This window comes from Cetorhinus maximus, chromosome 13, assembly GCF_964194155.1.
Source record: "Cetorhinus maximus chromosome 13, sCetMax3.hap1.1, whole genome shotgun sequence".
Taxonomy (NCBI): domain Eukaryota; kingdom Metazoa; phylum Chordata; class Chondrichthyes; order Lamniformes; family Cetorhinidae; genus Cetorhinus; species Cetorhinus maximus.
This window is the reverse complement of record NC_135891.1, coordinates 110153613-110441970: the sequence shown is the minus strand read 5'-3', so window position 1 is coordinate 110441970 and position 288358 is coordinate 110153613. Positions and strand designations below refer to the sequence as shown.

Sequence of the window (288358 nt, the reverse complement as noted above, 5' to 3'; positions counted from 1 at the left end):
AGATTACGGGGGAAGAGAAGAGGCAAGAAGTCCACGTGAGCACTTGTGGGAGCAAAACCTACAGGCTGATTCAAAGTTTGAAGGCACCCAGTGTCCCAGATTCGAAGGATTTTGCTGAATTGGTGGACCTCGTGAACGGTCATTTTCAACCAAAGCCCCTCAGTCACGATGCAGAGGTTCAGGTTTAATTCACGAAATAGAGCTCCAGCTGAGACAATTGCATGCTACATGGAAAATCTGAAGCAGCTAACAGAGCATTGTGAGTTCGGTATGACTCTGAACGACATGCTCAGAGGTTGTTTAGTGTGTGGTGTGAAAGAGGACTCTATTCAGAAAAGATTATTGTCTGAAGTGAATCTGGATTTCAAGAAGACGCTAGAGATAGCGCTGGCCATGGGAAGCGCAGTGAGAGATTCAAAAGCAATACAGGGTGTGCAAAATGGCATTGTCCTCCACAGGAGGCAGGAAACCTCAACCAATAGGGGCATGAAAAAGTGAGACTGCCAGGAAGTGGGAAATAGCCCCCGCTAGCCGAAGAATAAAGAAAAATAACTTAGCAGCGAAATCGAAGAATAATTTTAATAGAGGTGGAAACAATCAGTCTTTTAGCGATTAGCAGTTTAAAAAAATCGAATGCTACTATTGTCACAGAAATGGACATATGATGAGGCAGTGCAAGGAAAGATTGAAGCAGGCTTGTAAACAAAAGAAGAAGCCCAATGAAATCTACAATGTAGAAAAGCCTGAAACAACAAATTCAGACATTTACTTCTTGTTTGAGGTGAAAGTTGGAAAGACAGAACCAATATTTGTCACAGTGAAAGTAAATGGCAAACCTGTTAGAATGGAAGTGGACATGGGAGCTTCCAATACAGTAACTGGGGAACATACCTTTAGATATCTGAATAATGGTGAACATCAATTAAGTTTAGAAGAAACAGCTGCCAAGTTAAAAAAATATACAGGTAAAGACATTCAAGTAAAAGGCATAAGCAGAGTAACTGTCCATTATGAAAGCCAATCAGCAAAGCTACCCTTGATGGTGGCAGCAGGTGAAGGGCCGAGCCTCCTGGGGTGAAATTGGTTAAAGGAGATTAAGTTTGAATGGTCTGAAATTTTCCAATTGAGAGTAAGTGGGCCACCAAAGCTACTTAGAAAGTACACCACTGTCTTTAAGGATGAGCTGGGGAAAATGCAGAGCCTGCAGGCCAAGATTCATGTGGATCTGGAAGCAACCCCTCACTTCATGAAGGTGGGATTGGTGCCATATGCCCTGTGAGAAAAAGCCGATATTGAACTGAACAGACTAGAGAAACTGGGCATTATACAACCTGTTCAGTTCTCAGAATGGGCAGCACCCATAGTCCCCATCCCTAAACCCAACCATAGCCTCCGAATTTGTGGAGTCTACAAACTGACGGTTAATAAAGTAGCTAAGCTAGACAGGCACCCCATTCCAAAAATCAAAGGCCTGTATGCCAAGCTGGCAGAAGGGACATCATACGCAAAGCTTGACATGAGTCATGCTTATCAACAACTACAGTTGGATAATGCCTCCCAGGAATTTGTCATAATTAATACCCAGAAAGGGTTGTACCAATATACACGATTGCCTTTCGGTATCTCCACCGCTTGTGCCATCTTTCAGAGAATAATGGAAAGTTTACTGCAGGGACTGCCCAGGTTGTAGTCTATTTAGATGATGTATTGGTGACAGGATTCACTGAAAAAGAGCATTTGGCAAACTTAGAAGTCTTAAACCATTTCTTGCAAGCTGGATTGTTTTTAAAAAAAGAAAAGTGCATGTTCCAAGTGAGGGAGGTAATCTATTTGAGTCACCGGGTAGATTCACAGGGCCTCCACCCGGTTGAGAAGAAAATGAAAGCCATAAGAGAGGCATCTGCACCAAAGAACGCCTCAGAGCTCAAATCATTCCTAGGAATGATCAACTATTATTGGTGGTTCTTACCCAATTTGTTTACAGCTCTGGCCCCCTACATTCTCTACTCTAAAAGAACCAATGTTGGTCTTGGGAGGCACCCTAGAAAAAAGCATTCACAAAGGTGAAACAATTATTGCACTCGTCCAATCTATTAGTGCATTATGACCAGACGAAAGAATTGGTGCTGACATGTGATGCATCTCCCTAAGGAGCGGGAGCAGTGCTCCCTCATGGATGGATGACGGCATGGAACGGCCAATAGGAACACTCACCACAGCTGAAAAGGGATACTTGCAGGTAGGAAAAGAAGGCTTGTCCATCATCTTTGGTGTCAAGAAATTTCATCAGTACGTACATTGCTGCCATTTTACAATTGTTTCAGACCACAAACCATTGCTAAGGTTGTTTAATGAGGACAAGGCTATACCACCCATAGCCTCAGCAAGATTACAACTTTGGGCCTTAATTCTGGCAGCAGATGGATACACTTTCGAACATAGGCCTGACAATCAAATCACAAACGCCGATGCCCTTAGTCACTTGCCTTTACAAGAAAATGATGAGCAGGTCCCAGTTCCACAGGAACTTGCTTTACTGTTAAATTTCTTAGATTCCTCGCTGGTATGTGCTCGACAATTCAGAGACTGGACAAGTTGGGACCCAGCCCTATCTCAGGTACAAGAACAAGTGCTACATGGTTGGTTACAGGAGCCCATATCTGACAAAATGAAACTGTACTTCAACAGAAGACATAAAATAACCAGCCAGGATGGCATCTTATTGTGGAGAGCATGAGTGATAGTTCCTCCAAAGGGAAGGGAGCCACTTTTAATTGAACTACACAGTGCCCATCCAGGGATTTCCTGAATGAAGACTATAGGATGCAGCTATCTATGTTGGCCTGGGATGGAAAAATAGAGTGTTTGGTAAAGCACTGTGTGCAATGTCAGCAACTGCAAAAGTTCCGTTACACCCATGGGAGGGGCCAGGTAGGCCCTGAGTGTGGTTACACATTGACTACGTTGGACATTTTCTGGGAACAATGTTTCTGCTCATTGTCGATGCCCATTCAAAATGGTTGGACGTATATGAGGTGATGTCACCAACATCGGCTACTACAATTGTGAAACTACGTCAGAGTTTTGCCATTCATGGATTACCAGAAGTAGTCATTTCTGGTGATGGCACAGCATTTACGAGTGCTGAGTTTCAATGGTTTATCAGCCTCAATGGTATCACTCATGTGAAAACTGTACCGTCCCACCCTTCCTCAAACAGACTGGCTGAAAGGGCAGTTCAAATGTTCAAGGCAGGCATGAAAAAGCTAATTGGAAATTCCATAGCAACCAAGCTAACACGCTTTCTTTATCATTACAGGACCACCCGTCATATAACAACAGGTGTCACACCTGCAGAGTTATTGTTGAAACACCATCTCAGGACGAGATTAAGCTTAATGATGCCGAATTTAGAGGGGAAGGTGGAAAGGAGTCAAGGAAGCCAGAAAACTAGACACGACTGGCATAGTCGCGAGAGGAAATTTACCGTGGGAGAGCTGGTATACGTGAAGAACTTCGAGGAAGGACCAAAATGGTTACCGAGTGAAATTAAGCGTGGCGATTGGACCTCTATCTTGCCAGGTGGAGGTGGAAGACTGGATCATTTGTAAACATGTGGACCATTTAAGGAAGAGAGAGACAAATCACCAAGATTTATTTCCACCAGTGATCGTGACCGGGTCTGCGTTTCCTGTTGAGGATACTCAACCCAGGACTGACATGTCTGATGTTCCTGTAAGAGTTGAGGATACAGAACTGCAAGTGCCCACCGAAGCACCTGATATTCAGGCAACTCCAGAAATGGAGGTTCCTGACAAAGAATCTGAAGTTGTGGAGATGCGACATTCCACATGTACCAGGAAACCACCTGAAAGACTGAACTTGTAAATTCGTTATCCAGTGTAAATATTATGTTGTCTTGAAAAATATGTACTTGTAAATATAATATGTATAGCCGAGTTAAAGGGGGAGGAATGTAGCAATTATGGTTTCATTTGGTCTGTAACGTACCTTTTAAGAATAATACTTGTTAGGCAAGATCACATGATCTATAGTAACCAATAGGAGAGTAGCACGGGATACCTCAGCAGTCAGTGCAGGGATAGAATTGGAGTTGAAAGCACACGCATAGTTGCTGCTGAGTATATTGTAAATAAACTTTAAGTTTCCACCCATGAAGTGTCTGCAGATCAACTCTATCATTAATAGTACAATTTGGCCATCCTATAACAGGTACAAACGGGCCAGTTTCACAATGTGCTTTGGATGATAGTGTACAATGAGTGTTGTAGCATCAGCCGCCTATTATACACGCCTCCTGAATTTCCTTTCCATTGATTCAATGGGATGTGCTGTATAATGCTTGCTAATTTGACACTATCCATTTTATTCCTGTGCTCAAAGTCAAAATGTCTCTCTTTATGTGTAAACACCATAAAATATTGGCATTTTAACAAAGGTGTGAACAAGTGTTATATGAAACTATTGCAAATATTGAAGGGATTTGCATGAGATAGTTTTGCTGTCACTGCAGATCATCACACCCTTATTTGATATCTTCAGTAAATTGTTTCCTGTTCCTTTACGGCAGTGAAATGTGACTGGAGATATGTCAGCCATGGCTCAGTTGGTAACACTCTTGTTTCTGACTCATTGTCCCCCGCAGGACTTGAGCGCAAAAATCAAGGCTGATGCTGCAATGCAGTACTGACGGAGTGCTGCACTGTTGGAGGTGACATCTTTGGATGAGGCATTAAACTGAAGCCTCACCTCTCAGCTGGATGTAGAAGATCCCATGGCACTATTTTGAAGAGGAGCAGAGGAGCTATCACCAGTATCCTGGCCAATAATTATCCCTGAATCAACATCACCAAAACAAATTACCTGGTCATAATCACATTGCTAATTGTTGCTGTGTGAAAATTGGCTGCTTCATTTCCTACATTACAACAGTGAATATACTGCAAAAGTATTTCATTGGCTGTAAAGTGCTTTGGGACATTGGGTGGTTGTGAAAGGTGCTATATAAATGCAAGTCTTTCTTTTCTTTTTTGGAGTTGCAATGCAGCACTGTGCCCCCTCTTTCTCTTTCTCCCCTGCAAGGGGAAAGAGGGCAACACTGTTAAGAGGTCGGGTAGGGGGCGATTCCATAGCACAAGGAGAGCCACCCCGCAAGTGGTCGGCCAATAATGAAGGAATCAAGCAGGAGGCAAGACTTGAAAGAAAGAATCTGCATTTAGAGGGTGCCTCTCACATCCTTAAAGGATCTCAAAGCCCGCCCTGCTGATTATTTTTCTTGAAGTGCAGTCACTATTGTGTAAACAAATACAGCAGTTAAGACACATATATCAAGGTTCCACAAACGCCAAAGAGATAAATAAATCACAAGCTTGGATTTGGTGGTGTTGATCGAGGGATAAGTGTTGGGCAAAATGCTGTGATCTTTTATGTCTACATAAGAGCGCTGATGGAGTCTCAGTTTAACAGCTCAACCCAAAAATGGCATCTCTGCCAATGTAGCACTCCTCCAATGCTGCACTGAAGTATTGTCCTAGTTTATGGGTTTAAGTTGTTGGATCAAAATCCTGGAACTCCCTCCCTAACAGCACTGTGGGTGTACCTACACCACATGGACTGCAGCAGTTCAAGAAGGCAGCTCACCACCACCTTCTCAAGGGCAATTATGGATGAGCAATAAATGCTGGCCTAGCCAGCGATGCCCACATCCCATGATTGGATAAAAACAGTCCTGGACTGGGGCCAGAAGAGATAATCTGCAGATCACAGAGGTGAGAGCACCACCACAGATCTAAGCTGGCACCCAAGTGAGGCAGAGCTTAAAATGTGGGGAATGCCTTGAACTTGAAGACGACACTACTGTTCAAGTCTAATACTTGGAACTAAATAACTGGTGTAAACACACAAACATACTAATTAGGAGCAGGAGTAGACCACTCGGCCCTTTGAGCCTGCTCCACCATTCAATAAGATCATGGCTGATCTGATTGTAACCTCAAATACACCTTAAATACATCCGAAATAGGAGCAGAAGTAGGCCATTCGGCCCCTCGAGCCTGATTCGCCATTCAGTAAGATCTGCTCCTGCCTACCCCTGATAGCCTTTCACCCCCCTTGCTGATCAAGAATCTACCTACCACTGCTTTTCGAAGACTCTGCTTCCACCACCTTTTGAGGAAGAGAGTTCCAAAGACTCACAACCCTCTGAGAGAAAAAATTTCTCCTCATCTCTGTTAAATGAGCGAATCCTTATTTTTAAACAGTGACCCATAGTTCTAGATTCTCCCACAAGAGGAAACATCCTTTCCATATCCACTCTGTCAAGACCCCTTAGAATCTTATACATTCCAAATGTATAGCCTTGAGTGAAAAATCTAATTGCAGGCGAGTTAGCCAGTCTCCTGGTTTTATTTCATTTTTGGCATTCCAGCCAAATTAAAGAGCCATTTGAAAACTCCTCACTATGGCTTGAATCAGAAGCCCATCGTGTTAGGAGTCACAGATACTGGGGTACAATACCTCGCCCGAGTGACCATCCTTTAAACGTGTACTCAGACGAACAAATTAACATAGGAGCATCTCAGTCAATCCCTGATCCTGTTTCCAATGATAGTGATTAGGAAAGGAAAGTTTGATGATTTCCTCTCCATAGCTCATGACACTGGGGTTAATGATGGACTTCTAGTTGTTGGGTTGGTTATGTTCAGTACAGGCCTGGAATTAAACCTGGTTGTCCTTGGTTGCCTGGCTCAGGAACACACTGGATTAGGAACTTTGGCTGAAGTTTCTTCCCAATGATCCCAAGCAAGACTTGCATTTTTATAGCGCCTTTCACAACAGCGGATGTCTGAAAGCGCTTTATAGCCAATTAAATATTTTTAGAAGTGTAGGCACTGTTGCAATGTAGGAATGTGGCAGCCAATTTGCAATGTGCTAATGACGAGTTAATTTGTTTGTTGTCATGTTGATTGAGGGAAAAATATTGCTCAGGACATCAGGGACTTCTGTGAAATGGGATCTTTTACATCCACCCAAAAAGGCAGATGGGGCTTTGGTTTAAAGTCCCATCTGAAAAATGGCACCTCCAACAGTGCAGCACCCCCTCAGTACTACATGGGAGGGTCAGATTTGATTTTTTTACTCGAGCCTTAGAGTGGGACTTGAACCCAGAGGTGTGGACAGGTGTGTGCAAGGGAGAGATGGGTGAATGAAGTTGCATCAAACGCCAGGTCTAAGAGGTGACTATAAGTATTGACATCTTGTGCGTGTTGCCAGGGATGTGACTGATGCACAAGAATGTACCCACATACAGGCAAGCAGGCTATTGATGAAGGTCAGAAAAGTTTGTTATTAATGCACAGCTCAACACAGGAGAAAAGACCTGTGTGTTCAGGAAACGCCAACATTTTATGAGACTGGTCCCTGAGAGTATTGCATAGAATTATGTCCGGTTGTACTGCGGGAGGTGCAGCAGAGGAGGGAGGCCCTTGATTGGAGGTGCAAAGCTGCTTAGGCAGAAGTTGCCAAAAGAGTGTGCAAGAAACTCGTGATACCAGCAATGAAATTAATCTATTCTGGAGTTCACACTATGCTTATAAAGGTTAGTTAGAACACATGTTTCTGTTGCAGGAATGCTTCCTACAATCAATGAGCTGGCTTATGCTGAGCTCTGCAGCCAGATCAATGAATAACTTGCAAACAACACAGTCAGTTCCACATCAACGCAGGGCCTGATTTGAGCATATTCCACAACCACACAGAGACTTCCAGCCACCACACCATTTCCCATTCACTCATGCTGTATAGCAGTCTCCATCCAAACATAATATTGAATCACAATGTCTGATGCAGACATTAAATGCAGCCCGAATATCCCACTGAGATGACTCAACAAGTTAAATACACGGCTACCACATCTTGGCCAAATTTCATCAAAGGGAACTACCAGCAGGTTTCAAAGTTAGTCTGTGCCAGTGGTGTTTTACAAACTGTTTATAACATATAGTTAATAGAAAAATGAAATAGGCCGTGGTATAAAAATATCCAAATTGGAGAGCTATCAAAGGTGGGGAGGTGTTAGGTGTGAGATTAATAATTAAAGTGAGACCAAACACAAACCCATTGAAACACACGGAACTGTGTTTATTTTCTTCTAGTGAGATACATTGAAACAGGTCGCATTTTCGGACCAGCCAGTGACAACTTGACAGGGTTGGCAAGTTAGACCATTGTACGTGTGGTCAACAGAAGTTATGAGCCAAGAGTAACAGTAGCTGATTAAATGAGTTCTGCCCTTGTCAGAATTGGAGACTATGTAAAGTGTATGCCTGGTATAAAATTGGCCAATTCACTGACCTCACAGCCCTATCAGGGAGCCTTGTTCAACGGAAGCAAGGGTAGGCAAGAGTAACACAGCACCAGGGGGCATATTCTCTCATCTGTACCTTCTTCAACTGAAGACTCTGTACTGGAAACTGAGATCGACGAATTTACCTCAATAAACAATACTCCTGCTGAAACTATTTGCTCTTGTCAAAGTTGAGAGATGTTTCCATGGCTACATGTATATGGCTGCAGTATGGTGCTGAGCCATTCGAGACCAGGCTGGGCCAAGCTCCAATTCCCTGTGACAGCTGATCCCAGCAGAGGCAACAATATGATTTTTACATTCGGAGAGGGTTTCCTGTTTCTGGTTAGTGTCCATTGGCTACTGATGTGATTGATGGGTCAGGCTGGCTGTGAATATTCTCGAACATGGAGAAACATGGAAAATTTATGGAACTGAAGGAAGCCATTCAGCCCATCGCATTTGTGCTGGGTGAGAAAGAGCTATCCAGCTTAATACCACAATCCAGCTCTTGGTCGAAAGCCCTGTGGGTCGAAACACTTCAAGTGCATAACCAAGCACTTATTAAATGCAGCAAGGGTTTCTGCCTCCACCACCCTTTCAGGCATTGAGTTGCAGACCCCCCCCACCACTCTCCAGGTGAAAAAAATTCCCAACTCCCCTCTTAACCTTTCGCAATTAATTTCAGTCTGTGCCCCCTGCTTATTGACCTCTCTGCTAAGGGGAATGGGTCCTACCTGTCCACTCCATCTAGTTATCTAATAATGTTGTGCACCTCAGCAGCCTCTGTTCCATAGAAAACAACCCCGCCTACCCAATCTGTCCTCTGGAGAATGGCCTGTTGCGTGAGGTACCAGTGGTACAAGTGGGATCGCACTGGAGAAAGAGTCTGCCCCTCGAGCTGGGGAACAGAAAAAGACTGAAAGAAAATGTGGGGAATTTGCAGCTTTAAATGAATTGTTTAAGAGTTCCGCATTGCTGGATCTGAAATAAGAGAGCACGATGTTTCCAAAAAATTATTTCCAACTTCTCAAAGTGTTATTATTCAGACTGCGGGGCACAGGGTGATGCTATCGTGTAAAAGTGCTGTACATTCACTCTAACGCCAGGTTTCCATAAATAAGGGCTGCAATTCAGCTGATGCACCCCGGGTGGAAGGGAGGCCCTGGGCGTGTGTGTCTGTGTGTGTGTGCGCTAAAGCAGCAAGGTGGCTGTCACAGTGACAAACTGGGTACAAGTTGAGCAGATCTTACGGCTGTCCTTATGCAGCGATTCTGCGAAGGAAAGCGGGGAACGATAAACGTTCACATTTGTGTTTGCGTAAGGGAGGATTTCTGAGATTGTGTGAATCAGTTTATCGCGGAGTATCCGTGAGACTCGTGGATGCATTGGCCGGTCGGCCTTTCACCTTTTTAAGAATAGTGCTAACCTCCTATTACACTACCCAGTTGCTTTTTACATGAATCTGGTGCCGGTCTCAGTTACTCCTTCTGGTGGCCATGTCAACTCTCAAATGAAAGAAATTAGATGTATTGTTTTTTTAAATGCAATTAGAATCACGTGATTACATTCTGGCCGACCTCCTGTTTGGACGGTGTCATTTTTGTAGGATATAAGGTCAGGGATGCGATGTTTCATTAGCTCAGTGCCCACCTGTCTCCCTTCCCCTCTCCCACCGGGCACACACTGCATTCAGGGACCTATCACATGTCTGTTTTAAATCTTTTTTATAACATACAATCTGTTTCCTAAATGAACCTTGAGGGTGACGGTAGGGGGGTGGGGTGGTGGAGGATAAATTCATTGTTTAGCGTTTTCTGGGATTGTTCTTTAAACGAATGTTGCCATCACTAAAAGATGGACTCACTAACCTCATTGAAAGCTGCCTCAAACCTAAGGGAAGCTGAATCACCCACAGCCCAGAACATTCAATATCATTCACGAGAATGGAACTGATACGCTCACCGTCCCTTCATGGACTTGAGCTCATCCAAACTCCCTGCTGCCTGTATCCTAACTCACATCAATGGCGGGATTTTCCGGTCCGGCTAGCAGTGGGCATGGCCGCTCTCCAAATTTTCCCGTCCCATCCGCGACGATGGTGGGACCGGAAAATCCCGGCCAAAGTCTCGTATCACCCCAGTGCTCAAGACCTACGTTGGCTCCTGGTCCCCGAATGGCTTGATTTTAAAATGTGCAAGATCCTGTTCAAATCCCTCCGAGGCCTAATCCCTCCCTGTCTCTAACCACCTCCAGGACTACAGCCCTCTCGAGATCTCCGCACCCCTCCAATTTTGGTCTCTTGTGCATCTGACTTCCTTTACCCCACCACTCTTTGTGCCTTCAGCCGTCTAGACCCTCAGCTCTAGAGTACCCTCCCTCCACCCCTCTGCCTCTCCAGCACTCCTTCCTCCTTAAAACCTACCGAGCTTTTAGCCACCAGTCCTAAAAGCTCTTTCCTTTGCTTCAGTGTCAATTTGTATCTGACTATACTCCTGTATAGCACCTTGAGATGTTTTATTACCACAAAGGTGCTATATAAATGCAAGTTATAGAAGAACATTAGAAAGGCTGGAGAGAAAGGAGGCCATTCAGCCCATTATGCCTGTGCCATCCTGAGATTATGTCTGATTGTTCAATTATGAAATTTGCCTGCTCAACTCCACTGCCGCTTGTTGATCTCCGGCTTTAAGGATTAAAAAGGCTGTATTGACATTACAGCTGTACTGTTGCTGCAATTTTATTGTGGCATCCGGGGACCTTGACCACTAGTGGCACGGATAGGTAAATCACAGGCCAGTGCTTCCCTGATTTCTTGATACGTGTGGAATTTATGAGGCTCAGAAAATAGTGTGAATGAATCTGGAATTGGATCTGCCCTGGAGGTTGGAATCTCTCTTCACCGCGGAGCTGGGATGAGCCTTAAACATCTGATTTACGCAACACAATTTTAGCTTTGGTGTGAAGCAGAGTCTACTTTAAACCAAGGCTAAGCTTGTGGTATAATTGTGCTTCCTTTGAAAAATTAAATCAAACTGTGCTTTAATATTTCTACATCCCTCTTCTCAGCAGCTATTAATCCAGCTCCTTTTTAAAGGTGCCATTTGACCATGAATCAATGCCCTTCTCTGAGTGTCAGTTCCCTGCCACAAATATCTCATGGGAAATGAATGTTTTTTGATCTATAACCTTGTTTGACACTTGTTAAGCTTTTGTACTTGTGTTGTTTAGCCCTGTCGCCAAGAACTCTTATTGTGTAAAACATAAAAATATAACTAAAATAAACATAGCTGATATCTATCAATCTATAACAAATGAGTTATAAAATTAGCAACAAGTTGTATCTTTTGAATTGCTCAGTGGATAGCACACTTGCCTCTGAATTGCAAGTCCCACTCTTGAGACTTGAACACAAAAAATCAGGGCTGCCACTTTTAGTGCAATACTGAAGGGGGTACAAATCTGCCACAGGCGCTGTCTTTCTGAAACGTTAAACCACCACCCCGCCTGCTCTCTCAAGTGGACGTAAAATAGTCCATGGCACTATTTCAAAGAAGAATATTCCTGGTGTTCCGCTCATATTTATGCCCCAATCAACATCCGAAATACAGATTATCTGGTCATTTTCATCTTGCTGTTTATAGGAGCTTGCTGTGCGCAAACTGGCTGCCGATTTTCCCACATTACAACAGTTTCCCACATTACAACAACACTTCAGAAGTACTTCATTAGCTGCAAAGCATTTTGGGATGTCCGTTAGCGGTGAAAGGTGCTATATAAATGCAAGTCTTTCTATTTTCCTCTTGACATTAACTTTGGCTCCTATTATATGGAATTTTCCACTGCAATGCCTTGTTCCTAATGATCATATTTATATTGACAAAGCTCTGTATCACTTTAAAATACTCCATGCTGAATTACTTGGTCATACAGGCAAGCAAATTCAACACTAGCAACATCCCACTAATAGTATCGAACTAAACTAGCAGTTTGTCTGTTTGTTTTGCTTGTATTGGTTAAGGGAGAACTGTTGGCCAAGGACACCAAGAGAAATCCCTGCTCCAATCTAAGATCCACCATCACAGGCAGAAGGAGACTTGGTTTAAATGTCTCACCTGAAGGATGGTGCCTCCAGTAGTGCAGCACTCCCTCAGCACCACACGGGAATGTTCGCTTAGGACACTGGGATGGGACTCAAATCCAGAACCTTCTGACTCAGGGACAGGAGTGCTACTGGATGAGCCAAGCTGACACACTTCAGGATATCAGTACAAGCCCTCACTGTAAACGCTGTCAAATATCCAACACGTCTTCATGCAAAGCAGTTTTGTGTTATGTGAGCAAACATTAAAATTCCTAATACATGGTACATCGCTCTGCACAGCTTTTTGTGCATGGAAATTTAATATTTGCTGAAAGATGTGTTCAATTGTTTTGCACTTTACAACGAAGCTATCACTTTAAAGTACACAGGCCTGTTTAACAAGTGGATTGAACAACTCTGATTAAATAGCTTTAACTAGTGTGTTGAGAATTGAGACCTACTTACTGGCTGGAAAGCGACTGCCACAAGCCTTCAGTAGGACTCTATCAGCTTCTTGAAAGTGAAGTTAACAGTGACACACAGTACTTGCTGGAAGCAAGAAAATGTGATTAGGGTCTTGGGCATGACGGAGGCTACAGTTACAACCCAACCCCCTCACAGGCTCAGCTCCAATCGCATCGAGACCGAGCTCACCAATCACCGGTGGGCATTTTTTTCTTGCATTTTCTCTCGCACAAAGACATTAAGCAGTCAACTGACAGGAACCAATCCCTTTGCACCGACCTCAAGCCCCTTTAGAAAGCTAAAAGTGAAGACAGTACATGATTGTTCATCCTGATTACAAATTTCGGAGGATGCACAATCAGCCTATGGTCCCTTAAGCATACCCCTGTGCTTCTGCATTCTGCTACACACGTATCACACAGAAGCACTTAACCCTTTGGAGGATTGATCCCAGCAAACAAATGCTTGAACAAGTTTGCAGTTTGTTTTATTTTCATTTAGATGATATGGTGAAATAAACAGTCGCAAGTCATCAAAGTATCTTGTGAGGCTTATTACTGTATTTTACACACACACGCATCAGCCATGGCTCAATGGCAGCAATTCTATCTCTAGTCAGAAGATTTTGTGTTCAAGCCCAACCCCAGGGACTTGAGCGTGTAATATAGCCTGACATTCCAGGGAAGGAAGCGTTAAGCCAAAGCCTCTCAGGGGAGGTGATAGTTGCTGCCTTTGACATCAAGGCAGCATTTAACTGAGTGCGGCACTCAGGAACCCGAGTCAAACAAAAATCAACGGGGATCAGGGGAAAAACTCTCCACTGGCTGGAAACATACTGAGCCTAAAGGTTATGGTTTTTGGAGGCCAATCTTCTCAGCACCAGGACAGCACTGCAGGCGTTCCTCAGTGTCCTAGGATGAACCGTCTTCTGCTATGTCATCAACGACCTTCCCTCCATCATAAGGCCAAAATGGGGGAGCTCGCAGGTGATTGCTGAATTTTCAGTTCCATTTGCAATTCCTCAGTTAACGAATCAGTTCTGGACCCCACAGCAAATCCTGGACAACAGCCAAGCTTGGACTGATAAGTGACAAGTAATAGACAACATAATTGAAAAAGTAATGGAAAGTGCAGGGGAATGGGATTTAATGGATAACCCACTTCTTGGCTATCTCATTTCTGGTTGTGGATTGGACATTGAACATTCATCATCCCTGTTCCATACATCCTTCTTCAACCAAACAGCATGAAGATAACATGGAGAATTTGCCAGATGCTCATCAACTCTCAGCCAATGATATCAAGGAGGAAGCAGATTTCAATGTGACTCTATCATTTTCACTCTCCAATTGTAATCAGGGAGTCTCAGAGATTGGAACTCCCTGCAAACATTTCCCATAGAATTTTTCCGTCTCAAAGTCCTGATTAGGATCAGGATTTGGGGAATTGGCCTAGTGCCATGGGGGGGGTGTCCTTCTGGGGGAAGAAGTTATGTTGTCCGTAAACTTCAGCCCATCTGAAGCTCCGCTGCTGATATCCTATCCCACAACAGATAGTGATCGCGCCGACCTCACTGACATTCACTGGTCCCCTGCCTCCTGACATCTCAAATTCAAATTCCCCATGCTATATTTAAATCCCTCCATTGCTTTGTCTTTTTCTACCCCTGTAACCTCACCCAGCACAAGTATCCTACTAAATTCTCTATTCCTCTGACCTGACTTCTGCGTTGGCCCACTATTGGCAGCCTTGTCTTCAGCTAATTAGGCTTTGCGCTCTGGAATTCCCTTTTTAAAAACACCTTCTCCTCAAAACCCACCTTTGACCAAACTTGCGGTCACCACTCATTTCTTCTGTCTCCATGTCCATTCATTCATATCCCTCTGTGAAGAGTCTTGAACCATTTTTGTACTTCAAGAGCACTATATAAATGCAAATTTATGTTATGGTGTTTTTTGAGGGAGAAAGAATATTCATTAACAGATTCATTTTACAGATACAAAAATAGATTACACAATATTCATGTGTCTTCCAAATGCTATCTTTCAAATATTCTTCCTTTATCCTTCCTCCTTCAATGCAGATATTTACAATGTGAGTACTTTAATCCCCATTTTAACCTGGCAGGAAAAGGGTCCGAAGCCTATTTTACACCTGACCCTATTTTATAATCCATTGTTTTTAATGGTGAGTAAAATTGAGCAGGATGTAGGATGAGTTTCTGAGCTCCAACAACAGCCAAGCTCCAGTCTGGCGCTTGGGCGAAATATAATCCCCCACCCCCCAGAGGTGGGCTTGGAGGTGGAGGCGCATTTAATTGGGTGAGAGGGTGTCCGGTGGGGAACCCGCTGCCTTCCTGCATCTGCCCCCGTGAAGTCCGGGGTGGGAGGGCTCATGGACGATCTCCCGCCCCACTGCCAATTGAGGTGCTTAAGTGGGCAATTAATGCCCGCTTAAGGGCATCATTTTGCCACCGCTGGCGTTTAACCAGCAGAGGCTGTGGGACGTGCCATGTGGGGTGCATGACAAGCAAACTCTGTCAGGTGGCCTGTGGGTTCACCGGGGGGGCAGGGGGCAGGGGGTTTCCCTTGTTCAAAGGCACTCAGTGCCTGATCCAGGGACCCGGCGTCAGGAACGGGGGTGCCGCTGAGAGCCAACCCCGTCTTTGCCTCCAAAATCCCCCCCTCATTCCCGACTCCCACTCCAAGATCCCATCCTGCCATGTCTCATCTGTGACCTCTGCCCCTTGGCAATCCTAGGCGACTCTCTGGGTGCATTGCTGGTAGCTGCCACTGCTCCCACTGGCGCTGCCTCAATGGAGAGCTGCTGGCTTCTGATTGGCCAGGAGCTCCCAGGGGGACAAGATTTCCACCCCTGGGTTCCTTGATTCATTGGGCCATCCCCAAAGGAGGCAAAGTAGGACTCTCACTAGCTCTTTAGTGGTCTGGCAAGACCCCCATCGCCTGCATTAAATACCGCCCTAGGTTAAAATTTAGGCTTTAGCTTTTTTCCGGGTGTGCAGCGTTCATTTATGGCATTTCAATCAGTAAAGTTTCACAGAATATTAGTGGCCATATTATTGACCAATCAGGCTACCTGCTAGCATAATAGAAGCTTCAGTGGAATCAAAATTGAGGCTTGGGCCTAAGATTTGAATGTAGAATGGAACATGGAGTATGAATTGGATATGGAGTGGGACTTGGAGCTGGACTGGAGTTGGATAGGAAGAGAACCTGGAGCTGGTTTGGGCTTGGGAGAACCATCAATTGGCAGTTGATGGGGCAGAAAACACGGACTGGATCTAATCCTGTTTAAGGGCAGCAAGGAGGAACTAGGTCAGAATCTGGTATGTGGAATGGTTTATTGGGTGAAATATCAGAAAGCAGAATGGCTTATTGCATGAGGCATCAGTGCGTTGTATATATTATATATCTCGGATCTATGCAGAGGTGACACAGTGCTTTAAAATGTCTACTCCATGTTTCAGCTCTGGCTTCCAGCTCTTTCTACAGCTTTGTTTACTGTTCCCTGCATCCACATGTAGGCTTAACCAATCAAGCTCAGTGAGTAGCAACAATAAACAGACTCACATAATCAAACACAGAACAATTGAGCACGACGGAGAGGGCAGTTGGAGAGAGGGGAGGACAAAGCACAAAAAGGTCATCCAAAACTCTCCTGCCTGTGCTCTGACTTGCACCAGGTCTCCTTCCTCCATCACCCCTGTGCTTGCTGATCCACATGGGTTCACAGTTGAAAAACAACTGGATTTTAAAATTCTTATCCTCGTTCTTAAACATCTCCATATTTTCATCCCTCTCTCTGTAATCTCTTCCAGTCCTATAACCCTCAGAGATATCTACACTTCTCTATTTCTGTCTCATTGAGCATCCCCGATTTTAATCACTCTACCATTGGTGACATGTTTTCAATTGCTTAGGCCCCAAACTCTGGAATTCCCTCTTTAAACCCCTCCAACTCTCTCTCTTCCCCTTTAGTACACTCCTTAAGCCTATCCATTTGACCAAGCTTTTGGTCATCTGCCCTAATATCAGTTACTTATTGTAAATGTTGCAATAGGAGATCAATGTAGAGCTTCACTTTACAATATACGCGACTAGAAACACAAAGAATTGGGCTTTTCTGTTATGTAAAACAATATGTATGTAAAGGTTGAAAAATAATCCAAAGTGTTTAATAAAGCACTTAAAGGCTGTAGTATAGTATTACCACATAGCATCCTTTCGAAAATGCTTTCATTCCTAGTTTAATAAGCTCAGAAACCTGACATAGCCTACTCCTTCATGGCTAGTAAATGACAGGGATTGAATTGTCTGTTTGTATTAACAAAGGAAAAAGGACATTAACATGGAGGTGAGTAAAAGTTAGATGACTGATAAATGATGATACAGTTTCTTACCTCTAGCCTCCAACCTTTCTTTGTTCAGCCTATTTCCATTACCTCCTCCAACCCTTTGAGAACTCCCTTACACCCCCCCCCCACCACTTCCTTTGCCCTGTCATTGTTGACCATGCTTTCAGTTGCCTAGTTATGCTGTGGACCTGTACAGACCAGAAAAGACCCAGTTTTGATCCCCACAGTGCGGAGTTAGCTGACCTAGGTTGAAACAGCAGTATAGCTGCCTTGACTGGCCTTTGAACATAAGACAAGTAGGCCATTCGGCCCTTGGAGCTTCCTGTGCCATTCAATAAGATCATGCTGATCTTCCACCTCAAATGCACCTGACCACACTATCCCCATGATTGTGTTAATAAAGCGATGAATAGGCATGGGGAGATATGAATGGTAACCTAACCTAAAGAATAGGGGGAATGTGGTGTACTGAATAGGCTTTTCATTCTCTCCCCACCCAATCATTTTCCCTTTGGTCCCATATTGAAGGTATTGACTTGCTGCTTGGGTACAGCCCCACAGACATTAGCAACCCTCCAATGGCCACTTTTCATTGGAGAGGAAATCTGATGAGTGGGCCAGGGTTAAAATGCCTGCAGGACTCCTTAGCTCGGCTGAAGGACAAGGAGGACTGAACCAAAAGTGTTTTTGTGTAAAACAACCTGTGTGCATTCTCAATGGGCCCCCTTTCAACTGCACATAGGAAGGAGAACAAAGGCACCCGTTGAATGTGAAGATATCCGATCTGTAAAATCAATTAAAATCAGGCAGAGGAACCTCCTGTAATTAACCTCATCTGGGACCACTTGATTTCACGCACAACTGGATACTTCAGAAGGCAATGGCAGCTCTGTTTCAATCTCTGGATTACTACTGTCAGAGTCGTAGCTCACAAACAGGTTGAAGACGATGTCCCTTTTGCCCGGTCGTTACTTTTAAGCAAACATCACTAGAAGTGAGTTTACTGTTCTGAATTTGCAATGACATTCAGCAAATCCAAAAACTGAAGTCCGTCTGTAACAGCAAATTAATATTAATTAATAAAAGCCTTGGGTTTTTTCCCTCGATGAACACAAAGACTATGGGTGGATTTTTATGCCGGCGGGATTTTACGGTCCCGCCGAAGTCAATGGGCTTTCGAACGCTCGCTGCGTCTTAAGGCCCCACCCCCGCTGAAACGGGGCCATCAAATTCCGCCCTCTGTTAATCCATTTACGTTGCATTTTATTTTTGCACCTTCCAAACCCGTGATCTCTCCCATCTAGAAGGACAAGGGCAGCAGACGGATGGGAACACCACCACCTGGAAGTTCCCCTCCAAGTCACTCACCATCCTGATTTGGAAATATATCGCCGTTCCTTCACTGTCACTGGGTCAAAATCCTGGAACTCCCTTCCTAACAGCACTGTGGGTGTACCTACACCACAGGGACTGCAGCAGTTCAAGAAGGCAACTCACCACCACCTTCTCAAGGGCAATTAGGGATGGGCAATAAATGCTAAATGGAAAGATGAAAAAAAATTAGATAATCAGAATTGATAATTGAGATGATTAAAGGTATTGATAGGATGGATGGAGAGAAGCTACTCCCACTGGTGGTTGGAGCGAAGCCAAAGCAAAGGGGACATAACCTTAAAATTAGAGCTAGGCTGTTTAGGGGAAATGCCAGGAAACCCTACACACCAGGGAGCAGAGGAAATCTGGAATTCCTAATCCCAAGAAGCCGTGGAGTTAATTGAAAATTTCAATGCTGAGATTGATAGATTACTGTTTGAGAAAGGCATTAACAGGCGTGGAAACAATTTCGGAAAATGGAGTCGGGATACAGGTCAGCCATGATCTAACTGAATGGCAGAACAGGCTTGAGGGGTCTAATAGTCTCCTCCTGTTGCTAGGAGCTGTTGGAAGTTCAGAGTAGGTCAGCCAGTAATCTGAGAAACAACTGGGTAATGTTGCAATACGGATAAAGGGTTCATACCAGAAATATGAACTTGTCTTTTCATTTTCTAGATGTTGACAGAGCCAATTTCCCGGTTCAATTTCAAATTTCCAACAATTGCAAGGTTTTTTGTTTTGCATTTACACAGAACCTTTTACTATTTCTCAAAAAGCCTTGCGTAAAATTAGTTATTTTGAAATGTAGTGACTTCTGTTTATGTACACAGCAAGATCCCACAGACAGCCACAGGAAGAAGGACCAACCACCAGCACCCCCCCACTGCCCCGATTTCTTTGGTGGTGTTGGTGCAGGGAGGAATGTTGGCACCTCTGAACGACATGGCTCATCCTCAGTACCTTCACAAAGTGTCAGTCTAGGTTTACAAGTTCAAGACTTGGTTTTGGTCTTGTTAAACCTGGGGAGGCAGTGGCATAGCAGTGTTGTCACTGGACTCGTATTCTAGAGGCCCAGAGTAATGCTCTGGGGACCTGGGTTTGAACCCCAGCTGGTGAGGTTTGAATTCAATAAAAATCTGGAATTAAAAGCCATTGCTGGTTGTTGTAACAACCCCTCTGGTTCACTAATGTCCTTCGGGGAAGGAAACCTGGCCTACACGTGACTCCAAGCTCACAGCAATGTGGTTGACTCTTAAATGCCCTTTGAACAGGGGCAATTAGGGATGGGCAATAAATGCTGGCCTAGCCAGCGGTACCCACGTCCTATGAATGAATTTTTAAAAAGTACTCCTCGTCTGGTCAACATTTTCATTTGGTCATTGTCACGTTGCTGTTTGTGGAAATTTGCAGTGAAACAATTGGCTGTTGTGCTTCTCACATCACAACAGTGATTTCCACATTTCATAGCGGGTGCAAAGTGCCTTGGAATGTTCTGAGAATTAAATGGCGATTTATGTCATGCAAGTTCCTTCTTTCTTTCGATTCATCGGGGGCTAATGCTGCTTATCCTGGGTTCCGATGACACTTCTGCTGATGTTACGATAGACAAACAGGTGAATCCCCACCCCATGGAAAATCAGGCAGCCCTCCCTCCACCCCCTGTAGGATCTACCAGCTGAACCAAGATATCACTTCAATGAGAAAAGACCAGAGGCTTTGATATCTGGTTTTCATTTACTTACCCTGTTTAAACCCAGATACTCTAAATTATACAGAGAATATAAGAAAGCATGGCTCATTCTACCAGAACCAGACATTTGCGTTCTTTGCCTACATGCCTTCATTGCCCGATCACTGTTAGCTCACACTGCACCCTCTAGGTGACAGCAGGTCCCACCTGTCTGTACATCCTATCCCTGATGTCCTTTGTTTATGCAGCTGCCCAAACACTCTGTCCCTTCCCAACCACTTAACTGCTTTGCTTCACAAGCCTCTCGAGAGCCTCTTGCACACAGAGAACCTCTTTCACGCTGCCTTCAGCCCCCTCTGCCTTAATCTTTCCTGATCTGTAGCTCAGCATCACCCATTGCGACTTGCAAAGTCCTCCGAGATATTCTAATGTGTGAGGTGTGAAGTTTAAAAGCAAGTTGTTCCTGATCTTGTTAATTATTATTCCTGTGGGAGAGCTGACAGTTCCTAAAGTGTGAAAAGCAGCAAAATGTGCGGATTCTCCCACTTTACTCACCAGCCTTCGCCTCTGTAACTTGTCAATATGTCAGGATCCTAAACGTGTCTTTCAGAGTTATGCCACTTCAATATTGTTTGTACACAGCACCTATATGTCATGATGGCAACAAGGCCAATGGAAACCCATGTACTGAGATGTCTCAAGATAGGATAGACTTGGAAATAGACATTGATTGCAAACTCTTGCTTGTCAGTGTAGGCTGTGGTTAAGTAGGCAGCAATCTCCTGAGTCAGAAGGTTGTGTTCAAGTCCCATTCCAGAGCCTTGACCACAAAATTCTATGCTGGCATTTCAGTGTTGTGCTGAGGGAGTGCTGCACTGTTGGTGGTTCTGCCTTTCGAATGAGAAGTGAAGCCTATGCTCTGTCTGCTCCCTCAGATGAGTGTGAAATATCTCATGTCACTATTTTGAAGAAGAACAGGGCTGTGCCCCCTGGTGTCCTCAACAACAACAACAGCAACAACAACTTACATTTATATACTGCCTTTCACATAATAAAACGTCCCAAGGTGCTTCATAGGAGCGTTGTAAAACAGAATATGACACCAAATTACATGTTATGTCAGATGATCAAAAGCTTGGTCAAAGAGATAGGTTATAAGGAGCGTCTTAAAAGAGGAAAGTGAGGTGGAGAGGCGGAGTGTGTAGAGAGGGGTTTCCAGAGCTTAGAGCCTAGGCGACAGGCGGCATGGCTGCCAATGTGGAGCGATTAAAATCAGTGATGCACAAGAGGCCAGAATTTAGGAATGCAGATATCTCAGGGGGTTTTATATCTGGAGGAGACTACTGTGATAGGGAAAGACATGGTCATGGAACAACTTGTAAACAAGGTTGAGAATTTTACAATCAAGACATCACTAAAGCAGATTATCTGGTCATTATCACATTCCCTTATGTGGGAGCTTGCTGTGTGCAAATTGGCTGCTGCATTTCCTATATTACAACAATAACTAAACTTCAAAAGTATTTCATTGGCTGTAGAGCGCTTTGAGACATCCTGTGGTCATGATAGGTGCTATGTAAATGCAAGTTCTTTCTTCCTGTGAAGTTGCACCTCATGATTCGCACTGCCTATGCTCTTGAACTGTCATAGGAACATAACCTGATTATTAAATAAGAACGTCATGATGTGCACAAATTAAAATGTGAAACAATAATAGATGCTTAGGCTGCTGCAGCAAGTCAGGTGGTTAAGTTACTGTTTTGCTGCCACCTAGTGGGTATGGGTGGCTTTTACATTGTGATTTCTCTTTTACAGAGGATAACATTGGGTATATGGCACAGAAACAGGACATTCGGCCCAACCAGTCCATGCTGGCGTTTGTGTTCCTCTCGAACGATGCTCCCACCTTTCCTCATCTAAATCTATCACTGTGACCATCTATTCCCTTCTCCCTCACATACTTATCTGGCTTTCCCTTAATTTATAAAGCATCCCGTCATGTTGAAAAAGCTCAGGGGGGGATTTCCTGGCCCAACCCTACAGTGGGGTCTTCCAGTCCCACTGAAGTCGATGGGCTTTTGGCTGTCTCGCTGCGTGCGCTGCAGTGGGACCCACCGGGCAAGGGCTGGGAAATCCTGGCCCCGATATGATTCACGCAATGAATTCAATGTCAATAAAGATGAATGTGGAGTTAGTCTGGTTTATTTCGGTGGTGTTATTTGAGAGAGGTTGGGAGGACTCTTCGGATAGTGCAGTAGGAGCGTTAATATCCACACAAGCCGCCGGGCCAGGCAGAAAATGCCTCAAGCTTGCTCCTAAATCTGCCAGTTTCCTGTCACCCTCTAGAATCTGCCTCATTCAGACACCAGCCAACACGTCCGCAAAAACACTCCTTGTTCTGACTGATCATTTCTCTCAGATTTATTTTGGTTCCTGCACAGAAATCAGCTGAAGTAAATTATGTTTGAAAAAAAAAATCACAGGTTACAAAATCGCAGGAACAGTCCAGCATTTGGTGGAATTTAAAGGAGAATTTTTTTTTCTTCACTTCCTATACAGAATCTGAATTAAAACTTCCCTAATTCTAGCTCATGGGAATTCTTTGTCACTAAGATGTCAGCTCAGCTCCCTCTGTCACGTTTACCCCTTCCACCAGCCCACTGGGTCAAACTTCCCTTAAAGTTCCCCACCGTCATACCCCTGAGCTTGTATCTTTCTCATGTTTCTCTCCTTTCTCCCCTAAAGCCCTCTTTGAGCTCCCTTGTTCATGAGATCCACCTCCTACTCCCTTGGCTCCACCCCACTAAACCTCCGATCACCCAACTCCCCTTCCTGGTCCCGATATGTTAGCTGACATTGTTAATGATTCTCTCCCTTAAGGTGCTTCCTCTCTCTCCATTAAATTTGCTGTCACCACCCCATTCCTCAAAAAAACACCCTGTCACCTCACCATCCATGCAAGCTACTGCCCCATCTCTGACATCTCTTTCCTCCCTCCCCAGAGTCCTTGAATGTGTTGTTGCTGTAGAGTAAAGGGTTAACATGAGGAACACCAGATACTAATGCAACTACAATGCAATGTCACATGACTAAGAGACTAAGATCTGGTGCGAATCAGAAATACAACCTTGCGTAGCGCACTGAGATGTACATAGACCTGTAAATCAACAAGAATGGTTTTTATGGATAACAGTCCATGGTAGCATTCTTAGGGTAACAGGCCAACCTTAAAGAAACCCCAGCTAGACCTCCAACCATGCCAACCCCTCTTAGACAGTAGAAAATCCATCACATTTCTTCTCTTTGTCTCTGAAGAAGAGTAATACGGACTCGAAATGTTAACTCTGTTTCTCTTACCGCAGAACACCAAGCTTATTAGAGAGTTCCCAGAGCCTAAAAACATCACGGAATTACAAAGATTCCTTGGGACGGTCAACCAAGTAGGCAAATTCCTATCAAACTTGATGGAAATCATTGAACCATTGTGACAGCTGTTGAGACAAGGCCAACAGTGGTTCTAGAACGTGGGCCAGCAAAATGCTTTTGATAAGATCAGAAATCTCCTAATTTCACCAGAAATTCCAGCGCGTTATGATGCAGAGTTGCCAACAATTATTGCAGCAGGTGCATCATCTACAGGTTTGGGGCGCAGTGTGGTTCAAGTTCAAAAGGATGGACAAAGAAGACCAGTTTATCATGCCTCCAGATCTCTTATGGACACTGAGAAGAGGTGTGCAACCATTGAGAGAGAAGCATGAGCTGCCGCATGGGCCCAGGAGAAATTCTTTAATTATATAATGGGATTAAGGATTAAAATTGGTACCAACCACAAACCTTTGGTTACTCTTCTTCACCTGAAGGAAAGTGCAAAAAATACTGCCGAGAGTTGAATGATTTAGACAGAGGCTTATGAGATACAATTCATTCACTGAGTTAGTTCAAGGAAAGTACCAGACAACAGCAGATGCATTGTCAAGATTCCCAGTGAGGGGTGTTAAATTGGAAAACTTAAATGTTGTTGAGGAAATGGAAGCATATACTTCACTCATTACCAAACACTTAACAGCCACTGAGAAAAGATGATAAGAAATTAAGCAAGCAAACTGCAGGATGATGAGTTTTTAAAAAATATTCATTCATAGGGTGTGGGTGTCATTGGCAAGACCGGCATTTATTGCCCATCCCTAATTGCCTTTGTTCAGAGGTCACTTAAGAGTCAACCACATTGCTATGGGTCTGGAGTCACATGTAGGCCAGACCAGGTAAGGACGGCAGATTTCCTTCCCTAAAGGGCATTAGTGAACCAGATGGGTTTTTATGACAATTGGGCAATGGTTTTATGGTCATCATTAGACTTTTAATTCCAGACTTTTACTGAATTCAAATTTCACCATTTAAACCCTGGGTCCCCAGAGAATTATGCTGAGGTTTCTGGATCACTAGTCCAGCAACAATATCACTACGCCATTTACCTTCCCCCAGTGCATGAAAATGAAAGAATATTTCCAGAATGGATGGCTGGAGTATACTCCAGATAATCCTGTGCTTTGCCAATATTTCAGTCAAAGGAAACATCTTAACACCATCGATGGTTTCTTAGTTTTAACTACAGACTAGTCATCCCTAAAACACTTTGACTCAACATTCCTCAGAAAATCCATCAAGGTCACTTGGGAATAGCGAAATGCAGAGCAAGAGCCAGACAGCCAGCTTGGTGGCCAGACATCAATCACTCCGTTGAAGAGTTAGTTACGAATTGCCTTGCATGTGCAGTGCATCGCCAACAGAAGAGCGAACCACTTACACCATCTACCAATCCTACGAGGCCATGGGAGTGCCTGGGAATGGATTTATTTGAGTTTAAAGGAAAAGTTTTCATTATTCTCCAGATAGTTTGAAGTAGACTGCTTAGTACCATGGTGGAGGCAGGCATTACATCACTAAGGTGAATCTTCACGACACATGGCATCCTGGACGTTGTGGTGTCAAACAATGGTCCTCAGTTTGCTAACAAGCTGTTCTACAACTTTGTGCAGGAATATGGTTCTGTGCATGTGACTATTTTGCCTAGATACCTGCAATGGAACGTAGATGCAGAAAGAGGAGTTTGAACAATCAAGGAATTGATGAAAAAGAACAAAGATGTTAACTTAGCCCTTCTTAATTACAGCGCTTCAGCAATTAAAAACAGGTTCTCACCATCAGAACTATTCTTGGGAAGATGGCTGCGAACACAACTTCCAGCTCTACAGCAAAAACTACAACCTAACATTACCCCAGATGATTGTGAGAAAGTCAGGAAGTGTAAGGGACAACAGAGGGACAGTCAAGCTCGTCATTTCAGCTTAAGGCACAGGGCATGAGAATTGAAAGTGATGCAGCCCAGGGAGAGAGTGTGGATATGAGATCAACAGAATTAAGGCATTGGAATAGGAAGAGCTCCACAGCCAAGATCTTATAGAATTGAAACGGACCAGGGAAATGTCAGAAGGAACCGATGAGCCTTGATATCATTGCAAAGGAAACCAATGGAACCTTGGACACATTATTTAGATCCGGATGGAGACAAGGAACCAGAAACAAGTAGAAACTCTACAGCCACCTGTGTGGAAGACACTCAAATCGAACAACAAGAGAGTGCAGTTTGTCCTCAACCTCGAAATGAAATCAAGGTCAGATCAGGATGATTGGTTAAGGCACCACAAAGGCTAGCCCTGTGAAGCCTGAGACTTTGGGGGGAGATGTAGGAGGATGTATATAGTTGGGATAAAGACTTCGAGGGAGATGTAGAGTAAAGGGCTAACATTAGGAGCATCAGATACTGATGAAACAATGATGCAATGTCACATGACTAAGAGACTGATACCTGGTGGGAAGCAGAAGTATAACCTCGCGTAGAGTCCAGAGATGTACACAGATCTGTAAATAAACAGGAATGGTTTTTACAGATTACAGTCTATGGTAGAATTCTTAGGTGAACAGGCAAACCCTAAAGAAACCCTATCAGAACCATGAACACAAGATGAAACTGTCACCTCCCTAATCAAAGCCCAGCTTCCCTTGAATTCCATGTCTGAATCCCTCCAAATCCTACCCCTCCCACATTAGCAAAATGACTCTCGTCAATGTCACAAATGACGTCCTGTGTGACTGTGACAAGGTAAACCAGGCCTCAGGTTCCTTCTTGAATCATGCCACCCTTCTCCAATGCCTTTCCACTGTCGACCAGTTGGGTGGGATTGCTCTCACTTGGATCCATTCTTATCTATCTAATCATAGCCAGAGAGTCACTTGCAATGGCTTCTCTTCCTGCTCCTGCACTGTTACACCTGTTGTTGCCCAATGATCGATCCTTGGCCCCCTCCTGTTTCTCATCTACATTCTGCCCCTCGATGCCAACGTCAGAAAGCAAAGCATTAATTTTCACGTGGACTCTGATGCCACCCAACTTGACTTCACCACCAACTCTCTCAGCCCCTCCACTGTTGCTAAATTATCAGACTGCTTATCCGACCTCCAGTACTGGATGAACAGAAATCTCCTCCAATGAAATATCGGGAAGACTGATGCCATTTTCTTCGGTCCCTGCTCCAAACTCCAACTCCACCCCCCTCACTGGAAATGGTCTGAGACTAAACCGATGTGTTTACAATCTTGGTGTCATATTTGACCCTGAGGGGAGTTTCTCGCTATATATCCATGCCATCACTAAGGCTGCCTATTTCCACCTCTTTAACTGGTTTCACACTTGTCTCAGCTCATCTGCTGCTGAAACACTCAGTCATGCCTTTTTTACCTCTAGACTCAACTGCTCCAATGGACTCCTGGCTAATCTCCCACATTCTACCCTCTAGAAACTTGAGGTCATCCAAAACTCTGCTGTCTGTCTTAACTCACACCAAGTCTGGTCCCCTATCGCCCCCTGGTGCTCGCTGACTTACATTGGCTCCTGGTCAAGCAACACCTTGATTTGAAAATTTTCATCATTTTTTTCAAATTCCCTTCATGGTCCCATCCCCTCCCTATCTCTGTAATCTCCTCCAACTCCACAACCCCCTCTGAAATATCGGAACTCATCTAATTCTGGCCTCTTGAGCATTTCCGATTTTAATCACATAACATTGATGGACGTGCCTTCAGTTGCCAGGGCCCTAAGCTCTGGAATACTCTTTCCACGCCTCGCAGCCTCTTTACCTCACTTTCAAGACCCTCCTTAAAATCTACCTCTCTGACCAAGCTTTTGGTAACCTGACCTAATATCCCCGTAAGTGGCTTGGGGTCATATTTTGTTTAATAAATTCTCCTGTGGAACACATTGGGACATTTTGTATGTTAAGGCGATATATAAATATAAGTTGTTGCTTTTGTGGTAGCTTTCTTCTAATTGGTTTACACTAAAGGTGCTGGTTCAGGAAATCGAGATACCGGGCAGTCAACAGCAACCCAGAGGCCTAAGGTCCTGACCGTAGCATATCCCAGAAGTCTTATTTTTGGGTGCAGTCAGTTTCCTGAGACCACATGTTGACAAGACAGCTTCAGTGGGGGAAAATACACTGAGGTGGAGCATGCCTTTGGGGGAAGGAAGCGAGAAGGGAGGTAGCTGTTATATTTTTTGGTATCCTGGGAAGAGCTGGCACTCCATGAAAGGTTGTCACTCTGGGGAGAATTGTTACTCCGTGAAGAACTGTCACACTGTGAAGAGTTGCCATGCTGTAAGAGTTGTCACTGTGAAGAGTTTTCATCAGTGAAGAGTTGTCACTCTGTGAAGAGTTGTCACTCTGGTTAGAGTTATCATTCTGTGAAGACTTGCCACTCTGTGAAGAGTTGTCACTGTGAAGAGTAGCCACTCTGTGAAGAGTTGCCACTGTGAAGGGTTGTTACCCTGGGAAGGGTTGTCACCCTGGTAAGAGTTGTCATTCTGGGAAGAGCTGCCACTCTATGAAGCGCTGTCACTCTATAAAGTGTTGTCCCTCTGTAAAGAGCTGTCACCCTGGAAAGATTGTCATTCTGGGAAGAATTGTCACTCTGTGAAGAGTTGCCACTCTGGGAAGAGTTGACCCTTTGGGAAGAGTTGTCACTAGTAAAGAATTGCCACTCTGTGAAGAGCTGCCACTCTCTTAAGGGAGTCACTCTGTGCAGAGCTGCCACTCTGGGAAGAGTTGACCCTCTGGGAAGAGTTGTCACTAGTAAAGAATTGCCACTCTGTGCAGAGCTGCCACTCTAGGAAGAGGTGTCACTGTGAAGAGTTGCCACTCAGTGAAGAGTTGTCACTCTGTGAAGAGTGGCCATCAATGAAGAGTCATCACTCTATGAAGAACTGTCACTCTATGAAGGGCTGTCACTCTGTGAAGAGCTTTCACTCTGAGAAGCGTTGTCACTCTGGGAAGAGCTTTCACTCTGGGAAGAGTTGTCACTCTGGTTAGAGCTATCATTCTGTGAAGACTTGCCACTCTGTGAAGAGTTGTCACTCTGTGAAGGGTTGTTACTCTATGAAGAGTGGCCATCAGTGAAGAATTCTCACTCTGTGAAGAGTCGTCACTCTATGAAGGATTGTCACTCTGGGTAGAGCTGTCACTCTGGGAAGAGTTGCCAATCTGGGAAGAATTGTCACTCTGGGAAGAGTTGTCACTAGGTGAAGATTTGCCACTTGGCAAAGAGTTGTTACTCTATAAAGGGTTATCACTCTTTGAAGAGTTGCCACTCTGAGAAGAGCTGTCACTCTGTGGAGGGTTGTCATTCTGTGAAGAGCTGTCACTCTGTGGAGGGTTGTCATTCTGTGAAGAGTTGTCCCTCTGAGAAGAGTTGTCACTATGTGAAGAATTGCCACTCTGGGAAGAATTGTCACTCTTGTTAGAGCTGTCACTCTGTGAAGAGTTGCCACTCTGGGAAGAGTTGTCACTATGTGAAGATTTGCCACTCTGTGAAGAGTTGCCACCCTGAGAAGAGTTGTCACTATGTGAAGATTTGCCACTCTGTGAAGAGTCGCCACCCTGGGAAGAGTTGTCACTCTGTGAAGAATTGCCACTCTGTGAAGAGTTGCCGCTCTCTCAAGGGCGTCACTCTGTGCAGAGCTACCACTCTGGGAAGAGTTGCCTCTCAGTGAAGGGTTGTCACTCTATGAAGAGTGGCCATCAGTGAAGAGTTGCCACTCTGTGAAGAGTTGCCGCTCTGGGAAGAGTTGTCACTCTGGTAACAATTTTCACTAGTGAAGAATTGTCACCCTGTAAAGAGCTGCCACTCTTTCAAGGGCGTCACTCTGTGCAGAGCTGCCACTCTGGGAAGAGTTGCCTCTCAGTGAAGGGTTGTCACTCTATGAAGAGTGGCCATCAGTGAAGAGTTGCCACTCTGTGAAGAGTCGTCATTTTACGATGGGTTGTCACTCCATGAAGAGTGGCCATCAGTGAAGAGTTGTCACTCTATGAAGAGTGACCATCAGTGAAGAGTTGCCACACTGTGAAGAGTCATCACTCTGTGAAGAGTCGTCACTCTATGATGTGTTGTCACTCTATGAAGAGTGGCCATCAGTGAAGAGTTGCCACTCTGTGAAGAGTTGCCGCTCTGGGAAGAGTTGTCACTCTGGTAACAATTTTCACTAGTGAAGAATTGTCACTCTGTAAAGAGCTGCCACTCTCTCAAGGGCGTCACTCTGTGCAGAGCTGCCACTCTGGGAAGAGTTGCCTCTCAGTGAAGGGTTGTCACTCTATGAAGAGTGGCCATCAGTGAAGAGTTGCCACTCTGTGAAGAGTCGTCATTTTATGATGGGTTGTCACTCCATGAAGAGTGGCCATCAGTGAAGAGTTGTCACTCTATGAAGAGTGACCATCAGTGAAGAGTGACCATCAGTGAAGAGTTGCCACACTGTGAAGAGTCATCACTCTGTGAAGAGTCGTCACTCTATGAAGGGTTGTCACTCTGGGTAGAGCTGTCACTCTGGGAAGAGTTGTCACTATGTGAAGATTTGCCACTCTGGGAAGAGTTGTCACTATGTGAAGAGTTGCCACTCGGCGAAGAGTTGTTACTCTATGAAGAGCTGCCACTCTGGGAAGAGTTGTCATTCTGGGAAGAGGAGAGGAGCAGAGGAGATTGAGGGGGCACATGATTGAGGTGTATCGAATTATAAGGGGCATAGATAGAGTAGACAGGAAGTAACTTTTCCCCTTGGTGGAGGGATCCATAATCAGTGGGCATGGATTTAAGGTAAGGGGCAGGAGGTTTAGAGGGTATGTGAGGAAGAATTTTTTCACCCAGAGGGTGGTGGGAATCTGGAACTCACTGCCTGAAAGGGTGGTAGAGGCAGAAACCCTCATAACATTTAAGAAGCATTTGGATGTGCACTTGCGATGCCATGGCATACAAGGCTGTGGGCCTAGTGCTGGAAAATGGGATTAGAGTAGTTAGGTCCTTGTTTGACAAGCACAGACTCGATGGGCCGAAGGACCATTTGCTGTGCTGTAGACCTCTATGACTCTATGACTCTATAAGAGTTGCCACTCCGTGAAGAGTTGCCACTCAGTGAAGAGCTGTCACTCTGTGAAGAGTTGTCACTCTGGGAAGAGTTGTCACTCTGAAGACATGCCACTCAGTGAAGAGCTGTCACTCTGTGAAGAGTTGTCACTCTGGGAAGAGTTGTCACTCCGTGAAGAGTTGCCACTCTGGGAAGAATTGTCACTTTGGTAAGAGCTGTCACTCTGGGGAGGAGCAGTCAATCAGGTGGAGTTCTCTCCTAGGTATGAGCCAGCACAAGCTTTTGGTGTTCAGTCACCACTTCAAGCCCCTGAGTTGTATTAAGGCAAGATTAACAAGGGAGTGGGGCAAGGTATTAAAGGATGTTAGGTAGTTGGTTTAGAAAATTAGGCTGCAGATCTAGTGTGTGAAATGTAGCAGAATTTTCCAGAATTGCAATAAAATCTTTTTATCTTGCAGTCTATAATGAGATCCATCTATAGCACCAACACTCAATTAGATTTTGAGCATAAATTAGGAGGTAGCTTGTTTATAAAGACCATTTCAGCTGCTGGATATGGTTTTGAAATGATCCAGGGTGGAATTCGGGAGATGTAAACGAGGTATTCAATCTCCCCTTCAGAAACAAGAGCTTCTTTATCCACGGTGTCTTAGGATGGAGTCTCACCTGACTAATATTATTGACGTTTCCAATGAATTTTCATTAGCACCAAAGCAGGTACCAGAATGCTGCCTCCTGCCCTTACTCCACTTCTGTCTCTGTCTTTCTCACTGTGAGATTTTTAATGGCAGTCCAGCTCTAGGGGGAAGTCATTGTAAAAAGGTTGCATTACGCTGTGACTCACCCAGCTGTTGATGTGTCAGGGCAGCTCCAGGGTGCAAGGCAAACACAGGAGGGCACCCTCCCCGGGAGCACGTGGTGCAACATAATTATAAACCTAACTGAATAAAAACAGAAAATGCTGGAGACGCTTGGCAGCATCACTGGGAGAGGAGGGTAGGGTTAACATTTCAGACCTACATGCCTTGGCAAGGGCACAGTATTTTGTGTTATGCAGATTTAAGGAAAGCTTCCCCTGCCCCATCGCCTCCGTAAGTTAAATTATTCTTGTAATGCTGATTTCTGCCATTAGATGGAGGTATTGCCTTTATAAAAGATTTTGGTTTTAAGAATGAATTTTGGCATCCCTATTATTGATCATATGAACTCTTGAAAGTGAGTTGATGCACTGTGCTAATTGCATGTAGGACAGAATTCATTTACTAAGTTCTATTTGCAAAAGGAAAACTTGACCTAAATGCATTAGTCTCGAGTATCGGCAGTCAAATAAATCCGAGTATTTGTATAGCACCTTTCACAAGCGCGAGATGTCCCAAGGCGCTTAACAGCCAATGAAATACATTTGCGATACCTCGTCACTGTTGTAATGTAGGAGACACAGCAGCCAGTTCTGGCACAGCAAGATCCCACAAACATCAATGTGTTTATGAGCAGATAACCTGTTCTACTGATTTTTAAAATTCATTAATTCATGGGATGTGGGCGTCGCTGGCTGGGCCCAGATTTATTGCCCATCCCTAATTGCCCTTGAGAAGGTGGTGGTGAGCTGCCTTCTTGAACTGCTGCAGTCCCTGTGGTGTAGGTACACCCAAAGTGCTGTTAGGGAGGTAGTTCCAAGATTTTGACCCAGCGACATATTTCCAAGTCGGGATGGTGAGTGGCTCGAAGGGGAATCTCTAGGTGATGGTATTCCCATGTGTCTGCCACCCTTGTCCTTCCCGATGGTGGTAATCGTGGGTCTGGAATGTGGAACGATGTTGGCTGATGGATAAATATTGGCTGGGACACTGGAGGAGGTGGAGAGGCTGAAAGGAATCTCCCTTGCCCTTATTCAAAATATAGAATTACATTGTATTTACAGCACAGAAAGAGGCCATTCAGCCCAACAGGTCCTTGCTGGAGGTTATGCCCAACAGGACTTCCCTCCTCCCACACGTTCTAACCCAAACAGTGTATCCTTCCATTCCTTTCTTTCTCACGTATTTATTTAGCCCCCTCCACCTCAAATGCATTTTTTTTCCCTTTCATAGGTTTCAAAAATTCCTTCATGGGGCGTGGGAGTTGCTGGGCAACAAATGCTAGCGTTGCTAGTGACACCCATATCCCAATAAAGAAAAACTTCCCAGCGGATTTCTCAGTGACTATCTTATTATTTAAGGGGTTGGATTTTTTTTTATTTCCGATAGGTAGCTAAGCATAAATACTCCCTTAGAAATAGAGAAATACAAGCACAGAATTGGAGTTGTGATTTCAGGTACCCTTGGGGAGCCTTAAAAGACTTTGACGTTGTGAAGTACCTAGTCAACAGCAGAATGCTTCGTAAAATGCAAATTTTATGATGGCCTTTTGTTTCTCGTCACCACCCCACTTCTACCTGTGGGTCGGTGATTTGCTGTGGAATCATAGAGTCGTACAGAGGTTTGAGTGCATAATCTAGGCTGACACTCCAGAGCAGTACTGAGGGAGTGCTGCACTGTCAGAGGTGCTGCCTTTGGGGTGAGATGTTAAGCTGAGGCCAGTCTTCCCTCTCAGGTAGACATACAAATCTCATGGCACTATTTCCTCACCAATAGATTTCTATCTATGCCTTTGATTCCAATCAGCCAGCAATATCTTGTGTAGCACCTAATACCTTCTGGAATTTTACAACACCTATAGCTCATCTTCTATCACCACGTCAGTATGTCTCTCAAAAGAACTCTATGATGACTTGGAACTCGCTGCTTACAAGGTGGTGGGAGCAGCAATATGGGTCCGATGTTGTGGGTGGGTGATTAATGTTGGCCTCACCCATATCCCATGAAAGAAGAAAGAAAAAAAACTGACAGGGAAAGCAATCTGATAAGGTAAATACACAGCATTTGACAAAGATGTGGACCAGTGTCCACAGGATGGGCTGAGAAATGGCACACCTTAATGTGGATATAAACATAAAGCAATTCATCAATGGGGCAAAGACCGTGGTTACACAATGAGGGGTTCTGTTTTCACAGCCCAATGTGGAGGCAGAAACTCTTTAGACAAGCGCAGACTAAGAATATCAGTTTCCACAGGCCTAACCCATAGCCCAGCAATCCCATAGCCTTAAAGAGTCATTACAGCACACAAGGAGGCCATTCAGCCCATCGAGTCCAGCCAGCTCTATTCCCCCACTCTAGCACCCTAGCCCTGTGGGTTCATTTCCTTTACACTTGCACAGGGTTCAGGCATCTCTGACAAGGTCAGCATTTGTTGCCCATCTCTAATTGCCCTTTCACTGAAAGGCCAATTATCAGAGGGGCAGTTAACCACATTGTTGTGGGTCTGGAGTCACATGTAGGCCAGGCCAGGTGGGTTTTTATGACAATCAACTATAGTTTCATGGGCACCATTACCAACACTAGTTTTCAATTCCATATTTTTATTAATTTGAATTCTACAAGCTGTTGTGGTGGGATTTGAACCCACGCCCCCAGAGCATTAGCCTGGCCGCCAAGATTACTACTCCAGTGACATCACCACTACACCACCAGCTCCCCAAGTGTCAGTCCAATTTCCCTTTGAAATCATGGATTGTTTCTGCTTCCACCACCTTGTAAGCAGCGAGTTCCAAGTCATTATAGAGTTCTTTTGAGAGACACACTGGTGTGGTGATAGAAGACGAGCTATAGGTGTTGTAAAATTCCAGAAAGTATTCGGTGCTACACAAGATATTGCTAGCTAACTGGGATCAAAGGCATAGATAGAAACCTATTTGTGAGGAAATAGTGGCATGAGATTTGTACGTCCACCCGAGAGGGAAGGCTGGCCTCAGCTTAACATCTCACCCCAAAGGCAGCACCTCTGACAGTGCAGCACTCCCTCAGTACTGCTCTGGAGTGTCAGCCTAGATTATGCACTCAAATCTCTGTACGACTCAATGATTCCACAGCAAATCACAGACCCACAGGTTGAAGAGAAACAAAAGGTCATCATAAAATTTGCATTTCAGAAGCTCGAAAGTGTTGGTAATTATTGTGCAGCGTAGTGAGAAAAGAGGGTGAAACAGAACCTGTGTACGCTGGCTTGTGTTACAGGTAAACAAAGGACATCTTTAATTCAACTGAAGATGCCCACTGGCTTGAGTCCAAAGGCGCTTCCTTGAAGATCAAAATACAGCTGAGTGACACAGAGATTTCACCGTAAGCTTATTATTTTTTGTTTCTGGGTATAATATTTTAGAGTAACATAGTTTAAAAAGTCGTGTTCGTTAGCAGACAGTACCGTTGAAAGGTTTAGTGAACTGTTAATGCTTGGGTTGTTACCTTCATGTCTATTCATGTTTATTACTATTAAAACTCAGGGTGCTTTACGCTTGCAGCTGTTGGCAGCAGCAAGGACAAAACATCTTTACACAGCATGTAGAACCTGGGGCCCTTGTTTATGCCTCTGTACACACTGTTTCTGGTTGAGTTAAATCCAGATGTGGACACCACTCCTGACTTAATTGCATTAAAGTTGGAGCAGATTTTTTTTTTTACACACAAATGAGTGGGGTTCACAAACGGAAATGTCACTGAGTTTGGCAGGTCTATCCCATCCCACGGTTCGTATGATCTTCAAGTGAAACTCTCCCTTCCCCAGAAATGAGGAAGCTGGCCGTTGAATTGACAGAGGTGTTTAAGATTTGTAAATGGTTTGAGAGGGTAGACAGAGAGAAAATCTTTCCACTTGTCGGGTGGAGTATAGGGGGCCACGTAGATAGGGCGGGATATTCCGGTCCTGCCAACAGCACACATTGTCACGGGGGGGAACGGAAGATGGGAAACTCCTGGCCGGAATGTTTCAAAAGCATCCGTCATTCTGTGTAAGGTGATGGACATGCAGGAAGTCCATTGGCAATAGGAATATAATGTAGTCACTAATAGGAAATTCAGGAGAAACCTCTTCACCCAGAGAGTGGTTTGAATGGGGATCTTGCTACCACAGAGGGTGGTTGTAGGACGACATAGGATATCTGGCCTAGAAGCAGGCCAATGGCTCAACCAGGCCATGCCGGTGTTTCTGCTCCAGGCGAGCATCCACCCATCTTTCTTCATTTAAATCTCTCATTGGGGAGATGGTGGTGTAGTGGTAATGTCACTGGATGAGTAATCCAGAGACCCAGGCTAATGCTCTGGGGACATGTGTTCAAATCCATGGCAGCTGGTGGAGTTTAAATTCAGTTAATAAATCTGGAATATAAAGCTAATTTCAGTAATGGTGACCATGACAACTATCATTGATTGTTGTAAAAACCCATCTGGTTCACTAATGTCCTTTAGGGAAGGAAATCTGCTGTCCTTACCTGGTCTGGCCTACATGTGACTCCAGACCCACAGCAACATGGTTGACTCTTAACTGCCCCCTGAAATGGCCTAAGAAACCACTCAGTTCAAGGGCAATTAGGGATGGGTGACAAACGCTGACCTTGCCACATCCCATAAAATAATATTTAAAAATTGTAACCCCCTATTCCCTTCCCCTCAGGTGCTTGTCTGGATTTCCCTCAAATGCACCTGTACTATTTACTTCAACCTCTCCCTGTGGTAGCAAGTTTCACATCCTCACCACACTTTGGGTAAAGAAGTTTCTTCTGAATTCCCTGTTGGATTTCTTGGTGACTGTCTTATACTGATGACCTCTTGTTATGCTCTTCTCCACAAGAGGAAACATTCTCTCCGTATCTACTCTACTCTATCAAATCCTTTCACAATTTGAAAGTCCTCTATTATCACCCCTCAGCTTTCTATTTTCAAGAGAGAAACGAGGCCCAGCCTATCTATCTATTCTTTATATGTATAGTTGTAATGAATAGTATATGGCTTCAAAGGGAAGTTGGATAAACACACGAGGGAGAAAGGAATAGATGGTTATGCTGATAAGGTTGGATGAGGAAGGATGGGAGGAGGCTCATGTGGAGCAGAAACACGGGCTGAATGTGTTGCCAGGCTGCAAATTTTATGAAATTCTGTTTTAGGAGTCGCTCACTTTCCTAGTTTTACTCTACAGGGCTGTTCCACAGTCACCACGATCAACCCATCTACCCCATTCAAAATACACAATGATGTCTCCCCTATTGGGATAAATGGATAAAATTGACATGTGCTGTGAATCAGGCACCAGTTCCCCAGACACACTCCCCTTGCCTAAAGCTCTATACTTATGGCTTCTTTTCAAAGTCCATAGAGGCACATTTAAGGTGCAATGAATGTAATTCCTGCTGTTATAAAAAGTGCTAGCTTCATAACATGGTGTCGTAAAACAATATTAGACTAACCAACACCCTCAAAACCAGCACCCAACACCCTCAACACCAGCACCAACACCCGCAAAACCAGCACCCAACACGGTCAACACCAGCACACAACACATGCAAAACCAGCACCCAACACATGCAAAACCAGCACCCAACACACGCAAAACCAGTACCCAACACATGCAAAACCAGTACCCAACACACAAAAAACCAGCACCCAACCTATGCAAAACCAGCACCCAACACCCTCAACACCAGCACCCAACACCCGCAAAACCAGCACCAAACCTATGCAAAACCAGCACCCAACACACGTAAAACCAGCACCCAACACATGCAAAACCAGTACCCAACACACGCAAAACCAACACCCAACACATGCAAAACCAGTACCCAACACACGCAAAACCAGCACCCAACACACGCAAAACCAGTACCCAACACACGCAAAACCAACACGCAACACACGCAAAACCAGTACCCAACACACGCAAAACCAGCACCCAACACACGCAAAACCAGCACCAACACCCGCAAAACCAACACCCAACACACGCAAAACCAGCACCCAACACACGCAAAACCAGCACCCAACACACGCAAAACCAGCACCCAACACACGCAAAACCAGTACCCAACCTACGCAAAACCAGCACCCAACACCCTCAACACCAGCACCCAACACCAGCAAAACCAGCATCCAATCTATGCAAAACCAACACCCAACACACGCAAAACCAGTACCCAACACACGCAAAACCAACACCCAACACCCTCAACACCAGCACCCAACACCCGCAAAACCAGCACCCAATCTATGCAAAACCAGCACCCAACACACGCAAAACCAGCACTCAACACACGCACAACCAGCACCCAACACACGCACAACCAGCACCCAAAACACGCAAAACCAGCACCCAACACACAGAAAACCAACAAGCAACACACGCAAAACCAGCACCCAACACCCTCAACACCAGCAACCAACACACGTAAAACCAGCACCCAACACGCGCAAAACCAGCACCCAACACACGCAAAACCAACACCCAACACCCTCAACACCAGTACCCAACACCCTCAACACCAGCACCCAACACCCGCAAAACCAGCACCCAACCTATGAAAAGCCAGCACCCAACACACGCAAAACCAACACCCAACACGCAAAACCAACACCCAACACACGCAAAACCAACACCCAACACACGCAAAACCAACACCCAACACACGCAAAACCAGCACCCAACACACGCAAAACCAGCACCCAACACACGCAAAACCAACACCCAACACACGCAAAACCAGCACCCAACACACGCAAAACCAACACCCAACACAACCAAAACCAGCACCAACACACGCAAAACCAGCACCCAACACACGCAAAACCAACACCCAACACACGCAAAACCAAGACCCAACACACGCAAAACCAACACCCAACACAACCAAAACCAGCACCCAACACACGCAAAACCAGCACCCAACACACGCAAAACCAGTACCCAACACATGCAAAACCAGTACCCAACACACGCAAAACCAGTACCCAACACACGCAAAACCAACACCCAACACACGCAAAACCAACACCCAACACATGCAAAACCAGCACCCAACACACGCAAAACCAGCACCCAACACACGCAAAACCAACACCCAACACATGCAAAACCAGCACCCAACACACGCAAAACCAACACCCAACACAACCAAAACCAGCACCAACACACGCAAAACCAGCACCCAACACACGCAAAACCAACACCCAACACACGCAAAACCAACACCCAACACCCGCAAAACCAGCACCCAACACACGCAAAACCAGCACCAACACACGCAAAACCAGCTCCCAACACAGGCAAAACCAACACCCAACACACGCAAAACCAACACCCAACACATGCAAAACCAGCCCCCAACACATGCAAAACCAGCACCCAACACATGCAAAACCAACACCCAACACCGCAAAACCAGCACCCAACACACGCAAAACCAACACCAAACACCCGCAAAACCAGCACCAACACCCGCAAAACCAGCACCCAACACACGCAAAACCAGCACCCAACACACGCAAAACCAGCACTCAACACACGCAAAACCAGCACCAACACCCGCAAAACCAACACCCAACACATGCAAAACCAGCACCCAACACACGCAAAACCAACACCCAACACACGCAAAACCAGCACCCAACACCCTCAAAACCAACACCCAACACACGCAAAACCAGCACCCAACACACCCAAAACCAACACACGCAAAACCAGCACCCAACACATGCAAAACCAACACCCAACACACGCAAAACCAGCACCCAACACATGCAAAACCAACACCCAACACACCCAAAACCAACACCCAACACACGCAAAACCAGCACCTAACACACGCAAAACCAACACCCAACACATGCAAAACCAATACCCAACACACCCAAAACCAACACCCAACACACGCAAAACCAGCACCCAACACACGCAAAACCATCACCCAACACACACAAAACCAGCACCCAACACAGACACACTCTTCAGGAATAAAAGATTAACCCCAGGGGCAGGATTTTTACGTCAGTGGGCGAGCGTGATCAGCTGGTCCGGGACTGGCCGGGGAATGGACCCCTGATTGCGATTTCATTGGCCAATTAACGGCGAGCATGTAATCCGGGCTGAAATGCTCATTGCTGCCGGGGTGAGGGCAGGAGGAGGGCGAGTGCTGAAGTCAGAGCGGTTGCTGCAGAGCACGGCAATGAAAGCTCCCTGAAGGCAGAGAGATGCCTCAGGGAGCTACAAACTTGACAACCAATAAATGAAGTTTTTAAATTCAGGAAAAAAAACATCCACGCCTCATAACCAGTCACCTGAACATATACGCGATAAAAGTGCCGTCCATAAATTTTTATTTTTTGAATTTAATAATGGGAACCTCATCCTGCCCTTGGATGAGGTTTCATGAGAAATGCAAAGTCCGCCTGGCCGATTAGCCCGTCCACCAGCCATAAGGTCGGACAGACTATGAAAAATCAGAGACAATTGCTACTTTAATTGCATTAACTGGCCTCTTACTTGTCAACGGCTGCGCTCCTGACTTTTGCGCGCACCCACCGACCGGAAGATCATGCGATTTTGCGTCCCATCGGTTCGGGCGCGTGCCCACGCCCACGCCCACACTCTGACCTAAAATTCCTGCTCCAGGGATGGAAGCAAAATACTGCCGAGGCTGGAAATCTGAAATGTAAACCAAAACTGTTGTAAATGCTCAGGTGTGGAGCGAGAAACAGGGTTAACGCTTCAGGTCGTGACCTGAGTGACACTGCTTTGAGTAAACCCGGGAGATAAATGATAGGGCATTAAAAAAAAAATAGTGTATTGTTTTAGTCATTTTGGTTATTAGTTATGAAAATATCTGTCAAAGTTTTTTGACAATCAGAGATTATCCAATCAGATCGTGAAAATAGGAAGGGTGTGTCCTGATGGTGGACCCTTTGGGCAATCAAATAATGGGAGCACGAGGTCGAGGTGGTCATTGGGAGGAGGTCACATGATGAAACCTCCAGGAATGTGTCCAACCAGTGCTGGCAACACTCGCTGAAGTATTTATGAATTTCTTGAAACAGTGGCCTGAAGGGCGCCGCTCGCCGATGTGTAAAACGACGCACGGTGACTTCGGGTGTGCGTTCCGACATCACCGCGCGTCATTCAGGTCTTCAGTTCGGCGGGCGCGCACCGGAGTTGGCTGCGCGCCCGCCGAACTGTCAAAGGCCTATTAAGGCCGTTAATAATCTAATTAAGCTGGTTGTCTGGGCTGCCCGTCCAACCTTAAGGTTGGCGGGGGGGCAGGCGAAGAGCCCAGGCAGCCTTCGCATTCATCATGAAACTGGATGAGGTTTCATGAAAGTTTATAAATTGAACAACATTTTTTATTAAATTTCATTGACATGTCCCAGCTCATGTGACGCTGTCATATGAGGGGACATGTCGGAATAATTTTTGTTTCTCTTTATTTTAATTCTTCATGACCAAACTAATGTCCCCGAGGCAGCTCTGTGCCTCAGGGAGATTTCTGCGCTCTCTCAAGCGCATGCGCACAAAAGAGCGCAGGCCCCGATCCAGCCTCCTCCCCCTGCCCGCACAGGGAGCGCTCAGCGCTTCCAGGCGTGCGTCACGCTGGACTGGCCTTAATTGGCCCGCCCACGTAAAATGGCGGCGCGCAGCTGATCACAGGTGGTGATCGACTGCGCGCCCACCTGCGCCTACTCCCGGTCAGTCCCCCTGACGGGGACAACATTCTCCCCAGTGATTTTAACGGGTCAGTTCACTAATGCATACAGATGTATATGTTTCGGCACACGATTAGGTTCCCATCTTTTCAGCGTCGTGCGTGCGGAGTATCCACTACAAAATACATTTCCGTCCATTTTATCTCAACGTGATGCACAATCAATTGATTGACATTTTTACTTAGGGAAATATGGCAGCCATTTTGTGCACAAGATTGCGCAACAGCAATGGGATGGAGGAAAGGAGCTAATCGATAGCTCTTTCGGAGAGCTTGCACAGGATGATAGGCTGAACGGCCTCCTCCTTTGTTCTAAGATTCTGTGATTTTAGGACTTTGCGCACTCTGTGAGATGAGACTACCTGCCACCTCGAACATTGCTTTGTCTCTCTTTTCACTTCATTCTTTGCTGTGGAGTGAGAGACCATTTTCGTAGCGGGTGCGACACAAGCAAACAGAACAAAATAACGATGGCTTGCAGTGATTTCCTGATGTCTGAACATCCTCGTTAACACTCCACTGAAGAAACGATTCCAATTAACACGGCATTTTTCTTACACTCCAAAACATTTGCCAGCCAGATGCGGATGTTGGTTGTGACACTACACACTGCAACAGATTTATCTGGATTAATAAAATAACTCGGATTGCATTTCCTCACAAAACATCAACGTGATTTTATTTTTCTCTTCAAAATTCTCCCTTCATTGGTGACAACTCAGCCGGTGGCCACTCATGCCTGAGCCAGAAAGGTTTGGGTTCAAGTCCCACCCCAAGAGACTTGAGCACAATATCTAGGCTGACACTTCCGTGCAGTACTGAGGGAGTGCTGCACTGTGGAGGTGCTATCTTTCAGTTGAGTTGTTAATTTGAGGCCTCTCGAGCGCACATAAATGATCCCCTGGTACTGTTGCGAAGAAGAGCAAGGGAGTTCTCCTCTCCCAGCCAATATTTATCCCTCAAACAACGTCTCAGATGATCTAACCTCAACAGCTTTTCAGGATAGAGGGTTCCCTTCCCAGTATCACCCCTAGTTTTCCCGACATCACCCCTGAATGGCTTAACTCTAACTTTAAGGTTGTGCCTCTACATTCTCCCACCAAAGGAAATAGTTTCTCTCCATTTACCTGATCAACTCAACTCTTTTAGTTAAGTCAATTAGATCACCCCTTAATATTCTACATTAAAGGGGTGACAAACCTAGCCTATGTAACCTGCCTTTGTCATTTAACCTTTCTAGCCCTTCTTAGTTCTCCAGTCACTTCCTTGGGTTGAGGTCAGCTAACTCAGTACAGACTAGGGGCAGAATCTTCGGCTTGGTGAGTGGGGGTGGAGCCTGCTCACCGAGGGGTAAAATGACGTGTGGTGACGTCAGGCGTGTGTCCCGAAGTCACTGCGCGTCATTCAGGTTTTCAGTTCGGCTGTGCGTCCACCGAACTATCAAAGGCCCAATAAGGCCAGTTAACTATCAATTAAAACAATAAACTGAGCTGCCCATCCAACCTTAAGGTTTGGGGTGGGCAGGCGAAGAGCCCAGGCGGCCTTTGCATTTTTCATGGAACCTCATCCACGGGCGGGATGGGGTTTGATGGAGGGTTTTAAAAGTTTGAAAAATTTTTAAAATAAAATTCATGGACATGTCCCAGCTCATGTGACAGTTTCACATGAGGGGTCATGTCCTAAAAAAAATTTTTTTCCTTCGTTAAAATTTTGCAGACTTAAACTAATCGCCCTGAGGCAGCTCTGTGCCTCAGGGAGATTTCTGTGTTCTTTCACGCGCATGTAACCCCCCACGCCCCCGCCCGCACAGGGAGCAGCTCAGCGCTTCTGGGTGCGCGTCACCGCTGGGCAGGCCTTAATTGGCCCGCCCACGTAAAATGGTGGCGCCCAGCTGATCACGGGTGGGCGGTGATCGGCTGCTCGCACGCTCGTGCCCCACAACCCCTCTCCTCCACCGACGGGGAGAAAACTCTCCCCCAGGGATGGAACAGGAGACTTCTTTGCTTGATATGGCTCATTACCAGATGGTGCATTTAGCCACTTTAGTGGGTGGGGAGTTGTTGGATCCAGTGCCCTTGGTTTGTTGGCTCTCAAAGACCCGGGTTGCATCATGTTTCGAGGTGACCAAGTTGGTACAGAAGCAGAACATCAGGAGATCATGGGCCTGAATTTTTCAGTCGCTGGGCGGACTCAGCCCTGACCGCTGCCGCGATTGACTCTGCGCCGCCATTTTACACAGGCGGGCCAATTAAGGCCCGCCCAGTGTAAGGCGCCAGCTGTAGCATTCAGCGTTACCTGTACGGGCGGGGAGAGGAGGGAGAGTCAGGGCCAGCGCTCTTTCACGCATGCTGCCTCAGGGAGATTGAAGTGCTTTTGAAATAAGTAAGTAAATGGTTTGAAAATTTACTTAAACATGTCCCCTCATGCGATTGTGGATGAGGTAAAAAACGTGAAGGCCGCTTGGCCTTTTCGCCTGCTCGCCAACCTTTAGGTTGGACGGGCAGCGTAAACAATGACATTAATTAATTTGTTAATGGCCTTAATAGGCCTATCAGTTATCAGCGGGCGCGCAGCCAACTCTGGCATGTGCCGGCCAAACGAAACATTGCGAGACAGTGCGATGACATCAGGACGCACGCCTGACATCATCACGCATCACTTTAAGCGCCAGCATGTTGGGCCCGCCCCCACACATCGACTGAAAAGTTCAGGCCATGCTGTTTATTTACAAACTGAACTCAGCAGCTACATTTGTGCGCTCACAACTCAAAACTCTGTCTTCACTCTTCAGTGTCTAAGTCAGGACTTTCTCAGAGGTAGCCCACACTACTCAGCTATTGGGTATTAAGATCATATGATCTTGCGTTACAACACTTGTCTTAAAGGTGAATTACATATCAGATTACTACAGGAGTTTGTCAAACATCCTCGCACCTCGATAAAGCACTGAATGGTGCAAAAACAGAAAATGCTGGAAAAACTCAGCAGGTCTGGCTGCATTTATGGAGAGAAAAACAAAGTTAGTGTTTTGAGTCCATATGACACTGAATGTTGCTGTGATCCCAGCTGATGTTACTACTGGACAAGCCAAGTCCCAGAGTGGAACGCGGCTTGATAGATCCTAACTTTTATTCTTTGTTTAGAAACATGGAGAATGGCTACTGAACAGAGTCACAAGAGTCAGCTGATGAACTTATAACAAAAGAATAAAACATTTATTAAACAAGAAAAAATGAACTATATTATAATACTCCTTCACCCACAACTATACCTTTACAGATGTATACAAATTTGTAAGGATAACAAGTTGCAAAAGCTATCTTATACTCTAATGTTCACAGTAAGTACACAGTCCATGTAAACCAATAGGTGACATGTAGTCAAACACACCACTTTCTGAAATCAAGTGACAGATGCCACCCCAGGCAGATGCTATGGATAACTCATCAACTCCCCCCAGATGCTTGTCACATGGTGAGTCAACCAGTCTCACTGAAGTCCGTCATTCACACAAGGGTTTCCAATCTTCACTCTCAAAGAATTCACTTTGGAATCTTCTCTCAAACCAACGCTTTCTCTCAGATACCTTCTGCAAGGGTCCACCTCCAGGGTTTTGAACTCTTCTTCCGATGTTCCTCTCCCCGGATCACCATGTGCATTCAAGCTTTTTTCCCCACACACTCTCTCTCTCTCTCTCTCTGACTCAGCTATGCCAACAGAACACCACTGCTTCATATGCCCATAGTAAAGGGTTACATACCTTCAGCTGGCTTCTCCCAACACTATATTGTTTTAAATCTGCATCCTGCAGCTTTCTCCATTTAAGCTTGGAGCCTTCGTCTCTGCTCCTTACTTTCACTTCCACAGGGCAGAACTTCTTTCAGATTCTTGTTCTTCCTTTGACTAGAAAGTCTTCTCAGGACCCTTCCTTTCTGTCTCATTCCTTGGCTTTGAGACTTCAGTTCTTTTGGGAAATCTACTCTCCCCGCAGTTCCCTCTCCCAGTAGACTGCTGACAACTTGATATCACCTTTGAGATCCAGGACTCACTTGAAATTCACTGTTACTTTAACTTCAGAGCACCTCATCTAAGATTCTTCGAATTATTTCCCTCAGCAATCGGCTAGAATGTCAGCTGGAGAGAAACTTAAACTGCTCCCTTCAACTTACAGCATAATGACCAACTGAACTCAAACTGTTTTTTGTATGTGTGTGTGTGTAGCTCCCTCTCTGAACCCCTGTTGCTAGGCAACAGCACAGTTTTTTTTCTACTCTTGTTTGCTTTAACTCTTCTTCAAAAGTCATAAAAATCTCATTAGAAATGAAGGTATACAAACAGAGCTTTAGACCTGCTGTCTCCAGTCAAAAATGAAACTAGATCCCAGGTATCACCTTTTAATCCACAAATAGAAAAAAATATAAGTTGAACTTATACTTAAAGATATACTTTATTCCTAACACACACAAACACAAATATAACTTACTTAAACTATCTTAACCTAACAATGTTATAACTCACTGCTTATGCACTGAGTAAACAAGGGATCTAGAGCCTTAACATAGGTTTATTCACAACCCCAAGAACACAGGTACAAACTTCCTTTTTCTCCCTGCCCCCCCATAAGTAGAAACGAGTTGTTATGTACACTTAAAAATAATGCCCCTACCTTTCCCCAGTTCGTAACATCTGCTCTCACTTACAACGAGAACATGTACTTCATTGTGACAGGGTTGCAACATTAACACTGAGCTGCCCAAAAAATTGCTTGAAAGGATATTCTGCAAAAACCATTAGTGTCAGCGTGATATTTCAAATGTATTTCAAAGTCACTTTGCATGCCTCAATATTTAGGAAGAAAAACTTTGATCTCTACTTGATATTCAGTTTTTTTTATGCAATAAGACTCTTTCTCTGCACTAAGCTGCTGCTGTCACTGCTCTCCCAAAGACCAGAAAAAGGCATCCAAAGTTTAAGTCATCACCTGCACTGGGATCTGGATGGATTCTGCTGGCTCTGAATTTCTAACCTTTAGCAGCTATTTAAAGATGTCTTTAGTCTTTCTTTTGGGTCTGGATTTGAATCAGATGCGATCCAGTTCTGAGGTTGACAGGGAGGTGGAATTTAAAGCATGATGTGGATGTATTTTTGATAAACCATTGCAATGATATAATGGATGCTTCACTAATGCTCTAGCAATAACAAAAACACCCTCTCCAGCAGAAGCATCCCAAAAAATACCTGTAGTGTCAGCAACAAATGAGCAATGGCTTATTCAATAGATTTGCCTGGAACTATTGTATGAGATATTGTATTCAACCAGCCCGTGCTTGCAAAACCTCTAACGTTAAATGTGATTCTGCGATTGACAGCACCTACTGAACAATCCCGAGTCTTCTAAGAATTACGCTAACACAAATAATTTAAGATTATCAGTTGGGCTCCCAATGTAGCTCACTTACACTTGCTGTATATATTCACATGTCGGGACCTGTCCTCTGCAGGCAAAAGGAATATGCCAAGGCGTTGCGTCTTTTTTGAGTTAAATAGAAGTTGGGAGGCAATGGTTTCCTATTCTGGCGCATTCTCCATGGCAACACCTCAACCAATCAGAGTTGACTTGCCAACCAATCAGCGTGCTTTTCTCAAGCAATACAAGTTGTTGCTCCCTTTGAAATTTGGCATTCCTGCATCTGTCCTGATGAGTGCAAGGTGAAAAGCTTCGACACCATGTCTCTTTTCTCAGCAATACCCAAGTTCTGTATGACCAAGGGCCTGTTGTATAAATAGTACAGGATAGCCGGAGAATATTCAGAGAAGATTTGCATTTAGATAACAGCTTCTTAAAGAAAAAATATGATAGGGTAAATAAGGAGAAACTGTTTGCAATGGCAGTGAAGTCAGTAACCAGAGGACACAAACATAAGGTAATTGGCAGAAGAACCAGAGGGCGAGATGAGTTTGTTTTTACGCAGTGGTTTGTTCTGATCTGGGAGCATTGTCTGGAAGCAGCGAAAATAGTCTATTTCAAAAGGGAATTGAATAAATGCCTGAAAAGAAAAAAAAATATTGCAGGGCTATGGTGAATGAGCGGGAGAGTGGGATTAATTGGATATCTCCCTTAAAGAGATGACACAGATATTGTGAACCAAATGGCCTCCTTCTGTGCTGAATCATTCTACGGGCAGAATTTTACATTAGGCGTTGGACATGCTGGGACATAAAATGACGCGCGATGATGTCGAGCGTGCGTCCCGATGTCATCGTGAACTCGCGTGATATTTCATTCGGCAGGTGTGCGCCGGAGTCAGCTACGCGCCCACCAGTAATTGAAAGGCCTATTAAGTCCATTAACTAGGGAATTAAGTTGAATTAAGTCAAAGCGACCTTTACGTTTTTTAAGAAAGCTCATCTATGAGCGGCATGAGGTTTCCTAAAGCTAATACCGATGAAATAAAAACTTTATTTTGAAAATAAAAAAATGTCCCACCACATAGTCACATGAGGGGACATGTTTCATTAAATTTTTACTGTCCTTATATATATTTTTTAAAAAGCGCTTCAATCTCCCAGAGGCAGCTCTGTGCTCTCAGGGAGATTGAAGCGCTCTTTCGCATTAATGGGTGGAAGAGCGCTGGACCCAACTCTCCCTCCTCCCCCCCCCACTGCCCACACAGGTAGCATTCAGCGCTACCGCTCATGATCCACACAGGGCGGACCTTAATTGGCCCACTGGTGTGAAATTGCGGTGCCGAGCTGATCGCGGGCGGTGGTTGGCTCTGCGACTGCCCCTGCCCGCAACCGCTGAGCCTATCCGACGACTGGAAAACCCTGGCCAATGGTTCATACATCCTGAGGAAAGGACAAGGCTTGGCTGGAATGCTTCCTTTCCAAAGACCAATGGCCTCACCTGTGAAGGTTCCCACAAGTTGAATTTTTTAAAATTCATTTACGGGATGTGGGTGTCGCTGGCTGGGCCAGCATTTATTTCCCATCCCCAGTTGCCCTTGAGAAGGTGGTGGTGAGCTGCCTACTTGAACCGCTGTAGTCCATGTGGTGTAGATACACCCACAGTGCTGTTAGGGAGCGAGTTCCAGGATTTTGACCCAGCGACAGTGAAGGAACGGCGATATATTTCCAAGTCAGGATGGTGAGTGACTTGGAGGGGAACTTCCAGGTGATGGTGTTCCCATCTATCTGCTGCCCTTGTCCTTCTAGGTGGTAGTGGTCACGGGTTTGGAAGGTGCTGTCTAAGGGTCCTTGGTGAATTCCTGCAGTGCATCTTGTAGATGGTACACACTGCTGCTACTGTGAGTCGGTGGTGGAGGGAGTAAATGTTTGTGGATGTGGTGCCAATCAAGTTGACTGCTTTGTCCTGGATGGTGTCCAGCTTCTTCAGTGTTGTAGGAGCTGCATTTATCCAGGCAAGTGGGGAGTATTCCATCACATTCCTGACTTGTGCCTTGTAGATGGTGGACAGGCTTTGGGGAATCAGGAGGTGAGTTACTTGTCACAGGATTCCTAGCCTCTAGCTTGCTCTTGTAGCCACAGTATTTATATGGCTAGTCCAGTTCAGTTTCTGGTCAATGTTAACCCCCAGGATGTTGATAGTGGTGGATTCAGTGTTGGTAATGCCATTGAACATCAAGGGGTGATGGTTGGATTCTCTCTTGTTGGAGATGGTCATTGCCTGACACTTGTGCGGTGCGAATGTTACTTGCCACTTGTCAGCCCAAGCATGGATATTGTCCAGGTCTTGCTGCATTTGGACATGGACTGTTTCAGTACCTGAGGAGTCGCGAATGGTACAGAACATTGTGCAATCATCAATGAACATCCCTACTTCTGACCTTATGATAGAAGGAATGTCATTGATGAAGCAGCTGAAGATGGTTGGGCCTAGGACACTACCCTGAGGAACTCCTGCAGTGATTTCCTGGAGCTGAGATGACTGACCTCCAACAACCATGACCATCTTCCTTTGTGCTAGGTATGACCCCAACCAGTGGAGAGTTTTCCCCCTGATTCCCATTGACTCCAGTTTTGCTAGAGCTCCTTGATGCCACACTCGGTAAAATGCTGCCTTGATGTCAAGGGCAGTCACTCTCACCTCACCTCGGGAGTTCAGTTCTTTTGTCCATGTTTGAACCAAGGCTGTAATCAGGTCAGGAGCTGAGTGGCCCTGGCGGAACCCAAACTGGGCATCAGTGAGCAGGTTATTGCTAAGCAAGTGCCGCTTGGTAGCACTGTTGATCACTCCTTCCATAACTTTACTGATGACGGAGAGTAGACTGATGGGGAGGTAATTGGCTGGGTTGGATTTGTCCTGCTTTTTGTGTACCGGACATACCTGGGCAATTTTCCACATAACCGGATAGATGCCAGTGTTGTAGCTGTACTGGAACAGCTTGGCTAGGGGCATGGCAAGTTCTGGAGCACAAGTCTTCAGTGCTATTGCTGGAATATTGTCAGGGCCCATAGCCTTTGCAGCATCCAATGCCTTCAGCCGTTTCTTGAAATCACGTGGAGTAAATCGAATTGGCTGAAGACAGGCATCTGTGATGCTAGGGACCTTCGGAGGAGGCCAAAATGGATCATCTACTCGGCATTTCTGGCTGAAGATTGTTGCGAATGCTTCAGCCTTATCTTTTGCACTGATGTGCTGGGCTCCTCCATCATTGAGAATGGGGATATTTGTGGAGCCACCTTCTCCAGTGAGTTGTTTAATTGTCCACCACCATTCACGACTGGACGTGGCAGGACTGCAGAGCTTAGATCTGATCTGTTAGTTATGGGATCGCATAGCTCTGTCTATCACTTGCTGCTTATGCTGTTTGGCATGCAAGAAGTCCTGTGTTGTAGCTTCTCCAGGTTGACACTTAACTTTTAGGTCTGCCTGGTGCTGCTCCTGACATGCCTTCCTGCACTCAAGGTTCATCCCCTGGCTTGATGGTAATGGTAGAGTGGGGGATATGCCGGGCCATGAGATTATAGATTGTGTTTGAGTACAATTCTGCTGCTGCTGATGGCCCACAAACGCCTCATAGATGCCCAGTCTTGAGTTGCCAGATCTGTTCAAAATCTATCCCATCTAGCACGATGGCGGTGCCACACAACATAATGGAGGGCATCCTCTATGTGAAGGCGGGACTTCGTCTCCACAATAACTGTGCGGTGGTCACTCCTACCGATACTGTCATGGACAGATGCATCTGCAGCAGGCAGGTTGGTGAGGATGAGGTCAAGTATGTTTTTCCCTCTTGTTGGTCCCCTCACCACCTGCCGCAGACCCAGTCTAGCAGCTATGTCATTTAGGACTCATCCAGCTCGGTCAGTAGTGGTGCTACCAAGCCACTCTTGGTGATGGACATTGAAGTCCCCCACCCAGAGTACATCCTGCGCCCTTGCCACCCTCAGTGCTTCCTCCAAGTGATGTTCAACATGGAGGAGCGCTGATTCACCAGCTGAGGGAGGGCGGTATGTGGTCTGTTTTTAAAAAAATTATTCTTTCATGAGATGTGGGCATTGCCGCCCATCCTTAAATGCCCTTGAGAAGGTGGTGGTGAGCCACTTCTTGAACTGCTGCAGTCCATGTGGTGTAGATGCACCCATAGTGTTGTTAGGGAGGGAGTCCTAGGATTTTGACCCAGTGACAGTGAAGGAGCTCGAGATAGTTCCAAGTCAGGATGGTGTGCGGCTTGGAGGGGAACCTGCAGGTGGCGATGTTTCCATACACCTGGTGATCTTGTTCTTCTGGATGGTAGAAGTCGCAGGTTTGGAAGGTGCAGTCGAGGAAGAGTTGCTGAGTTCCTGCAGTGCATCTTGTAGATGGTGTGCACTGCTGCTGCATCGGTGGTGGAGGGAGCGGATGTTGAAGGTGGTGGATGGGGTACCAATCCAGTGGGCTGCTTTGTCCTGGATGATGCCAAACTTCTTGAGCGTTGTTGGAGCCGCAGCCATGCATAAGGATAGAGTATTATCCAGCACATTCCTGACTTGTGCCTTGTAAATGGTGGACAAGCTTTGAGTGAGGTGATGAATTACTTGCTGCAGAATTTCCTGGGAGAAACCGTATCAGCGGGCGGGTGGAATTAGGGGCCTGTGAAATGATTGTCCAGCACGACAGTAATTAAAAATACAGCCATTAATGTTTGAGAATTGGGCAAGCTGACATCTGGAAATCAATGAGCTTCCTCCCTTCCATTTGAAGCTCAATCAAAGCATTACCCATACCTTCCTCGACTGGAATCAGTTGCTGTGTCCTCACTGTCGTAGCTTCCTCCGTTTGCTGGCATTTCTTTGGAAAGCATCACCACTCTGTGGGATGTGAATCCCAAGACATCTTCTCAAGATAAACTGTGATTTATTTTCACAACACTTCCCCATTCATAATTTTCCCATTGTTCTTTGTTCTTTCGGAGTTAACCTGAGAAATGCCTCACATACCGACATCCAATTTTGTGTATCTCCTTTCAGGATGCCCAATCTGGTCGGTGCCAGCCCAGTCTTTGTGCAGTAAATTGCCTAGTCGCCAGCTGACATGAGCCTGAATACAAGGGGCTTGTTTTTGTTTAACCCTTTAAAAAACTCAATGCTCTTTGTCTTTTAAACGCAGAGCATCCCTTACAAAATAAAAAGCCTTTTATTTACAAAATGGAGGCGATTGGCAATGCAGTGTCTTGATCGAATCAGGCACCACAATTTGTTAGCTTAGTTCTAATAACAGGCTATATTTTAAAGGTTTGCCACACATCTTCTACAACACAAACTTGTCCTAGCAACAACAAATATGGCTGCACCGGAGTGAAGTTACACCACCAGGACGTCGTGAGCGGAGGGAGAGTGGGTTCATAGAAGTCTGACTTGCTGATGATAATCGGAACCATGAAACCCAAAGATGAAAGCTCATGTCAGGTAGGACTCCTGACCCACCCTGCATGAATGAAGAACAGCTTATTGTGGAACTGTATAGAACCATAGAACACTACAGCACAGAAAAACAGGTAATTCGGCCCTTCTAGTCTGTACCGAAATATTATTCCGCTAGTCCCATTGACCTGCACCCAGTCCATAACCCTCCAGACCTCTCCCATTCATGTATCTATCCAATTTATTCTTAAAACATTTACCACGTCAGATGGCAGCTTGTTCCACACTCTCACCACTCTCTGAGTGAAGAAGTATAGCTACGTAGTGCCACACTCGTACGGGTGCCTGTGATTGTGTAAGACTCATCTTTCTTGTATTGTCAATTTCAAGTGAAATTTACCCTTTTATTTGAAGTTTGCCTGTTAATTCATGTGTAATTTGCATTGGTTCTCATTTGTGTTAAAATAAAAGCTACGACAAGTGGAATCTGTTTGGTAATTTCTTCATTTGGGAGTCATTCGGTAAATTTGGTTTAGTTTGATTTGCGGTTTCCCTGGGAGATTGTAACATTATCTTATTTCTCTTCTGCTGTCCGCTAAGATATTGCTTCCTCGTTGCCAATATGGCATAAAGATCTTCTTAGGAAGAGACTCCCTGCATTGTAAGTAGTGAGCAATGAGTCCACAGTTTTTCAGTGTACGATGAATGCAACTATGATACCTTGCCATTAGCACTGAATTAGAAAGATTTGCCAGTCTTTTGTTAGAATCGTTGAACTGAGGCTCCCTCTGACTGTACAAAGGCAGTTCCTCACCCATCATCAGCAAAAATAGATCCTGGTCATTTATCTCATTCCATGTTGTGGCATCTTGATATGTGCAAATTAGCTGCCACATTTGCATAGGCATCAACAGTAGCTCTAAGAAGCAATTCATTGGCTCTTTGGGACATCCTGATGTAGTGAAGGGCGCTATATAAATGCAAGTTCTTCCTTTATTTCCTTACCCTCTGGCCCATGCTTTGATTTTTTTTTGATACGAGAAAGGTGACTTAAGAAAGGTGGGGCTTTTTAACTAAAATTTCAGCAATGCTGAAACTTTTAATGTTTTCCTTTGTTGCTAACTCCTCAAAGTGAGAACCGTTCTTCCTAGGAAATGGAACACTACACGCTCCTTGCATTAAATGTTTGTACCAAGCAGGCTTCCATCAGATCAAGCACACAGTGTGTTGCAGATGTGGAGTGCTCTCTATTGTGATCCAACAATGGATGGGGAATTTCTCCTATTGTTATGTAGCAATATTGTAAGTGCTCCGAAGAAGGTTGGTATTCCGAGCAAAATTTTAAAACCTTTATCAGAACTAGGAACAGGAATGGCCCCCTTCAAGCCTGCTCTGCCATTCAATTAGACCATGGCCGTTCTGTACCTCAGCTCCATTTATCCACCTTAGCACTATAACCCTTACCTAACTAAATCTAACAGTTCCAGCCTTGAAAGCTCCAATTGTCTCAGCATCCACACCTCTGGGGGAGAGAATTCCAGATTCCACTACCCTTTTGAGAAAAAGTCCTTCCTTCTTTCCCTCCTCAATGCCTACACTCTAATTGTAAAATTTAGACCCCTCTTTTTTTGACTCTCCCACTAGGGAAATAGGGCGGAACTGTCCCTGGTTTTGCAAAAAGTGCGGTAGTGGGAGGGGAAAAAAATAATCGATTTACCCGCCGGCCGCAATGGCGGGTTTTCGCACCGTTTCATCCTCTCCCCGTCTCATTGATTATTCACTCACGGGGGTCACGCCGTTTTGATGGGGGGCGGCCTCCAATTTTCCCGTCACACCGTCACCTCGTCGCTTCCTCACGCTGGGCGCCATATTTAAACTGCAGCCGTGTGCACACTTATCAGTGCTTCCAGCCCAGGCTGCTGCACTGAAGACATGCCCCTGATAGGCAAGAAGACTGTAGGCCCCCCCCACCCCCCACCGAATCAGTGATGCGTCCCTGGAACACCTTTTGGACGCAGTGGAGGCCTGCCGGGATGCCCTCTAGCCCCACTCTGGCTGCGGGAGGGGCAGCAACATCACCAATCCGGCTTGGGAGGTGGTGGCAGTGGTGGTCAATGCCAGCACTGCCCACAAGTGGTCAGCCATCCCGTGCAGGAAGAGGATGAATGATCAAATCGTGCTGCCGGGTTAAGACAACCATCTCATCACTCCAAACTCACACACTCACATGTCCATCACACATTCACTGGCATCTCACTCACTGCCAGCTCAAGGGACATCACCACTCACTCTCTCACACACACCCTCACATCTCCATCTGGCCTCATCTCCTCTGGAGATCACATCCTCATCCCATCCATGGCTCCACTCAACACATGCACACACGCACGCCTGGCATCCTTCTCATTTGGCCGGGCATGCTCCTTGTGCACACTCTCTCCATCTGTCTTTATGCAGGACAAGATTGTGCACAATAAAAGGATCCCAGGCTGGGGATGGAGTGCCAGACAACAAGGCCCTCACTCCCTTCAAAGACTGCACCATAGAGCTGGCTGGAGAGAACGTGGACCGTTCCTGCGTCGATGGTGAGGTTGATGCCAAGCATCCAAATGAGGATCCTGCACCAGATCATCCCTCTGGCAACTCAACTGTGAGTCCACTGTTCTGTGTACTACGGCAGCCATGCGCTAATAATCTCCACTTTCCCTCATAGGCACATCTGCCATGTAGCCCTCAGGCAACCTTGGCCCTGACTCCACTGCCAACAGCACCTCAGATGAGGACCCTGAGTACAGCACCCTTGAAGACCCATCACGCGCTCACCCACTCCATCCACCAGCGCAGTGACACACACTTCGGTGGGACCTATATGTGCAGGAGGCTCGGGTTCACTATCTGGTGAGCACAGCACACAATCTATTCCACAGCAGGATGAGACAGGGACACCCGAGATTGCCGACACTTGGAGGACTGCTGGAAGCAAGGGGTCTGCTGAGTCTGAGTCAGATGATGAGTCTCTGGACTCAGTCCTCAGTCAGTTGCTGGAGCTGCAAAGACAATCACGGGAACAGCAGGAAGGGATGACAGCTGCACTCCTCAGATTGCAAGGCCGCAAGGTGGAGTCCGTCCGTCTTCAATCCGAGGTGATCGCTGAGGTCAACATTGGCAGGATGGTGGCTGCCATGGAGGCCTTGGTCCAGGACATTGGTCCTGCAGTGCTGCGTGGGCTGAACTCCATAGTTGACCTCCAACAGCGTTAGCGCGAGAGGGGTAAGGAGAGGTTGATCTCACTCCAGCTATCCCTTCCCCTTAAGTGGGTCATCGGCAACCCATAGGGTGGAGGACCAGCAGCTCAACACTCTGGGACCACCCACCCAGGTGACTCTGGGAATGTCTGGCCGATCCAACATCATCATGTGCAAGGATGACGAGTGCTGTCTGTAGACCCTGGGCCCAGTTAGGCTCCGGCCTGCAATGGGTCTCTGTGGTTCTTCAGCGGCATGCACGGGAGCCCCAGCCGCCCCTTCTTCTTGAGGGCACTGCTCCTCCCTCTGCCCACGCAGGTGCCTCAGCCGCTCTCATCTCCTTCGTCTCTGCTCCCTGTAAACCATGAGGCTCACAGCTAGATCACCAGGCTCCATGCTCCTGATGTACTCCTCCTGCAGGATGAAAGAGAGAGATGTGTGGGTTAGCATTGGTCTCCCGGGGATCTCTCAAGCTTACATGTGCGGCTCTGGCTCCATCTCAAGTCCCCTTAATACATGCCGGAGAGTGCTGGCCACCACTTGGATGGCCAGAGGTTAGTGCGCTGCATGGCTGCCCAATACCCCACCCACCTCCGCCCCACTCCACCTGACCGATTGGTGGCAGCTTTGCCCATTGTAGAGCATGCTGCGCTCTCAGCTCAGGTGCAGCCATTCTCCTAACCCGCACTGCAAACCTGCACTGTTAGCTTGAACCATCGGGGAGACTGGTCCAAACCTGAATGAAGATATTGAAGGGGCTGTGAGTGCCCCCACCAGTGACTGCTCCATGGCCAGCATTCGCAAGGAGATTGTACAACTTGCCCGGTCGTCCAATTGTTCTGCAGCCCCCTAAAACACTCATTAGCTTGCAGTGTGTGCCTGAGGGGTGAAAAGTTTAGGAGCACTTGGTGGCACTTTCATGCCTTTGCTTGAGTGGGCAGATAAGCTAGAGTCCTGAATCTATGTGGCTGCGCCTGAGCTGTCTCAGCTGCAGAGGAATGGTCACTTTATACAAGGTTTCCCTAATGCGTGCCCGCTTCCCTCGCCCAACCCCCCATGTTGCACTACCATCAGGCCATGCTGCCTTGACCACCCACCTGCCCCCCCACCCCCACCCCCCCACCCAACCAACTCACCCCAGCCGGAGTGCAGCCCTTGCCCCGACATTGCACTGGCAGCCAGCCGGGAAAAAGCAACTTGTCTATGCCCTCGCCTGAATGCATGGCGCCTCTTCCTTGAAGTCAAATGGGCATCACTCGCAAGCACAGTGCAACGTTAGTGTGCACTGGCCTCCGGGTTCCCCTTGAAGTTCAGCTCGCCAGGTGCATGCCTTTTAAATGCTGTTGTGGGGGGATGATTCCGATGGGCAGGCATGGGATGATATGCAAATGCATTGAAATTACGTTCCCAACATTGGGACATCAAAAAAGGCCATTGACGGCCGGAGTGGACGATGGCTAACTGCATTGACGGGTGGAGTAGATGATGGCTAACTGCATTGATGGGTGGAGTAGACGATGGCTAACTGCATTGACGGGCGGAGTGGACGATGGCTAATTGCATTGACGAGCGGAGTGGACGATTTCATCAATGCAGTTAGCTATCATCCACTCCGCCCGTCAATGCAATTAGCCATCGTCCACTCCGCCCGTCAATGCAGTTAGCTATCGTCTACTCCACCCATCAATAGCTAACTGCATTGACGGGCGGAGTAGATGATAGCTAATTGCATTGACGGGCAGGGTAGACAATAGCTAACTGCATTGACGGGCAGGGTAGATGACAGCTAACTGCATTGACGGGCAGGGTAGACGACAGCTAACTGCATTGACGGGCAGGGTAGACGACAGCTAACTGCATTGACGGGCAGGGTAGACGACAGCTAACTGCATTGACGGGCAGGGTAGACGATAGCTAACTGCATTGATGGGCAGGGTAGACGATAGCTAACTGCATTGACGGGCGGAGTAGACAATGGCTAACTGCATTGACAGGCGGAGTAGACGATAGCTAACTGCAATTGACGGGCGGAGTGGACGATAGCTAACTGCATTGACGGGCAGAGTGGACGATGGCTAACTGCATTGACGGGCGGATTGGACGATGGCTAACTGCAATTGACGGACGGAGTAGACGATGGCTAACTGCATTGACGGGCGGAGTGGACGATGGCTAACTGCATTGATGGGCGGAGTGGACGATGGCTAACTGCATTGACGGGTGGAGTGGACGATGGCTAACTGCATTGACGGGTGGAGTGGACGATGGCTAACTGCATTGACGGGCGGAGTAGACGATAGCTAACTGCAATGACGGGCGGAGTAGACGAGCTAACTGCATTGACGGGCGGAGTGGACGATGGCTAACTGCATTGACGGGCGGAGTGGACGATAGTTAACTGCATTGACGGGCGGAGTGGACGATGGCTAACTGCATTGACGGGCAGAGTAGACGATAGCTAACTGGTTTCACGACGAGGTGAAACTGATTTTTGGCCTTTCCGCCATATTGTTCCTCCCCACCTGCCATGATGCCCGCTGCCATCAGGGGTGGAAAACTCTGCCCATAGTTTTTCTGTATCTATCCTAGCGAATAATTTTATGATCCTAAACACCTTGATCACCTTGCCTCTCAATCTTTTATACTCAAGGGAAGACAAGCCAAGTTTATGTGGCCTCTCCGCCTAACTTAATTGGTCTAATTCTGTGGGTCAATGCTGCAACCGCTCCAAAGCTTTTCCAGAGGTGCGGATGTACCCAAATCTGTACTCTGGATGGGGCCTGACCCGACTTTGGTACAACCGAAGAGTAACTTCTTCCCCTTTTGTAATGACCTGGACAGGTTTCAAGAAGAAACAGATAAACTTTATTACAGAGAGCTTTTCAGATGGTACTTGCTTGAACCAGGTCCATGGCCAGAAAACCCCACCTCCTGGATTACCCGTGCTTAAGGTTCCTTGATCGGTGCCTCTAAGAACAATCATGTGGCCCCGATTTACAGTAGGAGAGGCTATACCTTCAGTTACTACATTTCCTTCTTCTTTAGTTTTTTTTTTACAGTTTCTATTCACAGAGGACATTTGAATATCCAACAACATATGGGTATATACAATGCAGGCCATTAAAGATTAAGTCTCTGAGATGCTTTCCTTATTTGGTTAGAGCGACATAGCTCTACCACTTGAGGTTCTTCCACAGGATCGACATGATCATGAACTGCAGCACCAGATACACCATTAGAAAGTGGCAGTTCAGGGTTTGACAACTCTTCAGAGACATTGGGCATGTCTATTCTAGGTCGATCTGTCACCTCAGGGATTGATGGTTCAATGTTAATCACAGGCGGAATAGCTGGTTTTTGGAATATCTCTCTATTCCAAAGATGGTCCATATGTTTTTGGACAATTCTATCTTCAACTTCCATCTGGAAGGACAAGAGACCAGTCTCTGAGACAATTGTTCCAGGAACCCAACAAGGTCCACTTCCAAAATTCCGCATGAAAACTGTGTCCCTTACAGTGAATCTACAAGCTTTGCTATGAATGTCGTGATTCAATTTTGAATTACTCTGATTCTTGTCTACCTTCCCCTCTAAGTATGGAAACACCTTGTACATAGGGAGCATTTCATCAATAATTCAGATGGTGTTGAACCCGCAGTCAAATAAAGTGTCACACGATAACTGAGAAGAAAGTGGGAAAGTCAAGTTTCTAGAGAACCTTCTGATAACCTCTTCATTCTAGATTAGAATGTTTGTACAGCTCTCTCAGCTAAACCATTTGATGAGGGATGACATGGTGCTGTTTTAATATGTCTGATTCCATTTAAACTCATGAATCTCTGAAACTCTGTACTGGTAAAGACTGTGCTGTTATCAGAAACAATGACTTCCGCTAGGCCATGTATCCTAAAACTATGACGCAGCTTTTCGATAGCTGCGCTCGATGCCAGTGATCTGACTTCATACACATCCATCCACTTAGAATGAGCATCTACGATCAATAAAAACATGGTACCTAAAAATGGTCCTACATAATCAATATGTAGTCTAACCCAGGGTCGACCAGATCACTCCCACAGATGCAGTGGAGCTGAAACAGGCAACTTCTGTTGTTGCTGATAATGGAGACAGCGCTTGACCATGCTTTCAATGTCACTGTCTATGCCTGGCCACCAGACATAGCTTCACGCATTTTCATCTTCAATATGTCTGGATGTTCACAGTGAAGCTCTGTCAAGAGCGGTTCTCTTCCTTGCGAAGGGACGACAACTCTTGATCCCCACAACAAGATTCCATCCTGACAACTTAACTCTGATTTTCGGGCATGGAATGATCTCATCTCCTCAGACATTGGTGAATTTGACCACCCTTGCAATACAAGGCCTCGGACTTCTGACAAAATTGGATCTCTGTTCATCCAATTTCTAATTCGCTTTGTGTACACAGGCGAAGCAGCCAAGAAATTCAGCACAAGCATAACTTCTTGTAGCACTGGAACATGTACAATGCGATTTGGTAATGGGAGATGACTGAGTACATCCGCATTTGCAATATGCAAGCCAGGACAGTGCATAAAGTTATGCTCATACGCAGATAATATCAAAGCCCAACATTGAATTCTTGCTGATGTTATTGGTGGAATGGCCTTACCCTCACTGAATAAACCCATTAATGGTTTATGGTCCCACACAATGATGCAATGTTGTCCGTGCAGATACTGGTGGAATTTCTTCACTCCGAATACCACTGATTAACCTTTTCTAGCTGGGAATAACCCTTGGCTGTGGAGAGACATAGTCAAATGGCCTTTCTGATCCATCTTCCTGTCTTTTCTTTTTCTGTTTGCCGCAGAGTTTTGTCTTGTCCTTCATTCTGATTTCACAGTTGGCCAAATTTCTCTCTGGTGAAATCTTAACTTGGTTCAATTCGGTAGTTAAGCTACCTATGGTGTCATTATCCACTCGCATCTTGGAAAGTTCTACGACTTTTCCTTCTAATGCTTCTTTTGTTTAATTCAGCTGGTTCTTCAGCTCTTTAGTCTCTTTCTTGTATCTCTTGGCTTCCTCCTGGAACATTGAACATTGTTGAGTCTTTTCTGCCAACAGTTTCCTCGGTTTGTTCAGAGTGGCACTAAATTCCTTTTGTTTCTCTTCATGAGTTTTTAGAGGAACCAACTCTGACCTGAAGGAACCTTGCAGCATGTGAATGTCCTTCAATTTCCCTAATTCTCCACAAAAAACACTGTCGTGTTTCCTTAGCAGTTCAGCAACTCCTCCTGTTCTTAAGTGAAATATTTCAGACCAGTTGAGCTTTATTTTTTGTAACCAGTCTTGGTCCAGAAGACTAGGTCCTTCACCTGTCACTATTATCACTGGAAGCTAGGCTGTCTGTTACTGTGGCAATGCTCTTTACCTGATTGGACTCTCCAGCGTATGTCTTCAACTGAGCGGTTGCCTGCTCCAGATTCAGTGGCTGGGTACCTTCATTTAGGTGTTTAAATGTGTGCTCTCCCACACATGGTTGAAGCTCCCGTATCCACTTCCATTACTAGTGGCTTCCCATTAATTTGGATTGTGACAGTAATAGGTTCGTTTTTTACAGTTGTGACGTACAGGGAATAGACGTCAGTATTGGCAGCTTCAGGTTCTGTTGTATTATTCAATCATATTGGTTTGCTGCTTTATGGGCTGTTTCGATTTCGCCCTGCATTGCTTTATTATGTGACCTTTCTTATGGCAGTAATGGCATTCTACCTCCTTGAGTCTGCAGGTGTCCAGAACGTGGTCACCCCCATATCTATAGCAGATTAACCTCGGAGTTACTGCTGAAGTGTTCCTATTAGGCCTTTCTGTGTTTCGAACAGCGGGCATTGCCTCTCGCTTCGCTGCTGTATCTCTGGTTTTCACGCCACGCCCAGCGGTAGGTTCCCGTCCCACATGAAGAACAGCGCCATGTGGTACATGTCGTTAAGCCTGAGAGTCTCTCGCAGCACTTTCCATGCCTGGTGCTATTTCCAGGGCGCGCTTCAAATCGATGTTGACTTCTGTGAGTAAACGGCGCTGAATGGCGTCATCGTGAACACCACAAACTAATCAGCCCTCGCAGCATAATCATTGAGTGTATCCCCGAAGTCGCAGTGTTCTGTCAACTGCTTCAACTTCACTGTATGGACTCTCCTGGGGCCCTAACTCAGGAATTAAACCTAACCCTCTGCTTTATTACGGTTGGCTTCGGCTGGTAATGCATTTTCACGAGGTCCACTAATTCATTAAAGGACTTGGAATTGGGTGTGTTCGGGGCCATCAGGCTGCGAATGAGATTGTATTTCTTGTTACCACATACGCTCAAAAGGATGGCTTTCTGGTGGTAACTTCATTCGCTACGAAATAAAAACCAAGGCGCTCTACATACTGGCTCCAGTTTTCCATAGTCACATCGTAAGAATCAATTCTACTGAAGAGTGGCATGACTGGTGAGTAGTCTTTTCTTTATTCTTAAGGTATGATGTACTCACGGTAACAAAGAGAGGTGCAGCTTTAGAGCTATTTTATCCTTGATGCCAAACGTAATGACTTGATGTACCGGACAGGTTTCAACAAGAAACAGGTAAACTTTATTACAGAGAGCTTTTCGGATGCTACATGCTTGAAACAGGTCCCCAACCAGAAAGCTCTGCCCCTGGATTACCCACAGAAACATCATTGGTCGGAGCCTCCAAGAACAATCACGTGAGCCCTGATAGACAGTAGGAGGGGCTATTCCTTCAGTTATTACATCTTTGTAGTCCAGCCCCCTGGAGATAAAGGCCAAAATTCCATTAGCCTTTTCATTATGATTCACTTATGATTTTGTTAGAAATACTAACCTGAGGAAAGCATCATAAAAATGTTCACAATATCTCCATAGCAACCAGAGTAATTTGTGCAAAGCCAAACCTCTGTAGAAATTCCCACTTGACAAGTTTTGTTCCCTTAGGTCATTGCATTCTCATACTGGTCTTACATCAAATTAATTCTAAAAATGTTATCTCTGCTTGAGGCTTAAAATGACCTGAATCTTAGATTATTGATTGATCGCATGTTAGAATTTTCCGGTGAGTTTTTACTGCTTGGACCAGGAGCCCGGTAGCCAGGGTTCGGCTGCCTCCCTGACAGCTTTAGATCACAGGTTTTCAGGTTGGAGAACCTATTTTAACAGGGGGCCCACATGAAGGTTGCTGTTTCCCTCCTAGGGAAGCCTCCACAGAGAAACAGCCCCCTCAAAGAACGCCTCAGACAGCTGGCCCTTTGTCACAGGCCCTCGAGAAAGATTGTCCAAAATCCGGTAGTCCCACTCCACACCCGGCGAAGTGACAACAGACCCACCTCTCGATGGCGCACCTCCTGGCTGACTGCCAACGTCACCGACCGCAACCTCGCAGCTGACCCAAGTGGCGAAGTCCTCAACCTTCCACGGAAAACCTGGACAACCCTCAACCGCTTGAGGACGGGTCAGGGAAGGTGTGGCCACTCGTTCTGCAAGTGGAACGTGAGGAACAGATCAAATTATAACTGTGGTCATCCAAGTCAAATATCGTCCATATACTGACCTTCTGCCCTGCGAGATCCATTCCTGGGGGCATCCCGGCCATTCACACTGCATCAGCTTAAGCCATTGAATGGATTGTTAGTCTCGACTATAAATGCTTCCTCAGCCACGTGAATAAATGAGAAAAACAGTCTGTTGGAATGCCTCTTGGTTATAACTGACACACGTAGAGAGAGTCAAGGGCATTATTCTAAAGCATAAATGAGTTATCCTAAGGCCCACCATCTCTATCAGTGCTTGCCTTTGTTACACCTTAGGATTTAAATTCATTTTAAAATTATGGTGGAAAGGTTCCCCGATGCGACAGTGTGAAACTGAACCACACAGGCCAAAGGCCCCAAATTCAAAGTGATATTAGCTGATCGCAAATGGGGCTTTGCTGGGAGCATCAAAAGTTAGCCAGCGTGATATCGGCCGGAGTTTTTCGGCACCCCCTGTGGCGGGGCCAGCGAAATGTCCATTCACGTCGGTGGGACCGGGATATCCCGTCGGTGTGAGGGGCTGGAAAACTGCGGCCATAGAGTGAAAAACACACTGGGAGTTCTTACTTGAAGCTATGCTGCAAGCCTAGTTAGAAATCCTACATTTGGAAGTTTAGTTAAGGACAGAATTCGGCTTGCTTGTGGCTCACAAAAGAGGAAGTGTCAACGGGCGAGGTACTGAGAGCCGCTAATACCTAGCGTGAATCAGCACCGTCAGAAGAGGAAGGATAAATTAAGTGATCAGGAGGGATTGGGGGTGATGGGATGTGTGTTGATGATCAGGAGGGTTTGGGGATGATGGGGTGTGTTAGTGATCGGGGGAGATTTGGGGTGATGGGGTGTGTTGGTGATCAGGAGGGATCAGGGGTAATGGGGTGTCTTTGGTGATCAGGAGGGATTGGGGGTAATGGGGTGTGTTGGTGATCAGGAGGGATTGGGAATGATGGGGTGTATGTTAGTGACCGGGAGGGATCAGGGGTGATGAGGTGTGTTGGTGATCAGGAGGGATCAGGGATGATGGGGTATGTATTTGTGATCAGGAGGGATCTGGAGTGATAGGATATGTGCTGGTGATCAGGAGGGATCAGGGGTGATGGCGTGTGAATTAGTGATCAGGAGGGATCAGGGGTGATGGCGTGTGAATTAGTGATCAGGAGGGATCGGGTTGATGGGGCGTGTGTTAGTGATGGGGAGGATCAGGAGGATCGGGAGGATTGGATGGATGGGGTGTGTATTAGTGATTGGGAGGGATCGGAGCAAATGGGAAGGGCTGTGGTGGTAAGGGGCAATTGGAAAGGGGGTAGGCAGGGGTCTGAAGTGGGAGGGAATGAGCGAGCAAGTGACTGGGAGGTGTGGAGTGCAAATGGTTGCTGTTAGCTGCCTGTGGTTTTAATGTACAGCTGCACAGGGCAGGAGACCTCCCCCTGGGTTCACACTTAGATAAGTATTTTAAACATGGCTGGCCCATTGCTGCCTTAGTGCCAGCTGTTTTCAGGGCAAACCAATTTGGTATAAGGGGCCTCAAATAAGCATTACGCCCCTTATTTGCATACGCCTGTAAAATGGGTGGTAAAAATTTCAAGGCCTTGGTGTCACCAATTCACTCTATCTCAATTTTCTTCATGTTCCATTTGACTCTTTTTTAACCTTGATGGTGCACTGTAGTTTCAGAATATTTGGGAGTTTTCAGTTAGAGAGAGTTAAACAAATTCTTTCATTTATATTTTGCCTCTTATTACAACCTTGAAACACCTCCCAGCTCCTCACAGTGACTTGCTTTTGACCTACTGTAACCTGTGTTTAATGAGAAAAATTGACAACTATTGTCACCCAGCAATGCCCCACATATCACGTTGAGTTGGTTGACCAGAAATTAGATTTTAGAGTATTAAATATTATGGTTTTATAGAATATATCTTTAGAATGATAGATGGAAAATGGTTTTGTTTCACAGAAATGAGAACTGTCTTGCAGTCTATGCAAGGAGTTAAATTTTGCACTAAAGTATGATTATGTTAACAGCAGAAAATCCACTGCTGATTTTCAAATAGGTCACCTCATCCAATTATGATGAGATATTTTGCTGCGATATTTTGGGTAGGGTCTTTGAGAGAGTGCTACTGACAGAGTCATAGGACAGGAAATGAGAACACTTGATCTTGCACTGATCAAATAGTGGCAAAAGTGCAATGGTCAAAGGGAACATGACAACAGTTTCCATCATGGTTGCCAAGGTCTTGTCTCCATTTCCTTGTCCTTCCCACACCCTTCGCAGATGATCATTTCCATATTCAACAGACTTAACTGTATCTTTTAAAGGAGAATTCAGCCCAAAGTACAGTCTGTGTGGAACTGAAAGATGGCTCCCGATTAAACAGAACATTTTGTAACCTTCCTAATTGACTTCTTCTGCACCTGTATTGATGTGATTATGAGAATTGTGTGGTACAAGTCATTCCTATATTGATCATACCTGTGGTCTGTTGTCCTCGGAACTCAGTTGTGGTAGGAGACTCTCCCAGGAGAACAACGGAAACTCTTAGGGGATGTCCTCAAAGCATCCCTGAAGAGGTCAAATATCCCCGCTGACTCAGGGGAGCTTGTGACCAAGCAAAATGAGAAGGTTCATTCAGGAAAGCACTTAAAACATCAAGAGATTTCATCGGAAACACACAGAAGTGAAGTCGAGGCGTCGGAGAGAGTGCGCAAGCCTCCCAACGACTCATCTACTGGACCTTCCAAGCACTACCTGCTCTGCATGTGGCGGAGTCTACAGATCCCGCGTTGGATTTATCAGCCATCTCAGAACCCAGCTACTAATATCCTGAATATGTAAATATTCTATTTACATTCCTACTAATATCCTGTCAGTTATCTTCTATTTACATTCCATTTGCTTTCCAATTTGAAGTGGTTTGCTCCCCTGTTTTCCATCCTTTTCCGGAACCTGACCTTTGCATCATCCAGCATTTTTCACGTCTTCCTAGTTCCTCAAAGAATAATGGGCTGTAACACCCTCAGAGTGGTTATCAGCTTTGGATTGCCACTCTGTGCCCACTTATCTACGCCAAATTTCTTCCATGCCTGTCTCGCCCTACTGCCTCGTCCAACTCTGGCCGGGCAAGATCCAGACAGCACAGCTGTCCCTGAAGTCCAGGGTTGAAGTCCAGCTCCATTGAATTAAAGGAGGACATGCCCCTTTTTAACAGTGTGAGCTGCCGTAAAGCAGGTAAGTTTGAAGTTCCAATTGAAATTGGCAGGCCAGGGGAAGGTAAGTGCGTAAGCTAAGTGAAAAGGATTTGGGGGGTAGGGGTGTTCGAAGCTCGGGTGGGGATGAGGGCAGTGGGTTGGACATCGGGGGTGGTGTGGGGGGAAGTCAGACATGTGGAGGGGGTGCAGTGGGCTGGACATTGGGGGGGGTTACTTGGGGGTGGGACATTGGGAGGGGGTAGAGCAGGCTGGTCATTCGGGGGAGTGGGAGGCTGGGGGCGTCAGACATCGGGAGGGGGTGGAGTGGGCCGAACATTTAGGGAGGTGGGGGGATGGGCTAGCAACTTTTGAAATTTCCCCTGCCTGACCTTCAAAGTCACCTCCACTGGGCTGGTAGAATTCCACCCAAACTGTTACCGCCTGAAATATTAGTGCAACAGCGGAAAGCACAAAACTATAGAAATGAAATAGCTGCTTATTTCTAATCTGCCTGAAACAACAATAAAAACCCAATGCAATGAACATTTAACAAGGTGGCACACGATGGTGCTTCACCTGGCTACATAATATATCACGTTGAGGTGGGTTGGTGCTAGAGACACAGGGACATCAACAGTGATGTCAAAGCAAAGAATTCTGCAGCGAACTGACAGTAATATATGCTACAGTGACAGTGGCAGAAATGCCACTGCAGTTGCCATTCTTGACAACAGTGCAGCTTTATTCCCTGTTCCTTCGTGGGCTTTAATTGCCTCCCGCTCTTAGTCACTCAGTACCAACGTACGCAGGTTGTGGCCCCCCCAATTGCAATCGGGGGAAGTATCTGCCTAGTTGTTAGGGTTGCCAACAGCAATTAAATGCATTCCTGGAGGGTTTTATCACATGACTTGCCCCACACGCCAGCAGTTAGTTGGCCAACACACCCATCCTTGTGATGTCCTGTCTTCCTGTGTGGATTAGAAAGCAAAAAGACCTTCCCAATTGGAAGATGCTTAACTACCAGCCAAACAGCCTTTCTCTTCATACGGACATGCGGCCATACGGACTCAAAACATTAACTCTGTATTTCTCGCCACAGATGCTGTTAGACCCGCTGAGTTTTTCCGGCATTTTCTGTTTTTTGTTTCAGGTTTCCAGCATCCGCGGTATTTTGCTTTTATCTTAGCCATTTTTGTTCCCATTTTCAATATTTTTTTAGATCTGCTAAAGAGAAATGTTCAAAGAAAATGTCAAAAAACCAATCTTGTCTTAATGTCCCGATGGTTTTTTCTCCAGGATTGTACCCAGCAATTGATCTTCAATTCCTGGAGACTCCAGGCCAATCCTGGAGGGTTGGCAACTCTACTGGTTGTGTCCCATGTGCAATTGCTCGAACTGGTAGATAATAGCCACGACAAATCTTTGTTCCTACACTTATCTCCAACATAAAAAAAAACACGTTGCACTCCTTGTTAAAAATTTCACTGCTTTCTGGTGCTTTGGGACTTTGGGCAGATTGCAGCCTGTGCTCCATCCTACTTACAATGTGGAGCAGCAATTTGTTATTCCTGGCATGTGGTGCTCCGGTTGTTTTGTGTGAGAGAGTTCTTGGGGACGGGTTATAAGATCATTTCACTTTTTAAAAAAGTTGGAATGAATGACTCCATTGGGTAGCATCTGTTCTTTGTAGTCGACAAGTGCTCATATAACATCTGCAGGCCTGGTTTTTTTGCTTTTCATGCATATCCATTGCTCAATTTTACTAGGTTGCTTGTAAGTGACTTTCTGCCAGTGTTAATCGTCAATAAAGTGGGAGAGTGGAATGATATAACGTTTCTTAGAATGCTGTGTTCAGCCTAGGATTACATAGGATTTACAGAAAATAGACAAAATCAAACCTTTCAGCCCAATTGATCTATGTTGGTGTTTATGGTCCACATAAGCCTGGTCCCAACTGACTTCACCTATTGCTATCAGCATATTCCTCTATTCTTTACCCCCTCATGTACCGATCTTTTTTTAAATTTGTTCATGGCATGTGGGTGTATCTGGCTTGACTAGCATTTATTGCCCTTCCCTAATTGCCTTTAGTCAGAGGGCATTTAAGAGTCAAACACATTGCTGTGGGTCTGGAGTCACATGTAGGCCAGACCAGGTAAGGACAGCAGATTTCCTCCCCTAAAGGACATTAGTGAACCAGATGGGTTTTTATGACAATCAGCAATGGTTTCATGGTCATCGTTAGACTTTTAATTCTAGGTATTTATTGAATTCAAGTTCCACCATCTGCTGTGGTGGGATTCGAACCCAGGTCCCCAGAGCATTACCCTGGGTCTCTGGATTACCAGTCCAGTGACAATACCACTACGCCCCCGTCCCACCCCCCCTTATCTAACTTTCTCTTAATGAGGCTGTGGAAAAGTGGGTTCCCAAACTGTGGGTCGTGACCCCCAATGGGGTCACCGGACGAGCAATCTGGGTCACAAGCTCTCCCCTTCCCCCTCCTCCTTCTGAGGTAGCAATGGCGACTGTGGAGCAGAGATTCTTGCAGGACAGTGCTGGGTTTTGACTCCGTGGCCTCATGACATACACAGAGAGAGGGAATGTCTGAAGGGATTGAGCTCTGATGCCTGATCAATGCCTCCCAGCAGAGCCGACAAAATGGTTGGTGAAAAAGCTATTGACCATCCCCCCGCTCCACCATGCCCCCTTCTCTCCTTCCCCCCCTCCACTGCTCTCACAACTGTACCCACTCTCACTCTGGGGTCACGCTAACTTTCAAGCGTCTAAATAGGGTCACAGTGGGAAAACGTTTGTGAAGCACTGCTTTAAAATATTATCCTAGTCATTTGGTAGTACAGAACTGACAGTTAACTGCCAAGCATTGTTTGAAATTTAAACCAGGCAGCTTGACTCTGATTGGTTAAGGCATTGCCTTGAGGAATGAACCAATGAATGGCTATCACTTATCTTGTTTAGCTGAAACAGGCACAACGTGTGTATATGTTCTTTCTATCTGGAAACTACATATATTAATACACAGGGTCCTGTACTTTGCAATGCCTTGACCAATCAGAGTCAAGTTGCTGGTTTAAATTTAAAACAAAGGTTGGCAGTTAACTGTCGTCACCATTAACTAGTGCACTCTCCATGGCAACGCCTCCACCAAACAGAGTGCACTTGCCAACCAATCAGCACTCCCTTCTCATATGGTATAAAGTTGTTTGCTTCCCCTGACATTGGTTTTCTTGCGACTGCCCTGATGAGTGCAAGATGAAAAGCTTCGACAAAATGTCTTTTTTCTGCAATGCTATAAATGGTAAGTTTCAGTCACTATAACAACAACAACTAGCATTTATATAGCATCCTTAACATCATAAAGTGTCCCCGGGGGCTTCACAGGAGCATTATAAAGCAAAATATGACACTGAGCCAGATAAGGAGATATTCGGTTAGGTGACCAAAAGAACTTTCTCAAAGAGGTACATTTTAAGGGGTGTCTAGAAGGCGGAAACTAAGGTACAGATGTGGAGAGGGATATAGAGAGTATTCCAGAGCTCATGGATAGACAGCTGAAAGTACTGCTACCAGCGAGGAAACAATTCAAATCGAGGATGCACAAAAAGCCAGAATTAGAGGAACACAGAGGGTTGTGTGGTTGGAAGAAGTTAGAAAAAAGGATGAGACTATGGAAGGAATATGTACACAAGGATGAGAATTTAAAAATCGAAGCATTGCTTGACTGGGAGACAATAGAAGTCAGCGAGCACAGGGGTATTAGGTGAATGGGACTTGGCGCATGTTGAGACAAGGACAGCAGAGTTTTGGACGACTTCAAGTTTACAGAAGGTAGAACATGGGATACCTGCCAGTAGTGCATTGGAATAGTCAAATCTAGGGGTAACAAATGCATGAATGACAAGGGTGTTAACCCACTTGTTTTATTCTGCCAAAGAAGTTGACATGAATGTGCTAATTGTTTGTACAGTAGAATCTCACAGGTTGCCTTATTCCCTTTTGTCCTTAAGTTTGCATGAGGGGTCGATTTCTTATTGAGAAACCGAATGGTACAGCCCAGCATGGGAATAAAAAATTTCAGAGATAAGACTTGGTAAAACAAAAAGAAAGACCTGCATTACAGCCATTTCGAAATGACGTCACTATTGTAATGTGAGAAATATGACTGCTAATTTGTGCACAGCAAGCTCCCACAAATAGCAACGTGATAATAACCAGATAACCTGCTTTTAGTGATGCTGTTTGAGGGATAATTATTGAGGGATAATGAGGAACACTGGGGACAACACCCCTGCTCTTCTTTGAAGTATTGCCGTGGGATCTTTTATGTCCACCTGGGAGGGCAGATGAAGCCTCAGTTTTAACATTCTACCTGAAAGTTGGAACCTCTAAATGTGCAGCATTCCGTCAATACTGGCACTGGAGTGTCAGCTTAGATATTTGTCCTCAAGATTCTGGAGTGTACCATGAACCCATAACTTGCCGCGCCCCTAGCCAAGCTGTTCCAGTACAGCTACAACACTGGCATCTATCCGGTTATGTGGAAAATTACCCAGGTATGTCCTGTACACAAAAAGCAGGACAAATCCAACCCGGCCAATTACCTCCCCATCAGTCTACTCTCCGTCATCAGTAAAGTTATGGAAGGAGTGATCAACAGTGCTACCAAGCGGCACTTGCTTAGCAATAACCTGCTCACTGATGCCCAGTTTGGGTTCTGCCAGGGCCACTCAGCTCCTGACCTGATTACAGCCTTGGTTCAAACATGGACAAAAGAACTGAGCTCCCGAGGTGAGGTGAGAGTGACTGCCCTTGACATCAAGGCAGCATTTGACCAAATGTGGCATCAAGGAGCCCTAGCAAAACTGGAGTCAATGGGAATTACAGGGAAAACACTCTGCTGGTTGGAGTCATACCTAGCACAAAAGAAGATGGTTGTGGCTGTTGGAGGTCAGTCACCTCAGCTCCAGGACATCACTGCAGGAGTTCCTCAAGGCAGTGTCCTAGGCCCAACCATCTTCATCAATGACCTTCCTTCCATCATAAGGTCAGAAGTGGGGATGTTCGCTGATGATTGCACAGTGTTTAGCACCATTCGTGACTCCTCAGATACTGAAGCAATCCATGTCCAAATGCAGCAAGACTTGGACAATATCCAGGCTTGGGCTGACAAGTGGCAAGTAACATTCGTGCCACACAAGTGTCAGGCAATGACCATCTCCAACAAGAGAGAATCCAAGCATCACCCCTTGATGTTCAATAGCATTTTCATCACTAAATCCCCCACCATCAACATCCTGGGGGTTACTATTGACCAGAAACTGAACTGGACTAGCCATATAAATACCGTGGCTACAAGAGCAGGTCAGAGGCTAGGAATCGTGTGATGAGTATCTCGCCTCCTGACTCCCCAAAGCCTCTCCACCATCTACAAGGCACAAGTCAGGAATGTGATGGAATATTCCCCACTTGCCTGGATGAATGCAGCTCCTACAACACTGAAGAAGCTAGACACCGTCCAGGACAAAGCAGCCCGCTTGATTGGCACCACATCCACAAACATCCACTCACTCCACCACCAACCCACAGTAGCAGCAGTGTGTACCATCAACAAGATGCACTGCAGGAATTCACCAAGGCTCCTTAGACAGCACCTTCTAAACCCATGACCACTACCACCTAAAAGGACAAGAGCAGCAGATAAATGGGAACACCACCACCTAGAAGTTCCCCTCCAAATCACTCACCATCCTGGCTTGGAAATATGCTGCCGTTCCTTCACTGTCGCTGGGTCAAAATCCTGGAGCTCCATTCCTAACAGCACTGTGGGTGTACCTACACCACAGGGACTACAGCGGTTCAAGAAGGCAGCTCACCACCACCTTTCACCTTCTCAAGGGCAACTAGGGATGGGCAATAAATGCTGGCCAAGCCAGCAAAGCCCACATCCCGTGAATGAATAAAAAAAAACCTCCTGACTGAGAGGTGAGCATGCTACCCAATGTACCATGACTGATGCACTCATGATCAATCAAGGAATAGGTGATGCCAAGATTGATTCCTAATAGTCAAGGCCGGAGCAGTAAAGGGAATTAGAGATGTGAGGAGTTCCACAGCTTTGCGATCTTGTGAAATATTGTGATTGAAGAGGAGTTGTTGTGATGATTCATCATTCTATCTCATGAGGATGCAGGGAAGAAGAGGAGGCGGCAAGGGTAATTTTCACCCTTACCACTTGAGCAATGAAGTGTCATATTCTGTCAATGATACTTCAAAAAAATTTACCCAAGGAATGTTTTGGGAATTAATTTAAAATTTGACTTAAGAGATCTATCTTCCAAATAAACACTTTGCATTGGTTTAGGCACATATTTCCACTTTTTCCCTTCACAGATGTTCTTTCTCCCTTTGAAAAGTCCCAAGCCTTTTGCACTCCCTCTCCCACTGTGCTAACAGTCGAATAATTAACCAGCTGCTTTTATATTGGAGTTGGGCCCCGGGGAGAACTGGCTGCCTGGGACACTGTCCTGCATTCAGTTGTAGATTGTGTTTCTTCCTGTAAGGCACCCGCACTGCAAGGTTCATTATTCCATGCATGCATGCATTGGCACAGAGTGTTTTTTTGCTGTTTCATGCACATGGAGCAGTAGCATTCCTTTCTAGCACTTGGCTCACTGGGTAGTACTCTGGCCTCTGAGTTAAAAGGTTGTGGGTTTAAGTCCCACTCCAAGAATGAGTGCAAAAATCAAAGCTCACACTCCAGTGGAGTACTGTGGGAGTGCTGCATTGTTGGAGTGCCAGCCTTTGGATGAGATGTCAAATTTGTTGTTGTAATATGCCTTTAAGAGATTGCAGCATGACATCACTAGAAGGTAGTGTGTCATGTGATCTGGTTTTAGCTTCACTTTTGCTTACAGACAACTCTGTTTAAAAGCAAAAATGAAACTAAAGTTGGATTGCATAGAGCCATGGAAAAGTTACAGCACAAAAAGAGGCCATTCAGCCCATTTTGTCTGCACCAGCTGAAAAAAGAACTAGCCACCCATTTGACTCCCACTTTCCAGCTGCAGGTTGCAGCGCTACAGGTACAGGTCCAGGTACCTTTTAAATGAGTTGACGGTTTCTGCCTCAACCACATACTTCCTTCCAGCGATGTCATGTTGCAATCCCTTAAAGGCCTATTACAACAAAATCGAGGTTCTGTCTGCTCTCTTGGGTGTACGTATAAGATCTCGTGGCACTATTTCAGGGTTGCTAACCCTCCACGATTGGCCTGGAGTCTCTAGGGATTGAAGATTCAGGACACTGCTGTGCGCAATCCTGGAGAAAAATTACCGGGACGTTAAAAAAGATTTTTTTTCTTGTCATTTTCTTTGAACATTTCACTTGACCAGATATAAAAATATTGAAAATGGAGATAAGAAGGCTCTTTGGCTGACAGCCAAGCATCATCTAATTGGGCAATGAGTCTTTTTCCTTTCCAATTGGCGTAGGACGGCAGCACATCACAAGCTTGGATGTGCTGGCCGACTAACAGCTGGAGTGTGGGGCCAAGTGATGGGATGAAACCTCCAGTAATGTATTTAATCACAGTTGGCAACCCTACATTATTTATAAAGAAGAGCAGGGGAGTTATGCCTGGTGTCCTGGCCAATTTTTATCCCTCAATCAGCACCACAAAAACGGATTATCTGCTTGTTATCACATTGCTCCCTGTGCTAGCTTGCTGTATCCAAATTAGCCTTTCCCCCCTCTCCACAACAGTGACCACACTTCAAACACACTTAACTGGCTGTAAAACGCTTTGGGGCATTCTATGTTCATGAAATGTGCTATATAAATGCAACTAATTTTTTGTGACATTAAACCACACCAGCGCTGCTGCAAGAGCACATTAACTTTGGGGAGGCGAGATGCAGCCAGCTAAAAACTAGGGTTCCTGATCTTCGTATCTTAGAAAATCCAAAAAGTTTGTCTTTATTGGATGCATAAAAACCCTTATTCTGGAAGGTGGCTGCTAAAGGCTAATATATAAAAGCAGGCAATCAGAAAATTAGTCACATAGCTGTCAATTCTGCAACATATTGAATTGCAAGCTTCTAACAGACTTGTCAAGTTACATCCTTAAGTGACAATCTTTGCTTCTGTCAGTGATGGACAGTTTCTTAATGAGCAACTCAATGCACAATTAGCAACCATTGCTCAGCCAACCTGACTTCTGAAGGATAACAAGATAGGTTCACCCTTTTTAAACATTTGCTTTATTAAACTAAAGCACTATAAGATTTTATAGCAAAGTTTCAGCGTTAATGTTAGAACTTATTGAAATGTAACAGTATGGTACAAATTTCCTTGTCAATTACGTTTAACCCAATAGGATTCTGTGTTGGATTATGAGTTCCAACTCCACTCCAGGATTTCAGCACATGACCTAGGTTGAACTAGTCCTGAGGGAGTGCTGCACTCTCAGATCTTTTTGATAAGAAGTTAAACCGAGGCTCCATCTGCATGTTCAGATGGATGTAAAAAAAAACCTCTGGCGCTTATTGACTGCTAATATAGAGTTGTCCCAATGTGCCGAGCATCACTGACTACTCAACCAACCCCTTGTAGGACAGATCAATTGGTCACTTGCTGTTTGTGGAACCTTACTGTGCATAAATCGGCTGATTATCGGGTGATATTTATGCCTACAAAACAACAGTTGCTGTAGTAAACATATGATCCTTTGGCTGTGAGGCTCTTTGGGATGTCTTGAGGATGCAAAAAATGCTTTATAAATGTAAACTCTTTATATCAGCTGGTATCATCTCCCAAAGGCATTTTTTATGCCTCAAAGGATGGGACCTCATGATCATTTTTTATTCATTCTTGGGATGTGGGCATCGCTGGCTAGTCCAGCATTTATTGCCCACCCCTAATTGCCCTTGAGAAGGTGGTAGTGAGCTGCTTTCTTGAACTGCTGCAGTCCATGTGGTGTAGGTACACCCACAGTGCTGTCAGGGAGGGAGTTCCAGGATTTTGACCCAGGGACAGTGAAGGAATGGCAATATATTTCTAAGTCAGGATGGTGAGTGGCTCGGAGGGGAACTTCCAGGTGGTGGTGTTCCCATCTGTCTGCTGCCCTTGTCCTTCTAATGGTGGTGGATGTGGATTTGGAAGGTGCTGTCTAAGGACCCTTGGTGAGTTAACACAGTGTTGTAATCATGATCTGCCTAAGGATGGGTCCTCTGCTCTTTCCCCACGTCTCGCGATCTTCTGCTTTCTTCTTCAGTAGCTTGTAGGAGCCTCCCATTTTCAACTTCAACGAGCACTATGATTAGGGATAAGAATATGTGAGGTGGCTTCCTGTTGCCTTCCTCATGTGTGCCCAAAGGATTGCCCACATATAAGCAGCAATTGTTCCTGAAGGTTCTAGCTCTTCTGTTATCACCATTGAAATCTCACTGGTTCCACCAATGGCCATGGTTCATAACCCTGAGCTTGGTACCCATACCTGGGCCTGGGGTGACTCGTAGTTGGGACGGCCGGCCCTGAAGTCTGAAATGACCCTACTACCCTAGACAGGCTAGTGCTGTGAGGAATATCAGTTCTTAGTGATGTGACTGGAAGCTCATTTCAAGCTGCACAGCAATACCGTTTACATGTTAAATTAACATATTACTCCTATAATTATGTGAGGCACAAGATGAAAAGACATAAGCCTGATCTGAGTCCTATTTGTGAGCCGACCTGATTTTACTCACGATCTTTGTGTTAGCAGCCAGCACCCCCACGTAGGCATTAAATTATATCCCACAGCTCATGTTTCCGAGTGATCCACGAAGAGGAAGAAAAAACTGAAAGTCACCTTGTACAGATTATATGTGTTAAAAGACTCCATGTACATGTTCTTGCCATAGGATGTACTCCGTGGCAAGTGTCCTCCTTGCTTCGAGGAACTGCCAGAGAGAGAGAGTTTATTGAGTAAACATCGCTCAGTGAGTGGTGGCGGAATGTGGACATTGCTGGCAAAGCCAGTATTTATTGCCCATCCCAAACTGCCCTTGAGAAGTGGCGATGAGTCACCTTCCTGCACCGCCACAATTCATGTGGTGAAGGTACTGACATACTGCTGTTAGATAGGGAGTTCCAGGTGTTTGGTCCAGCGACAATGAAGGAACGACAATATGGTTCCTGTAGTCAGGATGGTGTGTGACAATTGGAAGGGAATTTGGTATTGAGCGTCCAGTGGGCATCCGGCGGGCCCATTTTGTCTGCCTGAATCAGTCAGGCATTTAAATGGGCGCGTCAGTACGCCTGACCAAAACAGGCAGGAGGCTGTTTAGCAATGTAAATCAGGGTCCTACACTTATCGTAAGACACCCATCACCTTTCGGAGAGAAATGGACGAAATGTGGGTGATGTTTGTCAGTTGCATTTTCCAGGAATTGCGAGGCCAATCCGGCAATTCTTAAGATTTGGGGACCTTCCTAAAAAACGGCGGGCTTCATGGGTTTTTCAAAAAGAATTTTGCGGGGTCTGGAGGAGTCTGGGTTCTCGTGCCCCTGAATCCACAGTCCCGACATGCCTTGGCAACCCGAAAGCTGCTTACTGCAGCTGGCCTAGTTTCTGGTGCGGCAAAACCAGTGAACATTGTGTGGATCCTGTCTGGTGTCTGAAGTTTGCCAACAAAACATGGTCTGAACCAGAAGGTGGTACAGGCCTCCTGCTTGCCACGTTGGGTTGGTACCATGGGCGCATCGCCAAAACTGTGTCCACTCAATGACTGAACTGAAAGTCTTCCCCAGTGAGTAAAGAAGGAAAGACTTGCATTTATACAGCAACTTCACAACCACAAAGTATGTTACAACCAATGAAGTACTTTAGAAGTGTAGTCACTGTTGTAATGCAGGAAAAGTGGCAGTCAATTTGTACACATGTCCCCACGAACGAGAATGTGATAATGGCCAGCTAATCGGTTTAAGTGATGTTGATTGACACGGGCCAGAACACTGGGGATAGCTTCTTTGATCTTCTTCAAAATCGTGTCATGGATCTCTTACATCCACCTGAGAGCGCATAAGGGGCCTCAGTTTAACATCTCATCTGAGAGATGGCACCTCCAATGGTGCAGCACTCCTTCGGCACTGCGCTGGAGTGTCAGCCTTGGTTTTTGTGCTCAAAACATGGAGTGGGACTTGAACCCAGCACCTTAGCATAATGGAAGGGGCAAAGGGGCGTCAGAAAGGCAGATTGTACATAGCAGCAAGAGAGATCAAGATATTTAAAATCAAACTATATAGAAACAATTTAAGTTGTGCTAAAGACAATGCAATTCCTTTAAGAGTTGATGCGTTTGTCTCATGAGGAAAGATGGAGCAGATTGGGTTTATATTCATTGGAATTTAGAAGAATGAGAGCTGGTCTTATCAGGATTCTGAGGACTTGAGGGGGTAGATGCAGAGAGGATGTTTCCTCTCATGGGAGAATCTATGGGCACAGTTTAAAAATAAAGGGCCTCCCATTTAAGACAGAGATGAAGAGGGATTTCTTCTCTCAGAGGGTCGTTAGTCTTTGGAATTGTCTTCCCCAGCGAGCAGTGGAGGCTGGGTCATTGAATATATTCAAGGCTGAGTTAGACAGAATTTTCACCGACAAGGGAGTCAAGGTTTAGGAGGGCCAGGCAGGAAAGTGGTGTTGAGGCCACAGCCAGATCAGCTATGATCTTATTGAATGATGGAGCTGGCTCACTGGGCTGAATGGCTCACTCCTGCTCTGATTTCTAATAGGAAGATGGCAGCATAGTGGTAATGTCACTGATCCAGAGGCCCAGGCTAATGCCCAGGCACATGGGTTCAAATTCCACTATGGCAGCTGGTGAAATTTAAAAACTCAGTTAATAAAACTTGGAATGTAAAACTAGCCTCAGTAATGGTGACCATGAAGCTATCATCAATTGATGTTAAAAACCCACCCGGTTCACTCATGTCCTTTAGGGAAGGAAATCTACCATCCTTATCTAGTCTGGCCTACATGTGTGACTCTAGACCCACAGCAAGGTGGCTGATTCTTAACTGCCCCCTGAAATGGCCCTGCAAGCCCCTCATTTCAAGGGCAATTAGGGGTGGGCAACAAACACTGGCCTTACTGGCAACACCCACATCCCACAAAGGAATCTTTAAAAAATTATGGCCGGGATTTTCCGGCTCCACTGTGGTGGGACTTGCCGTGAGGATGCGGCGGGCCAGCCAAACGTCCATTGACTTTCGGCAGGACCGGAGGATCCTGGCGGCGGGTGGGGTCGGAAAATCCTACCCAGGAGATTAGTAAATGGTAGAGACATTCAGCAGATTCCTCACACCAGTCTTCCCAAGTTCCAGATTTAACTCATAAATCCATAATCTTCCCAGGGGTGAGAGTAACACACGCTGCTGGGCCAGATGGGATATATGCAAAAATAGGAATGGCTATTTAAAATGCAATGAGCAATGAATCTGGGAATTACAGCTAGTGAGCCTAACATCTGTGCAGGGTAAGTGCTCAAGAACACCTTACAGGATGCGATCAGTGCTTATCTGAGGGTCCTTGAGGGAGTAAAGACTTGTCAGCAAAGATTTGGGAGCTGTAAATCATGACTGACAAATATACTGGAGTGGAGCAAGCCTGGCGCTTGCTCCGCTCAGGACAGGCCACTTTGGCACAGGGGTCTTTCAACATTTGCAAGGGGGCAAGTGCTTGTTCTGGGCTGCCAGCTGCAATACCTGAAAAATGGGCCCATTGGGATGGACATCTGCTCAAGCTGTTCCGCTGCTGAATTCTTCCATGCTGCACCTGTTTTACACCCAAAAAGCATCAGCGAGGCAAACCCAATTTCTATCCTATATTTTTGAACTTGTAATAGGCCCACTGTCTACCACAGCCATACTGATCCTGCGATGAACTGTTTCAGCTGCTGCCAGATAAAATCAGAGTCCTCACACCCAAAATTATTTCAATTGTTACAGTTATATGCAGCGCAGGGAATGAGTATGATTGGTAATACCCAAAGCTCAAGTGTTAAAACATTGACCTCCTTTTACACTGGATGACAGTGATGGTTGAATAGAACTACCTCAGTGTCCCAGATTCTGGTCCACGTGGATCTCAAACAGTTTCAGTTGCTGCAGCTCTCTTTAGCCCCAAGCACATACCTCTGTAGAACGATGCGGACAGCATTCCACTTTTAAGAAGTCTAGACAATTTCTTTCAGAATTTAGTGGTCAGTTCAAAATCGCCTGCCCTTGATTTGTTTAAAATTCGATTCAATGAATTATAGAATACGTCTACAGCGATTGTAAACATGCATAGTTCAAGAATGAGAGCATACAACTTAATGTGCTGGACTTTCTTTTAGCCTCTTGGGGCTTTTGGAATTAATAGATTAACATTACAATTATATCTTGGGGCTCTTCTGACATAAATGATTTAACAAATATGATAAATTAGAATGAGAATTTTATTGCAGTGCATAAACTCTATCCACCTGCAGTTCAATTTGGTTATCCGGCTGTCTTACAGGCAGGTCCTTCACACAAACATAAACACATGTAGTTCCTCTTGTTTCATGATCTGAGGAATTGGAAATGGGGTCCCCTATGCAATCATAGAATCATAGGAATTTACAGTATGGAAGGTGGCCATTCGACCCATTGTGTTCTCACCGACCAAGAAGGAGCCATCCAGCCTAATCTCACTTTCTGGCTCTTGGTTTGTAGCCTTGTACATTGTCGCACGTCAAAAGTGGATTCAAGTACTTTTTAGATGTTATGAGGATTTTCTACCTCTACCACCCTTTCAGGCAGTGAGTTTCAGATCCTCACCACCCTCTCACCCTCACCCCTCAAATTCCCTCTAAACCTCCTACCTCTTACCCTAAATCTGTGCTCCCTCGTTATGGATTCCTCAACCAAGGGGAGTAGGGCCTTATCCAATCTATCAATACACCTCATAATTTTATACACTTGAATTAGCTCTTCCCACAGCTTCCTCTCTCCCAAAGAAAACAATCCCAGCCTATCCAATGTTTCCTCAGAACTAAAATTCTCCTGTCTAGGCGACACTCTCGTAAATCTCCTCTGTGCACTCTCTAGTGCAATATCATTCCTATAGTGCGGTGGCCATTACTGCTGTACTCCAGCTGCAGCCTAACCAGTGCTTTATACAGTTCCAGCATAACCTCCATGCCCCTATAATCTATGTCTCAGTTAATAAAGGCAAGTGTTCCAAATGCCTTATTGACCACCTAATCTGCCTTTCTAGTCACCTTCAGGGATCTGTGGGCATGCACACCATGTCTGTTCCTCTACACTTCAGTATCCTACCATTTATTGTGTATTCTCTTGCCTTGTTAGCTTTCCCCAAATGCATTACCTCACACTTTCCTGGATTCAGCTCCATTTGTCACTGTTCCATCCACCTGACTAGTCCATTGGTATCTTCTTGCAGTTTAAAGCTTTCTTCTTCATTATCAACCACATGGTCAATTCTTGTATCATCTGCAAACTTCTTAATCATATCACTGACATTCAAATCTAAAGCTATATAGCACATAAAGAAAGGGACCTAGTATTGACCTGCGGAACCTCACGGGAAACAATCTTCCAGTCACGAAAATAGCCATTGACCATTAATCATTAATCTTTGCTTACTTCCTCTGAGCCAATTTTGATTTGATTTGTCACTTTGCCTTGGATCTCATGGTTTTTTACATTTGTGAAAAATGAACAGCCCCACTTCTGACCTTAAGATGGAAGGAAAGTCATTGTGGAAGCAGTTAAAGATAGTTCAGCTCAGGCTGTTGCTCTGAAGAACCCATGCAGTGATATCTGCATAGTAGATATCACTACCATGAACTCAATTGACCACAAACATCATACTTTGTGTTGGGTTTGACTCCAGCCACCTTTCCCCTTGGTCTGTATTGAATTTTGTTTAACAAGGGCTGCTTGGTGCCACACTTGGTTGAATACTGCCTTGATGTTAAGGGTGTTCGCTCTCATCTCATCTTTGGGTCAAAATCCTGGAACTCCCTCCCTAACAGCACTGTGGGTGTACCCACACCACATGGACTGCAGTGGTCCAAGAGGACGGCTCACCACCGCCTTCTCAAGGGCAATTAGGGATGGGCAATAAATGCTGCCCTGCCCATATCATTGAACAAATAAAATAATAATAATTTAGCTCTTTGTCCATGCTTGGACCAAAGCTTGGATTTGGCTGTGGAATGATCTGAACTCTTACAGGGCTAGTGGCAGCACACTTATTTCTCCATTTGGCAAATGCACTCTGGAAAAAAGAGAAGGAATTAAATGAACTGAAATTCTCATGGGTCTGTAACAGGTAAGTGGTCAACTCTGCCAGTTTATCACCCAAGTAATGAAGATGAAAACGGTCCCCACTGTGCGGGTAAATTAATGGTACAAACCCACATCCTGTTTCTGGGTGATACTGAAGCGCTGGATCTCCTCATCAGTGAAGAGCTTTCTTACTGAAGTATCTCCACACATTTAAATGTTGCCACTGTGACATCGGAGTCATACAGAGCACGAAGATCCCTGGCCTGTGCTGAGTTAGCTTAGCGATTTCAGAAGGAAATTGAAAAAAAAAAGCGAGAATGAATGAGCTCTTTACCTGGGCTGTATAGAAACATATGGAGAAATGACGGTTAGAATTAGATCAGTCAAGTGATCCGATTGCTAACTCTGCAACAACTTGTAATCAGTAGCTTTTGAAGAACACAGAGACGGCGCCACTGAAATACAATTGCATCTAGATTTGAGACGCTTGATTTGGTGGTACATTCACTACACATTTCATCATTCTACATATTTGTCTCCTTGCCCTACATAGCATTAAGCATCTGAAATGCACAACAAAAAATACCTTTCTCAGTTAGATGATAATAAAGAGAAAGAAAGCTGCAAGCTACATTTAATTGCTTTGAGGTCATGATTAGAACTGCAAGGGTACTTTATTAATCAACTATCTCTGGCTTACAATCATTCTTTAACAAATAGCTATTAAATGTATTTTAAAACATTGATTTATTTTCTTGATTTCTTTTTTAAAAATGAAGAACTTACCTGCTTCCTTTCCTTTGACGTTTGGGTTTTTATCCTTTCCCTGCTCAGACTCCTGACATCTCTTCTCTGCAGGTAGATACACCTGGCACACTTACACTGGTGCACCTAAAAATAGGGTCCTGAAGGCAATGCCATTAATTGGCAAAATGTCCTGCCTAGTGCTAAGACTGAAGATCGAAATGATGGAAAATAACTGAGATGCGGCTTAATTTTTTTTGTCTTTTTTTAGTGCCGTTTTCTTTAGTGAACTCTTAATTGGTAATTGGCAGTGATTGCATTTTGCTAAGCTGTGCTTTTTTCCCAGGCAAAGCATGAGAAAATTAGCAACCTCCACCACAACAGCCATTAAGGATTATCGGTCCCACTGTCCTTTAGAAGTTTGGACATTTTACCTTGCTTTGTTTCAGCTTATATCGTAAAGGATCAGCTAACTCAAGCTCCAGTCACACCGTAACTTGGGGGTAAATTTGCTAACGTTGATGCATAATTCCGTATTTCATTTGCATATCTCCATGGAATTGCAAGGGAACACAATGAGGCTAATTTGAATATGTATAAGACGGTGTTAACCTTTTGAGTGCTCAATGTAACTTGAAGCTTTCAAAACTGCTTGCTGTGATCTGTTTTTTTAAAGACATTTTCAGAACATTGTCATTATTAAATGTTAGAACGTAGACTGGAAATTGAGTACACCATGAAAAGTACCTCAATGAATGAAGAGTTACTTTTCTATCTACTCAAAGAGTCGAGTCATGCCTATGCTGAAATGTATTATTAAACCTGCATTGATGGTAAAGTAAAAGGAAATAAACAGAAAGTCATAGCAACAGGAATGAATTTATTAGGCTTCTTGCACGTAAGTGTGATGGTAGTATTATGGGAATATTAATGGACTAGCAATTCAGAGGCCTGGATGAATTTCCTGGAGATATGGGTTCAAATCCCATCACAGTAGCTGGTGGAGTTTACAACTGAATTAATTAAACAAATCCAAAATAAAATGCTGGTCTCAGTAATAGTGACCTTGAAACCACTGGGTTATTGTTTAAAAACAAAAACCTTCAGGGAAGGAAAACTGCTGTCCTTTGCCAGGCCTACATGTGGTTCCAGACCCACAGCAAAGTGGTTGACTCTCAACTGCCCTCTGAAATGGCCTAGCAAGACACCACCTCTCAAGAGCAATGAGGGATGGGCAACAAATGCTGGCCTTGCCAGTGATGCTCACATCCCATGATAGAATAAAAAACAGTTCAATCTTTCATATGCAGAGAAATGAATATCTGAGAAAGACTACATGTTGGCACCCTTACTGAGAGGTTCAGATGTGTTTTTCCTTGTGCCCAGGGTCACTGCATTACATTGGGGTTCCTACATCTGACTACAGTGAACCAGCAGGGGACCGATGTCAACTGAAATTCAGTGAGTAGGGCTGTCACTTCTGAGCACAAAACAGCAAGAAAAAAGAATGTCTTGCATTGATATAGTGCCTTTCACAACCTCAGGATGTCCCAAAGTACTTTACAGCCAATCTATAGCACTGCGATGACACTGTTGTAAAGTCAGAAATACAGCACTGAGCAAGCTCCCATAAATAGCAAATTGATAATGACCAGATAACCTAGTTTAGTGATGTTAGTTGAGGGATAAAAATTGCCAGGATGGCAGGGAGAACTCCTCTGGCTTTTCTTGGAATAGTGCCATTGGGTCTTTATATCTCCATGATTGGGCCTATGTTTAATGTATCATCCAAAAGACAGCACTGCTGACAGTGTAGCGCTTCTTCAGTATTGCACTGGAATATCAGCCTAGATTTTGTGCTTAAGTCTCTGGCCTGAGGTTTAAACTCACAGCCTTCTGACCCAGTGGCAAGTGTGCTACCAACTGAGCCATAGCTGACACATTCAGACGGGTATTTAATGGGGGCGATGGCAGTCTCACCCACTGGCTGAAGTGCTGACGAGAGCCCCACATCGTCTCTTTCACGGGATGTGGGCTTTGCTGGCTGGCGGGGCCAGTATTTATTGCCCATTCCTAGTTGCCCTTGAGAAGGTGGTGGTGAGCTGCCTTCTTGAACTGCTGCAGTCCCTGAGGTGTAGGTACACCCACAGCGCTGTTAGGGAGGGAGTTCCAGGATTTTGAACCAGTGACAGTGAAGGAACAGCGATATATTTCCAAGTCAGGATGGTGAGTGACTTGGAGGGGAACTTCCAGGTGGTGGTGTTCCCATCCATCTGCTGCCCTCGTCCTTCTAGGTGGCAGTGGTCACGGGTTTGGAAGGTGCTGTCGAAGGAGCCTTGGTGAATTCCTGCAGTGCATTTTGCAGATGGTACACACTACTGCTACTGCTACTGTGCATCGGTGGTGGAGGGAGTGAATGTTTGTAGACATGGTGCCAATCAAGTGGGCTGCTTTGTCCTGGACAGTGTGAAGCTTCTTAAGTATTGTTGGAGCTGCACTCATCCAGGCAAAGGGAGAGTATTCCATCACACTCCTGACATGTGCCTCGTAGATGGTGGACAGGCTTTGGGGAGTCAGGAGGTGAGTTACTCATTGCACGATTCCTAGCCTCTGACCTGCTCTTGTAGCCACAGTATTTATATGACTAATCCAGTTGAGATTCTGGTCAATGGTAGCCCCCTGGATATTGATAGTGGGGTATTCAGTGATGGTAATGCCATTGAGCACCAAGGGGCAATGGTTGGATCCTCTCTTGTTGGAGATGGTCATTGCTGACACTTATGTGCCCTGCTGAATGAAATGCCAATCAGGCACTTAAAGGGGCAGCAGCAGGCCTTTCCTGGGTCAAAGAAACTGGAGGTGGAAGTTACATCTGCTGAGAGCTGCCAGCCCGTCAGAGGCCGGCGGCTCTTCATTGCTCAGCAGCTCCAGTGGGGCAGCAGTGGCAGCTGCTGGTACCACATCCACCCAAGGCCCAGGATCGAGAATGGACCCAAGTGCAAGTGCGTGAGGTGGGAGGGGGGCGTCACGGGATCACAAGGTGGGGGTTGCGGGAGAGGGGTGTCTGCAGCAAGGGCAGGGTTGGCTCAGCAGGCCCTTCCCTTCCAGGTGCCAGGTCCCCCGATAAGACAGCCGGTGCCTTCGCACAAGGGTTCCCCACTGGAAGCTCACAAGCAATAATTTTATAATTACCAAAAAATAAGTGTTCCAAGAAACTTTTGCTGACATTACAGTGCCTGTTACTTGAAATTAGTCCGGTTCAGATTATTTCCAACCCGGTGTGACAAATCCCTTTAAAAAGATGGGCAGAGACACAAAATGTCTGAGAAAATTTCTTCATCAAACTGAGCAGGTCAAGTTCCTCAAACTGACTACAAATCTTTCATTGCGTTGGAGCATCGTCTTATTAAAATGCCTTGAAGAGCATTTGGTAGAGGCAAATTCTCCCTTCCATGTAAAACCAAATAAAAAATGATTTTTGGCAGCATTGCCTAAACTACCCATAATAATTAAAGTTGAAGAAACACAGATACCTGGAAATTCAAGTTTAACATCCACTTTTAATTTTCTGGCTACAAACTTGGTTTAGCTTCGGTAATTCAATCCATTGTCTCTATATTCAGGTTCCTTGCTCGTTGAGTGTTTCTTGGACATGGAGAAGGTTTCTTTGGAGCGGGTTTGGCTTGCAAAAGTTTCCTGTGATTTTGTTCATTCGTGTACTTTTGAGGAATATTGGGAAAGGGTGAAACTTTCCACTAACTGAACTTGAAAGGAAAATTGTAAATGTGACTACAAGAAATGTGTACAAGATCATGAGGGGCATGGACAGGGTGAATAGGGAGCAGCTGTTCCCCTTAGTTGAAGGGTCAGTCACAAGGAGACATAAGTTCAAGGTGAGGGGCAGGAGGTTTAGGGGGGATGTGAGGAAAAACGTTTTTACCCAGAGGGCGGTGACAGCCTGGAATGCTCTGCCTGGGAGGGTGGTGGAGGCGGGTTGCCTCACACCCTTTAAAAAGTACCTGGATAAGTACTTGGCACGTCATAACATTCAAGGCTATGGGCCAAGTGCTGGTAAATGGGATTAGGTAAGTAGGTCATGTGTTTCTCAAGTGTCGGTGCAGACTTGATGGGCCGAAGGGCCTCTTCTGCACTGTGTGATTCTGTGATTCTGCTTAATGACAAAGAGTGGAAATTGCCCTTTGTTCCGAGCAACAAGGAAATATCCATTCCCTTTTTAGTACTTTGAGGGCAACAGCATCAATACTGTTCTTATTTCTGAGGCTGTAAATGAATACATGAAGATTGCCCCGGTCAGTATTTCCAACAATAGTTTTTCAGAATACGCTTACAATTGCACTAGGAGCTGAATTTTACATTGATCGAGCGGGCGTGTGCCCTACCCGGTTGGGCGCGAAATCGCGTGAGATGACGTTGGGCGAGCATCCCAATGTCATCAATCACTCACATGATATTACGCTTGGCGGGCGCACGCAAAAGTCGGAAGCGGGCCGCAGACAATTAAGAGGGTAATTAAGCCCATTAACTGCACATTAATAACTACTATCTTTCATCGCCTGTCCAAGCTTACAGTTGGTGGAAAGGCAAATCGGCCAGGGTGGCCTTTACAATTTTCATGAAACCTCATCCAAGGGAGGGATGAAGTTTCCGTTATGAAGTAAAATAAAAATAAAAATCTGTGGGCAGCATTTTTTATCGCCTATATTTTCAGGTGCCTGATTGTGATGCTCCGACATTTTTTTTTCTGCTTGTTAAATCTTTATTGGAACATTTTCGGGTATGCAGCTATGGAGGCAGCTCTCTGACTTCAGGGAGCTTTCTCTCAGCGCTTGCCCTCACCCGGGATGATGTCATTGCCCACCCTCCTCCTGCCCCTACCCTGGCAGCGCTGAGATTTTCAGCCTACGCTTCACACTGGCTGGCCGCTAATTGGCCAACCAGCCAGCGTGAAATCGTGGTGGGGGGTGGGGCGGTGGGGAGGGGGCGATCGCGGTACGTTTCCCGGCTGATCCTGGGCCAGCCGATCATGCCTGCTCGCCGAGCTAAAAATTCAGGCCTAGAAACACCGAACAAAAGTATATCTGCAATATAAACAGAAAATTCTGGAATCACCCAGCAAGTCAACGACCAGATATGGAGAGAGAACCAAGGTTAATGTTTCAGGTGAATAACCTTGGCCGGGATATTTTGGCCCTGTCGTGGCGAAACCCACCGTGGGAGACTTGGCAGCCCAGCCAAAAGTCCATTGGCTTTCGGCGGGACCGGACAATCCCGGCGGCAGGCAGTGTCGGAAAATCCCGCCCCTTAAATTTGAGATTTACCTGTTGGAAGGAAGAGCAGAATTTCTGGGTGGAGATTCCTGGAAGGGAATTGACACCAAGAACAAAATAATCTTCCCTCCATTTGCTTCTGAAGTTGTGCGTGCCGCAACCAGAGGAACTCACTGACAATCATGCGAAGTCCTTTCTCACGAACAATGCATTTTCTACTTTTCCTATATCTATGCAGTCGAATGCACTGACTATACTTTCCTACCTGGGAATTCAGCCTAGGGGACACAATTCCTCAGTTTGATAGTTGTGGTAAAATCATAAATGCACCTTCCTAATTCACCACCAGAGAAAATCTTCCTCCTCAGTTCGCAGGCAGGTGGGAGTGCATTCAGACAAGCTCTTTTATAATGGCAACCAGCTTTGACTGGAACACTTGAAGAATCCTCTCTTTACTAGTACTTCATTTACACTACCACCTGCAAAGTCAAAGTGTCTCTTTACCTGCCCCCACCCACTCCCTCCATAACGCCCCCATCCTGGTTGTCTTTTAGTCATACTTCCCAGTTTATCTAGCAGTGATCACCTGCTTTACAGATTTTCCATGTTTTGTCTCACTATCTGTTTCTCTGTGTCACTGAACATTCAGTGTCACGCTCCGAAGAAGAGTCACGTGGACTCAAAAGGTTAACTCTGCTTCTCTCTCTGCAGATGCTGCCAGACCAGCTGAGTTTTTCCAGCATTTTCTGTTTTTAAAATCAGTGTCCACCTTTGCTTTCTGCCCTACACTATTGTTCAGCGTTGGAACTATTGGCAGGGAAAATCAAAGAAAACCCAAAGATGTTTTACCAGTACATTAAGAGCAAGAGAATAACTAAGGAAAGGATAGGGCCGATCAGAAATGTACAGGGTAATTTTGATCTGATGCTGAAGATGTGGGCAGGGTTCTCAATGAGTACTTTGTCTCTGTCATCACTAAGGAGAGAGATGAAGCAGATATTCTAGTTAAAGAGGAAGAGAGGAAGGAGTATGAAATATTAGATGCAATAAGCATAGTGAGAAAGGATGTATTGGAGGGACTGACATCCTTGATGGTGGATAAGTTACCAGGGCCGAATGGATTATATCCCAGGCTGTTAAAGGAAGCCAGGGAGGAAATAATGGATGCTCTGAGGATCATTTTCCAATCCTCATTAGATAGAGGTTAGGTACCAGAGGATTGGAGGTCTGCAAACATCGTACCGTTATTTAAAAAGGGTGTGAAGGTAGACCAAATAATTATAGGCCAGTCAGTCTGACTTTGATGGTGGGCAAATTATTAGAATCAAGTCTGAGAAACAGCATAAACTGTCAGTTAGCAAGGAATGGATTAATCAGGGATAGTCAGCATGGTTTTGTTAAGGAAAGGTTGTGTCTTGCTAATTCAATCGAATTTTTTGAGGAAGTAACAAGGAAGATTGATGAGGGTAATTGCAGTTGTCTACATGGATTTCAGTAAGGCATTTGACAAGGTCCCACATGGCGGACTGGTCAGGAAAGTGAGATCTCATGGGATACAGGAGAAAGTGGTAGGTTGGATCCAAAATTGGCTCAGTGACAGGAAACAAAGGGTAATGGTTAATGGATGTTTTTGAGAATGGCATTTGGTTTCCAGTGGCATTCCACAGGCTCAGTGTTGTGTCCCTTGCTGTTCGTTGTATATATTAATGATTTGGACTTAAATGTAGGTGGCATGATTGGGCAATTTGCAGATTACACAAAAATTGGCCGAATAGTTGATAGTGAAAAGGATAACTGTTGTCTCCAGAATGATATCAATGGTTTGGTTGAGTGGGTGGAAAAGTGGCAAATGGAATTCAATCCGGAGAAGAGTGAGGTAATGCATTTGCTGGGGGGCAAACAAACCTTGGGAATACACAATAAATGGGAGGATATTGGGAGGGGTAGAGGAAGTGAGAGACCTTGGAGTGCATGTCCACAGGCTCCTGAAGGTGGCAGGACAAGTGGATAAGGTGGTAAAGAAAGCATGTGGAATGCTTTCCTTTATTGGACGAGGTATAGAATACAAAAGCAGGGATGTAAGGATGGAACTGTATAAAACACTAGTTGGGCCACAGCTGGAATTTTGTGTACAGTTCAGGTTGCCAAATTACAGGAAGGACATAATTGCTCTGTAGAGAATACAGATGAGATTTACAAGAATGTTGCCAGGACTTGAAAATTGCAGCTATGAGGAAAGATTGGATGGGTTGGGGTTGTTTTCCATGGAACTGAGGAGGCTGAGGTGACCTGACTGAGGTGTAAAAGATTATGAGGGGCCTAGATAGACAGGGATGACCTGTTTCCCCTAGTGGAGAGGTCAATTACTACAGATCTACAGGGCTACAGATTTAAGGTGATTAGTAGAAGGATTAGAGGGGACACGAGGAAAACCTTGTTCACCCAGAGGGCGGTGGGTGTTTGGAATTCACTGCCTGGTTTGCTGTTGGTGGCAGAAACCCTCAACTCATTGAAAAGAAACCTGGATCTGCACATAAAGTGCTGTAACCTGCAAGGCTACGGACCAGGTGCTGGAAGGTGGGATTAAAATAGACAGCTAGTTTTTCTTTCTTTTTCAGCTGGCACAGGCACGATGGGCTGAATGGCCTCTTTCTGTGCTGTAACTTTTCTAGGTTCTATGCTTCATTGTCATTGTCCCTCTTGCACTAACCACAGTAACAGGGGGTGTGTTTTCTGTTTTTGTTACGAACGTGGGTGACATCTGACCCTGCTCATCTGTTGTTAGCATAAAGTGATAATGGAGAAACTAAATATCTTGCAAACTTGAAGAAATGCTAAAGAAGTATCTCCTCCAGCCACTATAAATTGCCTCTTTAATAGTTAGCTTAAATCACAACTTTCGGACTCCTCTTGTTCCATTCCATTGTTAAGTTTTCATTACAGACACTTATAGGCCTTTGATTTGTTTGAGCTCTCCAGTACAATAGCTTGTTTTCGTAACCTAACAATGTTTACCTTTGATCCAAAATTGTCGAGCCAGAAATTCAGAGGTGAAATGATTCAAGATAATTAACGTGTGTCAATTTTAATGACTGTGTACAATAAAATATTAAAAATGTCTTTGATACTTAGATACATCATGTATCATGCAAAGTGATTAGTGTCAGTATACTAGCGAGATACTTAATATACATAATTAAATAGCTGATATAAAAGAATTGGCATCAGTACAATACATCACCCAAAATTCAGAACATGCCAGGTAAAATACAGACTGCCGGTCCTTTAAAAATATGGGATCCATGCCACGTAAAACAGTCCAAACCTGGGACCATCATTCAGTAAAAGGAAATCCCAAATGTATTGGGAGAAACTCTTCTGGAACAATTAAGTGCATTACTCTTAGAGGTGCAGCAGAAATATTGTCATTGTTCTCCAGTCACAATAGTGTAATATTGGGTTGGCTTGTTCAAATATATAGCTTCTGCCATTATCAACAATATTGGACATACTGGTACCTTGCATATTGAATAGTTCATCATAGAGAACATTCCTTCCAACAAAACCAGACACTGTTGGTCAAGACCGACCACATATAAACTTTGGAAAGCTCGCAATAGCTCTTTCCAATATGAAGCAGTAAAAGCTTCATTACAATGGAACATGGACAAAGCAACCATATTAACTCATTTCCAATAATTCAGTGCCACTCATTTTTGCCTTGATCTACAGAGTCATCATCAAACAACATCTTCCAATGACTACTCTTGGGAGGCTTAGAAAGAAGTACTTAATATAGGCTGTGAGAAGTCGCTTAATAGGAATTTTGCACGTAACTGATGGAGTGAGATAGTTTTCCTATGCAATGTCTTGAGTGCTTCCCAAATACTAACCAATACGGGACAGGGCTGTAAAATGCTAGCATTATGATAGACTTCCCTTTATGAGTACTGATGGCAATATTTATCCATGTCTCGCAGCATCAAGTCTTCCTTTGGCTGCCAGAGCCTGACAAAACTGTTGTGCTCCAGTAGGATTCGGTTCAGCGTCTGCTCAAAGTTCACATGTCGCCTTGCCATCATAATATACTCTCGCTTCTCCAGAAGATACGGACAGTCACACGTGTTTGGCACCCAGATGTATTCCCTGTGGACGATGGGGTATTTGTTCTTGTACGTTTGCCTGACTTGTACATCGTAACGAGTCTCCGACCCCACAATTGTCTTTCTGAGGATTCTCCCACGAAAAACTGGTGAGAAAGTAAAGAAGAAACATTAATACACTGAAGTAGTAGTAGGTTCCTGGCCATTTACTTTCTCCCAAATTCCCTTCCTCAAGTCTCCAAGGACTGAACCTTCCTTTCTCAGGAGAACAGGCCTCTATTTCACTCAGTTGGTAGCATTCTTACTTTTCAAGCCATGAGTTCAAGCATGGGTTCAAGGAGATGCTAAGGACCCCATGTCATTATTCCAAGAAGATCAGGGAGTTCTTCTGTTGTCCTGGGTAACATTCCTCCTGCAACCAACACTACCAAACTCATTACCTAATCATTCATTTATTCATGTTTGCTATGCTCAAACTGCTTTTATGTAGACCAAAGTGTTGGCCTACATAGAAGCAGCGATTGTACTTCGAAATATGATTCATTGGGCTTCAAGCACTTTGAGAGGGCGGAGGATGTGAATTGGTGCTTTGTAAATGCAGGTTCTTCCTTTCTTGTGTTACACTCTTCCATTTTGAGAAATCAGAGGAACATTAGAAGATTAGTGCTGATGTATCAGTACCCCCTCCATCCCTGTTTGAAAAGTCTGACCATTGACTAATGTTGGTAACATGGGTTAATTTAGGTGGACAGAATTAATTCACCAAAATGTCAAAAGTTCCTGCACATTGCATAATTGTGGCAAGTGCCTTTTTGGTGCCTTATCTAGTATGAAGGTGCTTGAATTTCCTTTTGTAGCTGGGTCAACTCCATGAGCCCCATTGTGCATTTCTATTATCACCTCTCCTCTTGGAGCAGCAGGATGCCAGGATTGAGAAGAGATCAGCGGTTGTAGAAAATGCAAACAGCACATTACTTATTTCCATAGTTTAGACTTAAATTTCTTTACAATGGATGGCACTAGAGTGAAACCATGCATAATAAAAGATCAGCGAGTTTTAGCTGAGTACTTAACCATGCATGCCATCATGATTGCTAACCCCAAGTCCAACACGCACATTTACAGACTTCACTGAATACTGACCAAGTGGAAACCCTGTTTGGTTTTCTTTCACTAACTAGCTCAAAGGCACAGAAACTAATCACAGAAACCCGACTGACACCATAGCTGAGACTAGCGCAAACCAAGGCTGATCCTCGGACTTTCTTTGTGTGGCTTTTGTGTGCATTGCACTTACCCACCAAGGAGATTTTATTTTGCTTTTCTTTTAGTCCCTCTGAGACAGAGAGAGCGTACTTTCCATTGGGGAGCCCCTCTGAAAGGGAGCACAGATAAGACTAAAGTCCTCCATCCCCACCCCCTTTCTGTTTCTTCCCCCTCCCTTTTGTTTTTTCCAATAATTTATATAGATTTTTCTTTTCCCATCTATTTCCATTATTTTTAAATCTATACCTGTAATGCACAGTCAGTCTTTCCACCCCACCCCCACTAGAGCTGTACCTTGAGTGTCCTGCCCTCCGTTCTTAATTAGCACATTTTCTTAGATAATATCACCACCTTTAACGCCTCTTTGTTCCTTTGTCTGTAACATCTTTTGATTATCTGCTCCTATTACTGCTTGCTTGTCCCTACAACCACTGCCCCCCACAACTTCTCTCCCCCCCCCCCCCCCCCACCCCCCCACCCCGACCTTAAACCAGCTTATATTTCACCCTTCTCCTGCTATTGCTCAGTTCTGTTGAAGGGTCATGAGGACTCGAAACGTCAACTCTTTTCCTCTCCACCGATGCTGCCAGACCTGCTGAGTTTTTCCAGGTAATTCTGTTTTTGTTTTGGATTTCCAGCATCCGCAGTAGTTTTTTGTTTTTAAGACTAAAGTACAGTCATGCTAATTCTGCAACCTGTGCTCCCTTTGAACCTGGCTTCATGCTGAGATCAGTGAATACACTCTACAGAGCTGATCTCTGATACAAAAACAAACACGAGACAATTTGTAGCACAGGGATGTCACTGCAAATTAGTGCCATTGCTCATAATGGAACCAAGAAATAAAGCCATGGAAAGAATTTTCCCCCCGTTGGGGGGGGAAGTGCAGGAGTGGGCAAGTGCAAGCGCGCCTCCGACCTGTGCCCCCATTTTACATGGGTGGACCAATTAAGGCCCGCCCAGTGTGATGTCCGCCAGGAAGCGCTATGCACTCCCTGTGCAGGCGGAGGGGGGGATTCCCTAAGTGCTTCATCCTAGTAAGGCTAAGCGCTGCCTCAGGGAGATCGGCGCCAAATTTAAAAAAGGTCAATGGACAAAAGTAAAATTCCTCTGACATGTCCCCTCATGTGACACTGTCACATGAGTTGGGACATGTCCATCACTTTTATTCAAACTTTTATTAAATTTTTAATAACCCTCATGAAAGCTCATCCCGCCGGTGGATGAGGTTTCACGCTTTTTCTGAAGCCCGCCAGGGCTCCCGGCCTGCCCGCCAGCCCTAAGGTTGGACGGGCAGGACCATTAATGAGGTTAATGACTTTGTCAATGGCCTCAATAGGCCGTTGACAGGTCGGCGGGTGCACAGCTGATTCGGCTGTGCCCCCGCCGACCTGAAAATTGAAATGATGCGGGGTGACCTTGGGAGTTCCACCCGGCGTCATCCCGCGTCATTTTACGTGTCGGCGAGTGGGCCCCACCCCCTGCTGGCCGACCTCAATATCCTGGCTCATATATCTTGCAATTAGTTCCTATTTTAAAGTAATGGTTTTAAGTTTGGTTGATGTCTTACCAAAGTCTTTCTGGCAGTACTGTTTAATCCTTTGAGATTTTCCTTTTGACTTCTTACACTTTCTACAGGAACCTAGATCAGAGATAGATGGCGATCACTTAAATGCATCAGACTAGTTTATCTTAGAGCTCTTCAACATGTCAGTTAATGCATACCATCTATTAGAAGAAGATTTTGCTCAGGCAGCAGGTAATTAAAGTTTTCTCTGCTGAAGGGAGAAGGGTAGCTTTATTAGACTGTCAGCAAAGGGGTATTGTTCAGAAGGGATGTTCAGCTTTCCTTGACAGCAGATGGGAAAAAAAGGGAGATTGAGATCCAGTTGAAGAAAAGACTATCTCTTCCGTGGACTGAATCTTCGCAGTGGGATGGGTTGATTGGGAAAGGAGTTGCTGGAGGTGAAGAACAAAGGGATATGTTTGTCCATCCCTCTATCCTGTGCACCAGACATCTCTCTACCTTGTTTGTGACCCAACGGATCTGCGGAGTGCAGACTTCCCCTCCCCTCCTTCCTCTCCCCACTTTTTAGAATGCCAGCCGTGGCTCAGTTTGTAGCGCTCTCACCTCTTAATCAGAGGTCGTGGGTTTAAGTCCCACTTGAGCGCAACAATCTAGGTTGACACTCCAGTGCAGTACTGAGGGAGTGCTGTGCTACCATTTGCTCTCTCGGACGTGGATGTAAAATTTGAAAGAGCAGGAATGCTCTTGCTGGCATCCTGGCCAAAATTTATTCCTCACTCAATATCACAAAAACATCATTTTAATGATTTCAGGTTATTATCACATTGCTGTTTGGGGGGTGGGGGGGAGTGGGGGGGGTTGCTGTTTTCAAATTGGCTGCTGTGTTTTCTACATTACAACCGTGACAGTACCTCATTAGCTGTAAAATACTTTGAGATGTCTGCTGGTTTTGAAAGTTGCTACCTAAATGCAAATCTTTCTTCCCCTGGGGTTTGCACCTAGGTATTGTGAAGACCTTCATGTTTGGCAAAGTAGCAAGCTGCGTCCCAGGTGTGCATTGGGCTGGGAGTGAGACAGAGACAGAAGACACAGCAGGGAGATGACAGGAGGTTTAACATTCATTACTTCTTTCTAGATGTTAACAGTTCAGCAGCTGACAGGAAGCTCACTCACTGGGATACCGATCTGCCAATGTCAAAGACGATAGACTAAGGAATGTGTTATGACTGTTGCAAGTAGTTTTGTGTAGACATGTTTCTGCTGGTGAGATTTTATCAGGTTATCTGTACCATTAACACATGTATTGCACGAATTTCCATGACACACAGCTCCGTGCAGGGAATAACACTGCGTCGGTAGGGAAAGCTAGTGATGTTGTTACATTGTTTTCCTCTATATAAACACAAACATGGATCTTGTGATCAATGACATTTGTGGTCTTTTCACCCTTAACATTCAAGAAACTCAAGATGAAGCTTTGAAGAAAGAAAACAACATGGTTGCTTTAGCATTGGTTGGGAGAGTGTGCGGCTGCCATTTGTAATGAAACTGTAAATAAAACTGTAAATTGTTTGATTTGGCTACAAAAAGCAAACAAGAGGCTCTGTGTGTGGTTAATCCTTCCAACATTTAAACAATTCTGTAAGCATGCACCAGTAAAGGCACTTCAAGTCTAATTAATGAATACAGTTGACGTTTCGAGTCCTCATGACCCTTCAACAGAACTAAGTAAAAGGGTCATGAGGACTCGAAACGTCAACTGTGCTCTTCTCCACCGATGCTGCCAGACCTTCTGAGTTTTTCCAGGTATTTCTGTTTTTGTTTTTGTTTTGGATTTCCAGCATCCGCAGTTCTGTGCTTTTATCTAATTAATGAATGTTGGAATACTTCTTTGGCCATTGAAAATTCACTTTGTAGGGCTCACTGAAATATTTTAGTAGGTTGAAGTCACAGTGTACCACATTAGAAACAAACACCTTAATGTGTTCATGAGTAGGCCATTTGGCCGTTCACTGCCATTGGCTAAGACAGCTATTACCTTTTCAATCCCAATTCATACCCTTTCTTAGTTAAGGTATTTTTTGGATTTGGTGGCTCCCATGAGACATTGGCTGTGAAATGCTTTGGACATCCCAATTTGATAAGGTAAGATATGCCTTTCTGCATTATATATAAAATATACTAAAATGCTGCAGAGGAAAGGACCACCTCATGGTCATGATGGCCTCCACATCATGATTCCCAACACCCATCCCCCAAGCCATCCACTGGCAACCATGTTGTTTCCTGGGAGGGGTAAATCAAACAGTTAATAAAGAAACACAAAGCCTGTTTCTTGCAGAGCCTTTGATGTTTTCACTCACTGGACTGATGGCTGGTGGACTGGATGGGATCCCTTGGTAATATATTTTGAAAATGATTATCTTGATGGGGATGCACCGGTGGTCGCTGAGCAGGGTGAATCCAGTCTGCAGGGAGAGAGGGAGGGGGAGAAAAATAAGTCTGTGTTTCGGTCAGTAATGCAAGAACTTTAATAACTTGCCTCTATCCAATGCATCTGAAAGGAATACCTGTGGTGAGGACAATTCCTCCATCCCTCCTACCAGTCGGGGTCTCTCCAACTGTATCGCTACCTGGGACTCTCCCCCTTGAGCAGAGAAGGTGAAGTACAGAATTATGTATTACTTAATGAATCAGGGATTGTTGGGGTACCTATCGGGCACGGGAAAACCTTCTGCTTGCTCTTTGAATCCTGGCACAAACCATCCCACTTGCACCTTTATTGATTTCCAGAGTATTTGCTCATACATGACTTTCACCAAATTGGCTGTGGCTGGTCCCTGATATTATGCGTATTTTATTAAAAATGCTACACTCTGCACCCCCATTCCAACTTTCCCTCAACCCCACTTCACTTGAAGGTTAGTATATGACATTGACTTAACAGCACAGAGACAGGCCATTTGGCTCAATATTCCATGCCTGTGTCTATGCTCCACATGAGCTACGTTCCATCCTGCAGCTAAACCCCATCAGCAAACTCTTCTATTCCTTTCTCCCTCATGTACTTGTCTAGCTTCCCATTAATGGCATCGGTGGTATTCGCCTCAACCACCCCAATATGGTAGTAAGTTCCACAGCCTGAGGACTCTGGACCAAGAAGTTTCTGCTGAATTCCTTATTAGATTTATTAATGATTATCTGATATTTATGAACCTCAAAACAGCCTTCTGCAATGACTGAGTTATAAGGAGTTGCAAAAATTACAAGAGAAGTGGCGGTGTAATTCACTCAGAGTCTGAGTTGCTGTGGCAACATACATTTTACAGTCTGGAGCTATGGATCATGATGGTAGAGGCTCCAACATTCTTTCCTTCATATGGCTTACTAGGAATCTCTCCTGCTCTTACCACCTCTTATTCAACCTGTTCGGCAGTTCTATGAATGCACCTTCCTGGGCCATCAAGTCCTGGAGTGGGACTTGAACCTGGAACTTCTGGCTTAGAGGTAGGGACACTACCAACTGCACCACAAGACCTCCATATTTCAAGAGTACTATGCAATAAGAAGAGTTCCCGTGGCATTACAGGTTAAATTCACTGATCGTGGCCGGGATTTACGGTCCCGCTGCAGCCGAGGATGCGGTGGGGCAGCCAAACCTCCATTCGCTTTCGGTGGGACAGGAAAATCCCGGCCCATGGCCAGAAACTGCCCCCCCCGCCGTCGGGGAGGTTGTGGGAGGGCGGGTGTGAATCCGATCGGGGACGCGCCGCCATTTTACGTGGGCGGGCCAATTAAGACCCGTCCAGCGTGAAGCTCGCCCGGAAGCGCTGAGCGCTCCCTGTGGGCGGTGGGGGGGGGGCGGGGGGGGGTGATTCCCTAAGAGGTTCCCTGTGCTCTTCCGTGCATGCGCGTGAAAGAGTGCAGAGATCTCCCCGAGGCAAGGAGGTGCCTCAGGGAGATTTGTTTCCGTGTTAAACTTTTAAATAAAACGTGTCCCCTCGTGTGACACTATCACATGAGCTGGGGCATGCCAAAGAATAAACGTGTAAATTTTTGTTAGATTTTAAAACACTTTGTGAAACCTCATCCCGCCCGTGGATGAGGTTTCATGAAAAACGCAAAGGCCGCCTGGGCTCTTCGCCTGCCCCCCGCCAACCTTAAGGTTGGATGGGCAGCTCACGGAATTGAATTAATTAGGCTTTAAATGGCCTTAATAGGCCTTTGACAGGTTGGCGGGTGTGCAGCCGACTTTGCAGCACGCCCGCCAAACTGAAAATCTAAATGGCGCGCAGTGATGTTGGGACGCCCGCCCGATGTCACCCCGTGTCATTTTACGCATTGCCGAGTGGGCCCCGCCCCCGCTCGCCGACGGGAAAATTCTTCCCCGTGCGTTCGCTTTGAGAAACAGTGCCTGAAGGGGTCTCAGATTGAAGAGGGGGCTGCAGCACTGCGGGGCTAATTCTCTGACTTGCACTGTCTGAGAGTGGTAACTGGGAACATGGGAGCACTGAATTTGCCATAACGTGCAAAATGCTTAAAGATGACCATGGATGAATAGGTGATTCCTGTGCTCATTCAGGTCTCTTGTTTTTTTTTGACCCAATTATTTGTGGTTTCTTCTGTTCAATGAGATCACTCATATTCGACTCTATGGGCAGAGATTTTATCTTGGTGGGTGTGCGCGCGCCCAACTCAACCGAGTGTGAAATGACACGGGATGATGTCGGCCGAGCGCGCTGATGTCAACGCGCGATTGTTTGCAGAAATTGTTGGGGGGGGGCGCGGGTAGCAGGGGTGCGGCAGGTGAGTTAGAGGCAAACTATCAGTGTTCACTGTCATTATCCCACCCCCAAAACTGACTGCAGCTTCTGGATGTCATGCATGTATAGGTCAACTCGGAAGGTCTGAAGCAGTGGCCTGTCACTCAGGGCTCTGTCACTGTCTCTGCTATGAACCCTCACCCCCTTGGGCCGGAGATCATTGAAATCAGTGAGAACATCCCCTATTTTGCTCCCACGTCGTTGTTAGAAACCCCGTTAATTGCCTACTTAGGGGTCTCAATTAGCAGTGGGGTGGGAGGGCCATCCACTCGCCACAGCCTTAATCGGCTTGCAGGTGGTAAGGTGGTGAGGTCCCCACCCACCAACGTGTCGCCCGATTAAATGCTCTTCCTGCCTCCAATCCTGCCCCAGGGGAGGGCATAAAGTACAGCCAGGTGGAAAGTCACCTTGGGCCGTTTTGCTGTGCCTCCTAATGGTAACCTCAAGAACAGCAGTGGCAGGGATCAGGCAGTAGGCTGGCCATTCAGGTTTGAGGCATGGAAAAAAATGTGCGGCGTGATGCAACATGAATAGGAGGGAAGACCTGCTTTGGAAAATGGTTACTCCTGAAATTGAAAATTCACAATCTAGTGATTCTGGGGGTTTAAACAAATGGCTGCTTCATACCTGGGTAGACGGCTGGCTTTCTGGTAGTGCTGGTGGTGGTGGTGGAGGCTGTTGTGGTCTTTGTCCAGGGCAGGTAACTGAGAGGATGGTCAGCCTCTATAACAGCAATCTCAGGTTGCCTCAGTGGACTATGGCCCCCCTGGTAATGGCTATAGTGTTCATTGGGAAGCCAGAACTCATATTCGATACCCGAGTTTTCTTCTTGTAGAAGAACCTGTAATATAAGTTGAGCTTTTCATGTTCCAGTACTAGACCTCATTGTGACAACTGTATTCTATATTATTAATGGATGGCACTGCAATGATTACCCGAGCTACTTTTTGAGGTGAATTGCTTGAAATTATCATTTAAGAGTTATTTTATTCTGTGTTAATTTCCTTCACCTGCTATTTGAGTAAAGGCTCATAAATAGATTAAAGCCCCAATTAAATTATTGGCCAAAATATTTTATGTAAATTAGAAAGAAAGACTTTCACTTACATAGCACCTTTAAGGACATTCCAAAGTGCTTTACAGACAATGAAATACCTTGAAAGTGCAATCTCTGTTGTAATGTAGGAAACTCAACAGCTGATTTGCATACAGCAAGGTGCCACAAACAGTGATACGATAAATCATCAGTAATTAGTTTCAATAACTCAATGATGTTGGTTGAAGAGTGAATATTGACCAGGATGCCAAGGAGAACTCCCCTGCTTTTCTCCGCAATGGTGCCATGAGATCATTTACATACACCGGACTTTGATTAAAGCCTCATCCAAAAGACAGCACCGCTGACAGTACAGCCCTCACTCAGTACTGCATTGGAATGCCATCCTATATTTTGCCTTCAAGTATCCAGAGTGTTACATGAACCCATAATTTTCCGACTCAAAGGTGAGAGTGCTACCAAAATGAACCAAGGCTGATGTGGAAATAGTAATGTTGCAAGACATGATTTCACCAGATAATTTGTTTGTTATTTTCCATCTGGTTAAGCCCACCTCATCAATACTCTTCTCCTTTGGGTAAGAAAATGTGATAATCTGAACACCTGACTCTCCATCAACCTGCTGTTTAGATGTCAACCTAGTCCAATAATTTCAAAGCCATTATCCAATGAAAGGAGAGTTGTGCAATCCTTTTCCTCATGGTATACTCAATGAGGTTTTTCCCTTGAGGGATTCATTTGGGAAGAGCTCCTGTGTGAGTTATTTCAAATTAAATCATAAACCCTTTTATAAAAACGCATGTTTACAGTTTTGTTACATGTCATGCGTGAGGAAATTGCTCCCCTTCTTCATCTTATCTTTTGACTGGAATTTGTTTTACTTAATTGATGTGTTAACGGTGTGTGTTTTAAATCTTGTTGGGATTGTTCTCCTTGGAGCAGAGAAGGTTGAGGGGGGATTTAATAGAGGTGTTCACAATTACGAAAGGTTTTGGTAGGGTTGGAATGGAGAAACTGTTTCACTGGCAAGAGAGTTGCATGTTTAAAATAAATCAGCAAAAGATTCACAGAATCATGGAAAGTTTACAGCACAGAAAGAGGCCATTTGGCCCATCGTGCCTGTGTCAACCAAAAAGCGAGCCACCCAGCCTAGTCCCACATTCCAGCATTTGGTCTGTAGCCCTGCAAATTACAACAGTTTGGGTGCACACCCAGGCACTTTTAAATGAATTTGGTTTCTGCCTTTACTACCCTTTCAGGCAGTGAGTTCCAGACCCCTACAACTCTCTGGATGAAAATGTTTTCCTCATCCCCCCTCTAATCTTTCTACCAGTCACTTTAAATTTATGTCCCCTAGTCACTGAACTCTCTGCTAAAGTAAATAGTCCCTTCCCATCCACTCTACCCAGGCCCCTCACAATTTTGTACATCTCAATCAAATCTCCCTTCAGTCTCCTCTGTTCCAAGGGCAACAATCCCAGCCTATCCGGCTTTCCTAATAGCTGCATTTTTACAGTCCCAGCAACACCCTCGTAAATCTCTTCTTTACTCTGTCTGATGCAATAACATCCTTTCTGTAATGACGTGGCCAGAACTGCACACAGTACTCAAGTTGCAGCCTAACTAATGTTTTATACACTTCTAGAATAGCCCCCTTGCTCTTATATTCTATGCCTCCGCTAATAAGTGAAAGGATTCCAAAGGCTTCAAAGGGAAGATGCGAGTTGCTATGATCTGAATGCATTTCCCAAAAAGATGGTAGAGCCAGACTCAATAGTAACTTTCAAAAAGGAATTAGATCTAGATCTAGATGAAGGAACTGAGGGCATCCTGGCTAAGTTTGCAGATGATACAAAGATAGGTGGAGGGACAGGTAGTATTGAGGAGGCAGGGAGGCTGCAGAAGGATTTGGACAGGTTAGGAGAATGGGCAAAGAAGTGGCAGATGGAATACAATGTGGGGAAGTGTGAGGTCATGCACTTTGGTAGGAAGAATAGAGGCATGGACTATTTTCTAAATGGGGAGAGAATTCAGAAATCTGGGGTGCAAAGGGACTTGGGAGTCCTAGTCCAGGATTCTCTTAAGGTTAACTTGCAGGTTGAGTCGGTAGATAGGAAGGCAAATGCAATGTTGGCATTTATTTCGAGAGGACTAGAATATAAAAGCAGGGATGTGCTGCTGAGGCTTTATAAGGCTCTGGTCAGACCACATTTAGAATATTGTGAGCAATTTTGGGTCCCGTATCTCAGGAAGGATGTGCTGGCCCTGGAGAGGGTCCAGAGGAGGTTCACGAGAATGATCCCAGAATGAAAGGCTTAACATATGAGGAACGTTTAAGGACTCTGGGTCTATACTCGATGGAGTTTAGAAGGATGAGGGGGGATCTGATTGAAACTTACAGAATACTGAAAGGCCTGGATAGAGTGGACGTGGGGAAGATGTTTCCATTAGTAGGAGAGACTAAGACCCGAGGTCACAGCCTCATTGTAAAGGGAAGACCTTTTAGAACAGAGATGAGAAGAAACTTCTTTAGCCAGAGAGTGGTGAATCTATGGAATTCATTGCCACAGAAGGCTGTGGAGGCCACGTCATTGAGTGTATTTAAGACCGAGATAGATAAGTTCTTGATTGGTAAGAGGATCAAAGGTTACGGGGAGAAGGCGGGAGAATGGGGTTGAGAAACTTATCAGCCATAATTGAATGGCGGAGCAGACTCGATGGGCCGATTGGCCTAATTTCTGTTCCTATGTCTTATGGTCTTATGTATGCAAGCTCCCCTCCAAGCCATACACCATCCTGATCTGGAACTATATCTTTCACTGTTATTGGGTCAAAATCCTGGAACTCCCTCTCTAACATCACTGGTGGGTGTACCTGCACCAGGTCAACCGCAGAGGCTCACCACCACCTTCTCAAGGGATGGACTATAAGTGCCGGCCTTGCCAACGGTGCCCACATCTCATGACAGAACAAAAAAAAATGTCTTGAAAAGGAACAATTTGCAGGGTTATGGGGAAAGGACAAGGGCATGGAATTAATTGGATACCTCTTTCAAAAAGCCAGCACCAGCACAATGGACCAAATGGCCTCCTCCTGTGCTGCCTCATTCTATGATTCAAAAAGAAAAGGTGCCTGAATGCTGACAAACCTGACCAAAAAAAAGATGTAATTTGTTCAGTATTTAGAATAAGATCATGTATACATCCTTTACACAGGTGTCTATGATTTTGTTATAAATAATTAAAAGAAAGATCCTATACTCCGAGAATCTATTCATGAAATTAATGACTAACTATGGTTTAATGGATGACATTTGATTAAGAAGCTTTCTGTCTTTCACCTGTTGAACCAGAATTGGTTTCTTTCCAAATCCTTGAGTTGAGAAAACATCGTCTTCAAGAAAACATGGTGGGTTAACAATTATTTCCTACTGCAAGTTGCCAAAGACAGCGGAGATAATTTTAGAAGTTTTAGTGATTTGAGGAAAGTTCCCCAGCGGAGTTAGAATTATTTGGCAGTCATGCAGGACGCCTCTTCAGGGGCTTTCAGGTGAGGAAGAGCCTGCCACACCTTTCTGTGCAATCGCACTGTTACTTTCACCAATGCGAAAATACCGCCAGTAGGAGCTGTGCAAATAGCGACAGATATATAACAAATCACTCTACCGTGAGAAATAATCACCACATTTTTTACATGAAGATTTGTACCATCACATGGAGGTCCTCTGCTGTCGGTCCTATGGCCTCAATTGTCTCATGGTTGCTAGCAGAACGCTTGTAGAGCACTTTGGTACCAGCGACATCATATTCTCCAGGCCAGTCTATAACCCAATTCCCATTAATCACATAGTGATTTTTGCCATTTATTAAGGCTGCAGGCAGAAAATAGAATCATTGCAATGAAAAATGCAGTCACTCATAATCAATGTAATCAAAAATACAATTATCCATAATCGTAGCACTGCATACCGACCACTAATATACTACACTATGGGATTGGGCAGTGAAATGGGTTAGACATGACTGGGATATGGAATTAAATGAAGTGCAGACTGATGGGATGAAAATCTTCTCTGCTTAATGAACCATGGTACAAAGCCATCCATAATGCAGCAGGAAATTGGCAACCTCTTCTCAGAAAGGTCACAGGTTGTCCGGTGCAGGAAATGGAGAAATGCCAACCAAGGTGGGAGGTTGTCTGAGGTCCGAGATGAGGCATATGTTTGGTGCAAAGTTTTTCTCTACAGCTAGACAGATTGGAGCTGACCTTCAAGTGGCAGCAGGGCGGAAAATTGGAAATTTTATCCAAAAACATTTGTATTCGATTCTAAAAATCTTGATACCTTGAATGATACTTTAGTTGGGAGATGGAGTTACAGTTTCTAATATACATATTTAAGGGTTTGAAGATACTTGAAACTCAGTTACCATATTCCCTCTCAAGGGATTTGTTTCCCCTGATTCTATAACTGATGGATGGATGGTGTAAACTGTGGTCATTTCTATTGGGGTCACCAATGCCATCTCATAGACTGGGCGGTGCACGTAACATAGAAGGGGCTTTCCCATGGTTCAGATCTCCTATACCACAAATATTTTCCTCCATTTCAGATTATTCCACTTATATTGAGCGAAATGTCACAGCGTGATGACATTGGGACGTTCACTCAACATCACCTTGCGCGATTTTACGCCTGATCAAGTTGGGCGTGCGCCCCATGCGTGGGACGTAAAATCTTGCCCTAAAACTCCAAACTCTGGTGACAAGCGCTCGCCAAATGCTTTCGCCATTTGGCATTACTTGGTTGTTTTGCTCACTCAGTCGGCCAATTTAGAACTTGTACCAGATAATAACTCAGGAAGCCATTGGTGTGGAACATGGGAGTGAGGAATTAATGTGTTGGCTGAAGAACCAATCGATTAAGACCCATATGCGACACCTGACAATTTAATGAGGTAACCTTGAGGAAATATAATCTCATGTTTTGGGATTGCCAGTATTTTCCCAGTCCACACTGGAGATCCAGGATTTCATCCCAGTGTGAATGGCAAACAATATTCCACACTTGCAGTATCAAAGGGATCAGGGAATGCTCATTAGCTCATTACAGCGTAGGGAATGTTTTGTTGTCTGGTGGCCGCTGTTCAATCACTTGTGAGCTTAATCCTTAATTCACCACTTGCATTTGGTGGACACTTTGCTTTCACTGTCCATGGAACAGGTTGTAGCCTGCTCAGGCTCAGCGCTGTTACCACCTAAAATGGCAAACGGGGTCTTATTTATGTCTTGGCACCCCTATTTCATTATTAAAAAGAGCCTATTGCCTGAAGCAGGCAGGCGTTTTGGACCCCTGCCAGTAGGCCCAGTTCATAATGGAGCCAATGTTAATGGGACGATAAGACTATCAACTCCATTTTGAAACTGTTACCGTCCATTATCCATGCAGAAGTGTTGGAATGCCTGATTACCATCGGAAGGACTAATGGAACTCCAACAATGAGGTCATGCACTGTCACCACGACCGTAAAGTTTTGAAGACCATGGTACCCTATAGCACTTAGAAAATGACCGCCCATTACCGCCAAAGGCAAAAATTGACCTCTCTCTTAAATTGGCAGCATATTTGTGCACCCACAGTTTCATGGGCCAATGATATAATCATAAGGATGATATAACTCCCATCATCAGCATTCCTATAACATAAAACTTCACTATTTTTCAAGTAAGAGCCACTTTAGCAAAAAAACTGCAGTGCGAGAGCCACATCGACCACTAAATTATCATTCCTTACTACTCCAGTTAATCACTTAGGTCGACAAAATACACAACACCAACGATTGAATACTCTGCTAGCTCTATGGTGGTTGCTATGATAATACAACGGTTACTATACAACGCACATATTTAGATATACTTATCGGCGCACATTGTACCATGTGGTCAATGTGACATGTAAAGAAGGCTGACGTTTGATAGGCCCAGTGCACATTTTTTAATGTTAAAAATAAAATAAATAGGAATATGATGCTGGGTTGGGCCCCAGCTCGCAGCGACTCTCTGAGGATAAAGCGGCTACTGAAAATGGATGGATGGAATCAGGGAGTCGCACTTAGTGTCGACGGGAGCCGGCGCAGGATCGAAGGCTTTGCAATGAAGAACATTGCCTTAGAGGGTTGCGGGATGATATAATAGTTCAAAGAGAAGGCTGCCTTACTGAGAGATGGTTGGAGGGTGAGACAGTTCTGAAGGTCGAACAACGTGGGCCTTATGCACTACACCACAGGCAGCGTCACCCCACCCCCGACCCACCAACATCTCCCCTCACCGCCACCGACCCCAGCACCCCCCACTCGTATCATCCGTCGTTGCTTTGTGATTTTTGTGGTGTTTTTAAATTAATAATACACTGGAAGCTTTTCCAGCTTAGTTTCAGAAACAGAGATCAGAGCTAATGAGATTGCCCAGGAGGCACAAGGACCAGAGACCAGAGACCAATAATAAAAACAAACAACTTTTATCGCTTTCTACTAATGCTCAGCAGGATTGTTTACTTCAGGGCAGCAGAGTATGAGACAGATTGGGGAACCAGCACTGACTTCTGTGATAAATCAGCCAGAGGGGCCAGGGAATCATTTGAAAATCTCATTCGACTAATATCTACAGCTAATTGCACAACCCAGAATATGTCCAGTAAGAAGCATCCTGGGAAACGCCAGCCATGAGCTGTGATTTTACATCCATGGACATAAAATCAGAGACTCCATTTCCTCACTGTGACTTACTCCCACCCAGGAACTCCAGGTTGTAAATTCACCAAAGCATGTTTTGCCATCCGCACAACTGAGCTTCGAATACTTTCGGATTACCAGCCTTAAAGTGGTTCTGAATATTTGGTAGTGGTGTGTATGGTTCACTCAGAGACTCAAGGTTGCTGTGGCAACAAGCACTTTTACATGCATGTTGTCGTCTGGAGTTATGGTTAGTGGTGGTGGCAGAGGCTTCAACTTTGCTTCCATCACATGACTGACCAGGAATCTCTCCCACTCTTACCGCCTGCCTATTGTTACAAGCACATACATAATCCTCAGCCATCAAGTCCTAGGGATTTGAACCTGGAGCTTCCGGTTTAGAAGTAGGGATGCTACCCACTGCACCAGAAGAGCTCTCCAAGTTGAATGCTTACCTCCAATAAAATCGAAACTTATTTCACAGGCCTCCTACTTGAGCTGCGATCTCAAAACTGTAGAACTCCTTACCTTCCTCAACCTTTCCTTCCTTGAACAATCCTCATGCTTTTTGAAAAAAAACCCATAAATTTGTTGTTTGCATTTCTGAATTATCTCATCTGTTCTCTTCTTCTCAGCCTTGGGAGTAAGTCCGATACCATGGGCCTTGGTCTTTCACCTGTCTCATCGTTAAAGGGAAACTTCCTCTGTTCAACACTAAAATAACTTAGGAACTAGTAAATGCAATCATGGATATCAAAAAAAACTTGCATTTATATAGCACCATTAATGTGGTAAAACATCCCAAGGCACTTCACTGGAGGTCATCGAACAAATTTTGGCACTGAACCACATTAGGACCAAAATCTTGGTCAAATAGTTTTAAGGACCAGCTTAAAGGAGGAGAGAGAGTTAGAGGCAGAGAGATTTAGGGGGTAAATTCTAGAATTTAGGGTCCAGGCAGCTGTAAACTCCAGTATTATTAAGGCTTCTCTTGAATCTAAACAACAGAGCCCACCAATTCCAAATTTTGTTTTTTTTTTCAGAAGCATCTGCTGAACCTCTGTGGAACTGCAGAGCTGGACTCTGGGCTTCACAATACGTGATCACTTATTTCACTGACAGCTCTGCGATAGACTCACAACAGGCCCCTTGTTCTGGCAGTAAGAAATTTGACTTATTAATCATACATATTTCAAAACCACTAATTACTACTTCCTAAAAAAACATGATCAGTAGTTGGTGGTCTGATAGCTCATGTGGCTGAGTGTTACACTCCTAACCGTAAAGGTCATAAACTCAAGGATTGCTTGAATGCCCAATCTTATTTATGCTAATATTTTCAGTTTGTAGTATAGGGAAGTCAAGTATTTTGTTCCTCCATGGTGGACACTAGAACACTCCTCCTGCACCACAGTTGTCCCCAACTGCTAATATTTATCATGTAACAACTCTCATGCATAATGATTCTATTTTTAGTTGAGCCATTGATGCAAACTTTGAGATGTCATAATAGAAAATACAAAAGGAAAAGCTGGCATTTATGTAGTGCTTTTCGCCACCACTGGATGTCTCAAAGCACTTTACAGCCAATGAAGTACTTTTTTGAAGTGTAGTCACTGTTGTAAGGCGGCAGCCAATTTACACACAGCAAGCTCCCACAAGCAGCGATGAGGTAATGACCTGACAGTCAGTTTTTCGGCTTAATTGGGGGATAAATCTTGGCTAAGACACTGGGGAAAACTCCCCTGCTCTTCTGCAAATCAGTGGGACCTTTTACATCCACCTGATTAGGCAGATTGGGCCACAGTTTAACGCCTCATCCAAAAGACGGCACCTCCAACAATGTAGCACACCCTCAGGCCTGCACTGGAGTGTCAGCCTTGATTTTTGTGCTTGAGCCTGGAGTCAGCCCAGAACTTATAAGAGTGCTTCACACCAAGCCACAGCTGGTATCATTTTAATCAATCTTAATGGCTGGTCAAGTACAGCTGTGGCTCAGTTCATAGCACCCTCACCTTTAAGTCAGAAGGTTGTGGGTTCATGTCCCACTCCAGGACTTTGAACAAAAAAAAAAAGTCAAGATCTGTGAATGTACTCGAAAGAGTTACACCTGAACCTGATATCGCACCTTCATCGGAGCGAAACGACCCAAAACGCTTTGTAAAGGGGCTGCACGAGTTGACAAAAGGTATGGTTGAAGGGGCGAATTCTGATGAGGCTTTTGAAGGTAGGGGCAGACGTCGCAAAGGGAAGGACTTTAGGAATTCCAAATGTAGGGACATGATAGTGGGAGGCCCTACCACCGTGCTCAGGGCTCAGAAGGGCTGCCAGTTAGAGCTGCAGGTTGCAGAGGCAGAATGAAGTAAAACCTTGAAGAAGTTTGTAAGTGAGGATGAGGGTTTTGGAATCAATGTGTTGGGGATGGGGGTGAGGTTGGTTGGTGAGATAAGTGAGTGAAAGTTAGTGTGGGACATGAGGCAAGCAGTGGATGTGTTGGATGTGTTGAAGTTTCCTGAAGGGACTAGTCCTGAATTTAATCCTGTGTAACTGAGTGGGTTTTGAGTCAGTTAAAATCTTGCCCATTGATTTTGTATCACTCATCACTGTAACCCCACAAAACATTTAAATAATAAAAAAAGGTTGGGGACATCATAGAATACGATCAAATATACATATATGTGTATAATATATATATAAAATATATATAATATATATATTTTTATATGTCTTTCGGATATCCTAAAGAACTTCACAGCTAATAATTTATTTTTAAAGTGTAGTCACTGATGTTCTGCAGCCAATAAGCAGACAGCAAGATCCCAGAAACAGGAACTCTATTGTTGCTGTTGTTGACTGAGGGATACATATTGGCCTGGGCCTACACCGGGGACAGAATTTTACACTGCCCTACCATGGGTGCCTTTCCCATCACCTACCCACTGGCCCCCAACCTTGCCAGTTTAAAAGGTGGTGCCCGAGGCCTTGGATAGTTTGCCCACCCCCACACCAATTGAGGCCCTTAAGGTGCCAATTAATGGCCACTTCCAACCGTGCCGCAGTTTCTTAGCTAGCGGGAGGAGGAGTGGGTAGACCAGCAGGTAATTCTACTTAGCCCTTGGGTGGGAAAGGGGGTGCCTTCTTTATGGACCTCCTTTTCCAATCGGAGGCCACCTGCCAGGTCTGTGCTCCTCCTGGGAGCCCCCTCCCCAAACTGGCCTCCGTTCTCCGGCCCCAACCGTTTTGCTCCCTATCCTAGCCAAGAACCTCCCACCTCCCCCCCTTCACCCTCCCCCCCCAGCCCCCTGTCACCCAAATCCCCAATATCCGCCTCCTGGCTCTTTTTGCTTGGACTGGATGCAGTCCCAGCAGTGGCCACCACTCCTGGTGGCGCTGCTGGGACTAGAGAGCTGCTGGCCATCTGATTGGCCTGCAGCCCACAGAGGCAGGAATTTCTCCCCAGCTGGTTGGGGGGGTGGGGATGTTGGTGGTGTGTAAGTCTCACCCTGAGCTGCCTAACTCTCCTCTCAGTGCTAAATGGCTGCAGCGCAGCCTGGTGGAGGCAGGATTTAGGGTGACTTTTCCACCAGTCTGGCAGTAAACTGCACTACCCTGCCCTGAAATCCTGCCCTGGGTCCCAGTCCCCTAACACCGTCATTAAAGTTCTCATTCTCATCTTTCAAACCTTTTATGGACTCGCTTGCTCCCTCCCTACACTTCAGGCCTACAGTTGCCCTCACGAAATCTCAGAATCCTTCCCTAATCCCCTCCGCCTCCAGCTTTTCCTTTAAGACTATCTTTAAAACTCACCTCCTTGACCTTGCTCATCCCTCTTAACATCTCCTTGTTGGGTTTGGCATCCAATCATTTCTGATTACAATTCTTGGGCTGTTAGGTTATTTGACTATGGGGGCATCATAGCTGAGCTTTGACATCTGCACGGGCACTTACCTGTCAGTGTTAGGTAGACGCTGTTAAAAGTGGGAATCCTAGCTGATTCTTCACTGCCTAGCCCAAGGCTACTGGAGATAAGTGCAACACCAGGAATACAGTTCTGGCTGAAATCAGCTAACTCAGTACAAGGGAAATGGCAGCTAACTTGGCATGTACTGCTGCAGTAACCTTTGTGCTCTTGTAACTGAGAGGTTGACTTACCCAGGTAGTTCCTGCTGTTGTCTGTAACTTTGATGTTAGTGGCTCCTGCTGGGATTATAGTTACATTATTGTAACCAAAGTAACCTAGGATTAATTAGAGAAAAAATAAATCATTAGTCTCTGGTACCAATTACTAGGTGTATCACTGTTCTGAAGTTGGGAAATTGCAGAAAGTGATGGTTTATTACGCAAGTATTAAAAACGCGTTTTACAGAACGGCGCAAAACATTTAAATCATAAAAAAAAGAAAATTTCTGTTGGGGACATCATAGAATACGATCAAAGAGCCATAGAATAGGACTATAAAATTATAGAATACTATATAGAAGCTTATAACAAAGAGAGAGGCTATACAGCCCATCCTGTCTGTGCTGGGTCTTAGCAAGAGCAATCCAAAACTAATCCCACTGCCCTGATCTCTCCCCGTAACCCCTACGTTTTCTCTGCTTCTAATATTTGTCCAATTTTGCTTTCTAAGATCTCTGCCTCAACCATTCCCTGTAGCAAAGTATTCTATGCTCCAACAACCCTCTGTGCAGAGAAATGTGTCCAATTTGCGATCCCTACTCTATTGTGGCAACTTTAAATTGGTGGCCTCACAGAAATTCCCCCGCCATTGGAAATCGTCTTAATCTATTCACGGTATCAATACCTTTCGTAATTTAACATATCATTATTAAATCTCCTCACAGACTTCCTCGCCCCCCACCCCCCCAGAGGAACTAATCCCAGCATCTCAGGTGGCTCCTTATATCCTCTTGAATTCTACTCTGAACCTTCTCAACGGCCTTCATAACTTTTCTATCAAGGGGCACCCAAAGCAGTGACTGTGCAATAACTTTTATTTTAAAGTTTAAAAGTTTTTGCTGACATAACAGAGAAGTACTTGATAAGAGGCAGTTGAAGATACAAATGAAAACATCACAGGCAATCACCTCAAGGCTGAAGTTCAAAAACACTGGCAGACAAATTCTTAAAATTGTGCGGCTCAGAGGTAAAATTTGAAAGAGTAATACGACTATAAAAAAAGAGACCACTTTTCAGTTATTTAAAGATGAACAAGAGTTAAGATTTCTGATTTCCAAACACCACGTGATCTGGAAAAGTGTACCGAGAGATGAGTGGCCACTCATCAGTTCTGATATTCAATGAAAATCTGGCCCCAGGGAAAGAGAAAAACATAGTAATACTGGAAACACACAGCAGGTCAGTCAGCAGCTGTAAAGAGAAAAAGGCCCTGAATGCAAATACCATCCTTTATACTCTCTGCAGATGTTGACCGAACTGCTGTGCATTTCCAGCAGTTTTTTTTTAACTTCAGGTTTTCACTCCGGCAGAGAGGGTCCACGCTGTTGCTCCCGTGTCCCACAAGCGATTGCGTGTTGCCCGTAGCCTTGCGGCACCAACAGCAATCCCCGACTCATGCTGTAGTCAAGACACAAGGGCATTCACCCATCGAGAATGTCAGGGCAATCACCAGAAGAGGGGAACGCCGATCGGTATACTCTCCGGACCAGGATGCACGAGTCGTTCCGTCCTCCGCAAACACCACAGACATCCGTTCTGGCCTTTGAGCCGAGGATCGTGTCACAGCCTACACTCTGCACAGCGAAAGAAAGCGGAAACAAAAAACATGTTACTTCCAGTGAGTCAGTAAGGTTACAGTCAGCCGACGGTGCAGGAATCTTATGTGGAAGGTGAGACAGATGGGAGGGGTATGTACATGCCTTGGTTACTCTGAAGGGCCTGTTTCATGTTCTGTGCACAAGGTTCCACTTGTAGGAAACTGGTTTCCCCCTCACCCATCTCAGTGTAAAGGCTCCTGTTTATGTCTCGCACTGTGCTCAGTGTTGTGTGAAGCGTACAGAAAACACACGCGTAAGAGCTAATTCTGCGACTGCAGCAGGGAGCTATGCTTGGAGGGTGCACAGGGGAGAGAAATGAACCCCAACATGTTGTAGCCCTAACTCTGACCTGTGCTCGCTTGGAGTCTGTTCCCCTATCGTTGGAAGCATTGGGATTGCTGGATCAACCCTACAGGAAGATCTCCAGATTCAGCCTAGTTTAGAATTGCCCCTGACTGGCTAAACTAGAAATATCATGCCTTGCATGGAACACAAGTCACCCAGACCCATCCCTCACCACAGAATTAGTTGTTCTCAGCCTGGGTGGCAGTGGGCAAGGCCCTACACTGGCCTCAGTGCAAAAAACCCAGCCCTGCTTCCTGGATTCCTGACTGATGTCCAGTCAGTCCTGGTGAAGACAGGATATGTTTTGGCTAGTGCTGCCTTGACAGTTGAATAGCCTGTAGACACACTGCCTAGGCTTGCATAGTGCCACCTGAGCACAATACAGGAGGGGTGTTGAGGGCTGTAGAACAGTTCCTCAGTCAATGTATCTCCTAAATTTTTTCCAGCCTGTGTATTTTGAATGCATGGTATCTTTAAATTATTTTGTGCAGCAGCGCACATGTGCTATCTTAAAGGGGAAATGTTATCTTAAAGCAGCCTGTGCATTAGCGCATGGCAGTGCACAAACAGGGAACACTGAACTCAAGAGAATTCAGGAACTTAAGAAGAAGAATTGGGGATGGAAAAGTACCTGGAACATTGATTAGCAGTTCCTTAAAAAAAAGTTTGGAATTAAGTGTTTTTGATGGTGTGTCTTAATGGATTTCGGCAAGCAGGAGAATGTTTAGACGGGCTATTTCCATTGAGAGGTTTTGACGTTATTTTGTTGGGGAGTTTCCAGGTAAGTGAGAATCAAGCTCTGAAAACACTGACATGAAGATAGCTGCAGTGGGGGTGGTTGCACTGCAGGAGATACAGAAAAGCACATCCTAACATTGGCCACAATGGCAGCTTTAAACAGTGATTGTTATGAGCTTAGAGAATGGCAGTTTACCCTAGGCGCACCATCCCTGTATTCTCAAGGAGTCCACATCACTGACACTCCACTGACAATAATGTAACCTGTTGTCCTCAGTCTGATCAGCAGCTGTTTATTCAATGCCTTCGCTAAATCAGTTTTCTGTTTATATCATTTTCTGGGAAACTGCTCACCAGACATTGCCCATTAATACACATATCAGTTGAGTCAGGGCTACACCTTGTCCCATCCAGAACACGACCAAACATGTAGTAGAAATTCTTCCCTTTGGCTAGGCAGTTAAGGTCACATTGATTGGGAGCTGTTGAACAGAAGATTAAGAGAGTAAGGTTCAAGGTTCAAGCTCACATAAATCTCCATAACAACAGCAAATGCACTAAAGCAAACCCCAATATAACAGATAGATCAATGATAGGCATAAAACAAAAATTGTTCTTAGATTTTGTGAGTGTTGGTACGGAGAGGGTTAAAACCTTTTGATCAAAGCTTTCTGCAGAGCACCCTTCAGTCTCGTCTGTCCCTGCTACTGGATTAAGAACATAAGAAAACCTGGATAGAGTAGGAGAATGAGACATTAGAGGAGTTTAAAATACATTTGGCTGTGGGAGTTGGAATGTCAGAGATATGAGCTTTGCTCATCTTTTGCTGTTCCTTAAATACTGTTCTCATGGGGTCAGTATTCCACTGGTCATTGCATGTTGCAACATTGTAAATGTGTCTGTAAAGATTTCCTGTGCTCTGTATTTCTGGCAAAATCGTAAATGTGTTCTTTTATAATGAGTTTACAATCTTGCTAGAGATAATGACCAGAGAAAAAGTTCACTGGTACATTTACAACCTCGCTGGGGAGGGAATTGTTACCCCAAATGATACAGCTGTAACTTAGATAAGTTTTAATGCACATGACCACTAGGGCACTTAATCTGCTAGTTTCTCCACTTCTCTGAAAACTACCAAAGTAATCTCAATGCGATAATTTAAGACAGGTTTTGGTGGATGACTATTTGTAGGAATGGGACTTTTTAACCACCGTGTGTACAGGATTTACATCATTATTACTTGTACACTAGATTAGGCGTACAAGAATTGTATCATTGTTAGTTGCACACATGATTAGGTGTACAGGTGTCCGGAACATAGGAACAGGAGTAGACCATTCAGTCCTTCAAGCCTGTTCTGCCATTCAATGATATCGTGGCTGATCTACATCCTAACTTTATCCATGCACTTTAGTTCTGTGTCACTCTAAACCCTTAGCTAGCACAAAAAATCTATCAATCTCAGATTTGAAAATTGAGCTAACGTCTACTGTTTCATTTGTGGGAGAGAATTCCACACTTTGCCCATCCTTTGTGTGAAGAAGTGTTTCTTAACGTTATTCCTGTCTCTGATTTTAAGGTTATGTTCCCTTGTTCAATTCAACCTAGAGGAAATGATTCTCTTTATCTACCCTATCAATCCCTTTCAAGATCCTAAAAACCTTGATCAATCACCCCTTAGCCTTTGACATTCCTGGAAGTACAAGCCTAATTTATGTAATCTCTCCTCATAATTTAGCCCTTGGATCTCTGATACTTAAAAAAAAAAGTCATTCATGGGATGTGAGCATCACTAGCATCATTGCCCATCCTTAATTGCCTTTGTTCAGGGGGCATTTATAAGAGTCAACCACATTGCTGTGGGTCTGGAGTCACATGTAGGCCAGGTAAAGATGGCAGATTTCCTTTGTTAAAGGACTTAGTGAACCAGATAGGTTTTTAATGATAATCAGCAATGGTTTTGTGGTTACTATCAGAGTTTTAAATCTTGATTTTTACTGAATTCAAATTTCACCATCTGTTATGGTGGGATTTGAACCTGGGTTTCCCAGGTCATTAGCCTGGGTCTCTGGAATATTAATCCAGTGGTGATACCACTATGCCACCACCTCCCTGGTGAGTGTGCATTGCGCTCCTTCCAAGGCCACTGTACACTTTCTAAACAGATTATCACTGTTATCATTATCATTGTTATTTGAATACTAGATTAGGTGTACAGGCATTGAGCCATTATTATATGTACACTAGATTAAGCGACCTCTGAGAGTATCATTGTTCTGATAGCAAGTTATCGAAACCCATCTGAGAGGTTCCCTAATTCTCTGTCCTCTTAAACAAGACGTTAGTGTCAATTGAATTAGTGCCCAAGTCCATGTCACTTGGATTCCAATGATTTCACTGTGCTGTAACTGTGGACAATGTTCTGCACTTACCCCCATAGAATGGCAGCCACTGGTGATTCATCAAATTGCCCTGGATTGGTTTGTTGTTATAGAGAGAACATTGCATCTTTCGGAAATCAATGGATCCTAGAGGGCAGTCCTATGAAAATTGTGTCAAATTACTGTTTAAATCGCTAACAAGAACATGGTCGCAAACCCACACAATAAAAATAACTTGCATTTTATAAAGCCTTTTATATATTGTAGAAAAATGTCCCGGAGCTACTCGCAAAGGCCTAATCAAGAGCCAGAATTGACATTGAACCAAAGAAGGATACATTAAGAATGGTGGCCACAAGCTGGGTTGAGGAGGTGGATTTTAAGAGGGTTCCTAATGGAAGAAGGAGGCAGAGAAGTCGGGGGAGGAGGTGATTAGGGGAAGAAATTCCAGGGTGTGGGGCCTGGATCGCTGAAGGCAAAGCCACCAATGCTGGGACAAAGAGAGGTGCATTAGCAGTTATAGTCAGAGGAACTAAGAGCTTGGTGCTGGGGAGGAGAGTGCTCATGGTTCAGAAAGCAGAATACCGCAGATGCTGGAAATCTGAAATAATGACTGACAAAGCTGGAAAAACTCAGTGGGTTCTGACAGGATCGGCGGAGAGAGAAACAGAGTTAATGTTTCAGGTCTGTGACCTTTCATCAGAACTGGGCAAAGTTAGAAATGTAATAGGTTTCGAGCAAGGGTGGGTGGGGCAAGGACAAAAGGAAGGTCTGTGATAGGGTGAAAGTCAGTCCAGTCTTTCGGACTCAACATTGAGTTCAACAATTTCAGACCATGATGTATGCTTCACTTCATTCCCTTTCCTTGTTTCGTTTATTTTTAGTCAGCAACACACCTGCTCTAGGCACCTCTTTGTTCTTTTTCTTGCTCCGTCACCATTCACTTTGGCCCTGTAAAATAACTCTTGGGGTCATTTAATCTTTCCTGCCTTTCACTGTATCACAATCCTTCCTTCTGTCCTTGTCCCACCACCCACCCCCCTTCCTCAAAACCTATTACATCTTTAGCTTTTCCCAGTTCTGATGAAAGGTCACAGACATGAAGCGTTAACTCGGTTTCTCTCTCCGCAGGTGCTGCCACAACCTGCTGAGTTTTTCCAGCATTTTCTGTTTTCACTTTAGCATTGACGGCTGCTAGAGGAGATTACTGAGATAGGGAGAGGTGAATCCAGGGAGGGGTTTAATCATGGAGATGAGAATTTTAAACTTAAAATGCTAGCGGACTGGGAAAGAATGTAGGGCACGGTGAATGAATAGGATTTGGTGGGGGTTGGGGGGGGGAATAGGATAAAGACAGCAGAGTCTTGGACAAGCTAAAGGTCACAGAGAATCAAGGCTAGAATAGCATTGGAACTGTTGAGTAAGGAGGTGACAAAGACATGGGTGAGGGCTTCAGCAGCAGATAGGCTGGGATAGGTTTGGAGGTAGGAGATGCCATGGGAGGTTGAAGTAGACAGTTGTTCTTATGGAGAGTAAGGATTAAAATCCTATCTTGGAGTCATAATGGATGCTGGATAAGTGAATTGGGATGGAGTCCTTTCGAAAGATCTGAAGAGCGTTCAGTGCTGCCAATTATCCATCAGAAATATACTCACCAGAAGGTTACATGCTCTGTACTGCCGCTGGTCCCCTGGACAACCCTCTGTATTAGAGAACCTGACAAGTGAAAACAAACAAACTGAAGAGCTATTTGATTCCTTGAAGGAGCAGAGTCAGATTTCTGTACCAAAGTCAAACTTCAAACTATTGGGTTGTCACAATGACAAATTCACTCATGAGCTTCTTCTCAATCTGGGGCAAGGATGTAGAATGAGATTGTGACAACAATGACAACTTGCAATTATATAGCATCTTTAAGAATGTCCCAAAGCACTTCGCAGGAGCATCATCAAACTTGACACTGAGGCTCTTAAGGAAATGGGTTCCACCAGGGCAACTCAGCTCCTGACCTCATTATAGCCTTGGTCCAATCATGGACAAAAAAGCTGAACTCCAGAGGTGAGGTGAGAGTGACTATCCTTGACACCAAGGCAGCATTTGACCAAGTGTGGCATGAAGGAGCCCTAGCAAAACTGGAGTCAACGAGAATCAGGGGGAAAACACTCCACTGGTTGGAGGCATACCTAGCACAAAGGAAGATGACTGTGGTTGTTGGAGGTCAATCACCTCAGTCCCAGGGCATCGCTGCAGGAGTTCCTCAGGGTAGTGTCCTAGGCCCAACCATCTTTAGCTGCTTCATTTGCGACTCCTCAGATACTGAAGCAGTCTGAGCCCATATGCAACAAGACCTGGACAACATCCAGCATTCATTATGACTCCAAGATAGGATTTTAATCCTTCCTCTCCATCAGAACAACTGTCTACTTCAACCTCCATGGCATCTCCTACCTCCAAACCTATCCCAGCCTATCTGCTGCTGAAGCCCTCACTCATGTCTTTGTCACCTCCTTACTCAACAATTCCAATGCTGTTCTAGCCTCGATTCTCTGTGACCTTTAGCTTGTCTAAGACTTTGCTGTCTTTATCCTATCCCCCCAACAAATCCCATTCATTCACCATGCCCTACATTCTTTCCACTAGCATTTTAAGTTTAAAATTCTCATCTCCATGATTTTTCAGACTTGGGCTGATAAGTGGCAATTAACATTTGTGCCACACAACTGCCAGGCAATGATCTCCAACAAACCAACCATCTCCTTTGATATTTAATAGCATTACCATTGCTGAATCCCCCACTATCAACATCCTATCAATACTGACCAGAAACTGAACTGGACCAGCCATATAAATACTGTGGCTACAAGAGGAGGTAAGAGGCTAGGAATCCTGCGGCGAGTAACTCACCTCCTGACTCCCAAAAGCCTGTCCACAACCTACAAGGCACAAGTCAGGGGTGTGATGGAATGCCTCCACTTGCTTGGGTGAGTGCAGCTCCAACAACACTCAAGAAGCTTGACATCATCCAGGACAAAGCAGCCCACTTGATTTGCCCCATCCACCGCTATGAACATCCACTCCCTCCACCATCGACTCACAGTGGCAACATAAGATGCACTGCAGCAACTCACCAAGGCTCCTTTGACAGTGCCTTCCAAACCAGTGGGCTCTACCACCTAGAAGGACAAGGGCAGCAGATGCATGGGAACAGCACCAGCTGCAAGTTCCCCTCCAAGCCACTCACCATCCTGACTCGGAAATGTATCGCTGTTCTTTCATTGCTGCTGGGTCAAAATCCTGGAACTCCCTCTCTAACAGCACTGTGAGTGTACCTATGGACTGCAGTGGTTCAAGAAACGGCTTGTCACCGCCTTCTCAAGGGCTATTAGGGATGGGCAATAAAAATATCGACATAGACAGCGACACCCACATCCCTTGAAAGAATGAAAAAAGGAAATATTAGGACAGGTGACCAAAAGCTTGATCAAGGAAGTAGGTTTTCGGGAGTATATTAAAGGAGGACAGAGAAGCTGTAGGCTTAGGGAGGGAATCCTAGAGCTTAGGGCCTGGGCAGCTGAAGGCACAGTCACCATCAGTGGAGTGATAAAAATCTGGAATCCACAAGGAACCAGAATTGGAGGAATGTGGAGATTTAGGAGGGTTGTAGGACTGGAAGAGAATACAGAGAAAGGGAGGTGATGAATGACAACTCCTGCACTAAGTTGTTCACTGCATCTTGAATTCCAAACAACTTTTAAATAAAACTTTTCTCCTCTCTGCTCTTGAAGGCAATGACTTGTGCTGGGGTTGACGCTGCACTATTGATGCCAAACTTCCTTGCAACCATACCCCCAGGCCATTCTTAATATATGATCCTGGACGGCGAGTATCTGAGCTTTTCAACCTTGTGAGGTCAGCACAGTCCAGGATTCCATGGGTGCTGTCCTCCTGGATACATTCCCCATTCCAAGTGACTATTCTACACATGTAACTCTAATTCCTGACTGGGAGTTATTCACTCATGACAGGCTGTCATGATCCCTTGCCTGGCTCCATATCCTGATTGTCTAGTAAAACTGGAGATGAAGAATAGTGCAGACCAAAAGTAGAGAGCTATGCATTGATATATCACCCTTCACAACCTCAGGACATCCCAATGTGCTTTACAGCTAATGAGGTACTTCTGAAGTGCAATCAATGTTGTAATGTGGGAAGCACAGCAACCAGTTTGTGTGTAGCAAGCTCCCACAAACAGCAATACGATAATAGCTGGATCATCTGTTTTAGGGATGTTGGCTGAGGGATAAATGTTGGCCTGGGGAAAACTCTCCTCTCTTTTCTTGAACAGTGCCAGGGGGTTCACTTACGTTCACCTGAGGGAGCAGACGGCAACCTCAGTTTAATGTCTTATCCAATGTGTGAGACAAATCATCAGATCAGAAAATGAATGCTGGCCAGTCCATTTCCCTAGTGAGCCACCTTGGAGAGAGCTCACTTTCATTCTCATTTCAAAATCCCAAATTAAAATTCCATACGAAAACTTTGCTCCAAACCAGATAGAGGATATGATGCGGTATAAAATGATACCAGGTCGTGAACTCAAGACCTCAGGGAGTCATTCACTTCTGTTCTTGAAACACAATCTACTGAAAAGCTCTGGTGACATTCCCCCCTTTAAGAGCTTTTTTTGCTAATTCTATGAACACTTCAATTGAGAATTATCCCTCTGGTTATACCTTACTCTCCATCACATTCACAAAAAAGTTACAGATTTTTGCAGATGTTATTTGAAAGAAATTATGTGCACAGTTTGAATTCTCAAAATAGTTTTCCAAAGGGATATTAATCAGTTCATTAATCACTGAAATCACCATTACTTCCTTTGGGAAACAACAAAGTAGGTAATTTAAATTTATTCTTCAGCTTATACTTCCATGCTATGAAACAATTCAAGACCAAGTTAACCCTAAAGTCACCGGACTCTGTTCTGGCTTAATTCTACTGAAATAGTGGAGATTGGAAAAGCCTGGACTTGTATCTCTGGCTGATGCATTAAGCAGTTTACGAACATTATTTTCCAGTTACCTTGTCCCTCTCCTGATAGCACGTTGGGATTCGGTTATACCAACACTGATCATCATTTGGCACCTCACACAAGCCGCCATTCTTCATCGGATAATGATCAGGAACTGGAGCCCTGGCTGATTTTCCACCCCTCTCCAATCTAAGGCACTGAAGTCGATTATAGGACCTTAACCAACTTCTTAAACATCCACTCCCTCCACCACTGGCACACCCCTGACAGCAGTGTGCACCATCTATAAGATGCACTGCAGCAACTCACCAAAATTTCTAGGGCAACAGCTCCCAAACCTGTGAGCTGCACCAGCTAGAAGGACAGGGGCAGCAGGCACATGGGAGCACCATCACCCCCTAGTTCCCCTGACCCACCCTGACTTGGACATATTCCTCTGTTCTTCCTTCATCGTTGGGTCAAAAGCCTGGAACTCCCTTTGTAACACCACAGTATCTTCACCACATGGACTGCAGCGGTTCAAGAAGGTGGCTCACCACCACCTTCTCAAGGGCAACTAGGGATGGGCAATGAATGCCAGCCTTACCAGTGATGCCCACATTATGAGAATTAATGTTTAAAAATACATTTAGAAAATGGAATGCTTCTATCTTAATAGCTCATCTTTAGTGACCAACTGAAATTTTCAATGGCTCCAAATTGCTGCAAACCCAGATTACTTTGTGTGGTTAACCCTTTTCTTCATATATCAGTGTGATAAATACAGTAAAATAATCAAAGGGCTATTTTACAAGCCTGTGATGGGTAATAGGAGGGGATAAACATAGGATTAGTACTAGAAGCATAAAGGAAGCATCGATTTTTTTCATACAAAGGGTTGTCTGAATATGAAGCTATTGAAGTTGAACTAATCATGACATTTAACACAACTTATATTTATAGAGTAGCTTTAACATCATAACATGTCCCACAGCACTTTACCAGAATATTATAAAACAAAATATGACACTGAGCCACATAAGGAGATATTTGGTCAGATGTATCTAGGTGTTCCCACACCATGTAGACTGCAGCGGTTCAAAAAGATGGCTCACCACCACCTTCTCAAGGGCAATTAGGGATGAGCCACACATGCCAGCCTTGCCAGCGATGCTGACATCCAATTAAAGAATAAAAAAAACTTACCAAAGCTTGGCCAAAGAGGTATAGGTTTAATGAGTGTCTTAAACAAGAAAAGCGAGGTGGAGTGGTGGAGATGTGTTGCAAGTATATTCCAGAGCTTGGGGCCTAGGCAGCTGAAGGTGTGGCCACCGATGGTGGAGTGATTAACATTGGGAATGCTCAAGACATCAGAATTATAAGTGCATAGATATCTCAGAGGGTGTGGGGCTGGAGGAGATTACAAAGATAGGGAGAGGTGAGGCCATGGAGGGATTTGAGAAAGACAGTAAATAGCAAAAGGTACAAGAGAAAGGACAATGAATTGGGATCAGAGAAGATCTTTCCGGTGGGGAAGGTAGCATCAGCACAGATAGGAATAGCTTCCTTATGGACAATCTGCTCCTGTTAATTCGGAGACAACTTTCTTGAGTGTTTAAGGTTGAGAGGTGATCTAATTTAAAATGATGGAATGATTCAACAAGGCAGATACAAAGAAACTATCTCCTAAGGTGGAGGTATGAAGAATAAGGGGGTACAATCTCAAAATCAAAGGTAGGCCTTTCAGAAGTGAAATCAGGGAGCACTTTGTCACACAAAATATAGTGGAAATGTGGAATCCTCTCCCCCATAGGTTGTGGGTGCAGATTATACCATGCTTTTGTGACATTTTTGCTTGAATTCTCACCTCATAAAAGGACAGACTGCTTAAAAAAAGTCACTATTTCTCTCTTACACAGCAAGCAACTTAAAATGCCAATTTGAAAATCTGTTCTTTTTTACTTTTGTAAACATTTTTAGGTTCCAATCACAGGAGCTGAAACATCTGGAAAATGATTTGCCTTGGCAAAGATTTACCACTCCCATTGACCCAAGATGACACATAGGAGTAAGTAGCTGCCAAACAACTTAACGGCTGGCTTCTTTTAGTAGTGCTATTACACCTTCCCTCACTGCTATATATGCAGGCTCTGAAAATTTGGGTGGCAGGAAGTTGGATATAGCGTTGTAGAAGGGTTCGCAGGCTCCACAAATTCTGACAGGGACTGCGACATGAATGCTCCTTCTATGACCCAAACTTACCAGTTAATTGGCCAAGTGTATAGGACATGACGCAATACACTAACTGAAAAATTGGGCTGTATTTTACGTGCCCTCATCGGGCATGTTTTCGGTGGGGGCTGGGGAGCACATAAAATAGGACAGGTGCCCACCGCACCACCTTCCTGCCCGCCCATGAGTTCACCCCTATAACATGAAATTGACAACTCACCATCCATATTTAAATAAATAATTGTTATGATACAGCAGTTGGTAAAGGCTGAGCTGTTTGAATCCCAGAGGGAAACTTGAACAACTGTCATAACCTATATTTTTAATTGGTATGTTTGAGGTGCAGATCTTAATTCAGGAATAAGACCACCAAGCCTCAAGAGGTGTTTTATATAAAACTAAATTAATCATTTATTAATTTAACAACAAATTAAACACATACACATGTCTACAAATTACTACCATAATAACTTTTAAACAAATCCCCAAATTAATCACTCCCAGGTATATCTTCACCAAGCCAACAATAACCTATAGACTTTAAACAGACACCAGGCAAAGCACATTTGACCTTGCGAATTCAAAATGAGCTTCCTTGCAATTTGGTTCCATTGCAGACACAGTTGTAGGCTTACAGGCTGGTTAGATCTTAAATGCCTCTTACTTACAGACACTAACTCCTTTCTGTTTATACCTAGCTTTTCCTTTGAATGTAAATTTTCCATTGTATTCCTCGGGTTTTGAATTTTACCTCTCCTAACAATAATATCCTTTCATTCCACCAGTGTTATTAGTAAACTGAAAAAAAACCCCACATTGCTAGGCGTCTTCTAGCTAGGTGCAAGATTTTACTCCCACTCTTGAATGGTTTATTCAACAAATGCAAATTCACTCTTTACCTTCTATCCTCCTCACTGTTTACCCAATTAACATCTCAAACTATTATACACCAAAGCACCAAGACTAACTGGCTTTGATCCAATTAAGACACACACAGTCAAACACATAGACACAGGCCCTGCTACAATTCAATTAAAAGAATAATTTCCAACAACATTATAGACATAAATGTCTTTTCTTGACAAGCCAATTGACCCTGATAATACACTGCCCATGCCATAATATGGTTGGCGGGCAATTGGGCAGGAGTGGACAGTGCTTCGGGAGGGGGGAAGTGCTCCTAAGGTAGTATGCCCCCTTTCTTCCAACCTGCCTGCTCTCTAAAACCAACTATCCCGACTCCTCCTGCATCCCCCCCCCCCCCCAAACCTGCCCAAATCCTCCCCACCCAATACCCTGGACTTACCTTGCCTAGGGATCCATTAGGCCTTCATCTTGGAACTGGTCGCAGCCCCGCAACGCCCACTAATGCGCTCTTGGTGCTGTTGGGATTGATGGCCAATCCGATTGGCCGGCAGCTCCCAAGGGCAGGCCTTCCTCCCCAGGGAGGGGTGGAAGTCCCACTGGCAGGCCATTTAGTCTGCTGCACTACTTTGTGGCTGCGGGGTGGACTGGTGCGGAGCGAGTCAGCTCCACTTCGACTTTGCTCCCAGGGGCTGCGTGGATTGGGCGAGCCTTCTGCATTCCCTTAACATGCAGCCCTTTATTACTATTGGGCAAGCATGTCCACTCCTCACTCAGTTTCAAATTATCGCAGTGCACAGTTTCTCCCACCAGAGGACACTGCGTTGTAAATACTCCAGGAGGTTTCTAGTGTTGGGAATGGGCCACTGTTGCAGTGCAACATGGAATGTGTTAAATAATGTCACTGGATTAGCAATCCAGAGGTCCAGGCTAATGGTCTGGAGACATGGGATCAAATCCCACCACAAATATTATAAATCCAGTTAATAAAATGTGGAATTGAAAGCTAGTCTCAGTATTGCTGACCATGAAACTATCATCAATTGTTGTAAAAACCAATCTGGTTCACTCACTAATGTCCTTTAGGGGAAGGAAATTTTCTGTCCTTACCTAGTCTGGCCTGCATGTGATTCCAAATCCACAGCAATGTGGTTGACTTTTGTCTGGCCTCTGAAATGGCCTAGCAAGCCACTCAGTTCAAGGGCAATTAGGGACGGGCAACAAATGCTGGCCTTGCCAGTGACTCCCACATCCCATGAAAGAATGAATAAAAAAAAAATGTGCACAGTACAGACAAAAGTTCTGGGCACGTACCTCAAACAGTGCCTGCTCCGGAATGATGCTCCTCCACCACACGTGCTAGAGCAAGCACTCCAGCTACCCCATGGTGACCACTCATTGGACCAAATTTGACGTCGCTGACGCACTCTGTTCACCCACTGAGGTCGTCTTGGCTTCTGATTCGCAGCCTACTTGAGAAAACAGCCATAAATAAAACTATTGAGTCAATCAATACACCCAAGCTGAAGCTTTGAAGTCCATTACATCAGTAGTAATTGATCTACCATAGTTAGTGTGCCCTTTAAAAGTTATATTTTTGTGCTTGTCGAGGTGGTAGTGGGTATTAGCCGAGCCTTCACCCTTCTGCATCCTGTGTCTGCGTTCAGGTCAGGTCGAGCAGGAGTAAGATGAATGGTAAATGACTGAACCTGACAGCATGGAAGGAGGCCATTCAGCCCATCATGCTTGTGCTGGTTCTTTCAAAGAGCTATTCAATTGCTCCTACTCTTCTGTTCTACCGTAAGATACCATAAGACATAGGAGCAGAAATTAGGCCAATCGGCCCATCGAGTCTGCTCCGCCATTCAATCATGGCTGATAAGTTTCTCAACCCCATTCTTCCGCCTTCTCCCCGTAACCTTTGATCCTCTTACCAATCAAGAACCTATCTATCTCCGTCTTAACTACACTCAATGACGTGGCCTCCACAGCCTTCTGTGGCAATGAATTCCATAGATTCACCACTCTCTGGCTAAAGAGGTTTCTCCTCATCTCTGTTCTAAAAGGTCTTCCCTTTACTCTAAGGCTGTGCCCTCGGGTCCTAGTCTCTCCTACTAATGGAAACATCTTCCCCACGTCCACTCTATCCAGGCCTTTCAGTATTCTGTAAGTTTCAATCAGATCCCCCCTCATTCTTCTAAACTCCATCGAGTATAGACCCAGAGTCCTCAAACGTTCCTCATATGTTAAGTCTTTCATTCTAGGGATCATTCTCATGAACCTCCTCTGGACCCTCTCCAGGGCCAGCACATCCTTCCTGAGATACGGGGCCCAAAATTGCTCACAATATTCTAAATGTGGTCTGACCAGAGCCTTATAAAGCCTCAGCAGCACATCCCTGCTTTTATATTCTAGTCCTCTCGAAATAAATGCCAACACTGCATTTGCCTTCCTAACTACCGACTCAACCTGCAAGTTAACCTTAAGAGAATCCTGGACTAGGACTCCCAAATCCCTTTGCACTCCAGATTTCTGAATTCTCTCCCCATTTAGAAAAAAGTCCATGCCTCTATTCTTCCTACCAAAGTGCATGACCTTACACTTCCCCACGTTGTATTCCATCTGCCACTTCTTTGCCCATTCTCCTAACCTGTCCAAATCCTTCTGCAGCCTCCCCGCCTCCTCAATACTACCTGTCCCTCCACCTATCTTTGTATCATCTGCAAATTTAGCCAGGATGCCCTCATTTCCTTCATCTAGATCATTAATGTATAAAGTGAAAAGTTGTGGTCCCAACACTGACCCCTGCGGAACTCCACTAGTCACCGGCCGCCATCCTGAGAAGGGCCCCCTTATCCCCACTCTCTGCCTCCTGCCAGACAGCCAATCTTCTATCCATGCTAGTACCTTGCCTCCACCACCATGGGCTCTTATCTTACTGAGCAGCCTCCTGTGCGGCACCTTGTCAAAGGCCTTCTGGAAGTCCAAGTAGATAACATCCATTGGCTCTCCTTTGTCTAACCTACTCGTTACCTCCTCAAAGAATTCTAACAGATTTGTCAGGCATGACCTCCCCTTGATGAAACCGTGCTGACTTTGCCCGATTTTACCATGCACTTCCAAGTATTCTGAAATCTCATCCTTAATAGTGGACTCTAAAATCTTACCAACGACAGAGGTCAGGCTAATCGGCCTGTAATTTCCTGTCTTTTGCCTCACTCCCTTCTTAAACAGGGGGGTTACATTAGCGATTTTCCAGTCCTCTGGGACCCTCCCTGACTCCAGTGATTCCTGAAAGATCACCACTAACGCCTCCACTATCTCTTCAGCTATCTCCTTCAGAACTCTGGGGTGTAATCCATCTGGCCCAGGTGATTTATCCACCTTCAGACCTTTCAGTTTTCCTAGCACCTTCTCCTTGGTAATGGCCACCATACTCACCTCTGCCCCCCCGACTCTCTTGAACTTTGGGGATGTTACTCGTGTCTTCCATTAGTGTTCTTTCACTATATCTCTGCAAATGTTTCTTTTTCAAATACATATTCCATTTCCCTTCTGAAATTTACTATTGAATCTGCTTTCACTGCCCTTTCAGGTAGTGTATTCCAAACCATAACAATTCACTATGTTTAAAAAAAACCTCTTCATTTCCCCTGTTATTTTACCAATTACCCTTAAATCTGGGTATTCTGGTTTCTGAATTTCATGCTAGTGGAAAGATTACCTCCTTATTCACTCTTAGCAGAATGCCCCATTATATTGAACACCTTTACTAAAACTACTTCTAATCTTTTCTGCTCTAAGGAAAACAAACCCAGCTTTTCTTGTCTCTCCACATAACTGAAGCCCTTTATCTTTGTTCCTTTCAATCAGAACAACTGCCTTATTTACCATTTCTGAGGCCAGTGCTGTCCCAAGCCATATTTCCACGTAGCAGCTATCTTCACGACCAGAGCCGTCATCTTCACACTGTTTCTGTGGGTATAGCACTGGGACGTTGTGCTCTAGCATTCAGCCATAAATCACCTAGACCATCTAATGCAAGCAATAAACATCAGAGGTGCTGGGAAGCTAAGGTTCACAGCCAATGTGACATGGTCCTCTGCCCACCATGAAGATAGAAGCTCATCCCGATAGTTACTTTAAGTTAGGAGTGTCTTGTTTGATAAATAAAATTAAAAAGCAAAGACAGCGATGAACATTTTAAAGAGGGTTTATTGAAGAATACAACCGATATGGGATTTATCTCCGAATGTTCCACTGATACTCGTATAATGGGGTGTTTTTCTTTTGTGCTAATACACTCATGCTAATCCCACACAGCACTTTTATGAAAGGCGTTGGAAGGTGTACAAATGAAAGCAAAACCATTATTGGTAAAATGTGATCAGAAAATTTTCAATGCCAGTTCTCCTAAATGCTCAAAACTCCAGAAACAACGTAGATAGTACCTCTGGCACAGTAAGATATCTAAAGACACTTCACAGGAACATTCCCAGACACAATTTGACATCAAGCCACATTACACAGGTGCTTGGTCACACAGGTTAGTTTTAAGGAGCATCATAAAGGAGGAGAGAGAGAGAGGGAGAGAGGTTGAGAGACAGAGGGGCAGAGAGGTTTATAGAGGGAATTCCAGTGCTTGGGGCCTAGGCGGCCGAAGGCATGGTCACCAAAGGTGGAATGAGGGAAATGAGGAATGCACAAGGGCTGGAGGCAAGCAGAGTTCTCAGAAGGTGAGAATTTTTAAAATGTGAGGCATTAATGGATTGGGAGACAATGTAGCTCAGCAAGCTGAAGATTGATGGAGACCAAAACTGGGTGTGAGACAGGATACAGGTGGATGAGCTCAATTTTATGAAAGATAGAAGACAGGAGCTCAGCAAGGAGTGCACTGGAGTAGTGGAGCCTGGATATGACAAAGGTCTGGGTGAAGGCCCCAGACACAGATGGACTAAGGCAGGGGCAACATTGCAAAGGTGGAAATAGGTGGTCTTGGTGATGGAGAGAACATGGGGTCAGAAGCTCAGTTCAGGATCAAGTAGTTATCCACCTGACAGGCCAAACTAACTCCTGGTGCATCTAAACTCCCAGAGCTTGAATAGTGTTGGAGTTGAGGCTTATTCCTCAATGGGAAACAGGTTTGATTTAGACTGAGAGTGCCTACTTTGTTCTTCTTCTTCCAAGCCTTTAGGCTCTGGTATCCTGAGATCCCTCACCTCCCTGCAGTATGAAGACTCTATTGGCTGTCCCAGGTATGTGAAATCAGCATCTTAAATAATTGATGCCTGAGTTTATCATGAAATGAGGCTTGTGAATACCCTGGTATTCCCCTACAATATGTTTTAGCTTGAAGTCATATGTAATGGACGATTAACATTACACACTGCGATGCAGTGGGTTGATAGCAAGCTTTTAACATCAGACACAAATAAAATATGATACTCAGGCGCCTACCACATCCACAGGAAAGGGGGTGAAATAGAAGTATATCAGATTCATGCTAGTTTTCAATCATCCTCCTAACTACATTCCTCGTATCGCACACAATCTCTCCCTTTTCATTCCGAACTGTTAATTAATCCTTTCAGTGCCACAGACAAGTTTATTCACCCAAGCATTGCCACTATGCTCCTTAATGGGCCCTACTCTTTCCCTAGTTATCCTCTTCCTCTTAATGTGCTTGTAAAATAACTTTGGATTTTCCTTTATTTTACCTGCCAATGTTTTCTCATGCCCCCTTTTTGCTCTCCTAATTTCCTTTCTAAGTTCCCCCCTACATATTCTATACTCCTCTAGGGCTTCTGCTATTTTGAGCCCTCAAATCTAGGCTCCTTTTCTCCATGGCAGTCCACTTCCTTAAACTTCCCTCCCTGCTACCCTCCATCATCACATTCAACATTAAATGTGAAGAATGTGTGAACTTCTTTGTCTCCTTGGGTGATTTACTTATGTTAAAGGTGATATATGTTGGGATGGTGTTGTTACAGAATGTATCTGTTAAAGAAGTCTTTGTGTTCATCTGTATGTTAACAGCAAGTCTTTATTAACTACATATAACTAAATACATATATACAGTAAAAGGTACAGGCAAGGAGCTATCTCCATGCCTAGGTCTAAACACGTCTCTGCTGAACACCACACTGACCCTAGGTCTGGTACATGTGCCCTCTTACATGCAGATGACACAAAGCTAGGTGGGAGGGTGAGCTGTGAGGAGGATGCAGAGATGCTTCAGTGTGATTTGGATAAGCTGAGTGAGTGGGAAAATGCAAGGCAGATGCAGTATAATGTGGATAAATGTGAGGTTATCCATTTTGGTAGCAAAAACAGGAAGGCAGATTATTATCTGAATGGCTATAGATTGAGAGGGGGAATGTGCAACGAGACCTGGGTGTCCTTGTACACCAGTTGCTGAAGGTAAGCATGCAGGTGCAGCAGGTGGTAAAGAAGGCAAATGGTATGTTGGTCTTCAAAGCCAGAGGATTCGAGTACAGGAACAGGGATGTCTTGCTGCAATTGTACAGGGCCTTGGTGAGACCACATCTGGAATATTGTGTGCAGTTTTGGTCTCCTTATCTGAGGAAGGATGTACTTGCTATAGAGGGAGTGCAGCGAAGGTTTATCCGACTGATTCCTGGGATGGCGGGACTGACATATGAGGAGAGATTGAGTCGATTAGGATTATATTCGCTGGAGTTCAGAAGAATGAGGGTGTTTCTCATAGAAACCTATAAAATTCTAACAGGACTAGACAGGGTAGATGCAGGAAGGATGTTCCCGGTGGTGGGGGAGTCCAGAACCAGGGTTCACAGTCTGAGGATATGGGGTAGACCATTTAGGACTGAGATGAAGAGAAATTTCTTAACCCAGAGAGGGGTGAGCCTGTGGAATTCGTTACCACAGAAAGTAGCTGAGACCAAAACATTGTATGTTTTCAAGAAGGAGTTAGATATAGCTCTTGGGGCGAAAGGGATCAAAGGGTAAGGAGAGAAAGTGGGAGCAGGCTATTGAGTTGGATGATCAGCCATGATCATAATGAATGGCGGAGCAGGCTCGAAGGGCCGAATGGCCTACTCCTGCTCCTAGTTTCTACATTTCTATGTTTCTATGTTTCTTACATAACTGTGTGGGTGGTCCTGTACTCAGTCCCACAATAACCCTGCATGTGCCAGGCCCTTATACTACAATATATAAATACAAATGTTGTTGATGTTAAGGATACAATCACCCTTTTAATTATTAAATAGGCTACCTGGTAACCTTGTCAACAAAGTACAAATGCGTGTTATACCCCTACCCACTAAAATTAATGGATCATCAAGAGAAGAATCAACAGGCAGGGGGTTGGTTGGGTGGGAAAATATCTGTAGATATTTAGTATTAGAATGAAAGCCCTGGTTCGACACAAGGAGCTTGGATCCCTTACACCCTCTCTCCGCTACAAGAGGAACAGATACCTCTAACCATAACTCCTTGGAACCCAGATGAAACTGATGCAGATTGAGGGCTTTCAAAGCTCTGAACACTGGGATAGCTGTGCTTCCATTGGGATCTCTTGGCTGGTCAGCACAATCCAGCTATTAACTTTACAAGACCAGAAAAAAACCTGCAGTTGCAAGTTGTTTGGTCATTTAGTTGCACATGCACCCATGACCAATTAAATAATGACAGGATGCCTCAATACACTTTTCAACTTAATGGGACAATCCCATCCAATTAAGGCCTAACATTAGCATTTCCTCCTCAAGTCTGTATCGATCTAATTCAAAATTTAAGATCCTGATTCAGAATGTATCCAGTTGGGAACGAGACGTGTGTGGAGAACAGCTGGAGGGGAATAAAGACTTCTTCCCAATTAAGCAGACTACCTTCCCTCCTGTGGGTGATCATGACTTCTTGAGGATCACAATTTCTAACTTGTATGGACTGCACTGGCAATTCAAGAGGTATGGCTGTCCCAGCTTCCATTGTGACATGAATACTCTTCACATAATTAGCTGCAAATTCCAAGGCTTGGCATGCTACAAATGGAGAGAAACAAATATGGAAAGAGAGGGAGAGTGAGGAAGGCAGGAAAATGGAGGTAAGGAGGAGCCAAACAGAATACATCTACTCATCTCCTGCAGCCCATGTGCCAGATGCAGTTTGCTACTTTTAGGCGTATTTATGTTTTTTGGCATGAGGGACCTTAGATATCAGGCCTGTGGCTGTAAAGCTCACACCTAGGATTTTCCCAGGTCGACAGCTTTGAGTTTAAACAGAACTAGCCTGGAGACTAATAAACAGATGTGCCAAATTTGGGGAGCAATTGCCAACAGGTCACATGTTTTTTTCAAGTTACAGCATGGTATGGTTCAGTTTTAATCTGAAACACACAGACTTGAAGAACCGGTTCACTGAAGAGAAGAAACTGTGGATTATTTTCCTGATTGTCCTTGTAACATACGACTGAATTTTACACAAAGCATAAAATGCTTTTGGATGAAGATTTTAAAGTTTGAAGGGAAATGGTATCACTGGCAAGTAACTTGATGAAGAATATTGTTGGCTATTTCAATCTGAAGATTTTAACATTTGAAGAAACAGTGCATCACTAGCATGTAACTTGACGAAGAATATTGTTGGCTATTTTAATCTTTTATTGCCATTTCTAGATATAAACCCTTTGAAAAATATTTTCTAATCTTTCAGCTACCCCACACTGTTATCTGAGAGAGCAGGCAGTTAGATACTCTCAGCCCTTGATCTCTCAACTACTTATATATTATTAATATATTATTATATATATACAATTAATTATGTTATTAAAAATCTTCTATGACACACACTTGCTGTCCTCTAACAACTTCTTGTTGTTGTGACTTTTGGTCATACTTTTCCATCAATATTTCTATGTAAACATTTTCATTACATTTTGCTATGTCAACTGTGACAATGTACTTGTGGGATTTGGTCACTAGGTGGTTCTTTAGAGCAGGATTCTGAAGTCTGTCTCCCAATGCTGCCACCATCTCCTATACATATTAAGTACCTTCGTGTTCATCAACTGATTGCAGGTGGTAATGTGGTTAGTTGGGTAGACCCTTTATTGAAATAAAGAACTGAGGGCTGAAATATTGGAGGCTATTTTTCATCTCCACCATTGGACGGTACAAAGGGAAGGGATTGTGGTCTCACACACTACCATCCGATTGTCATTTGCACTGAACTGAAAATCAAGTGGGTTCTATAATGGGCAGGCAATCTCCTCTGCCAGTCTACCACCCAAACAGCGAAGGTGGAAATTACCTTCACTGCCTCTTTTCCCATTACGGATCTGCTGCGTGTTTCCAGTATTATTTTCTGTTTTCATTTCAGGTTTTCACCCTACAGAAATAACCTGGTGTCAAACTGTATGAGTAATGGAATTCTTTTGTCCTTCTTCAAGGGGATTTTTAAAAGTCTTTTTCACCCCTTGTCAAGTGTTGACCCTGGCTGAAATAATGAACAGGAGCACATTTTTGGGCGCTCCTGATGCCATTCAGGAGGTGCATGAGGAGGGCTTAGGGTGAATCTTCCTCTCTTTGGGGAAATCTTATACTACTGCCAGCAGCAAAAGACTGAGACATACGAACATCATTGAAATCAGGGATAAGAAAGGCCATTTGGCCCAACAGGACTCATCTATCTAGCACCCCAGCTCCCTGTTTGTGACATTTAATTGTAACTTTGAACAACTCTGATATTTTTGCCTCTATTTCTACACTGGTTAATGTAGTGTATTGAAAATTGCAGTGTGCATTTTGTCCATTTAAGACTACCATACATACATATACCACTAGAGAGTCTAGAAGGGAATAAAGGAATCCATTGGGGTTGGATTTTACACCACCACACACCACCCCAACCCCGCCAGCATATTTGAAGACGAGGGGCTTGTAAAATTAAGCGGGTGGCCTTTCCACAGCCTTCCTGCCCACCCCAATCTATCTCCCATATTACGATGGGCAAGGGAGGTATCAGGCAGTTTGCCTGTCCTTAGCCCTATTGAAATATTAAAAGCTTTCTCTGAGCAGGCTACTGTCGGGCAAGAAGGGGGAATCCCCTGTTAGCACCTCCCCAAAAATCACCACCCCTCCCCCCCCCACCACGCCACACACATCCCCACTGGCCTCTCTAACCCATTCCCATTCCCAAACCACTCACTCCCTTGCTAGGGTCTTCCAGTCAGGCTGTCCAAAATACCGGATAGACTTCTGAGTCCTGTCTCCTTGACTCTTTTTCCTTAGGTACCAGCTGTCATCCCAGCAGTGGCCACCACTCACACCTGGCGTTGTTGATACTACAAAGCAGCCAGCCAAACAGATTTGCTGGCAGCTCTCCATGGTGGGATTTCCTCCCAGATGGGGGCAATAGTCCCACTCTGAATCAATGAAGGCTGCTCCCAGTGATTAACTGTTAAGCATATAATATAACAGGCGCAGTTAATAAAGCATTCAGAATCCTAGGCTTCATTAACAGGGGCATAGAGTGCAAGAGCAAGGAGGTTATGTTGAACTTGTATAAGGCATTAGTTTGGCCTCAGCTGGAGCACTGCACCCAGCTCTGGAGGCTGCACTTTAGGAAATTTGTGAAGGCATTGGAGAGAGTGCAGAAAGTTTCACAAGAATGGTTCCAGGGATGAGGAGCTTCAGTTGTGAAGATGGATTGGGGAAGTTAAGTCTTTTTTCCTTAGAGAAATGAAGGCTGAGGAGATTTGATAGAGGTATTCAAAATCATTAAGAGATTTTCTACAGCGTATGGGAGAACTGGGATCATGCTTTTCCAGTACATTCAGGCATGAGGAGTAGGAACGCTATTCCTTCTTTTAGAAAAAAGGGCCAAAGATGTTCCTGAAGCTATGAGCCAAATATCAACCCTGTCACTATCAAATCTACAGGGGATCTGCCAAAGAAAATTAAAATAATTTCATTTAGCCTGAAGCTGATTCCTGTTTTCTCTGGAAGGCTTTGCTGGTGTTTTATACGGATTTGACGAATCCACCAGAATCCCTAGAGAGTTAATTATTTACAATTTGCGTTGCAGTTTGTGGCCTGTCGATAACTTCAGAGGTAGAGCTAGTTTGCTGGGACAACAGAGCTGATCGTATTGCCAAATCTACAGGAGGGCAAAAGCAAGTGGCACTTTAAAGAACAGAGACAGCCATATTACTGGAAATGCATTAGTCTGAACTGAGGTAGTCTCACTGATGAAGCCAACTTTTTTAGTATTGATGTGGCATCTACTACAGAATAAACCAAATTGGGGGGTGGGGTGTGGGTTGGGAAACTGGGGACATTTTCAGGATGCAAACATGGTTTTGTCTGATTAATACAATCTTATCTTATACATTCCTTTTATTTCTGCTCAGGATGTGGGCAGCCTTGGTACGACGGTATTTATTGCCCATCCCTTGTTGAGAAGGTGGTGCAGTGGCTTTTTTCCTCTTAAAGCAATTGTTTCTACAATGGAGTGGCTCACTAAATCACGAAGGGACAGTTTGGGTCAGACCAAGTAGCTCACTCACATAACTGAAGGTAATTTGTATTCTCTTACTGGCTCAAAGTTTTTCTCTGCTGTTTTGCTTTTTCCAGAAGATTACCTAGCTACAGGGGAGGGGTAGGAAGTGTCTAGTCACAATGTTCCAGCCATCATGAGTGGGGTGGGGTGGTGGAGGGTGGTAGGCTTGACAAAGAAAGAGGGAGCTTGTCTTTAGAACGCTGTTCACAATGTCTCAAAGCACTTTGCACAAAATATTTTTCAAGAATGGTTACAGATATTGTGTAGGAAAATGCAGCAGCCAATTTGCGAATGGGAAGATCCCACAAAACAGCAATTAGCTAATAACCAGACGATCTGTTTTTTAGTGATGTTGATTGAGGGATAAATATTAGCCGGGATGCCAGGGCAAACTCCTGCTGCTCCACGAAATATAGGTCAGGATATTTAGGTCGGCGAGCGGGTGGGCGGGGCCCGCTTGCCGACATGTAAAATGACACGGGATGACGTCGGGCGGAACTCCTGATGTCACCCCGCGTCATTTCGATTTTCAGGTCAGTGGGGGCGCAGCCGAATCAGCTGTGCACCCGCCGACCTGTCAACGGCCTATTGAGGCCGTTTAATAACTAATTCAAGTAATTAACGGACCTGCCCGTCCAACCTTAAGGTTGGCGGGCAGGCCGGGAGCCCTAGAGGGCTTCAGAAAAAGCATGAAACCTCATCCACGGACGGGGATTAAATTTAATTAAAGTTTGATTAAAAGTGATGGATATGTCCCAACTCATGTGACAATGTCACATGAGGGGGCATGTCAGGGGAATTTTATTTTTATACATTTACCGTTTTTAAATTTGGCGCCGATCTCCCTGGGGCAGCGCTTAGCCTCAGGGAGATGAGTGCACTCTTTCGCGCGAAAGAGCGCACTCTTTGGCTTAGGGAATTCCCCCCCCCCCCCCCGCCCGCCTGCCTGCACAGGGAGCGCATAGCGCTTCCTGGCAGATGTCACGCTGGGCGGGCCTTAATTGGCCAGCCTACGTAAAATGGCAGCGCGCCCCCCGATTGGGGGCACGGGTCGGAGGCGCGCCTGCACACACCCGTTCCTGGACCTCCCCCCGCCAATGTGGGGGGGGGGAAATTCTTCCCATAGTAAACTTGGTGTTATCCAGCACTCGGCCAAATGGAATTCTCTACAAACCAGAATTTTTGATGTTCCGCTAATACGAATCAGTGCTTTACCAACCGAAAGCAATCAAAGTTATCCTTGGTTTAATGTCACATCTGAAAGACAACAGCTCCAGCCATGCAGTAGCTTCCTCAGTACAGCCTTGGAGTGCTTGCCTAGATTTTTATGCCCGAGTCTCTGGGGGAGATCTTGAACCCACAACCTATGACTCATGAGATGTTAGATTTATTAAATTCAATTTTAAAATTGGCCACGGTGAGATTTGAACTCCCAACCACAGGGAAATTCATTGAGTATAAAAAATCATTGCTATCCCATGACATTTAAATGGACCAAGGTCATATTCAATATCAGCTTCTCCTTATATTTCTCTGTGACCTTCTCCTTTAAAATATATAGCATCTTTTAATAAAATTTACGTCTGCTCTTGGTTCCCTTCTTCCTGTCTATATTTTACTCACAGCAGGACAATAGGGATATTCTCAGCAGGTCTGGTAGCATCTGTGGAGAGAGAGACAGAGTTGACGTTTCAGGTTGATGAACCTTTGCCTGATGTAAGGTCACAGATCTGAAATGATAGTGTGGTTTCCCTCTCCACAGATGCTGCCTGACCAGCATTTTCTGTTTTATTTCAGACTTCCAGCATCCGTGGCATTTTGCTTTAGTAACGGGGAGGTCCCTCCTCTCCCAGGTATCTATCTAAGCCAATCTTCAGGAGGAGTGTTGGAACAACCTAGGGTATCTACTGTTCCGCTCTCCCCTGTGTCTAAGCATATAAGGGGAAGTTTAAATTTGCAAGGCAGCGGTGGGTGTCGATGCTTGCGAGGAGGGTTAAAGAAGCAAAATATGTTGGGAACTTGACCGGAACCTGACAACTTCTGTATGTAACTGGTATGCGTTCCTATAAGCACGTGGGGCAGGTGTTTCCAAGGTTTATGCTTGCAAAAAGCCAACTGACTTCTTTTTTACTCATTCATGGGACACGGATGTCACTGGCTAGGCCAGCATTTATTGCCCATCCCTGACTGCCCTTAGTCAGAGGACATTTAAGAGTTAATCACATTAGCGTAGGTCTGGAGTCACATGTAGGCTAGACTGGGTAAGGACAACAGATTCCCTTCCCTAAAGGACATTAATGAACCCAGATAGGTTTTTTTTACAACAATCAGCAATGGTTTCATGGTCATCATTAGACTTTTAATTCCAGGTTTTATTTAAATTCCACCATCTGCTGTGGCAGGATTCAAACCCAGGTCCTCAGAGCATTACGCTGGGTCTCAGGAATTACTAGTCCAACAACAATACCACTACGCCATCGCCTCCCCAGTTTTAGCCCTGGATTCTGGCTTTAATCTTGATTTCCCTGGCTGTCTGAAACTTGCCAGGCTCAGTAAAGTGAGAGCACCTGGGGGCTGAGTGGCTGACAGGCCAGAAAGATTTAAAATACAGAGCTTGACCTGCTGAGTTTTTTCCAGGTATTTCTGTTTCTGAGCTTGACACCTGCTCCTTTGCCTAAGTGAAAGGCTTTATGCTCACAAGACTTGTTCCGAGAGTGCGCTTTCACTGCTTTGGAGGTGGTGATCCAAGACTTTGAAGGCCATTTTGCAGCTGTCTGCATTCTCAGCCTCATGGGGGCAGCTTCTGCAGCTCAGGTCCGATAAGGAACAAGAGGAGCAGCACTAGCAACATCAGCAGGAGCAGGAACAACATCAAAATGAGCAGCAGCTATCTTCTTCTCTACACAGGACAGGTGGGACGCACCACTGTAGTGACTGAAGGTATAGCTTTCTCTACTGTCTATTAGGGATCCCGTGATTGTTCTTGACAGATGAGCCCTAAGTGTGGGAAATCGAGGGGGTGCGGAACTTTCTAGTCGTGGACCTGGTTCAAACATGTAGCTTCTAAAAGAGCTCTGCCATAAAGTTATCCGTTTCAAGTAGAAACCTGTCCAGAACGTCAAGTCATTGCAATCGCCCACCCCCCAACACGAGGTCTACAGGCAGAAGATCAACTTTCCGGACAAGACTGAGCACCAGAGCCTCAAGAGGCTCAGACTTTCACAGCAAGTTACTGCCGACATCTGCAGTCTCCAGGAACAAGACCTGCTTCCAAGTGGACCGGGTGGACATGCATTGCCAAATGGTGGTCAAGGTCACCAGAGCCCTGGATTTCTTCACCTCTGGCTCCTCCTAGGGGTCTGCTGGTGACGGCTGCAGGATTTCACATTCTGCCACGCAGTCATTTAGAGCAATACTTGCTTCAAAACGTGCGTTTGATGATTTTTTTTTTAAAAATGAGGGAGCTAGCAATACTGGGGTTAATTCCGTGAACCTGCTCTTACAAGTGTTGTAGCCTCATCTTCAACCCACACTCCCCGCAAGTGCAACCTCTTCACTGGGACCGTGGGACTGTGGAATTAGCCCTCACAAGAACTGTGCGTGCTTTGTGCAATGTACTCGAGTACAGATGGAGTGCGGTTATGATGGGAAGTTTCTTTCATGCGTTGTGTTCAACTTCATTCCATTAAAGAGCAGCAAATTCATAATGAAACTAAATAAATTGAAGCTTTTACCCTCCAATTTCTCCTCTCTCCTTCACTCGTTACTTTATGAGTGTCAGCCAGAACTAAGCTGATGGCATTCTTGCCTCTGCGACAGGAAGTTGGGTTCAAGTCCCACTCAAAGGGCGGCATTCAACGGAAGCTATGGGGGTCTCGCTCAGTGGCTGGGGTGCCAATGAAAGCCCTGTGTTGCTTCTTTTCAGGAAGGCCCACCAAATTAAGTGCCAATCAGGCGCTTAGCTGGGCAGCGGAGGGCCTTCCTTGCGATCAAGGACCCTGGCAGCAGAAGTCTTGACTGCCGAGAGCTGCCAGTCACTCAGAGACCAGTGGCTCTTCATTGCTCTGTAGCACTATCAGGAAGGTGGTGGCTGCTGCTGGTAATGCACCCAGTCAACGCCCAGAATCACCGAGGGACCCAGGCCACTGGTGAATGGTGACAGGAGGGGAATTACAGGGCTGGGGTAGGGATGGGGCTGGGAGGGGAGAGGCAGGGAGGGTTGGCAGCAAGGGCAGAGGTGTGGCTCTTAGCGAGCTGCCCCCTTCCCAACGCTGAGCCCCTCAGTTTGGCCTTTGAATGACAGAGTTCCCCGGGAGCTTGCAAACAGCCCCGATAGGGTTTGTTTCTCGGGCTCCCTGTCCGGCATTAACTGCCCACTTAAAGGCCTCAATTGGCATTGGGATGGGAAGGTCGTCCATGATCCTTCCTGCCATCGTCTTAGTCAGGGCAGAGGCGGGAAGGAGGAGAGGCCCCCATCCGATACCCGCCTGCCCCCTTGCCACCAAACTCATCAGGGGTGACAACATCAAATTCTGACCCAAGACTTGAGCACTAAAATCAGTGCTGGACTGAAGGAGAGCTGCACTGTTGGAAGTGCTGCCTTTTGGATAAGACATTAAATCGAGGCCCCTTCTGCTCTCTCAGGTGGCCGTAAAAGATCCCATGGCAGTATTTCGAAGAAGAGCAGGGGCATTCCTTCCGGTGCCTTGGCCAATATTAATCCTTCAATCAACATCAGAAAAACAGGTCATTACTGCCTTGCTGTTTATGGGAGCTTGCTGTGCGCAAACTGGCTGCCACATTTCCTAAATTACAACAATGAATACATTTCAAAAGTATCTCATTACTGGTAAATCACTTTGGGACATCCTAAGGTCATGAAGGTGCAGGTGCCGATCTTTCTATTATTGATACCCCTTCATGAATGCAGTTATACGGGCACCGGGCACACTTGGATACCAGGTCCATGATACCATTGTTCATCTCAGCTTTTGGTGTAGTATTTAAATGTGGGGGCACCGCAGCCAAGCCCAATCTTTTCCATACACAAGCAGGAGTGTGAACATGGGCCAACTGTGCCTTTGCTAATCCATAGGATCTCCAGCCTAGCTGTTCTGCCAACCCTGCTGACTCCGAGCTGTGATTAGTTGCAAAGCAGGAACTGGGACTGGGTGTGGTATGGTTATGGTATGAGACTAGCAAACCTAGAGGCCATAAGTTTAATTCCCATCATGGCAAGTTATGAAATTGATTTTAATACACCTGGTCATTCTGGTGCTCGAACATGGGTCATGAAGTCCAACTGTCCTTCAGGAAAGGGAATCTGACATTCCTACCCAGTCTGGCCTATATGGGTTTCCAGTCCCACCCCAAGTGGTTGATGCTTCATGGCTTGTGAACTAAAAGTAATCACGGAATGAAACCAGGAATGGCCAATATATGTGGCTTCACCAGCATTGTCCATATCCTGTGGGCAAAGAAATGAAAGTGAAGGGTCAGAACACAAGAAAAGGAGCAGGAGTCGGCCATTCGGTGCCTTGAGTCTGCTCTGGAACATGGCTGACCTTTTACCTCGGCTATACCTTCCCGCACTACCCCCATATCCCTTCATTTAGTATTTAAAAATCTATTGATCTCTGATTTGAATATTCTCAATGCTTTCTTTCAAAGGGAAAGGAAATAGGGAAGAGCTGTTCATGTCGCTTTCATTAAGATAATTGGGTGGAATTTTCTGAGCCGCTGGCGGCGGGTGTGATAGGTGGCGAGCGCTGAAAATATGGCGCGACCTGTTTCACGATGGCGTGAAGGCAGGTCGGGATCGTCTGCTCAGCCCGTCAATGGCAGCCGCATTTCCCACCATTGGTCGGCGGGGAGTTAATTGTAATACATTAGCATATAATTAAAAGGCCATCCCGCCAGGCTGTTGGAACCCTGCCGTATTGTCTGTCCATGTCGGTGGGAAAGCACATCAACGTGTTTCACACCAGCATGCAGGCGAGATACACTTGGGGGCCTTCATCTTGGGGGAACTGAGGTGAGTGAACAGCAGCGTTCTCCACAGCTCGCTCGCTGTTTACAGGCCTCAGGGGCACCGGAGGGACGGGGGCAGCTGACATCTGGCCCCGGAGGTGACTACTGAGGGGTGGGGAGGGTGGTGTGGTGTCCAGGGGCAAGTATTGGCCAGCCCCAGAGGTGACTGCTGAGGGGGGCGGCTGTCCGGGGGCAAGTGCTGGCCAGCCTCGGAGGCGACCGTTGTCGGTGGTGTGGGGGAAGAAGGGGGTTCAAGTGCTGCCTTGGCGCTGCATCCCACACACAGGCAATCAAGGTGGGGCTCAGGGTAAGCGAGGGAAGTGGCCACGCTTTAGGGACACCTACATAAACTGACCATCCCTCTGCAACTGAAGCAGATCTGGCACAGCCACAGAGATATGATTGGGGTCGGGCTCCTAGACTGTCTGCCGATGCAAGCATCGCGGAGGCACCAAAGGGCCACCAAGTGCTCCATATCTTACCCCTCCCCGCACCATCTGCACCCCACAGACTTTGAGTCCACCACCACTTTGTTGGACCGCAGAAGTTGTATAATCTCCTCGCCAATGCTGGCCATGTAGCAGTCACTGTTGGAGGCGCTCACAGCCCATTGCAATCTCAGCATCGCCGGTTTGGACCAGTGTCCTCCATGTCGCAGATTGACAGGGCAGCCATGCAGCACACTCATCTCTGGCCATCCGAGGGGTGACCATCACTCTCCAGGAAGCATTAAGGGGCGGTCACACAGGGCCAGGAAAGGCGCTGAGTACAGCCATAATAACCACGTCTCTCTCTTTCATGCTGCAGGAGGACAATGTCAGGGTCATGATCCTGGTGACGTGATTGTACGCCTGATGGCCTACAGAGACCATAGAATACTGAGGAGAGAGCGACTGAGGCACCTGGCTGTGCAAAGGCAGGAGCAGCAACCTCATGAAGAAGAGGCATCAGGGGCTCCCGCACACGCTGCCCAGGAGCGACAGCGAGCCGTGGCTGGTCGGAGCCGAGCAACACCCAGGGTCTATAGATGTCGCCTGCCATTCCTGCAGATGACTGAGAACCAGTGTCACTGACGACTGCACATGGACCTGGTGGCTCACATCTGCCACTTACTACAGGACTTGGCGCCAAGGAGACATGGAGGGCATTGACTGCCAGTGGCTGTGAAAGTGACTGAGGCGCTCAATTTCTAAGCCAGTGGCTCCTTTCAGGGCTCCACAGGTTGACCTCTGTGGGATTTCACAATCCGCCACCCACAAATGCATCCATGAGGTCACAGATGCCATCTTCTCCATGACACACAACTTGGTGCATTTCGCCTGGGACCAGGACAGCCAGATGGAAGGGCCATTGGATTAGCCCTGACCTCAGGATTCCCACAGATGCAGGTGTGATTGACTGCACCCATGTGGCGCTCAGGTCTCTGTTGCTGCACACAGTGGACTACATCAATTGCAAGAGCTTCCACTCATCGAATGTGCAGCTGGTGTGCGACTACCAGAAACGTATTCTGCAGGTATGCACACGGTTTCCTGTGAGTGTGCACGATGTCTACATCCTGAGTTGTTCGCAGATCCCTGCAGTCTTCTAGGGTCCACAGTGGCTGCAGGGTTGGCTCCTTGGGGACAAGGGCTACCCGCAGAGGACGTGGCTGATGACATCCGTGCGGCGGCCTCAGACTGCAGCAGAGCGACCAATCAATGAGGCTTATGCAGCTTCTCACAACTTGGTGGAGCAGACCATCAGGATGCTGAAGACACGGTTCTGGTGCCTGGTGGAGCCATTAAATACAGTCCGCAGAGGGTGTCTCACATCGTCTTCGTCTGCTGCGCCCTTTACAACCAGGTGCTCCAGCAGGGAGAGGAGCTGGCTGAGGAGGAGACGGAGGAGCTGGAGGTCTCCTCAGATGAGGATGACGCCGATGGGGATGAGGGTGGGGGGGTCCTTGGTGATGACGATGACGGGGATGAGGCTCTCGCACTGGCTAGAGGAGGCAGGCGCGCTCGGGAGGCCCTCATAGCTGCCAGATTTGTGGAGGATAATGACGACAAACAGTGAGGTGACCCCCATAGATCCTCACATCACAGTTGTGAACGTTTTACTCCAGTCTGGCTTACGGCAGCATGAATACCCTCTGTGAGAATGCTCCTGTCATGGGGATGCAGTGGGAGCCCTAATAGTCGCTCGATCGCAGGAGGGTGATGACACCATGCAGAGGACACTCCATAGATCTTCACATGGCCTCTGAGAATGTCTGACTCCTGTCTGGCCGAGGGCAGCTCGCTTGTGCTCTGTGATCAGGGCCATCTCAGAGACCAGCCATGAAACTTTAGATGCATCTGATGCTGTGTCCACCTTCAGTACCTCAGCCCTTCAGGAGCTGGTGCACAGCATCACTGGTCAGAGAACTCTGTGATACCTGCCCACTATATTCTGGCAGCAATGACCAGCACCATCGAGGTGCAGGCATCAGTAATGTTTCCAGGGAGTGAGGCTGGACCATCACTTTGGTCTGAAGGCTGCACAGAGAACAGGGGAAAAACCCTGGACTGAGACACCTGCCTTTATCTTGTGCAGAAAGGTTTCACATCTGAGTGACACGAACACTGCTCATCAGGACAAGGAGCCACAGGCAGGGGGGCATTCTTAGGAATTTAGTGACTATAGTGAACGGTATGTACAAGTGATTAACACCCGTACCCAGGCTGTGCAACTACCTTTACTTAACTTTCCTAATCCTGCCGCTATGTTTTGACGCTCCCCGGACATCCACAGCAGAGGTGGAGGCAGCCTGCTGATTGCGACGCCCTGTTTGTGATGACTTTGGTGGGTGTCCTCTGGAGGGTTGAGACTTGGTGGGCCCGGCCTGCTTTCAGGGTCCTGCTGTGTGGCAGTGGCACCCTCCTTGGCATATGAAGCTGGAGCTGCGGAGGTCACAGGAAGGGGGGAGTTGGATAGGCTGGTGACTCCCAGGGTCACCTTAGTGGATGGCCCCAGAGGGTGCACCTGCTGATCCTCCTCCCTATGGGTGCCCGAGGGCCCTTGGCTGAACTCCCCTGCACCCCTTTCACATACACACTGTTGGAGACCAACTACGGCATCAGCGATAGAGTTAAGCCCGCGCAGCAGTGACGTCCTGGACCAAGGTCTCCATGGCGGCCGCCACTCTGCCAGTGTTGACCTCGGTGCGTTGGCAATGCCGGCGCTACCACCTCAGCCTGAAGACGGACGGACTCCTCCACTGTGCCTTGCAATCTGAGGAGTGCAGCGGACATCCCTTCCTGATGTTCCCGAGCTTGCCTTTGCAGCTCCAGCAACTGTGACATGACCGAGTCCAGAGGCTCCTCATCTGACTCGGACTCAGCGATGTCCTGGCCTCCAGCAGTCCTCCGAGTGCCGGGGACCTGGGAAGTCCCTGCCTCCGCCTGCTGTGGATCAGGAAATGCGATGTGCTCACCAGATTGTGATCCCGAGGCTACTCTAAAGCTAGGTCCTACCAAGGTGTCTCTGCGCTGGTGGAGGGTGTGGGTGAGCGCTGTGACGGGTCTTCAGGGAACGTGCCTTCAGATTCCGCTTCAGAAGTTTCTTCGAGGCTTGATTGGAGGCCCTGGGTCATGGACCTTGTCGGCTGTTTGGCAGATGTATCTGCGAAAGCAAGGAGAGATAGTTAGTGCATGGCAGTGGCCTGTGAAAGAGGACACATCACTCACAGTATGATTGTCTGATGGATGTTGCACTGCTGTATCCTCACTTGGTAGAGCAGCGCTGACCTCACTGTCAGCACAGGACCGGTCCCGGTCATCACCGGCCAGCTGGATGGCTCTGTTTTTGAATCCTGTCCGAACTTTGATTTCCGGCATCCCTCCACCTGTCTGTGACCTTTCCCTCCTGTTGTGAGCCAGTTTGTCCTGCATGGATAGAATAGTGAAAATGTATTAGGATGCCTTCCGGGCCAGATGATAAGTATGCCTGGCCTGTGTGGGTGGACGGGATGAGGATAGTGACTGTGAGTGTGAGAGAGTGAATGGTGATGTGCCTTGCACTGGCAGTGAGTGAGGACCCTGTGGATGTGTGCTGGGTTTGTGAGTGTGTGAGTTGGGAGTGATGAAAAGAGTGACTCACCCTGGTGGAACAGAGGAGATCATTTCATTCATCCTTTTGCGGCACTGGGCGTCTGTCCTCCTCTGCAGGGCGTTTGTGCTGACCACCCCTGCCACTGCCTCCCAAGCAGGGTTGGTGACTTTGCTACCCATCCTGCGGCCAGAGCCGGGGTGCAGCACATCCTGGCGAGCCTCCACGGCATCCAGCAGTCGCTCGAGGGACCCGTCGTTGAAGTGGGGAGGGGGCTGCAGCCTTTTTTCCTTTGCTGGCCAAGTATCCCAGGCAGCGGTGGTGAGCAGGTGGCGATGAGCGCTTTGCTGACGGCTGCCTTTTAAAGATGGCGGCCCGTGTGATGCAACAGTGGGGAGGTGGCAGGCAGACGAATGAGAGCCCGGCCGCCATGGAAATGGCCTGTTTCGCGGCAGCGAATAAATAATGAGGCGGGCTCGGGATGATAACCACCATTTTCGTCGGCGGGTAGGACTCCATTTTACCCTCCCACCACGCACAACGCAACTCTGGGAAAATTCCACCCACTGTCTGATGTGGGTGACTTCACAATGTTCTGTTAAAGATTTTAGATTAATGCAATATGTGTTGGCAAAAGAAGAGTTTCCAAACAGATTCTCCATGAAATCAATGCTTCTTTAACACTAGTTGACATCGTTCTTTGTCACATCACATCTCTCCGAATGATCTTCTGCCCATTTCTAATCAGGAAATTATATATGTTGGAGAAATATGAAACTTCAGTCCATTGGACCAACTGCAGAAATCACTCAGCACAAATGTAACTGGAGTTTTCCAATGGTTATGTGTAAAAATGCAGGGGAGGGTAAACTCTGATCTGAAATGTTTAATGTAGAAACATTCGCTTTGCTTTTATCTAATACTCAGGAGTATTATTTTACCAAGCCATATTCATGCAGCTGTTTGAAACATTGATGTTCAACAGAATCAGAAAGTTGCTTCATTAACCATTTGATGATTGCAATTGGAGCTCTATATACTGCCATTTTTAAAAAGACATCCATACTCGGAGAATAACCATACATCAGGGAACGACTGCATAGATGGTGAAGGATAGAGAGAGACTACATGGAGAATGATGGATGGGAGAAAGTGATCATGCAGTGAGTGATCAATAGGGATAATGACCACACAGAGAGTAATAGACAGGACAGGGTGACCACACAGAGTGCAGCGAATGGAATAGAGTAACCACACAGACAGTGATGGACAGCAGAGAGTGATCACACTGAGCAGTGAGTGACCTTACGGCAGATTAGCAGTTAATTAAGTTGTTTTTCCCTATAGTGTTTTAGATGCTGGAAGAATTTTATGATGGTGAGAAACTGTAAGAAACAGCCAATAAGAAACTCCCTTAATGTGAGGGAGGGCCGTCCAGCAAGGAGCATTTTCATTATGCATGTAAATTCTCCAAGCGTATCTCGCTTCCAGGATAAAACTTACAGAAATAGTTCCACACTGTTGATAATAATTGCCATGGGAACGGGATTTATCTCTGGTTCGAAGGAATGCATTCTCAGTGGCCTGAGATCTTGGACTGCGTTTGGCCTATGAATACTGTAACAATTTACAAATAGCTTTTGCAAGGTATTTATTGTTGCAAAGCAAAAGTCTGCAGCTAAGGAGAGAGAAAGAGCACGTCCAGCAATGACTGATATATATGTGTGTGTGTGTGTGGGTGTGTGCGTGTGATTCATAATTGACACTGGGCCAGTGAGCAGGTAAATGGTGAAGTCATATATGCAAACAGAAGCCCCCAGCTAACAAGCAACTCATGGACGTCTATGTTCAACAATTCTCTATACTATATTTAAGTTTCATTTTCTCCATTGTTTGCATGCATGGAAGAAGGGCGGCAGTGGGCCAAGGGTTAGTGGAGCAGGGAGATGAGGAGGCCGTTTGTAACAGTGGACAATGGGTTCATGACATCCCAGGTACAATGGGACAATGGGCAAGCTGACAGGTAGAAATGACAGTGAATTAATCTACCTGCTCTGATACAGGAACATGTAGTTTATATTGATATCTCCTTCACAGGCTGCAGGAGGCTGGAGTACTTTGTACCGGTGCTATTCAATCCAATCCCTTCGTCAATGAAAACATTATTAACAGTGCTGTTTCTTGTTCTTTGTGTAAAGACCATGTTTAGTAAGATTACCTTTTGCTGGGAATTCGGTTCACATATCAGGCTGTTCACAGCCACTGAACAACACGTGAGAAATTTATGTTTTATACTTGAAATGAAGTGTGGGTTTTAAAGTGGGCGGCACTTAACATTTAATCCACTTCAAATCTCGTAGAAAATACAAAATACCTGGAAAAACTCAGCAGGTCTGGCAGCATCGGCGGAGAAGGGTACAGTTGACGTTTCGAGTCCTCATGACCCTTCAACAGAACAGAACAGAGGACTCGAAACGTCAACTGTACTCTTCTCCGCCGATGCTGCCAGACTTGCTGAGTTTTTCCAGGTATTTTGTATTTTTTATTTTTTGTTTTGAATTTCCAGCATCCGCAGTTTTTTGTTTTTATCAAATCTCGTAGCAATGGTCCTGTTTAAAATGCACAGGCCTGCAATAGTGAACAGTAGCAGGAACCCAGAGTTAAGAGGAACACGCTATCATTGCCCATTCCTACAGTCGTGCACTGCTGAATAAATTGCTAATCACTTCGTAGCCAAGAGGATAATTTTCTCTTGTCAGCAAAGTGGACTAGAACTTTGCCACCAGCAGCTATAGAGACCTGTCAGGGCAGTAGGAATATGGAGGCCATTTCCTTTTTTTTTGTGATGGAGCCAGCATAAAAAATAATAATTTTAAAAATTGGCAGTCATTATACTCACACGAATTCTGACAACATCCTACTTGTACAGGACAGTTTTTCTACTTTGCACTTCTGCTCAAAGGACCCGCACTACATATCAGAAATTTGGGTACAATGATATTCACTAGACACCTCGCTGGCAGCACGAAGGAAAGTCTTGCATTCATATGGCCCCTTTTATGACCACTATTGCCCCCAAAATGTCTTACAGCCCATGAAATCCTTTTGAAGCATAGTCCTGTAGGAAAATATGACAGCCCATTTGTGCTCCGCAAGTTCCCCTGACAACAATGTGATAATGATCAGATAACTCGCGATGTTGATTGAGGGATAACTATTGGCCAGGACACCAGGGATAAATCCCCTGCTCTTCTTCAAAACAGTGCCGCGGGATCTTTTATACCTCCCTGAGAGGGCAGATGGTGCCTGGGTTTAACAGGTCATCCCTCTGATGGTTTAGCATTCCCTTAGTGCTGCACTGGAGTCTCAGCCTCGATTTTGCATTCCAGTCCCGGAGTGGGACTTGAATCCCGAATCTTCTGACAAGAGGCAAAAGTGAGCCGCCACTGACACTTGGGCAGAATTTTCGGGTTGGCGAGCGGGGGTGGGGCCCGCTCGCCAGTGCGTAAAATGACGTCGGACGTGCATCCCAACGTCACCACCCGTCATTTCGATTTTCAGTCCGGCAGGCGCGCAGCCAAGTCGGTTACGTGTTCGCTGAACTGTCAAAGGCCCAATGAGGCCTGTTGAAAACTAATTAAAATAGTTAAATGAGCTGCCCGTCCAACCTTAAGGTGGGCGGGAAGGCAAAGAGCCCAGGCGGCCTTCGCATTTTTCATCGAACCTCATTCACGGGGCGGGATGAGGTGTCATGAAGTTTTTATAAATGAGATGGTTTTTCATTAATGTTCCTTGACATTTACCAGCTCATGTGACACTGTCATATGAGGGGACATGTCTTAAAATATTTTCTTTCCTTTATTTAGCTTTTAAAATCTTTAACTAATCTCCCTGGGGCACCTCTGTGCCTCAGGGAGATTTCTGCACTCGCCCGAAAGAGCACAGGCCCCGACTCAGGGGATCACCACCCCCCCCTCGTCCGCTTCAGCGCTTCCATGTGTGCCACATAAAATGGCGGCGCGGACCTGATCGGAGGCGCCAATCAGGTTCACGTCCGCTCCCACCCGCCCCCTCACAACCCCCTCCCGATGGGTCGGGGGGGAACATTCTGCCCTTGGGAAAAGTCAGAAAATGTAAAAATAAATAATTATTTGTAGTCCTTAATACTGGAGACCTTTTCTGTAGATCTTAGCTAGTGCTGCATTGAACTGATTTCTAGGAAGTGTATTCTAATTCAGTGGAGGTCTCGTGGCACAATGATAGTGTCTCTACCCCTGAGCCAGAGGTTCAAGTCTGGCCACAAAAGGTGCAATTATCAGGCTGATTGTTAGCCTGTAAATCCTTCCAATATTTCTGATGGTGAGTGAGAGAGTTTCCTAGTCCTTTTTTTGCAACAATATACTTTCATCAAATATCTGAAAGAACATTACAAAACGTTTCAAAATGGCCATCACAAGAAGTGCAATCTTATTCAAGTTTTCCAATAGATCATGTCACACCCTGAGGTGCTTCAATACAATCAAGGAACATTACAGACATTTCAAAATGGTCACTACAGAGAAGTTCCTAGTCAGCCATACTGCAGAAGGCAACAGAAAGCCACTGCAGTACTTTGCCAAACATCAGTGTGGACAAATCCTTGGCTGCCAATGGCCTCTTAGGGGATCATACCTTAAGGAGGAGGTATCATAAATCATGACATTTGTGCCAAATTTATTTTAGTGCGTGTAAAATGTATCAACAGTACCTTTCAAACTAGGCTTTAAAGCAGGTGACTGTTCTTTCTTTACTTCAAAGTGGGTTGCTTGACTTTGTTCTTGGGGAACCTTGCTTAGTTAATTAGGTTAACAAGGCAAGTGTGAAAGCCAAGAAACTGTTTTCTGCAGGTGCGACCAGGAAGTAGCTCTGTAAATTGGTCCCAGGCATGCAATTTAGAATAAGGGATTGTACATGTGAAATTCATGGTTTCTTAATGCCAGAATGAAATGTGTTTTATGTGATTGCTAATCGATTAAAACTGGTGAACCAGCATGTGTGAAAGTGCAATGATTAAATTACCAGGTGTTATTCTGATGTATTTTTGTTTGCTAATATCGTTGAAGAAAGGACATGAAATGGATAAGCACAGGGCGTATCTACAGATTCCTTAGACCTTACTGCATTACAAAGGCTGCTCAGGCAAAAAGCTCATGACTCATGTATTTTCGTACGTGAGCGATATCACATTCCTATTGCACCTTTCTCAAACTCATGAAGCTTTACAGCCAATTAAGTACGTTTGAAGTATAGGATGGAACTTGATGTCCCCCACGGAGGTGAGTTCTGAGGCGGTGGAGGGGGCAGTCGATTGGGCAGGAGGTTGCGGGTTAGGGAGCCCGCCCCCACTCCACCACCCCCCCAAATAAGCCTGAGGCAGGAAGGCTTCCTCGTGGCCTTCCTGCCCAGACACCAATTGAGGCCCTTGAGGCCCTTAAGTGGGAGGGTTGGGCATTTGTTTGGGGGGGGGGGACTGCAGAGCCAAGCCCTTTTCCTTTCCGCTAACATCCACCCTCCCCACGACCCCCATTCTGCCCTCACTTACCTTTTTTCAGGGATCTAACAATGATCCCTAGTTAAGGCACAAGTGTATTACATACAAACTAGGAGCAGGAGTAGGCCACCTGGCCCTTCAAGACTGCTCCGCCATTCAATAAGATCACAGCTGATCTGACTGTAATATCCCGCCCACCCCTGATAACCTTCCACCCCTTTGTTAATCAAGAATCTATCTACCTCTGCCTTAAAAATATCCAAAAACTCTGCTTCCCGCCTTTTGAGGAAAAGAGTTCCAAAGACTCACGACCCTCTGAGAGAAAACATTTCTCCTCATCTCTGTCTTAAATGGCTGACCCCTTATTTTCAAACTGTGACTCTTAGTGCTGGTTAGATTCTTCCACAAGGGGAAACAACCTCTCAACATCCACCCTGTCAAGACCCCTCAGGATCTTAAAGGTTTACCGGCAGCAGCCGTTGCTCCCAGTGGCGCTTCCAGTAAAGGAGAGCTGCTGACCTCTAACTGGCAGCTCTCGGGGGCTGGATTTCCACCCTAGTGGGGGAATGCAGCAATTAAATATCCCCTGTGGAACCAGGAGGCCAGTCTGCAGGGTTATAGCTGCCAATTAGGGACTTCGTTCCCTCAGGACTCCCAGAGATGAGGTCGGCAGGGATGTCGCCAGTTCTGGTGGTGGACAACAGGCCTCTCATCCTCCCTATGTTATTTTGGAAACGCGGCAGCCAATCTGTGCACAGTTAGCTCCCACAAACAACATTGTGATAGTGACCAGGTTTTTTTTAAAATTGATGTTAGCTGAGGGATTAATGTTGGCCAGGACAGAGGAGAACTACATACATCATGCAAGTAGGATGGGTAGATAAGACTGCTAATGGTCTCTATTCTTAGTCCTTTATTACAATTCCAAAGGGAGGGCTCTCTATTTTGCCAAGTGTGGTTAGAAAAGAGGGCATTGTGTCTGATCTTTGGAGTGAGTGCAGGTGGAAAAACTCCATTGCTGTGGCAGGGCTCTGGCACATCTAAGAGCTTACATCCAGCTCTTGGATACCACACAAGGCATGTGCAGGGTTGCTATCATACTAATAAAGGAGACTTGCATTTCTATAGTGCCTTACATATCCTCAGGATGTCCCAAAGTGTTTTAACAAGCAATGAAATGCTACTGAATTGTTGTCAACTCTGTAATCGAGAAAACACGGCTGTCAATTTGTGCTCCGGAAGGTCCCACAAGCAGCAACATGATAATGATCAAACAATCTGCTTTAGCGTCTTTTTGCTGGTCAAGAAATAAATATTGGCCAGGACACTGGGGAGAATTCTCCAGCTCTCTTTCGAAATAGTGGCATGGAATCTTTTGTGTCCACCTGACAGGGCATGATGAGGGCTTGGTTTAATGTCTCATCCTAAAGGCAACACTTCTGACAATACAGCAACTCGGTGAAAGACACTCTTTGCTCTGCCCAAAACCACAGCAAAGAGTTTTTTATGACCGAGCATTGCAGACTGGCACATTCCAAGGTCCAATCACTGCCTAAAGGCCTTTCAGCCATTATACACAGAGGGGCTGAAAACTTGGGTAAAACCCCTCGGGCTGCAGGCTTGACATGCAATGAATCTTGTAAATATTGACTGTAATTGCAAATGTCATGAGTAACACAAGGTATTGGAGGAGAATGATTTGGTTTGCACCTTATGTAATGTCATACAGCACGAAACTAGAGCTAATTAGCACTAAATTGGCAATCTTACTCAGAGAGCCTACAATAGCCACTGGGAAGTAGAAAATGCAATAAGGACTCCCTTCCGAGACTGCAGCTAAGGCACGTTGTTGGGGAGACTATAGTAACAATCCAAGCTTTGACCTGGGACTGCTCGGTGCTGATAATGAGAAAGTGTTCCATTCCTCAGGATTAATATTCCTTGATGTGCAAAGTTCACCAAAAAAAGTAGGATTACGCACAAACTACCTCTTCCCAAGATGCCTTGATTAGAAGCTTTAAAGCATTAAACAGTGAAATAAAAAGAGAACCAAGGAGCAACAGCAAGTATACTGATAATCTCTTACTCTATTTCTTGGGAAATGTGGCAGTTCAGACGAATATTCTTATCATTCCGCAAGTTAAATTTAAACTAAAACATGTGTCAAACACATCACTACTGGAGATTGTTAAAATGCTGAACACTCATTCCAGAGTTTAAACAATTAATAGTTGGCTGGTAACCAAGGCTACAGTTATAATCTCCCAGCAATTTCTTAGAAATTCTGCATATTTTGCATTAGCTCCTGCTAAAATGTTGCCTGTGTGTAGAATGAAAGGTTTGCTTCATTAATATTGAAGGATTTATTGGATATTGGACCATCCTAGTCCGAGATGAGAGACTAATTGTTGAATGAAGATAGACCTGGAAAATGTTGTAAAACTGTTAATGACACTCCAGAGACATGGCGTTGCTTTTGGAATAGGGTTGTTATAGTAGATTTTTGCAGGGGAGAGAAAAATGTTTCTATGTGGTCTAACTTATTATAACTCATTGGCAAACCTCCTCATCATTTGTTTAAAAAAAAACATAGAGTACTGGGAAGTAACTTGTGATACTATCATTTCACATATGCACAACATCATCACTGTGGTGGGCTGTCTGGTTAAAAATAAATAAACAGTATAGTTTGTTCAAGCAATGCAATGGGTGTAAGTCAAAAATAACAGTCCTTTATTTTCCCATGAACATTCATTGAGCCCACCAAAAATCATGTTAAAATTGAACATGGAATCGGTAAATAATTGGCAAATGAAGTTCAACACAGATAACACGAAGTAGGAAAATTCCAGTTGGCATCCTTCAATTGGTATTAAGTAGATCTTAGCAAGCTGAATTGGCTATACCCGCCATGTGTGGATGAGTAGCCCTGCTATTCCCCCATCCCCTCTCTGGGAAATGGCCTGGGGCAGGATGGAGCCTAGGAACTGGCACGCTGAACAGTGGGTGCTATTTTTAGCACCGCCCATCTGCATTCCCATCCTGGCGGGGGTTCAAAATCCAGCCCACGAACTCTGTTTTTCCCTCCGCAGATGGTGAGTATTCCCAGCATTTTCTGTTTATATTTCTTGTATTTGACTTTGGGTAGAAGGCTGTAATGTGAATGCATCTTCCTTCTCAAGGAAATAACCTTTATATAAAACATTCATCGATAACAAACGTTAACTGTTGAGGAGTTCCAGTATCACCGTTGTGTGGGTTTTGGACTATCATTTTCTTTAGGATATTGGCCGTTTTCTTTATGTTGTCAATGGAAGCCCTTTTTCTTTCTGCCATTCCTTTTGCTGTGCTAATGACCAGTCATGTTCTTTCTTCAAGGATGCTGCGTTATGGCAGTGATTTGAGTTTTGAAGTGTTTAACTGGATTCTCTAATTTCCCCACAACAGTTGGCTTGACTGTTTTCTTCAGGCTGTCTGATCCCTTCTAAAAACCTTTCCATTTTCAGTTCTTACTTGGTGGGATCTGACATCCATTTCTTGTTGCTTTTCCGCTAGCATCATTTATTTTTCGTGTTGGTTGACTCCTGGTACCTCTTCCTTCTCTGAAGTTAACAGATTTAACGCCTTTAATGTAGAGTGAGGCCTGCTTAGCTTCTCGGGGGTATAATGTCTCATTTTCATCACTTACTAGCTTCAGTTTTGGAAGTTGCCTTGCTGTAGGGGGATTATCTTGGATTACCTTGCAAAAAGACTTTGAGCTAGTGAGTTGCTCACTATTTCACTTGCTGTGTTATACTAATCAAAAAGTGCGAGGCAAAAGTCTCTCCAGATCCATGTATCCTTCTATAGGAAGTGCCTTTGTAATTTTTATGTATTGGGTAAATGAGTTCGTTGACCAGCTGAACTCTAATTGCATGTCTTCCTATGTTCTCATCAATTGCTGCTTGCAATCAATAACGGGGAGAGACTGATGTAAGAATAAACAGTGATGGTTTATTGTGACATAGGGCAGAGCACTAGATCATATGTGCTCACTCTGAAACCTCCAGAACTAGATTTACAGTTCCCAGTTGCCCGCGCTGTACAGTGATTGGACAGTGCTATCACATGATCAGTACACTTGCATTCTCTTAAAGGGACAGGGTACCTCACTTCACCATGGTAATTTTAACAGTATTCTCCCCCTTGCCCATTGACTGTCGATATCTTGGCAAACTGGTGACACGATTAAACGTGTGTTGTCAAACTCCTGGAATTCCCTGTAGTTAGATGGCAGTCTATTGTCTGTATCACCTCCTTTTGGATATCTCGCTGTGTGAAATGAGCTTTCATCTTGAATCTGACTTTTCCCCATCTTTTTCAATGTGTTTGTCTTAAAGGAAACCTGAGTCTTGGTCATAAAGTTTATCCACTTCAAACAGCTCACACACTATTTTCTCCCAGGACCTTTCTTGTATTTGGCTACTAACTAGTTGTTTAGCTTGAAGCTCTTTGCATATTATCACACTTATGTCTTTAGATACATTGGGCGGAATTTTACGGCCCAGTTGCGGTGGGGACAGGCCGTAAAATGCGGCGAGCCATTCAAAAGTCCATTGACTGGCGGGGCCATAAAATTCTGCCCATTGTGTTTGATAACACTCCTGTCAAGCTTTCTGGGCGATTTTACTAAAGTTTCTACATAAATGCAAATAGTTGTTGAAGTAGAGGCCAGTAAATCACTTCCCGTAGTCTCTGAAGGCAACCTTGGATCTGGATTGAGTGAACACAGTGCTTCAAATCTGCTCTCTTCCTAAATGATCTCCCTTGAATATCAATGCACTCGGTCGGTCTGCTTAGTTCGCTCCTCCTGTTGAAACATGACACTTAGCTTGTTTCAGGCCAACTGATGCTTATTGCCATTCTCAACAATTTCATACCTTTAAATACTCCAGCAGCCTGCTGAACCTTGGTCATATTATCTTCAGAAAGGCGTAAATTCTCAGTGTATTGATGCTATTTCATCTTTTTTCAGTTTCCAAATGTATGTCAATCATGACTTTATTGACCACATGAGGTAGATGGGCTCTGCTTAGTGGGCCAGCAAGAAACATCTTCATGTCTATGTTGTGAAGAATATTAAATTCCTGAAGTCCTGGAGAGGTTCCAAAATGCACAGGCAGTCATCTGTATCTTCTAAATGGTGTGAGAAAGCTACTCAGAGACTTAATACTTTTCCATCTAATACAATCTGCAAAACCCATTCATTGCATTTAAAGCAATGAAGAGTTTTACTTTTGCTGGTTGAGGTTAGAGGTTAAATTTAAGGACTTTGTTAAGTGGCTTTGGATCGAGATACAAGTTTCACTTTATCATTCCCTTTCATTAGCAAAGTTATTCAAGAGGCTTGAGCAGTTGGAATATTGACTCATGCAGGAACTTTTATGTCACTAAGCTCATTAATGTGCTTCTTGACAAGTAACTTTACAGTTGGAGGTAGTTACCTTAATGATAACTGTCTGGAGGGGACTTTGGAATCCCTCTCCTTAAAAGACATACTGGGGCTTGCCTACTGTTTCATGGCCTTTGATGCATCCGATGATCATCATGTTCCTGAGATTCACTATCTCAAGTTGTACATATTGAATGACTCAAGTATCTAAAACACATTCACGTTTATTCTGCACTTTTTGATACTCAACACAGTGCCTTGTGTTGTCTTGGGCTGACTTTTTCTCTCTTAACTTGTGGACATGAGAACGTGGTAGCAACCTGAAGGCCTCAGGATGATGAACTATTCTCAGGCATTCATTCTGCAGTAGAACATTGACATCAGTCCCGCAGTTTAGCTGAGATCTAACTTACCTGTTGTTTATGAGCATATTGTCATGTGTTTTGTTATCATACTGCTCCTCCACACACCCAACACATCCAAGTAAAAGAATGTAAGTTCCATCTGAGTTACAAGTAGTTTTGTTAAACCTGCCCCGGTGTTTTGCTCCCATTTCCTGACTCCACAAACCTGAATAGCTGGATTTTCACTCCAGAAGTATGGGTGATAACTTTTGTCGGGCCTGCAGCTCCTGGAAACGTGTGAAGGCAGCCATAGAGGCCTCTGAGTGCCAAGGCGGGCTGTTTAAAAGGCCCACTTCAATGCCCTGGGGCTTTGTCCAAATTATAATAAAAACAGTAACGCCCTCTAGCCCTCACCCCCACAAACTCCCCATGCCCCATCCATGCCAACTCATGCCCCTCACTCACTCCAACTCAAGCTCTCCATGTAAACCTATACCCGCCCCATTCCCCCTCATACTCTCCATGCCAACCTATGCTCCCTATCTATACCCCATGGTCCCTTACATCCCCTAAGCCAATTCATGCCAGTTTATATGCCCACCCATCACACTTTGTCATTTATAGCCCCTTTGCCAACTCACCCAGTATCCACCATGGGCAGACCTCAGAAGCCATGCTGAGATGAAATAAATTCTAAGTATCTATTACAGACTATATTTTAAAAATGCTCTCATTGATAAAAGCCCATTCAATACATTTAAATCCCTTCAAATACCTCATCCTTTATAAAAACAAACATTTGTATTAAAGCCCCACATCAAAGACAGCTAATCCCTTTATAACCACTTGGAATTGTCAGACAAACTGTGAACTTACAAGCCCGTCCCCACTGTAATAATGGTAGACTGTGGAAGCAGCCAAGCAGTACTAATCCCATGATGATAGCCCTCAGGCTTATGTCAACAAACAGTTTTTGAAACTGAAAGCACTTTTATTTCAACTGAGAGACACAGCAGGCTGTTTTTTTTAATTTAAAGAGCAGGGAATTTAAATGAATTGACAGCTTGACAGTTCCACAGACCTTATCCACCTTTTATGCACATTAGCGTCTACTCTTTAACAATCCAAAAAGGTTATCTGACCTCTCCAAAGGGTACCTGACTTCGCCAAAGAACTCTAGTAGGCCTAGACCTTTTTCTCAAATTTGTAAAGAATATGAATCGTGCATCAGAGCTCTCAGTGCTGAAAATTGCTTCTGAGTCAAGGTAGCTGCACTTTTAAAGGTGCTTCTGCCCATGTGAACTGCAGATGTGTGAAATACACTCCCAATTCCCTGCCCAGCAAAAGTGATGGGTCCCAGATACTGGAGGCAGGACTCATGGATTCAGGCTCTGGTGCCATTTTGGCCCTTACGTCTCCGTGAAAATTCTGGCCCGTATGCAACTGTTTTTTGCCTTTCTTAAAATTTCTCGATCTTTGCTATTTGACAGAGAGATGATTCCATTCTTTATAAAGTATTACATTTCTGACTTCAACTAGGACTTTTTTTTAATCTCTGACAAAATATTTAGCATCTATTTTAGGAGCCTTCCAAAATCTCTTAGTAGTTTTCATTAGTCTTTTGAAAACAAAATTGTTCCCTCTCGTGAAGAACAGCCTTTACATCAGGCTTGTCTTCATCTGCCTCAAATTGAAGACCATCAAGTATTTCAGTATCTCTCAGCCCAGATGATTAGTTAATTCATTTTTCTCGGCTGCTTAATGAGCTATTGTACAAACTTATAGTCATCCACTTGCTTGCTAGGTTACCCGTCATTCGTAGTTTCATTGGAATTGGTATGTTTTGTGTATTAATTAGTTGTCAGTACAGTGCTTGTATTCCTGATGATAAATGTCTTAATTTTTGTTTGCTGGAATGACTTCATGGCTGATACAGTAGCTAAATATGCAGGATTAATGCTGAATCAATCACATACAGAGCATGGGAAATATTCGTTGCACAGTACATGGCGCAGTAGGAAGCTGTCTTTCTGGTTTCTTTCTGTTCTGTTTTGTGTGTTTTTCTTTCTGAAACATTTTGATAGGATCAAAAATGGGTTACTTCCATCTGATAGCGTGTAGTATTTGTTATTAACAAGTCAGTTGGCAATGATGTCCGAAGACTTCGGAAATGAAGACCTTTGCTGTTTATTGAGCAGCCATTTTAATTGACCGTACGCAATGGTCAATTATACAAGCCTCCCTACCCCTGCGACTACCTCCAGCCCTACAACTCTCCAAAATCTCCATGGCCAGAATTTTACCCTCATCGGCCAGGCTTGGCAGGAGTGGTTGGGAAGCCGACTGTGCCCGCGTTCGGCTCCGCTCCGCGATTTCACGCAGGCGGGCCAATTAAAGCCCGCCCATGCGTGGATCGCGAGCGACAGCGCTGACCGCTGCCTGTGTGGGCGGGGGATGGAGGGAGAGCGGGCCTGGCGCACAGCTCGCGCACGTGCACGGAGCTGCCTCACGGAGATTGATGCGCTTTTTAATAAAGACGATAAATATTTAATAAAACACGTCCCCTCATGCGATTGTGTCACATGAGATGGGACATGTTTTTAATTTCAAAATAAATTTTTTATCCAATGTGTATTAGCTTTAGGAAACCTCATCCCGCTCATGGATGAGGCTTCCTAAAAAATATAAAGGCTGCTGGGCCTTTTCGCCTGCCCGCCAACCGTTAGGTTGGACGGGCAGCGTAAATTTCAAGTTAATTAGCTCGTTAATTGTCTTAACAGGCCCTTCAATTATTGGCGGGCGCACAGCTAATTCCGGCGCGCGCCTGCCGAAAGAAATATCACGATGGTGCGCAGTGATGTTGGGGCACACGCCCGATGTCATCGCGCGTCATATTACACTCGGGCATGTTGGGCATGCGCCCGCACAGTGAATGTAAAATTCTGGTCTATGTTCCTCCGATGCTGGCCTCTAGCACAAACTGTTTTTTATTTGCTCCAACTATTGACCACTGTGTCTTCAGTGGCCAAGGCTCTAAACTCTGGATTTCCCTCCCTAAGCCCCTCCGCCTCGCTACCTCTCTCCTTTAAAGACGCTCCTTAAAACCTCTCTCTTTGAGCAAGCTACAAGTCACCAATCCTAACATCTCCTGATGCGGCTCAGTGTCAAATTTTGTTTGCTATTTCTTCTATGAAGTGCCTTGGGTCATTTAACCGCATTGAAGTTACTATGGAAACTCAAGTTGTTGTTGTTAGAGGCGAAGGAAGGAACTTGCATTTATGTATCATCTTTGATGTCCTTGGGGTGTCGTATAACCACTAAACAACTGTGCTCAAAGAATTTATAAAAAAGAACAACGGGCTGAATTTTATGTGGGGGGCGGGTGCGGGAGTGATACTGCTCACCCTCCTCCGGAAGAATAGTTGGTCGGAAGTCGACCGATTTTAACAAAGACTGCTCTGCAGCAATAGCCATACTGGGGGCAGCTTAAATAAGCTGAGGGTTGAACTTCTGCTCCTCTGCAAAAAAGGAGACCTGGCTCAAGAGCTGATTGGCCAACCTGATTGGCCAACCTGATTGGCCGGCAGCTCTTGCAGCCCCAGCGGCATCAACACTCAGCAGTGGGCACTGCTGGGATTGCCAGGAAGCCCACAGAGATCGAAGATGGACACCGGACCTGGGTAGAGCCCCGAGCTTTTAGGGCAGGGAGGGATCGGGCACCCGAGGAAAGGGGCGAGGGGGAAGGGAGGTAGGTTTTGGAGGCCAGGCAGGGAGGTGCAAAGTGGAGATAACATCCCCACAGGGCGCCCCTACCCCCCCACAAAGGACGTATGCCCTTCCTTCCTGCTTTTTCACCAAATCTGTTTTTAAAAAAAAAAGCCTTCCCACTCTCACCCGCTTTCCACTGCCCTGTGTATTATGGCAATGGAAGGAGAATGAGGACCTTAAGTGGGCAATAATTTGCCAATTAAGGGCTTCAAAAGGCCTAATGGTGGGTGGGCTAGTGGGAGCCTTACTTAACTGCCCGTATTATGGGGACAGGGTCGGGGGGTGGGCGGGAAGGCGGTGGGCTAGCCACCCGATATATTTTACGTGCCCTCTCCCGCCAAAAACACGCCCAACAGCGGGGCCGTAAAACCCAGCCCAATATTTTACCGCCACCAGAATTTTTTTCCCTGGGTTGGCTGGCAGCAGTGTGCTGAATCCTTAGTTCCTGGAGATTCCAGGTGGGGGCTGACAATTCTTGCTACGGGGGCCCAGCAAGGTCCAATTACGCTGATTATTCATTTAAAACAAGAACATTTCTTTTGCTGGAAAACAAGCTCAGGGTCTGGCGAGCACAATGAGCTATTGTTTACTGCGATGGAGCCTGGGCTAATATGGATTTCGCGACCCTGCTTAGCGTCGTGCTGAGCAGGAAGGGAGCTGAGCAGGGTCTTCCAGAAGTGAGGGGGAATAATTGAAGGTAAGAGTCACGTTCTTCACCTCCTGTGGCCCCCAAACTGAAATGGAGACACACGAAATGTCCCCAGTTGCCTTTTGATTGTCCTCTCAGCCAAAAATACAGAAAAAGAAAATGAACAAAAATATTTTTTTTAAAAGTCAGGACATTAATTTAATTTAACCTATAAACACAGCTTCTTGACGATGCTGCCTTCTTGCCAATCAGATGGGCATGTGACTGATCAGCTCACTGTATTTTGCGAAAGCTGAGGTCAGTTTCTGATGTGATGGGTTAGATCACGTACGCAGGACAGCAAGCGATGGACCTGGATGTGCCCCCGACAAATGAAAAGTCACCACAGACGGGCTTTTGATTTGCGGCATTTGCTCTTTGCACCCTTAGCCCAACAAGGTCTGTTGCATACCTGCGATGTATTTATTATGTAACAGTTGGATTAAAATAAACATCAATACAGAATAAAAATGCACGACTTCTCACACTCATTGGAAAAAGTGAGGCAGAGGCATGGGCTTTGGAATGCAGAGTTCTAACTCACTTTCCTGGTAAGATCTATCTCTTTTTCATCAGCCTTTGAGATGAGGTACACTGTCATCACATACCCATTAGCAGGTTAGGGAGGAAATGATCTGGAAGCCCGAATGACATTTTGGAAGCACTTCTAAAACAAAAGCCCGCTTAAATAATACCTCTGACAAGGGTTAAAATAGCCAGCACATCGAACATTGCACAGGCTAGAATATCAGCTCGAAATGTACAGAGAGCCAATAAAAATAACAAAGGCTTCAAGATGCATTTTCTCCATTCTCAAGTTTGTCAGTAGAGCCTGCATTTAAATCTGCGGTTAATTGATTGGGATTTTGTTCACATGGTTCTGCGTCTGTGCTCGTTCAGGAAAACCTGACAGAATAAATGAACAGAAAATTGTACCACCTCGTGCTCAATGATACCATCAAGCACTCTCAGGTTGGACACAGTGCAGCCATCTCAGGTTCTGATCACATAATTAGGCTGACAGAAGTAGGTCCTCCTGCCGCATCATTGCCAGACTGAGTATGAGGTTGCAGAATTATAGACAAATTTGAAACGCTGTTTTTCTAATCAGGGAATGAGTTGATGGCTGTAGTACACTTCACTTTATAACCAACAGCCATAACACAGACTGCCTCGGTATGCTTGTCTGAACTGCAGTTGAAGATGGGTCAAAAGGCCAGGAGAGCTCTGCAGTGCCAAGCGGACCTTTATGTGATAATTCGTTAGCTACCGTCAAAACTGATTGAGACTTGGTGTGCGCTGCTGGAGGGGATAACGTTCTGGACAGGGGGTTGGTGCTGTCAGGAGGGCTGTCGACCATAGCTGGATAGCGGAGATGTGAGAGTGAATCAGGGGTGGGGATGGAATTTGAAATACAAGTTATGCTCGGTGCAAATCGAGATTCCCTGATATTATAAAAAACATAATGCTGGAAGTTGACCTCGCCCACAAAACAGGTCGATGTACCGCGGGCAGGATTTTACACCACGTGGGTGTGCACACGCCCGACCCGATCGGGTGTAAAATTGCGCGAGAAGACGTCAGGCGAGTGCCCCGATGTCATCGCGCCCCCGTGCGATATTTTACTTGGCAGGCGCGCAGAAGCCAGAAGTGCGCCCCCCGACAATTAAGAGGCAACGAAGCCCATTGACGGCACAATGGACACTGATTTTTCACGGCCCGTCCAACCTTATGGCTGGCGGACGGGTGAATCGGCCAGGCAGCCTTTGCATTTTTCATCAAGCCTCATCCAAGGGCCGGGGTGAAATTTCTGTGGCGCAATAAGATAAAAATAAGTTTCTGTGGACAGCATTTTTATCAGCTATATTTTCAGGTGATTGATTATGATACATGGACACTTTTTTTTTCCAGCTTTTAAAACCTTTATTTTAGCTTTTGCAGGTCTCTGGCTCCCTGAGGCAGCTGGTCTGCCCGCAGGGAGCTTTCTCACAGCGTTCACCCACACCTGACGAAACATCATTGCCCACCCTCTTCCCGCCACACCACACCCCCCCGGCAGTGCTGAGCGTCTCAGCGGGCGTTTCACGCTGGCTGGTTGTTAATTGGCCGGCCAGTGTGAAATCGCGGTGGGGGTCCGATCACGGTCGGTGTTCCGTTTCCCGACCGCTCCAGGGCCTGTCGACTGAGCGCACCCGCCAAAGGTATAACTCAGACCCATGGGCCAGGATTTGTCAGTCGGCGTGCGGGGGCGGGCCCGATCAGCCGGAACGCAGAATGACGCGCGGTGACGTCGGGCATGCCTCACAATGTCATCGCACTGTCTTGCGATGTTTCGTTCGGCGGGCGCACGCTGGAGTTGGCTGCGCGCCCGCCGATAATTGATGGGCCCATTAAAGGCCATTAACGAAGTGATTAACGTCAAGTTTACGCTCCGCGGGGCAGGCGAAAAGGCCAAGCGGCCTTTACGTTTTTTTTAGGAAACCTCAGCCGCGAGCGGGATTGAGGTTTCCTAAAGCTTTTACTACTTAAATAGGAAGTTTGTATGAAAAATAAAAAACAGGTCCCATCTCATGTGGCACAGTCAGATGAGGGGGCATGTTTCATTAAAGTTTTAATGTCTGTAAAAAGTTTTTTTAAAAACCGCTTCAATCTCCTCCGTGCCTCAGGGAGATTGAAGCGTTCTTTTGTGCGCATGCCCGAAAGAGCGCTGGCCCCGACTCTCCCTCCTCCCCCCCTCCCCACCCCCCCAGCCCGCACAGGTAGCGCTGAGCGTTACTGCTCACACATTACGCTGGGCGGGCCTTAATTGGCTCGCCCGTGTAAAATGGCGGTGCGGAGCTGATCGCGGGCAGCGGTCAGTTTCGCGACTGCCCCCGCCCACTCCTGCTGAGCCCGCCAGATGTGGAAAAATTCAGACCATGGAATCTGTTTGTGGCTGTTCACGGAGCTCTTCAAAATTAAGGTTTTTCGTTAAGATGTACGGGCCTTAGTGAGTTGGTTAGGATTATATTCGCTGGAGTTCAGAGGAATGAGGGAGGATCTCATAGAAACCTATAAAAATTCTAACAGGACTAGACAGGGTAGATGCAGGAAGGATGCTCCCGGTGGTGGGGGAGTCCAGAACCAGGGGTCACAGTCTGAGGATATGGGGTAGACCATTTAGAACTGAGGTGAGGAGAAATTTCTTCACCCAGGGAGTGGTGAGCCTATGGAATTCACTACCACAGAAAGTAGTTGAGACCAAAACATTGTATGTTTTCAAGAAGGAGTTAGATATAGCTCTTGGGGCAAAAGGGATCAAAGGGTATGGGGACAAAACGGGAGCAGGCTATTGAGTTGGATGATCAGCCATGATCATAATGAATGGCGGAGCAGGCTCGAAGGGCCGAATGGCCTACTCCTGGCTCCTAGTTTCTATGTTTCTATGTTTTAAATGTGAAAATATATTTAACTTGCTAAGAAAATGATTACACGCCAATGAAACTAGTAAATGGTCCTGTGCATGTTTTTAAAAGTCATTTCCAGTTATTTAAAATTGGGTTACTCACAGGGAGTGGATTAGACATTTGGATTAAAAAGCTTATTTTTTGTAACAAACCTGTTTTCAGCTATATTGGGTTATTATTCTTCAATATGTGAAAGATTATTTTTAATGCAAAGGAAAAAAAAAAAAAATCACATTTTACAACATTGCCAGTTGTGCCGGCTCAGGGACAATTTTACATAAACCAAGGGCGGGATATTCCCCTCATGGTGGAAATCCGGGAACGGCCGTGAGAGGAACCGCTGCGCACGACCGGGCTCCGACCGCGATTTCACGCTGGCTGGCTGGCCAATTAAAGGCCAGTCAGGGTGAAAGGCCCGCTCAGTGCCCTCAGCGCTGCCGGGGTGGGGGTGGGAGGAGGGCGAGTGCTGAGGTCTGCACCTGCACGGGGTGGGGTGGGGGGGGGAGGGGGGGAGCACTGAGGTCTGCGCCTGCGTGGGGGAGTGGGGGGTGGGGTGGTGGGGGGGGGGGGGGGGGGGGCGAGCGCGCACTGAAAGCTCCCCGACGGCACAGAGCTGCCCTGGGAAGCTGGCGGATTTTTAAAACGGAAAATGAACTTTTTAACGAGTGATGTAAACCTGTCCCCCACACGTCAGACGCGTGAAGAGGGACGCGTAAAAAGTAGTGTTAAAAATTTTTTATCGGTTTTTTTTTTAGTGACAGTGGATGAGGTTTCGTAAAAATTGCAAAGGCCGCCTGGCCTATTCACCCGCCCACCAGCGACAAATGCAAATAAATGAGTTGCTTAAGGGCCCTAATAATGGGCCTTTTAATTGTCGGCGGGTGAGCTGCCGCCTCTCGTGCGCACTCGCCGACCAACAGATTGCGAAAGTGCCCGACGTGATGGCACACTACTTCACTCCTGTTTGGGTCCACCCCTGGGACAAAAAATTCTGCCCAAGTCCGTTGATGTAGAAACTTGAATCGTGCAACCAACTTGGAAAACGAGTGCAATTTTGACGGCGCTTTGGTCCCTGATCACCGATTGCGCCCAAAGCGGACGCTTTACCCACCCCCCCCACCCCCTCCGTGGAATGTTTTCTTTTACCTTAGTGATTGGAGAGTATTTATCCAAGGCTTTACTTCAGGAGTTATAATAGATGGGGTGCCACCCAAGATAAGGCAGAAGGTACCTAACCCCAGTCAGTGCAATAATATAAGAAGAAACTGGAAATGCTAGAAATCAGAAATAAAACCTGAAAATCCCAGAGACACACAGTGGATCGATCAGCAACTCGTGGGAGTTTACACGTGCTCGGAGTTTATTATGATGGGTTTTTTTTGCAGATGCTGGTAGTAGCGCATTTCCACCATTTTTGTCTGCAGGTCTGATGAAAGGTCATTGACCTAAAACGCGAACTCTGTTTCTCCCTTCACAGATGTTGCCTGACCAGCTGAGCATTTTCTGTTTTTGTCCCAGCCTTTTCTGCTTGGTTAAGCCCAGCATTGGGGAACGTACAAAGATCACATGGAACTGGATGAACACTTCCGATTCAAGGATCTTGCTTGCTTGGACTCTTTCTCCATTAATTAAATTTCAACAGTGCCACCATTTGGTTTTCCATTTCACGTTTAAAAAAGAATTGCATCTCTTTTCCACCAGCTCAGTGGGTTTATCCAACGAGTATCAGACAGACCAGGGACATCCAAGATCTGACCCTAGTCCGAACTAAGTCATCTGCTCTGTCTTGATGGCAATAGAAGCTGCCACAATTGGCTTCAATGGGCTTAGGCAGGAGGGGTAACTTGATCAGGAGTCCAGCTCCCTTTGCTACCCAGCAACCCCTGATGGTGCCCATGTGCGGGTATTGGGAAAGGACAATGAGTGGAATTTAATGCCCTCTCATGTGGCGAGTTTGTTGGTGGTGGGTCTTATGACCACTTAAAGGGCCACATTCCACTGCAGCTGTTATTCATCCAAGGCGGGCAGGCATGTGGGAAACTCAAAAAGTGAACCCTGGCGTGTTTGCTTCCCATCTTCCAGATCGAGGGACTCAGCATCAGGAACTGGGGGGTGGGGGGGGTGGTGGGGAAACGGGATCTACTGACAGCTACTCCTATGTCCTTGCTGCTGACCCCCTCCCTCTCAAACCTCAGCCCTTGACACCCACTCCTGCCATCGCTCACTTGGCCTGGGTCCATGGCGAGCCGAGGCCTTGGGCGGGTGCAGTACTGGCAGCAGCCACCGCCTCCCCTGTGGCGCTGCCAAGCAATGAAGATCTGCCGGCCTCTGGCGGGCTGGATCCTTGGTCCTGAGCAAGGTTCGCGGCTGCCCGATGAACTGCCTGATTGGCACTTCATGCGGTGGGCTTTCCTGAAAGGAGACGACGCGTGGCTCTCACTGGCTCCCCAGCCAGCAGGCGAGACCCCTGCCACCTCCATTAAATACTGCCCAACGACTGGCTTTGATGCCCCAGGCTGAATATCCTGCCATTACTCACTGTAAATGTTCACACATGAGCAATGGGTCCCATGAGCAATGGGGGCTGGTAGCAGTGAGACTGTGGCCCATTATGTTCAGGAGGGGAAGGGAATAGTGTATAAAGTGAAGAAAAACTCGCAAGCAGCAGGCATAAGCTTAACTTATAATCGTGAAACTATAACTGGCTGGAGAGTGAGGCTCCTACCCTGTGTATAAACTCAGAAGAACAGTTGGTACATTAAATTTCTTCATGGGTACATGGTAGCAGTATGGAAGCTAAATAAATAGGAAAGAAGCCCTGCAGGTACATTGCTTGAATGCGCAGAGCTCATCTGAAAACGCACTCTGATTTGCACATGTTGTTTTCATTTTAACCAGGGCTGGGTTTCAATAAACTGGTTCCAGATCATCCTGGAAATGGACCAACTAAACTCTGCTGGACTAATTCGAGGCTGTGCTTTGTACGGACTCCCTTAGGTGGGATCGCCAGACTTTGACCTTGGCTTGAGATACCAGATTGGCTCAGTTGGTTTGTGTTATTCTCAAAAACGGTTACGAAGTGATTGTTTAATAGTTTTATCCACTTAAAGGAACCGTTTATGTTTTTATAGCAGTGGATGTAGCAGTGAGTGGCGCACAATAAAAAGGGCATTTTATACTATTTTTCCCAACAGTGAAGAAGCTATGAAAATCAACAACAACTTGCATTTATATAGCACCTTTAACATAGTAAAACATCCCAGGATACCTTATAGTGATTGATACCAAGACAAGGAAGGGGGTATTAGGATAAATTCTGAAATCTTGGTCGAAGAGGTAGGATTTAAGGAAAGGTTTAGGGATGGTTTCTAGAGTTTCCGGCCTAAATGGTTGAAGGCACCAGCAATGGTGGGGTGAAGGGAGTGGGAGTTGAGCGGGAGGTCTCAGAGCTTTGTAGAGCTGGAGGAGGTTACGGAGAAGGCTAGGGGTGGGAAGGGTGGAGGCTGTTCAAATCTTATCAGATGTCATTCGTCTTTTGAAGAAGCTTCACTGGAGACTGTGCTATTCTCCTTTTACCCCAAGTGAAAAGGGTATTTATTACCATGAAGTCCACGGTGAACAGTGAAGGGGCTGGATCCTGCAGGAGCAGAAAGCCAATTCCACTCAAGCCTAGGGTAGCAGAGTATTAGCACCTTCAGTTCTATAACCAATTGCTTACTGTGAGGCCATGCTGTAAGAATTAATGTGTGCAGTTCCACTGACCCATAACTCAAGCTGATAAGAGTATTGTTAGAATGATCATTATCTTGCTGCAATCTGAAAAGGTTTAGGAAGCACATTAACAGTGCATGCAGTGCATAAATAAGCAATAGTCTAGCTTCCAATGTTCCACCATGACACATGGGAGCGGAAGAAGGTTTAAAATAATATTCCACAGACTGTTTATAAACTCCATTGGCAATCCTGCTTTACTAGCTGGTCCCAGCAGGGAAAACATTTCAGTTTGTCTTTCTGGTGTCCCAGAGATGCCCTGCTTATCAGCTTTACTGCAGCTGTTGTCCCCAGTGCCAGCCATACGCTGCCCTGTTTCACATTGCAGTTGGGGCATTTGGAGATAACTGAGAGAGCAAAACAAGGTTTAGAATTACAGGCTCCCTTGTGGTTCCGTTTGTAAGTGCGCGTATAAGCCGTGAAGGCCCAAATGCTAACCTAGTTTGTGCCATCAGTCCACACTCACTCAGCTCATCTGAGCTGAAGCGGCAATTAGTCTTTGTGCCAGTATCTTCCGTTCAGGATAATAGTGGTTGGAGCGGAAACGGGAGCGACTTTCGCTCGGTGGTCGGACGGCTGACAAGACAGGACATCGCACTGTTCAGCTCATCATATATGCATGCTGAAGGAACACGGTGAACCTCACGGCCTGGGGCGGCCAGGAAGTCACTGTCCTTTCCCTTACCTCAGGGGGTGGAAGGCCCTGGCGCCTATTTAAAGGGCACCCGGACAACCATTCACTCGCTGCAAGCCAGGAGCTCTGGATTATTTGTCCAGAGTGCCCCAGAACAGACAACGCGTGAACCCACAGTTCCACCACGTCTCTCCCTGTGGGCTCTCCTCCAGGCCGTCCAGGGAAGGCAGGAGGTCCTGTTTCCCAGGGCTGGCAGCAGGAGGCCCTCCCGTCCGTTCACAACGGCCTGTACGGAGGCCGCAGTGGAGGTTGGCGCCCGTGGGGGCCCACAGAAGAACTGCCCAGCGCTGCAGATAAAGGATGAGTGATCTGCTGCACTCCACCAGGGTAAGTGGCACCGACAACTCACTGCAGAGTGACACTCCTAAGGCCATCAGGCAGTGTAAGTGTGCGAGCGCACAGGGATGTCAGACAGGAGTTTGGGTTGCAGGAACTCGGCAGCGAATGGGACATGAGCTCTGAATGTGTGCCGGCCACTTCACACTGTCAATGCTCTATCAGTTGCAGGACATTCTGCTTGTTAATCACTTACTGAGGTGAGGTCGGGAACTGCTATTGGCACGCATGCCCCGAAACCGCTCATGCACCCATTGGGACGATGCTCAATACTTCTGTCTGTCTATAGATGGTCACAACCAGAGGGAGCAGGCCAAGACCAGAGCCAGCATGCCAGACCTCAGAGTTCTCACTACTTCTGATGAGGAAGCCACCGAACTAACTGGGGAGGATCGGGATCACGCACGCGCCGAAGGCAAGACTGCACTCCCCCAGCAAACCAATGCGGATGCCTCCAGTCTGCAGTTGTCCGGTGCACTGACAGCATGAGACATTGCTTTCATCAGGGAGCCTGCTTAGACATCCACTAAATCTTCCTCTTCCCCATTCCAGATACCAGCAAGAAAAGGGCGAGCAAAAGAACTTAGATGACCCCCACCTCAGAGGATGCACCATCACGGTGTTCACCTGCACCCTCCACTAACGCAGAAACGTTCACCTCAGTGGGTCCACATCCTAGAGTAGGCCCGGGGTCGCAATCTGGTGAGCACGTCACTGACACGGGTCCACGGCTGGTGGAGAAAGTATCAGCCAAGGTCTGCCAACAGTCAGAGGACCAGACGCCTGCTCAGCCCCATACAGATCATAAGCCTCTGGACTCAGCTCTAAGAGACAAGGTGGAGATGCAGAGACAGGCAAGACAACATCAGGCAGAGTTTCCAGAGGCTCTGCGCACACTGGACCGAAGGCTGGAGGAGTCCATCCATATCCTGTCAGGTGTCGTGGCTCTGGCAGTGAGCGCTTGGAAAGGATGGCGGGTGCCTTGGAGACCAAGGACCAGCAGCTGCATATATGCTGGGGCCTGCACTCCATTGCTCTAGTCATGGGCGCAGTGCAGCAGCGGCTAGGCGAGAGGGGGATAGGGCACCTCAACCTTGCTCCAGGTGTCCCTTCTCCTCAAGGAGTCAGGGAGGTCACCCACAGAAAGGAGGAGCACCCGCACCATCCCATCCCAGACACCCCGCACCCTCCCTCCCCGGACACCCCGCACCCTCCTTCCCTGGACACCTCGCACCCTCCCTCCCCGGACACCCCGCACCCTCCCTCCCCGGGACACCCCGCACCCTCCCTCCCCGGACACCCCGCACCCTCCCTCCCCGGGACACCCCGCACCATCCCTCCCCGGGACACCCCGCACCATCCCTCCCCGGACACCCCGCACCCTCCCTCCCCGGACACCACGCACCCTCCCTCCCCGGGACACCCCGCACCCTCCCTCCCCGGACACCCCGCACCCTCCCTCCCCGGACACCCCACACCCTCCCTCCCCGGGACACCCCGCACCCTCCCTCCCCGGGACACCCCGCACCCTCCCTCCCCGGACACCCCGCACCCTCCCTCCCCGGACACCCCGCACCCTCCCTCCCCGGGACACCCCACACCCTCCCTCCCGACACTGGTCATCGGGAAGCTCGCCCCGCTGTTAAGGTTCCACGAACTTAATTGCATAAGTTCATGTTGCCGTTGGGAAACTGATTTTTGGCCCCCCACCAAATTAAATCCCCCTGCCTGCCCAGCTACCCACTGCAGGCAGGGCTGAAAGACTCTGGTCTTTTTCTCTGCTTTAGGGAGGTTTAGTAAACAGCCAGGCTCCTTCCCCTGATCACGGCTCAGTGCCACCCCAAGTGTGTCAACCTCATCTGAGGACCGGCATGGTCATGCTGCCTCTAGTTGAATAGTCCATATGCCACTTATTGGCCCAGGATTTGCTTGGAACTGGAGTTACTGCTATACTTCCAGCAATGTTACAGCAACGGAACTGGGACAGCTCCAAGGAAATTCCAGTCCTTCATCCACAGTTAAAGAACAGTAACTTGAGTGAGTAGGGTTGCCAACCCTCCAGGATTGGCCTGGAGTCTCCAGGAATTGAAGATCAATTGCCAGGACACTACGGGGTACAATCCTAGAGAAAGATCATCGGGACATTAAGAGATTTTTTTTTTTGCCATTTTCTTTGAGCTTTTCTCTTTAATAGATATAAAAAATTGAGAAATGAGAGAAAAAAGCTGTTTGGCTGACGGTCAATCATCATCCAATTTGGTAATGAGTCTTTTCTCTTTCCAATTGGCATAGGGAGGCAGTGTGTCACAAGTATGGATGTGTTGGCCGACTAATGGCTGAACATGGGGGCAAAGTCAAGGGATGAAGCCTCCAAGAATATATTTAATCACAGTTGGCAACCCTATGAGTGAAGTACTTGAGGGCTGCCAGAGAACCTCGGAGCCTATCCCATCCTCTTCAGGAAAGGAGGAGAGAGAACTGTCAAAAAGGGACCATTTCCAGTAGGAAATAGCTAGTGACAGGTAAAGACAATAATTTGATGACTCAACTTTAACGCACATTAAAAGCAGCTGATGAAAGATCACCTTAACTCAATCCTGTCTAAAGTAAATAAAGACCGGCACACCTATTGGTGAATAACGGGTGCGCCCCTGAACTAGGACGCGCTTACACAACAGCACAGCCTCTTACACAAGCCCCAGGTTGGTGGACAGATAGTGACGGTGTAAATGATAGTGATGGATGTACTTAATGCATTTTCCTTGCATTTTCTGGCCTCACTGGTCTGGCACTGGCCAGGCTAACTAATCCACAAGCAAAGCCACAGCGATTGAATCCAACAAACATCATAATTCCTTCTAATTGATTGTTAAAACACACACAAAAAAAAATGAAACAGACCTGCTGCTCAACCTTTCCAGAATGGAAACGATTATGTCATAAGAGAGATTGCCATCTTAAATCACATGCCTGGCAGCAGAGTTTGCCTCACATATGTGTGGTTACAATTAGACAGACACGTACTGAGCACTTCACATTACTGAATATTTGAATGGCTGTAGTTGGGAGTACTCAGACACAGTGGCTGAATGTGGATTCTGCCAAGTTAAGTCATTTAACAAGAATCCTTCAACCTGGGGCTAACCTTTGACATTATCCTCTCTTTTGCTGTTTATCTCTCTTCCCTCCCCCCTCCTTCCCTCCAGAAGGGATTGGCGTCTTGCCGGGATACAGTTTCCCAGGTCCTCTTTGCCCCCCCCCCCCCCCCCCCCCACCCCCTCCACCCCTGCCCGGCCCTGTGTGTTGCCATTCCTGATATGTTAATCCACTTCCTCCATTGGAACATTGGATTTACACCCTCGGTTTTAATGGAATACTAAAGCCAGAAGCAGTACAAAACCAGCAAATGCTCCTGATTCCGTCAGTTTGCCGATGGATGGGGTAGATTAAAATTGCCCTGTTAATGGGGTATCAGCGGCCTATTCAATCACAGAGGACAATGCAGCGTGAACTGGACTAATTCTTGTCCAACAGTTACACATGCATGCAGGCACTATTAAGACTGGATCCCAGCTGAACTTCCCATCAAAGCACTGATTTGGAAAACTGCCATTAACATTGCAACGAAGAGTTAATAAAATTAAACACCTAACAGCCAGAGCAAGAAACTCTTACTTCTTAGAAAAGTTACCCTGCTTGATAATTATGTACACTAGTGCTTGGTTCACAGCTGGACTACCAGCCAAGCCAGACCTGTTGTAAATAGTGTGAAGTCTTTGAATTTAGGCTTTCCTCTCCAAGTTTAGTAGCACCTGTGCCTAGGAGGAAAGCAAAAGTGTTGCTGACCCATATGGGACATTAGGGAGAAGGCAGTCACCATGACTGTCAACACTACTTGGAGAGAGATCCTAGAAATTGCTGTTAGCAAATAAGTATCATTTTGCACAATTATTTTGAAAATGATGGGCCTATAGGTCCCACGGGAAGGAGCCAGGAATCAACTTGTGCAACTGTCTAAATGGCTAAAAGAAAAACTTGACCTTTTATTTGTAATAAATGGGTTTAAACAATCAGGTATGATGCAACCTTTAGTTTAATTGCAAGCACCACGGATATGATTTACTCATTTTGTTTTTTGCAGTAGATTTACACTGTGCACAGAAGCATTAGCTGTTTAAGCAGAGCTGTTAAGCAGCTCTGAAGCCCCATTTTATTATTTTTCTTAAAAGAGACCTTCACAAATGGTGCTTTAAAACCCAAAACAGAGTCATCCGTGAGACTCAGGTCTACGATTGGACTAAGATGCATAAAGGCGTTGGAGTGATTTTAAGGTATTAAAATTCTGAGGCGTCTGAAACAGTTTAAGTTTGGGCACTTTCTCTGGGTTGTGTGTGGCCACTCCTCCGCCCGATCTCCTGGAAGACGTTGGGAGTATAGAGAGGCCCATTTTGTCGTCAGTTCAGTACTGACCTTGGAGAAAGCTGCCTACAAGGATCTAGCTATGGATCTCACCTTTCCCAATGTTAATTTCATTCTGACGCCAGCCATATTTTCATTCTGGCCCCCAGGGACAGTGATATGCTAAGCAGCCAATCACATTGAAAAATTCTCACAGGCAGCATGAAGTAGCAAACAAGTTTTATCATTTAGGTTTTATAATTGTACAGGAAGTGAAGTCTGGGACGTACACATGAGATTAAGGTGGAAGCTGAAATATAAAACATTTAAAAAAAAAATTAATGTTTATAATTTAAAAACTATAGAATATTTATCATGGAATGAATAAATTCAACATTTCATAAAAATAAAATGAATTTTCCAGGGACAGAGAGGATTTTTAACATTTAAATATCCATGTACACCTCACTCAACAAGGTGTAATGTTTTCAAAGGTCTTTATAGTGAGAGGATAGTGCAAAAAGTGCAAGTTCACATCAACTCAGTGATTTCCAATCGATTTCCATCTGGGAGGAGTTCAACAGAGCACCCTAAGGAGGAGCGGGAAATCACTAACAGCAACGACTTGATTTCCACATTTAACTGTGCGTGCGCAAACACCAAAAGTTGCCGTCAATTTCACAGTGCAACGATGGCGAATGTTGACAATTTTGGGTCATTATACCCACAAAATCTGGGGCAATAATTTGCAGAAGGAATTATCGCTTCTTTAAAATATTTATCAAACGCCACGGAAAAAGATGCAGCTTTGCATAAATACAAAAGCTGTGCTGCAAAGAAGTGCAAAGATTGGTCAGCTACCTCTAACACTAATGTTGAGATTCAATGACTTATCCCCATCTCCTGCCCGCAATTTTCTCTCCTCCTTGCCTCAAGGTACAGATCCACTGGCGCTTGCAGCTCTCTCCGCTATTTTGCCAAAGGGGGGTGGGGGGGGGGGGGGGGGGTCACCTTTCAGAGGTTAGGCTGCTTTGCATATCGGCAGGCTGTTTGAATGTGGGAGCCTTCACCCAATATAAAAGGTAGCATCCTTCAAGATCAATTAAAGGTTCAAACAATTAAGAGGCTAACTCCATGCTTCTCTGACATTTTGTGGAAATATCTTTAGGGCATCAAAACAAGCAAAACAAGATTGTCAAGCCCAATCTTGCTGTCACCTAAGGTTCACATGACACTGAGGCAAACTGCAACTTCAGCTGAGATCAGCTAATTCAATAAGGAAGTGAGGGCTCAGTGTCAAACCTCGGGTAGATAATTGGCAAGACAGACAGTTAGGGGTTCCACTATACTGCACCGTTGAATTATTAAGAACTTTTTTTGTTTGGCTGATAAAATATAGCTGTCCTAGAGAGTGGTGGAAAGCAATAAGGATTCAGGTAATTGGGAAAACTTTTTGTTCATTCATTGAAATCCAAAATTTTATCCTGGCCTGCAGTTTATTCAAACACACAGTACGTATAGAGAACACACCCAGGAGCAATCTAACAGGATGTCTTTGACTTGTGACACAAACTGTGAAAGGAAGGCACGTGCCTTTATAACTGCCAACCAAACTGAAGACGAAATGAGCCATAAAATAAAACCAGAGCAGAGGGATTGGGCAGGAACACCCATCTTCCCCCTGCTCATGACCGACATTGACTCCTAGTCCAGCAATGCCTTGACTCTAAAATTCTCATCCTTGTTTTCAAGTTCCTTCATGGGCTCATCTCTCTTCCTCCCTGCAACCTTCTCCAGCCCCACAATCCTTGCGTTATCTGTGCTTCTCCAGAACTCTTAGCTTTTTGCACACCCCTGATGTTCATATCATCATTGGTGGATGTGCCTTCCACTGCCTTGGCCCTAAGCTTTGCAGTGCTCTCTTTAAACCTCTCTCCTCCTTTAAGACACCCCTTAAAGCCTATCCGTTGTATGTTATTGTGGTTGTCTAAGGAAGAGGTTCAGAGGCATAGAGTCTGAACAGCAACTATTTATTGTAGAACATATCTCTGTACAGGTATACAAGACAGTAGGCTTCTTCAGTCCAAACTATGAGCTAGCTCCATTCAAACTAGTAGTCATGTGACTCCCATAACATCATCATGCATGTGGTACTGTTTCCCACATTAACCCTTTCAGTCCTGAACGCCCGAATACTACACTACCTCTTTAACCAGTGAGCTTATGGTCACCAGTCCCGATATCTCCTACGTGGAAAGTTTGTTTGATAATGCTCCTGTAAATTCTTGTGGCATGGTTAGTGCTTCTTCATGACAGACAGAACAAGGAAAATATTTTCATATATTAATGTACGTTTAAATGAAGGGCAAGCGATCGCGACACAATCCCTTTAATCAAGTGATATACTTACAACTGATTATTGGAAAATAACACAATCTGATTAAATTACTGTGTCATATTGAAAGGCCCAGAATTGTGAAGCTTTAAGGTCGACAAACATTCTTCCAAAGGCTTTACAGAAAATTTTCTTTGCCGCAGAGCGTAGTGAGTAAGGAACAACATCTGCCCGCTAAATAAATTAGTGTTTGTTTTGTTGCTCTAAAGATATTTCCGCAAAATGTCAGAGAAGCATGGACTTGGCCTCTTAATTGTTTGAACCTTTAATTGATCTTGAACGACACTGCCTTTTATATTGTCCAGCAGAGTTGAGGGCCTGATCAGCTGTGACCGAATGGAATGCAGGCTTGAAGGTCTAAAATGGCCTACTCCTGGTCCTATGACACAGGAGCTGACTTTCAGTAGACTCTCAGGCCAGGCCTGAAGCCCAGTTCTCTTTGTTAGTGAGGTGACAGCAAGCTCACAGTGTGCTGGGGGCCTGAAATTATCCCGAATGGCCTAAGGGATGACTTTCTGCTGAATTTGATCTACTGCCCCACAGCAACTTGAGCCGCGGGGAAGTCCTGCAAAAGCAGCTTAAATGCTGGTTATGGAAACGTTTTTCCATGGAGACTATGCTGGGCGAGCTGGGGTACCTTGGCAGAATGTCACTCCTCAGGCCCGGCAATTTTGTAGTTTACCGGTTGTACAAAGCCTTGCAGCAACCCAATAAGGGCTGGTGTTTCTCATTGTGCAAACTTGTCTCTTCTGTGGCAAACTGTGCAGCAGATTAATCAAATCTAATCTACTAATTTTCTGTGAATAAACAGAAAATTAAACAATAAACAGAGGCTCTTATCACTGAGCCAGGTGGTATGGACATGGTATGGTACTTAGTCATGCAGATCCTGCATGCAGACAATTGCTAACAATACTTTGATAACCAGAGCAAACAATGAAATGTGTACTCAGCAGGGATGAACAGTTAGAATTCAGCCCTGCTCTCAGTCTCAGCGCAATCAGGAGGGTCAGAGGTCAAAACCCCAAACCAAACTCAAGTTCCCTCAATTAGTTTGGGTTCCAAACACCTCTCTGGCTGGAGCGGAGGAAGAAAATATGTTGCTACCATTCTTCCCATTAACCAGATACCTGACGGAAAGTGAAGATTTAATTTTTGCATATCCATTCATGGGACGTGGGCATCACTGGCTAGGCCTGAATTTATTGCCCATCTCTAATTGCCCTTGAAAAGGTGGTGGTGAGCCACCTTCTTGAACCACTGCAGTCCAATTTGTATAGGTATGCCCACAAGGGTGTTATTGCAATTAAAGCACAGAATCAGAGAATGAATGGTTACAGCACAGAAGGAGCCCGTTCGTCCCATCGTGCCCCTGCTGGCCCTCTACAGGTGCAATTCATCTAGTGCCACGTGCCTGCCTTTTCCTCATAGCCCTACACATTTTTCATTTTCAGATAATGATCCAACTCCCTTCTGAGCACCTTGATGGAACTTGCCTCCACCACAGTCTCAGGCAGTGCATTCCAGGTCCTAACCACTCGCTTATTAATAGGTATTTTACCTCATGTCGCCATTGCTTCTTTTGCCAATTACAGTTACAGTATCCCAAATCCAGTGGTCTGAAAACTGGAGTTATCCAAAAACTGGGCCATTTTTCTCTCTGGGCACCACTCATGATTTACATCGTCCATTTAGTAACTGCTTTAGTGTTGAGGCTACGAAGGTTACCACTGCCCTCAGATTTTTACTGGTCAGACTCCTTTCGAAACAGCTACAGGGTATCTCTGCAACACAGTACAGGATCTTTAGTTTGGTGAGCGCCCGCAATCGACGGGTGCAGGAGCGGCCGGGGAACGGACCGTTGACTGCGATCGGCCTCCAACCACAATTTCACGCCAATTTAACGGCCAGCCCAGCGTGAAAGGCGCGCCGAAATGCTCAGCGCTGCCGGGGTGGGGGGCGGGAGGAGGGCGAGCGCTGAAGTGAAAGCTCCCTGAAGGCAGAGAACTGCCTCAGGGAGCCGAGGAATCCATCAGCCATAAATAAATAAAGCCAAGAAAAATGTCCACGCATCAGAATCAGTCATCTGCACACACGGATGATGAAAATTCTGTCCCAACATTTTTATTTATTTTAATTCATATCGGAAACCTCACCCCGCCCCTTTCTTCAGAGCTCTGAAGCTGGGCCATATGGACTCACAACACTAACTCTGTTTCTCGCTCCGCAGATGCTATCAGACCTGCTGAGTTTTTCCAACATTTTCTGTTCTTATTTATTATTTATAGCACGGTTTGAATGGCTGGATAAGGAAAATATTGTAGCAAGAAAAGCCCTTCTGAATGAACAGGAGATGAATGGTAGTTCCTGAGGATGATATTGCAAAGAGATTTCCACATCATCGATACAATACACATGATTCAGCATTTTAGTTGACACTATTCTCCATTAAATGCAAGTTGATGATGTGAATTAAGGACCATTTAAATGGCTTGGTGCTATTAAGCCTGTTGTACAAATCTCACCTTGGTCCTCTAATTATCTCTTGTACAAGGGAACAACAGGGGTATTGTGTTGTGAAAAAACAAAATATGTTTACTGCTGGGAGATTTGAGGACAACTTTTTGGAACACATAAAATACTGAAATTTAGAACTGATCTTATGTTTGATATGACTGTTGCTTTCTTATGCAGGATTTGCTTTAATATAATACATCTATTACATGCCCCTGTGATGTGGCAATAATGCTATGTCAAGGAATGGGCGCAAAGCAAAACATGTCTGGGTCCTTGTGTGGTTTTGCCAATGAAGCCTTATTAATGTGGTTTTGTCTTGTATGCCAGTGATTTAGTCATTTTCAATCATCAATCCATTCATTGTCTGGAAACCTGTGTTAATAATATTTCTGGTATGCTTAATTAGTATATTCGTATCCATATATGATAGAAAACATGTTTTTTTTGTCATACTCTGAATTCAATGCCTCACATTGCTCTTACAATCAGTGAAAGGAGGTAGGTGAAATCAGAAGTGCTTCCTCTTTATGTTATACAACCCATAATGTTCTCTCCATTTATATACTCTGCATGGAAGTAGACCCCATGTTGGGAGAAACCGGAGGAATTTGGGGAGACAGCTTCATGGGACATTAAAACTAGAGCCTCGATAAAGCCGTGGGAAAAAATAAAGTGGAATTCTCGGTTTTATCCCAAGAGGAATAGAATATAAAGTCCAAGAGATAATTATGGGCTGATATAAAATCTTAATAAGACCTCAGTGTCTCAATATAAGACCTTACTATGACCTGAGAGTACTGTGTGTCATATTGGGCTCTACACCAAAGGGAGGATTTTTGAGGCTTTAGAGTGTTTACTATACCGATTCTTTTGGATGCTGCCTGGTATGAGGAACTACAAATATGAAGAAAGATGAAAAGTGTTTGGCTGGAACAATGCAAATTACAGGGCAACACGACAGAATTGTGCAAGGATAGGATAATGGAAGCAGACTGCTGCCTGTAGTTAATGGGCCTGGAACAAAGGAACATAGACATCAGATTAACTATAAGATTTAGAACAGAGGGCAGGAAAAAATTCTTTACGCAGAGAAATATGAGGCTGTGGAAATCACATCTATGGCTAGTGGCTGAGACAGAAACTATGGGCGGAATTTTCCCAGGATTGCACTAAGTGTGGTAGCGGGCGGGTGAAATGGAGTCCTACCCGCTGATGAAAATGGCGGGTTTTCACGCTGTATCGCCCTGAGCCCACCTCATTATTTATTCATCCCTGTGAAACACGTCGTTTCCATGGCGAGCGGGCTCTCATTCGGCTGCCCGCCATCACCCCGCTGTTGCATCACGCCGGCCGCCATCTTTAAAAGGCAGCCACCAGCAAAGCGTTCATCGCCACCTGCTCACCATCGCTGTCCGGGAGACATGGCCAGCAAAGGGAAAAAGATTGCAGCCCCCTCACTTCAATGACGGGTCCCTCGAGCGACTGCTGGATGCCGTGGAGGCCGCTGGGATGCGCTGCACCCCGGCTCTGGCCGCAGGATGGGCAGCAAAGTCACCAACCCGGCTTGGGAGGCAGTGGCAGCGGTGGTCAATGCGAATGCCCTGCAGAGGAGGATGGCTGCCCAGTGCTGCAAAATGATGAATGATCTCCTCTTTTCCGCCAGGGTAAGTCACTCTTTTCATCGTTCCCAACTCATACACTCACAAACCCATCACACACCTACGGTGCCCTCACTCACTGCCAGTTCAAGGGACATCACCATTCACTCTCTCACACACACAGTCATTATTCTCATCCCATCCACAGGACCACTCACCACCCACACATGCCAGGCATACTTAACATATGGCCTGGTAGGAGTCCTGATACACTCTCCTCATCTCTATCCATGCAAGACAAACCGGCTCACAACAGGAGGGAAAGGTCACAGACAGGTGGAGGGATGCCGGAGATCAAAGTTCGGACAGAATTCGAAAACAGAGCCATCCAGCTGGCCGGCGATGACTGGGACCGGTCCTGTGCTGATGGTGAGGTCAGCGCTGCTCTACCAAGTGAGGATCCAGCAGTGCAACATCCATCAGACAACCATGCTGTGAGTGATGTGTCCTCTTTCACAGGCCACTGCAATGCATTAATTATCTCTCCTTGCTTTCGCAGATACATTTGCCAAACAGCCGACAAGGTCCATGACCCAGGGCCTCCAATCAAGCCCTGAAGAAACCTCTGGAGAGGAATCTGGAGGTACCTTCCCTGAAGACCCGTCACAGCGCTCACCCACACCCTCCACCAGCGCAGAGACACACACCTCGGTGGGACCTGGCTTTAGAGTAGCCTCGGGATCACAATCTGGTGAGCACATCGCACTGTCTGATCCACAGCAGGCGGAGGCAGGGACTTCCCAGATCCCCAGCACTCGGAGGATTGCTGGAGGCCAGAACATCACTGAGTCCGAGTCAGATGAGGAGCCTCTGGACTTGGTCATGTCACAGTTGCTGGAGCTGCAAAGGCAAGCTCGGGAACATCAGGAAGGGATGTCCGCTGCACTCCTCAGATTGCAAGGCACGATGGAGGAGTCCGTCCGTCTTCATGCTGAGGTGATAGCGCCGGCATTGCCAATGCACCGAGGTCAACACTGGTAGGATGGCGGCTGCCATGGAGACCTTGGCCTAGGACGTCACTCCTGCACTGCTGCAAGGGCTTAACCCATTGCTGATGCCACAGTTGGCCTCCAACAGCGTGTATGCAAGAGGAGTGCTGGGCAGCTCGATCTCACTTTAGCTACCCCTTCCACTCAAGGAGTCAGCCAGTGGCCCTCAGGCACCTATAGGTAGGAGGATTAGCAGGTGCACGCTCCAGGGCCATCCACCCAGGTGACTCTGGGAGTGACCGGCTCATCCACTGCTCCAGCTTCACAGGCCGAGAAGGGTGCCAATGCCGCACAGCAAGACCCTGAAAGTAGGCCGGGCCCTCTAGGTCTCTGCCCTCCAGAGGATGCCCGCCAAAGTCATCACAGACAGGGCATCACAGTCAGCAGGTTGCCTCTACCTCAGCTGTGGATGTCCGGGGAGCACCAAGACGTAGTGGCAGGGTTAGGAAAGTTAGGTAAAAGTAATTGCACAGCCTGGGTATGGGTGTTGATCACTTGTACATAATGTTCACTATTGTCAATAGACTCCTAAGAAAGTCTCCCTGCCTATGGCTCCTTGTTCTGATGAGCAGTGTTCTTGTCACTCATATGTTGAAACCTTTCTGCACAAGATAAAGGCAGGTGTCTCAGTCCAGGGTCTTTACCCTGTGCTCTGTGCAGCCTTCAGACTACAGTGATGGTCCAGTCTCACACTCCCTGGAAACATTACTGATGCCTGCACCTCAGCGGTGCTAGTCATTGCTGCCAGAATGTTGTGGGCAGGCGCCACAGAGTTCTCTCATACTCTCTGTGTGCTCTCAGTACCTTTAAGGAGGGGCTGGCCCCCATCACACCAGCATCTGCGACCAGTGATGCTGTGCACCAGCTCCTGAAGGGCTGAGGTGCTGAAGGTGGACACAGCATCAGATGAGTATAAAGTTTCATGGCTACGTCTCTGAGATGGCCCTGATCACAGAGCACAAGCGAGCTGCCCTCGGCCAGACAGGAGTCAGACATTCTCAGAGGCCATGTGAAGATCTATGGAGTGTCCTCAATGCATGTTGTTATCATCCTCCTACGATCGAACGACTATTAGGGACTCCACTGCCTCTCAATGACAGGAGCATTCTCACAGAGGGTATTGGCGCTGCCATAAGCCAGACTGGAGTCAAACATTCAGAACTACGATGTGAGGATCTATGGGGACACCTCATTGTTTGTCGTCATCATCCTCCACAAATCTGGCAGCTATGAGGGCCTCCCAAGCGTGCCTGCCTCATCTGGCCAGTGTGAGAGCCTCAACCCGGTCCTCGTCACCACCGAGGACCCCCTCACCCTCATCCCCATTGGCGCCCTCTTCATCGGAGGAGATCTGCAGCTCCTCCATCTCCTCCTCAGCCAGCTCCTCTCCCCGTTGGAGCGCCAGGTTGTAAAGGGCACAGCAGATGATGACGATGCATGACACCCTCTGCGGACTGTATTTCAGGGCTCCACCAGACCGGTCTAGGCAGCAGAACCGCATCTTCAGCATCCCGATGCCACCAAGTTGCGAGCTGCAGCATGAGCCTCATTATAGCGTCGCTCTGCTGCAGCCTGAGGCCACCGCACGGGTGTCATCAGCCACGGCCTCTGTGGATAGCCCTTGTCCCTGAGGAGCCAACCCTGTAGCCTTTGGTAGACTGCAGGGATTTGCGAATGATGTAGGCATCGTGCACAGTCCCTGGAAACCGTGCGCATACCTGCAGAATGTGCATACCAGCTGCACGTTCAGTGAATGGAAGCCCTTGTAATTGATGAAGTGCACTGAGTGTAGTGACGGAGAGCTGAGCACCACATGAGTGCAGTCAGTCACACCCTGCACCTGTGGGAATCCCGAGATCAGGGCGAATCCAATGGTCCTTGCATCCTGGCTGTCCTGGTCTCGGGTGAAATGCACAAAGCCGTGTGCCATGGAGAAGATGGCATCCGTGACCTCATGGGTGCAATTGTGGGTGGTGGATTGTGAAATCCCACAGAGGTCACCTGTGGAGCCCTGAAAGGAGCCACTGGCATAGAAATTGAGCATCGCAGTCACTTTCACAGCCATTGGCATAGAAATTGAGCGCCTCAGTCACTTTCACAGCCACTGGCACTGGATGCTCTCCAAGTCCCCTTGGCGCCAAGTCCTGCAGTAAGTGGCAGATGTGAGCCACCAGGTCCCTAAACATGCGCAGTTGTTGGCGATACTGATTCTCAGTCATCTGCAGGAATGGCAGGCAGCGTATAGACACCCTGGGTGTCACTAGGTGCCGACCAGCCACGGCTCGCTGTCTCTCCTGGGCAGCGTGTGTGGGAGCCCCTGCTGCCCCTTCTTCATGAGGTCTCTGCTCCTGCCTTTGCGCAGCCAGGTGCCTCAGTCACTCTCTCCACCATCTTCTACAGTCTCTGTGCGCCATCAGGTATACAGCTAGGTCACCAGGATCCATGACCCTGACATGGTCCTCCTGCAGCATGAAAGAGAGAGAAACATGGTTGTCATGGCTGTACTCAGCACCTTTCCTGGCCCTGTGTGACTGCCCCTTAATGCTTCCCGGAGTGTGCTGGTCACCCCTCGGATGGCCAGAGATGAGTGCGCTGCATGGCTGCCCTGTCAATCTGCGACATGGGGGACACTGGTCCAAACCAGGATGCTGAGATTGCAAGGGACTGTGAGCGCCTCCAACAGTGACTGTAACATGGCCAGCATTGGCGAGGAGATTGTACAACGTGTGGAGTGCAACTGCTCCGCGGTCCAGTAAAGTGGTGGCAGACTCGAAGTCTGTGCCAGGGGTTGGGGGGTCGGGAGGGTGGGTAGTAAGGTATGGAGCGTTTGGTGGCCCTTTGGTGCTTCCGGGTTGCTTGCATGGGTGTGCCGGCTAGGACCCTGATCCCAATCATATCCCTGTGGCTGCGTCTAATCTGTCTTACTTGCAGAGGTATGGTCAGTTTATACACATGTCCCTAATGTGTGGCCACTTTGTTTGCTTATCCTGCCCCCTGCCTCGATTGCCTGTGCATGGGATGCAGCGCCAGGGCAGCAATGGACCCCCCCAACCCCCACCCCAACGGTCACCACCAAGGCTGGCCAGCATTTGCCCCCGGCCAACCCCCACCACCCCACTTAGCGGTCGCCTCCAAGGCTGTCCAACACTTGCCCCCAGACCACCCTCCCCCACCTCCTCCCAGCACTCGTCTCCGAGGCCAGGCATCCGTTGCCCCCCCAATTCCACCGCCCCTGAGGCCTGTAAACAGCAGGTGAGCTGTGGAGGATGCTGCTGCTCACTCACCTCAGCTCCCCCAAGGTCAAGGACACCAAGTGCATGTCGCCTGCGTGCTGGTGTGAAACAGGTCGGTGTGCTTTCCCGCTGACGTGGACGGACAATACAGCAGGGGTTCCAAGAGCCTGGCGGGATGGCCTTTTAATTATATGCTGATATTTTACAATTAGCTCCCTGCCAACCGATGGCGGGCAAAACGGCACACCATCGGCGGGCTGAGTGGACGATCGCGACCTGCCTTCACGCTGTTGTGAAGCAGGTCGCGCCATATTTTCTGCGCTCGCCACCTACCACGCCCACCACCAGCGGCTCTGAGAATTCCACCCTATGTCAACATTGAGGATTGAAAAGGATGTGTGGTTGAATGAAAGAGGGAGATGGGGATAAAGGGATATGGGAATGGGAATATATTATTTGGACTATTTGCTCACATGAAAGTTAAATACTGACACAGACTTTTTGGGCTGAATGGTCTGTTTCTGTTTTGTAACTTCCATGTATTTATTTGCATTAATGAAATCCTGAAGAACAATATTTAACATTTTTTTGCTAGCTGTTTCCAATGCCAAAGTCTCAATTTTAGAACTCTCATCTTTGTTTTCACATCTCCTCCTGCTTTCCCACATTGGAGTGGGCTTTGGTGTTCTCATGGCCTATGTCCCAATCAATAACCTTCCCACCTCTAACCCTGGCTCCCTCCATTTCCACCAATGCCAGCCATTATGTTGATCCCCTCTTAAATTGCCTCTTTGCCCCCTCTGCCTGGCTACCTCTGTCCTTGATTTGAGAAACCTTCTCAAAAATTCTTCAACACTGCAGTCGATTCCCCATCCTAAACGCTCCGTCTTTCCCCTATTTCTCGATGCTTGATTTCCACCATATCCCTTTCACCCTTACTGTAAAGTGCACTGAGATATTTGCATGCAAATGAAGAGCGTGGCATAAATGTGAGTTGTTGTCTTTGCAGTTTGTGGTCAAAGATGATAATTTTACAAGCCCAACTATTACATTTTACTGAAATATCAATAACAGCAGCATTACATATTCATATACTGCCTCGCGCAACGCAATCAGCTGGATTTTGCTGTCAGTGCGAATGAACAATGCTCACCGTTCATTATACTTACACTTGCTCATAGAATATCTGTTGGCATTTGCACCAGAATTTGTAGTGATTAAAAAAACATATGTTGGTGCGGCACTCTCTAAAGGTGATCTGGGTCCTGTGTGAAAAGGGCAAGCGACTGTGCATCTCCTTAACCAATCAGACTGGAGAATCATTAACGAGGCACGCAGAGTCCAAAGCAGGGAGTGTAAGTTGGAAAAGTTCATTCAACATCAAATAATTTACAGAAAGTGAAATAAGGATAGTGCAAAAACTAATTACACCCCCCCCCCCCACCCCCATATTATGGGGGTGTGCTGGGGAATGGGCAGAAAGATGGTGGGGTTGGCACCCGCCCTATTTTACGTCTCCCCATCCCCACCTTATCTGCCGATAGCACACACAGAGGGGGCATATAAAATCCAGCCCCAAATCTCAACAAAACGATCTACTCCCACCTTCACAAACAACTGAATGAGCCCAATTGACTGGTTCTCCATGTGCAGTTATCACAGCCATATATATGTAAGATGTAGTTAGCTTGTTATAAGTTTGTTCTTAGCTTGTAGCACCGACCTGTGATGTATGTTCAAAAGTCATGGATCGGAACTTTGCCTTTGGCGGGCACGCCCCATTGGCGGGCCCGGGAGTGGTCGGGAGCGGCCCCTGATCGCGATCGGACCCCGACTGCGATTTCACGCTGGCTGGCCAATTAGCGGCCAGCCAGTGTGCGACGCACGCTGAAATGCTCGGCGCTGCCAGGGTGGGGGCAGGAAGAGGGTGGGTGGGCGCTGAGAGAGAGCTCTCTGAAGGCAGACAGCCGCCTCAGGGAACTGTAGACATGAAAAAGCTGGAATAAAGGTTTTAAAATCTGATAAAAAGTGTCCATACATCATAATCGATCACCTGAAAATATTGCTGATAAAAATGCTGCCCACAGAAATTTATTTTTATTTTCTTTCATCACGGAAATTTCATCCCCCCCCCCCCCTCGGATGAGGTTTGATGAAAAAATGGGGTCACATGTAGGCCAAGCCAGGTAAGGATGCCAGGTTTCCTTCCCGAAAGGACATTGTTAAAAATTCATTTATGGGATGTGGGCGTCGCTGGTTAGGCCAGCATTTATTGTCCATCCCTAATTGTCCTTGAGAAGGTGGTGGTGAGCTGCCTCCTTGAACTGCTGCAGTCCCTGTGGTGTAGGTACACCCCTGTTAGAGAGGGAGTTCCAGGATTTTGACCCAGCGACAGTGAAGGAACGGCGATATATTTCCAAGTCAGGATGGTGAGTGGCTTTGAGGTGAACCTTCAGGTGGTGGTGTTCCCATGTATCTGCTGCCCTTGTCCTTTTAGATGATAGCGATTGTGGGTTTGTGAGGTACTGTCGAAGGAGTCTTCTACAATGCATCTTGTAGATTGTACACACTGCTTGTATTGTTTGTTGGTGATGGAGGGAGTGAATGTGTGTGGAAGTGGTATCAATCAAGCCGGCTGCTTTGTCCTGGATGGTGTCAAGCTTCTTGAGTGTTGTTGGAACTGCACTCATCCAGGCAAGTGGAGAGTATTCCATCACACGCCTGACATGTGCCTTGTGGATGGTGGACTGGCTTTGGGGAGTCAGGAGGTCAGTTACTTGCTGCAGGATTCCTAGCCTCTGACCTGCTCTTGTAGTCACAGTATTTATATGGCTAGTCCAGTTCAGTTTCTGATCAATGGTAACCCCCAGGATGTTGATAGTGGGGGATTCAGTGATGGTAATGCCATTGAACGTCAAGAGGCAATGGTTGGATTCTCTCTTGTTGGAGATGGTCATTGCCTGTCACTTGTGTGGCGTGAATGTTACTTGCCACTTGTCAGTTCAAGCCTGAATATTGTCCAGGTCTTGCTGCAGTTGGACATGGACTGCTTCAGTACCTGGTGCTGAACATTGTGCAACCATCAGCGAACATCCCCACTTCAGACCTTATGTTGGAAAGAAGGTCATTGATGAAGCAGCTGAAGATGGTTGGTCCTAGGACACTACCCTGAGGAACTCCTGCAGTGATGTCCTGGAACTGAGATGATTGACCTCCAACAACCACAACCATCTTCCTTTGTGCTAAGTATGACTTCAACCAGCGGAGAGCTTTTCCCCTGATTCCCATTTTTGACTCCAGTTTTGCTCGGGCTCCTTGATGCCACACTCTGTCAAATGCTGCCTTGATGTCAAGGGCAGTCACTCTCACCTCACCTCTTTAGTTCAGCTCTTTTGTCCACGTTTGAACCAAGGCTGTGATGAGGTCAAAAGCTGAGTGAAACTGGTGGAACCAGGTGGATTCTTACAACAATCAATGATAGTTTCATGGTCACCATTACTGAGACTAACTTTCAATTCCAGATTTATTCATTGAATTCAAATTCCACCAGCTGCCCAGAGCAATTAGCCCTGGGTTACTAAATCCACCAACATTACCACAATGTCACCATCTTGTTAACTTGTTGAAACAATTCTACAGATCAAAGTATGAATTAGAAAAACTATATATAGTTTTAATCACAATACTGTCAATAGTATAATCACTACAGACCTTATGTTGGACCTTGTGTTTGGACAAAGCATCAGAAGAAAAGCTGAATTTACCAGCTACGCCCAATCTCCAAGAACGAATAAAAAAGCATAGAACTGCCTGGCACTGTACCACTCCTGTATAGTACACCATGACATAATAATCATATAAGCGACAAGGTTCATGCAGTAAATAAATGTGTGCATCTTTCAGAGTAATTTTTTCTTCCTACCCGGCGTCAACTCAGAAACATAATTTTCTTCCCTATTTAGCTGTAACTTACCTTAATGAGCACTAACATTAAAGTAAGTTAATCTGGTGTCTCCATTATTAATGGATTGTATTGGTGAATGTAAATCTGTATTATGATTATAAACTGATTTACTCCAGTTGATTTGGTTGGTTTTAATTAATTTTTTTTTTAAACTCTCCTCTCCACAGAGCACCGTTAACAAGAAACCAGATTAGCTTGGGTAAAGTCAGCTCACTACATGTCCGTTTTTGCTTTGTGAGCTGTTATTATCCTGATTAAAATAAATATTGGAAAAGTGAATACGCCCGACTGCAATCTGCTGTCTGTCTCTAAGCCAAACATATTTTTTTGCTTTTATTTTTGGCACCTAACCTACCCTAACATCCCTGTGTCCCTGCTTATCTAGGAACTCTTTAAATCGTCACCTGCTGTCATTTGTAACGTACTCTGTGTTTGCATCAGAAATAAATTTAATTTTTAAAAAAATAGAACATTAAGCCAGACAATTCCAATTAATAGAGTCATAGAGGTCTATAGCAGAGAAAAAGGCCCTTCAGCCCGAGTCTGCGCCGATCAAATAAGTACCTAACTATTCTAATCCCATTTTCCAGCACTAGGCCCATAGCCTTGTATGCCATGGTAAGTGCACATCCAAATACTTCTTAAATGTTATGAGGGTATCTGCCTCTATCACCCTTTCAGGCAGTGAGTTCCAGATTCACACCGCCCTCTGGGTGAAAAAATCCTTCCTTACATCCCCTCTAAACCTCCTGCCCCTTACCTTAAATCTACGCCCCCCGGTTATTGGCCCCTCCACCAAGAGGAAAAGTCCCTTTCTGTCTACCCTATCTATGCCCCTCATAATTATATACACATCAGTCATGTCTCCCCTCAATCTCCTCTGCTCCAGGGAAAATAACCCCAGTCTCTCCTTATAACTAAAACTCTCCAGCCCAGGCAACATCCTGGTATATCTCCTGTGCACTCTCTCTAGTGCAATCACAGAATGCGGATTCCAGAACTGCGCGCAATACTCTAGCTGTGGCCTAACCAGCGTTTTATACAGTTCCAGCATAACCTCCCTGCTCTTATATCCTATGCCTCGGCTAATAAAGGCAAGTATCCTATATGCCTTCTTAACCGCCTTATCTACCTGTCCCGCTACCTTAAGGGACCGGTGGACATGTACACCAAGGTCCCTCTGATTCTCGGTACTTCCCAGGGTCCTACCATTCATCGTGTATTCCCGTGCCTTGTTTGCCCTGCAGTCAGCAGTCAAAATGGTTACAATGTACTGAGAATGCAGTACAATATATATATAAATATATATTTTATTATAAAACTATGTAGAAATATATACAGTGTCTTGTGGTGCAGTGGGTGGCGTGACTGGCTCTGAGCCAAAAGCTCCGGGTTTGGGATCCATCCCAGTACTTGATGGCCAAGGAAGGTGCATTAATAACGCTGAAAAACAGGTTGATTATCAACCTGCAAATCCTCCCAACAGACGCTAATGGCAGACGGTAAGAGCGGGAAAGATTCCTGGTCAGCTATGTGATGGAAAGAATGTTGGAACCTCTGTCATCACCAGCCATAGCTCCAGGCAGCAACCTGCATGTAAAAGTGCCCGGTGCCACCGCAACTCGGACTCCCTGAGTGAACTGTAACACCCCACAATGGCAAAAAAAAAAGTACCTTCAGCTGGGGGCTTGCAGTGTTTCCTGAATGATTGTTGAAGTGCTAGTTATCGTGTGACATTGAGAAAGCTGGGCGAATGGTTCCTGGGTGGGACATCACTGAGGTTAAATAGGAGAAAAGCTACTTAAAACCTAATTCCTTAGGTGACATTAATCCTGGACGTTGAGGCTATGGAAGAGGGTGAGTGAGAGTAGAAGGGCTGTGTTGAGTTCAACACGGCAAAAGTGCAAGGAGGAATAACATATAGAACAATGTGTTTGGAACGTGAAAACACACCAGAATGAGATCCAGAGGGAGAACGACCACTACATCTATGACTGTACTCATGTTCCGAGAGATTTAGTGACTGGGTTCATAAAACCTTTTAAAACTGCAAACTCTGATATTTTTAAGGGCTAAAGAGGAAGCCTCACTCTTATGAGTGAAAAATCCCAATTAGTTGATTAAAAAAGAATCAGGATTAATGTCAACAGTTTTGTTTCTACCTTTTTATGATAGAAAAAGGAACAATGGGTTCTTGATATCATTACAACAGCTGTGTTGGAGGACTCACTGAAACTGACAGCATGTGGGAGTATGTAATGGAGATGCATTCGTTAAACCAGAATATTTCAGTGATTATGCAATTTCAACTGTGCATGCTAATTAGGTTCCCTCTCATGCTAGCGCTCAGTAACCCCTCCTATTCACGCAACGTTTTATGAGCAGAAAAACAAACACAGCTTTACCATCTATTATCGCCCTCTCAGTTTGTTTAAAGAATACAGTGATGGTGGGAGCCCGACTGATTTCAATTTGAATGCACTCGTTTTGCCAGGGACCCTGCACTGCAGCGTGAAGCCTGTCAGTCGCTTGCTGATCTCTTCTCCTTGTCCCTGGTTCATGGTGAGTTGATTGGCAGGAGCCCAGGGGCATTGGTGAACAGAAAGCACAGTTGCAGAGTTCAATCTCCAGTTGAAAAGTGTAAACGGCTATCAAAAGAAATGTCGTCCGAAATCCTAAATTAGCCAAGTGTGACTCTGAGATTAAGCATTCAAGCAATCCATGGCTGGAGGACGGGATAGCTTTAATAAAATCCAAAGACTGCCTTAAGTCTCTCAAACATTTTAAATGTGTTGTTGTGAAAGCAATTTTTAGCGAAGGGCTTATTTGAATGACATACTGTGGGAGCGGGTGGAGATTGTCAGGGTCCATGTCCATCAAAAGCAATGGTGTGTCACAGAGTATTCACGGTTATGCTCTGTTTTTTTTTATTACTGGGAAACTTAGACCAACGGCAGAACACAGAACACTGAGATTGAAAAGAATGGGCAGAAGGTGAGATAAAGCAGGGTATGGTGTTGAGGTAACAGCAAGCTTGAGTTTTAGAAAGCTGTACATTACCGGATGAAGAGAAATCTGAAGGAGCTAAAGAGTTTTTTAGCTTGGATGAAGAATGAGCTAGAGTAGGAAATGGCGTGATGATTCTTGATTTTGAACGCAGAGAAGTGGAACAGGACTTAGGACAGTAATTTTAGCTTATTCAAATCGTGAGGAAGACTAACAAAACAAAAACCACGGTAGCATTTACAAAATTGTTTGGGAGCTGTGACACCTTCTGGAGACTGGTACTGGTTACAATTTGTTGGTGAAAATGGCCAGGGCCCCTCACTGAGTACAGTAGGCGTGGCTGTACAATTCCCCTGCCCGACACCCACCCAATGTCTGCCGAAGGTTAATGTTGGTCCTAATAAATCTTATTCAACGTTGGTCTAAAGGAGCCAATTTGTGAGGTCAACAGTGGCATTTGGAAAATACTACATGCCACTGCTTCTGGTGCACAGCATGCTATTGAGGGCACCAGCAGAAAGCAACCAATTCCACTGGAAGACATTGGCCATTTGGGTGTGACTCTCAAGGCAGAAATCTAAACAAAAGAGATCACGCTGGGGCTATAAATCATGAGTGCAAAGTCTGAGCATTTTATTCATTAGCTGAACCCCAGTTTGGACTATTGTGCGTAATCCTCTGCCATGGCATCTGATACTATTGAGAGCACATGGAGCTCGCCCTTGCTTTGATCAAGTATGATTCATTGGATTATCTGGGTTAGTGTTCAGCGGCCGAGGACTGCACAAGATTTCTGGCTCTGACAGGGGACCTCGCAGGATATCGACATATCTTAAATGGTGGAAGGAGTTCATCATCCTCCATGGATGAATATTCTTAATTTTCCTTTGGAGCTCATTAAAAACAGAGCTTTTGAGCTAGAATAAGATACGCCCTTGATGTAGAATCATAAAGTTGTACAGCGCAGAGGGATGCCATTCAGCCCATGAAGCCTGTGTCAGTTTGTTGAAAGAGTTATCCCATTAATCCCACTCCCCTTCATTTTCCTCATAACCCTGCAAATATTTCCTTTTCAAGTATTTATCCAACTCCCTTTTGAAAGCTGATATTGAATCTGCTTCCACCGCCCTTTCAGGCAATGCTTTCCACATTACAATCCACGGAGTAAAAAAAATTCTCCTTGTCTTCCCTCATAGAAAGCATCCCTATGGCAAAGGGGGTCATACCCCTGTAAACACTCACTAAATGGACTTGTCTGTACTGGAGTGCTGCTTTGGGCTGCAGTAGAGTGCTTAAGTTGGAGTTTGGTGACTGGGGGAATTTAAGGGTTAATTTCTATCTAAAGTCTAGTCTTTTTTTAATTTAGTAATTAACTAAAAGTTGCTGTTTGGGTTGGAAAAAGGCGAGTTTTAGGCCAGCTTTAAAACAGGGTTTATACCGGCTCTGCTTGCAGTTACAACTAGTTAATTAGATAACTGGCTTAAACAGGTTTTCAGAGGCTAGATTCAGAGGGTATAAAAACAGGCCATCTTACAGTGCTGACTTTGTCTGCACTGGAGTGCTGCTTTAGGCTGCAGTAGAGTGCTTAATTTGGGGTTTGGTGACTGAGGGAGTTCGGTGAGGAGGGAACGAGATGATCCATTGTGTACTGTGAGTACAGTCGGGTAAGTATTTACTACTTGTTTCGCTTATAGTTTTTAAGGTCTTATTTTGTGGTTCATCGTTTATAAGGGCTATATTCTGTAACAACAAGGAGCAGGGAAAAAGGGCCCTAGAGTAATAGGTATTATTTGATATTAGGTATCTTCCAAAAGGTTTAGTTTAATTTAAAGGGGTAAGTCATGGCAGGAGAGCTCAAAGCCGTGGTGTGCTCCTCCTGCTCTATGTGGGAAGGTGAGAACATTTCCAGTGCCCAGGGCCAGCATGTGTGTGGGAAGTGTCCCCAGCTGCAGCTCCTGGAAGCCCCAGGTTTTGGAGCTGGAGCAGCAGCTGGGGACACTGTGGAGTACCCGCAAGGCAGAGAGCACATATAGAGAGGTGGTCACACCGCAGACTAAGAGTCCACAGGCAGGAAGGGTGACCACCAGGCAGAATAAGAGGGCTAGGCAGGCAGTGCAGGAATCTGCTCTTGCTATTCCCCTGCAAAACAGATATACCACTTTGGATACTGTTGGGGGGAATGGCGTCTCAGGGGAAAGCAGCAACAGCCAAGTTTGTTGCACCATGGTTGGCTGTGCGGCACAGTGGAGGAGTAAAAAGTGTAGGAATGCAATAGTTATAGGGGATTCAATTGCAAGGGGAATAGATAGATGTTTCTGTGGCCACAAATGAAACTCCAAGATGGTATGTTGCCTCCCTGGTCCTAGGGTCAAGGATGTCTCAGAGCAGCTAGAGGACATTCTGAAGGGGGAAGGTGAACAGCCAGTTGTCGTGGTACACATTGGAGCAAACGACATAGGTCAAAAAAGGGATGAGGTACTAAAAGCAGAATATAGGGAGTTAGGAAGTAAGTTGAAAAGTAGGATCTCAAAGGTAGTGATCTCAGGATTGCTACCAGTGCCACGTGCTAGTGAGAGTAGACATCGCAGGATATATCGGATGAACGTGTGGCTGAAGAGATGGTGTGACGGGGAGGGTTTCAGATTCCTGGGACATTGGGACCTGTTCTGGGGGAGGTGGGACTAGTACAAACTGGACGGGTTACACCCGGGCAGGACCAGGACTGGTGTCCTAGGGGGAATATTTGCTAGAGTGGTTGGGGAGGGTTTAAACTAAAATGGCAGGGGGATGGGAACTTTTGCGAGGAGTCAGAGGAGGGGAAATCAAGGACAAGAACAAAAGACAGAAAGGGAAATAAGAAAAGTGATAGGCAGAGAATTCAAGGGCCAGAATCAAACAGGGCCTCAGTGAAATATAGTGGGAACGGGACAAATACTGTTAGAAAGACAAGCCTTAAGAAACGCAAGGAGCATTCCCAATAAAGTGGATGAATTAACCGTGCAGATAGATGTAAACAGGTATGATATAGTCGGGATTATGGAGACCTGGCTGCAGGGTGACCAGGGATGGGAACTGAACATCCAGGGTATTCAGTATTTAGGAAGGACAGACAAAAAGGAAAAGGCGGTGGAGTTGCATTGCTGGTTATAGAGGAAATTAACGCAATAGTGAGGAAAGACATTAGCTCTGACTATGTGGAATCTGTATGGGTAGAACTAAGAAATGCTAAGAGGAAAAAAACATTATTGGGGGTTGTATATAGACCCCAAACTGTAGTGGTGATGTTGGGAATGGTATTAAACAGGAAATTAGAGATGCATGCAATAAAGGAACATCTGTAATTATGGGTGACTTTAATCTGCATATAGATTGGGCAAATCAAATTAGTAACAATACCGTGGAGGAGGAATTCCTGGAATGTATACGGGATGGTTTTCTGGACCAATACATTGAGGAGCCAACTAGAGAGCAGGCCATCCTAGACTGGGTATTGTGTAATGAGAAAGGAATAATTGGCAATCTAGTTGTGCGAGGCCCCTTGGGGATGAGTGACCATAATATGATAGAATTCTTCATCAAGATGGAGAGTGACGTAGTTGATTCTGAGACTAGGGTCCTGAATATTAATAAAGGAAACTACAATGATACGATGCACGGGTTGGCTATGATGGATTGGGAAACCTTACTTAAAGGGATGATGGTGCATAGGCAATGGCAAACATTCAAGGAGCCCATGGGTGAACTGCAATAATTGTTTATTCCTGTCTGGCACAAAAGTAAAACAGGAAAGGTGGCCAAACTATGTCTTACAAGGAAAATTAGAGATAGTATTAGATTCAAGGAAGAGGCATACAAATTGGCCAGAAAAAACAACAGACCTGAGGATCGGGAGCAGTTTAGAATTCAACAAAGGAGGACCAAGGGATTGATTAAGAAGAGGAAAATAGAATACGAGAGTAAGCTTGCGGGGAACATAAAAATTGACTGTAAAAGTAGGTATGTGAAGAGAAAAAGATTGGTGAAGACAAATGTAGGTCCCTTACAGTCAGAAACAGGGGAATTTATAATGGGGAACAAAGAAATGGCTGACAAACTAAATACATACTTTGGTTCTGTCTTCACAAAGGAGGACACAAATAACATACCAGAAATGTTGGGGAACACAGGGTTTAGTGAGAGGGAGGTACTGAAAGAAATCAGTATTAGTAGGGAAATGGTGTTGGGGAAATTGATGGGATTGAAGGCTGATAAATCCCCAGGGCCTGATAATCTACATCCCAGAGTACTTAAGGAAGCGGCCCTAGAAATAGTGGATGCAGTGGTAGTCATCTTTTGAGATTCTATAGACTCTGAAACTGTTCCTACAGATTGGAGGGTAGCTAATGTAACCCCACTATTTAAAAAGGAGGTAGAGAGAAAACAGGGAATTATAGACCAGTCAGCCTGACGTCGGTAGTGGGGAAAATTCTAGAGTTCATTATAAAAGATTTAATAGCTGAGCACTTGGAAAACAGTGGCAGAATTGGATAGTCGGCATGAATTTACAAAAGGGAAATCATGCTTGACAAATCTACTGGAATTTTTTGTGGATGTAACTAGTAGAGTTGATGAGGGGGAACCAGTGGATGTGGTTTATTTGGACTTTCAGAAGGCTTTCGACAAAGTCCCACATAAGAGATTAGTGTGTAAAATTAAAGCGCATGGGATTGGGGGCAGTGTATAGAGATGGATAGAAAACTGGCTGACAGACAGGAAACAAAGAGTAGGAATAAAGGGGTCTTTTTCCGAATGGCAGGCAGTGACTAGTGGGGTACTGCAGGGATCGGTAGTGGGATCCCAGCTATTCACAATATATATTAATGATTTAGATGAGGGAATTAATGTAATATCTCCAGATTTGCAGATGACATAAAGCTGGTTGGGAGGGTGAGCTGTGAGAAGGATGCAGAGATGCTTCAGTGTGATTTGGACAAGCTGAGTGAGTGGGCAAATGCATGGCAGATGCAATATAATGTGGATAAATGTGAGGTTATTCATTTTGGTAGCAAAAACAGGAAGGCAGATTATTATCTGAATGGCTATAAATTGAGAGAGGGGAATGTCCAACGAGACCTGGGTGCCCTCGTATACCAGTCGTTGAAGGTAAGCATGCAGGTGCAGCAGGTGGTAAAGAAGGCAAATGGTATGTTGGCCTTCATAATGAGAGGATTTGAGTACAGGAGCAAGGATGTCTTGCTGCATTTATACAGGGCCTTGGTGAGACCACATCTGGAATATTGTGTGCAATTTTGGTCTCCTTATCTGAGGAAGGATGTTCTTGCTGTAGAGGGAGTGCAGCGAAGGTTTATCAGACTGATTTCTGGGATGGCGGGACTGACATATGAGGAGAGATTGAGTCGATTAGGATTATATTCGCTGGAGTTCAGAAGAATGAGGGGGGATCTCATAGAAACCTACAAAATTCTAACAGGACTAGACAGGGTAAATGCAAGAAGGATGTTCCTGACAGCGGGGGACCAGGGGTCACAGTCTGAGGATACGGGGTAGACCATTTGGGACTGAGATGAGGAGAAATTTCTTCACCCAGGGAGTGGTGAGCCTGTGGAATTCGCTACCACACAAAGTAGATGAGGCCAAAACATTGTATGTTTTCAAGAAGGAGTTAGATACAGCTTTTGGGGCGAAAGGGATCAAAGGATATGGGGAGAAAGTGGGAGCAGGCTATTGAGTTGGATGATCAGCCATGATCATGATGAATGGCGGAGCTGGCTCCAAGGGCCGAATAGGCTGCTCTGCTCCTATTTTCTATGTTTCTAAATATCTGTGGAGCACAGTTCCATTAAATATAGGGACTAGAATGTTACTGAAGCATGATCACATCGCTGTTTGGACTGGCACTCTGAAGTTAAACACTCACCTGAGCCCTAGGGTGCTTAAACCAGAGCAAACTTGCATCGTTGATTTTATTGCTGTTAGCTTATGGCCAGCCTGACAATGCAGCATGTTACTATAGTAATTGATACTATAGCAATAACAACTTATATTTATATAGAACCTTTAATGCAGTAAAATGTCCCGAGGTACTGGGGTCAGATTAGAATGGGTGGGAAATTATGGGAGGTGGGAATATGGCCAAAGTTGCAGCTGAAGTGATCGGTTTTAGGAAGGGTTTTAAAGTTGGGAAGAGATGTCCTAAGGCAGAGAGATTTAGGTGTAGAGTTCTAGAGAGTACACAAAGGGTGACCAAGGGATTTTCCATTCATGGAGTGTAAAATATTTAGCAGCTCAGAGTGAGAAGATGGACGGAGGTTTCGGGGGAGATAAGGACAAGGGCTGGAAGAGGCTGGAGAGAAAGTGGAGAGCGGCTTGAGGAGGTGGACAAGATAGAGTGTAGCATCACTGGAGGAGGTTGGAGAAATAGTGAATGTTTGGAGGAGGTTGGAGAGATTGAGTGCAGCATGGCTGGAGGAAATTGGGTTGAGAGTGGAGTGTGTCTAGAGCAGGTTGTATTGATAGTGGAGTGCAGTTTGAGGAGTTTGGAGTAATAGTGAAGTGCGGTTGGGGAGGTTGGAGTGATAGTGAAGGGTGGTTGGGGAGTTTGAAGTGATAATGGACTGCAGTTGGAGGAGTTTGGAGTGATAGTGAAGGGTGGTTAGAGTTTGGAGTGATAATGGAGTGCAGTTGGAGGACTTTGGAATGTGTTCGGGGGAGGTTGGAGTGACTGTGGAGTGTGGTTGGAGGAGTATGGAGTGATAGTGAAGTGCAGTTGGATGTGTTTGGAGCTGTAGTGAAGGGTGCTTGGATGAGTTTGGAGTGACGGTGGAGTGCAGATGGAGGAGTGTGGAGTGATAGTGAAATGTGGTTGGAGGAGTTTGGAGTGGTAGTGAAGGGTGGTTGGAGGGGTCTGGAGTGATAGTGAAGTGCAGTTGGAGGACTTTGGAGTGATAGTGAAATGTGGTTGGAGGAGTTTGGAGTGATAGTGGAGTGCAGTTGGAGGACTTTGTAGTGATAGTGAAATGTGGTTGGAGGAGTTTGGAGTGATAGCGAAGGGTAGTTAGAGTTGGAGGAGTTTGGAGTGATAGTGAAGGGTGGTTAGAGGAGTTTGGAGGGATAGCAAAGGGTAGTTGGAGGAGTTTGGAGTGATAGTGGAGTGCAGTTGGAGGACTTTGGAGTGATAGTGAAGGGTGGTTGGAGGAGTTTGGAGTGATAGCGAGGGGTAGTTAGAGGAGTTTGGAGTGATAGTGAAATGTGGTTAGAGGAGTTTGGAGTGATATGAAAGGGTGGTTAGAGTTTGGAGTGATAATGGAGTGCAATTGGAAGAGTTTGGAGTGATAGTGAAGGGTTGTTGGAGGAGTTTGGAGTGATGGTGGAGTGCAGTTGGAGGAGTTTGGAGTGATAGTGAAGGGTGGTTAGAGGAGTTTGGAGTGATAGTGAAGGTTGGTTAGAGTTTGGAGTGATAATGGAGTGCAGTTGGAAGAGTTTGGAGTGATAGTGAAGGGTTGTTGGAGGAGTTTGGAGTGATGGTGGAGTGCAGTTGGAGGAGTTTGGAGTGATAGTGAAATGTGGTTATAGGAGCTTGGAGTGATAGTGAAGGGTTGTTGGAGGAGTTTGGAGTGATAGTGGAGTGCAGTTGGAGGAGTTTGGAGTGATAGTGGAGTGTGGTTGGAGGAGTTTGGAGTGATAGTGAAGGGTTGTTGGAGGAGTTTGGAGTGATAGTGAAGGGTGGTTGGAGGGGTCTGGAGTGATAGTGGAGTGTGGTTGGAGGAGTTTGGAGTGATAGTGGAGTGCAGTTGGAGGAGTATGGTGTGATAGTGAAGGGTGGTTGGAGGGGTCTGGAGTGATAGTGAAGGGTGGTTGGGGGGTTCTGCCAGTGAGTGATAGTGGAGAGTGGTTAAAGGAGTTTGGAGGTGTCAAATGCACCTAACATCCTAATATGACCTGATAATGGAGTTGTTGACTAATTACTGGAACTATATTAATCATTAGTTAGATCACAACTTCAGAACTGTGCAGTTGTGGTCACCTCATTACAGGAAGAATGTAATTGCACTGGAGACAGTACAGAGGAGAGTTATCAGGATGTTGCCAGAACTGGAAAAATCCAGCTATGAGGAAAGGTTGGATTGGCTGGGGTGGTTCTCCTTGGAGCAGAGGAGATCTTGAGGGGAGATTTGTTTGAGATGTGCAAAATTGTGAGGGGCCTGGATGGCGTGGATGGGAAGGTCCTATTTACTTTAGCAGAAAGTTCAGTGACTATGGGGCATAGTTTTAAAGTGACTGGTAGAAAGATTAGAATGGAGATAAGGAAAGGAAGTGGGATTAGGCTGGGTGGCTCGTTTTATTGGCTAGCACGGACATGATGAGCCAAATGGCCTCTTTCCATGCCGTAAACTTTCTGTGATTCTGTGACTTACCATATCATGTCTCAGGTTACTCATACTGTGTCCCAAATATTATTTTTGAAAGAAGTCTCTCTAATTGGCATTTGAATGAATCAATACTAATTGCTCCCTCCATCTTCCTAAGGAGCGTGCTCCTCAGATTGCCCACTCGCTCATGGAAATACTGGTTCTGTGGATTAGTTTTGAATTTATCGCCCTTTAAGTGCCAATCTGGAAACTGTGAGGAATTCTGACAAATTGGCTGACTATTCAAGGAACTTTTTTACAGTGAGTAACTAAAGGGATTAGTTTATTGAAATAGGCAATTGGCAGAACTCTGGCATCAACTGCTCAACAGCAACATTTAACAATAGAACTGGGGGAGTTCACTTGGAATAGTTCCTTTGGATTGAGCCGATATGCACCTCAGTGTTTATCTAACTGAAGTGTTATTGCTACACAGACTCATTTGACGTTTTAGTTTATGACACTGACTGTGCTCTGCTTGCAATTTTTCACTCAAGTAAAATATGATTCCAGTTTGCTCTTGGGGAAAATCACAAAACTTAAAGAGGCAATTTCACACGTTCGGCTGTTTCAGGACTGAGGTAGACTGTCGGAACAAAGTTAGAGGGAGCTTTACTTTGCATTTATGCCCTGGGAGTGCTTGATGCTGTCACTGGGTTTCAAAATTGGCAAGCTTTCCATTCTCCAGTGCATGCACAGTCACACTGAAAACCAGAAAATTCACCAAAGAAATTGAGGCAGAAGTTTCTCATCTGGAGTGGACATTCTCTGACTGACATGCAAAGCCAAATATAGTACATATCTTTTTTGGTTTAATTTTGGGAGGTAGGTGATTTATCTTCAGCTTTTACCAGGAACTTACTGAATACTCCCCAATGCCCCTAAAAAATGATTGGCTATAACCAAAGCCACTTGTCTGTTTGACTGGACAGTCCATCTTTTGAAGGTGAAAAAGGAGCAAAGGGGTGATAAAGAGGGAGAGGTAAGTAATTATTAATTGTACAATTCCACTGGCCCAGATGAAAGATTAAATGGAAGACCTTTGAGACAGAGAGCATGAGAATCATTTCAGCGCAGTGGGTTTGAAGTTGTGCAATGCACAACTAGAGTTAGAACAGTTGAAGCCAAGACCACATCAGCATTTAAGAATAGGTGAGGTACGTGGATGAAAGACAAGAGAAATCAAGATATTTGGCACTTAACATTGAGTTCAACAACTTCAGACCATGAACTCTCTCCTCCATCCTCAACCCTTTTTTATCCCTTTTTTTCAATATTCATTTTTATTTTTTAATTTTTATTTTTTATCCATTTATTTATTTTTTCATGTTTATTCATTGTTCTATCCCCACCTTTTATCCTATTTTCGATCTTTTTTCCCACCACAATCCCCTCCCCCCACCCCACCCTCACAAGGGCCATCTGTCACTTGTTCATGTTCTTTCCAGAGTGTTTGCTCTTATCCTACTATTATTACATTCTGCTTTCTTACCTTAATGCCACCAACAGCACCTCCTTTAGCCAGTACCAGTACCATTAACACCCCTTTGTTCTTTTGTTGATGACATCTTTGTCAATTTCTCCTTTGCCCCCACCTATCGCTGGCATTCTATCCAGCTTCACCTGCTCCACTCTCCCTTAAACAGTATAAATTTAATCACATTTTTACTTTAGCTCTGAAGAAGAGTCATACGGACTCAAAATGTTAACTATGTTTTTCTCTCTACAGATGCTGTTAGACCTGCTGAGATTTTCCAGCATTTTCTGTTTTAGTTTCAGATTTCCAGCATCCGCAGTATTTTGCTTTTATCAGGATATTCGGGGTTAGGGCAGGTACGAGTGATTGTGACTGCTGCTAGTGTGAAGGATAAACATCAACATGGATTGGTTGTGCCAAACAACCTGTTTCCCCTTTCAATTTTTACATAGTCTTTCTTGTTAAGTTTCGATAGTGAATGATGGCAGGCTATGTGGTTCTGGAGAGCATCAGTATCAAGCGCAATGTTGTGCTTCCATTATGTCCAGCATGAACTTTCCAGCAGGTATTGAACTATTCCTCCCCGTCGCAACCCCCACCATATACACTTAATAGCTTAGGAACACTGAGCCCAGTGAAAGCAGCCTAAATACTGCCTGGGCTGGTGTCAGAGCTATCTCTTCACACACTGCACCAAACCCAGGGCTCTTCTGCTCCGTGTGGCTGAGTACCACTGTACACTTACCCAACAAGCTAGTGGTAACCTGAGGCAGTGGTTTTACCACAGACATTTACCACAGCATGAAATTGATAGTGAGAACTCACCATCTTACGTCTAGGAACCAATTCCCGAAAAAAGGAAAGTATTTTACACACCAACATTCCAGTATGTAAGTTCAAACTTCACCTCTCACAGCGCAGCACAGAATGGAGAGGGGGGGAGGACACATTGCCATTTGCAAATACCTTCAAAAATGACACATTCTGGAGAAGCTTACAGTAAACTATGTGGCATAACCATAAACTGATTACACTTGGGGTTATATAGCCTTGGTGAACTGAATAAATGACAGCTCCACAGGGAAGGCGAGTGACTTGTTATTATTCAGAAACTACCATTTTCATCATCTGTGGATTCTTTCATGCACCACTGTGGAACCCATGGCAGCAAACACATTGGGCAAGTGTAGAAATTCACCAGATTTGTTGCGAAATATCATGCTCCCAGCTATTGGCTAATTCAATGGGCCACAGCTAGTTATTGCATTGTGACTACAGCAACCTCTTCAGATAAACACTGGAGCATCCTAACTGTGAACTGGCTGTTTGCCCCGACCTAAAGCAGTACAACCTGAATAAGTCAATGTTAAAAAATAAAGTGCCGTGCTGACGAAGATCACTTTCATCCAATGCTGCCTACTCCAAACAGTGTGGCGCATGCAGGAAATTACCCCTTAGCTATTTGCTTTTAAAGGTCTTGATCCTCACACATGCATAAGTGGAAGCTCCAGGAGCCTACCTGTGGAAACATGTTGTTCACACCTTCCGTCTGATCTTTTAAAAAAAAACATTTGAATGGTGAAGGTTCACAGAAGAGCTGTGAGGTTAGTGCCTTGTATCAGGGGACTGAGCTATGTGAACAGGCTCTCAAGTAATTTTACTTTGGGTCACAGTGCTTCGCACAAAGGGCATTATTCATGTTTGAGCCTTGACCATAACTGACAGGAGGCGATTTGACACTAGGTGGTGACAAAACTGAGCCTGATCCTTGAATATCCATCCACACATTTGGACTTCCAATAGGAGAAGCATGACAGAGATCAGGGGCGGGAGCAGAGCGAGATTTTCCCCTTGCTGATTTGGGAGCACAGACCGGTTATGGATACACCCCTTACTGCTTTAGTGGCTTGTTTAGCTAGCTCAGCACACATTAGAAATCAAACCCGGGACTTTTCTAATGAATGTGGCTCAATTACTCACTGGATTAACTCAATAGATGAGATTTTAACTCACTCAAAACCCATCCACTTATGCAGAGTTCAAATTGGGCCTGATAAGTCATGGAGCAAGTATGGCAACTGGCATTTTTTACCATAGAGGCGCGCTATAGAGACGGGAGTACTGCATTGGGTGCCACCAACAATGTATTACCAAGCTAAAAGCATTAGAACAGGAGAATCTAAAGCCCCAGCTTTAGTTCTAACTTGAACCTGATGCCTTTTGCACAGCAGGGACAGAAGTTGTTGACATGTTCTGAGGCTTTTATTATGTGGTTGTGATTGTTAACAGGTGATTAATGTGACACGTCAGGACAAAAGAAAACAAGGTCATCCAACTACACAAAAGTTAAGTTGCCTATGTAAGACATACAAGTCTTACACAGTTGCCCTTAGAGAATCAAGAGGCTCTTAACTTCAGATTGCAGCCAGCTGTCAGGAGCTGACAATCCTCGCACAGATCTCAATGCAACTTTTCTTTTACTTGTTCACGGGTTGTGGGCATCACCAGCTGGGCCAGCATTTATTGCCCATCCCTAATTGCCCTCGAGAACTGAGTGGACAGAGGGCATTTAAGAATCAACCATATTGCTGCAGTCATATGTAGGACAGACCAGGATGGCAGATTTTACAACAATGGGTTTTTACAACAATTGGCAAATTGTTGTAAATGGTTTTGTGGTTACCATTAAACTTTTAATTCCAGATTTAAAAAAAAATTGAGCTCAAATTTCACTATCTGCTGTGGCAGGATTCAAACCTCAGTTCCCAAGGCATTACAGTGGGTACCTAGAGCTTTAGTCCTGTGACAATACCACTACACCACTACACAATACTCCCCAGATTCCTAACACCTCGGCTTTGCAAGTACTTCTAATGAAGATCAAAACTTCACTAACAATCAAGCAATCAATGTAATTCATCAGCATAATCAATAATGAGAATCCATTTTGCAAGTCTCATTGCACTGTTGACACAAGCCAGGGTAAACGCCACAGTTGACACATAACTCTCGACCAGCACTGCTTCTCTCTGGCAGGTTGCCAAACAACAAAAGTAGCAGCTTGCATTTATATAGCCCATTTAACATAGTACACTTACCAACAAGGGCAGGCAGGAGGGGGAGAGGTGGATAATGATCAGGACATCAGACCGCTGAGGAAAACTGTCATACCCTGACTGCCCTGAGATCAGTTAACAGCGCAGAGTGGCAGTCAAGCCTGGCACCTTGTATTGTTCAACTTGTATTGTCCAAACTAATGGGGGAGCTGATATTGTTGTGTTCCTGCTAAATAAGATTTTTTAATTGATCAGTTGAGTTGTAATATTTTGATTCAAATGAGTAACTCCTCTTAATTAATAATTTCCCAAAGTGCTTCACAGGAGCTTAATCAGACAAAAATAGACACCAAGTCAAAGAAGGAGACCATTAGGACTGCTGACTACATTGGAGCCCGATCCACCAAAACCTCAAATGGAAGTAACTGTTTAATGTAAAAGTAAATTCAAACACAAGGGATGAATATGGAGCTGGAAGAGATATCCAATTTCTACAGGTCTCCAACCAATGTATCAGCTTGTTGTTGGTTATCTGTCCCCACACATAACAACCAGGCAATATGGAGAGAAAATGCTTGATCAAAAAGGTCGGTTTTTACCAAGCGTCTTAAAGGAGGAGAGAGAAGCTGTGAAGTTTAGAGAGGGAATGACATATCTTGGGGCCTGGACATCTTAAGCATTGGCCACTAATGGCAGATTGAAGAAAATTGGGGATGTACAAAAATCAAGAATTGGAGGAGTACGGAAACCTCAGAGGGTTATAGGTCTAGAGGAGGCTTTAGAGATGGGAAAGGTTTGGACACAAGGATGAGGTGTTTAAATCTGAAGTTTTGGTGGATTGGGTTCCAATGTAGTCAGCAAGCATGAGGGATGATTGGTAATTAAAAAAAAAAAAATTCTGTCACAGGATGTGGGCAGCACTGGCAAGGCCAGCATTTGTTGCCCACCCCTAATTGCCCCTTGAATTGTGGGCCCATTTCAGAGGGCAGTTAAGAGTCAACCACATTGCCATGGGTCTGGAGTCACATGTAGGCCAGACCAGGTAAGGAGGGCAGATTTCCTTCCCTAAAGGGCATTAGTGAACCAGATGGGTTTTTACAACAATCAATAGCAGTTTCATAGTCACTATTACTAAGATGAGTTTTTGATTCCAGATTTTATTAATTGAATTCAAATTCCACCAGCTGCTGTGGTGGGATTTGAACTAATGTCCCCCCAGAGAATTAGTCTGGACCTCTGGATTACTAGTCCAGTAAGTGATATTACCATTACGCCCCCTGGTGATGGTCTCCCTCACTACATTCCTTCACCTCACCACCTATACCTGTATGCTCCGACAGGCGATCCTTCTGATATTAGGAAGAAAACTCCATCCTTATTTATAATGATGCCGTAAATGTAGATATAAGATTGTGTGTTCAGATCTCTATTATTATTTTAGTATTGGGGAGCAATTTGAGAAGAGTTACTCATTTGAATCATAATATAAAACTCACCTGATGTTTTAAAAAATCTTATTTATCAGAAACACAACAATATGAGCTTCCCCATTAGTTTGGATGAGTTGTTGAGCAATGCAAGGTGCCGGGTTTGACTGCCACTCTGTGCTGTTAACTGATCTCAAGCCAGGGTAGTCAGAGTATAACAGTTTTCCTCAGCACCCTGATGTCCTGATTATTATCCAGTGACCCCTACTCTTCTCCTCCTGGCTGCCTTGTTGGTAAATTTGGAAGCCAGCTGAGCACAGGATTAAACTCATCTATGAGGCACTCCCAAGTTTCATCAGCCTCCTGACCCATGATGAACAGTCACTTCGGTGGGGCAGAGGAAGGGGTAAGAAAAGAGGAACTGACCAGGCAAAATGAAATGGATACTTAATTCTAAACTGAATTATCCCAACTGGTCCAGTGTGGGCTTCATTCACTTGAAAATTAAAGTAGTTGAGCTACTTGTTTAATTTTTGTTGGGATGTTCAGATTGGCCACTTCCTGGGACTTTGTCTGGCATCATGTTGGTTGGTCATTGAGTATTTTCCTACATCACAACACTTGCTGCACTCCACAAATAATTCACTATGTGAGATGTTTTGTCGAATAGGATAATATGCTATGATATTCACGGACTATTGTTACAGGAACTGCAGTAACACATGGAAGTAACTGTTTAATGTAAAAGTAAATTCAAATACAAGGGATGAATACGGAGCTGGAGGGGGTATCCAATTTCTACAGGTCTCCAACCAATGTATCAGCTTGTTGTCGGTTATCTGTCTCCACACATAACAACCAGGCAATATGGAGAGAAATGTATCCGATATGCCATAGGGGATACACACAACTGCAAATTGTTGATGTTTTACAGTATTTTGTGTCACAGTGACTACACATTATCTTAACAAGTACACCATGCTAGGAACTTCCCTCTTCCAAAACAATAAAAACACAATCTCAGAATTGAAACCATTGGCCAATGAAACCATTTTAATCTCACTAATAGTTTCGCTTCAAGAACCAGCAACAAAAACAAGAGAAAGAAGAAATGGACAATCATAAATTAACACATTAATTACCAGGGAATGATTTTTTAAAAATCTGCTCATGGGAATGTAGGCATCGCCAGCATTTATTACCCATCCCTAATTGCCTGTTCAGTGGGCATTTAAAAGTCAACCACATACTTTGGGGCTGGAGTCACATGTAGGCCAGTAGATTCCCTTCCCTAAATTAGTATTGCAACAATTGACAATGGTTTCATGGTCATCATCGGACTTTCAATTCCAGATTTTTATTAAATACAAACTTCACCATCTGTCATGGTGGGATTCAAACACAGGTCCCCAGAGAATTACGCCAGGTCTCTAAATTACTAGTACCAGGGACAATACCACTATGCCACCACCTGTATTTTACCAGCATTGTTGCTGTTGGGTGTGTGTGTGTGTGTAGTGCATATAGGTGTATAAACTGACACTGATTCAGTTTGTGCTGCCACTCACCTGAGCACAGCAGAGAGCTCCAAATCCCAGTACCAGCCCAGCCAGTAGCCAAGATTTCCAGCAGTACCATCTCCTAAAGAGAGTGTGGGGTGGGGGAGAGACACACATTCATTAAGAAGGCAAATAAAGAGAAGGACCTCAGAAGCCCCCTCCCAGCAACTGACAGTACCCTGCCACTTTCACTGACCACAATAACTTGCCTTCTCCATCATATTACAAGGCATCATCCCAGCATCAGTCATGAAATAAACTGGATTATTCAAACTTTAAACGTCCGGCAACATCAACACCCAAACGACCCAAGGAAATACTTATTTATTTTTTTTTTTAAAAATGTGTATGAAAGGACACAGGCATTATTTTTTTCAAGCTTCAGAGAGTTAACTCTGACACATATTCAGTAACAATGACAGAGCGCGATTAAACAAAGTGAACATACCAGGAAGACAGAAGGAGCATGCTTGATCCCATTCGAATGATCTCAGTCTGAGAACTTATCTTGGAATGTCATCTCGTAGCTTCATTTTTAGCCAAATCTTCCGAATCGATCGCCTGCATTGACAATTCCCAAACTTGCAAAGGTTTCAAGGATTTCAGTGTTCAGCTGCTCCCGATGGACACTCTGCTGTCGACAGCGATGAATTTGTAAATATTCAGTCGTATTAAGTGCAGCCAAAAGCCAGTCGCGTCTCTCTGGTTTGAAGCTTTGCCTAATTTAACTTGGTGATTTAATAAGTCTTCCCCCCACCCCCCCCCCCCACCCACCACCCTCCCGGCGATCTCTTCCAAAGATTTAACTACCGCTCCTTAATTACTAGTAATTTTCCTGCAAGTTTCATCCTTCTCAGAATGTTTCTTTCCGTTTGAAATGCAAACACGTGTTTTACTGGCCACTTGTGCTGATCCTTTTAGCTAACACACACACACACACACATACAGATAGACAGGTAGGTGATCCCTGCTGGATCCATTTAGGTGAAAAATTCCAAGCATCGGTGATCGTCTGGATGGTGAAAACTTTAGGATTAGCGCCAAGTTTTGAAACTTCTCGCAGCTAAAAATCCCCAGAAGTGAAGAGATTTTGTTTTCCGGGTGTCTCATGTATGTATCAGTGCTTGTTAAATAGCAAGAGCCAGTCCCTGAGAACTGAACTACATATTCATGAACTGGGCGTGTTTTTTGCTTAAAGGGACAGCATTTCCTTCGGACTGGTTTATATATCCGTGGATGTGTTTGCAGGATAGACAGTACTGGATGGGCAGCAATTTCCCCTAGCTAAATATTGGGAAGACCAAGGTCATTGTTTTGTATCCCTGCTATAAACTCCATTCCCTAGTTACTGACTCCAGCTCTCTCCCAGACAGCTGTCTGAGGCTGAACCAGACTGCTCACAACCCTGGTGTCATATTTGACCCCGAGATGAGCCTCTGACCGCGTGTCGGTGGCATCACTAAACCCGCTTATTTCCATCGCCTGATCCCACCCCGCCCCTGCTGCTGAAACCCTCAAATCCAGATGTGGCTATTCCGACGCACACCATGGCTGACCTCCCACGTTCTACCCTCCTTAATCTTGAGGCCAGTGCCCACCCCCATGCTTGCTGGCCTACACACCGGCCTTGGGATGCTTTATGATGTTCAAGGTGCTCTTCAAATACAAATTGTTGTTGTAGACAACCAGCCTGGGATTGTCAATCAGCACTGAAAGCAAACGCCAATGAAACATTTGTGTGTCGCCCATGGGAACTCAGAATAAACCCACTTTGCCTCAGAGTGTATTGGTGATGTTGTAGATATGGTTATGGGGATCTGCAGGGTCTGGAGCTTATGAAGCCCTAGATAGTGGTAGAAGTTTGCGGCTGCAGGTCTGTCTGCTGTCTAGATAAGACCCAGGCGATGTACGTAGCAAATTAACATTCCCGCTTTGGTCCGTGGGCACTAGGCTCCCTGCAACATTGGTCGTCCAGATCCAAACCCCAAGCATTGTGGTCCTGTTTAGATTTCTTTTATTGGTTGGTAGAATTTTAAGGGCCTAAAGCTTTGGGAAAAAACTGTGTTTAGAACTGTGCTTTCATCAATGGACGAATTGTTATTCAGAACTCCACAATCTGCATCTTTGTAAAATTGAGGAATTATATGCCAATTCATGGGAGCAAGGATTTAAACTTTGTACATGGCTTCCTCCATCATTATATGACATGTTTCCATGCAGCCCATAATCCCAAGTTACCTCCTGTCTATGAATATTATTTATTTTATTCATCTACGGGATGTGGGCGTCACTGGCTGGGTCAACATTTATTGCCCACCCCTTAATTGCCCTTGAAAAGGTGGTGGTGGTGGGCAACTAGGGATGGGCAACAAATGCTGGCCCAGCCAGTGACGCCCACATCTCATAAATGAGTTTTAAAGAGTGCTGGCAATTGCAGTTAGTGTTTACGTGGAGTGTATATTTGGTTATGTTTACAGTTTATCCTGTATTTGATTTATGTTGTGTTGATGCAGAAGGTCTGTGACCCAGCTCTCTGGAGGGCCAGGTGTCGTATGTAACTCAGACATCTCAGTCTGTTAGTTTTAGTAACCAGGGCAGGGGAGGCGATGTATCTGTAGTTCCCATTTACTTGGATGGAGGGGGGAAGAAGGAGGAGGAAGGGGGTTGTGAGTTAATTGGCTCCATTTTCTTGATAGCCCAGGAATTTAAAGCTTATAAAGCATTCGTTGTATTGGGGCAGTTTGAGATGAGTATTCATCCATTTCCCTCCGATATTTAGACGAAATCTCATTTGCACCCCATCTTTTTCCTCCATGCTTCATTATTTTTCTATTACTTGCTGCAGCATTTAAAATCAGAGTTTGCAAATCCTGAAGTAATTTGGTGTCCTGAACCCCAAAATATATATAATAAAAAAACCTGAACATTCATTCTGCTAAATCAGAAATCTCTATTTTCTTTATAATAGCTTATCTTTCCTCTCTGCATGCTAATTGTTAATTGAGTGTTGCTCCATGGTCGCTGGTGATTTGGCCATCCACCTCTTCCTCATGGGTGAGTTCAGTGGGTGTTGGCAGGCTATTTAACCACAGAAAAAGTGAAAGGGGGAGTGCACGGGTGAGGAAGAGCTTGCAGCCAACCCAGGTTTTCAGCTCATACAACATGTACACCATTCCAGCAGGGGTCAGTGGAGAGCTTATAAGGGACCAATTTTTCCCTCTCTAACCCTGGTGACAGCTGTGACACTCCTGTCCACTGCCCCTAGCTGAGGTCACTAACTCAGGACCATCTGGGGATCAAGCTAGTGTTATCATTGTTTTGATCGGCCAACCGCTCACCAGACCATTTTCTATCTATAATCACATTATCAAAACAAATCTTTTTCAACTGTAGATTGCTGCTAAGTGAACACATTCTTGCCTCATTACACATTTCACTTTCCTTATATCCCAAATTACATGCAATCCCTTTCTACAGAACGTGTTGTATAAATCCTACTGTTATAATAGATGACAATAGTTTAACCTATTCAGTGGCAATTTTGCAGCTTTTAAGAAAAAAATATAAGTAATGCAAGTTCCTCAAGACTGCTGCTACACCCTAATGCCCTACAATGTTGTAATGTGCTGTGCCATGGATTGATAGGATTTGGATTATGTCCAAGAAAGAAAGAATTTTATAAAGACATGCATTTTTATAGCACCTTTCACAACCTGAAGGCGCCCTGAAGCACTTTACAGACACTTTGCACTGTGTTCAGTGTTGTAATATAGGAAATGCAGCAATATGTGCAAAGCAAGCTCCCACAAACAGCAATACAATAAATGACTAGACAATCTGTTCTTTTTCAGTGGTGTTGATTGAGTAATACCCTAAATATTGGCCGTGACACTTGGGGAGAATCCTTGTTACCCCATACAGAACCTATAATTAGGGCAGATTTTTCGATTCCCTCGCATTTTAATGATGTTTAATTTCATTATCAGCTTCATTTTTGACTCATAGTTTGTTTTGTATTGAACAGAATAGGGGGAGTTGGTGGCATAGCAGTATCGTTGCTGAACTGGTATTCTAGTGACCCAGGGTAATGCTCTGGGCACCTGGGTTAGATTTCCATCACAGCAGATGGCAAAATTTGAATTCAACGAAAACCTGGAATTAAAAGTCTGCTGATAACCATTGTTGTAAAAACCCATCTGATTCACTAACATCCTTTAGGGAAGGAAATCTGCTGGCCTACATGTGACTTGTGGTTGACTCTTAAAATGCCCTCTGAACAAGGGCAGTTAGGGTTGGGAAATAAACGCCGGCCTAGCCAGTGACATCAACATCCCATGAATGGAAAAAAAAAATAGCGATTCTGTTCAACATCGACAATTCAAAATCTCTGAATCCCCAGCAAATTCATGTGCACTCCATGCGTTTTGACACTTGGCTGTTCCTTTATTCACAGAAAGATTTTCCTTCGTTGGGAGGCTTAATAAGATGAAGTGTAACACAGAGAAATAGGAAGCAAGGGTGTTCTAAATCACCCTGGATCTTCCTCTCAGCAATAAAATCACACAGAGTTCTTATGGAAAAGACTGAGATGCAAGTGACATGAACACATTGGCAGGAAATGGAAGATATACAATGGGAGAGAGATCAGTGGCCCTGGGAAAGGAAGGGGATGAATCAGTCAGGGTTCTACTTCTAATTGTGGTACAGAGACTGTTGCTGAAAAAGTACACAGGTAACCCCACGCTAGGACAGCCCATTCACACAAACCTAACCTGCTCATCGAAAAAAAGATGGGCTGTTTGAGTAATTACCGAATGGCAACTGGTGCCCGTATACTGGCATCAAATTTGGGAGAGGGGAGGCCTTGAAATTCTACTTGCCATACACACAGGCAATGTGGTGGGGGGTGAGGGGTAACGGGGCATGGAGGCAAGAGCAGGGGAGAGGAATATCAAAGCTAATCATTCAAGAGAGAGGAGGGTGAGAAAGTTGAAGTAAAAGTAAGAGGGGTGAGGAGCTAATTCCTGGAAAAATTGAGAAACAAGGAATTTTGTTATGGCTATGTTGTTTCAATAAGCCTAAAAATAAATCAATTATTGCAACCTTTTGCAGAATACGTTAGAAGTGTTATCATTGTGAAATAATTTCCATTTTGGAAATCTTTAGTCATTTAAAATTATGAAAGTAATTGTACAATAGGAACTTTTCCCTAATATGTCTCTTCTGGCATCTAACTATCATTTTCTGGGAAGCAGGTTTTACTTTTTCAGGAAATCAGTACACTGACAAAGTCATTTTGGAGTGAATCCAGCAGCGATTTAGCTCGAGACTGTGTTGTGGTCTAACTTTTGAAATCAGGTGGCCTTACGCAAAGGGCTAGAAATTAGATCATGCCTAAATCGAACGTGATTCCAATGCAGCACATGGTGCGCATATCTAATGAGGGCGGAGGCAGAATGAATCATAATTAGTCTGCCGGCCTTATTTCCTCATTATTGGTGAGCGAGTTGTGGGTCCCAGTTACCTCCTAGGCTACAGTGGTCCTTTGAAGGAGTGTTGTTTCAGCTGCAGACTGCATGAGGAAACTGACCATAGCCTTGACTACGGTGCCTGTTACAGTCAATTGTATTTGAATTTTGCAAAGGGGGCTTCGAACTAGCATTAGGCTCCCTGTTGGCATAATTATAAACCCATTTGCCTGTTTCAGTGCTGGCCCTGAATGCTTATGGAAGAGCCTTTACGATGATGGTGGGTGGCATAGAATGTGCACATGCAAGCCACCTACCTGTTGTACGGGGCATTAGTGAGACCTCATCTAGAGTACTGTGTACGGTTTTTTGTCTCCTTATTTAAAAGAGGTTATAAATGCTTTAGAAGCAGTTAATTGGGATGTGGGGGTTACCTTATGAGGAAAGGTTGGACAGGCTGAGCCTGTATCCTTGGAGTTTCGGGAGGTCATCTTTTTGAAACATATAAGATCTTGAGGGGACATGACAGGGTGGATGCTGAAAGAGCATTTCCCCTTGTGGGAGAGACTAGAGCTAGGGGACACCGTTTAAAAATAAGGGGTCTCCCATTAAAGGCAGAAGAAGAAATTTTTTCTCTCAGAGGGTCGTGAATCTTTGGAACTCTCTTCCCCAGAGAGCAATGGAGGCAGGTCAATGAATATTTTTAAGGCAGAGGTAGATAGGTTCTTGATTAATGAGAGAATAAAAAATTACTGGGGGTAAGCAGGGATGAGGAGCTGAGGCCGCAATCAGATCAGCCAAAGAAATAAGGAGGGAGAAGATTAAATATGAGGGTAAACTAGCCAGTAATATAAAAGAAGATTGCAAGAGCTTTTTTAGATATATAAAGGGTAAGAGAGAGGCAAAAGTGGACATTGGGCTGCTGGAAAATGACACTAAGAAGTAGTAGTGGGGAACAAAGAAATGGCGGAGGAACTGAATAGGTACTTTGTGTCAGTTTTCACGGTGGAAGACACGAGTAACATCCCCAAAGTTCAAGAGAGTCGGGGGGCAGAGGTGAGTATGGTGGCCATTACCAAGGAGAAGGTGCTAGGAAAACTGAAAGGTCTGAAGGTGGATAAATCACCTGGACCAGATGGATTACACCCCAGAGTTCTGAAGGAGATAGCTGAAGAGATAGTGGAGGCATTAGTGGTGATCTTTCAGGAATCACTCGAGTCAGGGAGGGCTCCAGAGGACTGGAAAATTGCTAATGTAACCCCCCTGTTTAAGAAGGGAGTAAGGCAAAAGACGGGAAATTACAGGCCGATTAGCCTGACCTCGGTCGTTGGTAAGGTTTTAGAGTCCATTATTAAGGATTAGATTTCAGAATACTTGGAGGTGCATGGTAAATTGTGCAAAGTCAGCATGGTTTCATCAAGGGAAGGTCATGCCTGAATTCTTTGTTAGAATTCTTTGAGGAGATAACGAGTAGGTTAGACAAAGGAGAGCCAATGGATGTTATCTACTTGGACTTCCAGAAGGCCTTTGACAAGGTGCCGCACAGGAGGCTACTCAGTAAGAAAAGAGCCCATAGTGTTAGAGGCAAGGTATTAGCATGGATAGAAGATTGGCTGTCTGGCAGGAGGCAGAGAGTGGGGATAAGGGGGTCCTTCTCAGGATGGCGGCCGGTGACTAGTGGAGTTCCGCAGGGGTCAGTGTTGGGACCACAACTTTTCACTTGATACATTACTGATCTAGATGAAGGAACTGAGGGCATCCTGGCTAAGTTTGCAGATGATACAAAGGGACAGGTAGTATTGAGGAGGCGGGGAGGCTGCAGAAGGATTTGGACAGGTTAGGAGAATGGGCAAAGAAGTGGCAGATGGAATACAATGTGGGGAAGTGTGAGGTCATGCACTTTGGTAGGAAGAATAGAGGCATAGACTATTTTCTAAATGGGGAGAGAATTCAGAAATCTGGAGTGCAAAGGGACTTGGGAGTCCTAGTCCAGGTAAACTTGCAGGTTGAGTTGGTAGTTAAGAAGGCAAATGCAATGTTGGCATTTATTTCGAGAGGACTAGAATATAAAAGCAGGGATGAGCTGCTGAGGCTTTATAAGGCTCTGGTCAGACCACATTTAGAATATTGTGAGCAATTTTGGGCCCCGTATCTCAGGAAGGATGTTCTGGCCCTGGAGAGGGTCCAGAGGAGGTTCATGAGAATGATCCCAGGAATGAAAGGCTTAACATATAAGGAACGTTTGAGGACTCTGGGCCTATACTCGATGGAGTTTAGAAGGATGAGGGGGGATCTGATTGAAACTTACAGAATACTGAAAGGCCTGGATAGAGTGGACGTGGGGAAGATGTTTCCATTAGTAGGAGAGACTAGGACCCGAGGGCACAGCCTCAGAGTAAAGGGAAGACCTTTTAGAACAGAGATGAGGAGAAACTTCTTTAGCCAGAGAGTGGTGAACCTATGGAATTCATTGCCACAGAAGGCTGTGGAGGCCAGGTCATTGAGTGTATTTCAGACCGAGATAAATAGGTTCTTGATTGGTAAGGGGATCAAAGGTTACGGGGAGAAGGCGGGAGAATGGGGTTGAGAAACTTATCAGCCATGATCGGAGCAGACTCGATTGGCCGAATGGCCTAATTTCTGCTCCTATGTCTTATGGTCTTATGATCTTATTGAATGTTGGAGCAGGGTCTAATGACCTACCCCTGCTCCTAATTCGTATGTTAATAGACCTTTAGGCACCCATTTACACCTGTAGAATAGGCGCAATCTGATCCAATTTCTAGCTCAAAGATACATTCGCACCACCACACCTACACCCACCTCCACCCCCTCAGCCCTCAGCCCCCAACCCACACACTCCTCTTTTTGGCTTGCCAACCACTCTGACAGCTGTAACAGCACAAATAGTGTGACAGCAAAGACTATAAACACTGCTGACCTCTGATCTCTTCTGCGTGGTTTTCTGAGTCAGCATATCATTGTGACTCCAAGTGCATGAGTAAACTAGCCTTGCTCTCAGCCAGCCTTTTTTCTCCAAGTTTGTTCTTAGATTCTGTGTTGCTCTTTATCATCTTCTCCATCTCCCATTTGATATGTGTGCATCCCCTGCCAGTTTCTAGATTAATGTGTCCAATCTGATCAGGAAGTGCTGACAAAATGAAGAAATTTTATTGCCATCTGCCATTTAAACAATTTCCTCCAAAACAAGCCATTTGGGTACCAGCCTTGTGACAGGGCCATGGATGTTACATTATTGCCCTCAAAGTGTGACCAATCTAATTTACCTCTTGGCTCTGAAGGCAATCAGACATTACAACTAACATTTTATGTATCTCTGTCTCTGTGTCAATTTGCAAATAAGGCATTCTATCCCACAATTTTTCTGGATCTGTTTTGGATTACTGCAATTGCATTTTGCTCTAAAAAATGACATTAAGGGTTGTGAAAGCTTTGACAATGAAACTTAGGGTTGGACCACTCAATAGTTGGTTATTTGTCAGCTCTGTAACCATAAAACTGGACCTTGGGGATCTGCTCTGCATCTCCAGCATTACTATTACATGATTTCTCTTCCCTACCAGTGTCTGTTATACAGAGCTAAACCAACTTGAACCTTGGAACCCAAGTGACAATATGAAGTTCGGTTGTTTCACTGTATACTAGTCATAACCAATATGTTGGTGTGAATAAAAATGTATAGGACCCATAATAATACTGTGGAATTTAAGAACATCGAAACCATGGAGCAAAAAAGATCAACACTCTCACACCTTAAGTGCATAATGTATAACTGAATCTACGGTAGATTTTACCTAACTCGTTTGATTTTCTGGGGGAAATTTCTGCACAAGTACTTGTCAATCCTCAAAGATAGTTAAGTGAAACTCTTATCCATTTCCACATTTCTACTATTCACTCCAATTTATCAGAGACAGTGACCACCTATCCCGAGCAGTACAGTACGCCTTGCCATTTTGTGGCCCTATATGCTATATCATTGGATTTGGAGGAAGTGGTAGGAACTACATAGATGCAAGTCTTTACTTCCTTCCTTTCTTGAATACTTAAAGGAGAATAACCTACAGGCGAGGGGAATGGGACTAATTGGATAGCTCTTTCAATAAGTTGGCCGAATGGTCTCCTTCTGTGCATCATTCAATGATTCTCCTGCCCTCCCTTCCTTCCTCGCTTCCCCCCTAATGTTCTGCACATTTTCGTTAACCAAAAATAGAAATAAAGAGTTTTACAAAATTTTGATGGAAAGCCAGTATGTTTGGAATGAATCTTTCCAGTGCTAGTATGCCCAAGGAGATTCCAGATTCTCTGAAATGCCTATTTTTCACGGTTTTAGCCTACAACTTGGACTTGGAGCAAACCTTAACATGATGATAATAATGGGGAGTAGCCTTATTATTGCAATATTAACCTACAGAATTAAAATAAACACCAATAAAATTATGAAATTTCTCCCCACATCGTGTTTTCCTCCATTCTGTCTGTTCCGTATCAGATTTATTTTAATATTATTTTTACTTATTTTCCAGCTAATTTAATATATTCTATAGCCAGTTTATCATTTTTTAACATAAAAAATATTTTATTCATCCTATGACACCTCTGGGTCATTTGGCTAGTTACACTCCTAAGAAGCATCTTTTGATCTTTTGCTACATTAAAGGCACCATATGAATGTGAGTTGTTGTTGTTTGGGACCCACATAGGAAGACATTAACTTCTATATTGCAGGAAAGAGAGACATGTTGCCAAAGCTTTTTGTCTTGCACTGATCAGGACAAACACAAAAATGCCAAATTTCAAATGATCACAACAATTTATACTACAGGAGAAAAGGCTGCTGATTGGTTGGCATTTCGACTCTGATTGGCTGAAGTGTTGCCATGAAGAAAGCAACGAAGCACCATAGGTGTCCCAAGCTCATGGGTAATTCAATAACAGTGCAAGGCTTGAACATATTCCTTTTGTTTCCAGAGAATGGGTCCCTGCATGTGCTATGGCAATGCTTCGACCAATCAGAGTCAACTTGCCAACCAATCGGCACCTTTTACTCCTGTATGAAAAGCTTCAGCAGCATGTCTCTCTTTTCAGCAACATTGGCTTCTGTTGCAAAAAACTGACTTCAGCCGCATGAATGCCAGAATGACAATGATTGACATGGTAACCAGGTCAATCTTCTATATGAGTTTAACATGTCAAACAAGGGAGATATTCTCCAGCAGGTATCTCCTCACCTGTGTTGCCAGCAGTCTGACTGTACCTGCAGTAGTTCATTTGTCTCTGGTTTGGAAAGGGTTAAACTCGATCTAGATTTATTAGTTCATCATATTTTGAACGTTATTTTTCTATGATTGGTACGATTGTGAGTGCTGTTATTACAAAATCTTGGATAATATTACTTTAGGAAAATTGCTATTGCAAAACATGCTGTTCCTTCATATATCCCAAGTTTATTAAATCATTTGCTCTTTTAATGAGTCACCGTCAGACAGAAAGAACCCTGTTTAAATCCTTCTTACTCAAGTTAAGTATCAAAGGTCATTTATGTTCATTTTTATCCTAGGCTTGCCAATGTTTTATCCTAGGCTTGACTAAATGGAAGCTACTAACTCAAACGTACTCTTTGGCCAATTGATTATATTTCTCAATGAGTAGAAAATAAGCCAGCTGCCTTTCCCTGCTCAATGCACCATGCTGAACCTTGTCCCATTGGGGACATGGGAATGCAACTAGACAGTGTCAAATACTGTTGCTTCTACTGTTTATTTACAGTTATTGTTTGATTAATTGCAATCATTCAGGAGAAATCCTGAATGGAGTGGATCAGTATATGTTGTGCATGGGTCTGTTGGAAGGAGTGGACTCCATGGACCAATTATCTTGATTGTTAATTTCCTTATATTCTAAACAATATCCTTGATTCTCTGCTAGGATTCATGAATACCTTTCAACCCACTCTCTAACTCGGAAGATTAGAAGGTGTGGTGGCACAGGTCCAAATGAGGCGTCACCACTTTTAGCTGTTGCTGGGCCTAAGAATCTAAGTTGAAGCACCTTAAGTCAGCTCTGCTTCTGTCAAACCATGACTTCCATAGCCAGTTCCTCCTTTTCTCTCTATTGAGTTATCCATTCACAATGGTGCATTTAAAATTTTCATTGCTGCCACATACAAACAAAAGAATGCCTGAAATAGGACATATTGGCTTCAATAATTCTCTCCATCAACTCCATCTTCACTCCCAACTTTTAAGTAATTGAATCACTGGTACATCTAGCTTTTGAGGTATCTTGAGAAGCTGATTTTAGAATTACCTTCCAAATGCCTGAATCCTTTCGGCGTCCAACCCTCCAAATTATGTATGAGAAAGCTTTGTGTACACGTTTTAATATTTTTTTAAGCTTGTTTCATTTTTGTTAGTCTTCCCTTCCAGTTTAAATCCTACGCTGTCCTAATTCATCTCTTAATTTCCTTTGTGCAATCACCCAGGGAAGTCTTCAGGGAAATCAAGGATACATGCGCAATTATGTAATTTTATATTCAAAACATTGGGAAGAAAAGGTGCTTTTGATGAAGGCCATATGCTTATACTTGAAGATGGCAACAGTTTCATCTCAGACTGGGTATGGTGATGTCTCTAGTACAGCCTGTCTCAGGAGAATGTTGTCAATCATCTACTGATATCCTCAATGAAGTGAGAGAAGCTGGTGAGGCGCCCACGAGAACATAGGGTAGCCCACAGATTTAATCAGCTTGACTTCAGTTGCGAAACCTCCTGGAAAAGAAAAACGACTGAGCTCCGTTTGTTGACAACTCTGCATCAGGATTTAGTTATCTTCAGTATTAGGTGTCCAAAGGCTGGCTGACATGCTAGTTAGACATCACAGAGAGGTTTAAGGGTGATTAAAGCATTCCCTACAAAAGCTGCGGGGTGTTTGACTGAAGCAAAAGTTCAGAGTTTTGATTCTAGTTGCGCTGGGTTAGCTGAGTTCAGCCGCAACAGGAGTTGTGTTGGTCTCATTGGATTGGACTTGGCTTTGATCTCCTCCTTAGTCATGTCGCTTGCCAACTGACCAGGCTGACACCTGGAAAATGGCCATTTGGATGAGTTGCAGGAAGATATTGGCAGAGGTGTACAGCCAGGGAAAGCTAAGTATCTCCAAGATTGGAACAAAGAAAATTGGAGCAAAGTAGGGGTTGTGTAATCCTACAGCAACTCCCATGGTTAGAAAATATATCAGCTCATGTTAACAAGATACACCAATGATATTTGTGGGAAAAAACATCATAACTGCAGTAATATTGTGGATCTTTCAATCCAATATCGGATTCCTTGAATCTGGACATGGGAAACTTAAGTTTAAGAATCCCAGCTTCTGTGAAGCATTCGATAACTGGAATGAATGCCTGACAATAGAATTTTTTTTATTCTTTCGTGGGATGTGGGTGTCACTGGCAAGGCCAACATTTGGTTGCCCATCCCTAATTGCCCTTGAACTAAGTGACTTGCTAGGCCATATCACAGGGCAGTTAAGAGTCAACCACATTGCTGTGGGACTGGAGTCACATGTAGGTCAGACCAGGTGAGGATGGAAGGGCATTAGTGAACCAGATGGGTTTTTACAATAATCAATGACAGCTTCATGGCCTCCATTACTGAGACTTGCTTTAGATTCCAGATTTATTAACAGAATTCTAATTTTCAGCTGCCATGGTGGGATTTAAACCCATGTTCCCGGAATATTAGCCTGGTCTTCTGGATTATTAGTCCAGTGACATTACCACGATGCCATCATCTCCCCACAAAATGGCTGCTTTAAGGGATTCATGATTAGACACAATTTAACTGATTGCCTGAACTTGGCACTTTTGTGAATATCGTCAAATGTGCTTAAAATCCCCTATTAGATAAGTTCAATGGTGGGGACGGAAGTACGTCAGCTTGAAAGGGGTAGGGGAAAAGGAGTACCAGCTCGAATGGAAGTGGAAAGGGGTACCATTTTGAACTGGGTTAGAGGGAAAAAAGTGTCAGGTTAATCAAGATGGAGATGGAGAAGAGGGTCAGCTTGAATGAGGGGCGTAAAACTGGGAGGGTTGGGGAAAGAGCGTGTCTATGTCTTCGGCCAGGATTTTCCAGCCCCCAGGACCGGATGACCCTGACAGTGGGCGAGGCCTGAAAATCCCAACCTAAGAGTTGGGACCTGTCTGGGATGCATTATCCCTGTAAAATGGATCTCAGGGAATAGACAGCTTTGATCTGGGACAAGGGGATTCGATGTGAAAGAGTGACAATTGAAGCAACCTTACGAAGAGTGATGGCTTGGCTGCTCTAGTGAAGGTGCAAATGTCAGTCATGTTTCTAATCTAAAAGAAAGTGAAAAAAAGATCAGTTATGACGGATAAAGGTAAATACAAAGACCCAGGCTGGAATTTTCCAGCCCCTTGCACCGATGGAATCTTCCGGTCCCGCCAATGTGAACGGCGATTTCAATGGTTCTCAGGCCCCACCGCAGGGGAACCTGCCGTAGGGGGTTGGGGGGTGGGGGGGTGGTGGCTGGAAAATTCTGGCCCTGGAGTGCCTAATTTTTAAGCTGACTATTCAAAATTTTCTAGGACAACAACTCACTGGATCTTTCCTCTCTACAAACGTTAACACCAAATTTGGGTTTTCAATATTTGGATTTCCCCTTCAGGGGGTTGCTTTTTTCCGGCTGGCTTTCAGTGCAGTGTCGGGGCAAGGGCTCCAGTGCAGGTCAGGCTGGGAGGACGATGGGGCGGGGGCAAGGAAGCAGAAACTGAAGGAAATACTCAAGCACATGCTGGGGGGGTGGGCAGGGGTGGGGGGGCAAGGCAACGCACACTGAACATATGAACAAGAGCAGGAGTAGGCCACTCTGCCCCTCAAGCCTGCTCCGCCATTTAATAAGATCATGGCTGATCTGTTGTAAACTCAAAGCTGCATCCCGCCTAATCCTGATAACCTATCACCCCCTTGCTTGCCAGGAATCTAACCACCTCTGCCTTAAAAATATTCAAAGACTCTGCTTCCACCGCCTTTTCAGGAAGAGAGTTCCAAAGACTCACAACCCTCTGAGTGAAAAAATTTTGCCTCATCTCCGTTTTTTTTAACAGTGACCCCTAGTTCTAGATTCTCCCACAAGAGGAAACATCTTCTCCAGATCCACCCTGTCATGACCCCTCAGGATCTTATATGTTTCAGTCAAATCGCCTCTTACTCTTCTAAACTCCAGTGAATACAAGCCTAGCCTGTCCAACCTTTCCTCATAAGACGACCCACCCATTCCAGGTGTTAGTCCGGTAAACCTTCTCTGAACTGGTTCCAACGCATTTACATCCTTCCTTTAAATAAGGTGATCAATACTGTACACAGTACTCCACGTGTGGCCTCACGAGTGCTCTGAAAAACTGAAGCATAACCTCCCTACTTTTGTAATCAATTCCCCTCGCAATAAATGATAACATTCTATTAGCTTTTCAAGCACATGCTCGGGGTGGGGGTGGCGGGAGGGTGTTGAGGGAAGAGACTACGCACTTGGAAGAGCTTGTCAAAAGTGAGCGTACTTCCACAGCTGAGACTGTTCAGCTGCAGCTCCATTGACATGTTTGGAGTCGGCCCTCTGAAGCTTTTCTACCCACTCAAGCCATGCAAAAGTATGAAAGTGCCATCAAATGTTCCAGAACTTTTCACCCTTCAGGCAGAGACCACAAATTAATGTGCCTATTAGGGGGCATCAGAGCAATTTGTTGACTGAACAAGTTGCAGAATCCCCTTGCGAAAGGTGCCCATGGCGTAGTCACTGGTGGAGGTGCTCACAGTCCCTCGCAATGTCTTTATTAAGCTTTGGGCCAGAATTCATTATGGTTCAAGCTAACAGCGCAGCCTTGCAGTGCGGGTTAGGAGAATGCCTGTGCCTGAGCTGAGAACACAGCATGCAGTCCAGTGGCCAAAGCTGCCACCAATCGGTCAAGGGGAGTGGGGTGGAGGTGGATGGGGTTTCGGACAGTCAATGAGCGCACTACACGTTGACCATCCAAGTGGTGGCCAGCACTCTCCTACATGCACGAAGGGGCCTTCAGACTTAACCACGAGATGTTCTTAATACACCCATGCTAACCCACGTGTCTGCCTCTTTGATCCTGCAAGAATAGAACATCAGGTTCACAGAGCCTGGCGATTTAGCGGTATGCCTCATGGCTTACAGAGCCCAGAGAAGAAGAAGGGTGTGACAGAGGGACCTGGCTCGGCAAAGGGAGGAGCACCTCCCTCATGATGAAGGGGTGGCAGGGCCTGCTGCTCATGCAGCTGAAAATGCACAGCAAGCTGTCACTCGTGGGCGCCTCTCTAGACCCAGGGTCTACAGACAGTCATTCCTGCAGATGATTGAGAATCAGTGTCACTGAAGACTGCGCATGTCTAGGGAACTGGTCGCTCACATTGCCACCTGCTGCAGGATTTGGCACCATGGGGACATGGAGGGCATCCACTGCCAGTGGCTGTGAAAGTGATTGCGACACTTAATTTTTACTCCATTGGCTCCTTCCAGGTCTCCCCAGGTGACCGGTGTGGGATCTCACAAGCCTCTGCGCACAAGTGTATCCAGGAGGATACCATCTTCGCGAAGACACAGAACTTTGTGCATTTCGCCCAGGATCAGGAAAGCCAGGAAGCAAGAGCACTGGGATTTGCACAGACCTCAGGTTTTCCACAGTTGCAGGGTGCCATCGATTACACTCACATGATGCTTAGATCTCCATGGCAACAAGCAGTCAACTACGTCAACCACAAGGGCTTCCACTCGCTGAATGTTTGAATGTTCAGCTGGTGTGCGACCATCACAAACACATCCTACAGGTCTGCACACGATTCCCAGGGAGAGTCCACGGCTCCAACATCCTTAGCAGGTCTCAGATCCCTGACATCATCCAGGGTCCAGAGAGGCTGCAAGGTTGGCTCCTCAGGGACAGGTGCTACCCATAAAGGACGCGGCTGATGATGCCTGTGTGGCAGCCCCAGGCTGCTGCAGAGTGACGGTGTAATGAGGCTTATGCCATGACCTGGACTTTAGTGGAGCAAACGATATTCATTTTGAAAATGAGGTTCCGGTCCCTTGACAGGTGCAGTGGAGCACTGTATACAGTCCCCAGAGGGTGTCGCACATCATTGTCACTTGCTGCACACTCCACAACCTGGTCCTGCAATGGGAGGGAGGATCTGGCTGAGGAGGAGATGGAGGAGCAGCACGTATCCTCCGATGAGGAGGACATCGAAAGGGATGATGACAATGAGGTCCTTAAAGGCTAGGATGCTGGTGGTGAGGCCATCGCTCTGGCCAGATGAGGCAGGCACCCTCAGGAGGCCCTCATAGCCACAAGATTCGCGGAGGATGATGATGAGATGCAGTGAGGACAGTGCTGACACCCTCACCTTGAATCTGTGAATGTTTGACTCCTGTGTGCTGGCCTGCTGGATGGTTCTCTTTTCAAAGTCTGCAAGGGCCTTGATGTCAGGCATTCCTCCACCAGTCTGTCCTCTCCCTTTTGTTGTGTGCCAGCTTGTCCTGGATGAATACAGATGGAGAGAGTGTAAGCAGGATGTCTGCCAGGCCAGATGAGAAGGTTGTCTGGCAGGTGTGGGTGGTGAGTGGTGCCATGGATGGGATGAGCATACGATCCACAGGACAGATGAAGGTGAGTGTGGGAGAGTGAATGGTGATGTCCCTTGAACTGGCAGTGAGTGAGATCCCTCTGGATGTGTGATGGGTTTGTGAGTGCGTGAGTTGAGGGTGATGAGAAGAGTGACTTACCCTGGGCAGAACGGAAGAGATCATCCATCCTCTTTAGGCACTGGGTGGCTGTCCTCTTTTGCAGGGCATTCTTGCTGACCACTATTGCTGGATTGGTGGCCCTGCTTGCTGGCCTTTGCCCAGAGCAGGGGTAGGGTGCTTCATGTCAGGCCTTCACTGTGTCCAGTAGGTGCCCGTGGGAGGCATTGCTAAATTTGAGAGCAGCACTTTTCCTCCCTTTGGCAGCCATGACTTTATAGCAGCTTCCGTTCCCTTAGAGAGATCTAGCTCTGTGCCCTTTAAATATGGCGCCCGGGTTACTGATGGCCTGAGGTGACGGCAGGGTGGGCGAATCAGGGGCTGCCCTGCTAGCGATCTGGCATGTTTCCCGGGAATGCATTATTAACAAGGCAGGATGCACCAGGAATGGGACGATATGGCGTGAAAACCCGTTATGGTGGCTGGCGGGTAAAACATCCCTTTACCTGCCCACTATTGCACCCGACATGAAGCACCCTACCCCTGCTCTGGGCAAAGGCCAGCAAGCAGGGCCACCAATCCAGCAATAGTGGTCAGCAAGAATGCCCTGCAAAAGAGGACAGTCACCCAGTGCCGAAAGAGGATGGATGATCTCCTCTGTTCCGCCAGGGTAAGTCACTCTTCTCATCGCTCTCAACTCACAAACTCACAAACCCATCACACATCCAGAGGGATCTCACTCACTGCCAGTTCAAGGGACATCACCATTCACTCTCTCACACACACCTTCATCTGTCCTGTGGATCATATGCTCATCCCATCCATGGCACCACTCACCACGCACACCTGCCAGACATCCTTCTCATCCGGCCTGGCAGACATCCTGCTCACTCTCTCACCATCTGTATTCATGCAGGACAAGCTGGCACACTACAAATGTGGGACGATTCCGCCCCCTGTGCTGTGTTGGGCTTGCTGACATTAAGATGGATTGTTCTGTTTTATATCTTGGCCAGGAGAATGATGGAACCAAGACTTAGTGCATGAGCAGTAAAAATGCCAAGTGAAATATGCCAGGCCAAGTCTATTAATCCGTTTGCCTGGTTAAAAATAAATACTGTTTAATTGTCATGATACATTGTTAGAACTACAACTAGGCTAGTTGGAGAATTAGGAAAAACAAACTTGTAATTTATTTTTAACTATTATTTAAGCTTCTGCCTCAACCATTTGTCTGAAGTGGGATAGAATATTTCAGTGCTAAAAAGTACAAAAAACACAGAGAGCAGTACAATCCTCCAGGCTTGTAACTATTTGCTGTGAAAATGAATACTCTTCGGAAATGCATGTGGGCAGCACAGTAATACTAGAGGTTCATGCACAAGTGCTTAGAGGCTCTGGCGTTATAGATGAATGTAGTAGGTTCAAGTCCTGTTTCACTCAGTTTATAAGCATGAGTTGGACACGGTGATTGCATTCTCCTCTCTGAGTCAGAAGTTTGTAAGTTCAAGCCCCAGTTCAGGACTTGATAATATAAACCAAGCTGACACTTGAGCACAGTATCAGGCGTTGCTGAATGTAGAGTATTTTGGATGAGCTGTTGACTGGAGGCCCTGTTTGTTTGGGTGGATGTAAAAGATATAATGGCACTATTTGAAGATGATCAGGGAAATTAGCCTGAAGGCCTGGCCAATATTTATCCCTTAACCAACACCACCAAGGACAGATGAACTAACGAGTCATTAATAGCCCTTTCTATTTGTTTTATCTTGCTGTGTACAAATTGGCTGCCTTGTATGTATGCTTTCCTACATACTAACAGTGATTACACTTCAAAAGTAACTCATTAGCTTTGGGACATCCAGAGGATGTAAAAAGCACTATATATATGCACATTCTTCCCAAGCGAGTTGTAGGGCAAGGGCAGCAGATGCATGGGAACACCACCACCTGCAAGTTCCCCGTCAATCCACACACCATCCAGACTTGGAACTATATCGCTGTTCCTTCACTGTCGCTGCGTCAAAATCCTGGACCTCCCTCCCTAACAGCACTGTGGGTGTACCTACACCACATGGACTGCAGTGGTTCAAGAAGGCGGCTCACCACCACCTTCTTAAGGGCAATTAGGAATGGGCACCAATTGCTGGCCCAGCCAGCGACGCTCACAACCCACAAAAGAATCAAGAAAGAATTAGAGCTTTGAAGGCCACCCTTGTGTTTGAGTGAAACTCAGATTGTTAACAAAGTTAAAGAATTGAAAAACCAAATCTTGTCAGACTCAAAAGAGGTGAAGTTGATCTTCGGGAACAATGTGAAGCAGAGGACAGAAAATCAACAGTGACTTCACATTCTACGCAAGGTCGAGTGTAAATAAGCTGCCGATTGGCTCTGCCCATTTTGCATTATTGCTGAAGATCAATATTACCCCAACAGAATTTTTTCCCATCTAACTTTTTATAGTATTTTCCCAACTATTTAAAAAAACCACATAAACTATGTTAACTGCTTTAAGGAAGGTTGTTTATACTGTTGGAACCATACCTCCTCCCAGCTCATTGTTTTCTCTCACTCATTCCAGCACCTTTAGGATTTAAGGACTCTTAGGTTTCAGACAGTCTCAATCATGTCCTACTGAGTGCAGACGCACTGCTGACGATTCAGCACAAATTGGCAACAATTTGAAATTCTCACTCAGGGAGGCCTTAAGGGGATCTGATGTGGGAGGTGAAAAAAATCACTCTGGCTAAGTTGGATGTGCTGTTCTGTGAATGGGAGTTAAGGTCCAGTGTTTGGGCACTGTAGTTTAAGGGTGGGATTATCCGGCCCGGCCCACCACCAGGATCGTCCGGTCCCGCCGAAAGTCAATGAACCTTTGGCTGGGCTGCCGAATCTCCGGCGGTGTGTCCCGCCATGGCAGGGCCGGAAAAATCCCGGCCATTTAATATTTGCCATGCTGTACTTAATAAGGCAGGGTCAACATTAATTAGTGCTTCTTTAGTGGCCAAAAGCAGCTGTTTGCAGCATGAACTTCTAAACATTTAATGTGCTCGTGAGTCATCCCACTGTCTGCTATTTTAATGTATGAATTGGATCATTTACTATAATGGGTTAACAGTTCTGTTAGTGTGCCATTAGTGTGCCATTTTTTGTTAGTGTGCCAATTTGTCCATGATTCACATATTCCAACCATAACAAGTAATTTCGAGATTAGTGTGTTCAGTGCATGATCTCTCTGTATGTCTGGATCTTTAAGGTAGCATTTCAATTTCCTTCCTAATGATAAAATGATGTAAATTTTGAAATGTACCTGGAAGACAGTCAAAATTAGTGAGCAACATTTTAATTTCTGGTTGAATGTTTAGTCATTCTAGGTAAAATGATTGAGGAGCTGGGTTAATCAAAGTGACTCACATAAGCAAACACTTAGTATTGGCAGCTGAATTATTCTCAGCATTTATATTGAAGCAATGGATTGAAATGGCAGGACTTAGTGCTTAATATGACCCTTATGTTTTAATATCGCATTTCCCTTCAAATTCAATATATAGGTGAACTACATTGACTGCTTTGAGAAAGATATATTTCACACTATGAGGCTCAATAGTTCCTCCCAGCCAGTTCCTCGATTATGACATCAGCATTCACTGTTTCAATTAAGTTATTGAAAAACATTGCTGTAAATAGACATATTCTGTAATTTCCCAACATCTGGAGGATACACAAAGCCAGAAATTCTCCTAGCTTCCACAAACAGACCTGACAATTAGTTTAGCAACCAGCCCGAATGACATCAATCACGTGTAAACAAATAGGGAATCCTGTTAACATGATCTCCACCACCAGCTCATCTCCAACAAAGATCAACCTCCTGACCTCCATCAGTAAATTGTCACATAGTTTGGCGGACTTATGGTTGAAGAGCCAGGTATGAAGTGTCGTAGTTTTGACAAGCATGTCTGTGCTTCTTTAGCCAATATTACAAATTGATCAACAGGGAGAAGAAATCAAAGAAAGACTTCCATTTAGAAAACACTTATCATGACCACCAGATGTCTCAAAGTGCTTTACAGCCAATTCTTGAAAGTGTATTCACTGTTGTAATGTAGGAAATACAGCAGCACTCAGCAAACTCCCACAAATAGCAATGTGATATGGCCAGATAACCTGTTTTTATGATCGAGGGATAAATATTGGCCAGTACAATGGGGATTACTCCCTTGCTCTTCTTCGAATAGTGCCATGGGATCTTTCACATCCACCAGGCAGCTGAGGCCTTAACTTACTATCTCACCTGAAAGACAGCATCTCCAACAGTGCAGTAATCCCTCAGTACTGCTGACTGAAGTGTCAGCCTTGGTTTTTGTGCCCAAGCCCTGGAGTGAGGCTTGAGTTTAGAACCTTGAGATTGAAAGGTAAGAGCCACAGGCTCAAGATCAATTCCACTCAGGGGTTAACATTATGGTTTGTGTCCCTCTGCAGATGATGCCCATCCAAATAGTGGTCAAGTGGCCAATAGGTGCCACTTACTGTGCAGGGGCGCAGACCACAGATCTAATGATGGCAGGAGCTGAAACAGGTGGTACCTTTCATACCAGCTTTCAGGCCATGGCAGCTGGGTTGCAACCTGTTGTCTTGTCAGGATCTTCAGGAGCTGAATGTTCCATTGGGGGTCTCCAGTGGGGGTCACAGAATGAATGGCAGCTACTAGCACAAACATGCCTAAGGCACCCACTTCTCAGTGCAGCAGCACGTGCCTGGCCTCTGGCATTACCTTCACAGCACTAGGCTGGAGTACAAATCCAGGGATGTAGCAAATGTAAAGGGTTAACATCAGAAGCATACATGATGCTGTTGTAATAATGTCAGATCACATGACTGGGAAGTAAGAGCAACCTGGAAGAGCGCAGAAACTCCAACCTTGTGTGGAGGTCCAAATGTGTAAATACTTGCTGTAAATGAATAGTTCTAGTTAAAAAGACTATGGACTTGAGCAGCAAATTTTTTGAAGACCAGGCAATCTCCACACACCATCTAAACCCCTACTACACCACAAAGCATGGTGGCAGCGAATTAAAGACCCGTCAAAGACTGAAAGAAGCTACGTGGCTGGCAGGCAAAGAGAACCTTGAAGGAAGGACAAAAGAAAAAATTCCCAGACCCACGAAAACGTCAAAACATTGAGGTAGCAGCAGAGGCTCCAATGGAGCTCCAATGGAGTGTGAGTTTTAGGTCATTGTGACAGAGGGACACAAACCATAATGGGACAACTGGGGAAAAAGGTTCACAAGGCACAGAATTGCTTCAGGGTTACATAAAAAAGACTAGAAATACCAGGTTAGTACCCTGATTTATGCTGTAAGAACTATCGCTGATGACATAATAGCCAGCCAGGCAGTTGGTAAGATTTCAGCTTCTTACGAAGGAGTCAAGCTTTCAACTCTTATTTCAGTACCCACTGTAACTTAATAATTGAGAGGGCTAAATTTAACAGAAGAAAACAAAGGCCAGGCGAAAGCATCGATTCGTTTGTCAACGATCTCTGTAGCTGGCAGGGAACTGCGCTTATGGAATTTTAAAAGACGAGCTGATTTGTGACAGGATCGTTGTAGGGCTGTTAGACTAAACGTTATCAGATCTCTTACAGACAAGGGTGGATTTAAAGTCGGTCAAAGCAGTGCAGAAATCGAGGCAAATGGAACTTAGAAAACACAATTGATGTTCGCTCAAGGGGAAGGAGAGGTCCCATGGAGAAGATCAAGCGGGGCCATTCAATTCGCAGGCCATAAACTGGAAAGCACACCAAAGTCTAAGCCTACCAAAATGGGGAAAAGCGTGCCAGCTGCCATTTTAAAATGGCTCCAGTGTGGCGGGGACAAGCCGTACAAACAAGAGTGTCCAGCAGGGAGGGCAGGGTTCCCCAACTGTCGAAAAATAGGCCACTTTAAAACTATTTGTAGCTCAAAAATGCTGCCAACCTGTAAAAATAGGGAGGAAATTTTAAAGCAGAACCACATAGAAGAAGTGGAAGAATGACAAGAACAGAAATTAACCTTCATGGGAGGTGGAGGTGGTGGGGGGATTAAATGACGCTGAAAACTAGTGTTGGAGTGTTAAATTCGAAGTGGATGGACACCCCACAGAGTTTAAATTAAGCACAGGAGCAGATGAAGCAAAATGGCTCAAAGGGATTCAATTGTAACACTCATCTATTAAATCACAGGGTTTAGGTGGGGGATGGGGGGGCAGAACTATACCAAATGTGAAAGGCCCAGCTCATGACGAAGCTGAAATTTAGAGATTGAGAAATCCTTGAACCTCCCTACGTCATTCAAAACCAAGAATGTTCTCTACTAAACAGAAAGGCATGCCTAAAACTGTAAGGCAGATGAAGTTGCTGATGAGAATTATAGCTCTACATTCTGAAGTGAATTCCCAAACTTGTTTACAAGGCTGGGAAAATGAAAGGCCGAGTTCAACACCACGCTAGAAGTGATGCTAAACCAATTTGCGTTTTACCCCGAGGAAAGCCCCTCAACAACTCTTGGACAAAGTCAAGGTTGAAATAGAAATGATGCAGCCACAGGGGGGTTATTGCTCCAGTCACCATGCCAACAAAAAGATGTTCAGGAATGGTTTTGGTCCCAAAACCAAATGGCTCTAGAAGAATCCTCATGGATTTAACTCAGCTAAACAAAGCAGTGGCATGTAAGATCCACCCGATGGCCTCTCAGTGGATGAGGGCCTTGCCAAACCAGCCAAGAGTACTTTATTTACAAAATTGGATGCGAACGGTCAATTTTGGCAGTTGCCACTACACAAAAAATCCGATTGCTGACCACATTTATAAAGCCCTTTGGTCGTTATTGTTTCAATAAATTACCCTGTGGAATCGCGTCTGCTCCTGAGATTTTCCAGACAATGTTGTCCAACACTTTAGAAAGCATGGAAGGAGTTAAATGCTATATGGACGGTATAATCGTGCATGGGTCCATTAGAGAGGAGCATGATTGCAGGGTCGGAGCAGTCCTGATAGCCTTACAGGATGCAGGCCTAACACTGAATGGAAAATGTGAGTTTGCCAAGCCCATAATTAAGTTTCTAGGTCACATAGTACAAGCCACTGGAATCAGTTGATCCACAAAAAATGAAAGATATAAGAGAATTTCCACAACCCAGGAACATAACTGAGCTTCAAGGATTCCTCGGGATGGTCAACCAAGTGGGCAAATGTCTCTCAAATTTAGCAGAAGTCAACAAGCCCACGAGACAGCTGTTGAGACACGGTTGCCTGTGGTGCTGGAACGTGAGCCAGCAAAATGTTTTCGAAAGGATTTTAAACAACTTTTAATTTCCTCTGAACTCCTGGCACGTTGCAATCCAGACTTATTGAGCATAGCAGCGGATATATCGTCTACAGGTCTGAGGACAGTACTATTTCAAGTGCGTAGGCCAGGTCTACTATGCTTCCAGCTCACTAACAGAAACAAAACAATGATACGCCACAGTAGAAAAAGAAGCATTGGCAGCAATGTGGGCATGTGAAAAACTTTCAGACTATGTTATGGGGGTTGCGTTTCAAAATCGACACAGAGCATAAACTACAAGTCACCCTTCTGTCCATGAAAGAAATTGTGAAGATGCCGACCAGAATCCAGCGGTTCAGGTTAAAATTGATGATATATGACCCAATCACAGGATATGTGCAAGGAAAATGACAAACGTCAGTGGACACACTCTCCCAAATACCATCAGAAGGACCTGAACAAGAAGATTTAGATTTTTTCGAGGAGGTAGAAGCATATATATCCTTAATCACTCAGCACTTACCAAGCTACTGCTAGAAAGTTGCAGGAAATAAAACAAGCCCAGAAACTGGATGAAGGACGTCTTCAACTCGAGAGTATTGTCTGGATGGATGGCCAGACCATATCCCCAGTAATCTGATCTTACACCAGGATTTTAAACAGCGCAAGCAGCTCACTGTCATTGATGATTTACTGGGTCTTCAATGAGAGGTTAGTCACACCTAAAGCACTTCACCAAGGACATTTAGGAATTGCAAATCATCGTGCGAGGGCACAACAATCAGTCTGATGGCCAGGTATTACTTGTGCTATAGAAGAAATGATTTCTAACTGTCTTACTTGTGCCGTAATCAACTAGGAGCAAAAAGAACCACTATTACCTTCTTCTTATCCATCAAGGCCTTGGAGTGCCTGGGAATATATTTATTTGAATTTAAGGGGAAAACCTCCCTTATTGTTATTGATTATTATTCACAATGGATTGAAGTAAACTGATTGGGTAGTATCATGGCAGAAGCAGTAATTCAATCCCTCGAGATTGTATTCAGCACCTAGCATTCCAAACATTGTAGTGTCTGACAATGGGTCACAACTTGCAAATGAGCAGTTCAAAAAGTTTGCAAATGAATATGACTTTGTTGATGTAACCAGTTCACCTTGCTATCCTCAAGCAAATGGAGAGGCCGAGAGAGGGGTACAAACCGTCAAAAGATTCATTGAAGAGAAATTAAGACATTTATCTATCTCTTCGGAGTTATCGGTACTCACCGCTACAGAATGGTTTCTGCCCGTCAGAGTTACTAATGGGTAGGAGATTGAGAACACAGCTTCCAACTCTGACACAAAGGCTGGAATTTTCCCTACCTGCTGACGGTGGGGGTCAGGGCGGACGTTAGTGGACAATATAGCAGGAAGGCCAAAAATCGGTTTCACGACACTGTGAAACCAGTTTGCAATCGTCCACTCCACCTGTCAATGGCGGGCCGCATTTCCCACCACCGCACATTGGGAACTTAATTGTAATACATCTGCATGTAATTCTAAGCCCAGCTGGCCAGAATCATCCCGCCAAAACTGGATCATCCGGGCACATTGTCATGTGTTTCACAGCTGAACATAAGCGATGTGCACCTGGCGAGCTGCACTTCACTCGGGACTTTGAGGTTTGTTTGCCTACCTTGCTTCGAGCAGCACTCGCAGTCATCAGCGCCAGGCTTCACAGGCAGCACCACATAACTTTTAGGGGGGGGCGCACAGGCAGGTCTCTACCTACCAGGCCAGCCATAAGGCGGGGGTGGCTTTTCAACAGCTGCAGGACTAGGGCTTGCTTGGGGAAAGGGGGGAAGTGGCCTCAGGCAAGGGAAGAGGCTGCAGGGTGAGGGCTGTCCCAGGGTGTGTGTGTGGACACATGTTGATCTGTGCAAGTGGCCTCAAGAGGATGAGAGCTGAGGAGGCAGTCTCCAGAGGAGATGAGGCCAGATGGTGATGTGAGGGTGTGTGTGAGAGAGAATGAGTGGTGATGTCCCTTGAGCTGGCAGTGAGTGAGATGCCAGTGAATGTCTGATGGGCTTGTGAGTGTGTGAGTTTAGAGTGATAAGATGGTTGCCTTACCCTGGCGGCACAGATTAGATCATTCATCCTGTTTCTGCACTGGATGGTCAACCTCTTCTGTGCAGCATTGGCACTGACCACCACTGCCACCGCACCCCAAAGTCGGAGTGGTGACACTGATGGGCCTCCTGTGGTCAGGGCAGGGGTAGAGGACATTGCTGCAGCTTCAATGGTGTCCAGAAGGTCTCCTAGGGATGTGTCACTGAATCAGGGGTGGGGGTTGCTGCAGCCGTCTTTCCTTTCGGGGCCATGTCTTCTTTGCAGCAGTCCTGGGCTGGAAGCCCACCTGAGAGGTGCGCGCACGGCTGCACTTTAAATATGGCGATCGGCGTGAGGAAGCGGCGAGGTGATGGCGTGGTGGGTGTATTGGAGGATGTCCGCCAGGGAAAGGAGGTGTTTCCCAGGAATGCATGATTAAAGGGGCGGAATTGGGACGATACGGCACGAAAACCCGCCATTGCGGCTGGCGGGTAAAGCGCCCTTTTTCCCGCCTGCCACAGCATTTAGTGCAAATCTGGGACGATTCCGCCCAAAAATTCAAACCCAACATCATCATGAATGACCACGAGAGGGTAAAACAGTGTGAGGAAGGACAGAGGAGCTAGCAGGCTTGGAACGTTAATCACAGGCCCAGAGTACATGAGTTACCAATGCTAAAGTCCGAGGAGAGAGTATGAGTCTGAGACCAACAGAAAGAAAGTACAATCATCGAAAAAAACTTCAGAGTCAAGATCGTACTAGGTTGAGACAGGCCAGGGTATCATAAGGAGAAACCTTAATATCCTTGAAAAGAAAGTCAATAGAAACTTGTGCTTACTACTCAGATCCTGAAGAAGAGGGAAGACCTATTGCAAGCTCCACGGTCACCCAGGAGAAGAACACTCACACCGACAGAAGGGAGAGTATGAATATCCTCGACCTGAACAGGAGATCAGAACGAGATCAGGGAGGTTGGTCAAGGCACCTCAGAGACTAACCCTGTGAAGTCTAAAACTATAAGGGGAGATGTTGGAGGATGTAAATATGATGGGGATAAAAGACTTTTGGGGAGACATAGAGTAAAGGGTTAACATCAGATGCATGCCATATGCTGATATAATCATTATGTCAGATCACATGACTTGGCAGTAGGAGATCTTAAAGAGAGCAGAAGCTCCAACCTCGTGTGGAGGTCCAGGTCGGTAAACACTTGCCGTAAATAAATAGTTCTGGTTAAAAAGCCTAGGGACTTGAGCAGCACATTTTTTGAGACTAAACAATCCCCAAACCCCGTCTAAACCCCTACCACCCGACAAAATAGCAAACAGAGACTTCCTCCCACGAACAAACTGACACGATCCTGTTCCTCTTTCAAAGCGCAGGAGCAGCTTCTCATGAGAGCGTTTTTCAACATGCACCCAGGGGGAGCAGCCGAAAAGGAGATGGCGAGGCATGTACAGACAGCCAAGGGGAACACGGTGTCAGGAAAGATTAGATTGTCTCCCGTTCACTTACATTAAAAGAGAATGTGCTGTTATGTGATGCTCAGTTATTCATGGAGGTCTGAGTCATATAGAAAAGGATGTGCTTATTCTGCTCTGACTTATTCAATCAGTTAATTATTGTCGGCATAGTCAAGTAGGGACAAAGAGGTCTGATGTGGTGGAATGTTCTAAGATGGATGCCTGATTAAAAGATTAGCCCTTTATTTGGAGTTGGGGTAAGAGTTAATGGTGATGAAAGTAGGTTGTAATAAATAGATGAGACATCACTGATCAGTTATGTTTTAACAAACGTTGTAGTAATTACTGAGGATTCCTCAGCCTGGTGCTTATCCTGAAGTTTTTTCCCATGCACCCCCAGCTCTAAGGCAGCTAGGGCCACCTGGATTGTCCAATTCCAGCATTTTTAGATGGCAAAATTCTGCAGGTTGGAACAATGTAGGATACACCAGCTGGAATGTACTCCAGACTTTTCAAGATACGCCTGTTAAAGATCCCAGTGGTCCTCTGGTAGAGGCATGTGCTTTATCATGGCACTCCCCGGATGTTGTCCGGGCAGGTGGTTATCCATGGGGACCAGGCTGTAGGCCTTGTCACATACAAACCATTCAGAGACATGATTTTCTTCCCTGAAGAGTTCAGAGAAGACTGAATTCCCAATGGTGAGGGCATTTTGACAACTTCCAGAAAAGCCTACGTTGTTGCACAGTTTCATGTTTCATGTTTACCACACTCAGTCCTGGCAGTGGGAAGCGTTTTGATTCAGGGAGTGGAGAGATTTGATTGCAGGAGCTTGGGCTCTACGTATTGCACCTGGGCCTTGGGAAAGCTCCATACTACATGGACGCAGGACCTTCCAGCAGCTTGGCTGATATTGCAGAAACTCCCCCAGGGGCAACCTGAAATGACCCAGCTCCAGGACTTTTGTTATTTAATTCATTCTTGGGATTTGGCCATCACTGGTAAGGTCAGCATTTGTTGCCCATCCCTGACGGCCCTTGAAATGAATGGCTTCCTAAGCCATTTCAGAGGCCAGTTAAGAGTCAACCACATTGCTGTGAATCTGGAGTCACATGTAGGCCAGGCCAGATAAGGGTGGCAGATTTCCACCCCTAGGGGCACTAGTGAGCTTTTACACCCATCCTGTAGTTTCATGATTACTATTAATAAGACTAGCATTTTATTCCAGATATATTAATTAACAGGATTTGAATTCTCCTAGCTGCCATGCTGGGCTTTGAACTCATGTGTCCTTATGGGCAAGAATTACTATTCCAGTAACATTACCATTATGCCACCATTCCCCATTGAGTGTGGTCATCAACCTCATACCAGTGCAGTGCACAGACAGGCTACCGACCCTGGCTAGAGGTCATCATGCACGTAGCTGGAATAGCTCCACTATTTACTGTTTGGTGAAGCACACTCTTCCAGTATCTACCTCCCCACTAAGAAAGGAGCTATTCTGCCTGCATATTCTGCTGGGGTGTCTCCTCTTTCATAGTTCTGTCACCCTCCATTCCTCCATCTTCTCCTGGCAGCGTCTTGCAAAAGTATGACCATGATAAATAACATATCTGTTACTGAGAATCCTTCAGTGTGCTTTGGGGGAGGTGGAAAGGGCAGGGGTGCTGGTGGAGGGGCGTGGTTTTGTCAAAATCTCCAAGTTGTTTCAAAGTCCCTCGGGCAGTCAATCTAAGGATGGCCAGGCGGAATGTAAAACAAATCGCTCTGAAAGCCATTCCCAGGTGCAATAATCACTAAACTTCCAGCAACCTTCGGATCCGAAGGATCCTTCCTTCCGCCAATCTCAGCTGATCCTGCCAACGGCTTATAGCTCTTGTTGCAATGTGACCTCCATTGTAACCTCAGCGTAGAACCAGAACGTTTGGGGCCTTTTTTTAATATATGTTAATTTGTTGCTTGGGGATAATGATGGGCAGCAACAAAAAGCACGTGTAAATTCAGGAAACTCAATTTTGGAAAGGGGAAGGATTCTGTCTTCTGATACCCGGATTTCACACATGGTAGAATTTCAGGGCTGTCACCTTGGACAATACAGCACTCCATCAGTACAGCGTTAAAGTGTCAGTCTAGAGTTTCTGCTCAAGCCCTGGAGCAGCGCTTGAACCCACAACCTTCGCAGGCGAGAATACTCCAGCTGCACCAAGCCATCAACTTAATATCAGCTTCACAATGCACTCATGCATTTGGTCTGGTTAAATAAGGACAAAATGGATGACTTCATGCTTCACAACCTACAGTGCATTGACAGGGTGAAATTCAGCCCTGCAAATGTGATATTGTCAGTCAAATCAGCTGATCGGGATGGGATTGGGAGTCTTGTGCCCGCTGCGCTTTTACTTTCCGGCCCTCTCTCTGATGCTGCTGAAGGTTCCCAATTCAATCAGGATAGCTGAGAGGTATGGACACCGATCATAATGGGCTAGATTTTAATTTACCTGATCTGTCGGGGATGGATGGAGGGCAGAGCAGGGAGAAACCAGATGGGGGTAGTCTGAAGGAGACACAGGATCACACAGGACTGGACAGGTCTGCATCCACTGAGGGGGAGGTGGTGGGGGGAGGGGGTGGTAGGTTGGCCAATCTGGAGTCGGGGAAGGGGTGGTTGAAGAAGAAAGCTGCCCCAAGGTGTTGTGTAATGACTCCCTGGAGGCCCTCATCAATGGAGTCTGCCAGCAGCAGGATGTCCTCTACCCAAGGGATAGCTCAAGGAAGCCCACCAACCTCACCTCGTGGGCCTAGGAGGCGATTGCAAAGGATGTCATCGCTTTGGACAACCGCCCAAGAAACGTTATACTGTGCAGGAAGAAGGTGAATGATCTCATTCGCTCTGCCAGGTAAGTCAACCTTCAGCTCACTCCAATCTCACACTCTCATAATGGCCTCATGCACTCAAAGGGTTACACTGCTCAGGGATCTCATACAATATGAGCGGGGGGCACATAACAACTGATTGTCTCACGGGCACTTTAACATCACCAGCAGTTCACCTATCATGCTGCACAAACTCCATCTCAGCCCTTATAGGGGAGGGCTCGGCGCACACAGCGGGCATGCATGCTTCCCAACCTCTCCTCCATCTCATCTCATCACATTCCATCCATTTGGCTTCATGCAGGCCTAGCTTGTCCACAGCAAGAGGGAGAGATCCCAGACTGGAGGAGGGAGGGCTGACATCCTGGAGCTGACCAGGGTCAAGGAGGATGCCGCCAGGTTGGCGGGTGAGGACAGAGATTGTTCCTGTGGGGAAGGTGAGATCAGCCTCTCCCAGCAAGCCAATACAGATGAGCCCCACATGAGTCGATCACATCCTGACATTCTCAGTGAGTGACAAGCAATGCTGAGTTCAGTGTGTTCATGAACTATATCTATTTGCTCTCTCTTACAGGTACCAACAGGAGCAGACACACCTCTAGACCCAAAATAAGCCCCAGCCCCAGGCCACCTCAGACGAGGAGGCTGAGGGGCCATTAGAAGAAGATCCACCACTGCATTCACCTGCACCCTCCACCAGCTCAAAGACACACACCCTGGTGAGTCATGTTATAGAGTAGGCTTGGGGTCACGTTCTGGGGAACACCTCACTGACATGTCTCCGCAGCAGTTGGAGGCAGTGACAGCCCAGGCCTCTGGTATTCGGAGGACTATTGGAGATCAAGCACTCACTGAGTCCGAGTCTGATGATGAGCATCTGGAAACTGCCATGTCACACATCCTGGAGATGCAACGACAGGCAGCAGAAAATCAGGGTGAGTTGCAAGAGGCAGTGAAAAGACTAGAGTGAAGGATGGAGGAGTCCGTCTGCGTTATTGTTAATGTCATGGCTCTGACATGCTGGTGTCTCAAGGTCTCCATGGGCACGGTGGTAACCGCCTTGGAGACCTTGGTCCAGCAAATTCTGCTGGATTTATGCTTGGACCTGCACTCCATCACTATAGGCATTGATGGGATCCATCAGTGGCTAGGCCAGAGAGGGGCAGGGCACCTTGACCTCCCTCCAGGTGCCCCTTCTCCTCAGAGAGTCAGGTAGGGGCCCTCGGGCATCCACAGGGAGGAGGACCAGCAGCTGGAGAACACGGGGCCATCCACCCAGGTGAGTCCGAGAGTAACCAGCCAATCCCAATCCCCTCTGCCTGTGACCCCATCGCCTCTAGCTGTACAGACCAAGGAGGGTTCACCCGCTGCACAGCAGGAGACCCAGAGCAGGCCAGGGCCCTCCAGCTCTTGGCCCACTAGAAGACGCAGGCCAAAGTCATCACAGACAAGAGGGTGTAGCAGTCAGCAGGCTGCCTCTACCTCTGCTGCCGGTGTCAGGGATGCACCAAAACATAGCGGTAAGGTTAGAAAAATTAAGAAGCTTTGAAATCACTTCTGGGTCACGGGTGTTCAATCACTGTATATATATCATGCACATTTGTAAATACATTTTCTAATGGTGAGAATGGTCTCGTCATTTGAAAGTGTCATGCATGTGCATCAATGTGTCCTCTTATTGTGAGGGTGAGCCATGCTCCCACTCAGTTATCACCTCCCTTTATGAGCCTCACATTCAAGTGATGTAGTTGAATCGTGGTTGTTATGCTCCCCTTGTGCTATGTTGGGGGATGTGTCAAACTCTTTACTGAAGTGTCTGCAAAATGCATTAGCAACCATACTCCTTATAAGACAGCCTGGAGTTAGGCATCCTCACTAGCGTTGCAGGGGTAGTTGCAATTGTCTTTCCAAATGAGAAGGCTGCCTTCATTGGAAGTGCCAAAGCACAAGACCTGCAGCCATGATGCCCTCCCCAACCATGCGCACATCTCAGTGTCTGCAAAAAGTTTCTCATAAAGGTGGCCACCACTGCACCAAGCCTCTTGACACAGTGTCTGCGCTGTTGTGGCAACTGTCACTTCCCAGAAGACTCCGATGGAGGGTCCGCCGCTGACCTTTCCAAAGATTAAGGCCTAGTGAATCTTGAGGGTGAAGCTGCAAGTTCTAATGCTGAACTTACTATCTAGGTTACTGGTTGTAAAGGCCTTTCAGTCCATTGGCATGACACCAAGGGACTAAAGGAATGTGGCTGTGTCCTGTTGCCTGCACCTTACTTCTCCTGGAATTGTGTGGCTATCAGTGTGGCACAGGCACGTCTTCCATGTCGTGCTTCTTTGATGGCACCGTCATGCAGAAGCTGACCCTCATCTTCCAATTCAGGTTCCTGCCCTTCCTGCTCTTCATCATCCGAGCAGCTCTCAGCCTCCTCCATATCTCCCTCAGGCAAGGGACCTCCCCACCCCCAGGTTTGAATCATCAGGTTGTGCAGGGCGCAACAGACCACTATGATGCGGGACTCCCCCTGTGGAGAGTACTGCAAGCCCCACCTGAACCGTCCAAACATTGGAAGCGCATCTTCAGGATGCCAATGGTCTGCTCGATGATGGACCGTGTGGAGCTATGTGCCTCATTGTATCTTTCCTCTGAGTGTCTCAAAGAATGACGCACTAATGTCATGAGCCATCGTTTGAGTGGGTACCCCTTATCCTCAAGCAGCCAGCCCTGTAATTGCTGAGGCCCTTTGAATATGTGAGGCACCCGGGAGTGACTCAGGATCTATGAGTCATGGGAACTCCGAGGGCACTGGGCATGAGTGTGCATGATGTGCTTCTGATGATCGCACACCAGCTGAACATTGATGGAGTGGAACCCTTTCCTGTTAATGAACATCAGGGGCTGGTGCCATGGAGCCCTCAAAGTCACATGTGTGTAATCGATTGCCCCCTGTACTCTAGGGAATCCCGAGATAGCTGCAAACCCCCGAAATCTAGCAGCCTGGCTGGATTCAACGAGTATGAACTTCACATAATGATGAGTTTACTGTAGAGGGCAGCTGTCACCTCCTCGATACATTTATGTGCTGAGGACTGAGAGATGCTGCATAGGTCCCCTGTGGATCCCTGGAATGATCCACAGGCAAAAGAATTGAGTGTGACGGTGACCTTTGTTAGGGCACTGGCAGGGGATGTACCCCCAGTCCACAGGGTGTTAGATCCTCCCACAGAATGTGACAGATATGATCCACCTCATCTCTTGACAAGCGCAGACGTGTGAGGTATTGTCTGTTGCTCATCTCCAGGTAGGAAAATCTTCTTCGGTAGATGCTTGGTTATGTGAGTTGCCTCTGTGGGATGGGTCTAACACTGTCATTCTCTGGGTCTTGCTGGGTCTCCCCTGGACCATGGACCTGAGGCCTCCTCTTGAAGTTGGGCTATGCGTCACCGGGCCCTTCTCCTCCTCCTCAGTTGGATCACTGCTATCAAGAGGGCAGCAATGAGCACAGGCTCCATTATTAAATCCTCCTTCTCCTTGGGGGATGATAGATGCAAGACATTAATGAACAGTGGGCAAATATAGTAGACCTCCCACTTGCATACGGAAAGCTAATGAGCTGCGTCTGTGCTACTAGCTTTTTGCTGATACAGCCTTGCAGCTGAGGCTGCAGGTAGATGCTACCCAGGCCATGGTGACAGATGAGGAAACTCTGTCACTAGAAGTATTCAAAATTGATAAGGAGGAAGTGTTGAATAGACTGTCGGTACTTAAAGCTGATAAGGAACCTGGACCAGATGAGATGCATCTAAGGATATTGAAGGAAGTGAGAGTAGAAATTGCAGGGGCATTGGCCATAATTTTCCAGTCTTCCCTAGACTCAGGGGAGGTGCCAGAGGACTGGAGAATTGCGAACATTATGCCCTTGTTCAAAAAAGGGTGTAAGGATAAGTCCAGCAATTACAGGCCAGTCAGTTTAACCTCAGTGGTGAGCAAGATTCTAGAAACAATTATTTGGGATAGAATTAGTAGTCACATGGAAAAATATGGGTTGATAAGGAAGAGCCAGCATGGATTTCTACAGGGGAAATCATGTTTAACTAACTTGCTGGAGTTTTTTGAAGAGGTAACAGAAAAGATCGATGAGGGCAATGCTGTTGATGTGGTGTACATGGACTTTCAAAAGGCATTTGATACAGTGCCACACAACAGACTTGTGAGAAAAGTTATTGCTCATGGAATAAAAGGGATAGTAGCCATGTGGATACAAAATTAGCTAAAAAATAGGAAGCAGAGAGTAATGGTCAGTGGATATTTTTTGGGCGGGAGGAAGGTTTGTAGTTGAGTTCCCCAGGGGTTGGTGTTGGGACCCTTGCTTTTCCTGATATATATTAATGATCTAGATCTTGGTGTGCAGGGGACAATTTCAAAGTTTGTGGATGATACGCAGCTTGGGAGTATTGTAAACTGCGAGGAGGACAGTGTAGAACATCAAAAGGATATAGGCAAGTTGGTGGAGTGGGCAGATAGGTGGCAGATAAAGTTCAATGTGGAGAAGTGTGAGGTGATGTATTTTGGTATGAAGAACATGGACAGACAATATAAAATAAGGGGTGACATTTTGAAGGGGGTGCAGGAGCAGAAAGACCTGGGTATATATGTGCATAGATCATTGAAGGTGGCAGGAGAGGTGGAGAGAGCAGTTAATAAAGCATATAGTATCCTGGGCTTTATTAGTAGGAGCATAGAGTACAAGAGCAAGGAGGTTATGCTGAATTTATATAAGACACTTGTTAGACTGCAGTTGGAGTATTGTGTACAGTTCTGGGTGCCACACTATAGGAAGGATGTAAACACATTGGAGAGAGTGCAGAAGAGGTTTACAAGAATGTTTCCAGGAATGAGAAACTTCAGCTATGAGGGTAGATTGGAGAGGTTGGAACTCTTCTCCTTGGAGAGAAAAAGGCTAAGAGGAGATTTGATACTGATGTTCAAAATCATGAGGGGGTTGGACAGAGTAGATAGGGAGAAGCTGTTCCCGCTTGTAAAAGGATCAAGAATGAGAGGGCACAGATTTAAAGTGATTTGCAAAAAGAAGCAAATGTGATGTGAGAAAAATCTTTTTCACATAATGAGTGGTTTGGGCCTGGAATGCACTGCCTGGTGGATGCAGGTTCAATTGAGGCATTCAAGAGGACATTAGATGATTATTTGAATTGAAACAACGTGCAGGGGTACAGGGAAAAAAGGCAGGGCAATGGCACTAGGTTGAAAATGCTCATTTGGAGAGCCGGTGCAGGCACAATGGGCCGAATGGCCTCCTTCTGCGCTGTTAAAATTCTGTAATTATGTAATTCTGTGAGGCACACAGGCACATATCTAGGTGACCACGATGCCAACTCTTATATTTTACATCTCAATCAGACAGAGCTTGGGAGAGGTTTAGACACATTCATGAAATGTGCCACCTTACCAAAGGCACTCCTGCAATCTCTGTTCTTGTAGGCTGATCAAAATCAACTTGCACTTTAGCAATGAATGGATGGCCCATCATCCATGCCAACTGGAGAAAGTACATCAGAGGCTTTCATTGTTGATCTGGTAGGTATGTAACAGCTGTGCTTCCTTCACAGTTGCCTACATTTTCTAATCTCACTTTGAGTTAAAGCTCAAATGGAGCAACTGTATTGTGAAGCCAGTGACTCCTGCAGTCTCTCAAAGTGCAACGAAAGGCAATGGCTCCAATTGCACCTCTTTTCTCTCAGCTCTTACTCCATTTCAATGTTTAGAGTCCAAGCAATTTGAGGCCCTAAAATGGGCCCCTGAGTGTAGCCCTCGGCTCCTCCCACACTGACTCAGACCCCTCCCATGCAGAGTCTTTTCCATTTTCGATTTCAAGATGTGCAACAACTTTGGGCTTGTAAGATGGCGGTGATGCGTTTTTATTTTGAGACCAGCTTCAATCCTGCCCCTGTGAGTATTCAGGTCCCTCCAATCTTGCTGGAGCCCCATGGTGTGCAGGTAGATCTTCCGCCCATTATTCTCCAGCATCCACCCCCCGGTAACCCTGGACCCCATTGCAATTGTGGTCGACATTCCAACCCTCCCACCTGAACCCATAACTGTTGGTGGCCCCATGCCCACTGTGGCCCTCACCTTCCCCATCTCGCGGCTCTGTGCATGGTCACACATAGAGGACACCACCCCCCCACCCCCCAGGAGAGTTTCAAATACCCCCTTCTTCATTAGGCATTCCTCCTTTATGGGCTGCAGAGACCTCCCCTAACCCGGACCATCCCATTTGCAGCCCAGTACCAAGCCAGACAAGACCATGGCCAGTGACTGTAAGACGATGGCCACACCCTGCACACCAAGCTGTGCCTTATCCCCATTGAGCACACAGGCCTTGCCCCTCCCTGGAACGGGACTATGAAATGCTTGCCAGGCATAACCCTGTAGTCTGGCCCATTAAGCTCCAGGTTAGCATTTGATCTCTCAACCGGACCTCTTGGCCCCAGACCAGGGACAATGACTGTCTTTTATTCAGCTCTCCAGTTCCTTCTTTACTGATGACAACACAGTCTCCCTCCCCTACCCCCTGCATGAGTCTTTGTGCAACCCGCCCCTCATGTGCAAGACTTTCCTCTCTCCCACCTCCATGAGTCTCCGTGCAACCCATCCCTCTTGTGCCACATTAACACAACACCCGCTCCCCTCGTATTCCTAGTCTGCGTGCATCCACTTCCATTCATACAGTTCGATCCCCACCCACCCCACCTGTGTCTGCGTTCCAGTCTTCCATGTCGGGCTCCAGCTTCCCCACTCTCGGTCTCCCCTCTGTCTGCCATTGTCTCCATCAGTTGCCCATTGTCACCAGTCTCCCTCCCCCCTCCCCGACCTCCGCTGTCCCCGGTCCCGGTTGCAATGTTGGGCTTTGCTTCGTACACAGCTCTGCCTGATCCCTGCAGAAGACTCCCTCCCAGAGAACAGAGGAAGGCAGTGAGCAGCCCTACACCCCCACCAGTGTAGCGTCACACTGCCATTGGTGTGAACCCGGAGCAGCGCTGTTGCGGTAGGCTTTGAATGTTTTTTTTTAAAAATTCAGTCGCGTCGCTGGCTAGGCCAGCATTTATTGCTCATCCCTAATTGCCCTTGTTCAGAGGCCATTTAACATTGCTGTGGGTCTGGAGTCACATATAGGCCAGACCAGATTTCCTTCCACAGATGAGTTTTTACAACAATCGGTAATGGTTCCATGGTCATCGGCCGCTGTGAAAGTGGTGAGGGGCAAGTTACAAACTGATTTCCCGCTGGCGGGAATCCGATTTTTGGCCTCTCTCCAAATTTTCCCATCCTGCTCGCCACAAACAGTATGGGAAAATTCTGTCCAGATTGCTGAATGACAATGAGGCTCGCTGCGTCATTATAATGGTTTAAGTGCCGTCTTGGAGCAGGGTGGTAGCCTGCACCCCCTGTCCCACCTTTGTCAAAACTTGAAGTGGCTGGGTTGAGTGTTGGGTCCGGATTCTGATTTTTAACACATCAACTCCCCGCTGGGCTCAAACCCGCCCATTTATTTTTGTGGTTAAAATTGCTATCTGTCGTCTATCCTTCACTCATGACCCGACAGAAGGAAAAGTCAAAAGCTGTTAGATTGCCAGACCTTCACAGTTTCATCATGACAGAACTGAGCTTGTGACATCTTGTGCAGGAGCTAACAGAGATGCTGCACTGTACTCCTGCCTAAGGAATGTCTGATTCACCATTGAATGACTAAAACATGATACTGAACAGGACTGTACTTGTTATCAGGGCCCACAGCCCATCGGAATGAATTGTGTCATCTTGTCAAATGTACTCACTTGGCGGAGATTCAGGGTTCAAAACATATAGCAGCGCACAACACACAGAAAGAAATTCTATATGCTTAAAACCACACAGCTACAATTATAAGAGCAAATCGCAATGTACATAACTGGTTTCAGTTTGTGAAATTTTCTAAAGGTGTAGATATGCATACACTATCTGTCTAATCACGTAATCTGTTGTTACTTGTCACTTTCTGTGATTTTTCTTTTGTAAATGTTGTACCAACTATTATTGGTAATGGTGTAATGTTAGATTGCAGAGTCTGTTGAGTAGAGTCCCTCGGGGGTTGGTGCTTAATATCCCATTGATTCAAAAATTCATTAATAACATGGTTTTTGAGACCAAATGAAAACTTTTCGGGTTTTCTGATGACAGTGAAATAGAACGGTATAAACTGAGGAAGCAGCAGAGAATTACAAAGTGACCAATGAAATTTAATCTTGACCAGTAGATCCCCCAGGGCTTTGCACACAGGACCAAGCCAAAATGTATCTTTTTCATTCATTCATGGGATGTTGTCATCTACCAGGATTTATTGCCCATCCTAATTGCCCTTGAGAAGGTGACTCCTTCTGGAACAGCTTCTGTTCTTCTGATGGAGGTACATCTACAATACTATGAGGTAGGGAGCCCCAGGTATTTGACCCAGCAACAATAAAGGAACAGTGATATATTTCCAAATCAGGATGGTGTGTAACTTGGAGAGCAACTTGTAGGTGGGGTGGTGTTCCCATGCGCCTGCTGCCCTTGTTCCCCTAGGCAATATTTAGATCAATCAGGATAGAGATTACTGGACAACTAGACACTGGGCAGAGAGGGCAGGATGACAAGGAACGTGGTTGGGATGGGGATAGGGGGCAGAGAAATGAGAGGGAGGATGGGACAGAGGGGAGGACAGAAGAAAGACAGTAATCAGAGGAGAAAAGGGAGACAAAGGGGAGATGGAAGAGAGGAAGAGGGAAGAGGAAGAAAGGACAGTTAGGGGCACAGAGAGAGAAGGAAGATATGATTTTGAGTGGAAAATTAGGGGCAGAATGCAAGTAACTTGACAAAGACAAGGGAGGGGATTGGAAAATGATAAATCCCTCAGTATAGAGAGGAGTGGGGAAAATCAAAGCTAAGATGTGCCTCATGGAGGGGCTGAAAATATCTGGGAAGTGGGACATATAGTGAACAAACTTCCTCAGTAGGGGGAGGTAGAAAGCTGAGAAATGTGTCAGGCTGAATGGGGTTCAAACATTGTCTCAGTTGTACAAAAATCTGGGGCCGGCGGGTGGGGGGGTGTTCTACAATGAGTGGACCACCTGGTCTGCCAGCTTATCTGCAGGTGGCAATGTTGGAAATAACCCCCACTTTGTCGTAGTGTTCTGTGAGTTATTGGGATTTGAATGTGTAACAGGTATAGGTTTCCTTTTTAACTTCATCCTGCTGTAGGGCTTCATGACGTTAGTGAAGATGACAAGAACCTATGATACTATTCCTTCGATTGTGATTGATTGAAGCTCTGTCTCCAAAGGAAAGAAAAGTATAAAACACAAGAACCTTTCTATGCTTATCATCTCTGGTGCACTGGCTGGTGTCTGAGTGTTAGGATTTCATGCCTTCTGTACGTCACACCTCCTCCCCAAAGTACATGCCCAAAGACTGTATACTGTTTAGCAAGAAACAAGAGAAGACAAATCTTCTTTATCCTAAGAAACTGTTCCATTCAAGAAACTAACAAAAACATTTCAAGAAATTTTCCTAGGCTGCTTATCATTCCTTTGCAAAAGATCAGGATTTTGAAAGAAGCTAAATAAACTCCTTGCTTACTGTAGATCTTTTGTTTATCTTTGCTGTGCCATTTAATATTCACCTAAAATCTTTGCTTCTCTAAATTGTTTAAATGTAGATAAACTTGATTTGTTATTTTAGCCTGCATAAAATACATTGATATTTGCCACCTTTTGAATTGGAAGGAGATGTCCTGAGGATGGTACATAAAATCAAATTGTTGTCAAAACATAATACTTGAGAATGGTGTGAAATAGTGGAAAGATTTGCAAGCTAATTATAGATCTTACAGGCTATGATGTGAATACATTCTTGTACCAGGAGATAGGGTGCTTAGTCCCTTCTGGCAGGAGGGCTTTATGGGCTCCAGCAACCCAGCTCCAGCCTTTACTCAATGAGAAGCATGGTGCGAGATTCAGATACTGGCACCTTCTGATTCAGAAACTGAAAGGCTACCATTAAGTACAAGGCTTGCTCATGAAATCCAGTGTGTACTGTTTCAATGTTGAATAGGGTAATTACTAGTCCTGGGAAATGCAACCTGTAACATGCCATCCTTCCCAGAAGGTAAAAAACAGTTCGGACCAGTACTCTTATTTCCCAGCTTTTACTGGTATTCCATTTTAAGGTATACAGGACCAGTTCAGACCAGTAATCTTATTTTCTAGTTTTTACTGGTATTCCATTTTAAGGTATACAAGACCAGTTTGGACCAGTACTCTTATTTCCCAGTTTTTACTGGTATTCCATTTCAAGATATACAAGACCAGTTCAGACCAGAATTCTTATTTTCCAGTTTTTACTGTTTTTTTCCTTCTGGGTTGAAAATAAAGGAAGAAATGGAATGCAAAGATTCAGAATCGTTAACCACCTGAGGCTTATTTAACACCATAATTTCCTGCCTTCCTTAGTGTGTGCAATCTCTGTCCCCTCAGACAGCCCATTTTTTCCATGTTAATTCCCTCTCATGTATTTTAGGGGTGATACAATAGAGGTCTTTAAGATTACGGAAAGGTTTGATCAGATGGATATGGAGAAGATGTTTCCATCCTTGGGGGACCAAAATTAGAAGCTATAAGTATGATAGTCACCATTAAATTCAGGAATTCAGGAGCAACTTCTCTACCCAGAGAATGGTTAATGTAGAACTTGCTACCACACGGAGTAGTTCTGGCAAATAGCGTAAATACATTAAGAGGAAGCTAGATAAACACATGGGCCAGAATTTTGACATCGGCGTGGGGGGGGGGGGGGTGGGGGCGGGCGGGGGGAGGGGTAAGTGGGCCCAACACGCCGATGTGTAAAATGATGCGCGGTGACATGTGTCCCGACGTCAGCACGTGTCATGTAGATATTACGTCTGGGTGCGCCGGAGGCGGCTGTGCACCCGCTGAACTGTCAACGGCCTATTAAAGCCATTAACTAACCAGTTAAAGTAGTTAACAATGCTGCCCGTCCAACCTTAAGGTTGGCGGGCTGGCGAAGAGCCCAAGCGGCCTTCACATTTTTCAGGAAGCCTCATCGTGGGCAGGATGAGGTTACCTGAAGGTTTAATACAATCAATAAATAAATTCTGCTAAGCTGATAAGCATGTCCCAGCTCATGTGACACTATCACGTGAGGGGGCATGTGTAAATAATTTTTATCTTTCTTTATTAAAAAATTTCAGTATTTGCTCCGTGCCTCGGGGAGAGTTCTGCGCTCTTTCACTCTGATTCTCCCTCTTCCCCCTGCCTGCACAGGTAGCCTTAATTGGCCTGCCCACGTAAAATGGCGGCGCGCAACCAATCGCGAGCTGCGATGGGCTCCATGCCCGCCCGCACCCGCTCCCCACCAGACATTCAGAAAATTCTCCCCATGAGGGAGAAAGGAATAGAGGGATTTGCTGACAGGAGTGGAAGGAGGCTCATCTGGAGCATAAACAACACCATAGAACAGTTGGGCTGCATAGCCTGTTTCCATGCTGCAAATTAAATGGAATTCGACATGATACTTTGGGAGAAGTAGAACCATAGATAAAGAATGAAGTAATTAATTTTGTTCTGCCAAAGTTTTCTCCCCATCTCCCAGAGGGAGGGACAACAGAAATACATGGGGGGGAAACTGAAAACACTGACAAGCGATAAGAGTTTTGTCAATTCAGGCAGGGTGATAGAATGAGAATCATTCAAGAAGGAGCTAGAGAAGGAATGGTGTGGGAGATTATGAGAAAGGAAACAAGACAGCAACACCAGATAAAGGGATCTCTAATTCCTCAAAATGCATACAGGGTGGGAGGAACTTCTAACTGGATAAATACTTTGGAGTTGTTAAATGAAATGGAACTTTTGGGATTTGAGTTAGATTACAAGATCTGGAATAGTTAGTGGTGAGGAAGGGCTTTCAGCCAATCTTAGATCATCCATCCTAAGCGGGCCTAAAGTCTCCCCATAAAAATATAAATTATCTCAGGCTTTCCACCTTCACTGCTCAAGCCTATTCCACATGTTAAACAATATTTTACAATACTTTCCTCCATCTTCAGCTCCGTTATTTAAGAGTTGCTGAACCATGGCTTATGCCTTGACTTTACTAGGGGGCCAGGGTGAGGAGGCAGGCCACAAGTCTACCCCAGCCAGAATGGGGGTTGAACCTCACACTTTTTGGCATTACTTTGAACAACACGCTAACTGTCTAGCCAACTGAGCTAACTTTGTGATATTAATTTTGGTAATTTTAAATGTATCGTTAATGGTGCGATTTAAGTGAGCAATGAACTAGTTATGGTTGTCATTGATAGTCAGTGAGGGCAACAGAGTTATCAAAAGTGATTTTTTTCTCGTTCTGCAATTTTCTGCCTTCCTTGCTTGAAGATGCTGATTGGGGTACGGTTCCATAGGCAATAGCTGTCCTCCAGCTCTTCAGCCTAGAGAATGTTATGGCTAGGCAGGCTATGTGAGCGTGAAAGGCTTCACAGAAGAACTAGATCTTTTTCTCACTGTAGCGTATTGAAAATTGCATTGTGCATTTTGTCCACTTGAGGCTACCATACGCACTTTTACCAGAACAGGGAGTCTGCTAGAAAGAGATAATGCAGGATCCGTGTTTAACAGCTCATGCAGTTCCGATTCTAAATCGGCTGAAAATATAATTGTTTCTATCTCAAGAACTTCACACTCACCTGGCGTTGTGGTTGCCATCACAAGTCACTGTGGTTATTTCTTTCTCCTTCTAACTCAGGACTACTGAAGCTAATAGTAATGCTCCCATTACTCTGCCAGGTGAGATGGGCCCATGGCAGGGTTTGACCCCTGGGCCTTCCTGGTCTGAATTGCCCAGTTAGGCATAAGGCAGTACTATGATCAAACAGAATTATTGGTGTGACTATCTGTCATTTTAAAATATATTAGCCTAGTAATGTGATAATTGGTTAGCTGTAAAATTACTGATGGTAGAAGGAGTAAAAGATACAAAGGCAATGTGACTACAATTAAGTGAAGGCAGAGCATATTTTAAAATGACTGATAGTCTCACCGATGACTCTGTTTACAGCCAATGCTCTCCTGAGATTATAGCCACTGCTTTCCTGATGGGAAAGTTCATTTGTAGGGAGCACATACTGGAAATTCATGCAAGTACCTCCTACGATTTTCCAACTACTTACTCCTTAGATAAAAATAGGCTGTCTATGCATCGTAATAGCTATTGGTAGAAGTAGGAGTTGGGAGGTAGATAATAAGATTGATGCAAGATTTGTTATGAAACAAGCTTGAATAGGAATCTCTCACGTGAGAGGAACATTGAATTCAATTGTTTTTAAGGGAATATCAAGTAGTCCCACCACCTGCAAGAGTTCTGCACATTGTTAGGAAGACTCCTACCTGACGGGAGAGATTTAGCATTTAAGCTTATTTTTCTCTTCATTGCCAATTTTGGAGCTGTGTGACTGATGTCCATTATAGGACCCATCAACCAGTGGCTCTATAACCAATAATGCACCTCTGTGCTTCTTGGTACTGGATTACTGAGATGAAAGGTTCATAGTAGCAGCCAGGAGCTTCTTGAATATTAACCAGTAATCCAGATTAGCTAACAGTTGTAATATTTACGTCAACCAAAATTATGTTCTTCTATGACGCCTTTCATATAACTAAACATTCTAAGGCACTAATGGGGGAGTTGCAGGATAGCACTGGGAGAAAAGTTAGAAATGAACAAAGGGAGGTGACAATTGAAGAGGTAAAGGTTGGTCTTGAAGGTGTGGTGAGGGGTTTTAGGAAAAGAATTTCAGAGTTCAGTGCACAATGGTTAACATGGTGACTTATTGCAATGAGTTAAAGTGAGCAGATGAACTGCAGATTTAAAGCTGTTGGCATCAAAGCGTGACTTGATAGTGGAGGGGTCAATATATCTTTAGCTAGTAGTGGGTATGAAGCCCAACCCTGCAATGCCTCAGAAAACAACACATCAATACACAAAAAGTGTGAGACAAGACTATCAAGGCCATCAAGTATGCCCCATCTAGACATTGTGCATGCCGCACATGCCATATACCTAACCAATGACACACAAGAGGCACAAAATCAAAGCAGAAAAAAGAAAGTCTGACTAATTTTGATAAAATTTGCAGAAATGTCTCTTCAATAACCTAAGGCAATCAAGCAAAGCTCCAGACAATGCAGAAGCTAATAACTCCACATAATTCAAACTAACAATGCAGCTTCTATCATTGGGAACATCCCTTCCTTCCAAGGATTTAGTGAATCATTTAAATCATTTTAAACTAGGCTTTAGACAGACTGTTGGGTTTTATACTTGACTTCAGTCAGCAGTGCTTAAGACATGGGGGAACAATTTTTACCTGCTCCCAGTTTATCGAACACAAATAGTTGGTGCTCTATCTATGCTTTTCCAATTTGTGCAGGTGGTAGGTGGGTTTTCCTGACATAAACCTGTACTCAGAGTCTTACTCCCCTTAAGTTATGGTATGTGGGCGTGGTGGAAAAACTATAACGCCTTTCACAACCTCAGGATATCCCAAAGTACTTACAGCCAAAGAAATACATCTGAAGTGGATTGTGATGTAGGCAACATATTAGCCAATTTGCATACAGCAAGATCACAGAAACAGCAATGTGAGCATGACTAGGTTATATAATGTTGAATGATGGACAAGCATTGGCCAAGGCACCAAGGAGAACTCCCCTGCGGTTCTTTGAAATATCATGGGATCTTTTCTATTAAACAGGGCCAGGCAGGGCCTCCATTTAACACCTCATCCAAAAGGCAGCACCTTCAACTGTACAACACTTCCTCCATATGGCACTGAAAGCCTACCTGGATTATGTGCTCAAGTGTCTGGAGTGGGATTATGAACCCAGAACCTGCTGATTCAGAGATAAGACCACTACCTCTGAGCCACAGTTGATAGCTTGGACAGTCAAGTAACAATATGCAAAACTTTCCATAGATATCCACTTTTTTGCAATGGACAGCTGGCCTAGCTAGCTCCCAGCAGTGTTGCTGTTGATATATTTGTAAGTTAATTGTATCGAGCAATTACTAGTGGGCTGTGGATGTCATTATGTGAAGTCTGTACATGAGGACATTTCGAAAGGAAGGCAGTTGTTTACTGCCTGTAATAACCTTGACTGCCTAACTTTTGTGGGGAGTCTTTTTTGCACTTCAGAGAGAATTTGGAATCTCAGAAGAATGCACAAGAATCTTAAGGTTTTCCTGAGGGTTTTGGTTCTCTGTTTTGACTGCCTATTTTTATGTGAGGCAGTGAAGAGGGTATAACAATAAACTAATGTTTTGACAGCTTTGTTAACACAAAGAGGAGTGGTCTCATATACTTCACAATAATAAATATGAACCAATTCCCCCTAACCACCAGGCCATGATAGAGATTTATAATTCATTTTTTAATTCTTTCACAGATGGCAGAATCGCTGGCAAGGCCAGCATTTGTTGCCCATCCCTACTTGCCCTTGAACTGGTGACTTCCTGGGCCATTTCAGAAGGCAGTTAAGAGTCAACCACATTGCTGTGGGTCTGGAGTCACATGCAGACAAAACCAGGTAAGAACAGCAGATTTCCTTCCCTAAAGGACATTAGTGTGTTTTTACAACAGTCGATGATGGTTTCATGGTCACTATTAGTAAGACTAGCTTTCAATTCCAGACTTTATTAATTACATTTAAATTCTACCAACTGCCATGGTGGGATTTGAACCCAGGTCCTCCCAGGGATTAACCTTGGCGTCTCGACATAAGGAGGCTACAAAGGGACATAGGTGGGCCAAGTGAATGGGCAAAGTTCTGGCAAATGGAGGATAATGTGGGCAAATGTGAAATTGTCCATTTTGGCAGGAAGAATAAAAAAGAAGCTTATTATCTAAATGGTGAGAGATTGCAGAGCTCAGAGATTCAGAGGGACCTGGGGATCCTGGTGCATGAATCACAAAAGGTTAGTATGCAGGTACAGCAGGTAATTAGGAAAACTAATAGAATGTTTTCATTTATCGTGAGGGGAATTGATTGCAAAAGTAGGGAGGTTATGCTTCAGTTGTACAGGGCATTGGTGAGACCACATCTGGAGTATTGTGTACAGTACTGGTCTCCTTATTTAAAGAAAGATATAAATGCATCAAAAGCAGTTCAAAAACTAATACCAGGAATAGGTGGGTTGTCTTATGAGGAAAGGTTGGACAGGTTAGGTTTGTATCCACTGAAATTTAGAACAGTAAGAGGTGACTTAATTGAAACCTTTAAGATCCTGAGGGGCCTTGACAGGGTGGATGTGGAGAGGACGTTTCCTCTTGTGGGAGAATCTAGAACTAGGGGTCACTGGTTAAAAATAAGGGGTCGCTCATTTAAGACAGAGATGAGGAGAATTTTTTTCTCTCGGAGGGTTGTGAGTCTTTGGAACTCTCTTCCTCAAAAGGCAGTGGAAGCAGAGTCTTTGAATATTTTTATGGCAGAGCTGGATAGATTCTTGATTAACAAGGAGGTGAAAGGTTATTGGAGTAGGCAGAAATGTGGGGCTGAGGTTACATTTAGATCAGCCATGATCTTATTGAATGGCGGAGCAGGCTCGAGGGGCTGAGTGGCCTATTCCTGCTCCTAATTCGTATGTTTGTATGGATGAAGTCACGTTACCATTACACCACCGCCCTCCACCTTAGAATGAGTCATGTCACTCTAAGGTTAATGAATTTAAAGAGCTCTCTGAATAGGTGATAGGTATCTTCCTCTATCATCACATCAACATTCTTTCTGTACTGTAAGTTAATGTAACCACATTGATTTAGCTCCACAATTTTAACTCAGGAAAATTTTCTCTGTCTTAATGTGCCGCCTGTGTACCGACATGCTGATAAATTGTTACAGCAAGCCTCAGCTATTTAGTTTAAGAACAGAAAGAGTTCACTTACTGTGTGGTAATAAAATGAAACAGTGCATTCAACAATGGAGAGCACGCCCTTTAATCAAAATCCTTTCAAAGGTAAAGAAGAAGTCTTTGAACCTATGACAAAAAAGAAACTTTGTGCAGAGTTAGGCCAAATAATCCATTAGGTTCTAATTGTAAGATTCTTTATGAATCATGGAGAGCAAATTGCTGAGTATGTGCAATGAGGCTTCAAGTCATGAGAAAGTACTGTGCAGATATTTGATGCACATTCATAAAAATGGTTGCTTTAAGCCACCTGTTAATAATAAATAGTGAATATTCTGGCAACACATTACAAAGAATAACCCTGTGTCCCTATTTTCATTTGCCATGTGATGCACAGCACAAGAGGGATCTCTGTCTTCACTGCTTGTCATTTGATCCAGTCCCACTGCATGTACCAGTCAGAAAACCTGAATGGCAATAAATGCCTGGGCTGGCAGAAGGTGTTAGCCTTTTCTCAATGATAGCACTCTTGCTTCTAAGTCAACTGAGTATGGATCTAAACCCCTCACCCACTCAAGGGTCAGAATCTACCCAGACACTTCAATGCAGCACTGAGGGAGTGCCACTCTGTCAGGGGTACCTTCTTTCAGATTAAATGTTAACGTTTTCCCTGCAAAGATGGAAGTGGAAGATTTTGCAGCATGATTTGTAGAACAGGACAATTCTTCTGTTGTCCTGGCCAACATTTACCCCTCAGCCCACCTCAGTGCATCAGATTATCTGTTTGTTTGTTTGTTTCATTGCTGTTTGTGAGATCTTGATGTGAGAAAAATGACTGCTGCATTTCCTACCTTGCCAAGGTGACTACCCTTTAAAAGTACTTCATTAGCTGTGAAGTGCTTTGGATATCGTGAAAGGTGCCGCGCAAATGCAAGGTCATTCTTCTTCCAAAAGGGATTTTTCAGCCCCCCACGGCAGCTTCCCCCACAATGGATGTGACGAGTCATTCAAATATCCGTTGACCTTGGCGGGGCCGGAAGATCCTGCCGGCAGGAGGAGCCGGAAAGCTCCAACCAGTAGGTTATGGCAATGGTTGAATAAACCACTTTTTTCACTTGGTAATTGAATGACAAAATCCATCAACAGTGAAGGTCCACTGAAGCTTATTGCTCTACCTAACTCTCCAAGCCTCCAGTGCCGATTGTCCCAGAGGTTTATTGCCTTTTAAATAAAGACATTCTATCGATTGTTATTTTCCTTAGACACCATAACCAGATAACTTTATAAACTGAAAGCACTTTGCTCTTCTATTGCCTGACGTAATATGAACCAATTAATATTGTATCTTTAACACACTCTACTCTGGATGCGTGGTAGCTCAGGTTAAGAATGTGTAGTGTATTGTACATGGCTTCAATCTTAAATTGGAAGCTACACCATGGCTATGCAATCTACTAATGAAGCTTCTGTTTCCAATATGTTGAACTGTGGAATTTTACAGCACCGAATAAAGTCGTTCAGTCCAACACATCTGTATTCCAAAACCAGTTGCCCTGCTCTAGGCTCTCCCATGGTGTATCTTCCATTGCATCCAACATTCATTCATTAAGTACCTTGATGACCGAAGACGAACAGTTTTATCAGTGCCTTTAAATTCACTGTGCACTTATTCTGTTCCAATATCATTCATGTGCTTCATTCAAGAACATCTCATTTTTATTATGACCGAAATTAGTCCCAGGACAAGTCAGGAATTACCAAAGGATTTAAAGTTTAAGCGGCCCCGCATTGTCGATTGAAAAACATTTAAATGCCTCGTACTATATAACTCTGGTGAGCGTGTTACCTAAGTAGATTTACTTCTGTTAAATTATATTCAATTTGAGAGCCAATGGGCCAATAATTTAAGAAAAAAAATGCATCATTTCCTCCTCCAGCTCCACTTGTGGGACCAGCTGAGTAGGACAGTGCCAAAGGCTGCAGATGCTGTGTTCTGGATGTGAGGCAGCTGGTTGAGAATCCTTCCGCTGCAAACGTTTCTATTTATAATTATATTTATAATCTCAAATAATGGACCCCTTATAATGACCCTTTCCGTGAATTAGGTGTTGGCCTATATACATATGGACCTAGTGAAATTCAGGTGAAGAGCAGATCCCATGAGAGTGTGGTGACAAAACTGGCTGCAGCATCAACATGAAAACATGGACTTCAAAATAAATCGTGTGTACGGGCGTGTTTGTTTTTTTTCATTTTTGTTCCAACTTCACCTTTTCTATGTTGGAAGAACCTCTAAAAATACAAAATGCATTGAGGTTAGCTGGAGACCAATCCAAAAACTGTTTCTATTTCACCCAGTTGAGGTGCCAAATTTCCCACATTTATGCAGGCCTACCTCAGTCAATCTTTGACTCACTGGTAGCCACTTTTATGCTGCATTAACAGTGCTGACTCCTGATTTGTGTATCTTGTACAGCCTTCAACAACACTAAACCACAGCAACAATAACTTGCATTTATGCAGCACCTTTAATGCAGTAAAACATCCCAAGACACTTCATAGGAGTGTTATGAAACAAACCAAGACACATAAGTAGATATTTGGACAGGTGGCCAAAAGCTTGGTCAAAGGCATAGGTTGTAAGGAACGTCTTAAAGGAAATGAGAGGAGGGGTAGAGATACAGTGAGGTTTTCCAGAGATTAGAGCCTAGGCAATTGAAAGCAGCAGCTGCCAAATCAGGGATGTAGAAAAAGCCAGCATTGGATGAGCACAGAGATATTGGAGGTTCAAGGGATTTGGCCTAAGCATGATGGGCTGAATGACTTCCTTCAGTGTTGTACAATTCTAGACTAAAATAGGAAGCATTTCAGGAATTTCTATATGCGGGAGACCAAATACAGATTAAGCGATTGTTTTGTGGAACACCTTTTAGTCCAGTCACTTATTGTTATAATTCTCCATCCCACTGCAACTCTGTGCTCTCTGTCCTCGGCCTTCTCCACTGTTCCCATGGAGCTCAACAGAAGCTCGAGGAACAGCACCTCATCTTTTGACCTGGCACTTTACAGACATCGAATTGAACAATTTAAGATCATGATCATTGCCCCTGTTTATTCAGACAACAAACGCTGGTAATGATTCTCCTGTCCATTTAATCATTCCTGCTCTCTACCCTATCACTGAGCTTCTGTTCTTTCCTCACACAACTCCTCCCCACAAGCTCTTTCTCTGTCTCTGTAACACTTTCAAGTTCTGTTGAAAGGTGACAGACTTGAAACCTTGGGCAGAGTTTTGCCCTTGGCGGGTTGGCTTTGTGGAAAAGCCTGCACATCAGTGGCTGATTCTAAAGCTGATATTCATTCAATCCCCAATTTCAATCGCTCCGCTCTTGATGGCTGTGCCTTCACCTCCCTAAGCTCTGGAATTCCCTCCCTAAACCTCTCTACCTTCTCTTCCTCTCCTTTCTCCTTTAAGATGTACCTTAAAAACGACCTCTTGCATCAATCCTGAGAGCTCCTCGTGTGACTCGCTGCCAAATGTTATTGGTAACAACCCTGTGAAGTGCCTTGGGACGCTTTACTATGTTAAAGGTGCCGCATTGTTGTTGTACTTGCTGCTGCAGTTATATCTCGCTCACATCAAGGAAGCCGCCTGCCGCCCGCCATCAGCACCGAACCGCGATTTTACGCGGGTGGGCCAATTAAGGCCCGCCCAGCACGAAACGCCAGCGACAGCGCTGAGTGCTCCCTGTGCGGGAGTGGGGGGAGAACTGCGAGCCGGCCGAGTGCTGCATAATCACCCTGAGGCATGGAGCTGCCTCAGGGAGATGAAGATATATATATATAAAAAAATAAAACAACTAAAAATGTAATTAAACATGTCCCCTCACGTAACTCTGTCACATGAGCAGAGTCACGTTATTAATGAAAAATTAAAGTTTTTATTTTATATTTATTTGCTTTTGGAAACCTCATCCCTCAACAAGGGGAGGCAATGGTGTAGTGGTATTGTCACTAGACTAGTAACCTAGAGACCCAGCGTAATGCTGTGGGTGCCCAGGTTCAAATCCTGCCATAGTGCATAATGACATTTGAATTCAATAAAAATCTGGAGTTAAAAGTCTGGTGATGACTACATAAACCATTGTTGACTGTTGTTAAAAACCCATTTGGTTTACTAATGTCCTTTAGGGAAGGAAACCTGCTGTCCTTACTTGAACTGATCCACATGTGGCTCTAAACCCACAGCAATGTGATTGACTCTTAAATGCCCCCTGAGCAAGGGGGTTTGGGATGAGCAATAAATGCTGGCCTAGCCAGTGACACCCACATCCCATGAATGAGTTTTTAAAAAAATCCTGCCTGTGGATGAGGTTTCCAAAAACATGCAGAGGCTGCTTGACTTTTTCACCTGCCCGTCAACCATTGGGTTGGGCGGGCAGTGGAAAATGTAATTGATAACTTAATGGCCTTGACAGGCCTTTTAATTGTCGGCAGACGTGTTGCCAGCTCCCGCGCGCGTCCGCCGACTGAACAATCGTGCGACGCGTGTCATTTCACGCTTGAGCGGGTTGGCCGCGGGTCCGCCCGCTGAGTGAAAATCCCTGACCCTTCACTCTGTTTCCCTCCGCTGCTTGGCCTGCTGAGCGTTTCCATCATTTTTTTTGTTTATATTTCAGCAATTTCTAAATTTGCTGTGGTAATAATTATTGCCCCAGGGTAAGCCTGACGCTCAAAAAACTGAAGGCAAGTGGCGCGGGCTGGGACAATCGGGCATGTGCGGCTGTAGGGGCTCAACTCACGGACTTGGAATCTTGTGCAAGTTCGCACCAAGAGGCATTCGTAACCTGGAAGTGAGTCAAACGCGCGGCCTGAAAGATCGCAACGTTTCCTGCTGAAGTTAATTCCCACTCAGATTTCCTGCAGAACCTCATTTAATTATGCCCGAATATAAAATGGGTGTAGACCAGTGTAAACAATCAGACTTTGGGCATAAGTAAGTTACGCGCGTATATACAACACATCGAAATCTTCTCAATCTTTTATGATTGTCTTTCGAACGCTCCACCACAACTCATCTCCGTCCACGGTGCTGCCTTCACCCCAAGTTACAGCACCTCATTTGCAAATCCCTTGCCATTATGTTTGCTCCGAGGGTCTCTTCAAATTACGTTCAGGTTTTCAGGCACAGCGGGGAACAAGGTTATTTTTCCGGTGTTGTTTTATTGAAATTCATTGAACTTTTTAAGCAGAATTATCCTCACTGAGGCACGCACTACATCTCTTGTTTCTTTTAATGCATAATTCTGACATCGATCACATTTAAAAACCGAAAAGCGCCCACCCCTCCAGATTGTAGGTTCTGAAACTTCTGTGATAACAGTGGCTTGAGTAAGGTGCTAAACTTGAGGCCCCAACAGTTTATGCTGTTTTACATCCATTTTATGTTTGGATGTATTGGAAGGAAATTCCACAGGCAACCTGAGCGTAACTTGACATCGGTCCAATGGATGCAAGGATCGATGCTTTTTTTGGATCTAAGTTAGGCATCAGCTGGAATGTTACATTCTGGGCACCACACTTTAGGGAGAATGTCAAGGCCTGGAGACAGAGGATGTTTACTAGGGATGGCGTGGAGAGATACTGGCAGGGGAGATTAAAAGGAGATTTTACGGTGGTGATGAAACTCATAAACAGTTTTGCTAGAGGAAATAAGGAGGAACTGTTTCCAGTGGCAAAGAATCGGAGGACACAGATTTAAAGTGATTGGCAACAGAACCAGAGGCGACATGGGAAACATTTCTTTACCCAGCACTCTGGAATACACAGCCTGAAAGGGTGGTGGAAGCAGATTCAATAGTAACACTTAAAAAGGAATTGAATAAAGACTTGAACGGCAAAAAACAAATTACAGGACTACGGGGAAAGAGCACGGGTGTAGGATTAATTGGATAGCTCTACGATTTAGCTGGCACAGACGTGATGGGCCGAATGGCCACTTTCTCTGCTGTGTCGCTCTCTGTTTCTATGAACTTCTGGGTTGTGCCTTTGGTCCCAGTAATCATGGATCACTGTTGGAAGCACAGGGATTCCAGGTTTACCCTTTCTGTACAATATCTGTCATTGATTGTGCCTGGGTGAAGTTCCACATGACTGCTTTTTTTTAAAATGGAGGGTGATAACCACATTTTCCTTAACTTGGCTAATATCTTTGTTCAAATTCTTGACAGAAAAATATTAGGAAAACCTTTCATTGGCTGATGCCAAACAGTGCAATTGCACCCCATACAAGTCCAATTTACATAGTTACGCTACCTCTTCAGATTAGGCCTGCCTCGAGTGCTGGAAGCTGCTATTGCTCTGCTATGTCAATCTTAAAACCTCATCAGTTCTCAGCTGGCCTGCTGAGACTGATGTGGGAAAGACTGGTATCCCCTGTCCGATTCTGCAAGTCTCAAAACCTCCCCTTGCAGCCTTCAATGGTCGTTTAGTTACAACTCTTACTCATTATTCCATTAAATTTCATCCTAATGGCTGCTTAGAATGTTTAAAATGACTGATTATAAACCAAAGGGAAAAGTTACAGTAAATCTTATGGTCGGAAGCAGAAGTGAATAAGGGCCATCTGCCAACAGTGACCACAAAACCTCCAGATGATCAAAATCCCCCACTGGCTTATATTGTGAATAGTTTCTACCCATGAAACATAATCTTGGCCACATATTTATGGTCCCAGCTACAATTTAATTGTTAAAAAGAAATAGTTCTTGCTCTCCTGATGGTTTGTTGGGTAAATTAAAGTAGTATGGTGCTGATTCATATAAGCCTGGTTCCAGGGCACTTGCACTGATCTATTCCGTGCTAGTTGAACTGAAAGGATAAGGGGCTATAAAACTTGCCGCAGGCCCTCTGGGCTTGGAAGAAGAGTCTGGTCAGGGTTCTTGTCACTGTCCACTATCCAGGCACCTGGGTTGAAATAAAAACATGTGCTAGCCATGGCCCAGTGGGTAGCACTCTCGCTCCATGGGTAGGAGCCCCAATTCTGCTTCCACTGGTACTTGTGGATCTTTCACAGCCGCCTATTGAGCCATCAGTTTTAATACTTTGTGCAAACCATGTCATCTGCACTTGAATGTCAGGCAACATAGTGTGCTGAAGGCAGCAACTGAGCTAAAATGGCATTTTATGGAAAACATAATGCACATTACCTCTGCTCTTAGTTGACTGTACTTGTTTAAATTTAGGAGCCTCCTGATTAATAAGTCACATGAGGCTTAGGGCACATTTAGGGCAGCTATGTCATTTCGTTTTAGCACAGAGAACAATTCTTCAGAGGTCTTTTGAGCTTCCTTCCAGAACCATTTTGCTTCACTACATGTATCCCTTCCTTCAGAAGCCTCTGAACCTACCACTTCTACTGTGCTTTCAATCCCTCTTAATTTTCCTTGTCTCTTGTTTCGAGTCCCTCACTGTTTAAAATGCTCTGGCACATTCCTTGATGTGAGGGGCAACATAGAAATGTAGGTTTGTTTTTGTCGTGCCTGCCTAATGAGCACCTGAAACGTCAAACAATATTTTTTATGATGATCATATAAGGAGCGACAGTGAGCCGTGGCTGGTCAGCGCCGAGGAACACCCAGGGTCTATAGATGCTGCCTGCCACTCCTGCAGATGACTGAGAACCAGTGTCACTGACGACTGCGCTTGTCTAGGGACCTGGTGGCTCACATCTGCCCCTTACTGCGGGACTTGGCGCCAAGGGGACATGGAGGGCATCCAGTGCCAATGGGTGTGAAAGTGACTGCGGTGCTCAATTTCTATGCCGGTGGCTCTTTTCAGGGCACCACAGGTGACCTTTGTGGGATTTCACAATCCGCCACCCACAAATGCATCCATGAGGTCACGGATGCCATCTTCTCCATGACACACAACTTGGTGCATTTTGTCCGGGACCAGGACAGCCAGGATGCAAGGACCATTGGATTCGCCCTGATCTCGGGATTCCCACAGGTGCAGGGTGCGATTGACTGCACTCATGTGGCGCTCAGGTCTCTGTCGCTATACTCAGTGGACTTCATCAACTGCAAAGGCTCACTGAACATGCAGCTGGTATGCGACCACCAGAAGCACATTCTGCAGGCATGCGCACGGTTTCCAGGGAGTGTGCACGATGCCTACATCCTGAGTCGCTCGCAGATCCCTGCAGTCTTCCAGAGTCCACAGAGGCTGCAGGGTTCGCTCCTCAGGGACAAGGCTACCCACAGAAGTCGTGGCTGATGACACCGTGCGGCAGCCTCAGACTGCAGCAGAGAAACGCTATAATGAGGCTCATGCAGCAGCTTGCAACTTAGTGGAGCAGATCATCGGGGTGCTGAAGATGCGGTTCTGAAGCCTGGACTGGTCTGGTGGAGCCCTGAAATACAGTCCGCAGAGGGTGTCACGCATCATCATTGTCTGCTGCGCCCTTTACAACCTGGCACTGCAACGGGGAGAGGAGCTGGCTGAGGAGGAGATGGAGGAGCTGCACATCTTCTCCGATGAGGAGGATGCCGACGGGGATGAGGGTGGGGGAGTCCTCGGTGGTGATGATGACGGGGATGAGGCCCTCACACTGGCTAGATGAGGCAGGCACGCTCGGGAGGCCCTCATAGCTGCTAGATTTGTGGAGGATGATGACGACATGCAGTGAGGTGTCCCTATAGATCCTCACATCGTAGTTCTGAATGTTTGACTTCAGTCTGGCTTATGGCAGTGCCAATACCCTCCGTGAGAATGCTGCTGTCATGGAGATGCAGTAGAGGCCCTAATAGTCGTTCGATTGTAGGAGGATGATAACAACATGCAGTGAGGACACTCGATAGATCTTCACATGGCCTCTGAGAATGTCTGACTCCTGTCTGGCCGAGGGCAGCTTGCTTGTGCTCCGTGATCAGGGCCATCTCAGAGACCAGCCATGAAACTTTAGATGCATCTGATGCTGTGTCCACCTTCAGCACCTCAGCCCTTCAGGAGCTGGTGCACAGCATCACTGGTCACAGATGCTGGTGTGATGGGGGCCAGCCCCACCTTAAAGGCGCTGAGAGCACACAGAGAGAATGAGGGAACTCTGTGGTGCCTGCCCACTACATTCTGGCAGCAATGACCAGCACCATCGAGGTGCAGGCATCAGTAATGTTTCCAGGGAGTGAGGCTGGACCATCACTTTGGTCTGAAGGCTGCACAGAGCACAGGGAAGAGGCCCTGGACTGAGACACCTGCCTTTATCTTGTGCAGAAAGGTTTCAACATCTGAGTGACAAGAACACTGCTCATCAGAACAAGGAGCCATAGGCAGGGTGACATTCTTAGGAGTTTATTGACAATAGTGAACAGTATGTACAAGTGATCAACACCCATGCCCAGACTGTCCAACTACTTTTACCTAACTTTCCTAACCCTGCCGCTACGCCTTGGTGCTCCCCGGACATCCACAGCAGAGGTGGAGGCAGCCTGCTGACTGTGACGCCCTGTCTGTGATGACTTTGTCGGATGTCCTATGGAGGGCCGAGACTTGGAGGGCCCGGCCTGCTTTCAGGATCCTGCTGTGTGGCAGTGGCACCCTCCTCGGCCTGTGAAGCTGGAGCTGCGGAGTTCACAGGAAGAGGAATCGGATGGGCCGCTCAATCCCAGAGTCACCTGGGTGGATGGCCGCAGAGTGTTCACCTGCTGATCCTCCTCCCTATGGGTGCCCGAGGGCCCCTGGCTGACTCCGTGAGCAGAAGGGGAAGCTGGAGTGAGATCGAACTGCCCAGCACCCCTCTCGCATACACACTGTTGGAGGCCAACTATGGCATCAGCGATGGGGTTAGCACCACAGTGTAGGAGTGACGTCCTGGACCAAGGTCTCCAAGGTGGCCGCCACTCTGCCAGTGTTGACCTCGGTGCATTGCAATGCCGGCGCTACCACCTCAGACTGAAGACGGACGGACTCCTCCATCGTGCCCTGCAATCTGAGGAGTGCAGCGGACATCCCTTCCTGATGTTCCTGAGCTTGCCTTTGCAGCTCCAGCAGCTGTGACATGACCAAGTCCAGAGGCTCGTCACCTGACTCGGACTCAGCAATGTTCTGGCCTCCAGGAGTCCTCCGAGTGCCGGGGACCTGGGAAGTCCCTGCCTCCGCCTGCTGTGGATCAGGAAGTGCGATGTGCTCACCAGATTGTGATCCCGAGGTTACTCTAAAGCCAGGTCCCTCCGAGGTGTGTGTCTCTACATTGGTGGGAGGCTGTGACGGGTCTTCAGGGAAGGTACCTCCAGATTCCTCGCCAGAGGTTTCTTCAGGGCTTGATTGGAGGCCCTGGGGCTTGGACTCCGTCGGCTATTAGGCAGATGTGCCTGCGAAAGCAAGGGGAGATAATTAGTGCATGGCAGTGGCCTGTGAAAGAGGACACATCACTCACAGCATGGTTGTCTGATGGATGTTGCACTGCTGGATCCTCACTTGGTAGAGCAGCGCCGACCTCACCATCAGCATAGGACTGGTCCTGGTCATCGCCGGCTAGCTGGATGGCTCTGTTTTCAAATCCTGTCCAAACTTTGATCTCCGGTATCCCTCCACCTGTCTGTGACCTTCCCCTCCAGTTGTGAGCCGGTTTGTCCTGCATGGATAGAGATGGGGAGAGTGTATCAGGACGCCCGCCGGTCCAGATGATAACTATGCCTGGCATGTGTGGGTGGTGACTGGTCCCAAGGACGGGATGAGGACAATGATGGTGTCTGTGAAAGAGTGATTGGTGATGTCCCTTGCACTGGCAGTGAGTGAGGGCCCTGTAGGTGTGTGATGGGTTTGTGAATGTGTGAGTTGGGAGTGATGAAAAGAGTGACTTACCCTGGCGGAACAGAGGAGATCATTCACCCTTTTGTGGCACTGGGTGGCTGTCCCCCTCTGCAGGGCGTTCGCATTGACCACCGCCTCCCAAGCCAGGCTGGTGACATTGCTACCCATCCTGCAGCCAGAGCAGGGGGTGGGTAGAGCAAATCCCATCAGTCCTCCACGGCATCCAGCAATCGCTTGAGGGACCTGTGGTAGAAAGGAGGGGGGCTGGGGGCGGTCTGCAGTCTTTTTGCCTTTGCTGGCCGTATCTCGCGGACAGTGATGGTGAGCTAGTGGCGATTAGCGCTTTGCTGGCAGCTGCGTTTTATAGATGGTGATTGGCATGATGCAACAGCGGGGTGATGGTGAGCGGGCAGATGAGGAGCCTGCCTGCCATGGAAACGGCGTATTTTCGGGGAATGCATAAACAATGAGGTGGGTTCAGGAAGATACGGCGCGAAAACCCGCCATTTTAATCGACGGGTAGGACGCCATTTTACCCACCTGCTGCCGCACTTATTCTGGGAAAATTCTGTCCAATGTCTCTGCCAGTGAAGGTTACAGACCCTGGATAAATATGAATTAACGGGCGGCTGACTAGCGGAATAAGTAGAGAGGTTTAGGGAGGCAATTCGAGAGCTTAGGGCTGAGGAAGCTGAAGGCACAACCATCAAAAGTGGAACAATTAAAATTGGGGATTGAATGAATATTAGTTTTAGTGTCAGCCATTGATGTGCACGCTGGTCCACTAGGTCATTTATCTCCATATAGTTTTCAATGTTTACACATTCTCCCCCCTTAACCACGATGCTTTCAAGAGGGAGTAGAGTAGTCAATCTACAGGACCGCCAACTCTGGTCGAGTATATTATTGGGAATTTCATCACATGACCTCCAACCTCCACCCACCATCCCCAATTCCACTCCTTAGGAGAACAAGGAGTGATCTGATCTGTTTTCAAGATATTAAGGGGAACTGACAGGGTAGTTAAAGGGAAAATATTTCCGCTGGTTTTGGGGTCTAGAATTATGGGACACAGTCTCAGAATAAGGGGCAAGTTTTTTAGGACTGAGATGAGGAGGAATTTCTTCACTCAGAGGGTGGTGAATCTTTGGAATTCTCTGCCCCAGAGGACTGTGGAGGCTCAGTCTTTGAGTATGTTCACGACTGAGATCGATGGATTTCTGCAAATTAAAAACATCAAGGGATACGGGGATAGTGCAGGAAAATGGGGTTGAAGTAGAAGATCAGCCACGCTCTCACTGAATGGTAGAATGGACTCAAAGGGCTGAATGGCCTACTCCTGCTCCTATTTCTTATGTTCTTGTGTTTAGCACTACTTAGGAGGAACTTTTCTTCGTGGAAATGTGAACGAGAGGCACAGCCTTTCCACTGGATTGTATGTGGGAGTATCTGAGAGATTAACCTTTCATTACAGGAGACTCTAAGTCAATCCGAGAGGATTGACAGCTCTACTCCCTTTTGGAGGCATAGTGGTTAAGGAGGCAGAATGTGTAAACATGGAAAATGATATGATAATAAATCACTTTGCGGAAAAGCCTGCACATCAATGACTGACTCTAAAGCTGAATATTCATTCAATCCCCAATTCTAGTTGCTCTGCTCTTGATGGCTTTGCCTTCAGCTCCCTCGGCCCTAAGGTCTGGAATTCCCTCCCTAAACCTCTCTACCTTCTCTTCCTCTCCTTTTTCCTTTAAGATGTGCCTTGAAAATGACCTCATGCATCAATCCTGAGAGCTCCTCATGTGACTCGCTGCCAAATGTTATTGGTAACAATCCTGTGAAGTGCCTTGGGACGCTTTACTATGTTAAAGGTGCCACATTGTTGTTGTTCTTGCTGCTGCAGTTATATCTCGCTCACATCAAGAGCTGACAGCTTAGCTCTCATGGCAGATCCTTAATAGATGATTCGCCAGATGCCTGTTGTGTTTTTGAGTTACTGCCAGTAAACACTTCAGCGTTTGTACAAGATCTATTTGTTTGGTTGAAATCCATCACAAGAGGAATAGCTATCCCATAACATACTACCTTAAGCATATTCAGGTTATAAGGTGGTATTTCTATGTGTGTTATCTTCAGAACCCAAAGTTGAAAGCACAGGGGCGTTTTGGAGGTTGCATTTAAAGTGCTAGGAAATGGGCAACAGAAGAAGATGGAAAACACAAAAATGAGTGGGTCGGCTTTATTACTGTCCTGCATGGATAGTTCAGTGATGTACTGCTACAGACTGTAACAAATCAGTCCCTGCTTGGAGCAGCGTTAATTGATCTTGGTCATGGCTCACTTGTAGTGCTCTTTCTTCAGAGTCAGAAGATTGTCGGTTTAAACCTTGCTCCAGAGGCTTGAGCACATAATCCAAGCCAACTCTTCAATGCAGTTGTATGGGAATGTGGCCTTCTCAGAGGCCCTGTCTTTCAGATAAGATGTTAAAACAAGGCCCTGTATGTCCCCTCAGTTGAAAACAAAAGATCCCATGATGCTATTTTGAAGAAGAGAAGGGGTGTTCTGTCTTTTGTGCCATGGTGATCATTTATCTCTCAAACATCAATAAATAGATTATCTGGTCATTCATCTCATTGCTATTTGTGGGACTTTGCTATGTGCAATTTGGCTGCCATATTACAACACTTCAAAAGTGCTTCATTGGTTGCAGCACATTAGGATGTCCAGAGATCGTGAAAGGTGCTATACAAATGTAATGGAAATATCGTTTTTTCCCTAATATTACTGTGTATTATTGAAGCAGACTAGTGTGTATATTTGTGTGTGTGTGTGTGTGTGACTAATTTAATTAAACTAAATGCGGTCAGACTACAAAGTTTGAATCATCACAGGGGTTAAGTGTAAAGCAGGTATTTTGGAATGGAGGTGGTGAGCTAAGATGAAGTCTCGACAGGCACAGTGTAAATGGAATTTGCATTTGTAGTTAAGTTACGAGGTTGTTTGATTTTCAAAGGAACGTTGTTTTACAACTGGCAATATAAATAAGGCAAAGTTATTAAGTTAATTTTCCCAAAAGTGCTGGGCATAAGGACAATGTGAAACATTTTTGTCTTTTGGCAAAAGTAACTTCCAAAGCAAAGTTGAAACAATGGGATTTACAGATCAAAAGGGAGAAAATATATTTAAATAAAGTTGGAAAGCTGCATGGGAAGTGGCCATATGAGACCTTGAGAGGTGGACTATGTGAAACAAACCTACGAAAGAGCAGCCTTTAGCCACCCCAAAGAAGTGCTGGTTTGGTCCAGAGTGTAAGGTTTTGTTAAAAGCTTTGGAGTTCCATTGTCGAGTGACAGAGAGAGAGAAGCTGTGAAAAACCTCCCTTATAGCAACAATGGGTGCTTGTGGTAGTATTGCTGGATGTTTTATAGATTAAGAATCTATTTGAGCTATTGCCTGAATGGGGTGTGTAGTTGGGAGTCTAGTTACGTAGAAATCCTTTGGGAACTGTTATAAGACTAAGTTTAACTGTGTAACTGTAATCTTGTGTGTTTAACTTCTTTTCATTAGTTAATAAATGTTTTAATTTAATCTTTAAAATCGCCAAAGGTGGTAGCGGACTCTTTACTTCTGACTTCAGTGTACATACCTTCCGTAATACATACAAATTGGAAAATCGTTGTGATAGCCTGGCCAAGTTTCTCTTTGGGATTTGGTCAGCCTGGCAAATACTGCCTGCCATATCATAACACGAATGCAAGTTCTTCTTGGTCTGCCAATTTTGCTTGAATAACTCTAGCTGGTTGTTTCCTACCTGGTGGATGTTTAAATGTCATCTCTGTTCAGGAGACAATTTGTACATTTGTGGATGCACACAGCTGTCCTCGTAAAATTAGAATTTTGAATGTTTAGACTGGAGAATATTCGTTCTTTAAACGTTTAGAAACTCGTAGATTCACAAAGTACACTGATTCCCCATGATCTCCAAAACAAATGCAAGCCTGGTTTGAATATGCAGTTGATTTTACACCTTTCCAGATCCTCATGTAGCTTCACCCTAGAGTTTTGTTGTGTTGGATGTTGGTTTACATTGGCAGTTTAGCATTGTTACGAAGCGGAAGTTGTGTGGAGAATCCTTCCCACTCATTATTTTCACAGTGTACAAAGGGAAGTGTTTGGGGTGGCCAACAATCCACATACAGTTTTTAACATATAAAGGTCGTGATTGATCTTTCAATTGTTCTTTTTTCTTTTGTCACAGCATCATTTTGGGATGGAGAGACACTAAAAGCCTATTGGATGTTGTTCAAAGTAAATTGAGGACCTTCGCAAGCCCAGCTACCCAGTCTATGAGAAAAATGCAATGTAGAAATTTCAAATGGGCCATTTATAATTTAAAACCAAAAACCCTGCTGTTAGATTTTCTTTCCAACTCATCACATTAACCGATTTCCCCGCTGCTGCCTCCAATTCCACCGGAGCCCAGAAATGTCAAGAAAAATGCATATCTATCAAATATTAACTTTCCTATGTATGGTCTGTCCACCAAACCTAATTCATGTTGTCACATTCATCATCACATTTTATGTAAATATTTTTATGAATAAGTTCATTTATCCACTTGTGAATAATGGACGCTGTCTATGTAAACTTCTCACGTTGTAATTGCACTATCCACTATCTACAGGCGCTGAAGTTCCTTATTTTTACATCTCCAGCTCCTCAACCTGTATGGCAGAGATGTTCTTATGCTCCAACCAACTCTAGTTCTCTGCTTCCCAAATTGCTGTCAGTGTGTTAATGTAAATAATATTAAGTCAATGGGTTATATAAAAACTTGGACAGGTTGTAAGATTTTAAAATGGGGACTGAATTATGTCTGTGTTCCCTGGACTAGCTATACTCCTAACCAAAACATCGCGGAATATTGATTAGCATTTTGGGCTGGAATTGATCAAGGAACTCAATTGTCTACAGCGTCTGGTATCTTTTCTTTAATAAATTTTTAATAAATATTATTTTTGGTACCTCAGCAGCCCTGGCAGTCCAGTGCAGGCATTTCATACAATCCCTTCTTAATTAGAAAGAAAAGTAATGTATTTGTCTTTATGGCAGGGAACATGCGATTCTTGGAAGTCCCAAGGAAGAAAATGTTTCCAGTCCTTGGGGTATTAATAGATCAGCAAAAACAAAATTATAAACTCCAATGGTTCACCTCTGCAAATTCTGGCTTTATTCATGAATATTTTGCTTGAGTCACTTGAGGTCCACTTCTGGATTGAATGACCCACTCCCTTCTAGAGCAATTGTGTGTGTGTGTGTGTGTGTGTGTGTACAAGAAACAGAGTACTCCTCTGCACATGAGGGACTGGATTTCCCTCCATCATTTTCACATGGTCCATCTCTGACACTTCTCCTCCCTTCCTTGACCTCTCTGTCTCAATTTCTGATGATAGACTGTCCACCAATATCCATTACAAGCCTACCGACTCCCACAGCTACCTCGACTACAGCTCCTCACACCCCGCTTCCTGTAAGGACTCCATCCCATTCTCTCAGTTCCTTCGCCTCCGTCGCATCTGTTCTGATGACGCTACCTTCAAAAACAGCTCCTCTGACATGTCCTCCTTCTTTCTTAACCGAGGTTTTCCACCCACGGTTGTTGACAGGGCCCTCAACCGTGTCCGGCCCATATCCCGCGCATCCGCCCTCACGCCTTCTCCTCCCTCCCAGAAACATGATAGGGACCCCTTGTCCTCACTTATCACCCCACCAGCCTCCGCATTCAAAGGATCATCCTCCGCCATTTCTGCCAACTCCAGCATGATGCCACCACCAAACACATCTTCCCTTCACCCCCCCTGGCGGCATTCCGTAGGGATTGTTCCCTCCGGGACACCCTGGTCCACTCCTCCATTACCCCCTACTCCTCAACCCCCACCTATGGCACCTCCCCATGCCCATGCAGAAGATGCAACACCTGCCCCTTCACTTCCTCTCTCTTCACCGTCCAAGGGCCCAAACACTCCTTTCAAGTGAAGCAGCATTTCACTTGCATTTCCCCTAACTTAGTCTACTGCATTCGTTGCTCCCAATGCGGTCTCCTCTACATTGGAGAGACCAAACGCAAACTGGGCGACCGCTTTGCAGAACACCTGCGGTCTGTCCGCAAGAAAGACCCAAACCTCCCTGTCGCTTGCCATTTTAACACTCCACCCTGCTCTCTTGCCCACATGTCTGTCCTTGGCTTGCTGCATTGTTCCAGTGAAGCCCAACGCAAGCTGGAGGAACAGCACCTCATCTTCCGACTAGGCACTTTACAGCCTTCCGGGCTGAATATTGAATTCAACAACTTTAGATCTTAAACTCCCCCTCCCCCCATCCCCACCCCATTTCTTCCCCCTCCCTTTCTTTTTTTTTCAATAATTTATATAGATTCTTCTTTTCCCACCTATTTCCATTATTTTTAAACCTACAACTAATACCTTGTTAGTCTTTCCACCCCACCCCACTAGAGCTGTACCTTGAGTGTCCTGCCATCCATTCTTAATTAGCACTTTTCTTAGATAATATCACCACCTTCAACACTTCTTTGATCCTTTTGTCTGTGACATCTTTTGATTATCTGCTCCTATCACTGCATGCGTGTCCCCACAACCACCCCACCCTCAACTTCTCTCTCCCCCTACCCCCCACCTTAAACCAGCTTATATTTCACCTCTCTCCTAACTATACTTCAGTTCTGTTGAAGGGTCATGTTGGACTCGCAACGTCAACTCCTTTCTTCTCCACCGATGCTGCCAGACCTGCTGAGTTTTTCCAGGTAATTCTGTTTTTGTACTGGATTTCCCATGTTGTGCCTCAGTGACATATGTTTGTAAAGCCAGAAGGTCAAAAGGCCCCTTTCAGCTTGTGCAGTCAATATCCCATCCTTAAACAGTATTGGGGTTTCATCATCGTTTTCATTTTGGTTTGGCAGCTGCCTCTTGACAGATGTGAAAAATCAGAACCTTTACAATGTTGTAATATGAATACAGAATAGGATAAGGTGTGGAAGCCATACCGATCAGCAGTGGTGACATTGTCATTCTGCACTGGTTAATTGATATGGCAATAAGGACATAGTTCAACTATAACAACATTAACAGCTTTGAGACCGCACCCAGTGTACAGTGCAAAGTTTTGGTCTCCTTATTTAAGGAGGGATATACTTGTGTTGGAGGCAGTTCAGGGAAGATTCACTAAGTTGATTCCTGGGATGAAAGGGTTGTCTTATAAGGAAAGGTTGAACAGGTTGGGCCTATACTCATTGGGGTTTAGAAGAATGAGAGGGGATCTCATTGAAACCCATAAGATTCTGAGGGCACTTGATGTGGTAAATGCTGAAAGGATGTTTCCCCTTGTGGGGGTGGAATTTAGAACTGGGGGTGCAGTTTCTGAACAAGGGGTCTCCCATTTAAGATGGAGATGAGGAGGAACTTCTTCTTTCAGAAGTTCATTAATCTTTGGGATTCTACCCCAGAAAGCTGTGGAGGCTGGGTCAATGAATACATTCAAGGCTGTGTTAGCCAGACTTTTTGATCTGCAAAGGAGTCAAGGGATATGGTGGTGGAGACAGGCAGGAAAGTGGAGCTGAGGCCACACTCAGATCAGCCATGATCTTATTGAATGGCAGAGCAGGCTCGAGGTGTCGAATGGCCTACTCCTGCTCTTAGTTCTTATATGACTCTTCTTAAGTTCTATTTTTTTGCTTGTGGAATGTCTTTAATGTCAGGAAACATCCCAAGAAGCTTCACAGGAGTGAAGTCAGGCACAAAGTTGACACCGAGCCAAAAAATGGAGATATTAGGGCAGGTGACTAAAAAGATTTAGGGCCCTGAAATTGCACCATGGGATACCAGTCAATGGGCCAGAAATTTCTCTTCACTAACCTGGAGGAGGAAGCTTGTCTCACTCCTAAATTTACATTTCCAATGCTTCGAATGCAGCCAGCTCTGGCATGGAGGAAACACTGCAAACAGCTGCATAGGAGATAATGTTCAGGAGACGTAATGAGTGACAGCTGTGGTGTCGGGAGGTGATGCAGTTTTTAAACGCTGCTTATTTTAAAATGTGTTAACATCTCCGCTAAAATAGCGGAGTGCAGAACGTCAGGCGAACATGTGGAGCATTTACACGCTAGAATGTCACTCAGTGATTTCAAACCCACAGATAATACATAAACTTCCAAATAACTCGCATAATGACTTTAAATTATGTCTTCATCATTCTGCAGATGGATCAGTTTAAATCTGGGCATCCAGCGAGTCATAGTGGCTGCTTCAACCCAACATTCCTAGTATCCTTATACCTTGGCCCTTAGTAAATTAAATTGCATGTCAACACTGAAATCAGTGCCAAATTCAACTTACATCACTCTGCCCTCAATTTCCATCCTTATTTCATCTCAATTATGTACAAAGCGAGCGAAAAGTTCACTTCAATAATTGTCGTATTTCTTAAAAGTACATTAATTTCAAATGTTTGTCATGTGGCCAGTTCTGATCTGGGTAAAGTCTCCAAACAGGAGACAATGGGCAGAATCGTCCCAGATTTGCACTAAGTGTGGTAGGGGGGAGGGTAAAATGATGTATTGTCCCAAATTCACTGCATTACTTATGCATTCCCGGGAAACACGTTGTTTCCATGGCAGGCGGCTCTCATTTTCCTGCCACGCCGTCACCTCGCCGCTTCATCACGCCAGGCACCGCATTTAAAGTACAGCCGCGCTCAGTGCTTCCAGCCCAGGACTGCAGCAAAGAAGCCATGGCCCCGAAAGGCAAGAAGGCGGCAGCCCTCGAGCACCTTTTGGACACCATGGAGACCCGCTGTGATGTCCTCTACCCCAGCTCTAATCACAGGAGGGGCAGCAACATTACCACTCTGCCTTGGTAGGCGATGGCAGTGGTGGTCAGTGCCAATGCTGCACAGAAGAGGTTGGCCATCCAATGCAGGTAGAGGATGAATGATCCCATCCGTGCAGCCAGGGTATGGCAACCATCTCATCACTCTAAACTCACACACTTAAGCCCATCACACATTCACTGGCATCTCACTCACTGCCAGCTCAAGGGGCATCACCACCCATTCTCACACACACCCTCACATGTCCATCTGGCCTCATCTCCTCTGGAGACTGACTGCTCAGTCCTCACCATTTTGAGGCCACTTTCACAGATCAACTTGTGCTCCCACACACACACCCTGGGTTACACTCCTTCCCCAGTACAGCTCTTGTCCTACAGTCCCTTGGCTTGCCAGAGGCCACTTCTCCCCCTTCCCAAATCAAGGCTTTGCCCTGTAGCTATTGAAAAGCCACCCACATATCGCTGATCTGGTAGGTAGATACCTAACCGTGAGCCCCCCTAAAAGTGATGTGGTGCTGTCTGTGAAGCCTGGCGCTGATGTCTGTGAGTGCTGCCCGAAGCAAGGTAGGCAAATAAACCTCGAAGTCCTGAGCGAAGTGTAACCCGCCAATGCACTTTGCTTTTGTGAAGCACGTTGGTGTGTTTTCCTGCCAACGTGGATGGATGATCCAGCGGTGGGGGATGAGTCTGGCGGGCTGGCCTTATATTGATATACTGGTGTATTACAATGAGGTTCCTGATATCTTATGGTGGGAAACGTGGCCCGACATTAGTGGCTGAGTGGATGATCACAAACTGTTTTCACAGCATCGTGAAACCGATTGCGCCATATTGTCCGTTCACGCCACCAAATGCGCTCGACGCCGATGGGCACGGAAAATCCTGGCCAATATTGGGACATAATGAGTAAAAACTCTGGAGTAAAAAGGTGACATGCTTTACAATCCTATTTAGACACCTGGAGCTGCTTTTCTTTTTCAGATCTCAAAATAATTATGGGTGAGGAAGGCTATTTGGCCCATCGTACTTTCATCCAAATAGAGAGATCCTAGCATTCCCTTATTGCAATAGCCAATTGATTCTTTACCCATTTTAGAGCTTTGGACTCCCCCTACTCTATCTGGATTGAGGTCTTGTGGCACAGTGGGTAGCATTCCTGCCTCTGAGCCAGAAGCCCTGGATTCAAGTCCCACCCTAGGACTTGATAGCCAAGGAAAGTGTGTTTGCAACGTAGCCACACTTTGTGTGAAAGGGTATTTTCAGATATCAGTCCTAAAATTGCCTTTTATTAGTTTGAGCACACATCACCTTGATCTACTTCTGCAGTTTCTTTAAAGTAATGTTCCTGGTTAATATTTCAAATGTGTGGTGCCTGTCAAACTCACTTTACATTTTTAAACTTAATAAAACCAGTTCTGACTCTGATGTGTTGGTTAGCATCCTCTGGCTATATGCTTCTGCAGAAAGACTGCAGTTAGCCCTGACTTCACAGGAAGGCCACATGACTGGCAGTATAGAAGAACACCTCAATTCAGCCAGATTGCAGACAGCCAGGAGGAGACACAAGACAGCAGTGTCCCAAACTCAGGCCTGAATGTTGTCTTTCAAATTCAGTGACCTAGTTGCTCCTTTGAAGAGCCCAAGATTAAACATCTGCACAGGCTTCGCACAAAGGCTTTGAATGCCCCCTCACAATTATTCAATGCACTCTGCATCCTCTACGTCACTCATTCCCCGACATTCCTAACCCTCCAAATCGTGCATTTGTACATGACACCCACCCATCAGTGAATCGGCTGCCTTGAGTGGAGCTGAGACCTTCAGCAATAGGTTTCAAGATCTTGCAGCAAAACTGCATAAAATCGTATACACAACCAGACAACAGCTTGCATTTATATTTTATATTTTAACACGGTAAGACATCTCAAGGTGCTTCACAGGAGCATTAGCAAGCAAAATTTGACACCAAGCCACGTTAAAGGATATTAAGACAGGTAAGAGGCAGGTTTTAAAAAGCGTCTTAAAGAAGGAAGAGAGAGAGGGTAAGAGGCAGAGAGGTTTAAGGAGGGAATTCTCGAGTTAATTATTTATTATACTGTGTCCCATTTCAGGATATTTCTAATGAATTTGACTCTGAGGTGCAGGTAGAGGGGGAGGTAAAGCATAGCATGTTAGAATACGGATGGCGGTTAAAGTGGGTGTCAAGCAGAAATTTCCCTTTCCTGTGGACACATGCACACACACACACACACACACACACGAGGAAAGAGGATGCTGACCCTGCACAGCATTTTACCACGGTGGCCAATTAAGAGGCTGCTAACGGGAATGTCCTTCCAATTAAGGATGGCGGCTCACCTCTCCAAGCTGCCTGGCTCACTCAGACTCCCCAGCAGTTTGGCAGCCTTGGCAGCTCCCCCAATAGAGTTGGCTGCTGCTGAGGCTTCAGGAAGGAAAGGAAGGCACCTCCAAGCTAAGGTGCCCATGAAAGCAAGGTGAGTTTTTAAAAAAAATTTCTACGCTGAGGTCAGACAGGTAGGCCCAGGTCATCAGGGGGTGCATCCTTCAGTGGCCGTGCCTTGGCTGCAGGGTTGGTCATTACTTCCGGGAGGCCCCTTCGTGGGCCATGGATTGGCCGTAAATGAGGGGACTCCACCCACCCCGGGAACCCACTGGGAGGCTGCAAGGGTTTACCAAGCAGTCTTCCCCACATGGCAGTGGCCCCTCCCAATGCTGGTAAAATGCCAGCAGAAGTAGGAAGTGGCTGTTAATTGAGCAATTAATTGGTTTTATTGGCTGCTCACCTCCAGCCCATTGGAGGCCACACTGCTGATGTTCCCACCGCTGGGAATACCCTGTGGGAGGCTGGAAGACATCAGGCTCCCCTCTCAATGCTTCCCACCACCATTTTCCAGGCCTCCTGCCTTCCAGCCCAACCTCTAAACGCTGGTAAAAATCCAGTCCCGAGTCGCTGACTCCCTTTAGTAAGCATACAAATAAATGGCTGAATTTAAAAATTGCAGCATCAAATTGCATCTCCACTAAATCCTTTTTCCCATCAAGATAGAATGCCAACAATCATCATCTGCACTTTGTCCAAATAAGGATGCAATCAAAAGACTAGGGCTGTGCAGAGATTTTTTGGATCCACCTTAGCCAAACAATAAACATACATGTGTCATTCATCATTTGGATCAGACCAGTGTGCAAAAAGAAAGTTCCGTGGCTCTATTTATGTTACATGGGAATCAAAGAAGTCTGGGACAATTCCACATACAAATGAGATTAAATAATCCATACTCACATTTAGGAACTGGTACAAGGATGTCAACAAACACAAATAGTAGTAGCTTCCCTCCTCCGCAAATGTGATTAGAATCCACTAGTCAACTATGTCTGTTGTAAAAAATAATGCACCCTCTCCTCCTCCAGACAATGTGGGAACAGAGCCAGGTCTGGCTACTTCTCAGCCAAGGTTTACCTCCTGTGGCCTTGATTAAAAGCAGCTTTGTAAGGATGAGCTGCACCATGAAGCATGGCAGGCTGAAGGAGGTATGGGTGACAGAGAAAATGGTGATGATTAAGACAGGCCCCTCAGTAGCCATGCAATAAGGACAAGGGCATATGGGGACCTGAGACAGGAAAGGGCAAAGTTTGCCACTAGGTTACCCTGGACTTTTTTAAGCGCTGAAATCAGCCAAAGCCGTGCAAAAGATGAAGGAATTTCAAGCGCAAATTACATCCAGCCCAAATTAAGTTTCCACGATAATTTGCACTGGACTGGTTTAAAAAACTGGAAGTCAACCCCACCCAGAAAACAGGCTGCATCCCCAGATCAAATTAATCGCTATGACTGGTTTTCACTAATAAAACCTGTTTTTGTGGACCTTTGAGGGAACTCTAAAAGTGTAGCTCTTTATTTTTGGTCCAAGGACATTAAGGGCATTTAACTATTTTTATTTTTAATTTGCTAAGAAGCTAACTACTATACACCAAAGTAACTAGTAACTAGATGCTGCATCGTTTTTAATCAAAGTCATTTTTAGTTATTTAAAATCTGGTTGCTCGCAGGTAGTGAGTGGACTACACTAAAGGTGATCTTTTTCCTTTATTCTTTCATGGGATTTGAGTCCCAGCGGCAAGAGCAGCATTTGTTGCCCATCCCTAATTGCCCTGGCACTGAGTGGTTTGCTCGGCCATTTCAGAGGGCAGGTAAGAGTCAACCACATTTCTGTAGGTCAGGAATCACATCTCGGCCAGATTGGGTCAGGATGTCAGGTTTCCTTCCCTAAAGGATGTTAGTGAACCAGATGGGTTTTTACAACAAGCGTTGCTAATTTCAGTTTTATATCCCAGATCTATTAATTGAATTTTAAATTCCACCAGCTGCCACGATGGGATTTTAACCCACGTCCCCAGAGCATTAGCCTGGGCGTCTGGATTACTAGTCTAGCGACAGCACCAATACACCACCATCTCCCCATGAATGTCAGTTAGAATAATCCAACCGACAATCCACAATTTGACATTGGTCAATCAAACTATTGCACAGCTGGGCATCTGATAAGTTTGGCAAAGATAGACCTCATATCTGCCTTATTATTTGAGTCAACAGACAGCTGAGCGTTGTCAGAGAAACTCAGAAGGGTCTGTGATTGCGTTGGACCAGGCTCTTGTCAACAGCGATCAGCTAATTATTCAGCATAGTGGAAATTCCTGAGACTTAGGGTTTAATTCCCCTGTCTGCTCTATTTTATGCCCTGATTCATCTGTTTGTGTAACTGTCTGGGCTATTTTAGTGGAATCATTGGGCAGAATTTTGCCTTTGGTGGCGTACGGGCTGGGCAGGGCGGGAGGGGGTGGTCAGCCGGCTGACCGCTGACTGCCGCCCGCGATTGGGCCCGGAGGCAATTTCCCGCTGGTGGGCAAATTAAGGTCCACCTAGTGTGAAGCGCGAGTGGCAGAGCTCAGCGCTGCTTGTGCGGACTGGGGGAGGAGTGCGAGCCAGGTGAACACGAGATTCGCTCATGCAATGCGAGTGCACACTACATCATCTCCCTGAGGCAGCTCTCTGAAGATATGGGAAAAAAATTTTTAAAAAACAAAAATGTAATGAGACAAGTCCCCTCATGTGACTTTGGCGCAAGAGCAGGGACATGTTATTAACTGAAAATTAAAGTTTTTATTTTATTTTTCTTTGCTTTTGGAAACCTCACCCCGCCCGTGGGTGAGGTTTCCAAAAAAAGCAGAAAGGCCGCTTGGCGTTTTCGCCTGCCCGCCAACCATAAGCGGGTAGCAAAAAATGTATTTTAATTAACCTTTTAATGGCCTTAATAGGCTGTTAATAGCTGCGCGATGGCGTCGGGACGCTTGCCCAGGCAGGCTGGGCGTGTGCCCGCCCGCCGAGTGAAACATTTTACCCATTAATAAAACAAAAAAGGGTTAAAATTGTGGGAAATCATGGCAGGAAATTATGCTAGATGCATGATTGGTGCATGGACGATAACACACAAGGAGAATTAGAGTAAGGATTACCCTCTTCATTGCTCCCAACACACTCGGAGCAAATATTGGGGATTCATACAATTCCTATTTGTGATTTTCCATCCATCAATTTTAATACTTGGAAAATTACAGGCTGGGCGGGAGGGCGCGCCCACATTTTTCCAGTTTGTATTCTGAACCGTGACAGGAACACAGAAGCAGAAATGATTCCTGCAATCCTTAGAAAGGTGAGCTTCTGATAAGTGATAGAGGACAAAATCAAGGCAAGCAGGTAGCATTTGCTAATTTCATGTGGTTTCAACTGGGAGAAAGTCATACATGAATACAATTCAAGTATTTTGCAAAGGAACATGTACGTTCCAGCATGGTCTCAATTATATCTTTCCCCACCTCCACCTCCCCCCCACCCCCGTGTATTTCAAAGAGATGAAGCTTAAACCCATTTCCTCCATCCCATCAAGTCAGGTTAGATGTGATAGACTGAATCTCTCTTTTCATCTGGTTTCATCAGTGCTCACAATATGCCCACAGAATTGGCGGAGAAATACGGGCAGAATTTTTAGCTGAGCGGGCGGGCACACACCCGACCCGCTCGAGTGTAAAATGACGCGTGATGACGTCGGGCGAGCGTCCCAATGCCATCGTGCGCTCGCACAATATTTTGGTCGGCGGGCACGCGTGGGAGTTAATTAATAATTAAATGGGAATTTTAGCTACCCGTCCAACCAGTGAATCGGCCAGGCGGCCTTTGGGTTTTTTATGAATCCTCATCCACGGGCGCGATGAGGTTTCCAGCAGGAATTAAAAATACAACAAGAATGTTTGAATCTCATTTATAACATGTCCCTGCGTATGCGTGTGCCAACGTCCGTAATCGCCCACCTCCCACCCCCACCCCGGCAGTGCTGGGCGTTGCAGCGCGTGATTCACGCTGGCTGGCCGTTCATTGGCCAGCGAGCGTGAAATCGAGGTCGGGGCCCGATCGCGGGCGGCTGTCAGCTTCGTGACCTCTCCCGGGCCCGCCCGCCCAATGAGGTTAAAATCCTGCCCATGATGCGGGGAACAAAGTGTCTGGTTCTATCCCTAACACAACCACGGAATGGAAGAATGGTTTGGGTGATGACATTATGAATGTGTAATTAAGTGAGTGGAAATTGCAGATAATGGAAAATACTCATGGGGTAGCATAAATAATATTTACTGAGTGTTTCCAGGAGAGGAATCCATAGAGGATCCACAGAATCCAGCGTCTTATCAAAAGGAAGCCACTGTTTGACACTGAGCTCATAATTCATGATTTGAAAGGGAGAACCTAGGCTGGGTCCATCTTTATTATTACTGCACTTGAAAGCAGTCAAGAGGCTGTCGATGAGATTTGCAATTATTGTGCACATTATCGAGTGGTGCAGAATAATTACCAATGACCTTGTGGCTGACCTGGGACACTATTCAATGTACGCTTAATGTATTTGTCAGCTATTTCTCTGTTCTATTTTAAATAGGTCAATGGTTACACTAAAGAAATGGAGAAGAGAATTACAGATCAAAATATTAATTGCTCCTGCACTAGGCTGCCATAGGGATCTCAAGATCAATATTTTTATTATGTGGTAACAATACTTGTCAAGAATTGAATGCGATAGCGATGATTAAATCTTTGTAACTATGGCACAATCCCGGCATGAGGGATAACAGTTTAGGGGTCAAGTTGGATATGGGCGGGATTCAGATTAGACTCAGGTAGGGGCACAAAAAAGGTGTTGTGAGGGGTGAGGATATGTGTCAGGACTCTGCCTTTCTTTCCCAGTCCTCAATTGATCGTAAAAGGTTATTATTTAATTTAACTGCCTGAGGGACAGAGACTTTAAACTATCAAAGTTAATCTCAATCTGGTCTAGGAAGGAACTGGCTTTGAATGTGGACATGGTTGTTAGCAGTGTAGCTCTGTACACAGGAAAACCTGGACTGGAGTTTTAAAATTTATGTCTAGGGATTAATTTAGTTCTCACTTCCAGTTACTCTTGGGTCAGAATTTTACGCCACCCTCCCACAGCGGGTTCTGAGGTGGGGGGAGCAAGAAGTTGCATGGACAGGATTCCCCCCCGGGTTCCTGCCCACCCCAACCTGGTAGTGAATTTACGCTGGGGTGGGCAGGGCCTTGGACAGGAAGTCTGCCCGTTCCCCGATTAAGGCCCTTAAATGGCCATTTAATGGTCACTTCAGGGCCTTTTCCTGCCTCAGCCTCAATTTTCTGACTGGCAGATGGATGAAGAAAGCTTGAGTGGGGGGGGGAAACGTGAAAATAAAGTTCAATCTCGGACAGGAAGCTTGGGGTGGGGGCCACCTCCATCAGAAGCCCTCTTCTGACTGGGAACAGCCTCCCCTTAAGGCCTGGTGACCTCCGGACCTCCCTCCCCTCTCCACCCCCCAAACCCCAGCCTATCCCCCGAGACTCTGATCACCCCTGTCGAGACCCCCCAATCCTTACCTACCCTCCCCGCCCTGGGACCCCTGCTACTTACCGGTCTTCCGGCTCCTTGGGCTTCATGCCAGGCAGCTCCCTGCAGTGCCTCTTCTGGCCACTGCAGCGCTGTGCCTGGAGGGACTGGAGAGCTGCCAGCCAATCCGATTGGCTGGCAGCTCTCCAAGGCAGGACTTGCCCCCCCCCCCCCCACCCACCAAGGGAGGGGCAGAAGTCCCACCTTATGCCAATCAACGCTCGCTTGAGGCTAATGTGACATCGAGCCAAGCCCCCGCCATCCTGAAAATTCATGCCTTGTGTGTGAATTCAATCTTGGATGTCAGCCCCCAAATATCTCTTACGACTGGTGAGGACACATGTCAGGACTTAGCTTTTCTTTCCCATCGCTTGTTTGATCGTAACAGGTTATTTTGTCATTTATAAGGATGAGATATTAATTTAGTGTCTGTACTTAGCCATCCATGTGCTGACTGCGAAGAACTCAGTCCAACAGGCTTTCTTGAATTTAAACACAAAGGGGTTAATTTTTATTGTGCTAAAAAGCCACTCAGGAAAATATATCAAAATATTTAAAAAGGTAAACAGACGACCCGATCTTCACAACACACACACACACTCACAAGCATGCAAAGTATTTCATTACAAGCCTACCAACTCCCACAGCTACCTCGACTACAGCTCCTCACACCCTGCTTCCTGTAAGGACTCCATCCCATTCTCTCAGTTCCTTCACCTCCGTCGCAACTGATGATGCCACTTTCCAAAACAGTTCCTCTGACATGTCTTCCTTCTTCCTTAACCGAGGTTTTCCATCCACGGTGCTTGACAGGGCCTCAACCGTGTCCGGCCCATCTCCCACGCATCCGCCCTCACACCTTCCTCTCCCTCCCAGAACCATGATAGGGTCCCCCTTGTCCTCACCTATCACCCCACCAGCCTGCGCATTCAAAGGATCATCCTCCGCCATTTCCGCCAACTCCAGCATGATGCCACCACCAAACACATCTTCCCTTCACCCCACCTGGCGGCATTCCGCAGGGATCGTTCCCTCCTGGACACCCTGGTCCACTCCTCCATCACCCCCTACACCTCAACCCCCTCTCACGGCACCTTCCCTTGCAACTGCAGAAGGTGCAATACCTGCCCCTTTACTTCCCCCCTCCTCACCAAAACACTCCTTTCAAATGAAGCAGCATTTCACTTGCACTTCCCTCAATTTGGTCTACTGCATTCGCTGCTCCCAATGCGGTTTCCTCTACATTGGAGAGACCAAACGCAGACTGGGTGACCGCTTTGCGGAACACCTTCGGTCTGTCCGCAAGCATGACCCAGACCTCCCTGTCACTTGCCATTTCAACACACCACCCTGCTCTCATGCCCACATGTCCATCCTTGGCCTGCTGCAATGTTCCAGTGAAGCTCAACACAAACTGGAGGAACAGCACCTCATCTTCCGATTAGGCACTTTACAGCCTTCCGGACTTAACATTGAGTTCAACAACTTCAGATCATGAACTCTCTCCTCCATCCCCACCCCCTTTCCGATCCCCCTTTTTCCAATAATTTATAATTTTTAAAATATATTTTTCTTTTCCCACCTATTTCCATTATTTTTAAATTTATTCCCATCCATTGTTTTATCTCCACCTTTTAGCCTATTTCGATCCCTTCCTCCCACCCCACCCCCACTAGGGCTATCTACCCTTAATGTCACCATTAGCATATTCCTTAGCCAACCGTCAACACCCCTTTGGCCTTTTGTCTGTGACATCTTTGGCAATCTCTTCTTTGCCTCCACCTATTACTGGCCCTCTATCCAGCTCTACCTGTCCCACCCCCCCAACCAGCTTAGATTTCACCTCATTTCTCTATTTCCTTAGTCCTGATGAAGAGTCGTGTGGACTCGAAACGTTAACTGTATTCCTCTCCGCAGATGCTCTCAGGCCTGCTGAGTTTTCCCAGCTATTTTTGTTTTTGATACAAAGTTACAAGTTGTGCAGCAGGCATTATCTCTAGGTCAAATTAAGATTAAATAATAGATGGTCAATAAATAGAGAGTTCACTGTTTCTGAGTCCTTCGCTGGTATTCATGGCTGAGGCAAATTTTTCCCAAGGTGGTCTTGGAGTTCCAGTGGTGTTGAAGCAGATGTAAACTACAATTTCTGGAGACAGTTTCTTTGAAACCATAATCTTTTCTAAAAGTCGATGCGATTGTTCCTGAGGTTCTTTTCGATTGCAATTCTCTATCTGTGTGTTAGCTTCCAAAATGTGTCAGAGATTGAGGGCAGAAGCATCCCAGGTTTGTAGTGGGCAGGGAAAGTGATGTTTTACCTGCTGGCCACAATGGCGGCTTCTCACACCGTATCACCCCAAACCTGCCGTGTTAATTATGCATTCCCAAGAAACACGCCATTTCGATGGCGAGCGGGTTCACATTTGGCCATCACACCATCACCTCACTGCTTCATCACACTCAGCGCCACACTTACAGTGCAGCCACTTGCACACCCCTCAGTGCTTCCAGCCAGGACTGCTGCACAGAAAACTGGTTGGCCTCAAACGGCAAAAAAAACTGCCTAAAACCCTAAGTTTAGTGACGCGTCCCTCAAATGCCTTTTGGATGCCGTGGAAGCCCGCCGTGATGTCCGCTACCCCCTCTCTGGCCGCAGGGGGATAGCGGCATCACCAATCCAGCTTGGGAGGTGGTGGCAGGGGTGGTCAGCGCCAATGCCCAGCAAAAGAGGACAGCCACCCAGTGCCACTACAGGATGAATGTTCTCATCTGTTCCGCCAGGTTAAGTCACGTTTCTCATCACTCTCAACTCTCACACTCACAACCCCATCACACATCCACAGGGATCTCACACCTCAAGGGACAACACCACTAACTCTCACACACACCCTCACCTCTCCATCAGGCTCATATCCTCTGGAGCTCACTTCCTCATCCTGTCCATGGCTCCGCTCACCGCACAAACATTCTACCCAGTGCCATGTGTCCTGCTCACACTCTCTCCATCTGTTTCCATACAGGAGAAGCCTGCTCGCATCAGCAGGGAGAGGTCCCAGACCGCGGATGGAGTGGCCCACATTAGGCCCCTCACTCACTTTGAGGAGCGTGCCATCGGTGGGACCTAGATCTAGAACAATGACCAATCTGCATGGACACGTGTCCGCAGCAGGAGGAGGCAGGTTCAGCCGAGCTCCCTGGCACTTGGAGGGAGGACTGCTGGGGAACAGGCATCTGTGAGGTCCGAGTCAGATGACGAACCTCTGGATTTGGCCTTCCAACTGATCCTGGAGAGTCAGCAGAAGGCGGGGGAACATCACGCAGAGCTGTTGGCAGCTCTCAACAGAGTGGCACGCGAGTTGGAGGAATGCGTACATCTGCTTCCTGATGAAGTGGTGAGTTCCCACATGAGAGGGAAACATGGCACCTCGACGTCCTCCAGGTGCTCCTTCCCCTCAAGGAGTCAGGCCGGGGCCCCTGGACACCCAAAGGGGGAAAGAGCTGCAGCTGGACACCCCTGGGTCATCCACTCAGGAATCTCAGAGGCAGTCCGCTCCCTCCAAGACCCCTTTGCCTGTGACCCCCTCAACCTCGTCCTCTGTCACCTCAGAGGGAGTAGCCGGCTAATGAGTGATTCTGGAGGGAGAAGCGTGTGTGTAGCAGGGCCTGTCGGAGCCTTGTGCAAGCACTCTCCCACACACGCAGATCCTTCCCGTATCACACTCATCTCAATGTCCGGAGCATTTTCAGTGCTGCCTGCTGGGGTTCACTTTCAGTTGTCCATCTGAGCTGACCTGCATCTCTGCCCACCCACTGATCACACTCCCATGCAGCGCCCGATCTCGCCCACCACGACTCTCGTTTCTCTTTCGATTTAGACTGCATGGTGGTGAATCAGTTTTTCAATTACCACCCCCCTACCTCCGGCCTTTCCCCTCTCCCAGTCACCATTTCCTCTCCCTCATCACTGTTGACCCCTGGCCCCCGGCATCACCCTCCACCCCTCACCCCCTCCGTGACCTGCCAGCCGCAACCCTTTTCCTTCGGGGATGTCCTGGTGAACATGCACGTTCCCTTCCTTCCCAAAAATCCCACCCCCATCCACGTTAACCTCCTTGACCTCTTCCCTCCTACCCCTAGGGTCCGTGTCTGCCTCAAAGTCCCCCACCCAACCAGCTTTGCCGTCCCCTCTACTGCAAATATCGAAACCTCACCCTCCCACCCTACCAGCTCGCTCTGCCCTCTCTCATTCTCACCATTCCCTCGTACCATGACCACTCTCAGTTCGCTCCCCAGGAAGCAGTAATGGCCTCACCAGGGCCCTCCCTTGCACGTTCACCTGCATATCCGCCCCCTTCCGGACCCCTTCCCCC

General features: G+C 45.6%; 2 protein-coding genes across 2 annotated transcripts in view; both read right to left on the bottom strand.

Moving 5' to 3' along the window:
• Nucleotides 1-13037, bottom strand: part of LOC144688320 (uncharacterized) — a 62269-nt gene extending 49232 nt beyond the window's left edge. The window contains exon 1 of the mRNA XM_078554750.1: nucleotides 12915-13037. The gene's annotated coding sequence lies outside the window, so the exon portion shown is untranslated. The remainder of the gene's footprint in view (nucleotides 1-12914) is intronic.
• A 77690-nt stretch (nucleotides 13038-90727) lies between these two features.
• On the bottom strand, nucleotides 90728-209390 carry LOC144688939 (ADAMTS-like protein 5). The gene is made up of 13 exons (XM_078555992.1): nucleotides 208707-209390; nucleotides 208268-208340; nucleotides 125836-125990; nucleotides 118070-118130; nucleotides 116466-116574; nucleotides 114388-114515; nucleotides 112803-112926; nucleotides 111326-111409; nucleotides 104153-104316; nucleotides 100016-100229; nucleotides 96929-97033; nucleotides 94608-94679; nucleotides 90728-91917 (listed from the first exon to the last, which is right to left on the bottom strand). The coding sequence occupies exons 1-13, from the start codon at nucleotides 208736-208738 to the stop codon at nucleotides 91610-91612; spliced, it is 1629 nt and encodes a 542-aa protein (XP_078412118.1). The 5' UTR covers nucleotides 208739-209390; the 3' UTR covers nucleotides 90728-91609.
• Between the last annotated feature and the right edge of the window lie 78968 nt (nucleotides 209391-288358).

Bases quoted from the DNA above. Each gene is read 5' to 3' on its own strand.
- LOC144688939 (XM_078555992.1), bottom strand. From the start codon at position 208,738: ATGGGATCAAGCATGCTCCTTCTGTCTTCCTG. The intron at 208,341-208,706 runs GTATGTTCACTT...CACTCTCTTTAG, and splicing joins ATGCTCCTTCTGTCTTCCTG to GAGATGGTACTGCTGGAAAT. The intron at 116,575-118,069 runs GTGAGTATATTT...CAATTTTCATAG, and splicing joins ACAGAGCATGTAACCTTCTG to GACTGCCCTCTAGGATCCAT.